The following is a 210,122-nucleotide window of genomic DNA, read 5'->3' as shown; positions in this document are numbered from 1 at the left end:
CCAATGATAGGCCAATACACAGACTAAATTACAAATTCCAGGCCAGTATTCATTTGATTGACCAATAGTAGGCCAGTAAGGCGTCTTTTTTATAGGCACTGTAAAAAGTTCTTCAGATAGGCATATAAGTAAAATACATCTTCTATCAAATATAGAAAAAGCCCCATAGGGAGCCCCCACAAATGGTGGCAAAAGGTTTTTGATAAAAATCTGAGTGGGGTAATACTAATTAGTCCCACTAAACAGCTAGCAAGATGCTACCACCCAAAATTTGCATGTTATTTTGCATTATATTACATTAAAAACTTTGCCTCAGCTATTCTTTCATTTATTCAGCAGCGAAGACAAGTATATTATAAATCAAATAGTGACCTCACTCGTAGCCTCTACGGTCCTCTACACAAAAATAAGGTCGACCTCTTAAATTCATCTATTATCTATAGAATAAAGTAGTAAGGCTTATTTGTCGGAATTTGAAGATCTCGGAACTTGTTGGCCCGAATAGGTTGTACTTTTCATGGAAGCTTTGTAAATGGATTGTAAAGGTTTAAAGCTCTTCTCCGTCCTCACCTAGAGGCTAGGGGTGCAGCAACTAGTTTTAAGACAATATAAATAGAAAAACACAGCTAGGGGAGGCAGAAGAAGGTGGTTTTCAGATTTATATGTGGTTAGAAATAAATGCAAAAAAATAGCTTTAAATAGTCATGCTGTAAAATTAGGGGCGGCGCGGCGCCCCTAGTTTATGTTTGCCGTCCTAAGAGGGAACCATCAATTAACTTTTTTAAAAATAAGAAATAATGCCTTTTTGGAAATTTCTCAATTTTTTCTCGTTGGGTTTGACAATTTCCTACCCCACTTGTACTAAATTTAAGCATGACTAATACAAGACTCCTGTAGAATAAAGAATCAGGTATTGTTGAGATCTTAAGGAACACACAAAAACACACACTATTTACATCATACTACTTATAGATTATACATAGGATATCAGTATGTAAATATTGATTTTTGTTTAACTTATTGAAAGATATTGATTTTTAAATAACCCTATTCAGGGAGGAGGGGAAAGGAATTTTGTTTCCATTTTTAGAGATTACATTATTTCGAATTTTTACTTTGCAGAAAGAAAGGTGTTTTACTGTAATCACGATTTTCTAGATTAAATATTATTAAGATATTAAAAACAAGACAATGTAGGGTAGGTAAGAAAGAAAAATTGTGATTTTTTTGATATCCAATTCTATGAATTTTTTCTTAACTCTCCCTTAACTCTGTGTAGATTTTTTATGACTCATCCTATAGTTTGGTTTATATTTTCTACATGATAGTAGGTACAATGTTTTGGGTTTAGGGCTATTTTCAAAGAGGAATTCTTTGCTCAGGGAAGTTAAAAATAATCTAATCCTTAGTGTACCTATCTCTCAAATAGATATACCTATTTATAAGAAAGGGTTGACCTATGAGTTTCAGTTATATACAGATTAATCTGTTTTCAATAAAACAAAAACTTGCGGCAACTATTGGTTACACAATTGCTTTGCAACTTTAAACTTTCTGTTAATTCGATTGGGCAGTGCTTCTTAAGGAGGCTTAATATATGTCTTAAGTGGGTTTTAGGCTATTTGTCTACAATCACTAGAGGCTATGGAGCAGAGTCGCTTGTTATTTATCAAAGAAGAATAACATAATCCCTCTTATAGCTTATTGAACCCTAAAAGCTAGACCTTAAGTTTATTTTTTAAATTTAGCTTCTAACCCATGAGGGGCTCTCCGAAACCATTCTTAACCTAAACTTTTAATACCTATTTTCATAAAAAGTTTAAAATAAATGTGAGATCCTCTTACAGATAGAATAATTCTAAATATTTTCAAATTATCTTATTCATATTTGATAGAAAACATTTGTTAATTTAAAAGGCATAAAATGTTCACTGTATATTACATAACAATACTTTGACAAATCCGGCTTTAAAATCATCAATTTAAGGCCCATTTCAGACTAAATTTAACTTTATGAATCACTTTTTATAATATCTTATTAAAATTCACTTAGAATTATGTTTATAACTGTAATAACATATGTAAAGGGTATAAAAAAAATCACTCTGTTTAACTTTAAAATAACTTTGCTTTCTTTTTTTGTGTGTTTGGGCTGTAAAATTCACAATTTTAACTTGTTTTTAAAATTGTTAGATGTGTGTTCGTATGTAGGTTTCGTTCCGTTCTTATATCTACTAATATACATCCCCTCCTCCCCCCCCTCTCTCTCTCTCTCTCTCTCTCTCTCTCTCTCTCTTTCTCTTTCTCTCTTTATAGAACCCATCTCTCTATCCCTCCTTACTACGGAAACGAGCTTTCCCTTTCTCCCCCTCCCTCCATCTCCCAATTAATTCCGACAGAGGGAAAAAGGGGAAAGGATAGAGATATTGGGGAAAGCTATAACAGAGGGGATATAAAAATCCGGGAAATTCGGAAAGGACTAGGATAGATAGATAGACAGATAGCTACTATTCTAACACCACATATATATATGTCATCGAGTAAAAATGGGGGTTGCAAGTAAGATAGAAAGATGAAAGAGAAAGAGAGAGATAGAAAACGCCCAAAGACATCTAAAATTTGCAATGTTTATTTAATGTGTTTATTTTTAGAAGAAGTAAAAAAATTAAAAAATTATATGCATAAGTAGCAAGGGATCGTCAATTCTTCTCAAATGAATACAGTACATACGCTTATTTTTATTTATCTTACATATGTTGTCAATAAATCACTAAATATTAAGTTTTTCGTTAGATATTTAAATTTTTGAAAATCGTCATTATACAAAAGTTTGGACAATTGAACGTACAGACTTAATAATAGCTTAGCTTCGCTATTACTAATGCAAAAGTAAAAATTATCAAGAATTATATAAAATTGAAGGCCTATTTTAAACAAAATTCTAATATTTAGCCTTAAAGTTCAAGGCAAAAGGGGGGAAATTATGTTTTTATTACTTGCAAAATTGTAAAAATAAAAGTATATAGGTATAATTTTCCTGAACTTTAAAAAGTATCATGATTTTGAATTTCGCATTTTTCCCTCCAAATTTTCTTATTTCTGCGTTTTGGTTACTTGTGTGTGTTTTTGTGTGAGTGTGTGTGTGTTTGCGTGTTGTTGTGTAATAATGGTTTTGTCCGTTGGTATGTCCGTCTGCCGTTGTATTATCTAACGAATTTTACCTGCCTTTTATATATATTGTCCAAGAAATTGTTCTGTCTTAAAGACAACCGTCATTTTGTTTTAAAAATTCTATTTATTGCTCTATAATATAACTATTCCATAATAGGGTGGGTTTATATCGGAATTAGACAAAGAGGGGATGTGTAACAGATAAAACTAACTTAAAGAAAATTTCTGACCCAAAAAGAATTTTTAAAAATTGAGATTTAGAATGCAACTACTTAAAAATGTATTTAATTAATTTAAAAATATGCAAAGACGACATTCAAGTCCATTCCACAAATTATCTCAGTTGCTATTAGTGCTAGAGGGCTAAATATTTTTGTGTATTTACCCAGTTTAATAATGAATTTCCAACTATAAGTCAGTTAAAGTCATATTTTGCTTCCTTACCTTTTATTACCAAATTTTTACCAACGACCAGACATACAATTGTAGAGCTATTTGTAAATGGGTGTTAAAAATTTATTGAATCAGAACTATGGCTTCATGGTGCTCCCAGGAAAGGCCTTGAGTAGTAGAATCAGGAACTTTTGTCCGATTCAATATATATGTCGTTCCCAGCCTTAGAAATGACTAAAAAAACATCATTTTTAAAGGTTTATTGAGAATTGTCCAATTTGTAAAGGTTTTCTCAGGCTAGGTACGAGATTTTTTGAAACGGTGAATCTATTGGTGTATTTTTGACAAGAGCAAATTTTCCATCCACCATTTTTACAAAAATGACGCATTCAAAACCATGTACAAACACACACACACACAGACGTGAATGACGCAAATTTTGGGGAACCGTTTAAGTAGCTCCTATCCTCACGAAACTACTTAAAATTTTGTTACTCTACAAATAAGGCCTGTCAGTGCATTTATTTTTAACATTCTAGTTTTTTTTCTTATAATAGCATAAGTACTGTTAATGTAAGATTATAAATTTCTGAGCTTAACTTTTATAAATTGTGTCATCGTAATCTTTATACATTACTATATAAACTCTTTGGGAATGTGGTATCCGCCGAGGATCAATGGCAGACACCGGAGTTCAATTAGATTACGGCAGTGTGACAGACGTGGACACCTTACTATAGAGAAGCTACGCTTCTCTAGCTTTCACTAGATAATGATCAACATCTACTTTCAGTTGTCACTTTATTGAAGGGTTAAGAGATACTGGAGTTATATACAACAAACAATAATTACATGGATAGGAATAAATAATCATAACATAAAAGCATAAATAATATATATACAATGGTCAGTTTGGGCAATAATGATTCCCCCATCCCTGGAAAGGGTGGGGGAGAATTAAGAATACAGTTAACCATAATAAACATGACAGATTCAAATCATTAATTCTAAGCGTAGGGAGGGGGTCACTAGACCCCTTCCCCAGGACTCGGGGGAGGGCCATTGACCCTCCACCGAACCCCAGATCAGGGGTGCCATAGACATGGCTCACGGTTGCCGAATACCACAACTCTCCCCTCGGAAGGCTGGGAGATGGTTTCCCTACCAGACTTCCGACAGTGGTTGAGGCCTTCGGCCCGCTCCTTAGGGCTAAAAATATATACAAACGATAATGATTCAATGGAATCCTAGTGGTGAGTATCTTCTTAGGGTTGATGGGCTCCCAATGTGGGGTAGAAGGCAGAGGCTGCCTTGGGTTGGATACGTTGGTCAGCGCCGGCAGGTATCAGGTTTGGTGGTGGCACATTTGTTGCTGGAACGGTCAGCAGTGGGACCTGCGGGTTGTTGTTGGCAGCGGCTGGGGCACTGGCTGCCAGGTTGAGTGTCTGAGCAGCGGCCTGTCCTCCTGAGGGGCCGCGGGGTCTGCCAGAGGGCGGTCCTGGTCTACCTGGGCGGTCATGCCCGCTGTCCGTTGATTTCATAGACACCATTTCCTCGGCTGCTTCCCTGCCGATGGGGATGGCATCCCAGTCCACTGAAAAGTCCCGGGACTTGGCATGGTTGAGCCTGGCTCTAGCCATCGCCTTCTTATACAAGGCTGGGTGGTACAGGAACACTTGTGATATCGCATTCAGGGCTGCCCGGACTCCTCCTTGTGCTGCTGCCAGAGAAATGATGGTGAGGTCCCCCAGCAGTTTGAGGATCAGCAGCAGCAAGCACAGGATGGCGGCGCCATCTCCCCACTCGTGGATGGCTTGTCTAAATCCTGCCCAGACATCCAGGGCTGCCTCTCCTTCCTCCGCCAGTCGGTCAATGTTGTAGGACACTATCCCATGGTCTCCTGTGGCCGAACAGCTGCCTTGCTGAACGCAGGAGCCATAGGATAGGCCGGTCAGCATGGCACTCTTGTATGCTGGGAACGCCAGCAGCTGTTGCCAGTCGTTCAACTCAGCCTGTGAATACAAACCACCTGAACTGAAGTCATCTAAGGGGTCTGTCAACAACTGCTTGGGCGTATCCAGCGGGGGTGGCCTCTTCTTGGGAGCAGGGGTCAACTCTATCCAGCCTTCCTCTGCGTGCACAGTCAGGGGGTAGGTGGAGGAACAGGGAATCTTGGTGGCGTGCTCACTGTATACCCGCGTCACGGCGTCTACAAAACCGGTGGGCTCCACTGGCACTTTGTCCCAACACTCCTTGTGTTCACGGACAACATACTTGTGCCTTTGGCAGGTCAGCTGCAGCAGGATGTCTCCCCTCAGTACCGAGAACGTGCTCCCCTGGACACGCACCGGGTGGGCCGGATCTAGTTGCTGGAGCTTCCAGCAGTTGGCCGCTACTTCTTCTGCTGCAGTGCTCCTCATGCGTGTTTCCAGGGTGAATCCAATATAACCTGCATGGATCTGTGCTTGGAGGGGAACGTCAACATCCCTGGCCGACACTCGGGGCAGCGCAGCCGCGGCTGGGTCAGCTGCCACAAACAGCGCTGGATGGTTGGTGGCATGGGCCTCGAAGTCGCAGTTCACAATTGAGGTGGGGCTGGTCATGTTGATGAAAAACTGGGCCTGATGGTCAACCAGATATGCATCCCTCACCAGGCTGGGCTGGAGGCTGCGGATCAGCCTCAAGGGGCAATCTCTTCCCAGGTGGTCCCACACGTAGGTTGCTTCCCCAGTGATACAGGACAGCTCAGAATGGGGACAGTCGAGGGTCAGGTGGTCAGACTGGGACTCCACCCGTCCATCCTCCACCACATAGGTCTCCTCCTTGACCAGCAGCCGCCGCTCCTGGAGCACTAATTCATTGCGGTAGAGCTGGCCCTCAAAGTGGACGTCCTCCCCCTCGCAACCCACCCCCTCGGGGCTGTTGACGAGGGCGCCCACTACATCAACGGTGAAGAACAGGGGGTGGTTCAGCTGGAACGTCAGTGGCTGGGTCTTGCCTGGCAACGTGTATACTCGGTTCCTGGCCAGGTCTCGGCACGCTTCTGGGTCTATCTTGGTTGGCCTCATGAGGGTGGGGCCCGAGGTCACCTAGAGGTGACCCCATACCCCACACCTGAATGTCCACTGGGACACGGTGAGCTGACAGCTGAACCCAGTGGTTTCCCTCACCTTGACTTGCTGCAGGACGTGGATGTCGTGGCCCAGGGGCACCTCCTGGTGTAGGGGCTCCGTGTCACACATCTTTTCTTTGTTGTAAGACGTGACATGGGTGGGGTTGGCACAGTCCCACCCCACCAGGACGTAGCTGGTTGTAGGCCACACGGCTGCCAGCAGGAGGCCCCACAGGACCATCCACCAATGGGAGAGGCTTCCAGGTAACCATCTTCCTCGTGCACGCGGCTGGGGATCTCCGGCTCTGGTCACGGCTGCTTCTTGGGGCTGGACACGGCTGGGCTGCTCCTGGCTAGACACAAATTTCCATTGAGCGTTATCTGTATGCGGCCGAGGCACCCCGATACCCTCCCCAATGACAGACTGGCAAGCGACTGGCACTTGCCTGGGTGTCGGCTCCCCTAGCCCTAAATGCTCCCTTCCCTGGTCCAAGGCATGCCCAGTGGCATGGGGCTGAAGTGCATGTGGCACAGGCTCGCCCTTACTCAATGCCCTCCCCTGCCCTAGGAACTCAGGTGCATGTGGCACAGGCAAGCCCTCATTTTCCCAATTTTCAATCTCCCCAGCCTCAAGTGCAGGGGGCACAGGCAAGGCTGGGTGTTTACAAGGTTTTGGATTCAATACATTTAACAAATTCAACTTATCCTGATGGTGAGCCGCTGGGTTCCCTTGGCTGGTAGAGGGCTCTGGATGGCATGTAGCTGGACTCTCCCTGCAGGCTGGTGGCGCTGGCTGGCATGTAGCTGGGCTCTCCCTGCAGGCTGGTGGCGCTGGCTGGCTGGGGGTGACGGGTGTCACCCCTTCCTCTGGGACCGCTGGCTCGTTCCAGGACTCAGGTCTCTCGGTGGCGGCGACGGTTGTCGCCCCAGACATCAGGTTGGAGGCTGGCTCGTTCCAGGATCCAGGTATCTCGGTGGCGGCGACGGTTGTCGCCCCAGGCACACGGTGGGAGGCGCTGGATAGCACCCCCCCATCATCCCAGGTGGCGACGCCGGGTGGCGTCCCATACATCGATGCAGAGGTGCTGGCTAGCACCTCCTGCCTCTCTCGTTCAGCGGCTGCCAGGGCCTCCCCATACACCGTCTCAGGGACGCTGGGCAGCGCCCCTCCACTCTTGCTGGGTAGGCTCGGTCGGGCAGGTTCCATCATATTGAGACTGAAAGGCTGGGGCCTCAGCACCTCTGGCTCGGCTATGTTGTTGGGCTGTATCAGCTCTGGCCCCAGATGGTTAAGACTGAAGCCTAGGCCAACCCGGTTGGGCTCAGCCGCGCCGCCCAGTACGTTGATCCTAGCTGGGACAGTCCCGAACTGCGGCATCCCATCGGCTCGGTCCGCAGCTCTGGAGGCGGCTGCTTGCGGTGGTGGTGCTGGGGGCGCGCTCCCTTCCATATGGGCCACTCGGCTGGGCTTCCCTGGAGGGGCACCTTTGTCGGCGGTGCGCCTGCGGCTGGCTACCTGGGCCCAGTCAGCTCTACACTCGGCCGCCGTGTGGCCGTCATAGTGGCAACGCTCACACTTGGCAGAACGGTCACGGCGTGGCTGGGTGCGCCTCTCCTCTAGGCTAACTTCCACAGGCGTTGGACAGTCTCCAGCTCGGTGGCCTCTCCCCTGGCAGCGGTAGCAGCGGCCTGGAACCTTGTCATCTGGAGCGACCTTCCCCATCTGGTGGAGACCCGGAGCCAAGGAGCCAATCTCCATTGGCTCCGACTCGTCATATTGGGGCAACTGGATGCAGGCAGATCCAGTCAGCCCGTCGGTCGAGTCGACTAAGCACACACCCTCCTTCAGCTGCTTAGTAACCATGGTCACGGTGAACATGGCCTTGCGAGTGTACTCAGGTACACTCGCAATTTCATGGTTCATCATGAGGCGTTTTACATTGGCGTTACGAATTCCACGGTTTAATTCGTCCACCAACAATTCAAGATCCTCATGATTGTAGGCGTCCCTATACAAGGCGCACTTTGTTGATATGTACGCCTGTATAGGTTCTGTCGAGTGTTGCTTGTAGTCCCTAAACGCTTGTTTAAGCGTTTGGGACTCAAAAGCAGGACGAAATAACAATTCACACTCGGTCTTGACCTGCTCGTAGGTCAAGGCTTGGCCTGCCTCGCCAAACAGATGGGACGCCATTTCCGCCGCTTGCCCTACCAATGACAGTAGTAGGGCGTTGCGGCGGTTGAGGGAATCATGAGGTGGCACGCGGTAAGCCGCCCATGACATTTCCAGTCGGCGGATATGTGCCGACCAGGACTGCTTGGGCGGCCCTCTATACTCCGGCAGATTGCTCAGCATCAGCTTGCGGTACTCGGCTGGGGCCGGCTGAGGGTCATCCTGGAGCCATCCTGGGGCTTGGTCACCTCCTGGGACTTGATGCTGGTCCATTGGGTCAACGGTGAAACGGCGGGCACAAAGTTATACAGGACTACAATGAATGGGTTGTCACTTGAGGCTTCCTAGCCTAACAGCCAACACTGTTTGTATCACTAGGTTGGGAGTTTTAGTTTGCAAAGGTATAACTTAGCTGTACTTATCAATAGTTAGGTGTTGAGGTAGATAGATGTTGAGGGTCTGAACTGCTGTCAGGAACTGATTGGGTTTTCCCTTATCACACTAGAGCTAGGAGGAAAGAAACTTGCAATTCTTTATTTGCTAAAAATACCCCTGTTAGATGCTATGGAGTAGCTCTGCTCTGGTGTGAAAGTGTGTGTGTGTGTGTGTGTGTGTGTGTGTGCGTGGAATCTTCTGTCCTTGTAACGCGCGTTCGCGCCGTCAAATCCGCGCACACGGGGAAAACGCGCTCTCACCCCTCAGCTCGCTCCCTCATTGGTCCGCTTCGTCCGTTGGATTTATGATGTTTTCCGCACTTTGTTGCGCTACCCGTGAATGGCGCTCTGTATATCCGATCGCTAGCTCCACACTACAGACGGACTTAGCCTAGTGTGGGTAGGAAGGGGGAAGCGCGTGAGGGGACGGGGGTAACTCCGGCCGTTCCCACTGTGAGGGAGGGGGTAACTGTGTGTTGGTGTAATGGGGCCTCTGCTTCTTAATCTTAGGCTTATCTGTTATATAACCCTGATTGTATTTGTCTTCAAATGGAGAGGGGCCCCCTCCCCTTCCCTTGGAATAAGGGGTGTATTTGTTATTGTGCTGTGGGCTTGAAATTGTTTTGATTATATTACATCTAACTTTTATTGCTGTCCTTATCACAATTGCATAACAGATTTGTTGACCAACTCTGTTCTATTTTTAGCTGTTATCACAATAAACAGTAATCCAAGCCTGTTCTATTCTTAGATTTATCACAACACAACAATTTGTTTGCCAAGCTTTGCTCATAAATCTATTGTTTGGTCATCACATTAGGGTGGTAATCCCTGCAAATGTGATATAATATCTGTCTTCTAGATGGGTGGCTGCGTTGTAGCTTCTCAGGATACTCGGGGTTGACGTAGTTTTTCTCTGTTCTGGTGCACTACACCCGTATGTTAGCTCGCAGCTTGCAGCTATGTGGCATGTTTCAGCCTATCGGCGGCAGGGAATGTCCCGTCCTGCTAGCGCCACTGGTTCGGATCCTGCTATTTCTTGCAGTAAAGTTGGCCTATTTTCAGCCGTCTACACGTATTTGGCTTGTTTCAGCCGGTCCGCAGGCCTGTTTCAGCCCTTTTGGCGCTCAATTCTCCGTTAGATATCAGCGCTGCTCGCGGTTATTCGTCAGATTTCGCTGTTTTGCTTCCACAACTGCCGGATGCAGAGTTAAACTTTGCTGTCCAGGGTGGGTAATTCAGGTTGCTTGCGTCAGTTTTGCCAGATTCACTGCTGGGAGTACCTTAGCCTCAGATGCGCGTCTGCTCTACACTTGTGGTTCGCCGTAATCTCACACAGCTGTCACCAAAGTTGTGGTATCCGCCGAGGATCAATGGCAGACACCGGAGTTCAATTAGATTACGGCAGTGTGACAGACGTGGACACCTTACTATAGAGAAGCTACGCTTCTCTAGCTTTCACTAGATAATGATCAACATCTACTTTCAGTTGTCACTTTATTGAAGGGTTAAGAGATACTGGAGTTATATACAACAAACAATAATTACATGGATAGGAATAAATAATCATAACATAAAAGCATAAATAATATATATACAATGGTCAGTTTGGGCAATAATGATTCCCCCATCCCTGGAAAGGGTGGGGGAGAATTAAGAATACAGTTAACCATAATAAACATGACAGATTCAAATCATTAATTCTAAGCGTAGGGAGGGGGTCACTAGACCCCTTCCCCAGGACTCGGGGGAGGGCCATTGACCCTCCACCGAACCCCAGATCAGGGGTGCCATAGACATGGCTCACGGTTGCCGAATACCACAGGAATAGTCCCTTTCGTGGCAACGCGCTCCTTAAGGCGCGATTCGTCGTATTTTTAAAATGCCTTTTTATAGGTTATTTTAGGTTAGGTTAGGTTATATTGGGTTAGGTGATTGCCCCCGAGGGTTAGGCAATTGGCCCCGCAGGGTTAGAGCCCACCGCAGGGGCTACAAATAGGAGAAAAGCTACTGTGAAAAATACGAAGAATCACCCCTTAAGGTGCGTTGTCACGAAAGTGACTATACCCAACTCTTTTTCTACAACCATAATAATTTTAAGGGTGCTTGATAATTTTGGTATCTTTTTCATAGTCATTCGTTTTTACAATTTTAAAAGTCTAGTTTTATAAGAACAAGGATAAGAACATGATTAAAAGTAAAGCTTACGAGTAACTAACTTGTGATAGTAGTACTTCTAACTTTTAATAAAATAAAATCGAAAATAAAAACTGTTAATTTTGATTAAAAATCTTCCATTAATCTATCTCTGTTTATCCTAAAGCTAAAAAACTTGAAAATGATCTTTTACATGTTGACATGAATGACAACTTACATGTACCCTTTAAATCTACATCAGCAGCTTCACCTCTTTGTCTATTCTATTTGTCTTATTTTCTCTTTTCCATCTGTCTATTTTCCTACATATCTGTCTATCTTTCTTCTATATGTTATCTTTCTACTATCTATCTATCTATCTATTTGTCTAACTTTCTATCCACCTATAAAATATGATGTCTTACACATAAAATATCTTGCTTCCTTGTCACCTTTAATGTCTAATGTCAATAATAGAGTTATTATATTTAGAATACCTGTCGTTTCCCTCAAAATGCTCTTGAGTAAATTGAAAATAAATGGGGGAGGGGAGATTTATTTGTTTATTAATCTAGGTCAGGGCAGGTTACGATGAGTAGCCCCGTAGGGCTAGAACACCGCAGGTAAAGGCTCCTATCAGGAGAAAGAATTTATGTGTAAGTAGATATATACTTTTTTGCTTTTCCATTTAGATCCTGATTGATTAACTTTCTAGGATCAGAGTTCAATCTATTTTGTGAGAGATTGTGATGACCTCCGAAAAAATTACAGCCGCTAGCCACAAAATAGAAATTGACTGCTCTACCACACGTCTCATATAAAGTCAGTCGTTCACTATGATCTTTTGATCTACTAAATATCATTTTCTCATGGTGATTATACATTGGTAGATAGATAGATAGATAGATAGATAGATAGATAGATAGATAGATAGATAGATAGATAGATAGATAGATAGATAGATAGATAGATAGATAGATAGATAGATAGATAGATAGATAGATAGATAGATAGATAGATAGATAGATAGATAGATAGATAGATAGATAGATAGATAGATAGATAGATAGATAGATAGATAGATAGATAGATAGATAGATAGATAGATAGATAGATAGATAGATAGATAGATAGATAGATAGATAGATAGATAGATAGATAGATAGATAGATAGATAGATAGATAGATAGATAGATAGATAGATAGATAGATAGATAGATAGATAGATAGATAGATAGATAGATAGATAGATAGATAGATAGATAGATAGATAGATAGATAGATAGATAGATAGATAGATAGATAGATAGATAGATAGATAGATAGATAGATAGATAGATAGATGGATAGATAGATAGATAGATAGATAGATAGATAGATAGATAGATAGATAGATAGATAGATAGATAGATAGATAGATAGATAGATAGATAGATAGATAGATAGATAGATAGATAGATAGATAGATAGATAGATAGATAGATAGATAGATAGATAGATAGATAGATAGATAGATAGATAGATAGATAGATAGATAGATAGATAGATAGATAGATAAATAGATAGATAAATAGATAGATAGATAGATAGATAGATAGATAGATAGATAGATAGATAGATAGAAAGATAGATAGATAGATAGATAGATAGATAGATAAATAGATAGATAGATAAATAGATAGATACATAAATATGATAGATAGATAAAAAAAACATTCACTAAATGCATTATAATTTATTAGCCCTTATGCAAACAACAATTGAAAATTAATCAAAATCTTGACAAAAAATCTGGTAATTGTTTTATGATTTATGCATAGAGTTACTTTGCCATTAGCTTCTAGGGACAAAGCTTTTACAACTTTCTGGACCTAGTTCAATCTTCTTCAGACATTATAAACATATTTTTCTACATGTTTACGAGATTTTTCTGTACAAAAAAAAACTTCTAGCTTCTAAAGTTTGTATAGGGATCTTGACAAAAAGGTATTATATAATCCTCCAAGTTTTCATTTTTATATCCGTGGAAAGCTGTCTGTAATACAATGCGATAAATAACTATTAATCCGCGAAAAATTTTAGTATGCTATGGGCGCAGCCGCTGGTTAAGTATAAAGTGTTTGCTTAAACCATAAAAATGTTTTTACATCTTTTAGGGGATACTGTAATAGGTAAATTAAAGTTAAATTAATCCTCTTCCAAAACATTTTTTAGGTTTTTAATTATCTTCCATAAGCCCATAAGCGGCAACGCTACAAACCGTCGAACACCTTTTTTTTGGGGAGGGGGGCTGAAAATTGTTCACCACCTAGTTTTTTGGAAAGGGAACGGCAATTCCCGAAATAGCATAATATCTTCTGTGGACCAATAATAAACTTAATTGTTCAGGGGAAATAAATAGGTAATTTGTTTATAGATATCTTTTGGCACAAATATTATATTATATATGGAATTACCTATCCCTCTATCCCTGATATAACTGGATCCATGTAATCTTAGTTACACCAGGGAGAAAGGGATATAACAACCATAGATAAATAGTATTCTGATTGAACAAGATTTAAAATATCAAAGAAATATACACAAGGAAAAGCCCCACAAACAGACGGATAAAGAAAGTGTAATATTTTCAGGAGAATCCCCAAAACCTCTCCCCCCCGTTTTCGTGCTTTGTTTCATTATTCAAAGCCCTTAGTTTATACAAATCAGGTAATATTTTACATTTCAAATACCCAAGGATCTAAAGTAATAAGAATATCCCCAATGATTATTTACAAAAATGCTCTTTCTATAGATCACAATTAAAGTGTGTTACCTTTTTTTATGTTTTATTATTATTTGGCCACAACTTGGTCAAAAATGCTCACAAATCAGACCTTTTTCGACAAAAGATACTCAAATGGTTCCTTTACAAGCCCAATCAATCAGTTTTAAGATATCTTTATATTTCAAGGAAAATTGATGAAAATACTAAAAAGCGGCAAATTTGGGTGTTACCTTTTATATGCACAGATACCATAAAATCAACAGAAAAAATGCTTATTTTTACTTTTCTGTCATTTTTAAAGTTTGATTCTGTTAAATTGGCTATTTTTGAAGGGATTTATGCATTGATTATACTGAAACATAATATTGGACAGAAATTAATGTATTTCAAAAAAAGAAATTTTGGAAATAAGAAATTCGACCTCTATCACTTCAGAGAGGTGATGTGGGGTTGAATTTGACCCCTCCATTTTATATTTGTTTTTTTTTATAGGGGGGGGGGAATCTTTTACTAGGGGCGATTTCTATTTAAAGGGTGGAGGTACCCTCTACCAAAATACGTAGAAACCTCCCCTGCATCTAACGAGATCCTTAGATACAGACAAAATCAGCTTCCTACTTTTAAAAATAAGATGGCTGCAAAAAAACTTTTCACATAAATTGAACATGATTGTCTTTGCTTAAATAATATTGAATATTTCAAAACGTGCACGTGTACTTGCACGCGCAAATGAAATAAATTGCAATTTGCATTCCAGGGCTTGTACAATTGGTGCAAAATAACATATTCTTCCCTTCAATTCTTGTAAAATTATGCCTTTCGTTCTTTATAAAGTAACCCCTTTTATTTTCACGAAACCTCCTTAAAAAATATTATATCAAAAGGCTTATGTTTTTATTGTTTCTCCTTATAAAGGATCAATTATTCAAGTTTTTAGAGAAAAGAGGTTATTTTATAAAGAACGAATGTTATAGCAACCAAAGGCATAATTTTACAAGAATTGAAGATAATAATATGTTATTTTGCACCAATTGTACAAGCCCTGGTATGCAAATTGCAATTTCTTTCATTTGCGCGTGCAAGTACACGGGCACGTTTTGAAATATTCAATATTATTTAAGCAAAGACAATCATGTCCAATTTATGTGAAATTTTTTTTGCAGCCACCTTATTTTTTAGAGTAGTAAGCTGATTTTGTCTGTATCTAAGGATCTCGTTAAACGCTGAACCTATATGGTTCTCCTTTACAGTAAAGTTTCTTATAGATGCAGAGGAGGTTTCTACCTATTTTGGGAGAGGGTACCTCCACCCTCCAAATAGAAATGGCCCCTAGTAAAAGATTCATCCCCCCCCCCAAAAAAAATATATATAATATGGAGGGGTCGAATCCAACCCCACACCACCTCAATTGCCCCTAGAGGCCCCTAGGCTTGTAACAACTAGTTATAAATAAATCGATAATTAGGGCTTTTTCTTTTCTTTTATTAGGCTTGAAATATTTTTAGACCTTATGAAGCTTTACAAAGTATCTCAAAAAATCAGCCTTGTGACGTCATAAAAATGAGGGATTATTCATTTCTTTTTTAGGAGTTTCCTTTCTTACTTCTCCCCTCATCTCTCATTTTTATGACGCCACAGGGCTGATTTTTGTGATCAGTGTCTAATAGAGCTACAGACAGTTGAAAAGACATACAGACAAGTACATAACCTAGTTATAGAGTAACATCGCTTCTATCAACCAAATATTCATGTTGCTATACAATTATTCTGTGTAGATTGATAAGCAAGTTGGGTGTTTTTTTAAATGTTGCAATTTACCTTTCATTTAGCAACGGACCTATATCTTATCCATCTAAATATCTTTTGCATTTTGGGATAAAATGAACTCAATACAAGGGCCCACAAAAATAACTCCTTGTCTTGTTGTGGCTCCATCAATAATAGTTTACCATGAACCCATCTTAACCTTACCTAAATAACCTAGGCTACAACAATACAGTAAAAGACACTAATCTCAATTTTAAATTGGTGGGAAACTGTTTTTTTTCTTTTTCATTTACCCAAGGGAAAATCAGATTTGGTGTTACTACAATTCAACAGTTAATTAAAATTCAGAAAAGTCATAAACTATTAGTTGGTCAATAAGGCATAGAAAAAGTTATTTTCTGTATCATTTAAAAGAGAATTAAGTTCATGTATACACATAAACAAAACACATAAAAGAGAAAAGAAATACTGTACAAACACAATTTACAAGTTTAATTGCTATAGATGTAGGGTTTTCTCATTGGAATACAATTACTAACTTCATAATGTTCAACCAATCAGAATTCATTCAGAACAGGTAAATATTTCAAACTTTACTATAAATAAAGTTTACATTACTATCCTTAGTACAAGAAAAAAAATATTTTGTTTTGAAGAAACATAGCAGATATGAAAATTATTGAAATTATTTTGTGCATTTTTGTAAAATGTGAGATGTAGTTAATTATCTAATCATATCTTACATAATATAAGTTTTACTTCTTACTTCATTTTTACAAAAGAAAAATCTTAGTTGGTTAAATGTTATTTTTTAACAAATATTCATCAGCAGAATTATGTAGGAAAAAATAATTTGGTCTTTCAAAGTTTTATCGATCACAGCCCCCCCCCCCCCCCCTATCTCTTATTTTGGAGATAAACTAAAAATAAGGGAGATGGGGGGAGTCCTAACTCTGCAGGGTCTATGTTCGACAAACTTATTTGAGGCAAACTACCGATTAATTATAAGTTAATCAACAGCACTTCTTTCCCAAATAATTTTTTAGCTGCTAAGGTCACACCTAGAAATTAGAAAGGATTAAATTAATGTCCACTGTATATCTCTAAATTTCTGAGTTATAATTCTTTTACTTTTAAACAATTTACCAAAACCTGAATTGATAAAAAAAGTAGCTTAAAATAATTTTCCTTAACTTCTGATCATATACATTTTTTTATTGAAGGTGGTAAGGGGGCATCCGCCCATTTATTTTTATTCCGAAATTAAAATCAGAGCTATCCGTTAAGAACTTACAAACACACTCTGGTTGGTATGTTAACCCAACCATTTTTGATTGATTTTATATTGTTTTGGCGAATCTTTATTGTTTGACCCCGCATTGCAAAAATATTTAGCAATCATTTTACATAAAAGGAATCGATTTGAGTTGTGGTACTTTTCCCCTACTGTTAACTGAGTACTTATTTATACAATCATTTATATAGTCATTATTAGAACAGAGTAATGATTATCTATATTTACAACATAGCAATAATGATTTATCTTGGTTCTATTAATACCTAAAAGTCTAAAATATTTCAGCTATGAAAACTTTTATTTCATACCATTTTGTTGAAATACATTTTTGTAATGGCAATTAAATTCATCACAAAATATTTTGAACCTGTTGACTTTAATAATATATAATCAATAGGCCTGATATTTACGTAGAGATTGATTCCAACAATTTTAGTATTACTTTTCTAAAACTTATATCTAAACTTAACCATATTCTGATAATGACTTTTGATCATAATATTTGCTGAAACATGTTTAATAATTTCAAATAACAAAAACAAAAGTTATAACATATACAGTAGATCTTTTCATGAAAATACCCTTTCTCGAATTTCATTCTTCTGCTAACCTAAAAAGTTACTTTAGGTGCCTAGAAATACATGTACAAAATTTCAGCTCTTTATCTCTACTGGCGACCTAGCGCCAGGCATGTAAAATATCAACAGATAACGGTAGCACGGCGGTTTTAACAATATCTCAGTAATGTGCAGGTTTTAAGCTCTTCTGCATATTTCAATTTAAACACATAAGGCCAAAGATATTATATCCAAAAAATCTTTTGTCAAAGTCTACTCTACACCTAGCGCCAGTCAGTTTTCTAAAATCATGCATTTTATACCTGTGAAAAATGAAATCGCCAGCGCTAGGTGTAGAGTAGACTTTGACAAAAGATTTTTGGGATATCATATCTTAGGCCTTATGTGTCTAAGTTGAAATATGCAGAACACCTAAATTCACCTTCCAAGCCATTCTCTAAGCATTTTAAATTTTTTAATGAAATAACGGGATTTCAAAACTGCCTTTTGAAAAGGCCTAAAAAAACCGGCCAAAACAGGCAGTTAAACTTCTGTACCCCTACTTAACCCCCTAACAGACCCCCCCTTTATCTCGGCTCCTGTTACAGATAGAGGCGTAAAACTTTTTTCTGGTGGTTCATGTGTATTTTTAGAGAAAATTACTTTTTCTATTCATAGCAGTCAGACCGCTCCTTATCCGCTTTTTAGCAGCCAGCCGCTAAATATTAAAACTGCTGTAGAGCAGCCAATTTTAAAGCTAAGAAAACCAAATTTTATGATGAACTATTATTTTTTATAACAAAAAAATACCTTTTCTGACCATCGCCAAAAAATGACAAATAACGGAAACCGCCAATTTTGGCGGTAAAATGGCGGTTGGCGGGGCTAAATAATATTTTTATCTGTTTATAGTTACAACTTATTAAGATATTATTTCAGTTAAAAAAAAATTGGCACTTCCAGCACCAAAACCGGCCAAAACAGGCAGTTAAACTTCTGTACCCCTACTTAACCCCCTAACAGACCCCCCCCCTTTATCTCGGCTCCTGTTACAGATAGAGGCGTAAAACTTATTTCTGGTGATTCATGTGTATTTTTAGAGAAAATTACTTTTTCTAGTCATAGCAATCAGACCACTCCTTATCCGCTTTTTAGCGGCCAGCCGCTAAATAATTAAACAGCTGTAGAGCAGCCAAATTTAAAGCTAAGAAAACCAAATTTTATGACAAACTATTATTTTTTATGAAAAAAAATACCTTTTCTGACCATCGCCAAAAAATGACAAATAACAGAAACTGCCAATTTTTGCGGTAAAATGGCAGTTGGCGGCGCTAAATAATATTTTTATCTGTTTATAGTTACAATTTACTAAGATATTATTTCAGTTAAAAAAAAATTAGCGCTTCCAGCACCAAAACCGGCCAAAACAGGCAGTTAAACTTCTGTACCCCTACTTAACCCCCTAACAGACCCCCCCCTCTATCTCGGCTCCTGTTACAGATAGAGGCGTAAAACTTATTTCTGGTGGTTCATGTGTATTTTTAGAGAAAATTACTTCTTCTAGTCATAGCAATCAGACTGCTCCTTATCCGCTTTTTTAGCAGCCAGCCGTTAAATAATTAAACACCTGTAGAGTGGACAATTTTAAAGCTAAGAAAAACAAATTTTAATTATTTTTCATAACATAAAAAAACACTTTTTCTGACCATCTAAAAAAGTTGTAACTATAAACAGATAAAAATATTATTCAGCGCCGTCAACCGCCATTTTACCGCCAATTATGGCGGTATCCGTTAAAAAAAAAACCACTTTTTCTGACCATCTTAAAAAGTTGTACAAACTATTATTTTTTATAAAAAAAATACCTTTTCTGACTATCGCCGAAAAACGACAAATAACGGAAACGGCCAATTTTCGCGGTAAAATGGCGGTTGGCAGCGCTAAATAATATTTTTATCTGTTCATAGTTACAACTTATTAAGATATTATTTTCAGTTTTAAAAAAATTGGTGCTTTCAGCACCAAAACCGGCAAAAACAGGCAGTTAAACTTCTGTACCCCTACTTAACCCCCTAACAGACCTCCCTCTATCTCAGCTCCTGTTACAGATAGAGACGTAAAACTTTTTTCTGTTGGTTCATGTGTATTTTTAGAGAAAATTACTTTTTCTAGTCATAGCTGATCAGACTGCTCCTTATCCGCTTTTTAGCAGCCAGCCGCTAAATATTAAAAAAGCCGTAGAGCGGCCAATTTTAAAGCTAGGAAAACCAAATTTTAAGAAGAGCTATTATTTTTCATAACAAATAAAAACACTTTTTCTGACCATCTTAAAAAGTTGTAACTATAAACAGATAAAAATATTATTTAGCGCTACCAACCGCCATTTTACCGCCAATTATGGCGGTATCCGTTTTTTGTCGTTTTTCGGCGATGGTCAGAAAAGGTATTTTTTATAACAAAAAAAAAACACTTTTTCTGACCATCTTAAAAAGTTGTAACTATAAACAGATAAAAATATTATTTAGCGCCGCCAACCTCCATTTTACCACCAATTTGGGCGGTATCCGTTATTTGTCGTTTTTCGACAATGGTCAGAAAAAGTATTTTTTTGTTAAAAATAATAGCTCTTCTTAAAATTTGGTTTTCCTAGCTTTAAAATTGGCCGCTCTACAGCTTTTTTAATAATTAGCAGCTGGCTGCTAAAAAGCGGATAAGGAGCAGTCTGATCAGCTATGACTAGAAAAAGTAATTTTCTCTAAAAATACACATGAACCAACAGAAAAAAGTTTTACGTCTCTATCTGTAACAGGAGCCGAGAAAGAGGGAGGTCTGTTAGGGGGTTAAGTGAGGTACAGAAGTTTAACTGCCTGTTTTTGCCGGTTTTGGTGCTGGAAGCGCCAATTTTTTTAAAACTGAAAACAATATCTTAATAAGTTGAAACTATAAACAGATAAAAATATTATTTAGCGCCGCCAACTGCCATTTTACCGCAAAAATTGGCAGTTTCTGTTATTTGTCATTTTTTGGCGATGGTCAGAAAAGGTATTTTTTTTCATAAAAAATAATAGTTTGTCATAAAATTTGGTTTTCTTAGCTTTAAATTTGGCTGCTCTACAGCTGTTTAATTATTTAGCGGCTGGCCGCTAAAAAAGCGGATAAGGAGCAGTCTGATTGCTATGACTAGAAGAAGTAATTTTCTCTAAAAATACACATGAACCACCAGAAATAAGTTTTACGCCTCTATCTGTAACAGGAGCCGAGATAGAGGGGGGGGTCTGTTAGGGGGTTAAGTAGGGGTACAGAAGTTTAACTGCCTGTTTTGGCCGGTTTTGGTGCTGGAAGCGCCAATTTTTTTTTAACTGAAATAATATCTTAGTAAATTGTAACTATAAACAGATAAAAATATTATTTAGCGCCGCCAACTGCCATTTTACCGCAAAAATTGGCAGTTTCTGTTATTTGTCATTTTTTGGCGATGGTCAGAAAAGGTATTTTTTTTCATAAAAAATAATAGTTTGTCATAAAATTTGGTTTTCTTAGCTTTAAATTTGGCTGCTCTACAGCTGTTTAATTATTTAGCGGCTGGCCGCTAAAAAGCGGATAAGGAGTGGTCTGATTGCTATGACTAGAAAAAGTAATTTTCTCTAAAAATACACATGAATCACCAGAAATAAGTTTTACGCCTCTATCTGTAACAGGAGCCGAGATAAAGGGGGGGGTCTGTTAGGGGGTTAAGTAGGGGTACAGAAGTTTAACTGCCTGTTTTGGCCGGTTTTGGTGCTGGAAGTGCCAATTTTTTTTTAACTGAAATAATATCTTAATAAGTTGTAACTATAAACAGATAAAAATATTATTTAGCCCCGCCAACCGCCATTTTACCGCCAAAATTGGCGGTTTCCGTTATTTGTCATTTTTTGGCGATGGTCAGAAAAGGTATTTTTTTGTTATAAAAAATAATAGTTCGTCATAAAATTTGGTTTTCTTAGCTTTAAAATTGGCTGCTCTACAGCAGTTTTAATATTTAGCGGCTGGCTGCTAAAAAGCGGATAAGGAGCGGTCTGACTGCTATGAATAGAAAAAGTAATTTTCTCTAAAAATACACATGAACCACCAGAAAAAAGTTTTACGCCTCTATCTGTAACAGGAGCCGAGATAAAGGGGGGGGTCTGTTAGGGGGTTAAGTAGGGGTACAGAAGTTTAACTGCCTGTTTTGGCCGGTTTTTTTAGGCCTTTTCAAAAGGCAGTTTTGAAATCCCGTTATTTCATTAAAAAATTTAAAATGCTTAGAGAATGGCTTGGAAGGTGAATTTAGGTGTTCTGCATATTTCAACTTAGACACATAAGGCCTAAGATATGATATCCCAAAAATCTTTTGTCAAAGTCTACTCTACACCTAGCGCTGGCGATTTCATTTTTCACAGGTATAAAATGCATGATTTTAGAAAACTGACTGGCGCTAGGTGTAGAGTAGACTTTGACAAAAGATTTTTTGGATATAATATCTTTGGCCTTATGTGTTTAAATTGAAATATGCAGAAGAGCTTAAAACCTGCACATTACTGAGATATTGTTAAAACCGCCGTGCTACCGTTATCTGTTGATATTTTACATGCCTGGCGATAGGTCGCCAGTAGAGATAAAGAGCTGAAATTTTGTACATGTATTTCTAGGCACCTAAAGTAACTTTTTAGGTTAGCAGAAGAATGAAATTCGAGAAAGGGTATTTTCATGAAAAGATCTAATATACAGTTATGTTCAGCTAAAAGCACACAAACATAATATAATTTACATGGATGAAACTTCTGAATACTTATCCATTTTTCTGTATTATACAATGTACACGTTTTGTAATACATTTTTTACATAAAAGGTTTATACATGTTTTTCATCGCTAAACTGTGCAAAAAGACAGCTATAGGGATGATTAAAGTAAAAAACTTCAGATACATTTTTTTTCTTATAACCCATAAACAAGGACGTATCGGAGTGGGGTGATGCGCGTTTTAACACCCACTTATAACAAAACTTTTTTGGCTCCTCATGGTTAACAGTCCAAATTACTGTGCGCGCCACTGCTATAAATATAAATTTGATATTGGAAGTGCTTTGCTATTTTAGAGCACAATAGCTCATATTCAAATTCTAATTATATTCTATTTCAACCTAGCTATTGAGCAATGGTTACCTCAAGGGGCTCTCTAATGAAGAAAAAGAGGGTGGGCCTCCAGAACCCCAACTTTTAAATTATGTTATTTTTGGGATTGGATTAATTTGTCCTCTGGGGTATTTTTTCTTGGGAGGGTAAAGGTACTCTTCTCAAAAATAGATATAACCAATCTGTACTTTTAATAAAAATTATTTTGAAAATACTATTCCCTGTGCAATAGGGCAAGGGTAAAGGGAGCGACCTTTTCTAGGGTAAAGGGTTATGTCAAAAGAAGTCTATAAAAGCATTCAAATAATTTCTTACTTAAAGAATATATGTATATAGTTTGTTGGGTTGACTTGTATTGGTTTTCAACAGTTTTTTAGCTATTTTATGATTTTTCAAAAATGACAAAAATGATGCTGCTTAAAGTTGAATTATTATTTGGCGTTAAAATCTGAAACTGAAAGAAAACCTGAATTTTCTGTTATCTAAATAACTCAACACACAAAAACAAAATTGATTTGTATGTTTTACTTACCCCTAAATCTATTATTTTTCGCAGACCCTCCCCAAAGTAAATCAACAACCCCCAAAACCCCATCCATTTAAAATTGGCAAACCATGAAAAAATGTTTTCTTAAAACTGCAAACTTTTTTAATAGCAAATATTTTTATTGTGATGCTGTCTTTTTGGGTAGTTAAAGTAAGGGTCAGCAGAATCCCGCAGGGTTAAATATCCACACTGGGATAAGATTATTATTCCACTAAGCTATTAGATGAATTATGGAAAATATTTTATGGGGTGAAAATTAGATCGAATGTTTGAACGCCTGTATGAAAGATGAAAAATAAAAACTGCATGATTAAAAAACCAATCCTCTCCCCCCTTTATATAAAAAAAAGATGATATCGAGGACTAGATTTTCATTATAATTTTTAGCAGCGAAGCTCATTATATACTATTTCGGCTTGTTTGTGTTTATTTTCCAGAACAATATAAACATTTTTAGTTCAACCTTTTTCTAACCCTGCAATGCGATTTCTCACGACACTGCTCCTGTTTCGTGGCTAAGGCATTCCCCTTTACTCTTCCTATTGATGTCATGTTTCTGACATAGCTGCAGTCATTAGCTCGTTGCTGTTAGTATAGATACTCATCAACAACAGTGCTTACTTATGTTCTTTTACAGTGTTTTTTTTACTACATTAATATTTTTTTCAATTACAAATGTTAGTTCTACGCTACATGCGAATATAATTGATTTTCTGAATTATGTTATCCTTGTCTTTAAAAAGCTTTTTTTAGACAAAGTATTTATGTTTAAAATTACGTTAAGTGTGTTGGTTTAACACAAAAACAAACATTTCTTATGGACAAATAGAACAACACACAGGGATAAGACAATGAATGATAAATTTGTCTCTGTCCCTTAATTGTTGGTGTCTGATATTCTTACTTTGGTAGCTGGTGAGTATGGGAGGAAATCTCCCTTCAAAACAAAATTCAACTTGGAGTACACATTCTGAAGAGTTAATTATATGAACATCTACACTAAAACTTTATACAATTAATACCATTTTATTATTGAACTTGTTTCACATACAACAAATCTCTTTAAATATAGAAATATTCCTCTATGACTATGGTATTTATTGCCAAACGGCCAGTAAGACTCTCAAACTTGTAGAATCTATACGGGGCAGGTACAAATATTAAAAATTTGTGTGCGTTTTAGAATATGTAATAATTATTATAATTCTATGTGTTTTGGCATTTGCTCAAGGACCTCAAATCTATGAGATGTGTGGAAAAAATCATTTTCTTTCGGGGGGGGGGGGGGTGCAATACCTTACCCCCTTGTAGTCTGCTTTTGCATGGGCACTTTTTAGGTAATCCTTTTATTGAAGCTGAAAACTAGCCAGGTGAACATATTTTAATTATAGAGTAGCTACTTTACTAAAAATGAATTTGCAACAAACATTATATGACTAAAATGTAGAATATATGTATCTATTGGTGTGGTTAGGCTCTCTGGCTCAAATGCACCTTTCATAAAAAAAATACGTTTGTGCAGCTCAGTTTAAAGCAGGGGTAAATGGAAAACAAATTTATTTAAATCTTTTTAAATTTTTTTATATTGTGATAAAATTAAATATCACACCGTATTTCTGTTTTTCTGTCTCAGGCATAAACTCTTGCAAAATACTGAACGTAAGTTAACCTGTTAAGGAATGGACATGTATGCATATACTCATAAAAATGATAGCCTGATATCTAGTTGCCGAATGTGTACGCAGTTTCCTGGGTGTTTCCTCATCCTCGCTCAATATTTACTACTAGCTACAAATCTTCAAACTTCCCTTAAAAAAATCAAAATTTGAATGTGTAAACGATTTATACAATATACATTATAAATTTGAATTTTTTAAATTTTGATTTTTTTTTTTTGAAGTTTGAAGCTTTTTTAGCTAGTAGTAAATATTGAGCTAGGATGAGGAAACACCCAGGAAACTGCGTACACATTCGGCAACTAGATATCAGGCTATCATAAAAATATAATGTATTCTTTTGAAAATATAATTCAAATATTAGGAGGAGGGGGGGTTACCATAAACATAATTTTTATAACTTTCCTCCCCCTGAAGGCATATCTCTCTCTAGAGCTAGAAGCGAAGAGACTGGACTTAACAAAAGGTATTTATTTTGTCTGAAAAGTCTATTAAACGGCTAGAATTGTTAACCTGGCTCTTAATCATCAATCCGTCAAAGTAAATTAGAATCTTTGAAAGGTTTCTATGGCCACAATTTTATTGAACCTATTTGCTGAATTCTACATCCCTTATTCTGCGTAAAGAAAGGGAAAGGATGAATAGGATGTTCCTGCTTTACAACAACAAAATATTTACACGAGAAAAAAAAGGTAAAATTAATTAACAGCCTCCATTTCATTTACTGCAAAACTTACCGCTATATACGACAGAGAAATTTTCAATATTTCTACTTACTATGTCAAAACGAACGGCTTTGGTCGGTTTTTTGAATGATAGTTGGAATTTAACAGATACATTTGGCAGTTGTAGATTGTATAAATACAGCTAAGTTACAGGCTAAGATTATTGAGTGGCTGGCAGCTGAAGCTTCAGTTTGTTATAAGTTTAGATACACTATATTCATGGTATTAAGCTTGTCATCAATAATTTCCTTGTTTAATAGAGATTAAATTACTAACAATTAACGCTAGTATTATTGCAGTGCTACGAATAGACATAATTATCCTTATTTTCTTATTTTATAAAAGTTTGTCATTTAGTAAAAACATTTATCTACAGAAGGGGAAAGGATGAGTTAGCTAATTTTTGGCCAGATAGACAGATATCTACAGCAAGATAGATAGATATCTAGCTGGCTATCTGGATGGCTTGAAGAGTATATAAAAGGTTTGTTGTTGGTAACTGTTGAGCCATTCAGAGTTGAACTCTTCTAGCTGCCTGTAGTGCTCTTCCAGGTTGGATACATTCATTCATAGATAGATAGATGGATAGATAGTTAGATAGATAGATAGTGATTCTGATATAGATACTTAGATGTTTATGTTTTACATGACAACTAGTTTAATTTTTGTGCTTATAACAATTGTAGCGTTTAATTATGAAGATAACTTTGTTGTTCTAAAAATTTTATTTTTACTGACAGAAAAGTTTAATATTAGGAAGGGAATAATTGATATTAAATCAATCTTTGATAACTACAAAATTCTTTCCATGGCAGCATAAAATATTTTGAAGTTTAAGTTTAAGTTTTTATTTATATGATCAACAATTTCATTTTTATTCTTACCCTATCCTTGTGGGCGCTAAATTATACTGTTCCTCAATTTTCTTTTCTTCACATAATTCGACAATAAGTCAGCCAATGACCAATTTTACATTATGGTGTTAATGTTATTGAAAAACTACTTGTCCACAAAAAGTCAATTATGGTCACTTTTAAAGATGCTATCGACATAAACCTTTGACATTGTATTGTGTCAGATTGCGGGAATTCAAAATCTTACATAACCCAACCTAACCTGAAATTATCATAAAAAGATAAAAGTTTGTTTTTGGTCAATTTTTAGCTTTCTTTGTAAACTACATAAAAAAGAAACAAAGGATTATGGTGATTTGCAATTTTTTAAGAACGTTACTTTTACTTTAAACGGAAAACCATAAAATTACAGTTACTTTTGCAACAGCTATAAAAAGCACAAAAAATAGTTGAGAGGTTGCGTGATGATTTTTTTCATAAGAAATTTAGATCAACTTGTAAAGGATAATTAAAAAATATTGATTTATATTGAATTCCAGCTATACTTATAAACTTTTGTTCAATGTCTGATTATTGTCATGAATAAACGACAATACTTACCAAATATTTAGATTTTATTACTTCTTTTACTCGATTTTTTTTATATTTTATGTTATTTATCAATATTAATTACTGATTATTGAAAAGTCTAACAAAAAAAAAATCAGTCAAAATTACTTTTTACTTTAAAAAAATAATTTTATATTTCTGCCTAACTTAGGGACATAACTGGCCTTATTTTTGTTGGAAATTTTAATTGTCTATTTCTATATATTTATAATTAGATAAAAATCCTTTATTAGTATAATTAGAATTTTGGCTAAAATCCAAATAATGTCAACGCGTTATTTTGGATTTTTTAAGTACACAAAAAAACATTTTGTTTAGTAAACAACGAACAGAAATGTGTAATACAGTAAAAATTAAGAGTTGGCAAGTATTGTCAATAAATTACTGTGTATGACATTTTGTTAGATCAGTTGTTATGCATATCATATTTTACATTTGAAATTTGCGAATAAGCAACTGACGGAATGACGTTGTTATGTTGTTAAAGACGGACTTCCAGATATATAATACAGTTATAGAGTAGCAGTGCTACGTTATAGTAATAATTTGTTTTTATTGAAATTTAAATTCAATTTGTGTCTTTTATAGTGTCTATCAAAATTAATGGACCAATATTTATTAATATATAATGTTCCTCGAATCTGAAAGTGGACCATTGAAACGCCCCCATCCCCCCCCCCCCCCCCCAACTGCTTATTTTCATCTATAAAAAATAATGTTTTATCCTCTGCAGAGAGCCCTTAAAGGTCATGTTCCCGCAGGAATATCTAAACCTTTACCTAGCCTAACATATTTGACCTAAAAAAATGTATTTTCAAAAAGATTGTGTTGGGTCCACATAAAGTTTAGGGTAAATTGCATATTAAGAAACTGTACATTTTCTGTACAAATTCTGAAATGACGTAGCTATTGCTACGATTATGCCGACCGTTCATCAGTTGGTCCTTCCGTCTGTCTGTCTCTCCGTTCGCTTGACCGTCTGTTTTGTTCAGCCAGTAGGAGGGGTAAAGTGGATGAAGGGGAAGTATCGTTATTTTAGCCAGCTACGAGCTTCACTTATTAGAGTACACGAAAATGTAGTGTAGGATCCATGTAATAATAAATTTATTATTGCCTTTGACAATTTCTTTTCAGAAGTGACTTTATCAATGAATAGGAAAACATCGTTTCATTAAAAATTATAGTTATGTGTAAAAATAATGATTTATGTGTATTTTAAGTATTATTACATAGATCTTTATAATTGTTTTCATCGATTTGAATCATGCAAACGTTTGTAACCCACTTTTGCAATTTTTATTACCAGAGTTGGTTCTTTAAAAGACAGCATCACTTCTTATTAACATAATATTTAGAGATTTTTTATATGATTTTGGAAGATTTTTTACAAAAATAGTTGTTGTGATACGGCTTCATGTTTTAAATACTGCGAAATAGCCATAGTGCATATAAATTAATAGCTTTTTATGCTTTACTTAAATTATATTTTTAAGTTAAACTGTAGAGCTTTCATTATATATGGATTTTTTATAATGTAATAGTTAGAAGAATAATTAGGTTAAAGGTTGTTCATAATGTCGACGTAAATAAAATGTAAAAGGCATTTTTTACTTACGTACAAATCAAAATTTTTAAGTCATAACCATTTTAATTAAATGTGATATAGTCGACATAAACATTTCTATAATATTTCCTATTAAGAAATGAAAACATAATTTTAAAATTGCTTTTTTAATTTTTCGCTTTTTTGTGAAAAAACTAAATATGAATATTTAATAGAATTATGAGATACCTTTATTGAATATTTTTAACATCATATTTGTAAAGCGGTTTAATCTAGATCTAACCAATAAAGAGTTTCCACAATTAGAAAGGCATTTTAATCAAAATAGCAAAATTTACATACATTATTAATTTTTATATATTGGGGTTACTCTATAACAATGAGAATGTCCGTACGTCCAACAGGGAATGTTAGATTATTGATTGGAATAAAAATTATCAATTGCATTTTGGTATAAAACTAAGGAAATATTTTAAGCCTTTTTTTAATTTTCACCAATTTCGTCATAATCAGACGTACAGATCAATCATAATCATAGAGTAGCTGCGCTACCAAAAACAATTAATTGTCTATACATGATTGAATATTTTGGTTTTCTAATTATGTTAACTTTAGCCGCAAGGGCGTTTATAGGGGGGGGGGGGGGGTTAATAGTGTGAATAACCCCCACCGCCAAACCAAACTTTCTAAAAACATGAATTTATATTCATATATTATAACTACTTCAATGTTTATGGAGGGGGTTGACCTATACGCACCCCTAAAAAATCCAGAACCAATAATTTTCCCTTATAATACACATTAATACTTTAAATTAAAAGGAATACAATCCCCCAAATAAAATGACCAAGTATGCCCTTGTAAAACTATTATAGAGACATAATATGAGGTTTTGTTTCTAATCATGAAAGAGCTATTAACAAGCTTTGGGTTTTGTTAAATTCAATTATCACAGTAAAGCAGTTGGAGGTATGTGTTGAAATGTGTGCTAAAAGTAACAGCATCTGGAGAAGTGTCAAACTTTTTGATGTTATTCTATCTACATAAGACTGCATCCTATTTTAATTCAAATAACGCTAGTCGATACTATGGTATCTGATCAATTTATCTTGGAATTACGGCATGTCGTGTCGATGTATGTCAGCAATGACCATATATATGATTTGTAGTTTCCTAAAATATAACCTAACCATGGGCGTGCATTCGATATAGGTACTTTTAAGGGTAAGGGGGGGGGGGGATTTGTCCACACTCCCTAGTGTTTAAAATGACAAAATTTGCTAAAATACTAGCTTCTTATTAATGTCGACAAGTAAAAACATCGTATGATAGCTAAAAGTGGTCTAGCTTAAATTGATTTTCATATTATTTTATTACAGGAGTTTCTACAAAAATAATAAAACTAAAAAATAATATTTTTAGTAGCGCAGATACTCTAAAACTATGTTAAATATATGCGTCCGTTGATCAGTATCTTATTTTGTGTTGATTCTCATAACTATACGTTTTTAGGTATGAAACAATATTAGCAGCCAGGCTTCTTCTTTTTTAGCACTTTTTTTAATACGTTGTACTGAATGAACGTATATTAGAATACAGTTTTGATTATATTAAGAATTTATTCAGACATTTATGGATAGGTCAACTGCAGATTATTTTTTTGACACATTTAGAGAAAATTCCACAATTATTTTTTCCTTAATCTTCCCATTTTTGGTCTTTTTGAAATTTAGATTTGAAAAGGTTAGGTAAGGCATTTTTTAATTTTAATAAATCATAGATATTTCTAATAATTTTAAAGTTTATTTTTAATTAAGAAAAGAGCTGTATAACATGATTTGCGATGGGCCTGTTCTTTCTCTTTGTTCTATAACAAAAAAAAGTTTTTTATGTTATTTAAAGTGCTTTTAGATGTCTGTTAGCTTAAAGTACTGTATATTCGCCTTTTGAATAATAATTTTAGGCTGTTTTTAAAAATCTGCAAAAGTTTGTAATTTAAAAATAGCAATTTTATTGTCAAATGGGAAAACAGTAAAAGTGTCTTGATTATGACGTCAGAAAAAATTAACAATTAACCAATAAGAAGCCAGTATTCACTGTGGTAAAATATATAGCGGCCTCTCATTGGTTAATTGTTAATTTTTTCTGACGTCATAGTCAGACACTTTTACTGTTTTCGTCAAATGGTTATATTGCTTGCAAAAAAAAATATATTTTTTTTGTTTGTAGCAATTACTTTTGACTAATGGAAAAGTAATTAAAAAAACAGTTTAATTTTCTGTTTTTAATAAGCATTATATTCAGAATAAAGAGTTGTTAAATTACATAATAAAACTAGGGAGGGATGGACAATAACGATTAAATTAATTCATTACAATTTCTCACCCAATATTTACAAGCTATTAGAGACAGAATTACACATATAAGAATTGGAGGAAAGAATAATTTATCATGCATTATCCTACACCTGAATTATAGATTAAAACCCTTTTTATTTTAAAAATATGGTTTTTAAAATTCATTTGTAATAATTGTACGGATAAAATTGTTTTAGCGACAGAGCCCTCTGTAAGTGTTTGTCTGTTTGTCTGTCATGCATGAAATATCAAGATAAGTTCATTTGAGGAAAATAGCCACTAGATAACTACTTTTATTTGATTGTTGTATATTCGACATTAAAATTATTATTAGTTGATAAGTTAAATCGACATTTTGTCAGCCATGGCTACTTTTGTTTCATGTAATGTAACAAAGCTTTAAACAGAAATTGAAAAAAAGTATAAGAAAAACGCTGTATAAATGTTGAAAAGGTATCCTTTTCAAAATTTTGGTTAACTGAAGCAAATTGATATTTATTTCCAATTCATTGACTTTGAGACATATTCAAGTTGAATTTTAATTTATTTCATTAAAATTATAGAAAATCATGTTTTAAGTTTTTAAATGCAAAGCTTTAATATAATTTAGATAAGCGGTTTCCCTTATATTGCATCAGGACCACATATAAAATGTAGTATAGACAGGCAAAAAGTTAGGAGACTTTTTTTGTGATTTTCAACAATTGCATTTTTTTATATTATCTTTCCTTCAACGCATTCATGGCCCTGTGCGATCTTGTGCCAATATGTATAACAATATGTCAAAATTCAAATTGCTATTAGAGAATTTATCTAAGATTTTTAAGATAAAAAATCATAAGAAACATAAGACTTGTTTTTGTAAGATTAATGGGATAGGACAATAGTTAATAAATTAATCTCCCCCTAATTTCATTGTATTAAATATTTTAATAGTTACGGGAAACAGCAAAGTTTAAAATCGATAGGATAATTTTCACATGTAAAACTTTACGCTATTAGCTTTTCATTATGTAATGCGGATAGACAGACGAACGTATGATCTGGTTCTAATTGTAGTTAAGCTTTACTCTATAATGAAATGTTTTTATAAAATCTACCGTTTCATATTTCAAACATTTGAATAAGACCAAAATATGTTAAAGTTATTTGTAAGATATTCACAAAAAAGTGTTCATTTAATTCAACCAAAAAGTATGAATTTTTTTCTAAGAATGTTTGTTGTAAAATTTCAAATTTACGGATATTTTGGAGTTGAAAAAGTCGTCATAGCTGACATTATTTTTTACAAATAATATTCTAAAATAGCAAGTATTGTTGTAGTAATCCCCAAGAAACACTATATTTGTATATTTTCAAGGAGAAAAGGGATATTGGAATATAGATTATACTGGTACCCAAGGTTTTATAAACATCAACCGTAGGCTTATAAACTTTGGGTGGTATTGTAAATTATTGATTGTTTTGTTTAAACTTTTTAGCCAATTATTTAATTTGCAGAAGAGTTATTTTTGTGTACATAATTTGATCCTCCATTGTCTTATCCCTGAAGATCCCTGATATTATGGGTTCAAGCACCTTGTTGTTGGTTTGGTCACGTTTATAGTCGCCTACGTGATAATAAGGATGACCAATGGTTTGTCTTAATTCAATAATCATTTTAATTGAAAAAAAGGGCTGACAAAGGCAGATGGGTTAGTGAATAGTAAATTAATCTTCTTTTAATTATTTTGATTTAAATTTGAATGATGACCTTACATTGGTGACAGGATTAATGCTATACAGTAGATATCAATAATGTACAATATCTTAGTTATCATGATTGATCCTCGTAAATATGAAATAATGCCGCCTATATTTATTCAGCAGTTGACAACAATTTCAAAGAAAATGGATGGGTAAAAGCCATCCACGGGTTTGAAAAGAATTAATTTCCAGCATAGCTTCGTAACCGATTAATATCCGCTGGATAAGAACCAGTTCTTAGCCATACTGAAAAATCATCATCGTATTACAACAATTTTCTACACACATGAAAATGGAAAATCATAAAATCAATACCAGTTTTGTTTAACTGATTCTTCGGCCTACAAAACTGTTTTTAATCTTATGATTTTTATTTTAATATCTGCGGAAAGCTGTCCATAATACGACTCAACTCATGCACAATTAGGACTTCCAGACAAAGGACTTGCAGATAGTTGACGACCTATCTCTACATTTCTTCATATTTCACTGTCAATGATTGGCCAAAGCTATTTTCAGTCAATAAACAATCAATAATACTTATTACTTGAGTATGTGTCTGTTTGTTTGTCCATCTGTCTAAAATAAAAAAAATTATTTGAGGAAGGTCCAAATTTAATTTATTCTGATTTTATACTTTTAATCCAGAGATCTAAAGGAATAAAACAATTGCCGATGAATTAATCTACATCCCAATGATGATACACAAGATTATCCCGTCTGTAGATTACAATTAGTGGTTGAAACGTTTGGACACTCAACTCAATGAAAAAAACAAATAGAAATTCAAAAAAAGTCCCTAAAGTTTTTAAGCCAACGAATCAGAAAACGTTATTATAAAACTTTGTGTAGACTTATATCGTTTAATGTATATGAATCATTGAAAATGACATATAACTCATTTTTTCAGTAATTAAAAGTTTATAATTCTGCCAATGAACGGACTTATTGAGAAATCCTGAATATAGAGTAGCTACGCTACTTGCAATAGCACATTATCAAACTTCTTTTGTGTTAATCTAATATCAAGTTTGAATAAACGGTAAAAGCTGATAGGTCAACCCCTCCAGGTGGGGAAAAATGGGTGTACCTAAAAACCAAGTTGAATTTTGGTTATACTATAGTCTTCCTTTAAACCCCCGTTTTTTAATTAAAATTTTTAAATAAAAAATGTAAATCTTATTGAGGGGAGGGGAATGACATTTTCTAAGACTGTTTCTCTAGGGAGGGTTGAATTTCCAACTAATTTCAAATTTCCCTAACACTAAAAGCAATGCATAATTATTGGTAACATTTAAAAAACGCCAAAAAAAGTAAGTTTTCTTAATTGGAGCCACTTAGCATTTTTAGCTTATCATTTTCTTGTTTTGGTTGATACAGAATAATTTTACTAATTTGAAAATTGAAAAATAATAACCAAGTTAAACTGATATAAAGTTATTGTAATTACTAGAATAAAGTTAAGTCTTAGATAGTTTTAACTTACCTTGCGCCTGTATGAAACATTTAATAAATATGTTTTTTTTTATATATATCACTGTGTAAATGCTTACTAATTCTATTGTTTCTATTTGGATACTTTTATTAGTTGGTTCTAAAATTTGAGAACACAGTAATAGTGTCTGACTGATTATGACGTAAGAAAAAAAATTAGCCAATGAGAGGCCACTATAAATTTTACCATTGGTCAATAACGGCCTCTCATTGGCTAAATTTTTTTGTTACGTCATAATCAGTCAGACACTATTACTGTGTTCAAAATTTGATTCAACCTCTTTAATTAAACATTTCAATCCCCAGTGTCCAATCTCAATTTTGTTTATCATCAGGGATGAATATCATTTTATCGTTCATTGTCCTATCCTTTAAGATCCCTGACTAAATTGCAAATATTGACATGGAGTACAACTTGCTTAATTATCTATTTTAAAGAGGAATACAGTGATAAGACAATAGACTGACGATTACCCCCCCCCCAAAAAAAAAATTTTTTTTTTTTAATTACTGTGAAATATTTTTTACAGGGTTTGACCCACCTCAGGTCAGAGCCCTGAAGAAGGGGTTACTTCTTTAGTGAGAATAAAGGAGGGAAGGAGATACAGTAAGGGAAGGAGGTAAAGGGAGGGGAGGAGGTAAAACGGTAGCAACCAGACTGTTGATAAACAAACAGACACGGGTAACTAGTGTAGTAGCTTTGCTTCTAGAATCCAGTCTACTCTAGTAAGTAACTATATAATAACAAATGTACACAATTAAAAAGCGAATTACAATACAATTTGATTGCGTAGCTACTTCATAATTTGATGGAGAAATGACAAAACATTAACCATCCTCCAATTTCGTCTATTATAAGTTGAGGATAATATTGCACCAAGTTTTGGCTAAATCTAAATCGAATTAAAACCTCGGTAGTAGAAAACTGACATTTGCTCCATTATATCTAAAAGTTATCAAAGGCAAAATTTCACACATAATTACAACATCCATAAGATCGACATTAATCGAAATTAATAAACTAAGATATATGTTAAACTAAAATGCAAAAAAAGTTTAAGTAATGCAATAAAAATTACTTTCTTTTGAGTAACTCTTTTTTGAAATTGTCATACAAATCTTCTTACACAAAATTGTAGAGTTAAATTTAATAAAAATCAGAAAGTTAGTTCTCAACTAAATACACAGCAGACTTTTTTATAACGGACTAAACGACTTATGACGTACAGACCCTAATTCTATTGTTGCATCGCTTGTAAAAAGTGGCTGAGAAAGAAAGAAAGAAAGAGAACCCAATTCTACTGGATGATACTTGATAAAACTCATGTTTTTAACATTTTAATAATTCAGTTTTGATAACAATGCACCATAAATTCATATTTTCGTTAATAGCGCAGCTATTCTATAATCAAGTGTTGTCCAGTGTCCGTTCGTCACTAACCCAACAAATGGTGGTGTTATCATATAGCCATTAGAATGACAATATGTCGTTTTTATGTCAGCAATGCCCACTTTTATTCAATGACATATAATTGACCTACATACACATGAAAATTACATGTATGAAGAATTTTAATATTAATAATATTTTTAAAAGCGAAGCTTTTCTATAAATAGGGTCGGTCCGTCCGTACGTCCGTCCGAGATAGATAGCTTTTATTCGTTAATTTAGGGAGGTTAGAATTGTCCTATCGATTTCAAATTTTGCATGATGATTCCTGTAGTAGTTAGGTACGATTTAGAAAGCGTAGCAACTCTATAATCATTACCAGAATGTCCGTACGTCCATTTTAAACATGTTGATTTTTCTACTTTTTTAACAACAAATTTTTATGTGATCTAGTTATCCGTTTGATCTGATTTTTTGTATATTGATTCATGGGACAACAAAGAACAATAGTATAAGCGAAGCAACTCTATAATCAAATCCTAAAAATGTAAGTATGTCCAGAAACATTATCCCGTATCAAGCAGTTTTTGAACAAATTTACTTACAATTTTGCTTCGACTGTTTCGATTCTTTTATATTCTAATTATTCAGTTCAGACACTATACAAGTGTTAATGTCCGTTTGTCCTACCGTTTCAGTGCTTCGCTTTTATTGATGTTGTCATCCTTGTTTTACTTTAGATATTTTTCTGTATAACAAAATCTGTTTGTTTTTCTTTAAAAACGTTTTTCATTGTTATTGCTGCGTTTTTTTTGGACATAATTATCCATATTAAAAGTAAATTAAAACATGAACTATAAGTAGCGACAGCTTTTTGTAACTCCATATAATCAGATAGACGTATTGACAAATCCAAGTTATAAAGTAGCTGCTCTAAAAATGAATTGTATGCGAAGAGCTAAAAGTAAAATTCTGATTTGTTCTTAGCTCAAAAGCTTATATAGCACACATAGTCACGTATGGGCTATAAAAAACTTATCGATTTTTTTCAGCAATGTTGAAAAAGAGGATTAACTTCAATATCTGTAACTTGGCATATATATATATTAATATAGCTGGCTCATACCATTCAAATTTGAGAATATTTTTGAAACTTTTAAAAATAACCAACTCTTAAGTAAATTTTCCTAAAAAGCCAAAAATATAATTTTAGCTTTGAAAATTGGGCTAAGCTTGCATTGGACTCTCATAGACATAGACATGTTTTATTAATAATAGAGAATATGGCGAAATTTAATGAAGGGAATAAAAAAAAATTCTATACCTTGAGGTTTTTCAAATTAAAATATAGGATTTTTCTTTGAAAATCTATTCCCTATTTCTGATGTAAAAAAAAAATGTACAAGCGCCCTAGTAAAGACCCCCCCCCCTTCCCACCCCATGTTACTATGGTAAAGTGCAGCAATTGTTGTTAACTAAAAGCGCACCCACACAATGTTTTCCCAAAACCAGAGATTTGGAAAAAGTCCTTAAAATTTGGAATAAAAAATGTTTTATGTTTTCTAGCCTTAATATTTTTGTCATGAATAAAACACGGTTCAAAAAATTTGGTTAGGTATTTTATTTTTCAAAAATCCAATATTTTGAAACAGTTATATTCAATTATAAAAATAACATCTAATGGCTTCGGCAGTGTTTTAAAGATCCTTTAAAAAAAAGATTAATGACCTTCAAAAGTCTTCAAAGTAAGATTTAGTTTTTTTTCCTTCATTTTTTTACTGTTGTGTACGCACAATGCATGGATTGTAATATACATACACGGCAACGTATTATACGCAAAGGTGCGTAAGGTTAGACCATTCAGTTACGCTCAAAGCGTCAAACATCGAAGTTGTCGGTAAGAAAGACTTAATTTATCTGATTTAAAATTTACATATATATTTTTATTTAAATTATTTTATTGTAATAAAAGAAAGTTATTATATAATCATTAATCCAAAAATTTTCAAGAAAATTTTCAGAACAGTTATTTCTTTACTATATAATATATCTTTGTGGTTGGTTTTAGACTATTTTCTTTCTCATTATAGAGCACCTAGAGGACTTTATAAATCACAACACCCCGTACCCCTTAGTAAATAACTTGCAAAAATATTTTTTTCATGAAAGGGGGTGGGGGTTTGTAACTAAAAATCTTACATTAGCCTAACCCTGTGTGACAAAACGTTGGGAAAAGCTGTAAAAATGCAAACAACGGTCAAATTAAATTTGCCAAGCTAAAAAAACAAGAAATATTTGTTCATAGGTATGACAAAATTAACAAGTACATGATTTTTAATAATAAAAAGAATTTCTTAAATATTTGGTTTGTAGTGCAAAATTACTTTATTTTAAAGACTGCGAAAACGCTTTGTTCTTAACAAGTTCTTCAAGAAACTAACCGTCAGACGAACCTGGGAACATACCCTTAGTGTATGACAGCTGCGCTGCTAAAAATCCAAATTATAAAGCCTGAATTTTCTTTGTATTTGGTCGAGACGTAACTGTACTCATTCTGTATATATAGTACATATTAACTTTACTTAAATTTAATAGATAGATAGATTAAAAGATAATATAGATAAATCAGGGATTTTGAGAGATAAGACAATGGGTGATAGATAATATTTGTTTATCCACAATTAACCCTTCTGTTAATAAAATATATTGGTTCAAAAGTTCGAACACTGAAGGTTTGTACTAACCAATCAAGAATGAAAAAAAAGTACCCAAAGTCTTTTAACCAACAAATGGGAACAAGTAAAATTTACAGTCCAATGTTCCCTCTCTCCCTGTGTAAACCATACTGTAAACCTTTGTATTTATTTTCATTTTAAAGTTTGAATTTAAAAAAGCTAAAACAAAAATAAAGTAAACAAATGCATTTAAATTTGATGTAGATATGAATTGTCCTTATTGGATTGATTAATCCCCAATCAGATAATCATATTTCTTTTGTTATTATATCAGCATAGGACTCATATTGTCATTGGAATAAAATTATACCTATTATTCCTATGGATTATTACCATCCTTGTTTTTTGGCAGACATTGCAATTTGAATTGCAATTTAAGTTTGGGTAACATCCCATGATTCATTTTCGGACCCTTTACCCCCCTCCTTTATTTCTGATTTTTGTGAATAATGCATATTTTTAGTTTATTCAAGTTAGGATATCCAAGCGGGGCCGGGTTAGGTATTTCTGGGTTTGGTGGGTCCACTAAGCCCTTGGAGGGATGTTACCTGAAATTGGCAAGTTGTGATTTAGTGGAAAGAATAACGGGGAAGTGCAGAAAGGTTATCAGGGTTAGCTATTTAGATAGATAGATAAATTGATGGATGGATGGAAGAACGAGTAGATAGACAGATAGATTGATGGATGGATGGATGAACGAGTAGATAGACAGATAGATTGATGGATGAACAAGTAGATATACAGATAGAATGATGGATGAATAAGTAGATAGACAGATAGATTGATAGATGAACAAGTAGATAGACGGATAGATTGATGGATGAACAAGTGGATAGACAGATAGATTGGTGGATGAACAAGTAGATAGACAGATAGATTGATGGATGAACAAGTAGATAGACAGATAGATTGATGGATGAACAAGTAGATATACGGATAGATTGATGGATGAACAAGTGGATAGACGGATAGATTGATGGATGAACAAGTAGATATACGGATAGATTGATGGATGAACAAGTGGATAGACGGATATATTGATGGATGAACAAGTAGATTGGTCAGGGACAAACTTTTAAGCTATGCTAAATAGATGAATAAAAAAAATACAGACATATTAGTACAGATAGAATGATGAATAGAACAGATAGGTAAATGGATTGATAAATAGATAGATAGATTGATCTATTTTAATAATAAGATTATGAATAATCCTGTATTGATATAAAAACATCAACAAAGTTTTGTGCTGTTTTAATAAATAACTTTAATATAGGAAGTTATTAAGCGTATATGGACCATTGAAGTAAAGAAAATAGATTTATAAAATAAATGAATAATTATGATTACTAAGCTTTAATGACCTAATAATTCAACTTGCATAAAAGTTATCATGACAGACAAAATTTAAAAATTGCATTTAAAAAAAAGAATTTGTCGTAGCTGGACAAAGTGTCTCAAAAAATCAGCCTTGTGACGTCATAAAAATGAGGGATTATCAATATCCATCTCTTTTTTAGGGGTTTCTTTCCCACTTCATCTCTCATCTCTCTCATTTTTATGACGCCACATCGCTGGTTTTTGAGAACCTTTGTCCAGCTACAAAGTTATAGATTAGTACTCTAATGAGAAATCTATTGTCTGGCCGCAGCGCAGTGTTATTATTTTTTATTAATCAAAGTTGGCATGCACAACTAATTATACAACAATAATATTCCAGTTAAACATGTACAACATTTTTGCTGTTTTTGTATCAACAAAAATAAAAATATTAGAATTATGTATGACATTGCCTATTTTGTTTAAAATAGTACAACTAGAAACCTATATATACTAAGTAAAACTATCATATAAATGTATTTTTTTTGTAGCTTTAAAGAAAAACTACATTATGATAAATGTTGTATGGTTATTAAAGCAATAAATGCACAATGAACAAGGACGAAAGCGTTTGATAATAGCGAAGCCGTTGTAACATTGTACAAAGCATAAATTCAAATTAGTTTTAAGATTAAAATATTTTGTATAAGCAAAGGTTTACAAAAGATGAACCAATAAGAAATAAGACAATTAGTGGAAAAAATTTTGTGAGACGGACAGAAGACAGACTGGGGAAATTTTTAAGAACCGCTTTGCTATTAAAACCACATTATGATGTATGCAGTTACTGTTTAATTTGCCAAAAAATGTTTTTGCAATATAGATTTTTAATACTTTCGCAATATAATTTTATATAGGAATCAAAAATAAATGATCTAAAAACCAAAAGTTTTGGTTTTTGTACCTTGTTCTTACCATTTTGTTTTCTTTTCAGTGCAATCTGGTTGATATTGGTGCCTGTTTCTAACCCCCAGAGTACAGGAGACCAGCCTACAGTACACACAAAGTACAAATAGTACAGGGAGAATCAAGAGATCGTACAAATAACAAAACACAAAATGAAAATTGTAGGTAAGAATTCTAAACATCTATCCAATATAACAAAGAGGAAAAAATGTAACTTTAGATTTTTTAAAAAGCAAGCAAGTTTTTTATTGTAATTCACCCAATGATTGGAAAATGAGAAATAAATTAATCATGAAAAAAAACTATTACAAGGAAGAGAACACAGCGATTCAACGGGCGGGGGGGGGGGGGCCGGGGGGGGTATAGTTGAAGACAGTTCTTGCTAATATTTTATTGACACCCTAATTCTGCACGTTACTAATAACCTCCCCCCCCCCCCCCTCCCTACCTGAATGAAAAATTTTAAAATCTTTATTTTTTAGGAATCCTTTTGGTTTCTAGCCTGGCCCTTGCCTCGGCACAACCCCAGGGTTTTTTCGGCGGTCTCCGCAACTTTTTCGGCGGCCAGCGGCCCCGTGGCGGTAGACAGAATGGTGGTGGTGGCTGCAGAGCTAACAGACCCAACTATTCGTAAGTATAGATAGATAGTTGTGTAAATACGAATAAAAATAGATATATACACAAACAGATAGATAGATTATATGGCAATTATTCTTATAAATATTGCTGTAATAACAAGCTAACAAATATCTATAGAAAGTGTTAGCAGGAATTGCCAATAGATTATCAAATTGGCGGACAGATAGACGGAAAGAAGCAGACATTCCAGAAGCATAAGTTACAAAGTAAATGCGCTATTGAAATTGATTTAGTTACAACATTATTCAAAAAGCAATAGATTGATTAAAAATATAAGAGAGCTTTCCAAAATGGTATAAATATAAAACATATCTTCAATAGATTTTGACAATTATTTCTATTTAGTTTCGGAGGTAGAGATTATCTTGTGAGCTGGAGAGATGGATGTACCTCATTTACTCACGGTAAGCACAGTATTATAGAGTAGCATTGCTATTAAAAAATTAAATTTATAGTCAGTTGTAATATCCTGGGATTGAAAATTATAAAATATGCCAATGCCTCATCAAAAAGCAAGATTAATAAATAGATAGATTGTCTAATTAATGGTTTTGTCATGCTATTGGGGAATCTTAGCCCTTTAGAGCCCTCCTAATTTTCTAACCTAACCTAACAAATAATTTTAAAAAAACTGCCATGATTCCAGCACGCTGTAGGCATAATTCTTTACTTTTAGGTGAGGGAGCTTCCTTCTGCAGAAGTGCTGGTATGAGACCTATCTCTCTTGATACTCCACAGAAAGAGCAACATTTCCTAGGTAAGATCATAGTTAAATAGTTAGATAGATAGATATGGATAGATATATTTGGGTATGAGACCTATCTCTCTTGATACTGCACAGAAAGAGCAACATTTCCTAGGTAGGATCATAGATAAATAGATATGGATAGATATATTTGGGTATGAGACCTATCTCTCTTGATACTGCACAGAAAGAGCAACATTTCCTAGGTAGGATCATAGATAAATAGATATGGATAGATATATTTGGGTATGAGACCTATCTCTCTTGATACTGCACAGAAAGAGCAACATTTCCTAGGTAGGATCATAGTTAAATAGATATGGATAGATAGATAGATAGGCATACATATATATAGTTAGTTAGACAGACAGAAACATAGACATACAAATGGATTGATATAATTATATAAAACTAGTTTTTTTGCCCCTAGCCTCTAGAGGAGGACAGGAAAGGTCAGGAAAATATTCTATAACCACCCTAAGACCATAATAAAGTCTACCTTAAAACTGCAACCCAGTCGGAGCAGCAAATAGAGAATTAGATAGATAGAAAGATGGATAGATAGATAGAAGACTTGTATAGATCGACATTTATTACAAAAGCATTAAAAATTAAATTAGCATATTGTCATATAATTAGTCTACAAAGCCATAAAGAAAAATATAATAATTGTGAATATGATAAATAAAATATTTATACTTAACCAATCAAGCTTAAAAATTGCAAATATAATGGACGATAAATTAGCTTCTAAATGTGAAATTTTACTTGTGTTAAAAAATAATGGAATAACATTTTAGCATGAAATACTTTTAAAACTTCCCTTATACGTAATAACACAAAATTATTTTAATTAAAAAATAAAAGTAATTTTAGTCCGTTTTAATTATGAGTCATTTTAAGCTTAATTTACGCTGAAATAATGACATTTTTTTATCTTTTTTTTGTCATTACACCTTGATTACACTTTTTGTTTTATTTTAGTAGCAAAGCTACTCTTTACTTTTAAATGTCTGTCTGTACTATAACCTACGTTAAACGCGATTTTCTCCATTGTTTTTAAGTCAGATGTCATAAATTTCCAGGAATATTTAAGGATAAGACAATGGACGATAATTTAATGGAAAATCCCTAAAACTACCCTATTTGTAGATTAGAATAATTGATTGAAAATTTATTACACTGCAAGTTTGGAACCAACCAATAAATACTATATAAAAGTATTCAAAGTTTTAAAACCAACAAATCAGAGAATGTGTTTATAAAACTTTATAAACTAGTGCTTCCACGAAAAAAATGTACACATTTTTATCTGGTCTTCAAACATGACAATCTGTATTAATGTCACGCTTGCTTCATAATTGTTTAATTACGCTTTTAAAATCAGTCCTAAGGTGATTTAAAACCATAGTGTTACAGCATGATTAAAGCTTTAATCAGTCTTTACACTATTGTAACAGTACTAAAGAAAAATACTTTAAAACCTGTACTTAATTGTTCTTATACTTTTTTGTTTATTTTTGACATATAAAAAAATAACATAAAAAACTTGTCTTGTTTATGCAAATGTTAGTTTTAAACAAGAATGACAATATCCAACAACAACAAAATTTCTGTTTAATCTAGAACCATTGTGTCGACTAAATGAAAAAATATGCTAATACTGAACCAACCAATTTTTTGAGTCGATAAATGAGTGAGATTGTTTATAAACCTTCGGGTTCCAGTATATTTTAAAGTCCCATGGCCCCGTCCTACCTTTTCAATAGTCTGTTGTTGACATAGAGAAATTCCACCTGCAAAGGTTCGAGAACAAGCTCATGTAGGGGGGGTCAGAATTGGTCAAACTGTATGAGACCTTAATAACTCCAACTTAACCTAATGACCTTTTAGATAAATGGAGGTAAGCCCTAGTAAGTAAAATCCATGTTTAATAAATGATTTCTGCAATTTATGGTTGATTTTCTGCTACTTAAAATTTCTAAAATATTTGTTTTTGTTCAGGTCTTGTATCCAGGGAGAGACAGAAGTACTTCTGGACCGGTGGAAACGTAAACCACGGCCGTAACCCCTCCATCAGGTACTACGGACTGACGGTTGTGCCATAATTATATGATAGACTCGTAAGTAGAAAAAAACTTTGTAGCGGTTTTTAAAGGTAGTTTAAAAATTAAGGTTACCTAAAAAATCTAACATACAAAAAAGTGTATATACTGCTGCTATGTCAGATGTGCGATAATTAGAGTTAATGTTTTGGAACTGCCTTAGCCCAGAACATAGGCAGCTTAATGCGTTGTTAAGATCTAGCCTGGTTTCACCAAAAAAGTTGTGAGCCATATATTGGGATAACCAGTTTAAAAAAAAACTTAGTAATTTTTTGTTTAAATAGATGGGCCTCCGGCGCTACCACCACCTCCAACGCCTGGTCCCACACCGGTGGAGCCAACAGACCCCAGCCCGACAACAGAGAAGGCAACGAGTTCTGTCTGGCCGTCCTTAACAATTTCTACAACGATGGTGTCAAGTACCACGATGTCGCCTGCCACCACAGAAAACCCGTCATCTGCGAGGCTTAATTCCCCTTTCCCATCATATATCCATAAAAAATGTTTCCTTTGCCCTAATTAGCCTATCCCTGCTTCCCCTAAACCCCCATTTATGCTGATAACATGTGAAAATCCAATCTGCTGCCATACCAACCCTCCAACCCCCCTCCCCCAAACCTCCATATCCCCTTTGTCCTAATAACCATCCTCCTTCCCCAAATCCTTGATAGCACCAATCCATCAATAACATTTAAATAAGGTGCTTGGCATTCTGTAACAAAAAACCGGATCGTGCGCGCTAGTCAATAAAACGCGGCATTAAGTTTTCATGTACGGCAGCCATTTATCATTGGTGTGTGGTTGGTTAGTTCAGTGTAAAAACTGGTTCTTACGCCACACAGCCAGAAATAAGCGCTCGCGCATTACATGAAACAAGAAACTAAGTTTTGATATAATAGAGAAATTATTTCGATGGCTTTGAAATTTTAAAGCTGGTCAATAATTATACTTTTTGTTATATTGTATATTTTATAAAATTTGGCTGGAGTTTATTAATTATTATATCATATTTATCTGAAGATATTATATATTATATCTATTTTTATAAAGAATTTATACTATCTATTATATTATATGTAAAGTTGGTGTAAATTTTAATAAATTTTGAAAAATTTAAGTAATTATTTTATCCTAAATAAAAAAAATTAAAAAAAATACTAAAACAAACAGGACAACAATATAAACAAAATACAAAAATCATGAAATTGAACCAAAAAAAACACATAAAATAAGCATTTTTTGGTGCACTGTGGTGGAGGCATGAGAAAAATAAAAATGGCATAATAGTTATTTATTGCATTGCAACATAAATAGCCAACATTTCGCGGATATTAAAATGAAAAATTATAAGATTAAAATTGTTCAAAACAAGGATGACAACATCCAAAAAATCGAAGCTCTAAAACGGTAGGACAAACGGACATTAACACTTGTATAATGTCAGAACTGAATAATCAGAATGCGAATGTATAAGAGTCAAAGCAAAATTGTAAGTAAATTTGTTGAAAAACTGCTTGATACAAGATAATGATTATGGACATACTTACATTTTTAGGGCTTGATTATAGAGTTGCTTCGCTTATAATATTGTACTTTGTTGTCCCAGGAATCAGTATACCAAAAATCAGACCAATCGGATAATTAGGTCACATACAAATTTGTTGTTAAAAATGTAAAAAAATCAACATGTTTAAAATGGACTTACGGACATTCTGGTAATGATTAAGAGAGTTGCTACGCTTTCTAACTCGTACCTAACTATTACAGGAATCACCATGCAAAATTTGAAATCTATAGGACAATTCTAACATGCCTGAATTAACGAAAAAAGCTATTTAAATAAGTAAAAAAAATCAACATGGTTTAAAATGGACGTATGGACATTTTGGTAATGATTATAGAGTTCCTGTCATTGTTCCTGTGTCACGGCCCAGTACAATAAGGCAAGTAGAATGTCAGGTGACAATCAACATGAGTTAGCCAAAAAAATCACTTAAAAAAAAAAATTTCTACTTAACTCCCACCCCCTCGCTCAAGGACGTCAAATTGGTGATTACCCCCCCAAATGAATTTTGGCCCCATAATTTTATGATTTTAATTTTTATCCCATCCCCCTGATCAAAAAAAGCTTGGACGTCCTTGCCCTCACACTAAAATATAAATAAAAAGTTTAGATGTCAAGGTAGGGTGTGCCATAGAGTAGTTGTTAGCGCACTACGCTGTGGTTGGGAAAATCCGGGTTCAAGTCCCTTCATAGATATTACACTAGGATGACAAATGCTGTTCCAATTTGTCCGAATATAATCACGCAACCTTCCCTGAGATGCCCTAGGGTTGTAAGGAGGGAGATTTGTAGGAAGATAGGATCCTACCTATCAAGCAACTGTAATCGTGCTTTTCCTCGTCCATACTCCTCATTCATATGAGAGTTCCATTAATTAGGGTGGCTTAAAATGGAACACCTGCTAAAACTCTAGGCCAGGGTGATGTAATAATTGAGTAGCTACTACGAGAATTGCGGGTCAGCTTGTAATGTAATATAGAATACACTCAACTGTGCACGAAGATTACCAATCTAGATTGGCCATAGGATTCTCACCTACAATCTCCTCGTTAATCTGAATCCTAACTTCAGAGAATCAAGACTACATACATACATACATTGATCAGGGTGTAAATACAATTGAACACACTAAAGCATACATACTAACTACACAAACCAACCAATAAGGACGAATTAAAGAGTGGAAATTCTCAGGATCTTCATGGACCACAAATTGATATACAGCCCCATTCCCCAATAATGATACAACAAAATATGTTGAACACCCAAGTTTGGAACTAACCGTTCAAAACTATTTAAGTATCCAAAGTTGTTAAGCCAACCTACATGCAACGTAGTTTAAGAAATCTTTGGAAAGTAGTAAATTTTACAGTCCAAATGTTCCCTCACTCTCAAGAAATTATCATATATAAAAAAAACAATTTTAAATCATTGAATCATGTATTTTCAACAAAAAAATAACAAAACATATGATTATAATATTAGGTACAGATTATTATTTAATTAATTGTTGATTATAGCACAAGTACACAAAATAGGTTTTAAAACTTTAAAGCTTTATTTGTCAACTAGCGGCTACGCCCCCTAGAAGCCTCTAGGGGCACTGCACTGGTAGGAAAAGGAAAAGTCGAACTCATCCTATTTTAAATTTGAGTTTCCAAAGAGTTATAAAAATTATTTTTTGGGGGAGAGGGGAGTTAAGACACCCTCTCGAAAAATAGTTTAAAACCTTCCCAGGACCTACAAGAAGCTTCACTGTAAAGGAGAACTATATTGGTTCAGCGGTTAGCGAGATCCTTCGGGACAGACAAAAAACGCTTACTACTTTTTATAATAGGATATAAAATAAACATTTGTTTCAAAGTTCGAGGTAGAACGATATACGAGTTTTAGTTTTAAAACTACAATAATTTACATATATGATTAAAAAAGAAAAAATGCTTTAAATGTTAAGAATAAAATGCAAAAAAATCAATATATAAAAAAGTATAGGTACATTTTTGTTTTTAAAACATCAATAATTTACTAGGTAATTAAAATACTGAAATAAAACAGAATTTTTGGTTCAAACAAATAATGCCCCATTTAATTAATCATATTGATCGGTTTCCAAAAAATACTTGAAAAGCCACATAAAAAGCTGAAAATTTGCACGGCTTTGACAAAATAAATGAAAATTGATGATAAATAAAAAAATATTTTGCCTTAAATATTAACAAATGATCAAATTGAAACGTTTTAAACATGCTTTTGTATCATAAAATGCCGAATTTGTTTTCTCGTATTCATTCGAATCCGGTGGATAGGAACCGGTTCTCATCCATACGAAAAAACTATGTCTAGCATCGTATTATATCCAGCTTTCTACGAATATAAAAATGTACAATCATAAGATTAAAACTAGTTTTTTTTAGCCCCGAGGTGCCGCGGAAAGCCGTTTATAATACGATGCGAGAAATAACTATTATTATTTTGGTAACATATAAAACATAAAAATGGCAATAAAAACAATGATTCAATATAAAGTAGAGTTTTTCAAAATAAAATTTGATTAAGCGTTACCACCCAGCAAACTTATTCTGAAAATTATTAGTGGTCAGCAATTTTTTCATAGTCTAAAAAAACGGGTTTCAGGACTTTTTTGTTCAGGGAAAATATCTTCTTCAAACCCATGAAAGCAATATTTTAAAGCTTTTTATAGTTTTTTTTTGCAATAAACACCCATAAACAATTTTCAGAATTATTTTACCAGACAGTTACACCAATAAATTAATAAGCGTATTTCAATTTTCAATATAATATAAAAAACATAACTATTAAAATAATTTTTATACATATAAATAGTCCAAATGTCTACTAGCCTTCGGCACATCGGGGCTATAAAAACTGTTTATAATACGATGCGAAAAATAACTATTAATTTATTGAAGGATTAGTCTTACATTCATTGTCCTATTCCTTTTCCAATTTTTTTTTTTACAATATTTCAGCATTTTTGAATAAGTTGTACATAAATTGGGATTGGTATATAAACTACTACTTTATCCTTGCGGAAGGAACAACTATGCTTTAAGTAGTTTTTCGTTTGCTTGTTTATTAATTTAGGCTAGGTTACATTATTTTGGTTACTGGGTAGCCACGCCACGCATGGTTAGATCACCCCAGGTTTAGGCCACAATACAAGTTAGAGATAATTAGCTCTTTATATGTACAAATCCCAATTTCATAGCCTAACTATTTAGGCTTCTTATATAAGATTCAATAATAATCATGCTTCATATCCAGGGAATAGATGATTAAGAATTGCTCTCAATTCTGGATTTTCTTTCTTCTCGTTCTAAAACAAAGAATAGTGGATAAACACAACTTTGATTAAAAAGATTTCCTTTTCAATAAAAGTATCAGGCTTAAAGCAAATGTATTATAATGCTATATTTTTATTTTACTTTCCACGTAAAACTGTCTATAATAAAATGCGATGTATAAACAATAATATCCTAGAATGCTAGTTGTATGTATGTAGCCCTGATTATTTGAAGTTAAGATTTAGATGCAAGTAGAGATTTAAAGTGATAATCCTTTGGCCAATTTTAATATGGCAGCGAATCGATTATTAGTGTTTTAAAAAGGGTTAGAGTTTTAAAGGTGTTTCATATTAAGCCATCCTAATCCATAAGAATCCATGTGAATGAGGGACATGGATATGGGCAAGCATGAAAATTATAATATTATTCTAATTCTATGGATATACGCTATGAGAAAGCCAGGAAGCTAAAAATATAAAGTTTGAATTATTGATAAATATTGTTAAAAATTTTAACAAACCTTGAGTTCAGCGCGACACAACGGACAAACTTTCTCCACGTCTTTAATCTTCATAAACCTAACCACAACCAGATTTAACTCATAATTAATCCTACGAATGTAGTAACAGGATGTATGTGTTGTATCTGTAGAAAGAATCTTGCTAATTGCTAAGCCGATATGGTTTTCCTTTACAATGAAGCTTCTTAATCTTAGAGGACCAAGGAAGTTGAATAGCCATCCTACTAAGAGTAATCGCCTCTTGGGGCGTAGCAAAATAAATGTTGGCCATTCGAGGTAACATACGGAAAGGTTTGATAGTGGTACCAAAAAGTTTTAAACAAGTTCTCTAATACCTTGATACTTCAAATCAACCAATAATTTCAACTAGACAAAGAACCATATAACGTGTTGGAGTGAATTTTTAGTTACGCAGCTACTCTACAATTAAAGTCGGTAAATTTGTTAAATCTTTCCTGTCCCAATCATCGGAGCACATGGCATGTCCGCAGGTAAGCTGGATGGGTTGCACAACAGTTGACTGGCAGATTCCACAACTAAAGGTCTCACTCACTTTTTCCTGAATTAATACAGGAGCTCATTGGTTGTGAAATTGGCAAGAATTCCCTTCCTATTAAATTTTTGGGATCTACTGCAGTTCACGGTAAAATATTCCTGGTAACATATATTTCCAAAAATCTATGAATTTTAAAGGCTGCTAGCTGCCAAACGGCTGAACGTACAGATCATGCCCGCATACTGTTTTAAGCGGCATAAGAAAGCCTACAAATAATCTGGAATAGCCATAAATCAATAATGCATAATTATCTCGCAGTGCAGAGAAATGCGCGAAAAAGACCTATTTTACGCGTTTTTTCTTCATTGAAGCTTTCCCTGTGCATCATTGGATCTTGGCTATTCCAGATTATTTGTAGGCCTTCTTATGCCGCTTAAAATGGTGTGCGGGTATGATCTGTACGTTCAGCCGTGTGGCAGCTAGCAGCCTTTAAAATTCATAGATTTTTGGAAATATTCGTTACCAGGAATATTTTACCGTGAACTGCAGTTGATCCAATTTTTTAAATAAAAATATCTTTATGTCCATTTAAAAGGTATATGCAGTAATGGGATGTCTATCTGACAAAATAGTAGGAGGCATTTGTGTCTGTCAAAGCCTATATTTTGCGTACTTTTGTCATTTCTTAATACAATTTTTTTGTCTGCTACGAGTTCCTTTTAAAGTTAAATGAATTAATGTGTTTGAAAACCCATGAAGGGTAATAAATCCAATAGCAAAAGTGTACAGTATACCTGGAAATCAGTTTGGCTAGCGAAGCTACTCTTCAAAAGGTCTCTCCACAGCTTAGAGTTACTTTTATCTTTGGCTATCAAATCCTGCCATTTTTGGTTTGTCATGTCATTGCTTACAGAGATCTTCTTAAGGGATAAGACAATGAACGTTAAATTAATACAAATTTTAATGATGTTAGCAATGTAACCTTTTCTTTTGAGTCAGTGTTATAGCTAACAAGGATGACAACATCTATAATCAGCTAAGCACAAAAATGAATTTACGACCATATGTTCAGTTGTCACGAAAAAAGAAAAAAACAGAGAATGCATAACCTTTATGAAATTATTAACATTTGTCCTTTGTAGCATGTCTGACAACACTTAAGTAAATCTATCTAAAATAGCAGTCGCAAAATCCCATAGAGTTACAGACGCACGGTCTGACAGACAAATTGGATTAGAGTAGGTTCGCATCTTTAAAATAGGACGCACAAGACTTTCTTCACAATGGAGATTGGGGATTTTTAAGGTCTATGTATTGAAAATAATAATCAAAACTGTTTAAATATAAAAAAAAGTAAACGGAACTAGCACTAAAAGTCAATACAAGACAAGTCATGCAGGAACCACCAGGACATTTTGACAAGACTAATCAACATGACATAACATTCCTTGACAGTTTTGGAGATTTTATAGGTTGTTTCAGCATCTGACTTTCTTTTCTGTTTCTTCTGTTTTGTGCTCTCTCCATTATTTTCTTCGTTCTCTTTACTTTCATCTTCAGCCTTGCGCTTGGATCCTAAATTATTTAGTTGTACCTAAAAAAATTATTACCAAAACTGCCTAACGAATCAACAATTAAAGGACATAGAGCATTTATTAAATCCTACTATTCTAACTTGATATTATCCACTCCCCTTACTATGCAGGTACGTATTAACCAATATCTGAGGACTATATTAGCAACCTAATTTGACGATAAAAATTCCCCATTTACAAAATCCACGTATTCTATATTCATTTATTTACCTGTTTTGGGGGAAGGAGGCACATAATTTTCCGGCATAATAACCTTAAATCCTCGCTCCTTTGCAATTATCTGTCCCTCGGGTGTCCATGGGGCGGGGGAGGGGTCATCCCTTCGCAACAGATATCTATAAAAATAAATAAAACTAGGTAAAGAAGCTGGATGTGTTTGAGAGGGATTTTCAGTAAGTTCTCGTAGACGACTTAAAAATTAATCAATAGTTTTTAGGGAAGCTTAATATTGAACTAGAATAAATGCTAGATATAATTAGGTTAATTGACAGAAAGGGGGGAGGGGAGAAGTCTTAAAAAACCGCATAAAGAGATCTTGCAATCTCTCTTTTCATATAACTACAAAAATATTTTTTGTTGTGTGGGGGGGATGATGCAAAGTTTGTGAATAATGTGATAGTGCTTATCATGTTTTATTGCTTGTAAGATGCCATCATAGGGGAAATGCTACTCGTAAATAACAAAAAAATGTGTTTTACCTCCAAACATTGAAACCACTCTGTCCTTTCACTTTAAAGTATTTCACAACCTATTTCGACACAAAATTGGAACAAATTTTATTTCCATATCACGTTCAAACATCAATTGTTAGGTAAATCAGCTATATGATTATTATATGAGTGTGATGAAATGACACTTAGATTGAGATAATTGTAACAAATTATAGGTACATAAATAGAAACCTTTATTGTGAAAAAATGTATTTTTTTATCGGATGGTGCTTTAGTAAAACCTACACCCATTAAAAAAAAGGACTATAACATCCTTAAGTAAATTGTGGAGAAGTTCTAGTTTCTCGATTAATAAAATGTGCTCCAATTTTTCCTTATAAATGCCATCATATCTGAATCCCTCTACTGCGGGAGCGTACTTGGGGAAATGTTTTTTCAACTTGTAGCCTCGTACCACGCGAACCGGAACTCCTAAATCAAATAGGTATTACTATCCAGTTATTTATCCGCAGATATTAAAATAGAAAATTTTAAGATTTAAACCAGTTTTGTTAGACCCGAGGGGATGAAGGCCGCCAGGTATATCAAAACTGATATTAATTTTATGATTTTTATTTTAATATTCGTCAAAAATTGACAGTTATACGCTGCTATACATGATTTTCCAGTGTGGCTGAGAACAGATACTATGTCTATAACTGAAAAATATAAAAATAGCCAAAACATGCAAAAGGCAGTCTGACTGTCATTGCTGTTTTCTTTAAACTACGGGAGATTTAATTTTGATATTTTTAACTGAAAATTTTTTGAAAATCGTACCATAAACATCAAAGATATGGGGAACAATGTGGAAAATATTAAAATAGCCAAAAACCTGCTAAACAGTCCTATCGTCTTGAATGTTTTATAATTAATTGTGCTCCTTAATGATGGGAATGTTGTCTAAAAAAGTCAACGTTCTATCTTTTATATGAGCTGAGTAAATCCTATTTCCCCAATAGCGTTACGGACTGAATGACAGACATACTAAATGAATTATAGAGTAGCCTCGCTACTAAAAATTAGAGGGTTGTAGAAACTTCAAATTCATACATCTCTGACAACTAGCAACGGACTTGGCAAATGTTATTACCTTCTCTCCAATCTTTAGCTTCAGCGCCATCTTCGTTGATTTCAGCTGCACAATTCATAGCCAAACCTTTGTTGCCTTTGGTCAATACCTATATACAATTATTGATTTATTATCCTAGATGGTCAGTCAGACAAAACAGTCCGTCAAACCTAAGTCACATACCTATGACTTTTCTAATAATACGAGCGACAAAATTTTTAGACAATAAATATCCTGAATGCTAGCATTATTCTAAAAAAATCAACTATTTATAGCTGATTTATCGTATTACACTGTTTTCCTATTGACCCAATTTAAGTATTGTGGGTCTAAACTTCCTATGTTTATTTACAAAATAGTTTAAAATGGGATTTAACAAGAAGAACAGGTATTTTATCGCCTCGTTATTATAGGCTATTTTTTTTATAAAGCTAATACCCTAAAATGCAAGTTTACTACCTCCATCCCTAAACAACAGATCTAAATACCTACCCTTTTATTAGGTATATATTATCCCAAAACACGAAAACACGGTAGTATACAATAATCCAACCCTTTACATGAAAACATTAATATCATTAAAAGAACGTACCTGATCAAATGACTGGACGTTTGTTCTTCTGTTGCCGTCTAAATCTCGTCCGCCAGATCCAGTGTACATAAACTCATCTCCATTGTCAATATCATCCTCGTAGCCTAACAAGGATTACAACATCCATAAGAGGAAAGCACAAAAAATAGCTGGACAAACGGGCAAAGGCAGGTTAGAGAAAATGTTGGGAATAATGAACGGATGACAACATTTATAATGGGCGAAGCTCAAAAGATCATGGATGGATAAACGTGTTAATAGATCAGATGTTCTGTTTTTTTAAGAAAAAGAAGAAAAAAGTATTTGCGATGTATCACAAAACCTTAAAAGAATAAGTATTTGTCTTTTAAGCATAACCGAATGACAGATGGACAAATAAAATTATATATATCACTTGATGCTCATTAATACAGAAAATCTTCACTAAAAAAGTAACTTTCTATCTTAAGCAGCCGTGAAAACCACATTACCCCATAGCGTTACGGACGGTATGACAAAATAAATTATAAAATCGCTAATAAAAACTAACCTCCATTTAAAACAATGCTCATGGCTCCATCTTTCTCATTTGCATGGATTCCTAAAATATAAAAATATGATCCCTGTTTTGTTGACCCTGGCAATCATCGAGAAACATACACAATATGTTTCAACTCTTGCTAAGTTGCTATTTAACACATTAGTGACTCATCACACACAGATACACACACGTACCTGCTACGGGAGGGCGATGAATACCATTTTCCGAGAGCTGTATCCGTCTGAACCAGATCATGCCCACGTCTGTGCCAGGTATGGCACCTTTGAAACTCATTGGAACCTATTTCAAGACACATTTTGAGATTAGTACAGTAAAAACAGATTATTTTCATGAAAACTCGTGCTATCTCAAAAAGAAAAAAAATAAATACTAAGAAAAAATGTAAATCTTAAGAAAAGAGGGGAAGACCTGCAAAATTTCATTTGACAGGCACATATCTCCTACTACTTTAGCAGATAGACTTCCAATTACTGCATAGATAGATTTAAAAATATTTTGTAATGCTTTATAAATCTCAATTCCTTGTCATTAGTTTTGGAGCGTCCAGCACATGCAAAACCTTTCCCCCAATCTCGCTTCTGCTCTTTAATCTGATGAGGAGTAATAATGATAGCAATTAACAGCACAGTTTCCCCTCATAGTGCACAAAATCACCCATTCCATCAGTTCAAAATAAATTTAATTTTTTTTTTTTTTTTGGGGGGGGGGAGGGAGATTTGTGTGCGTTATTTTTTAAAGGGGTAGTTTCACGAAATGCATTTGATCTTAATTTAGTGAATCGCATATTTTTTGCTAGTTAATGGGTTAAACTATATTTATATGGCATATATTTGAAAGAATTTCAATTTTATACCACTTAGTTTTGAAAATATCAAGACTTGAAAATCGTCTTTTTGTGATCTATGCGATTTTCAAGTCTTGATATTTTAAAAACTACGTGGTAGAAAATTAAAATTCTTTCAAATATATGCCATATAAATGTAGTTTAACCAATTAACCAGAAATGCGGTTCACTAAATTAAGTTTAAATGCCTTTCGTGAAACTACCCCTTTAGGTTAGATTGGGTACAGGTTTTGGCCCCAACGGGTTGTTCCTTGAGGGGTACTTATCACGGTCAGTGAAACTATAAATGGACAATTGAAACTTTCCCCTTCCCACTACCTAGGTATTATTTTTAAAATCTTTAAAAAAATATGTTTATATCCTCATAATTATAATTGCTGTTTAAATGGGTGCTAATTGAGTAATCTTTCTTTTGCCTATCCCTAATATTTATGCTATCCATAATTATCCCTGAGAGGGGGCATTCTTAAGCTTCTTGTTGACCAACTTGTCTCCGGGCTTTATTGTCGTGTCCTCTCTCTTACATCCCTGACAGTAGTAATCATCCTCCGGTACCTCTGTCATAGAGACCAATTTTTATAATGATGAAATTGTCCTATTGAACGCAAACGTAATATACAAGTATAAATTCAAATTATCTATATTGACAAACCTGGTATATTTATTTTTAGTCCCAATATTTCAAGCCAAACTTCTTAATTATCTTTAAATAACAGTAAAAGAATGTCGGTCATGTGTGTGCAGCGAGGGATCTCTCGCTAACCGCTGAACAGACTTAGTTCTCCTTTACAGCGAAGCTTTTAAAGGTTCTGAAAACGTAAATATTTTTTGGGGGAGAGAAACATCTCTCTTAAGAAAAATTGCCCTTAGAAAAAAAGCTCCCCCCCCTCAATTTTTTATACTTTTTCTTTTTAAAACTAAAATTATATCACTCCCCCCCGCCCCCCCTGCCTAAAGAGGAGAAACCGTTAATAAAAAACAAATTGGCAAGTTCCTTTAAGACCAATACACTTGAGATGAAAGTTAAGCTGGCACTCGTCACAAATAATCAGAGTATCTGGGTCACTTTTCTTCCCGCATTTGTTGCAACCACATTCTTTGCACTTCTTAGCTGCGTTGTCCTGGTTTTAGTTATACCTGTTTGTTTTTATCTACAGGTACTTTTAAGGTACAGTCTTTAACGATTTTTATGTGTAACATCACTGTGGGCTAGAATTGAATCAAGACAAAAGTAAGTGCCGAGCCCTAGGACCTATGTATGGTGAAAATAGACATAAAACCATGATGATTCCAGGTAAAACCAAAATATTTCTGCGGGGGCTTTTTGAGAAAATTAGATTTAAAAATTTCAAGTTCAATTTTCACCCCCTAGGAGTTGCCGCAAAATAATGACAAGAAAAGCAAATATTATCTATTTTAAATAATGAACAACTTTGCTTTTATGAAGTCCTTCTTAAAACCTCTATATATATTATATATGATTTATTTTAGGCTGAATTTTTGTGACCTTTGCAAAGCAAGTGATAAAAATGGCCATTTATTAACTCCCTTCAGGAGTGGTTTTATGAAGAACTTTATAAAAGCAAAGTTGTTCAAAATTTAAAATAAATAATATTTGCTTTTCTTGTCATGATTATACGGCAACTCCTAGGTGGTGAAAATTGAACTTGAAATTTTCAAATCTAATTTTCTCAAAAAGCCCCCGCTGAAATATTTTGGTTTTACCTGGAATCATCATGGTTTTATGTCTATTTTCACCATACATAGGTCCCAGGGCTCGGCACTTACTTTTGTCTTGATTCAATTCTAGCCCACAGTGACATGTATAGTAGATTTGTATTTTAAAATACTTTCTTTTGTTTATTTTATTTCTGAGTACATACCTACCTAAACTAAACTAATATATAACATTTCTCCATTATAATTTGTCCCTTACCTAATTGAATTCAAAGCTTTTCTACCAAACATTGTTCATTTTAAATATTAATCAAATAGCCTATACATCAAAAGATTAATGTTAAAGTAAAATAAGTGAATGTGTTAAATAAACTTAAATAAAGATGGGAAAAGATTACCTGTCCCCCTAATTAAAATACTAAAGATGGCTCAAAGCTGGATATAAATAATTTAAACAAACTTTCCAACTTTCCTGGCAATCTTCACATTCGATGGTGTGCTTTCTTTTAATGCTTGTTGAACTCATCGCCTGAAAAAGGAATTCCAAGTAAGTCTACGGGCAAACTGGATATATTATTACTTGTATCTTACACAAGATTTTCATGTTTTCTTATAAGTAGCTGCGCTACAAGTTACCTTACTAATATCTACATCCCTGGAGGTGACAGGTACGGGCTCCTCCAGCACAAATATTTGGTCCAGCTGGGTTACTTCAGTGTTCGGCAGGGGGACATTATCAACTCCTGTAAATATATTAGAAGTATAAATATGGAAACACTTTCAATTTTGTTTATGTTGAGTTCCTTTCTGTTGTTTCAATTGTGCCCTCGGCCATTTTGATATATAATCCTATTATATAAAGTAGTAAGCGTTTTTTGTCTGTCCCGAAGGATCTCGCTAACCGCTGAACCGATATTGATCTCCTTTACAGTGAAGCTTCTTATAGGTCCTGGGAAGGTTTTAAACTTTTTTGGGGAGGGTGTCTTCACCCCCCCCCCCTCCCCCAAAAAATATTTTTTTTTACTCTTTTGAAACTCAAATATTAAATGGGATGCGGTCGACTTTTCCCCATTCTACCTTAAGTGCCACTAGAGGCTTCTAGGGGGCGTAGCCGCTAGTTATTATTTATTAATGGGCTATGCTATGCTACTTATGAATGTTGCCAAACTTATTATTAAATAACGTTTGAGCAGCCTACCTACAAAGAGTGTACAGATAAGTTTTTTTCTTCGTGGATTTATTTCTTCCACTTGAGCGGCGTACCATTCTCCAACTTTTGTGGCATCCCTAAACAAAATTAAATATCTTACTGAAAAATCCTTATACTAAAGTAACAGGATGTCTGTGTGTTTGTACTGAAGGATCTCGCTAACCGCTGAACCGATCGGGTTCTCCTTAACAGGGTAGCCTCTTTTAAGTCCCGGGAAGGTTTATAACTATTTTGGGGGAGGGTACCACCACCCTCCCAAGAGAAATGACAAAAAAATCGAAATTTTTTTAAAAACTTATGGGAGACTTCAACGTCAAATAGAGAGGTATCGTACATAAAAAAATTAACTTTAACAAACAAAAACATTTAAAGTGCCACTAGAGGCCTCTAGGGGGCGTAGCCGCTAGTAAACCTATAAACTAGCGGCTAAATTAATTCAAGAAAAAAAATATTTAGGTAAGGGTTTGATTAATAACGCCCTAAAGAATTGTTCGGCAGAATCCTTGTCAATTGTACCGAGATTGGGTGGAAAAAACCGAACAACCAAATTGAAGTAAACATTTTAAATAACAAAAATAGTTTTATTTTAGATAAAATAATTCAAGTTAAAAATTGTCATGATTTTTATTTTTAACACACGAGTCAGAAGTTAAAAAATTAATGGAAACTATTACAGTTGTATATTAAAAAACCCAAATCACGTATATTTGCCATGCGTTACATATTTACAGACATGGCAAAGGAAACAAATCTCTATTTAACACCCAACGTGTAAAAAAGCTTCCTGTCTACCATTCATAATTATACAGATGTACCATCATTAATTTGCGTAAAAAAGATCAATATTCTATCAATTAAGAAAGTCGGATAATATCAGCTAAGAAATAGAATATGACAAAACAAGAATAATAACATCCATAATTAGCGATATATGAACCAATAAAGACGTACAAATAGACAAATGATTTATAGCGTAGACGCTCAAAAGTAATACCTAATAATTCAGTCTCATAAAGAGGCAAAAAAATGACCCAACGACCGACAAACAAAATTGATTTAAAAGCTTAATACTTTAAGAGGAAGGATTCTTTACAAAATTCTTCAGCTGTATATCTTTAATAGCAGCGGAGATAATTACGTTATTCCCCATAATACAGGGGTGTATATTCTGCACAAGATTTATTTTTTTTCCCCTGCTACAAAATTTTTTATTTTTTTTCCCCCCTAGATTTTTCTGAAAAAGTAGGGGGGGAAATAGAAAAATATTTAAAGAACTCTATATTTCATTTATTTTATCCCTCCTACCACACATTTTTTTAGTTTTTTTAACCAAGGAGGGGGGCGAAATGGAAAAAATGTTTTCAGTTTTCTTAATTTTTACATTTTTTTCCCCTCCAACCACTTATTTTTTATTTTTTTCCCCCCCCCTAAGCAGGGGATCCCATGCAGAATATACATCCCTGCCATAATAGTAAGAAAATTCTAAAAATGAGCAAAACTTGAATTAACAAAACGACGAGACAACAGCATTCCCCCGGCCCTTTAGCTTCAATGCTCCCATCCGCTGCTAGCCGGGTAATTATAGATAGACGTACAAACCAGAATATGTCTAAAAAGAACATCCGTCAAATGTGGAAAAGATTATTTAATAATAACATTTCTCGTATTCATTCGAAACAGATTATTATCCGGTGGATTTGAACCAGTTCTCAGCCATACTGAAAAATTAAGTTCAGCATCGTATTCCAGTTTTCTATGAATATAAAAATGTACATAAGATGAAACCAATTTTTTGAGCCGTGCCTTCCACATCTCGGGGCTAAGAAAACTGGTTTTAATCTTAAAATTGTACATTTTTATATCAGTGGAAAGCTGTTTATAATACGATGCGATAAATAACTATTGTTATCACTCACCCCTGATTATAGTTTACAAGAACTTTGGTCCCCTCCTCCAATTTGTCAACCTTAATAAGAACGCGTGCTCGGGGACGAAGTTTTAGGTTGGACACTCTGAAATAAAAGTTTTTCATTAGAGATTGCAGAATAGCTGGCACTCTACTGGATACACTGAACAAGTTCTGAAAGAAAGAATAAATATTAGTTTTTTTGGATAACAAATCTTTTGGATTTTATTTGGGGCCAAACAATTTACGAGAAAGAAAATTATTCTTAACTTGTAAAAAGGTACCTAAATTCTAAATACATTCGACCATAGAATTTCTTAATATTATCGAGTAAATTTGGGACAAAATAATATTATATTGATAGTTCGAATAGATTGTACTTTCCAGGGAAGCTTTAAAAATTTCTTGGGTTGGTGTTATGCTATTTTCATGAACCATCCCTGCCTTCCCTATAACTAGTAGAGATAAAGTAAGAGCAAACTTTACAGACTAAAAAGGCCTTATTTCATTCTATATTTTAAAAGGACCAGGATATCTTTGAAAAATAGTAAGGGAGGGAGGAAAGTTTAATGGAAAATAAAAGGGACGAGATTTTTTACTACACAATTTTTAACTCAAGATTGGAACGAGGAATAGAGTGCTACATACTACATTTTCCTAATATCCATCCTACACCTCAATTAAACTTATTCGAAATAATCTAACCTAGGCTAACCCAAATATATGATTACTTTATCTTTTCTTTCTTATTGTTATGATTTTAAAGAATATAAAAGGGGTGGAGTTGGGGCATTGGTTTATTTGCTCCAGTAGGCGCTTAGAGGGAAATCGCCGTAATATATTTTTACCTATGATCAGTATCGTCGTTTGGCCAGTTATCATAAACAACATGGTAGTTCAGACCATCGCTGTTTTCTTCTACATTTTCTTCTGTGTTCTAATAATTAAATAAGAATTAAGAGAATGAACCCAAAAATTTCAACATTTCATTGTTTGTTTCTTGGCAGTGTCTAGTCCTACTCCATGACTACTTAACACTAAGAAGCTATGGCTATACACACACACACACACACACACACACACACACAGGTATTCGAGCAATGGGCAAGTGCTATGTTTTTGTAAATCCAAGAGAAATCTAACAAGACGGACAAGAACTAAAAGGACTTTTGTATTGCATACATGCCAACCACCAAACACGCCCCCCTTACCTTTGTTATTCTGACTATCTTGGCCTCAAAGTAAGCTCCAATAGTTTGGGATGATGCATCGCAGTCTTTAACATCAACTAAACAATAATAATGAATTACAACATTCATATGCAGAGACTTTCAAGATTATAAAATTATTATTTTATATAGTGGAGGCAGGATGTCTATCTGTATGGAAAGATCTCGCCAACTGCTCAGCTTTTTAAAGCCTAAGCCTAAGGTCTATGGAAATTTGTAATCTTTTTTGAGAGATGGTACCGCCACCATCCTAAGAGTAAAAGCCCTATTTTTTTTTGTCCTCATTCACTTGATTGGAACATTAGGACCACAATGTACGATTAATCGAAATACATTTTTGGTTAGAGAATGTATACATTGGTAAGAAAGAGCAGTTATATTTTCGTTTCAACCAATAAAATATGAATAAACATTTTTTGATGTCTGATGGTATCACAATAGCTGTTTATAAGTGTTTTATCTAATATTAATTTTATGTTCAATAAAATTACCTAATATGTTTTAATGATTCTTATTTTTTCTTTCTTTATTTGACTTAATTGATATGGTTCTAATTGGGTTTATAATTGCAGCAACGCAGACTTTATCTTATATGAAGTGATGTCTGTGTTTTAGATTAATAAGGGGGGAGGCGGATGTGCCACTTTTTGAAACCAAAACTAAAAGTCAACGGAACTCAACTAAAAAAAGAGTTACAGGTCTGAGATTTTGCATGGCAGATGCTTTATAGGGTTACAATATGGAACAGTGAAGAAACGGCGGCGCATCCGCCGAAAACCGCCGAGAAATTGCAAAAAAAAATTCGGCGGGAAACGGCGGTTTTCGGCGGTTGCGCCGCCGTTTCTTCACAGTTCCATATTGTACCTCTATAAAGCAACTGCTATGCAAAATCTCAGACCTGTAACTCTTTTTTTAGTTGAGTTCCTTTGTTGACTTTTAGTTTTGGTTTCAAAAAGTGGCACATCCGCCTCCCCCCTTTGCTAATGTTCTATATTGTGTTTTATATAGCCAAAATGACTAGTTAGCGGTTGGTAATAAAGTGATTTTATAAAGACATTACCTAGGTACTATTTGTGTTACAATCAGATGGAGCATCTAGGGTAATAACTCTATTTGTTTACCTAAATCTCCAATCTCATAAAGTTTGCTATCACAGTCGGTTAATTTTTCTTTCACTTCTTCTTTGGGTTTCTCTTCCTGTTATCAAGAAAATTGTAAACATTACGGGATTTGAAAAAAAGGATGTAAACTAATGATTTTTATCGTCTTATTTGGCGAGATATTGCAAATACATTCAGCTAGAAATAGGGGTTTTCCGACGGCAGTGGCAGTTCGACCGCCGTGTATTCACAGTTCCAGTTTCTACCTCATTACAGCAACTACGATGCATAATTTTAACGTTTTAATCCAAATTTATAGTCTTAGAACCCAGAACGTAACGGGATCTGGCAGTTAGCAAATGACCAGTATCCCTATGAATAGATTAAATCTATATTTATAAATACACAAATATTACGTAAGGGGGGGGGGGGGTGGAAGTTTGTACAGTTATAGGAAATGAAAATTCAGTATCAAATTTTGGCCTGGCCGTTTGGGCTTGTTTTTATAGTTATCAACCTAATTCTTTTTGTAAACTCTCTTATATGATTGGATCTACCTGTAAAACTTTGAAAAATGAATTTTGGGACTTTCCCTTTAGGGGCTAGTGGAGCAAAAGACCCCCCCAAACACTAAAATTTTAAGTTATGAGCTTATTTTTAAAGATATCGAGCTGATTTTTTAAATCTTAAAAAATAAGCTCATAACTTAAAATTTTAGTGTTTGGGGGGTCTTTTGCTCCACTAGCCCCTAGAGGGAAAGTCCCAAAATTCAATTTTCAAAATTTCCCCCCCCCCCTTAATTTCACTAAAAAAATGCAATACCTACGGTTAAAAGTAAAAAATGAACCAAATTAATACCTTTGAATCTACTGGTGTGTTTTCTAGTGCTCCTAATACTGCTCTTTTATGTACCTAAGGAAAAAAAGGTAAATAGATAAATAACAGAAAAAAAATAATTATTTTGTCAGCAAAGCTTTACTATAGTTAGGCGACTAAAATTTTAAGTAATGTATCATATGCTCGTTGTAAAACATAGTAGGTAAACTGTTTAAGTTTATATGCTATAATTCATTAACAGAGCTAATTTATTTTACTTTGCACATAAAAAAAAAGAAGTTAGTTACCTATTATTAGGACATAAATAGGGATGAATTGAAAATACATTACTAATAGAGAAGCTACTCTATCGACCCGCCTTACTAGCGTAAACGGTAGCAAGCCCGTTAGGGTGGTGTCGGGTTTGAGTATGGATCATTCCGATCCTGAGACGTTAAAATGGACAGTTCAAACTTCAAGACAAAGGTCGTGCAATTAATGAATTAAAATATCTTGGGATGATTGAATGCACTAAGGACAAATAATAAAATAAATAGATAGGCTACTAGATACAAACCTGTATTGTTTCGTTATAGTTTACATTGTAGTGGTAGAGAGTTTCTCCATCCTTCCCAGACAATATCTTTCCCTTAACAAGATTAGTTTTTATCATAATTCAGGTATTTACTGGAATTATTTGGAACTCTGGAACTCTTTGGTAAGGTTTTTCGACTTCGTAACAAAAATAATCATTCTATTTTAAATATAACCCGAGGAAATAACATTTCGCGCATAGAGTTACGGACTGACAAAGTGAAGCTAAAGAATAACTTCTCTAGGTACTAAAAGAAGACGTGATACCACTGGGTATCTATTCTTTTTAATGGTAATTTTTTTTAGGCATTTTAAAGGAGAATGAATGCAACCCCTTCCAAAAAAGTTACAACCCTTTCCTGGGCTATATCCTTCGTTACGTGTATACAAACTTACAAACAAACATCTAGTTACTTTATCTTATACGAACGACTTTTATGATAGCCGTACAATTATCTTCTTATTTGTACCTTATGGATAAGTTTCTGTTGTGATATCTGAACACCATATTCGTCCTAAGAAAATGATTTGGTAGAAAACTACTTTTATAAACAAGGGGGAGGGGGGAAGTTTGACACATTTGCGTAAACCTTAGGTGGATTCTTAAAAAAAAAATCTAATCGCTTAGTGGGGCAATTTTTTTTAAGATTCCACCTCTGGTGTATAGGCTTTATCTTTGGACTGAGAGCATAGGTTATTAAGGATAAAATCATTCTTATATAATGAATTTCCCCCAGATTAAAGATTTTTTGTATATGGTTTTCTGTAGGTGTAAATTATTGATAGAAAAAAACTAGACACAGCTAGTTTCTATCAACCAATATTAATTTTATATAAATGGCAAAAGAAGTCTTACAAATAGTCTGAAAAGCTCAATAATAATTCGCGTGAATTTTCAATAAGGCGTGCATTTAACATTTATGGTAATCAGAATATACTTCAAGATAATTTTGATTTCAATTTAGTGTTTACAGGCCGGTACTATGGAGTATAGGGCAATGAACGATAAATCCCTATGTGATGATGAGGAAAATTACCGCATTTGTTGATTATTTATGAAAAAGTTTAGAAAGTTTACTACTATTTTGAACTAACCACATAAGAACTAATACAAGTACCAAAAGTTTTTAAGCCAACGAAAAAGAAGCGTGTTTATAAAACTAAATACCAACATTATTTACAGTCTAATATCCCCTCCTTCCCTGAGTTTTTATTTACCTCAATTTTTTGTTGTAGGTCTGTGATCTTCAGTGTTTTGGACAAATCTAGAAATCAATAAAATATATTATTATACAAAAGCATTGATATTTCAATTCTGTGAATGCTCGTAGTTATTTATCAATGAAGATCAAGTATATATTATTTATGAAACAAGGATGACAACATCCATAAAAGCGAAGTTCTGAAATGAAAGGACAACAAACATTAACACTTGTAGATTGTCAGAACTGAATTAGCAGAATATTAATGCATAAGTACAAACAATATTGTAAGTAAATTTGTTACAAAACTGCATAAATAGATGATACTGTTAAGGACATACTTACATTTTTGGGACTTGTTTATAGAGATGCTTCACTTTTAACATAACATCTTGTTGTAATAGGAATCAGTTTTCAAAAAATCATAAGAATCGGATTATTTTAACATACAAATATTTATTGTCAAAAAAGAAAAAATAGACATGTTTAAAATGGACGTACGGACATTCTGGTATTGATTATAGAGTTGCTAAGCTTTCTAAATTGTACCTAACTACTACATGAATCATCATGCAAAGTTTGGAATCGATAGGACAATTCTAACCTGTTTAAATTAATGAAAAGAGCCTTTGAAAATTGCACAATTCGTAGGTTTATATAAATTACCAAAGGAAACGTAATTAAAACTTATTGGCGTAATTCTTTTTGTGGAGTTTAGCCTTTAGTTCAAAAGTTAATGGCAAGGAAGTAATTTACGCTAAACAAATTATGTAATTAAACAAGGTGTGAAAATATGCTCAATACAAGAATACAGTAACAACGTAATAAACAAGTTGATACTAGTGAAGCTCACTAATTCTAGATTTTTCAAACATATTAATAAAATAAAAATTATTTGTAACTCATAAACTTCTGTTTAATGATTTAGCTCTAAAAATAAATATCAATTAGAAATAAAAATTTTAAAGATAAAACAAATATAAAAGTTGCATCAATGCATCAAAGAATTGCTTCGAAAATTACATAGTAAAATGTCATGATTGATTGGCTTAATATACCCAGGGATCTTTAGGGATAAGACAATGGACGATCCATAGTTAACCATCCCCAATTAACTTATTACTTCTGCAGATTAAAATTATTGATCAAAAAATTTGAAACTAACCTAATAAATTCAATAGAAGTACCCAAACTTTTAAAGCCGACGAGCAAGATAACGTTAGTACAAATGAAGTGTATTTTACAGTCGTATGTATCCTCCTAGAATATACAAATACACAAAATAAAACAATTCTACTCCTATTGTATATAGAGGAAAGACAGAAAAAAAGTAACATTGAAGCACATTTTACTGAAGATTAAATGGAATTTATTTAAAGTTGGCCATATTATCTATACTACTAGCGTCTATGGGCTTTGACTTCTACAGGGTGTTTCAATAGAAACGTTTTCTTTTTCAAATCTTAATTATGCATAGAAAATAAAACAATTATATAAAATGCTTTATATATTTGAAAAACCTATTCTGGGACATTTATGTTTCAAATATTTAAAAATTATTTTTTCGACAAATTTTGCTTTAAATACCGGTTTTTCTAAATGTCTTGTTTTTGATGGTTTACTGATATAAAATTGTAGAAAAATGCGCACATTTCTAAAATTCAAATTGCGCGGCTTGTATTAATAGTAAAAACGTTATGCATGACGTTTTTCTACTATTAAAACAAGCCGCGCAATTTGAATTTTAAAAATGTATGCATTTTCCACAATCTTTAAATCCGTACATCTTCAAAAATTATTAAGGCATAATTTGTTGAAAAAATCACTTTTAAATATTTGAAACATAAATGTCCAAGAATAGTTTTCCAAATATACAAAGCATTTGTTTTATTTTCTGTGCATAATTAAGATTTAGAAAAAAACTTTCTATTAAAACACCCTGTACTTCATAAAATAGGTTTATATGAATTCTATTGTGATTTCTAAAAATTGATCTGAAGGGATAAGACAAATTTGGCAACAAATTTCACATGCCTTCCCAATGATGCTTCAACATTACTTATTCTAAATTAGGTTGAAAACACTGGCAGTTTGAATCAACAACTGAAGTATCCAAAAAATGTAAGCCAGAGTATGTGAGAGCTGGATTATACTAATAGGTAAACTATTCATTCCTGCCTCAATTAAGAACACGTGACTTATTATTGATATATAGATCCTATTTTACTTCCAATGGTCAAACCCTTATGAACACGTACCATGTAGAGTAACCTTCTTTATTTGACCAGGATCCAAATATAAATGCAGGTTTATATACATTTTTTTTCAAGAATCTGAAAAAGCAAACTTAAGAGAGCACATACAAGCGTTGGAACGATCAATTTTGCCTCTTTCATTTAATTGAAGTTTAAGGTTTATAGCTGAATAATCCAGTTTTTAAAAACATTCATTTGATCACCAGTATATTATGTAGAATCAATCATACAGCTTCAAAAAAAAAAGTTAGGTAGAAGATTATAAAAAAAAAAGAGTGACGATATTCCAAGATTTAATATCATTCAGGGCTTATATTGTAAATTGTCTATGACCCTTCTCGATGGCTTTAAATTCAACAATGGGAAAATCTCCACAGAACTATTTTAAACCAATGAGATGAAAACTAATTTAAAGGGAGGAGGCGGATGTGCCACTTTTTGAAACCAAAAGTAAAACGTGCATGATCTCAGCCCACAAAAGAGTTACAGCTCTAAAATTCTGCACAGCAGTTGTTATTGTGGTGAACAATATGGAACTGAAGAAACGGCGGCAGAACCATTCGCTTCCCGCCGAATTTTCTTTTGTCTTTTCTTGCCATAATAGACAATTTTCAATCACCTATGATGAACTTTTTTTCATAAAAATTTCGCTTATATTTTCACTTGACACTTCGAAGATTTAACACTTGCAATTTTTTTCACGTGAAAATATACGGAAAATTTGTACGGGAAAAAAAGTTTATCTCAGATAATTAAGAACTGTCTAATAGGCGAAAAAAATACGGCGGTTTCGCCGCCGTTTTTTCACAGTTCCATATTGTTCTCCACAAAAGCAACTGCTGTGCCGAATTTTAGAGTTATAACTTTTATGGGATGAGATCATGCAGGTTTTACTTTTGGTTTCAAAAAGTGGCACATCCGCCTCCCCTCTTTCAAAATATGTAACAATAACGCTAAATGATTTTTAAGCCTAACCTCCAAACAAAGGATTGAGAAAAAAAAACATTCATTCCAAAATAAGAAAAAATATTTTTGTTTGGATTAACCAGCTATAAACATTTATTAATTTAATAAAAAGATTATATAATGGTTAAATGTTAATATAGAAATTATCATCACATAGTTAGAAAATTAAAATAAAAGCAAAAAATGTTGTAATAGAAAAGATTTATTTTTTCAAACTTCCAAGTAAAGGACAATATCAATTAAGTTTAATATATAAAACACACGAGAAATTGACATTGTGCCGATTGCTTATTTATCGGCGGCAGTGTTGATTTTAGTGGCAATCACACACTCCTCGCCGATAGCGGACAGCACGGTGCACAGGATGTCCCTCTCATCAGCGATGGCGGACCTGATTTCATCTCCGACTTCACCTTCGGGACACTTCAGATCCTCGCGGGTATCACCGCTGTCGTCCATAAGAGAGAGAAAGTCGTCCTGAACATAAGAAAGAATATAAACATTAGACAAAGTAATGCTTGTAATTATAAATTAATCGCACACAAATCTCGCAAACAGATGGACAGATTGTTCAACAATTTTCATGTAAGCTTTGCATTGGACAACGAAATTTTAGTGCGCGAAAAACTGATAAAAGGCGAAATTCAATGATCTAGTAAACGACAATATAATCAAGGGAATATGTCAAAAAATAATACAGGGGTGTGTATTCTGAATGGGATCCCCTGCTAAATGGAAGGGGTAAAAAATGAATAAAAGTGATAACATTATTCCACATCATCCTATGAGAAAAATGGGGGTGGGGGTAATGAAACACTTTGGAGCCGGGGAAAAAATGAATCTTGTGCAGAATATACACCCTTGGTAGAATTTTAAAATAAATTGAGCAGGGTGGAAAGATGTTCTTATAAATCAGTGAATTAATAGATTTATTAGACAGGAGCTTTGATTTTCTCACAAATGAACTATTTATCAGTCACAAGTAAATTTGGACAGTTGGAAGTTACTTGTAGGAGGCACATTTAATTTGCACAAAAAAAACTTAGCCTAATTGACAGAAAATGAAAATAAAATTTAGTGATAATTTATCAGAGCTGGATCTTTAAATCATTTCAATGATGCGCTGAACCACCCCGCGCGAAATTTCAGCCAATCACAGCGGCGCATTCAGCGCGAAATTTCAGCCAATCACAGCGGCGCATTCCGCGCACCATGGAAATGATTTAAAGATCCAGCTCTGGTTAATCCCCTAACAGTTTCAAAGGAACGAACTAACAAAGGTTATTATAGAGACGAGAGCATTACTTAAAGAAAAAAAAATGTATATTACATCCATTCCAATAAGCTGGAAGTCCTGGCGCTTCACATTAGGGACATCCATGTTGTGGGTGGATGGACAGATATCTTCAAGTTTCTTGCCTAAACAAAGAAAATAACATTAGGCAAAGGTAAACATGCAAGAAGTTTCAGTGTTAAAAAAAATATCTCTAAAAAACACATCAGCTGTGTAAAAAAAGATAACTTGCAGCTCATACCAATAACGAAATTAATTCGGAAGAAAATCACGGAACTTATACGTGTTTTTCAGCTGTTGTTGGGGGGGGCAACACATCGTAAAATTGACGACCTCTCCACTTGCCCCCCAAACACTGCATGATAGACTCGAAATAAAGTATTACCAAACTTTACCAATAAACTGTAAACAAATATGATAAATATACAAGCAAAATAACAAGTTAATGTTGAGATTCAATTCCTTCTCGTTCCTTAAGCATAAAATGAATTTGAAAATTTTTAACATAAACTTTAATATCCTTATCAGGATGTTGATTTTATATGTCGTCTTTATGACAGGTGAAGATGTTATGAATATATTTCTTAATTATGTACAGGGTGGGGCAAATAAGACCGGACAAATTCTAACTTCTAAACAAATGAACATAAAATCGTCAATTTTAAAGATTTTATTGAATTTTAAAAACTGGAAAGCAAAATAGGTATATGACTAATAGATTATTTAATAAAATCGCTGCCAGCCTTAATCACCGCAACTACCCGCCTCCTCAACCGCCGGCAGGTCCAGGTCAAAATATACCTGTCCAAGCTGGCGTAGTTCTCCTTGATAGTGGCAATGAGGGAGGTCTTTTTGGCATTGGCACGTCTATTAGTGCATGCTTTAAAGTAGCCCCAGGCCCAAAATTCCATTGAATTAAGATCGGGCTGCTGGGAGGCCACATTTCCTTAGGAACGTGAGTAACCGCAGGATCCAAAGTCGCCCAACTTTCAAGCTACCCTTATACACGGAGGCTCTTATTTGGACCACAGTTGAGCTAGAACGACGTTTCTTACCTTTTTAGAAATGGCATGAAGTTTTAGTTAGGGTTGTAGCGCAACCCATAGTCTTAAATGAGTTTTTAAGTTCAATATGGGTCCGTGAAGTCAAAAACCGAGAAATTTTCAAGGTTTTTGACGTTTTTTATATCTCAAAATCTGCCCCGTTTCACTTTGCTGGAGTACTACGGCCAAGTCATTTCAGATAGAGAGCTCTAGTCTTTTCTAGTGTCTTACTTATGTATCTGACAGTATCCCCAGCAAGTTGCATAACTCTACCTCACCTACAGATGGGCTGAGGTCAGATTTAGTGGGCCCTAGTCGAGAATCCAGTTTAAACCATGCACCGGCGCATTTGGAATCTGCCTTGTTGAACATATGCGCGGGCAGCTCGTTGTACACGTCTATTTTCTTCCAAAGATTTTTTTGTGCTAAAAGGTCATTACCGAAGCTTTTTATAGTGTGGTCAAACGTCCTGATTGGTCAAGTAGTTTTGGCGCTATGGCCGTTTAAAGTTTGTCCGGTCTTATTTGCCCCACCCTGTATATAAAAAAGTATTGTACGGTAATATCAAATTAAATTAAAAATAATTTATTTTTTTTGTTTTTTTTTGTACGAGAATCATCCCTGCAATGAAAGAAGAAAAAAATTTGTTTTGTTTTACATAGCAGACTAAATGTATTATGATAACATACAACGTCTCTTTGTGAGTTCATATTTATAATATTGATTTTTATAAATTAATTAATGAAAAAATATTTGTTTGAAATTTGACTAAATGTCATATTGTATAATTTACTTAACCCTTAACAGTCGGGCCCCTTGCCGCATCTTTATCGGTTTGGGATGAGGGGGTGGTGTTTAACGCCCCCTCCCCTATTATCTGAGCCACTATTAGAGCTAGAGGTCTTAAAATTTCTGTGTATGTCCCCTGTGTTTCCGACTATAAGTGAGTCAAAGTAAATTTTCGCTTTCTTCATCCTTTTATTTAACAACCTTTGTTTTTAGGTCCTTTTTTTACTTAAATATTACTAACGGCTGCCTTTATTTTATTTTTTATTAATATTTTATATTAGAAATCTAAAAATATATCAGCGGCCACAGCTGTATTTGGCAACTGCCGCAGTCGGCGGTCGGCTGGAAAACGGCGGTGGATCTTTGTGAAATTTAAATATGTTATGTGAACATATAAGAAAAGCTTAAGTTTAAATTTTGATTATCTAATTCAAAAATTGCGGTCACAGGAGGCTTTATAAAATTTAAATTCTCAGTTATTTGTCATTTAGTTTTAGCCCTCTATCTTTCTCACACAGAAAATGAGAAAGAAAAAACTGGGGGGGGGGGGGGGGGGAAGGGGAATCGTTCAACGCCCATAAAAAGCATTATTTAATGTACTTCTAGTATGAAAATAATTATTAAAAATTAACTAATATTTTTAAGACAATAAATGAGTTTGAGTATTTGTTTATCTGATGTTTAAAGCGTGAAAAAAAAGATTTTACAGAAACTTGGAAGGTAATATAGTATTTTTATCTTTTATACACTGAATGAAAAGGAAAATAGCCATTCTCGTAAATACTGCAATAAATAGTAATTGGTTTTTTATAAAGCTAACATTTATGCACAAAATCATGGTAGATAAACAAGCTAAACAATTTTGAAAAGTTTAATATATACATTATAATTTCTAATTGTGCATTGTATTAAACACCAATTGAATTAGAGATATTTTTTTTAAATTCTATTTTATAAAAAGCTACCTAAAATAGTTCCCCATTTGGTTACATTTCCCCTAAAGGAAGAAGGGACAATCAAAATTATACAGTAGCTTTGCTATCAACATTCATTGTAGAATATAGAAGAGAAGTTAAAAAAAGAGGCTAATAATGTTCAACTGGTACATAGATATTACAAAAATTCATACCAAAAACATATCAAAATTATATAATGTGTATATAAAGATTATTTCCATGAAAAGTATTCATTACACTTTAGACACTTTATAAACATATTCTCTCCTCTCATTTGTATTTGTTAAGAAAACTTAACATCTGCTCTCACTTTGTGCATTTGACCATTACAAGATTTTTTGTGCTTTGCTACTAATGGTTGTTGTCATAAATGTTTTATTTTGACAATGATCAAAGTATAACCCCATAAATTTTAGCATGTTAGTTTGTTCTGAAATTTTTGCAAGGGGGTACTTTCATGAATAAAAATATATCACAAATTCAGTTTGTCAAAAATATTAATAAGAAGAATGTTCATAAAAAAATAATACTAAAATTTTTGTTCTGATCCCACAATATAAGTTTAAAGTTAGTGTGAAACTGCATTTTGATACTCCGTTCATCATTTTACTCACAAACCTGTCGCATAACTCTTTTTTTTAATTTGAATCCCAAAATAAAGCTTGGGTGTCTTTGATTTTTATCCTTATATAACAGTAACATGATGTCTATTTATCTATTTGTCTCAAAGGATCTCGCTAACTGCTAGACAGATATGGTTTTATATAGTCCTGGCCATGTTTATAACCATTTTGGGAAAGGGTATTTCTACAATATAAACCCTTAACGGTCGGGGAGGGGGGGGAGGGGGCGTTGAACGCCCCCCCATCCGGTTTTATTTCCACAATATAAACCCTTAACGGTCCGGTTTTTTCTATCTCATTTTCTGTGTGTGAAAGATAAAGAGCCCAAACTGCTTGACTTTTTAAGTATGGGTATGACACATAACTGAGAGTTGGAATTTTTTGAATATCTCCATCCTGGCGGGCACAGGATGCCAGCAAACCTGGCAGGGTCATCCAGGTAAAGAACAAAAATTTGTTTTTGATTTAAACAAAGCATTTTATCTTACCAAAATACTAAAATATCCTCTAGTAGTACATCCTTATATTAAATACAGGTGTTCAAGTCAATTTCAGGTTCCAGGTATGATCCTGCAGGACCTGATCCTGCAGGACCTGATCCTTCAGGTCTCCAGAAATCTTTAAAATGCTCCTGTGGCCGCAATTTTTGACTTAGAGACTTCAAATTTTCAACTTAAGCTTTTCTTAAGTGTCTACATAATGTATTAAAATTTCATAAAGATCCGCCGCCGTTTTCCCGCCGACCGCCGACTGCGGCGGCTGGCAGCTGCCAAGTACAGCTGCGGCCGCTGAAACTTAGGTTTTGATATTTCAAATATAAAATTTAAATGAAATAAACATTTTCTGCAAAAAAAAAAATTTTCTTCTAGCTTTAAAAATAAAAAAATTACAGCCGTTTGAAATTTTTAAGTAAAAAAGGACCTAAAAACAAAGGTTGTTAAATAAAAGGGTGAAGGAAGCGGAAATTGACCTTGACTTACTTAAGGTCGGAAATTCACAATAACACAGGGGACTTGCACAAAATTTTTTTTTGTGAAACTTAAATTAAAAAATAGAGGGGATTAAATTCTAGTGCCCATAATGATTGCTGGGGGCGTAGCGTTTTTAGCATGGCAAGCATCGTTTTAGAATTAAAAAGAAAATAAATGTTTCAGTTAATAACAACCCAACAAATGATGTCTATAGCAATTTGATCAGCTGATTGGTTTTAATACTAGATGTTTTTTTTAAGTAGCGCAGCTACTCTAAATCTAGAAATAAATCTAATTTTGTTTAGAATTTACTTTTAGGTGTTTTAAACGTTGTAAATTGAAGATTTTATTTTGATAATTAACATTTTACAACAATACACTCAATAAACCTTGAGGAAGTTTGATAAAATTACGTTTATTTTGCAAGCTTTTTTGAAAATACTTCATTATTTTTATAATTCTGACAAAATAGAATTTCTGTTTAAGTAAATAACATGGCCACAAAAAGGTTTAAGCAGTTATGGAAATATTTTTTTACCATTCTTGCTAATTAAATAGTCGTTAACTATGTTTAATTTGCATTTTTTTAAAAGACAAGAAAAATATCCTACTTAAATGCTACTTTTATGAAGTTATCTTAAACCTTTTCTAAAAGTTTGTTTTATAAAAATATTTTATTTTCCATTGATTTTATTGATTATATAGGTTAAAAATATCAAAAGTATTTTTTTAAAGGCTTTAGATTAATTTTGATTAATTCCGATTTTTTATTTTTTTTAAATCTGAAAGAATATGCCTGTCTTTTTAAAGAATAGATTATATAAAAAAACTAAATTAAACATATTCAGGCTATCAAAAAGTTAAAAATATTTTTTTTTACTATTAAATCGCTAATTTTTAAATTCATTAGATTTTAAGCTTATTTTGCATGGAAACACACTTTTTCAGTCATTTCTTCTCAACAATGGATCTTAAATGATTATTACTGAAAACTTTTATGAAAATGTTATTAACCAAAACTCCAAATAAAGGAAATAATTGCCGTTTGCGAAAATGTGTGCAAAAAGTTGCCAATATCTCGTTAGAAGGGACTTAATGGATTTTAATTTTTACTGCTTACGACTTAGTGGACTATAAACTATTAGAAAAGTATCACTTCAAGGTGGAATTTTAAGGGTCAACTTTTTTTCTTTTAAAATTCGCAGTGCAAATATTATTTTAGATTTATTTTGCTTGTTGGTTATACCTTATTCCTGGATAACTTGTACACAGAGTTTCGGATCCGCATTGATTTTTGCGGATCCGGATCCTCCAAATTTGGTCAGTGCGGATCCGGATCCTTAGCAATAAAAATAAAATCACCAAACTTTTCAAAAAATATTTATTCTTTAATTCGAAGTCAAAAATACTTTTAATTTTTAAGTCTGACCCTAAACCTTAAAGATTGGCTCTCATCAAAAGAATGTCTGAGATTTTATATAAATTTAGGTAGATTTTTCCATTTTTTCCGCATTTTTTTGAGTCCAAGGATCCGGATCCGCATTTTTTTGCGGATCCGGATAAGAAACCCTGCTTGTACCAGTACAATTTTAGTTAATATCTTATGATTCTTAAGAAAGGAACATTAGTTCATTTAGGAGCGTAGCAATATTGATAATAAATAAAAAAAAGGAAATATTTTGTCAGAATATCATTAGCATTATATTCTTGCCTAATGCTAATCAGATATATTTTATTGAGGGCAGCAATTTTTGACGAATTAAAGGCAAAGTTAACATCTTAACAGCGTTGCGGAGCCGTTTCATTTTGGTGCGGCTCCAACCTAAAATAAGGAGAAACTTAACATATTTTTTTTAAAGATTTTAAACGTTCAATTTTGATAAAAATAGACTTGGAAAAACTAGGGGCATTTGCACAAGACACAACAGAGTTAAAAAATTATGATTAATATATCTTTTAGCTAACCCGGAGCAGTTTTTTAACGAAAATTACGGCTCCAACAAAATATGAAGACTCCCAAACACTGCATTATAACCATATTAAATATTAAAAATCATGCTCCACCATGAAGCGCTTTGGTGAAAAAATGACAAATCAATTAGACTTTATGAAAATCTGATATTTTTTACTTTAAATGTTCAAATTTCTTATTGTGTGGGGGAGGGGTGAGCATTACTAAACGAAATGGATTTTTCTAAATACTAAAACGGCATGGCATTTTACAAGAGAAATTGTCCCCCAAAAAATATTAAAACTAAACATTGAAAGCAACGGAACGTAGTTATAGGCAGTGTCGCGGAGACGGAAGCCGTGGAGCTGCCATATTTTGCCGGAGCCGTAATTTTCGTTAAAAAACGGCGCCGGACTAGATAAATAAAGAGATTTTTAATCCTATAATATAAAGTAGTAAGCGTTTTTTGTCTGTCCCGAAGGATCTCGCTAAACTCTTAACCGATGTTTTTCTTCTTTACAGTGAAGCTTCTTATAGGTCCTGGGTAGGTTTTAAACTATTTTTTTTTAGTTAGTAGCTAGTAAAATATGATTTGGTAACTCTGTTTTGTCATGTAAAAATGTCCCTTTTAAGCTTTATAAGTCAATTTGTAACAAAATTTAACTTTTAAAACCTTCAAAAGTCAGAAATAGACGTGGGAATAAAATATTTCTTTATTTTAGGTCAGAGCCGGAGCCAAATCCGGAGCCGCCATCATCGCAGACGGCTCCGCGGAGCCGCACCAAAAACATACGGCTCCGTAACGCTGGTTATAGGTTTATACAGGTAATAGATAATTTATAGGAAATGCTATTTTATTTAACATGTGAAAAAAAACTAAAATATATAATACAAAGTAAATAATTTTCTAGGTCAAACAAAAACTATGTAATTAAGACAAGGAATGTGTGTCCGCAAGTCTAGCTTACTTTTTACATTACATTAAAAATCCTTATTTGATAAGTAATATTGTATAGATCTTTAAATTACTTCTTTCAATGCAAATTTCAGCAAGAAAATTATTTGTATATTACCTAGGTATTAAACAAATTATACCAAAATTCAATATTTAAAAATTTCAGTCAGCAACAAAACAAAATAAAACTTTTATTTTTAAGTTTTAATTTTCTAAAATTAACAGGAAGTACTTATATAAACTTATTTAGGGGTTTGAACCCAAACTGTACAAGCTATATTAGAGGCGATATATGTATTTCGGGAAAAATATACACCTCTTTAATCTTAGTCATTACAAAAATAAGCACTTCCTGGCTATTATGAAGCTGAACATTATAAATTTTTTTTAAAAGCTTGACCTGTGAAGATGTCAATGGCAACCAAGTTAACCTTGGCGTGACCGTGCTTTCCAGTCTTAGAGGTTGACATCTCAACAATCTTGCAAGGACGTCCCTTGATCATGACGAAACCTCCCTTCCTAAAAGGATAATTATATTAATCAAGGAAAGATAATATTTAAGGATCTTTTATCAGAATGAAACTTCGATACAAGAAAATATATCAAGCTTAAAAATGCTGTTCTGTAAGGGAAACAGTTAATGCAAAAATTAATTACACAAATAATTATTATCGAACAAGGCGAAATTGAGGGAGGACGGGTTAGCACTTGCCGTTCAGGCACTAATTCATTTTTTTTTTGTAAAATATCTACTTTAATGGATCTACCTATAAAACTATTAAAATTTAATTTTTACACTTTGAGACTACCTTTATCAACCCCAAAATCTACTACATTTCAAATTTATAAGTGAAAAAACTTTCCCCCCCTCTTGATAGTAAAAAGAATGACAAATTTTAACTATAAATTAACGTCTATAGTTAACCTGAGTGCAGAGCACTGCATGGGGAAGGTGGCGGAAGCTCCAGAATCTCCTTGCTCGAAATCATGTCCATCATCAGCCATTGTAAAGGATTTTAAGGGAACTTTCTGAAAAATACTTATGTCAATATTGTGCTTAATGTTAAATTGCTTCCCCGTAGAAAACTTAGATTATCATGCATAATTACCTTTCACATGCAATATAAGTTATTATTGTGACTAAAAGTTAACAGGGATGATAACATCCATTAGAAGCGAATCACAAAATTCTTGGATAGAAAAATAGACAAAAGAGAAAAAAGAGCAAATATTAATTATAAATAATTATGTTACATTTAGTAGCACGAATAATATATATACCAACAAAGTGAATAAACACTAAATTCTTGTTATGGGAAAATTTGTTATTGCGACATGAGATTTAAGTTTCATCATAAAGTTAATTACGGACAAAAAAAGATATTACATTGTAGAGTAGCTCAACTACATATAAATAAATCATTCTTTAAAACAGGTTTTATGTCCTCGAAGCAACGGACACACCCTAAACATATTCAGCAAAATCTTGTAAATAAATGGAGAACTTTTACTCGATTTATAAAAAAAACAAAGGAACTAAAATGCGTTCACTTTCCATGGAAATTTTTCAAGAAAAAGTCAGACAGACAGACAACCGGTCAAGTAATACACGTGTACACAGTTTATAAAAAAAAATAGACAACCCTAACATTAGACGTCAAACATAACAAAACCATAAAAAAAAATAATAGAAAACCAAACCTTTAGCTTCTAAAAGGATAAAATATTAATACTAAAATAACCTGCTGACCGATTAGAACGGTAATCGGGAAAATATAACCGGATTTGGCGCGAAGCACGTTTTTAGGTAAATAGATGTCAGCTGACGAATTTCTAAGGTTCCAAACAGGGTCGTCGTATGCATTATATAATGCAAAAGGAACTTATGAAACAATAAAAGATAACTCAGTATACTTGATCTTAGACTGGAAAAAATTAGGTATCCTAGTGTACACTGTTTTTTATCTTAATTTGATAATATATTATATGAATAAAGCAGGCTTTTTCATGACTAGTTTACTTATACCTAAAAAAAATGTACATATGGTACCTCTGTGAAAAGGCACAAAATTAATTGCGGCACTTACTGCGCATTGTAAACAATACACATTTTTCTCTTAGCATATTTTCCTTCACTTTTATCATATTTGAAAAATCAAACTCAAGAAACGATAAAATTGTTCAGTTTTAATTTTTGATTTTGACATCTATAAAAACTAGTTGAAAATTTTCATATTGTCATTTCCCCCTATTCATAAGCTTCAAATAGCAAATTAAGGGGAGAAGTGTCCTCATAGTATTTGCTTCTTAGCTACAAAACACTAATGTGCGTTTTTCAAAGAAGTGAATGTGATGTAAAAATCCATTATGACATCAATAAAAACTTGTTTATTTGCCTTTTATGCCAAAAAATATCATAAGATGCATGTTTATTTTAATTATTTAAATTTTATTTCAAACTAATCGATTTTTTATTCATTAAAATTGATTGTTAAACACTTAAAACGTATGATTGATAACATCCATATATATATAGAGCAAGCTAGTTAAGAAGTTGCACTATAAAAATCAAATAGATAATGCAACATATTGAGCATATAATTAGTGTCATAACAAAATAAAGAGTAAGTAGATTATGAAGATACCTTTTTATATATTGCTCTTTTATAATCTAGAGCGAATGACTTGTGGATTTAGATTACACACACACATATATATATATATACATTACTCTCGACTTGACGCTTATAGCTAGATACATGAAATCTTCATATAAGGTCTATAATGACATGCAGCCGTTTAGTTAATGTTTCCTTTCCCCATACCGTTACTAACAGATGGACGATCATTCGAATTTTATAGTTGCTTCTGTACAAAATTAAATGTATAAGTATTAATTATTTTCCAGAATCAAATCAAAAAGAAGTCAAATCTAATATAATCAGCATTAATGTTATTCCGACAGGTATGTTATTACTTATTGGTGTCCCATAGAGTAGTGGTTAGCGCACTACGCTGTGGTTGGGAAAATCCGAGTTCAAGTCCCCTCATAGATATTGCACTAGGATGACAAATGCTGTTGTAATTTGTCAGAATATAATCACGCAACCTTCCCTGAGATGCCCTTAGGTTGTAAGAAGGGAGGTTTGTAGGAAGTTAGGATCCTACCTATCAAGCAACTGTAATCATGCTTTCCGTCGTCCATGCTCCTCATTCATATGAGATTACCATTAATTAGGGTGGCCTAATATGGAACACCTGCCAAAACTCTAGGCCAGGGTGATGTAATAATTGAGTAGCTTCCACGAGAATTGCGGATCAGCTTGTAATGTAACATAGAATACAACCAACTGTGCGCGAAGCTTACAAATCTAGGATTGGCCAAAGGATTCTCACCTCAAATCTCCTCGTGCATCTGAATCCTAACTTCAGAGAATCAAGGCTACATACATACAATATTAGGAGCAATATTAGAATATAATTTTAGAACTGCGTGTTCTAAGTAGTCCTTATATAACAGTAACAGGATGGCTTTCTGTCTATCTGTCAAGTGTAAGGATGTCGCTAACTGCTGAACCGATATATGGTTCTCCTTTTCATGCAACCAAGCCTCTTACATGTTAAGGGTAAGATTTTTAACCATTTTTGGTGAGAGTTTCTTAGAAAAATACCCTACTTATTTTTTTCTTGTTTTGAAAGGATGAACTGTTACGGTGGTTTGGAGTGTCTATGTTTGAGATTTGTGTCTGGCTGCTTAGTGTCACCATTTTTTCTGTGTTGCTAGTTTTAAAGGTAAGTTACATTTTGTACATTTCAATACACAATAGATATACATATGTTTAAAAGTTGGCTCGCTAAACTGGGGTATTAGATTATTGTCCCTAATATCCTTAAACTTTTGCAATAAGGTTGTTATGTTAGGTTGTCCTTCGCAATAGAACCTGTCCATAACCAAAATAAAGCTTTTATTGAAATTATACACCTGTCGATCCAACCTTTTCCATATCCAGCTTGAAATGCATGCAGACATATGTATATACTTTGGTAGCCTTAACAAAATTTTGTAAAGTTAAGTTTACATCACAAACCCTTTAGACATAGCCATTTAAAATACTTTTCCTCAAAATTATTGAAATATAAATTTGTGTTTTTAGGTTGAAAATATATGCTTTGATAAAACATCTTGGTTTGTTATATTCTCTCCGCTCTTTGTTTGTGATAGTATCAATGCATACTTTTGTATCATTGTATTTATCAGGTAAAAATTATAAAATATAATTATTTAATCAATTTAAATAAATACAAGTGGCCTTAATAAATATTACATAGGTATTTTTATATTTACAATAACTATATTTTAATTGCAGACAATACATAACCTGTGAAAAATTAAATGGATTAAGAACACTGTGGAGTCTTCTTGTCATTGTGCTTCTATTTGCATTTAAATATCTACTTTGCCAGGAATTTATTGACATTGTTTTTCTGTTGGATATTTAGGTGGGGAGTAATTTAATTTCATATCTAATGAATTGAAATATACCAAACCATTTTATTTCATTTTAAACATATTTTTTCTACCACAACAATGACAATAAAAATCTAGAAACTGAACGACAGTATTAAATTAGAATCAAGTGAAGTTTTGAGTCCCATATTTATACTCTTACAATTAGTAATGATCAAAGCCTGTCACTTGCAATAATCTGTGACAAAGTGAAAAAGTTGAACCTTGGCTTTGATCCATTTAATAGACTGAAAAAAAAAAAAATGTGAATTAGAAAAAGAATTTTAGGTTCCTTCATTTATGATAGTGATGTAATCCAGAACAAAAAATCTGCAGTATTTTACAGTGATATTTCGATATATAGAGAATTAAAATATGGAGGAGACAAGAGCAGAACAGATAAACAAAGAATATATGATTCAACATTTCAACACAGATCCCAGTTTTCTGATTGAGGATATTTGTGAAGATTTCAAGGATTGCGTCGCCTCTAGCCTGCTTGGAATAAAGGTAGGACATGACATGTACTATAAAGCTTGATTCTTAAAGATATACCTACTACAGTAGATGGATTTATTGTATATATATATATGTCCAGTAAAATCTCGTAAGTTGTCAGAATTTGTTCTCAATATTCAAGTAGAGTAGTTGACCTCATTAAAGAGATAAGACCCTAAGAAAAAACGCCACAATTTTTTAAAGCAAACATTAGATTATAATTTAGTTACTTAAAGAACTTAAAATTATATAAAATGCTAAGCTCTTTCACGCAAGATACTTGTACTTTTTTTATGAAAAAAGCTCAGTATTGTAATAACATTTACCTATAGGAGAAAATAATATGATTTTTGTTTCAGGATGTACTAAAGAAAAAACAAACTGACAGGTATAACAATAATTATGTGTTTCTGTCATAAATTTTCAATCATTGAGTCGTCTTATTTTCTGCCCTATAAAACAAAAATATTGTTCTGCAGATATTAAAGTATTTAAGGTTCGATTATTGCATCTGTCTTTAGTTATAAGACAACGATCTATGAAATATTTTTACTCATTCTATAGAATAATATTATTGTTTTAAAAGTTAGGACAATACTAGTTTAAACCAATCAATATTTACTTAAAGTACCCAAAAAAATTATAGCCAACGAATAACAGAATATATTTAAAAGATCTTTTTTGGTACCAATACACTTAAAACTTAAAAGTCCTAAATTCCTAATGTCCCCTTCCTCTTGGGATAATGGATACATGGATACTTCAGGAATATACATTAAATATATAGGTATCTTTAACCTTACACTAAAAAAATGTTACTCTAGGGAAATTTATCATTGAAGAGTACTTTTTTTTCTCTTCATTTATTTATATAATATAATTATATACTCCTACGAGCCTCATTTAGGGCCATAAAGGAGGTGCTGACATAAAATTAAGGTGTTTGCCAATCTTTATTTTGAATTGTGCCAGGCTGGTAGAGGATTTTATTTCGCTTGGGAGTTTGTTCCAGCCTCTTACAGCTGTAGAATATTTAATATTCTAAAAATTGTTGATTGTTTAGGTTTGATGAAACTGAACTGGATAGAAAGATGGACCTACTTCAAATGATTACCAAGCTTATTTTGAGAAGAAATGTGTTACCCTAGACAAAGCATTGAAACAGAATATTTTTAAGGTATACATTAATATTTCATACATCGTAATAACATTTTCAATCATAAGTAGTGCAGTTTTTCTATTGTTCTTTTTTAAAATATTTATAAGTCCATTATTGCTGCGCTACTTATGGACACAATTTTCCTTTTTATCTACTATTCAAATATATAAATTAGGAGATTAGGTTTTTGGCACTCTGAATTGAATAAGACTTTTTTGCAAAAATTATTATTTCATTTAGGTCCCACAAAATGTATTATTGAAAGAAGATTTACCCTGGCAAAATATTTCTAATCAGGTAATTATCCAATAATATAATGTAATAGATAATTTTTTTTTGTGTAAAGCTAGAGATCTCATAAATTGTTGGTCGAAATGAAAGGAAGGGACATCAGTTTTCATTAAAATCTTGTTTTTTTTAAAACTAAAGTTGAAAATAGGGGAGAGTAGACTCCACCTCAAGTGACCCTGTAGGCCTCTGGTAAGAGGGGGGAAATTTTTGACACATTTGCGTAAACAGTGAATATAGGATTTATTTTTGGACAGAGAGGATAGGTTATAAAAGAAAAAATCATTATATAATGAATTTTCCCAAGTTTTAATATGTTTTGGATAGGCCTCCAGGTACAAAATCTGCAGGCCTCTAGTTGGTCTCTGGTCAGGTAATAATAAAAATTAATTTTTTTTTGAAGAGATAAAGGTCAACTTATTAACAAAATATGCATCTTTTTCTTCAAATATGTAAATAACATTTAAAAATATTAGGGTTGGTAATCCGAATCCGGAATCTGCTCAATTTTTGGTCAATTTTGGAATCCGAATCCGGAATCCGTTTTTTAATAGCGGATTCGGATTCCTAATTGTTAGGCTAAAATTAGCGTCTTTAGTTTTTTTCTTTCAACTCCCCCTTTTTGAAGGCAAATATTATCATCAATACATAAAAATCTTTAAAAATCTGGTTCGATTCTCGGAAGTGAATTATAGAGAACATCAAGAACATTAATTTTCAGGACATATGTAGCACTTAAAGTTTTTAATTTTTTAAAAAAGCCTTTCAAAATATTGCTAGAATCCGGAATCCGCCATTTTTTGGACGGATTCTTGTAAGAATCCGATTCCGGTCCAAAAAATTTGACGGATTGCCATCTCTAAAAAATATACATATTTTATTATATAAAATGACCTCTAACTTTTCAACAACAAAAAAATTATTTTGATTTTTGCCTATTCAGAGACCAGAGACCACCTGGAGTACTGCAGCTCCTTTACCTGAGCCTATCCCAAAAATCTTAAAACTTGGGAAAATTTATCATATATAATGATTATATCTCTAATAACTTATCCTCTCAGTCCAAAGATAAAGCCTATACTCACTGTTTACGCAAATGTGTCAAAAATTACTCCCCTCTTATTAAACCAGTAGAAATAGAATTATTCGTCCCCAGCCTTCACGAACATAACAAGTTAAGAATTATCCTAGATTTCATTACAAATCATGGTGAGAACAAATACTTTAATTAATAATCTAGAAAGTACTTTATTCATTAAACTTGATCTTATAATAATGATCTTCACCCAAGAAATAAAATTACCTACATTACATTTAAAAAGGATTTTGTCTAAAATTATCTATTTTGTTTATATAGGAAGCCAAAGAAAAGAAAATTGAGTTAACAATTGACATGGAGAAACAAAGAAATGATTACAAGGCTGCCCTATTCAAGAAAACTTATTTAAAGTAAGATTTTATGCAAAGGAATATATATTTTTTAAGACCGGCCAACTGCCAAGTTCCAAATTGTACCTCAATAAAGCAAATGTCATGCCTAATTTTAGCGTTCTTAATCATTTTTTAAAAAGTCTTAGAACACATTACTTTACTGGATCTTTGGAATTAGCCAGTAGGAAACTCCTCTCAAGACCAATACAATTCTTTCCTCAAACCACCAAAACAGATGTTTACGAGATCTTATGAAACATAAATTCAAATATCAAGCCACTTCATTAAATAACCTAAAGCTAATTATAATGACCACATCTCCACAATTGCTTCTCTTTTTTAACAGAAAAAGTTGAAATTAACATGGTTGCCTGTTTATAATAAATGCATTATAATTTAGAAATTACATCGAAAAGCTGAAGGAAGCAATCACATATCAGGAACAACTAATTCTAACAGAGACAACTTTAAAGGTATTTCAATGATATTTAATTTGTACCTAATATTATAATTTTTATGCGTCTGCGGAATGTTGAAAAATGGATTGAGAAAATTTTCCTAAAATGACGCGGCTAGATTTCGAATCGTTGACTTATTGTCCAAAAATAAGTTGAAGCGTCCAAAGATGAAGGCATAGACTTATAATTCCTGAAACAAATAAAGTGGCTCTCAAGCCCTCTTTCTTAATAGTATAAATAACATATATCTTTACATATTTTAGGACAGACATGGTGTGGAAGATACTCTAGAAACATTGAACTATCTCCAAAGAGAATGGAAGTCTTGCAAGCAGAATTTGTTTGAACTCAGAACTATTAAAGACCAAGTAGACAAAACATGTAGTTTGGATGAAAATAGAAAAAGAAAGAACAAAGAAAATTCAGATATTAAGGTTAGTTAATAAATGCTCCTATTGGACTGCTGATATGTCAGTTGCATGAAATATATAATAAATACTTATGATAATTCCCTTGCTTTTAGGTTCATATTAAATAGGCCCAATTCAATGTCATAAACAGTTGGAACTTCAAGATAAAGGTTTGTTTGGCATATAACTATTACTTATCTGTAATAGGTTACTATTGAAAGATAAATATTTTTTGTGTAAATCCCCAAACAAAGAAAATTTACTTAGTATCACTCTTTGTAAGTCAGTGCAAAATGCTATTATTGCAAATATGATCTCTATGGCTGATGTGATGCGTTTTTCTCTGCATTTTGAAAATTACTAACTTGTGTGTTATCCTTCAACTTTTGTATCAGAGTTTCGCTACGTTTTAATGTTGCAATCCTTGCTTTTCAGGTAAGCAACTTTGCAACCGAGAAAAAACTCAAGTTAGATGAAATGCTGAAACAACAAGCAGAAGAAAAGCTGACAGAAAATCAAAATAATTAATTAAATCGGTGCTTTCCGCTAAAGTGCCTAGCAAGCACAAAGACCTCCCTTCCACCTTTTGTTTTTAGAATAAGGAGGGGCATTCTTTTTATGTTTTTCTGTCATGTCACATCCCGACCTAAATAAGAAACAAGCACATGAAGAACTACATGCAACCCCTTAAACCTTTTTTTTTCAATTTACTTTATGATCAGCAGGGTCGGTGTTTCGACACCTTGAGGGAAAACGCGAAAAAATCCTTTTTATTTAAGTAAAGAAAACAACCATCCACCTATCTATTCCTTTTTTTATTTTTTCTACCTACTTAAATCCGGGATGTTGGTAAATATTTTTAGCCAAAATGAGCGAAGCTTCTCTTTTATCATACATTTATAGTTTTGTCAATTATGGCGCTTTTTTGTGTAATTTGAATGATTATCATTTACACATTGAAATAAAGAGAAAACTCGCTTGGAAGAACTAAAGACAAAAGTTGCTTTTAAAAAATCCAGTTTCCTTTGTTAGGTAGGTACCAAAGCACAGAATTAAAAGTATTTGTAGTAAGATTCTATGTTAACTTAGTGAAATTTTATATTTTTATACCATAAAAACTCAAGTTGTATGTTATTTAAAAATTGTATTAAAAATTGCTTTTTATGCTTAAGTATTTTTAATCAGGGAAAAGGGAATGTGATTCTGACAAACAATTCTAAAGGAAAATTTAACCACAACCCCCTTCCCCTTTTCCTCCCCTTCTTACCTACCCCTCTTCAGTTAAATGAAAAAACAAGATATACTTCCACCTTCCTTTTAAAGGTTTCGTGATATTTTGTAGAATTGATTGTTAGAATAGCTACCCCTGATTTTTAATGAAATTAAACAGGTATGCAGGGATTTTAATTATGTATTGTTTATGTGAACTTGTATTATTTTACTTACTATTTTTGTCTAATCAAACTAAAGTTCACAGGAACATTATTATCAATCAAAATCTTTGAAATTGTCTATAGGTTATGTTATTATAAAATTAATAATCATTAAAAATATTATATTGCAGAAAAGAATCTTCAAAACAAAATGTCTTTAAGTATGATAGGTAGATTAATGAAAACACCAGTTGTATTAAATGAGTTGAGAAGAATGAATCCAATAACAAAATTGTATATTCAACAACCAAGATTATTAGTCAATATAACTGAAAACAAAGTTGAAAAGAAATATTTTTCCACAACTAGAAATTTAAAACAGGATGACCAGCAACTCTCGCCTGCGGAAGCCAGTCTTATTAAGTAAGTATTGCTTAAATCTTTTTTTTCTTCTAAGATTTAAGAATATTTCAAATGATTTGACTACTCCCTGACTTATGTATGTTCATACCTCACCTTGGCTTTACGTCACAAGTTAAAGTATCACTAGGGGGGGAGGTGCTAGGTGCTGTTAAATCGTAAACCGTGAGCAAAATGGACCTAATATTGAGCTATAATTTTGAAACTTGGTACATAAGCCTAGTCCAATAGAACAGGTACTACATCTAAAAGGCCTAAAAATTCCATATTCGGATTTTTCTTACTTAACCTAACCTAAAAATTAAATGTTTTAAATTTTTTTTCATTTAGATGTATTACCTATTAGAACCAGGCTTATGTACCAAGTTTCAAAATTATAGCTAAATATTAGGCCCATTTTTCTCACATCTTATGAGCCCCCCCTCCCCCCCGCCCCCCTCCCCCCCTTAGAACTCTCAGGTTTATCAATGTATTTTAATGATAAAAAAACATAAATTTCATACCTATCAAATAAGTCATCTAACGAAAATTTCCCTTCAATTATTAAAGATTTTCCAAAAATCCCTTTTCAAATTGCGTAAAATAGCCTAAAACTTGTCCGATACTAAACTTCAGTGAAAATTAGGGAACGACTATCTTAGCCGTTTACAAGATCCTAGGGAACATCACACACATAACTTACTACTTTACAGTATATATGATAAAGTTATTTTTTTAGAGTTTTAGCCGAAAGTTTTCCAAAAGCCACTGATATTGCAGTTGTCGATATTTCAGGTTAGAAAAAAACCAACCGCATCTTATCTAAACCATAATATATAAAATGGGAAAGGTTCAAGATAGTTTAGTTACTCCAAAAATAAAGAGGTATTTACACGAGAGAAAGCACTTCGCAGAAAGGCCTTAATTTACCAAATAAACTTCAGATATAAAGAGACTTTATGTAGAAATATATGTACTTTTTTACGTGCCTAATTTCATATTAGCTGAAACCAAGTGTTTTTTTTTTTCATAGGCGGGTGTGGATCAATGTACGAAGTTTATGTAGAAGCTCCAGATTTTAAGGTAAATTGCCTAGTTGAGTGAGCACAGAACCCCTCCCCTTCAACCTTATTTTGAAATTGATTTTTAAAAAAAGAGTGAGGGGGGTTGGATAGCTTAACGTTTGTATTTCTTTTTTTTATGATTTTCTATAAATTCAACACGACATATAAGCTTCAAATGGCAGAAATTCGGGATGAAAGCGAAGTTTAATTTATCAAACAAAAATATATAACATAAACATACATATTATAACTGTGATGTTTAGGGAATGAGAATAGTGAAACAGCACCAGTTAGTTACAGCTGCGCTTAAGAAAGAAATTGGAGATATGCATGGCATTAGAATATCTACTAATCCTAGTCCTTGTGATCATTAGAATTTAAAAAGGGATATTTCCACGAAATGTATTGAGATATTTCCATGAAATGTATTGAGAGATTTTGACATTTTATTGATCCCGTAAGTCAGAAAATAAACTTTTACCATGTAGTTTTTAAAAGGACAGACATTAAAATTTCAGAGAACTAATCTCATATTTTTGTTAACTTTTAGATATATATTTTAACCAAAATATCATATTCTTGAAAAGTACATGGTAGTACATGTGATAATAGTCTCAATAGTCCATTATTCAGGTATCTAAAACAGTTGATAAGATCCAATACTTGGAATAATCCTTTTCTGCATATTTACCTATTTAAAATATTATGTTTGAATTATTTTAGACCTTAATAGTATTAGGTATTTTTAAAAAAATAGTTTATATCATATTTTTAGTAAAAAAATCTTCAAATTTATATTCATATTATTTTGCAAGTTATTAAACTTAAAAAGACATAAGAAATTTCATTCATAGAATATTTTATATAGGGCTAATTGTTAAACATTACACAACGCACTTCAAATGTCCTAGATTTTTTTTTATAAAAATAGAAAAATGAATAATTCTACCTATGAAAGGGAAATTTATTTTCAGACCAAATAAAAAATGAGTTCGCATACGGACGAGGAATTATTGGTGGAAAATACAAAAAGGTAATTTTAATATCTTTATCACATTTACTTGTACAGTACTTGACCCAAACACCCTATCCTCTTTTCAAGAGAGGTAAAACCTACGTCTGGCTATGTATCTATCTATTTCTAGTTATTTTTTTATCCAACCTCTAGTCAACAAGCTATTTAATTTGAAAAATAAATAGAGGATTAATTAAAAAATGTAAGTTTTAGGATATCTGTATTTCATTCAATGGGCACAGTCTTATTGCTTTATCTCTTTTTGAGTTCCTTTTCGATGGTTCTAAAACATCGCCCTCACCTAAGTTTTGCCTTATTTAATATCCATGTATGTATCTAGATTTAAGAAAGTGCCCACACTGCCTGCAGTAATAATATCAGCCTGTTTATGTTCAGCACAAATAATCCTGGCATTTGTTTTGCCGGAGCTCTGTGATAAAAAGGTAAATTAATCTACAACCATTTCTTCCCCTAAAGATAATTAGGTAGGTACTATTTTACCAAAGCTAAAATTGAAAAGCTATTCTTCTTGTTAGAATAAACTTCAGCTCTCTTATAGCAGCGTAACTACTCTTTAACCATCTTATGTACATTTTATTATGTAACTTATCAAGTGATGATTTCTAGAAAGATTAGATATACCATGTAATACATAACTTTATTATTTGCGTTTTTATATAGTATACAAATCGTTTTATATCAAGCGGATTGTCACCATACTGCTATTGACAACCACCACTCTAATTTATTGAGTTTTGCTTTCATGGATATTGTCATCCTTGTCTCTACAATAATAATAAATTACGGATCAACTGTAGTTCACGGTAAAATATTCCTGGTAACGAATATTTCCAAGAATCTATGAATTTAAAAGGCTGCTAGCTGCAAAACGGCTGAATGTACAGATCATGCCCGCATACTGTTTTAAGCGACATAAGAAGGCCTACAAATAATCTGGAATATCCATAAATTAATAATGCATAATTATCTCGCAGTGCAGAGAAATGCGCGAAAAAGACCTGTTTTGCGCGTTTTTTCTTCAGTGAAGCTTTCCCTGTGCACCATTGGATCTTAGCTATTCCAGATTATTTGTAGGCCTTCTTATGCCGCTTAAAATGGTGTGCGGGTATGATCTGTACGTTCATCCGTTTGGCAGCTAGCAGCCTTTAAAATTCATAGATTTTTGGAAATATTCGTTACCAGGAATATTTTACCGTGAACACTTAACAGCAGTTGATCTAAAATTACAGTTGCTGTTATGTTTGTTACTAGTTGTTATAGCTGACCAACTTATATAAATGATATTTTTTGTTTACTTGTAGGGTAAAGAATGTGTACTGAATTCATTCTCCATCCTGATATACACTCATGGCGGCCACTGGGCTGGTATTCTGGCTATTGATCAAGTTCTGCACCTGGCACATCATAAATCTAGGCTGGGTGGATACCTCGAGTTTTACACAAAGTAAGATATTTCAAGGTTTTGAAGGGGGTAGATTTTTTTATCATAATACTTTTAGAATGTAGAAACGAATCTATATGTAGGTATGTAGACTTTTGTTATTTTACAACAAAAAAAAACAGAAAACACCGATAACCCGCCGATAAACGACTAATCGTTTGATTGATTAGCCATCGTCTTAGGGTTTAGACCTTAGTAGTCTACTCGTGACAACTTTTAATAAAAAAAGTGGCAATAAGTTTTATTCTCTTAGTTAATACCTACTCATGGTATCAACTATCATTTATAGCATTTTGAATTTAAAAAATTTTTTTTTAGGACAAAAAATATCCGACGGGCGCCCTTTTACCTCGTATCAGCTGGGAACTTTGTCCTTATGCTGATTGTTATCATACTTCATGATCTGTGTGATAATGATGCTACTTGCAGTCATACATTTACAAAGGTAACAGACAAACCAATAGTATCTACCTGTAGAGTAGAGTTTCTAGAATATACTATATAAAGGGTGTTGAAAAAAAACAAATCAATCCCTTCACTTTTTTCAATATAAGCCTTACAGTTTTGGTCCAAAACTAATACCTAAAAAAATAATACAATTCATGCCCAAGCAATTACAATGAGAAAGCAATATTGAATTTTGAATCTACTCACCCTTCCAGAGCACTAAAGATTAAGACCTAGCCCTTGCAGAGAAATTTACCCCATATTGTTTGGAGTTTTTGATGTGGTATGTAAAGACCTTTCTATAGACACCTTGACAAGGTTTCTAACACAATCTTAGCCATTTTGGCATCAAAAAGAAAGACCTGGCAAACATCCAGATCTAGAAATAGACAACGCCGTCATGCCTCAATGTTGGATGGGTCTGTCTTTTTTATGCCAAATTGGCAAGGATTGAGTTAGAAATCTGGTTCAGGTGTCCATAAAAAGATTTTTTATATGCCCCATCAAAAACTCTAAACATTATGGGGTCTATCTCCAAGATTTGAAGTACTTATGGTGGTTCAAATTGTGAGCGATCGTTTTTTTTAAACACTGTACATATGATATACTAGCGGCTACGCCCCTAGAGGCCTATAGGGACACGTACATTTTTTTTTCTTTTCAATCTATTTTAATATCAGCTTTTTTCCAAAAATATTTTTTTCGCTGATGGATGGTGTTCGTTATGTTTTTAGCTAATTCAATTGCAAAAATATCCACAGGGCGGCGTTTTTTGTTGTTGATTTTTTTTGTCGATATCTCTGGGGAGGATAGTGGTACTCTCCCCCAAAATAGTTATAAACCTTCCCATAGCCTATGAGAAGCTACCCCGTTAAGGAGAACCCGATCGGTTCATCGGTTAGAGAGATCCTTCGGTACAAACACACAGATATCCTGTTACTTTATTATAAGGATAAGTTACAGGATGTTTGTCTGCCTCGTGCATTTGTCTGGATCTCGCTACAAATTGGAACAATTTGGTTGTCAATGTCCATGTTTACAATGTATCTTATAGGTCCAGGGAAGGTTTATAACTATTTGGAGTAGGATAAACTGAATGGTTGACTCCTTTCCTTTAAGTGCCCTTAGAGGCATCTAGAGGCGTATGTGCTAGTAGCATATCTAAGAGTAGGTTTAATAGGTAGATATTAAATCTAGGTACTAATTTCAATTATCTATTTACCTAGGTTGATTATCTACGGGGTATGATAACTCTTGAATCTCTAGTAGTTATCTGTTGCAATGTTAGTTATATCATTATTCTCAGAGACTTTAACGCCAAGCAATCACCACCAGATGTACTAAGGTATCCATTTTTTTTTAAACAAAGCTTTTAGTTAATTATTTTTGTGGTCCTACACAATTTGCTGTTCCTACATTATGGTCTCTAAAAAATGTATTAAACCGAGCTACTAAATTTTGATAGCTACTTAATATTAAACCATTTAAAGTGTAACTATTTTTTATCAAACGACTAAAATCATTCATTTCTGTAGTTTAATGACTTTGTGCAATAAAACTTACAACAATTAAATATCTATTGTACAGCATTTAGTTGTAAACCACAAAAGAATATGCCATTAAAAATTATCCTTTTGCGGCTAACTTTGTTCAGTATCGTTCTTGTGAAATATATTGAACAATAAAAGTAAAATTTTTTATTTGAATATCAGGGATGATTTTGCAACCTCCATTCATCTTGGAGGTCAGATTGAGAGTATTGGAGCCCAACAGCAGGATCAAATAATGGAGGTCATGGAGCGACAGGCAGAATTGATCAGGTACGTGCTGTTGTTGTGTTCACTAAAGTGTTCCTTTGTATAGGGATAAGATACAATCATAGAGTTTGAAAGAATAGGAGCTCCACGCCCTGATATCAGAGGGATAATTTAACACCTATGATATGAGTCACACTCTTTCCCTTCTAACGCCTACTCACTTTTACTTAATCTTGGCCTGAGTGTGGCAAGTGTTCTACTAATCCAACCTAGTTAATAAATCTTATCCGAATTGCGTTAGAGAAATTGAAACAGATGGAAGTATTGTTTAGGGAAAGGACAGGATATTGGACTATACTACATTGCACTTGTACCCGAAGTTTTACAAGTCCTCTTATTTGTTGGTGTAAAAACTTTGGGTATCTTTATTAAACCTTAATTATTTAGTTCAAACTAGTTCCCAATGAGTTTAATGTACAGAAGGAGTCATTATTTGTTTATTTGATGAATAGATTGTAGTTTGATATGATAGTTAAATAGATGAAGAGATAGCTAGATTATTGGATTGAATTTAGTAACAATAAATGTACATATATTTTTTCAGATACTTGAAAGATCACTCAGAAACTTTGGGCCGAAAAATCCTGGAATTGACAAATCAGCTGGCGCTGAGAGAACGAGCTTAAGATTTCGGGAATAGCCAAGAAATATTGAAAGCCTGAATGAGCTACAGTATGTGTTTAAGAACAAATATTTTTATATCTAACAGTTTACAATTTCCTTATTATTCAATTTTCATATCTAATTAAAACATTGTTTTCAGTTTTATTTGTTTTATAAAATATTTTTTTTCTTGAACAACAAAGCTACCTACACTACATTGATTGAAACTGTATTTTTGCCATATCAATAAGAAAATCATTGGAATAAAATTTTTTATCTACCTACAAAGTACAGATAGACTAAAAAGTTTATATAACAATTTTGCACATTAAATTACAATTTTCTAAATAACATTAAAAAGAATTTTATGAAAAAGAAAAACAACGGTTTTATTGATAAAAATTTTGAGCCTAAATTTAAATGCCTAATTACAAAAATGTGTCATTTAATGAGTTTAATAATTTTTTATGTAACCATATTGCATCACAAAAATATTGCATAATAGAAACTTAGGTACTTAATTTTGCTATTGTCCTTTCCCTCATTAAGACATAATACATAGCATAAAAAGACAAATTCTTAACTAAGATATTTTTTCAAATAATAAATTTTGATTAGATCTGAATAACTAGAAATAATTACCGTGTGGGTAACATTCTATGTTAACCTAAATTATGGCTTTGAAAATAATATAGTAAACGACAAGTTTTTACATGATAACACTGATTTGTCGTAATTTGATTATAAATAACTATTTTGATGAATACATGTACATTTTTAGTACGTTAAATGATCCATTTAAATAATGTAATATTATTATACATTGTTCGATTATCAAAATCTTTTATGCTTGATTTATATTGTACTTATTTCTACTCATTTAATTATATTGTTACCAATTTTTAAGTTGATTTATTTAAAATATTGATCGAATCTATTAGTTTTTCCTATTTTGATAATTTAAACAAAGATGATCTTTTAGAAAGTAGTAAAATTTAAATAATTCAATAATTGAGGAAAATATTGAATTATACAAAATTGCCATATTTTTCAATAACTTTGTATGCCAAATAATTCGTATAATCACTGAATGTCGCATAATATGTTTTTTTTCGAAATAAAGAGCTTATACATTGATTCTTGATTTATTAATCTTAGTTGTTATATTGGAAGTTTTTATGGTATTCTGTCATCCCACAGGGATATAGCTCCCCGCAGAGACTATAATTTTTTTAAAAGCTGAATGAAGGGAGGAGGGGGGGGGGAAGGATTACATAGAATTTAATTAAGTAATCCCAAAATTAATTATAAATTTTGCAGAAAATAAAATGTTACTGAAACTAATCTAGCTGCCTTTCTGTTTGACCAACGTGACTGTAAAAAGATCAAAAAGAAAGGTAAAAGTTGATAGGGAAAATGCTAAGATAAAAAAAAATGCATGGGGCATAAAGCTGGCAGGCGGATTAATTTGTCGTTCACCCAACACCCCTGATTGAGTTGCACTAATCCCCCCAATAAATAAGCTCTCTGCCCTGCTTGTTAAGGTCATTCTGATCAGCTTTATTTTTCTCCAGATACAATACCTAATAAAAAACTTAATCATATCATCCAATTGTTTTTAAAGAGATTTTGCCTCCTATAGCTTGTAATTATTTTTAAAGAGGGGAAATATATTGTGCCAATCCCATAAATAAGAAAATTCTTACAATGAGGTCTTGTAATATTTAAAAATTTTAATTTCTTCGATTATTTATCAGGCTAGGTTATAGCCCTCAAGAAAATTCATAAGCTTTTGCTACGCTAATTATGAACGCTGTCGCGTTAAAATTAATGATAAGCAAAGCTACTCTATAATTAACTTTGTCGTTTGTCTGTGTAACAAATTTAGTTGCATTTAAATAACGTTTAGATAGATTTTCAAATACCAAATTGTTTTAAATTAGTTTATTAAATATAAATATAATTGATATTTAATGAAATTAGTTTTTAAAAAGCAATATTGAATCAAATTATGTCCAGCAGAATATATTGGTAGAAAATGTGATATCGTCAAAAAGAAAACCAAAATTGAGACGCCTAGCGGCGAATTTCTAAACTATATATAATAAAAGTTCTGTTAATTTTGGTATTTCTGAGGCCTTAGTTTTAGTTAAACTAAAAGAAATCATGCAATTAAAAATATTTCTAAAGAAAGCGGACCTTTAATTGTCTGTTACTTATGATCTCTAGAACTGAAAAACTGAATATATTTTATTTCCAACTTACAGGGCAATAAGAGAAACAATGACAATTATAGACAACATGGTGCGTTCCCTAAACGTGCAACACTTAACTTTCCTCCCCCACTCCCATATTTTTTGATGAATTGAAACTAATGGGATGGATTGGTGGCAGTAGTTTTAACACTTACCCCAGCTGGATGTCCTAATTGTGCAGGGCCATTACCTGCGGGGCTGCCTAACCTAACTCTAAGTAATACACAAACAAATGAAGCTTCATGTGGATTGTAAAAGAAAATGCTTTTGTTAAAAGTTAATAGGTACAAGTGTGTAGATATCCTTTAAAAAATGGACATACGCACAAATTAGGACTTGCTTATAGAGATAATTTGCTTCTAATAATGTGCCTTAACTTGCTACATTCTTTAAAAAACAAGGATGACAACATCCATAAAAGCGAAGCACTGAAACGGTAGGACAAACGGACATTAACACTTGTATAGTGTCTGAACTGAATAATCAGAATATAAAAGTATAAGAGTCGACGCAAAATTGTATGTAAATTTGTTGAAAAACTGCTTGATACAGGATAATGTTTATGGACCGACCCTAATTATAGAAAAGCTTCGCTTTTAAAAACTAAAAAACATTTTGTACGGAACTGACAACGATAGGAATATCTAGTAATAATTAAGGTTTTTTTATGTGCCCTACTGTTACAGGTATATTTACGTACACAGTTTGAAATCGATAGATCGATTATAACATGCCTATTGCCTAAAATATGAATTTAAATCAAAATCATTTATTAACCATAAGATCACACTACTACTCCCGATCTTTGGACACTGCGCGTATGGTCAGAGCACGTTGATGACGTACGGACCTACGTCTTATTTAGGAAAGCTTTACATTTTAAATTGTTAAATGAATTTGTAATTTTGGCAGTTACTGTAAACCACTCTTTAAAAAAATTCACTATCACTTAAAATTGATTAAAACAGACATTATCCTATATCGATCACTAGCGGCTATGCCCCCTAGAGGCCTATATAGGGGCACTTGAGGAGGGGGGAGTTGAATCCCAAGACTCATTTTTTAGTAATTTTTTTTTTTTTTTTGGGGGGGGGGGTTCGAGGGGGTTGAACCCCCCTCAACTCAATTTTTATTTTAGTTAAAGAAATGAAAATGTTTTTTTTTTTTTTGGGGGGGGGGTTTCTAGGGTCTATTTCTAGCTTGGGAGTGTGTTGGTACCCTCCCTTTAGTAGTTATAAACATTCCCGGGACCTATCAGAATAATAAAGGTACTAAGAAAGAGAGGGAATGTCTGATTGAGCCAATAAATGAATCGCATCGGAGCATACCTGAAATCTCATTGGTTATATTAACTTAAAGTTTACTAGATTTTTTATTAGAGTTAATTAGAGCTGTTCTTTCAACTTTTACTCGAATCAAGTCCATCACATGAAGTACTGCCTTCATATTGTTGTTTCACATCTATGTTTTATCTGTGCATTAATAATAAATATGCTTCATATATTGCAATCATTGTAAAATAATAAAAATTTATGAATTTAAGTTAATAAAATCATATTTTTTTCTTCAGTTTCTATTAAAACAAAAAAATAATATCTCGGACTTCAAATGTACATGATTTATAATCTTTAATTCGTAATTCGTATCTATTATAAACATTTAAAATACATAAATTCATAGTTTGTTTCATGTTTACCTCGAAATAAATTATATAAAAATAAAATAACAACAAATAGCAATACAACAGTACGTTCGTTACGTTTTCAACAGGACCTAGCGTTGTACTGTGTTTACACTGTACACATATGGGAAAGGGAAAGGGCATATTTTTTTCATTTTGTTCATATAAAGAGTCAGCTGTAAATAGTCGCATTTCTTAAGATAAAGCTTTTCTCATGTAAATTATATCGTGTTAAAATTTATTTTCTAGTATAGTGTAAAGAATATTACAAATCCTTTAATAAGTTTGCTATGAATTGTTGAATTCCTTAATATAAAGTTAGCTTTCTAGAAATTATATACTCGAAAAATTTTAAAGTTTTTTGTCAGCTGGAGGAGTTCCTTTGTCAGATTTACGAAAAAGGGTTCACACTATAGTTCTTCTCTCCTATTTCTATTATCAGAATCTACCCTGTTACTTTATTATAAGGGTTGGATGACGGACAACTAATTTGTTAGTAGTTGTGCAACCAAGAAGTGGATTCTGTGACCTGTCTGTTACTAAGTCAACTTTTATATTTAAATGTGCATTTGTTTTTGTGTGTGTGTGTGTGTTTGTACTTGGTTGTCTGTGTGTTTTGTCATAGGGGTGTGTGTTAGTGTGGTGAAAGTCTAAAGTATGATGAAATTAAGAATTTAGAAAGGTGTGCATGCAATTCAGATTTTTCATTATACTAGCACAGTAGCGTGAGATTGAGATTTAGGCTTACTAGCCTAATGAATCTAGTTAAAATTTTCAGGGGCATTTAAAAAAAAAATTTTGCCCCTTGGATTTTTTTTTTCATCGGGACAAAAAACTTCATCCATTTTGAGTTGCGAAAACCAGCTCGGAGTCTTTAAAAAATCTTGATTATGAACCTATTAAATTCAATGTTACATCACATTTTGAACGTTAATTTTGAAAGAAAACAATATTTGTTTTGTAAAAACACATCAACATAAACTTACAAAAATAAATATGATTCAAGACTAATCTTGAATCAAGTTCAAATATCTTTCTCTATATTTCTCAGACAACTTGCGTTGTTGACGCAAAAATGAGCGTATAGTATAAATATAATGCTGATGAAATTTTTACTTCAGTTATTCTAGATTACTATAAGAAAGCGGCTAGGGTGATAATTAGATAGTTTTATAAATTATTTATCTTTTAAAGATATATTATATATGAGTGAATTTTTTGTAATACCTGCGAAAAAACGGTAATCCTTATTTAGAAGTGACAGGATATGTGTCTGTCGGTCTGTGGTTGCTAAACAAATATGGTTCTCCTTTACAGTGTAGCCTCTTATAGTTCCTGTGAAGATTTATAATTTTACCACGCTACCAAGAAAAATCGCCCCTATAAAAAAAACCCACAATTAAAATTTAGAGTGGGGGACGGTCGACAATCCCCATTCTAGGGGCGTAGCTGCTAGTCCTTATTTATAATGAACAGGATTTGTGTCTGTCTTACTGTATATCTTCTTATAAATTAAATTTGAAACTGAATGGGAGTTGATTTCCCAACCCCCTCCAAACAAGTGGCCCTATAAGTATACAGCTGTTTTTTTTGTGTGATATCCTACTGACCATCTATTTTACAACAAACTTTGTCTAATATTTTATCTGTAATGATAAGCTCATAAAATATTTTTTTAAATGAAAGAAAAATTCGGTGAAATTTCAAATTTTCTCACTATGTTTATTTTAATCGAAGCGCTATATAATAAGGGTATGTTCGCAAGTACTTACTTCCGTCTGTACGTCCATCCGTAACCGTTAGCTTCTATCATTTATTTTGACATGACATGACATATTTGTCCTATCGATTTCAAACTTTTACCCGGGGTTAAATTTTGGGGGGGGGAACAAATTTTACATCTGCCAACAGATTTCAGGGGGGGGTAATTACCCCCCCCCCCAAGCAAATTTTACCCCCCGGGGTAAAAATCTTGGGGGGGTAAAAAAAATTTGCGGCGCGCTTCGCGCGCCATTTTACCCCCCCCCCCAAAACCGAATTACCCCCCCCTTAAAAAATTTTTACCCCCCCCCAAAATTAAAAGCTTGGACGCCCCTGAGTGCAGGACGGACGGACCTTTCATGAAGTAGATTCTTTTAACAAGTAGTACACGTTGATTGCTAAAAAATGTAATTTAAATGTGTATTGATTTAGGGAGGCTTTTTATACAATGTTGGATTATTGCTTATATGACCATTAACCTTTTGATTTATTATTGGAAATATATAAGTTTCACGAGCTATAAGCCACGATGTTTCTAACGTTGCATTTTTAGAAATATGGTAGAAAATATTTTAGACTTCTTAGAAAATAATATTGAATTTCTAAAAAGCATTGTTTATCCATTATAGTAAAATTAAATTAATTTGAGAGATTTTCTGAGTTTTGCTTAAATTGATTTAACTTTTGTTTGTTATGAAGCTTCTCTGAAAAGGAGAAGTTTATCGCACCTTATCATACATACAAACTTCCAGCTATTTTTGTATACATGATTTGATAATTTTTTCCATTACATAAATTCAAATCCTCTTTTGTAAAGTAACCGGATGTCTTTCTATATGTATTTTTTTAAAAGGAATTAGTATTTGTAAAGGGGCAGGTTTAAGCTATTTTCCGTGGCCTCCGCTCCCCCTCCCTAGAGTTATAGCCCTCTAGAAAAGAACCTTTGAAACAAAAAATTAACATAAAAGGTATCCACCTCACTCTTGAGGCGAAGCCCCTAGAGGCTAGGGACGTATTACCGAACTAGTTGTAATATAAGAAGATAAGGTTTTTTACTGCGATATATGTATGTATATTATATGATTGTGTTTTTTGTTGATGCACATGTTATTGACAAATACATTACAAATCTACATACAAAAAAAAGCCAAATTAGCTAAAATCTGCTAAATCTGCCACATCAAAGTTTGTGTGTGTTTAGCGAGATAGAGACTTTAGTCTTAACGGTCTTTTAGTGACTGTTAGAAGGGACGTACAGTCACGCTCTAGTTATAGAGATGCTTTTTATTATTTTTGGCGAATTTGTAAGTTAACCAATTGTTTATATTATTCGAGTTAAAATATATGAGTCAGTTATTATAAAGATAGGATTCAAATATCAGTTAAGTTTTATATTGAAACAAGGATTAAAACATTCATACAGAATTTATTGTTAGTGAATAAACAGAACTTTAATGGTTATGGATGTTTAGAATTAATATTGTTAACGTATAAGTAAAAACAAATTTTGAAATTTTAAGGGACTAATCAGACTAAATTTTAATAATAAAGCCTCGCTACTACGAAATGTGAATTTGGTAAATTCTTTATACCTAAATTATCTTAAACCTACCTTGGAACAATACTAAACTTCTCGATAAAGCTAAACTATCGGTAAAGCCGTTTTTGAGATCTTATTGGGCTTAAATATACTATATTGACTATCTAATACTTAGCAACTTAAAGTATATTTTTAATGCAAAAGTGAAAACATTAAAAGGACTGGTTTTAATCTAATAATTTTTCATTTTTATATCCGTGGAAAGCTGTTTATAATACGATGTGAGAAATAACTATTATTAATTTCAGTAAAATGGACCAGCAATCTATCCCTTCCAACCCCCCAGACGAAGGTGGGGGAAGAGCTGCGCGGGATTACCAACTAGACCTACTCGAAAAGGAATCTTTCATTTATTTTTATTCTAATCCCTAACACAAATTTTTTTTATAGGCAGTTTCCCTCAAATTGTCTAGTCGAACAACAAAACCCCTTTACTGATTTTCAAATACATATAATTTTTTTCCCGGTTATAGGTTAGGTTATACAAAAAGAAAGAAAAAAATACACCATCCATTCAATCGTATTAAAAAAAAAGTAAGGGATGGGGATTTTGTGCTCCTTAGGCACCTTTCTAGAAAATTTGTGTTTACTATGGCAAGTTCTTTGTAAAAAGATAAAATACAACCATTGCATTGTAAGTTGTTTATAATCATTTTTACGTTTTTTTACCATTTTTTGACTAGGGTCTACTCTTTAACACCTATACCCTGCCTTGATGATGGGAGGTCGATGTTCTACTTCAATCAAATAAATGATAGAATCAATGTATGCCAGGCTAAAGAGATGAATGCTATAGTTTACCTGGGTACGGGGTCAGGAAAGACCTACATTGCCATCATGCTGATCAAGCATATGCGGGCAGAGTTGGGCAGGTAAACAAATGTACTTACATCCTCTATTCCCTCTCAATATATATGTATGTAATCGCACAAGTAGAACGTAATTGAAAGTAAAACTGCACTTTTAGGTAGGAAAAGAGTTAAACATATTTATAGATGCAATGGATAAAAAAAATAACTCATATAAAAATAACAGTATGTCTAACTGTCTGTGTAGCTTGAAATCTCGCTACCTTTGGAAAATGTAATGCTCCTACACAGTGAAGATTCTTAAAGGTTTATACTTTGTAATTATTTTGGGGGAGGATACCTTCAACCAACATCCAATAGAAATTACCAGAATTTGTTTTAATTTTTTAAGTGGAAATAGAAAATTAACTCTCTCCCCCCTCCCCCCCTACCTTACATCAAGTGCATCTTGAGGCATCTAGGGGCGTAGTTATTTTCTTAAATTATATGATTTTATACAAATACAAATCAATGAGTTAATGAGTTAAATAAACAAAATACTGATGTTAATTTTAGCTGGAAAGATGGTAGATTTTTGAATGGTAAAAAGGTCATCTTTCTCTCTCCCTCTGTGGCTCTAGTTGATCAACAAGCAAAGGTAGGCTTAATTAATTGATTAATTGGTTTGCCAAATAAATTTTGGTTTAATCTTATGACTATGGGCGATAAATTGATGCCCATCCCTAATGAGAAAAAACAAAATTACCTCTAAAAATGAAAGAATTACCTACAGACAGAAATACATTAAAAATATAAACAAAATTTCAGACGTCTACCTTATTTGTGTAGAACTTAAAAGCAGTTATGTTACAAGAGATATTTTTTTTCTGTACATAAATCTTACTAATATCTATTTTTTTATTCTAGGAGATAGAAAATTGTACAGGCTTGAGTGTTGGCAGATATACAGGCAAGGACGTTGTAGTTATTCAGTAATGTCACAAACCTTCATAGACGCTTAGATGAAATAGGAAATGCAACTGTGAAAATACTCAACATAACCCGCTACTTTGTTTTCTTACCACGATCCAAATTAGCTATTATACATTATTATGGTTGTGTATCTCATCTCTATACATGAGAAGTAGAACAATATAGTCAGCACAAGTAAAACAACAACGTTTCTACACACAGGGGCTGATGGGGTGGATGATTGGGATCAAACTAAATGGAGAGAGGAAATTGATAAACATCAGGTGACATTTTTAGTAGAGAAGCTACTCTATATTTAATCTAGTCTGTCTGTACTTCCTTCTGTCTCTTTCCTTCTTTCTGCAATGCTGCTTATTGTTCATTTTTTTCTGTAACTATTAACTTAGTAGTTTACCTCTCTCTTCCATTTTTAAAATTGTTTGCCCGAATACACAACTCAGCTCAATATTTCAGCTACTTTTGGACTTAATTGTCATTTTCCATTAAAGGCAGCTTTTAAATATTACCATTTTAAGTTTAATAGCCGAGAAAATCTTGTTTCGCCCATAGAATTTCTGCTAATTGTATTTAATCCGTATTCAGGTGTTGTGTCTGGTTCATGATGTGTTTATCCTTGCCAGACAATGCAGCGCCATTTTTCTTAAAGAAATTTGCCTCATGATTCTAGGTTTGTTATTTTTTATGACTTTTTGAAAAAAAGTTCAATCCCTGTTTGGAGGGCTTTCTGTATGGCTGTCACAGTCACGTAGATTCACTGTTTTAGCAGCTTAGACTGTTAGTCTTTTAGGGTAAATGCCTGGTTTCTCTAACCTTAAAAATCACGTGCTCTGTGTACTGTAAAAGGTTAAATAAAGTTAAAACATTTGTTGGGCTTGTTGGAAAAAATCCGAGAATTCTTTTTTACTTCTTCATTATACTTAGCCTAAAATTCTTTTAAATATTGTATCAAAGAAAAATTTCTAATTTTTATTTTTAGATGAATGCCATCATGTGGGGGCAGGTTCTCATTCCTACGCTGTTATTATGGACCAATACAGGAGGGACAAGGAGATTGGGAACCCTGTACCTAAGGTAGATAGATAGATAGAATGATATTTCTATATTCCTGATATTATTTGAAACAATATAGTAGGGGTAAGTAGATTGGGATCCTTGTATCTAAGGAATATAGATAGAATCATATGTCTAAATGCTGTTATTGTTATTAAGGACAAATGTAGGAGGGATTAGGAAATGGAGTATAGATTGACAGATAGATAGATAGAAACAAAGTTAGAACCGAATTTCCATGCTCTGTACCAACATGGAAAGTTTAAAGAGACTGGCAGCTTTGTCCAAATATTGATAAATATGAAAAATGTATAAATATGAACCGGGTCAGCCCAGGATTAAGGTATAACCAACAAGCGAAATAAATCTAAAATAATATTTGGGGGGCAAATGGAGAGGTCGTCCATTTGACGATGTGTTGCCCCCCAACGACAGCTGAAAAACACGTGTAGGTTTTGTGATTAATTTCCGAATTAATTTCGTTATTGGTATAAGCTGGGGTCAGCCCCGCCTTCCCTGGGATACTCCACAATTATCCACTTGTTTAATTTTCTAGATTCTTGGACTGACAGCATGTATTGTGGTAAAAAAGTGTAATGTTATCAAGTTCAGAGAAGAGAAGCAAAAATTGGAAAGGAAAATGGATGCACAAGTTATTACCACAGGTATTACACTTTACAGGTGGATTATTTTAAAAATATAAATTTTGAAGCGCGGTGGGAATAGAATATTGTCAAAACAATGTGAAATCCCAGCATGACTACTTAATGAGATTGATAAGCTTCTTACATTAAGAGTTTCCTATTGTCTACTTTAAAACTCACCTTGTACACCCGATTTTAATTCTGTTCTTTACTACTGTATGGATGTTTTAATCCTTGTTGTTTTATTTTTAGAAGAGCAAAACCTTTTCAACCTTCTCAAATATGTGACAGCACCAAATGAGTTTACTATCAGCTATTCACAGGATCTTCAGGTTGGTTAAATTGTCCCATTAAAAAAACTTCAAAATTAAAAACCCAGTAAAGAAAGTAAATATGTACCTGTTGGCATAAATCCTAATTAAAAGTAAGAGGATGTCTGTGTATCTTCTTTATGCAGCTGAGAATCTCACCAATTGCTGGGTAGATATGGTTCTACTTTACAGTAAAGAATATTTTAAGTCTGGGGAAGGTTTATAACTCATTCTGGGGAGGTTACTTTAATCGCCTGTCGGAAAAAGTATTCACACCCCCCCCCCCCCCACCAAAAAAATGAGGTGGTTCGACTGACCTCCCCCACCCTCACCCAATCTCCACTTCACCACTTACTTGGCTAATTAACAGTTAGATATACATTTACAATCTAAAGATTCATTTTTAATTTCTTATTGTGAAAATTTTAGTTTGTCATTGCTGCACTGCCTATGGATAAAAATTATCTTTTTTGCCCTTTCAGGGTAATGGAGTAGCCGCTTTGGTAAATCAAGAACTATACAATACAATGGGCGAATTGCAGTTAATTAAAACAGAGGAAAAAGGTTAGGAATCATTTTAAGTTTTGATACTTTCTAAATCTAATGGATAGTTCTATTGATTGTATTTAAACAAGTATGACATTATCCAAAAACAGAATAGTATTCATAACTTTAAAAAAAATTATATATTTGTTTGTCATATTATTGCCTAAAAATCCAGGAATAAGGTATAACCAACAAGCAAATTAATTCAGAAATTGATTTGGGGGGCAAAATAACGCAACCTTTATTAAATTGCCTTTTTCAGCTGTCGTTTGGGGGCAAAATTTATATTTCACCATCGATAAAATGTAGGTAAATCGCGGCATTGTGTACATTATTATTAACCAAAACAATCTTTTAATAGCAGACAAGAAAAAATTATAAGAATGAAAATGACTGTCCACAGGATTTTTTTTTAAATTTTAAGCATACTATATATATTAACAGAATCAAGAACTAATCCTTTTGAAAAGTCTGACCTCCAACTTTTAGGTTATTCCACCCTTTTTTGTGCTTCTTTAGTGGTGGCTATGTAGTTTTCTCTTCTATTTTTGCCTCTCATGGCGCTATATACCACCTCAGGATAATTTAATAGAGGTCAAATTTTTAAATGGCTTCAATTGCTATGCTGTCAATATAAAATCCGATCAGAAAGCAATAGTAATATGAGTAAAGTTAAAGTTATACTTTTATTTCTTTTATTCTATTGTACAGTCCTAATTGAGAGTACAAATACAAGTTTAAGATTTATAATTAGAATAGATATAGTAGATCTAGATGGTCAATCTGGCCTCTTATTCCATCAAACTAACCAATGAATTTCTAAGCAGACGAAACCTTTTTGTTTATTTATACATAAACTAGTGGCTGCGCCCCTAGCCTCTAGGGGCTTTGTCCCAAGAGGTATAATTACATCTTCTATTACTTACCCAGCAGAACGGATCACAAATTTTCGCACCTACCCAGCAGGAAAACATTTTGCGATTAAATTCGCAAAATTCGCAAAATTCGTAAATTTCGTAAAATTCGTAAAATTCGTAAAATTCATAAAATTCATAAAATTCGTAAAATTTGTAAAAAAAAAAAAAAAAAAAAAAAAAAAAAAAAAAAAAAAATGTGGGGGGGGGATTTTTGTTTTTGGGGGGGTTGGGGGTGTCCCACCCCCCAAGAAAATAGCTTAAAACCACCGCAGGACCAATAGGTATATACCCTGAAGAGTAGAATCCGATCGGTTCAGTGGTTACCGAGATCTTAAGCTTCAGACGGACAGACAGACGGACAGACATCGTTCTACTTTGTATTATAGATAGGATTTGTTCCATTAATACAAACAATAATTTTTTGGCTATATAATTTTCTGAAAGATATTTTATCATTAGAAATTGAACTATGCACATCTTATTATATTTGTTTTCTCATATGTTTCACTTTTAACGAAATTAAAGAAATGCTCTATCCTAAGTTCTATCTGTTCATTTTCTAACCATTAATTAACCTGATTATTCCTGTTGGCTGATTTATAGATTATGTATCTAAATTATATTTAACATTGAGCAACTAATAAGATATAACCACATACTTCACACTTGCAATGGATATAGCATACATGGATATATTGCCAGGGGAAAATGTGTCGTCAATTTAGGTTGCTAATATGCAGGGATCTATAGGGATATAAGACAATGACAAATAGATTAATGTGTATTGTATATCCCCAATGATGCTACACAAAATAACCTTTTCTGCATATTACAATTAGTGGTTGAAGCGTTTGGACATTTAGCTTTATGAACAAACCAATTAAAATTCAGTAAAATCACTAAAGTTGTTTTGCCAACTAATAAGAAAACATTATTATAAGATAAGACTTGTGTAATAAACAGTCTAATGGCCTCTCCCTCCCTTCTAATATGGTACTCATTTATTAGTCTCTTCGTTTATCCAGTAGAAGGGGAGGGGATAAGGAGGTAGATGGTGGGTTTTGTTATTTTATCCAGCTGACAGTGAATTTTTACAACAGCAGATGAAAATCTGGTGCAACATCCATGTAATAATATATCAATTACCATAGTTGGACTGTTTTAATGCTAAAAATTGAATCTTCCAAAAAACAGGTTTTAGGCAAGTATGGTGAAATAGGGTTAAATAATTAATTCGCTTGTTGGTTATAGCTAGCTGCTAAAAATCATGAAACTTGTATTATCATATCTGAGGATTAAGATTTTCTCGACTTTTGTACTGCACAGAAAGACCTTATTAATAGAGTAGCTGCGCTCCTAACTAGATACTATTTAAGATCGGATTGTAGCCCAACATGGAGAAATCAGCAATACTTCCGCAGTTGCTTTAAGGTAAATTCAGGAACTGCAGCTGATTTACAATTTCAAAGTTTTTTTTTCATTTAAAACCTTACCTAGTGAAACTTAATTTATTTACTCGATGTAACAATATTGAGCATAAACCTAGTTCATTCACCAAAAAATACTCAGGTTCACTGCTTGAAGGCGCTTGAAATCACTTGCTCTTTTTCATGAATAGTTCCCTTTATGACACTCTCTATATATTGTCAAGTTTATTTTCATAGGATTAACGTATCATCATTTTAAACATTACAATTGAATTACTATATACAATACAAAATTTTCCAATTTTACTGTATTGCAGTTCATTAATTTTTTTAGAGATCTGGATAGAGATGTGAAAAGATTAAAAAACGAGGTCCTTCTCTCATTTGCAACTCTCATCAATAGTATAGGTAAATTACACTTGATAAGCAGCTGTTGATTGATTGATTGATTACTGATTAGCTATATTTTATAATGTTTAAACCTAAGTCGTCGTGGAGTAGGTTTAATTCAAGCTCCAAGTTTAAGCACATCATGACTTGTACCACTGTCTTCTTTATTACCTCACCCTCACTGAGTATGGCAGGTCTCCAAAGTTATGCCACGTAATTTAATTAGTCTCTTGTTGGAGTTTTATTTTACCCTGCAGGGCTAATAAATACCCAATGTAACCTAAAGTAATAAACAGATAAATGAAAAACTATTCCCCTCCTCATTATTTACAGTTTATTCCAAAACAAGGAGGGGGGGGGGAGGGGGTGGGTTGTAACAGTACTTACCTGAGTACTTTGTGTAAAAGTGTCAAGTAATTGCCAATCTTATCCTTATTTGTAAAGGATTGATAACAGCTGACAATGTGTCAGAACAGCTGAGAGAGCTGAAAAGGCTTGAAAATAAAGTAGAAGATTTCTATTATGATCAACAGACAAGGAACAAAATGTTCAGAAAGACGATCTTGTGTTTGGGTAAGTGATCCTTAGTTTCCCGTTTTAGTGATTTGTTTACAATGACTACTCAATTTTTTTTTATAAAACCTTTTCTAGAAAGCAAAAAATTACAGCTTTCTAGAAACAGGTATTAGGCAGGGGCTGCCATTCAGCCAATCAATTTCATTTGAAATCACCAAAGGTCAAATATTTTGATGGCGTAGATTTGGCGTAAAACATGTTTTTTGAGGTAACTGAAAGGAAGTTGGAAAAAGGGGGGGGAGAAATAAGGGAAAAGGGTTGTGGGGTAATTTTGACTTAGCATTGTTTGCTAGAATCGCCTTCCCTTTTCCCTGGATATTAGGAAACTTGACTGAAAAAAATGTTTTGCCATTAGTTTGTTTCACTTTTCAATAGTTGATAATGGCCAGAAAACCATTAAAACAAATCACAGAATTTTAGAAGGGTATAATAAATGGAAATTATTGCCCATTTATTTCAATTTGGATTCCTTATACCTTTTACATCATGTTTTTTAATGTACTTGAATTAAGATCTGAAATCTGAAAAAAAGCATTATAATTTTATATTATAGGATTATTAAAACTGTACTTTTCTGTATTTTTTATCCAAATGCTGTTAGCATGATAATGCTGCTGCACTTGTGGACATAATTGTACTTGGTTTATTTATAGAAAATGTGAAAGTCCTGATAGACCAGTTAAATGCAGAATCAGCTGATTTAACAGAATTGGAACGAATATTCCAGTTTTCCTCTCCGCAGTTTCTCAAGCTAATTGATATTATTGTCAAGGTAGAGGTGGTTATATTATTTTTTTTTTGGGGGGGGGGCTAGCCCTAACCCCGTGGGTAAACCTGTAACCATTATATAACCTGACCTAACTTAAACACACACAAAAAACTATCCTCTCCTCCAATTAAAATTTAACCTTTTCTGCTATTTGTAATTGGCTTCTGAAATACCCCCTACGAAAGATCATCAACTCTTTAAGTTATTTGTTAGTCAATTTTTAAAGCTTTTCTTCATATTTAAGAACAAATACTTCTGTTTCTTAAATTACAGCAATATCTTTAAAGAACTGATAATCATACATTTTTTGGAACTATCTCTACATAAAAAATATTGCCTGGCATTTTACATCTTTTTAAAATATTTCTTTATTTAGGAAAAAGAAGAGTGCTTATTAAACGAAAATACAAGTTCTGAAGATGCAAGTCAAGTTAATCAGTTTGATAAAATCAGTTCCATTATTTTCGTGGAACAGAAATCAGTCGCCGTCAGAATGTGTTCAATTTTCAAGAAATTAGCACATTTGGACGCAAGATTTTGTGGGTTACGTGTTGATTATGTCCATTCACCAGCTGGGGGATTTTTCAACAAGAAAACCGGCAGATACATGTACACTGAAGAATCTATGGCAGAGCGCCGAAGAATTCAAGAAATATTGACCAAGTTTAAAGCAAAAGAGTTGAATGTTCTCATTTCTACAAGTGTGGTAGAAGAGGGATTAGATGTACGAAGTTGTAATCTTGTTATCAAATATGACTTCCCTTTAACATTCAGAAGCTATGTCCAAAGCAAGGGACGAGCCAGGAAAAAGCCCAGCAAGTACATAATGTTTGTTGACACTGCTACCCCTGGACTAAAACTTCTAGATGATTACAGAGAGATAGAAGAATTCTCCCTAAGAGAATGTCATTACTCTGGCCCTGTGGAAATTGACCTAGAGGAGGTGGTCGATGAAGACATCTTTTATACTGATCCAGAAAATCCTGACACCTCTCCTTACATAACTGGTTGTAAGGCCATATCATTGATATACAAATATGTTAACAAAATTCCAGTGGATCGATTCACTCGGCTAGTGCCAATCTGGAAATTTATCGAAGAGAAAGACAGTTCTGCCCAGAACTCGTTGCTGAGAGGTATGCCATTTTTTTCCTCTGCTATCGTTTAAATTCAAGTTGTTTATTGTCATTTCTGTAACTTATTTTACCGGACATTTAATTTCTTTTAAAATTCTAAACCTCATCAAAATTGAAACAATGTTCTTCCAGAGTTGTACTTGAATAGTATAATCAGGAACCAAAGACTTTTTTAATTCCCCCCCAATAAAAATCCAGAGATTGATGAATTTAAGGAAGAACCCAAAAAATTTGGTTCTGTAATAAGTTTAATATAAAAGAAAGATGAAATGGTCTTTAGTTCTTAATTTTTGGGAAAATAAAAACTTGACTAAAGTGGATTATAACACAATGTCTCTTTTCACACAATGGTTTGATAAATGCAATTCAACAACTTGAATAACAAAATATGCAAGGAAAAAAATGCTGTAATAAAAGGTTTGGGTCTCTGTGATGACGCTGGCTATCATTGTGATCTCTACATGCCTCATAAAACTCCTTTCAGAAATAAAATCACAGGTCGGGATGGTGATTCAGCATCCAGTAATATATAATAGTTTCAAAATCCCCCAAAAATATAAAGTTTTGGATTTAGTTTTCTGTGAGTAGCATAAAAAAAATTACTTTTAGTGAAAAACTATTTTTTTCCTATTATAACTGGTAAATTAAATAGTTATTGGCAATCCTCGTGTGGTATATTTAACCTTCAGTAGTGTGTAACTAGGGTAAAGAAATGTGTATGAACTCTCATGATTAAAGGTAATCCATTTGCTAGAAATTTTGATTTGTTAGCTTGTAAATATTTAGAAGTAGATAAGAGTGTGAATTTTCACAGGTATAGGGTTGAGCCGAATCCAAAAGTTTTAACATGTCTCTGATTGCCATCCCTAACAACACAGGCCCAGTAAGAGATTCCAAGGAGGAGGCTAAGCGAGCCTGCGCCCTCCTGGCGGTCAGAAGACTCTATGAGCTTGGAGAATTGGATCATAGGCTGAAAGTGAGAAAGCCTGAACCTCTAGAGGTATTTTTGATAGTTTTGCATTTTCGTATAACTTTTACCTATTAGGACAAATAATCCTAATCAAATAAGCAGTAAGAACTAGCCAAGATAATAAATAGGTAGTTAACTTGTTAAATTATATTTTTATTTATTTGTAATAAAATATATGTAATTATACAGTTTTATTTTATCAAATATCCATCTGCCTACTAACAATAAGGTCCTCGAATAAAATGTTTAAAGGGTTTTTAGCCTTTATCACTCGGTATTTTGTAAAAAGAAGCATTTGTCTTTGCACTCTTTACATTTCTCCACTAGAATTTTTAAACAATGAGTTTACATAAACAAAGAGTGGAGATTTCAATGCTAAAGTTCTAAAAAAAGGTTGTTTAGGATACTGAAACAGATTCTGAAGGAGAAGAGGAAAATGATGAAGAAAGAAGGGGAAGGAAAATTGGAACCACTCGAAGAAGAAACTTTTATGAATACATTGAGCCATGGCCACTGAATATTCCACCCTCTACAAATGAAGCTTATCTGTACAAAATAGCAATGTCCTTGACAAAACCCTTGGAAATGAGCAGATACAAGCACTACTTCCCTGAAAATGATCCCAACTCTTTGGGTATAATAATGGGAGTGCAGGGCCCAAACTTTGGTCCTCTTACGCTGTTTGGTCCTTCTGGAGAGCTTTCTATTTCTGTTAGTTTTCTACAAAAACTAACCTTAAAAGAAGATGTGTTGAAGAAAGCAAAAGATTTCCATGCATTTGCTTTTAATAAGGTACATTATTTTTCATAAAAATCTTTTGAATTATCATCCAACATATTACCTACCTAAGAAATACTACAAAAAATGAGAATAGTTTGTTAATTTGAATAACAAGGATATTTATTAAAAAATCAAATTTATGGCAAAACTGTAATATACCAAAATTTTGTGTTGAAAGGAATTTCCATGTATTGCTCATTGGAATAATTTTATGTTTTTTAGGTGCTGCAAATAGACCATCTTTCCTTTGAGCAAATTAGCTCCATGATTTTAGTTCCCTTGACAAATGATGAAATAAATTTCCAAGTGATGACTGATGAAATTGGTCTGAAGAATGCTGTCGTTCAACCTAAAGTTAGTTTTATTCATTGATGTTTATATAATTATAGATAGAATGATAGAACCTAGGAAGATGGACAGACATATGAAAAGAAAAATATTTTAATCTTAGTTTTTACAAAAGTAACAGAATGAGTAGTGTGTCACGTGTGTGTGTGCGTGTGTGTGTAATTTTAATCTTTCTATCTGCTGAACCGATCATATGGTTCTCCGTTACAGTGAAGCTTCTCATAGGTTCGGGGAAGGTTTATAAATATTTTTTTTTTTGGGGGGGGGGGTGGGGAGGAAAGGATTTGTAAACATATCCATCCTCTTAAATGACTCCCCCCACCCCCCAATTTTTTTTTCTCACTTTTTCGTAACACTAAAATTAAATTAAAAGATAATTCAATACAAATAGATGCAGTCATTGCAAATATTGGTAGACAGATGGAGACATATAGCCAGACAGACATTTTGGACAAACCCGATAGACAGATATCCTACAGACATTTGTATTTTTTAACAGACTGATTGATATACTAATAGATATTATTAAAATATTTCAGTATATTGGAGAGCCAGAATTGTACTTTGTCGAGGAAATTATTGCTGACATAACACCGCAATCCAAAGTACGGGATACAAACCTAACACACATGGATATTTTCAAACAAAAGTACAATATTCAAATACAGGTAACCAAATGCTTAAACCATAAGGATGAGAACATCAATAAGTAGCGAGTAGCACGGCCAGATATACAGACAGATATTTTGAGTGATGGAGTAGCATCGCTACTTAAGAATTAAATGAACTAAATCTTAGGCAGCCGCCTTCAGTCAACTTTAGAGCTTGAACGGGATTTGGTTTTCTTAATGCTAGTCCAACTTCTACTGAATTTCAATTACTTCTTTCAGTTTTCATTTCTATTTCTCCTTATTCCATGAAAAATATATTAACATATCTATTAACAGGGTTGGTGAATATTTTTTTTGTAAATATTTCATTAGGATACTTTATCTTTTACTAGCGGCTTCGCCCCAAGAGGTAATTTAAAAAAAGAAAATTGGAGATGCAACCACTTATTTCGAACATATTTAAAAAACATATTTTGGTGATGCGAACCATAAATTATGAATTACCTATGACGCTTTCTTTTTAATCTTTTAATCTTTTTTTTGTTTTTTTGGGGTTAGAATTGTCCCACCCCTCAAGAAAATAGCCTAAAACCACCACAGAACCAGTAGGTATATTCCTTAAAGAGCAGAATCCGATCGGTTCAGTTGTTACCGAGATCTTAAGGGACAGACGGACGGACAGACAGACATCGTTCTACTTTGTATTATAGATTATCAGTTAATGATATTTTACAATAAATAATGACACTTTGAACTCAGCAAAGCTTTTGATGATTTTTTTTGACTCAACCCAGTTTTCGGATCTACTGCAGTTCACAGTAAAATATTGCTAGTAACGCAATTTTCCAAAAATCTATGAATTTTAAAGGCTGCTAGCTGCCAAACGGCTGAACGTACAGATCATGCCCGCACACTGTTTTAAGCGGCATAAGAAGGCCCACAAATAATCTGGAATAGCCATAAATCAATAATGCATAATTATCTCGCAGGGCAGAGAAATGCGCGAAAAAGACCTATTTTACGCGTTTTTTCTTAAGTGAAGCTTTCCCTGTGCATCATTGGATCTTGGCTATTCCAGATTATTTGTAGGCCTTCTTATGTCGCTTAAAATGGTGTGCGGGTATGATCTCTACGACACGTTCAGCCGTTTGGCAGCTAGCAGCCCTTAAAATTCATAGATTTTTGGAAAATTGCGTTATTAGCAATATTTTACCGTGAACTGCAGTATATCCCAGTTTCTTTATTTTTGATCATAAAACTATGTTAAAACTGTAATTTTGTTTATCAGAATCATAGTACCACTATAGATTAAATAATCGCTTTAGATTAGATATTTAAAATATTTGCTGTTGCTGACAAAAATAAAATATCACTAAAGTGATAATTTATCCTCCCCTATGTGTAGGATCCTGGACAGCCTATGTTACGAATCAGCAGGGCAGACAAGAAAAAGTTCATGTTAACTCCTGGTGATGAAAGACTTCAGGTGATTACATCCTTAAGGATATACCTGACTTATAAAGTTATAATACCTTTGGGGGCGGTCCATAAAAACGTAGGGCCAGACCCTCATAGTTGGTCATTCCAAGTATTGCAAATAACCAACCCTTTGATTGCACGACCCTTGTATGAATGGCAATGGAATGCAACTGTTTTGAGTAAATTAATTTGTCTTTAGTTTGGCACAGTTAAGGCCGAGATTCAAACACATTGCCTCCCACAGTCATGATTATTTATAAAAAAAACAAGGATCGATAACAAAATCCTATCAACAAATAAAAACAAATCAGACAAACTAACATACTAGGCCTCATTATTACTTGTAACGTTTTAGCCCATGGAAAAACAGAATATTATTTGAAGTTTAAACAAATATTTAGTCTAAAATATGTCTTTTTCCTAGTTTTATTAAAAAAGTCCTGAAAATTTATTCCAACTATTTTACATGCTAGGATAACACGTCCAATGATTTGAACAAAAGAACCCTTCTTATACCTGAACTAATGGAGATACAGCCTTTGCCCGCTGGAGTATGGAGGCAAATTCAGGTACCAAATACAAATATTATATAGATTCAGATACGTCTCTTTAAAAGAAATACCCAAATTAAAAAAAATACTCATTTGGCATTTGGGACTTCCAAAACATAGGTAATCTAAAAAAATCTTTTTGTGTGTCTTCTACACACATTGGGATGCTACAGGAATATCTGAGTCTCCTTGGGATGTTTGTCCACGAAAGGACAGTCATCTTTTTTCAATTCAAAAATGAATCATTCATAAAAACTAATCTCGTTGAAACTTATTTTTTTGTGCCTATGGTAGGTTAAGGTAAAGGATAGAAAGTCTCTGCATGGTTAGAGCCCCCAACCCCTGCGGTAATCCCCGAGAAAAAGTTTTAAGTGAAGGCACTACACAAAAATAAAATTTAAGAAATATATTTTTTAGGTGGTTCCATTTGTGATTGAGAGAATGAGATCCTCCCTCTACTCAAACTATCTTACTCAACAACTTACTCAAATTAACATAGTAAGTATTTAGTACCGAAAGTTACGGAGGGTGGGGACATTGGATTATATAAATTGACCCCCAAAATTTATAAACCCATTTTCTTGATCCCTAGGTCAATTGGGCTCCATGTACTAAGCTCGAAATTTATTTATAATAAAGTGTAAATACTTAAATATTTGAGCTTTAATGGATTTTGTCATTCTTGTTTTACTATGAATATACACTGCTCTTACACCTTATTGTTAAATACGACGTAAAAAGTATATTTCTATTATATTTTAGGAAGCCAATAAACCTGTCAAATTATATGGTAGTGAAACTGAAAGGTAATTTTTTACTTAAAAGTCAGCTAGTTTTAAAATGACGTAGTAAAGACTTTCTGGTATTTTTATGCTGCGCTTACTAAATCATGCACTATCACAGGAATCATCATGCAAAGTTTGAAATATAGAGTACAATTCTAACAAGTTTAAATTAACGTAAAGATCTATCCTAAACGGACGGCCGACCAGTGTTATAGAAAAGCTTCGCTGTTAATAATATTTTTTTAAAATTAGTTTCAATATAATTTTAGCTTAAAGTTTGATAAACTGCTGGAGTATGACCCAAGAGGTTCTTCCCTGAAAAACTTGGATTTGCTGGAATGTCTCACATTAAAGAATTGTTCAGATATATTTGATCTTGAAAGATTAGAAGTTCTAGGTATTGTTTGTAGTCTTAGACAGGGATATAAAGGGATAAGACACTAGCAGATAAATTAATGTACATTTCCAATTTTCCCCTTGTGTAGAATAAAATTCGTGACTGAAACTTTTGACACTAAACTTCAAGAACCAACCATTTAAATTCAATAAAAAGTCCCCAAAGTTGTTAAGACAAGGAAAAATATTTTAAAACTTTGAGGACTAGTGAAATGACCGGTCCAATGTCCCTTCCCTCCCTGAGTTATAGAATAGCATTAGCTACCTATGCATCTAATAAATTGGGTTCTTAATTTTAACCAAATATTTTCAAGGTCTGGCGTTATCCTCTTTTTTTTCAATTTCAAAAATTTTTATCCATCCATCTATCTATATTTCAGTCTACCTATCCATCTATCTATCAATATATCTATCCATCTATCTATTTATAATTTTATCTACCTATCAATTTATCTATCTTTTTGTATGTATCTAGGAGATGTATACTTGAAGTACAGTGTTGGTTACTTCATGTTCTACGCGTATTCAAGTTATCAACGCCAAGAAGAGGAGACACGCAACTTTACTGAGGGGGACATGACTGCGTCCAGATCAAAGGTTGGAACATTGTTTGTAGAGTAGCTATGCTATGATTTAAAATGTCCGTACGTCCGTTTGTTTTTAATGGATTAACCTGGTAATTAAGTTGGATTCCCTTGATTAATGTATACATTTCTTTAATTTTACTATAGTCGTTCTGTAAGCAATTGCACTTTAGACTTCCACTTATTTGAATCTATTACTTATTCTGTACGTCTGTTTTTCCGCCTGTACTCTCTTAACGCTTTGCGAGAAAACTAGCCAAGTATCTTTTGGGATAATACAACATTTATGATATACAAAATTACCCCTTAAAATTGTTGTGCAAAATTTTGGACTATTTTACTTTGTATTGACCAATCATAAATCAACCTTGACCCCAAATGTTTTAAGCCAACAAATGTCACAGTGTGTTCAGAAACTTTAAGATTTCAGTTAAAAGAAAAATATTGCTGGAATCCAATCTTTTTACACAATACAAATTAGTGTACTTTATAAAAAGTATCGTTAACATTTTTTAGATTATTGGTAACAAAAATCTGCTAAGAATTGGGTTGGATAACCTGAAGCTGGGTACTGGGGCAGTCAATGCTGTTAAGATCAACACCCATACAACCTTTCTTTCACCGGGAGCTACCGCAAATAAAGGTAAATTTGGTGCTTTTCATTAAAGTGCCTATCGAACATTGACATTTTGAAATAAATTGAAAATAAGGAGGGGGAGGTTTCCCTATCCCTTACTCCTACATATACTTGCAGTGCTCTATCCCAGTAATGCTACCCAGTACACTGTTGCACGGCCAGATGAAAAAAGTTTATTTTAGTGTTAGGCAAAAATGACTTTGCAAGTGTCACTTGAGCTCAACCAAAGCTAATTTACAAGTTACTGTTGGTTCCTTACTAAAAGCTGTGTGAGTCTTGGATGTGTACAGAAGGGGGTGCATCAAACCGCCCCTTGACGTTCACCCCTCGACACCAAAGGTTTAAACCCTCTCACCGGTGTCCTGGATAGGAAACAGGTTTTTTTGACATACGTCTCACAAGACCTATATAGTCATGACCGGGAGACAATGACGGTTCAGTACATAACTTTCGTTAAATCACAGCTGATCATTTTTGTGGCTGTTTTTGAAAATTACTTTTATACCCAAATTTTCATAGTTTTTCCTTCAAAAATCACAATTTTCTCACATTTGCAGCTTAGTAACTTAAATTTACACAAGAAAAGTATAATAAATACAGCTGAACTAAGGACTGTGTTATCATTAATAACAAAATCTTTAAGAATCTTGAATAATCTAAGATTTGTAATCTAGAAATGAAATAAGAGTTATTTGAAGTAAATATTTGAATTGATGTCTAAACAACTCTTGTAATTAACTTTTTTTTAAATATTTCATGTCCCTGTTGCATGCCTCATGACACATTATATTTTTAAAACAAGTTTCCTTGAAATATTAACAAGTTATTCTGCTCAATATTGGTTCCTGGCTGATTTGATGTCTCAACATCAAAACAATATCTGCTTGGAGTATAACATATATATGCACAACCACAGTTGCCATGTTTAAAGTCCTATATTACCATATATACCAGGCTACAATTGAATATACAACCAGTCCTTGTTTCAAAAGAGCTTAGTAGAAGGTTAATATTTTTAACAAGTGGGATTATCACTTGTAAGTGTTTGACATGAACCTGGAATCCGTGTAAAGACCAGTCTATAGCTGGTCTTGATTGGGTCTCTGCCTTTTGTACACACTGCTTGTCTTTACCACTGATTAAATGTCATAGTTAGAACCATGGAAGGTTTTACATAGGTGAACCTACAGAATGATTATAGATACATATTGGATTCTAAGCTGGATGAATAATTGGCAAGATAGTGTATTCAAGATAGTGTAAGAGCAGCTAACTGACAGGAAAGCACTTGGCTCATAGCTTGAAGAAAATAATAGTAGCTTATTACTAGAGTGAATGTGAATGCTGGTTACATGATCATAACTGGATTTTATTCAAGTGTGATTTCCAATGGCGACCTTAAAATCCAATTTGAAAATAAACACAGGCAAGTTCTTTGTCCTAAGCAGATCAATACTACCCTTCCTAAAAGCTACCAGTAGTAAAGGGACCTAGGAAGGTGTTGAACAGGAAGACCAAAATGTAGGATTAGCAAAGCAAAAATAAAGGGCAGTTTGTCTATCAAGTGGTGTTAAAATTGGAATCATAGACCCACCTGACTTTCAATCAGCAGAGTAGGCGGAAACCATGGTGAATTTCTGAGTAATAGAGAATGAGAGAATATGAGCTCTTAGCTGAAGTAACTAAGGCAAGGGAGTCTTAAAGACCATGTAGCTAGATGCATGGCAGTCTTGGCTTTCATTCATGGAAAGATCTCTCATGACAGTAGTTGGTTCATAGGAAACCAAAGGAAGTAAAAAGTAAGAATACTTGAAAGTTTATTCTGAATATTGAGGTTATCCCCTTATATGGCAAAAGTCAAGCCACAAGTTCAATAGCAAACAAGTGCCACAAAGAAAGAGTCAAAAGTGTGTGAAATTGTTGATTAACAAACAAGGTCAGAATTCTAAACTGACTTCCATCAAGATTTATAGGCTGGGTGAAGCATGTCAGCCGGCTAGAATAGAGGTCTGGCTATACCAGGGTGGAGAGAGATACCCTGTTTAGTGGAATACTTGTTAAAGTTGAAGGACAGGGATGGTAACTTTAACGTCTTTAAACAAGAAGTTTAACATGTGGATTGATAGGAGATAATGTTTTAGTGAAAGAAATTTGAGGGCAATAACTTTATGTTGTGGAGTCAAAGGCAAAGTCAGATAGATTGAATCATGTTAAAGCCAGGTGAAAGCCTATGGAGGCTAAAAGCAGTTCTGACGTACAAATTTATTGTTGAACCTTAATTCAAAATAATTTACTCTTACTCAACTTATTCCATTGATTCTGAAAGATCTTGTTATAGGTGATAGCACAATCTTCAGTACAGCTGTTACTTATTATACTTTTCTTGCGTAAATTTAGGCTAACTAAGCAGCAAATGTGAGAAAATTGATATTTTTTTGGGAAAAACTATGAAATTTTGGATAAAAAAGTAATTTTCAAAAAAATCCACAAAAATGATCAGCTGTGATTTAACGAAAGTCATGTACTGAACCGTCATTGTCTCCTGGTCATGACTACATAGGTCTTGTAAGACGTATGTCAAAAAAAACCTGTTTTCTATCCAGGACACCGGTGCTCTCTGGCCCTCAACCATTATACAGCCAAGGGAGGTGTCAAGATAAAAAAGTCAAACCCCTCTTAAATTTAGATGGGTGGGGGTGGTCTTTTCTTCCCTTATCCAAATTTTCATACAAACTAAATTCCTTAAAATTTTCGTATTTTAATTTAAGATAAATGGTTGATTGAAATGGATAAGAAGTTTCCAGAACTCATAGAAGATAAAAAGTAAGTTTTCTAATGATAAAAAATTTACCTGTATCCAACTTTTTTATTCTTTAACACTACCTAGTTGTTTATACCAATTAATACAAACCCACTGAAAAAGAAAAAAGTTTTTTGGTCAAAAATTGAAAACTTTTTTAAAACTTAAGGGGCCAAAAGTTGACTATTAATATCTTCTAATTACAATTCATCAAATACACTTCTTTGGTCTAAAGTACAATAAAATAAACATTTTCTTGTTAATTTGTGATGACTGCTTTTGCTTCAGCTACGCGAGTCTTAAACATAAATTTAATTTTAGGAAAAGAAATACTCTGTCCGTTGGTGCTATGCTAAAGAGATTGAATGATAAGGTGAATAAACAGTTATTAGTTATTCCAGTTTGGCTCCGAGTTAGATTCTTTTTCACGAATTAAAACCGGCTCTGTGTCTTTCTGAAAAATAATGTATTACAGACAAATTCCTACTAATAGTAAAATTTAAAAATAAAAAATTGAACCCTGGATGTTAGCACGTGCCATAGGTCTCTTTGGGGCCAAAAAAACATAGAATGCGATAAATGTCAATTTATTATGTAGTAGAAAAATTAACAACTTGAATAAATTTGCCCTTAACATATTTTCTGACTTCATTGTAGAGATTGGTGTCTTTTTATGGGCCAAGGCATTCCTTTTACTCATGCCATCATTATAATTGAATATTAAACATTATAACACATTATAATAGTACATGATTTCAAGATTTTGAAGTAGTCCGATATCCTTTTGTGTTATTTAGGATTTGGATAAACCTACGAATGAAGTTTTAGAGCTGGCCAAAGACCGGTTTCTTAACAACGCTGAGGGGGTACAGGGAGTTTGGACCAGGTATGCGTTTTAATTTTAACTATTTATATAATATGCAACGCTATGTAACAAAAAAGAATTTTCTCATTGAAGTTAAAGCTTCTCTATAACTCAATCTATCCATCCGTTCGTCGGTCCTTGCAATAGTCGCACTCTAGGAGAATCAAATTTAATTGTAGAATTCCTTTTAGACCTTGAAGTTTATAAAAGAAAATATAGGAATTGGTTATTGCATGTTGGACAAAAAGAAAAAAACTACCCCCTCCTTCTTTTTTGTTTTATTTCAATAAGAAGGGGGAGATGTGGAGCTTCGTTTCTTATGAAATATAGTTTTATTTATATGCTTGATTGTTTTAGGAGTTACCGTAATATCAGCGACAAATCTTTGTCCGACTCTATAGAGGCAATAATAGGAGCATTTCTACTTTTCTGTGGACAGAAAAACTGTTTAAAGGTATTCATTTTGATCAGAAGGGCTCGATAATCTACAACAAAGCCTGCGATTAAAAAAAAAATGACAGCTGAAGCAGTGTAACAGTCTGTAGCTAAGATGCTTCATTTTGGTTTAATTGAGATGTGTAATTGTATAATGTACAGCCTAGGGATGGGAATCCGTCGAATTTTTGGGCCGGATTCGGATTCCGGATTCTGAAGGAATCCGTCAAAAAAAGTGACGGATTCTTGCGGATTCCGGATTCTTATTTTTGGCGGATTCCGGATTCGGATTCCGGATTCTAGCAGTATTTTAAAAGGCCGTCCGTCACAGAGGGATAGCTTTTTTCGTTAATTTATCACTATGTTACTTGGTTGAAGCCTTTGACGTATGAGGGGATGTACAGACAGACTGGAATACGAGTATAGAGTAGCTCCGATACAATTTAATAATCAATAATCTAACAAAGTATTTCTAAAAAATACACATTTATTAAACAATTAAAACTGGTTAGAAATAGGCAGATTAATGGGATTATTATTATAGGATAGATTTAATATGATATCAATTAAAGGCTTGGACGTCCTGTTTCTTAGTTAGGTAAGAAACGACGTACTTGAACACGTGGGAAATATAGATACCGCCAGCCTAGACATATAGGCTTGTATCTAACCGAATGCAGACGGGAGGAAGCGTATTCACTCTTTGGCCTGCAACAATCAACTAGCCCTCAACACAGCAGGATGGAGTATGGTGGCGGTTACAAGTGGAGGTCTGACTCAGCCAGAGAAGTATAGGAATGTGAACAGGGATAGGGATACATAAACTTGGGTGTTGATTACCACACTTGCCCCCTCTGAGGGAATATGAAATATTCCCTCACAGTTGACCTGCACGCCGGCTTCTGCGGGTTGATGTGGTACTCGCAGGTTCTTCGATTGCGGCCATAGCCCTCTCTACGATATCCACAGGATTGGGTTCAGCGGGAGTAGGATTTTCTGGAGCTGCTGGAGGCTCTGGAGCAACAGCATTCTGGAGGGCTAACATGCCCTCACAGGGAGCCGTGGCTACTGGATCTTCAGAGGCAGCGCCAGCCTGCGGATTAACAGGCAGATCAATTCCAGATGGAAAGAGCTCACTGATTTGAGCATCGAGCTCTGTGTCACTGTTTTCCTCTGCAGGATCCAGGACCTCTGGATTGCCTTCTCTATCGGTGGGCCTGTACTCATCAGAGCACTCAGAACCGCCATAATGGGAGATCAGCTCAACTCCATCATCATCTGGCCGGGGTACGTCCCCAGCGGGAAGAGATGCCTCTATGGTTGCCACATTCTGCCCAGGTACATTCATTACATTACAACGAGTATTAATATATTTAATTACCCTGTCAGAGTTTTGGTCCAACAGTCGACTAGTGGCCTCAATAACCGTGGTCATTCGTGATTTTAACTCAACGGTCGAGTCCTCAGAGACGGTGCGAATTTTGTCGCGCAAAGTTTTGCGGTTCCGCAGTAATTCTGCGGAAATTTCAATAAGGCGCTTGCCATGTTGTATATATGCTTTCTCAACAAATGAAGCATTGCTAGCAATTTTAGTTTCCAGACTTCTCTGGAAGGGGAGAAGAGCTTCCTCCATTGCTTCTTTTACAGTGGAGGATAGGACTTTTTTCCATTCCTCAGCGGTCACCCAAAAAGCCTTAGGCTCACTTTTGCTTTCTGCTAATGTCTCTTTCTTTTTAGGGGGTAATGGAGGCGGTTGAATTTCCACCTTAGCCTTTTTGGCTACTGGGCCGCCGCTGCCTGTTGGTGTTGGCGGACGTTTTTCTACCGCTTTTGGGGCAGATTTTACGGCGACTACCTCCAATTCAGGTGAGGCACTACGTTTTGGTGGCGATTCCACCCGATTTTTTTGCGGTTCCCCTCCCCTATTTTGTTCCATTAGAGGCCTGGTTCTAGGCCTGGCTTTATCTGAATATTCGTTGGCTTCTAAGTTTTTAGCCTGCCGCAATTTTTCTTGCAAGTCTAGGAGTTCCTTTGGAACATCTTTTCTCGCGGTGCGGTAAACGTGGATTGATTTTGAGACACATTGCAGTTCACTGAGGTTTTCAGGGTTGCGCGGCGGTTTTACACGCGGCTGATACCTGTTTTCATCAGGTTCATAGTAGGCTTCCTCAGGGCCGCCCTGGGGATAGCCATGATTGCTGTCATAGTAATAGTCCTCTTCATTGTAAAAGGGTGCCTCTTCATATTCTCGACGGTATGAAGAGTGACCGGCCCCATGGGAGTGGTGAAAACCCCTTGAAAAATTCCGCCTGGGATATCCTAAAACAAAAATAATAAACTTAAAATTAAGGGTCATTAATTCCTTATACCGAGTAAGGAAATATTTTTACAAAGACGACCTTTAGGGACGACAATTTTATAGGTATATATGCTTGATACAGGTCGTCCGTTTTTGAGGGGATTAGTTTTCCCCATTATTTATAAAATCCCGCAATTCGTGTGTTTCACTCGTACCTCCTTCTTTGTACGCGTGAATTTTGGTGCAGGCTAATATGTAAATGATAAAAGCGACGCATAATAACGACCCTATTCCTGTAAGGATGGCTGCTACTACAAGTACTATATGATACCAAGTACTGGATAGAAAATCAACCACCTTATGATACGTTTGAATAAACCAGGAGTCAGTTATTTTTACTTCAAAATTATTGGAGTCTGCGGCAAGTTGGCTGAGGTATAATTCCTCGGCACTTTCTGAGAAATTAGTTTTTTCTAGGCTTTGCCAAGAATGATATAGAAATAAGCTAATCGGTTTATCCATAAGATATTGATTTACATTTAGTATTTGCATACCCTGCCCTTGATTACCAAGGAATTTTCCTTGGTACAAATGTAAGAAAATTGGATTTTCGGCACATTTAGTCGGGGTTAAATGGGTGGTATTAACCAATCTGCGTGAAAATGGTGATATTCCCATAGTCTTATTATTGATTGAAACCGAAAAATGATCCACAAAACAGGGTAAATTTTCTCCCAAAGAAACATTAATTTTAAGACTATCGCACTGTATTACTAAATCCAGCTCACCGAGCGCCCTAACTAGTTTTTTACGATGAGTCTGAATACTGCTTTTAGACAGAAAATGGTTCTGTAAACAGCGAGTTTCGGGGACAATTAATTTGTTATATTGTTGGTAGGAATAGAAAATCTCTAGTGGTAACATGTCATCTTTTTCTTTAGCGTTTAAGAGTGGGAAATATGGTTTTATAGAATTTGTGAACCATACCATTAAGTTATCAATATTAGTTTTGTAATAAAATAATTCGGGAATTAGACTTTCAAAATGTTTTTTATCTTTAAGTTCTAGTGCTAGAGTAATTTGGGGATCGATCACTAGATATTTTTGGGCACCCTGTTCTCCTTCAAATGTAAACAATGAAATATTAAAGATGTCTACCGTTCGCCAAGGAGAAGTGAATTTTTGTGCGCTATCAGTTTTATCATCTGAGATAATTCTATCGTAGCCTATTCTCAGATTGTGATCTAAACAATTGTTTCCCACCCAGTGACTGCCCAGGTAACAGCCCGCTTTTGTTTGTAATAATTCAACAGGCTCAGCCTGGACCCCTATTTGTTTTTCCTCAAATGTCCCAGGGATAAAAATGCCGTTAATGTTTACGCCGTTCCCCTCGCAGGCGGGGTCGATGCCGTTAAGGATGTTGTTGGGGTAAGTAAGTGTCCCGTTTACCAGGAAACGCGTGTATGACATCTGGTGTTCATATACTGAGACTGATTTCCCTTCAAAGTTAAATATTTTAGTTTTGGACATGGTGTAACAGTCTTCATAAGTTACGAGGTTCGGTATCTCTACAAGTGCTGGAGCAGCGAGATGTATGTGGCTATATCTGCCACAATACCAGTAATGAGTACTGGTTCGGAGGTGGCAACGAATTCCAGGTATAATTTTTCTTTCAACCTTTTGCAGCAGGTGAAATTGTTTTTGTTCAATATTAGTAATATTAAGAAACGCAGCGCATTCAGAGATTTTCAAACGCGGATTACAAAAGTGGTCAAAGCTAATTTTCTTGCCCAGTCTTTACTTTCGAATCGGTCATCGGATCTTAGACCTGCATAAATGCTTTGATTATGCCTTTCGCATGGGTTACTATTAGGGTTTCTTGGGGGAATAAGTTTAGTTTCGATGCCTAGTTCTTCCATAACTTTTTTGAAAACTTCCCCAGTAAAATTTGTACCCCTGTCACTTCTCAATGACCGAAATAAGCCGTAGATGGGTACCACCTGTTCAAGGATGACCTTCACCGTGCTTTCCACGGTGGCGTCCTTGATGGGGTGAGCGATAATGTACCTAGAGAATAGGTCAACCAGGATAAATATGTAACGGACATGTTGTCCTTGAAAATAGTTAGGGGTTAAAGGACCGATAAGGTCTACGGACACCTGGCCAAAAATCTCGTGACTAATGGCTGAATGGGTGATAGGTTGCTTGTGTTTAGGTACCTGCCCTATTTTTCTTAGGCAGGTAATACAATTTTTGATGCGTGATTCGACAAACTTATTAATTCCTATAAGGAAGAATCTTTCATTTATCTTGCGTGTTGTTTCGTTAACCCCCTTGTGACCTATACTATTATTATGTGCCAATTCAAAAACTTTATTATATAATCCAATGGGTACGACGGGTCTTTCAATGAATGTTCCATTGCTAAGAGGTTGTCTAAATATTAGAAGTCCTTCCATAACGTATAAATGTTCTATTAATTTGAAAAGGACCTCTTTCCGGCCGGTTAATTCAGCTTTTTCAAAGCTCGACAACTTCTTTTTTTTCGAATATCCACCTACGAATTTCAGATAATACTTGATCTTTTTGTGTTTCAGATTGCCAAACATTGTTCACACCGACTTCCGAAGCCGAATGTAACTCAAAAATCTGGTCTTGGTATGGGCAATCCTGTTCATAAGGATCCAAGGTAAATGAGCTAGTACATTTTTCACAATCGGTTTCCTTATGTTCTTTGCATAAAAATTGCCCTCTAGATAGATTGTCGGCATTGCAATGGTCCCTACCCTTTCGATGAATTACTGTAAAGTCAAAACTTTGGATGAAGAAAATCCATCTCAAAGTTACACCATTTATTGTTCCTTTTTGCCATTTTTTGTAATGAACTAAGGAAATCGAATCTGTACGCACAATAAAGTTTCTAAATCTTAAATAATGAAGAAAGGTTTTAAGAACAAATACTAGACATGCTAATTCGCCTTTATAACTTGGATAATTTTTCTCTGCCCCGTTACATTTTTTGGAACATATTCCAATAATTCTTTCTTCCCCCCCCTGGTTTTGGCTGAGAATTCCAGCGAAATAACTCGTAGAAAAATCTACGTCTACTATAAAGGGGTTAGGATTATCCCACTGGGGATAGCCTTTACTTATAGAATTTGAGAACATATTTATGAAATTTTCCCAATCTTTTGATAGGGAATTGGTCCATTCGATAATTTTATCGTTTCTGTGTTCGTCTAGGGTACAAGAATTTTTTGCATAGGATGGGAAATAGGCCCTATAATAATTGGAGAAGCCCAGGAAACGCTGGAGTTCCTTGCCTGTCCTGGGCCTGCTCCAATTTTTAATTTGTTCTAAATATTCGGGGTTCATTTTAAGTCCTTGGGAACTGACTATATGACCTAAATATGTACATTCGGATGTGAAGAATTTACATTTGGCTAGATTTAACTTAAGTTTTGCTATTTTTAGGACTCCGAAGAGTTTTCTGAGATGTTTCAGATGTTCCTCAACATTCTTTGAGAATATAATAAGATCATCAAGGTAAGATATTATAAATTCATATAAGCCAGGGATAAGGGTTAGGACTTTGTCCATCAAGTGGCAGAAAACACTTGGCGCGTTACACAGTCCAAACGGCAGTTTCTTGAAAAGATACTGTCTGTTAAGGGCTGTGAACGCGGTCAAGTGTTTACTTTCCTTCGAAATGGCTAGCGCATGGAATGCGCTAGTCAAGTCGAGGGTGGTAAATACATTGCCAGTGCCTAATTTTTCTAAATTACTAGAAATCAGGGGAAGGGGCCAATTAATTTTTCGTGTTACACTATTAAGCGCACGAAAATCGATAACGAACCTAAGCTTGCCTTCCCCCCCAGCCGTCGGTTTTTTCTTTACCGCAAAGATTGGGGAGGACCACTCGCTGTAGCCCTCCTCAATGACGCCCCCCCTTAGCCAATTTTCAATTTGTTCTTTTAATTTGGCTTCGTATAATGGGTTTAACTGAATGTTTCTAGCCTTAATAGGTTTAGCCCCGGGGATCAAGTCTATTTTATACTGTAAGAGATCACAGTTACCGATATCGGCATCGTCAGCCGAAAATATATCAAAATGATCAAGGCATAATTTTACTACCTTTTCCTTCATCCCTGGGTTATTTTTGATAAGATCACTATTTTCTAAATCTAATTTTTCTTTAATGAATTTAATTCTTTTAAGAAGTGTAGTTCCTGATAATTTATTTATTTGATTAATACTTTTATTGCAGGAATTTGGGGAATCTGATTCGAATTCAAAGCAATATCCAACTTTAACGTTATCCAATAAGGTAATATTTTTTCCTGCTAAATTAACAAAATTTACCCAACATTCTCCCTTCTCATTTACATTATAAATACCCTCCATAAGCATTAAGCCGTTATGGCTTGTCATTTTAGAATTATTTGGGGATATATACAGCTTCCTATTTTTCTGATGAATAGGAATTGTTATCACCGTTGTATTCCCCCCCGGCAAGAATGTTGTTTTCTTTGCTAATTTTACGCATGTTTTATTTTGTTTTAATGTCCCGGTACCCCCCTGGTTACTCCAATTTATTCCCGGGATAAGGGAGTTTTGTTCCGTATGAACATTATTTGTAGGAATTAAGGGTATATTTTTACTTTCTTCAACTATATTAATTGTTGAATTTTCTATGGGGATTTGCTCGCCAGTGGGGAGCTCGAAGGAGAACTTATCTAATAATAAATTAATTCGATTAACTTTGAGAAATTCATATCCTAGATTTATAATTTTAGACGTCATTTCAGGGATGTAAAACGTTTCTTCGAATATTTTATCTGACCCATCAAAGCTGAATTTTAAACTTACATGTCCTATGATATTTACTGGTTTTAAATCTACAGACAAAGCGCTAAGATTGGCGGGGGTGAATGTGATTTTGTTATCATCTAAGATTTCTTTAGAAATAAGGGACCTAAAGTTGTTTCCTGTATCCACTAAAGCGTGTTGCAGGAATTCCCCCCCCACGGGATTAAGAACTTTTAGTTTTGCACAGATAGGCATTATAAAATAAATTATATTTTTAGTCGAAGCCTAAGATGCATATTTTCCAAGATCCCCACCTCAGCGGTTAGACGATGGTAATCCTCACACAGAGACTTCCTGTGTTCCAGGTATAGTTGTCTGTCGAAATTTTTTAAATAATGAAATGTTTTAACAATATGGTTAATTGTTAAAATAATTTTGTATAGCTTTCTGGGTTTCATTAAGTTTTTTATCAAGCGCTTTTCAGCTCCAGAAATGTCTCAATAAGCATGAGAATGTTAATAGTTCTAAAGAAACTACTTAATTTTTATACGGGTCCTTATTTATATACTTGGATATATGATAGAAACCTATCGGAATAAAACTGAACTAAAAAGTTTTAAAAGATTGAAGGGCTACAAAGTAGCTTAAAAATAAGTGTTCAGCTTGCAACTAACAAGACATTAAAAACAGACTGACTTATTTTTTGACTTACATCTGTATTTATACAAAATATAGTGTCATTAGTCAGTATCTGATTCACGATACAAATAATTTAAGGTTAGCGCTAAATTATAGCTCAAAAATTATTAGATATGGTTAATATAATAAAGAGGGTCAATGATGACTGGTTTATTATTCTGATATTGTTAGTATTTATACTTAATTTTTCCACCTATGGGGTAGGACAAGCTTATATATATTTACTAGGGTATAATTAATGCTGAAATCAGCTTAAAAAAATAGGATGTGGTTTGTAGTAACTGCTTTGATAGTAACTGGCCTCGATTAATAATGTGCATTCACTTTTATATAGACTTTTTTATTCCACTGGTAATCCTAGCGGAAGCTAATAGAACTAACTTTATTTCATTCTGCTAGTAATCCTAGCGGAAAATAATTTAATCAAAATGTTTTAAGATTTTATTAATCACATCTCAAGTGATTAAGGATTTTAATTTTTAAATGCTGCTTGGTTGCAGCTCAAAAATGAGTAAATGATAACAACAAAGAACTGAAGGACAACTGAATTAGATTTGAAAATTTGCTTGTATTTATACAGATTTTCCATAGACCCCCCCCTACTTAATCTTATCATTCTAAAATAGAATTTATTTGCTTGTATTTATACAGATTTTCCATAGACCCCCCCCTACTTAATCTTATCATTTACTTATACGGACCGCGGTAGCATTCTAGGCGACATCTTTCGGATACATAATAAATTAAATATAGTTCTATTATTGTCACTGTACAAAATGCAATAATATTTATCCATATGGATAAGTTATTATACATAATTGCTGAAATATTTCAGCTACAAAAATCAGAGGCTAAGAGTGAGCAACTCTCAGATAAAATTGATACTGAGGGTTCAACTCAAGAATCATTGTTTATATACAGATAATGCGCTTAAGTTCCCCTAGCGGTTAAAAATTGAACTAGAATGTTTTAGATTCTAATATATATACATTCAAAATATACGATATTTACATTTTAGATAGGTCATGCGATATTAAAAATAAATACTACTAAATAGAAAATAGGTATTCACTTATTAGCTTCTTGATAAAGACTATTAGATTTTTAAAAATGGAAATATTAAGTGCATGTGAAATGCTCCTCAGGTTACTTCCCTTTTTCCCCCAATTTCCTGTATCAGCTACATTTGGATAGGGAAAGGAGGGGGGAGGAGTTTATTTTGTGTTGCTTAGTCAGACTTAATAACAATAATTTGTTTTATTTTTTCGCGCCAAAGCATTGCTTGGCAAAGGATATTTGATATTAAGGAATTTGCAAGCTTAGCTTGGCATGGGATATTTTGTTTATCTTTCATATCAAAATATGAAACTCATTCAGCAAATTTTTATTTTCTGGGATAGGGACAATTAATATCGCATAAATCCACTTTTACATTTAGTGGACGTGATTTTTAACAATCGCTTGTACATATTTATCTATTTCAGATTCTTCGCTGGCTTCCTGATCCATTTGGTTGATAGTTTTACGCGCATACTGCTCAGGTATTTTATTACTATTACTTGGAGCTTTTCTAGGCGTGAATTTACTCCGTGTTTTACCAAAGCGGGACTCAGGATTTGGGGGCTCCCCAGCTTTCTTTTTGTTGCAATTCTGCACTACATGGCCAGGGATATTACAATGCCAGCATTTAATATTTTTACTCCTCCCATTAAAGGCTCCTATAACGCCCTCGATTTGATCCCAAGCAATAGGATCATCCTCATGGTCTACCCAAGAAGGAACCTCGTCAGGTTCTTCGGTTAAGTTTTCTTTATACATTGCCGTGTTAGTGGGGATATTATCTTCGATAATACTGATTATGGGTTGTTTTTTCGTTTCCGCAGAATTTTTAGGTAGGAACATTTCCATGGCTTGAGAATAGCAAGCCGAAAGGTTTTCCTTGCTAATATGGCCAGACCCATCCCAGTTAACGTATCTCTGTCCGAGATTAATAAGTTTATTTAAGTAAGCGTTGTAATCGTCCAAAAATTGCATACTCTCAACATAATTGGCCATGTCTATGGCAAGGTTGGTATACAGCAGATTTTTGCTAACGTTAAGATAGAATTCTTTCCACTTCTTTTTAGGTATGAGGCCAGGATTCATGAGTTTGAACACCCTAAGTTTGTTTTCAAAATAGGTGTCAAGGGGTTGATTAGTCTCCTGTTTTAGGTTGTAGAAGTACTGAGAGGCTACTTCTGGATCCGAGAAAGGAGTGACCAGCCTCCTAATCATCAGGTAATAACTTAAAGCAGATAAGGCCTGATTTCTTTCAGGCGTAATTAAGTCTCCTAATCGTTCCCCTCTAGAGTCATAAATTCGCTGGTATAAAATATCCTTAAAAAGAATTGGGTCACAGATTCTGTATGTCTTTGCAACCCTCCACATATTAGAAAAGAAGTTATCAAAGTCAGCCCTACCGTCCCACCTAGGGGCATCCCTCGCAAAATCGGAATCCCATTTTTGTCCCTTAATAAAGCATTCTTTAATAAAGTCATCGTCGGCGGCGCTAGTTGTTGCCGTTGCGGCTGTGCCTGTGTTTGGCGTATTTCTTGTAGAGGGTCTTGTTGCTACATTGGGTGCAGACCTTGTAGGTCTACGGAGGGGTTCTAACGACTTAATCCTATCAGGGATAAAGGGAATCCTTTCTAGCAAGGTTTTTTCATATTCAGTTAGAGAAGTTTCTCTTACATTCATCCAATTGTCATTATCCGCCGGACCTATAAAGCCTACAATTGAATAGGCCATACAACCTGGGGCTGTCATCCTATCCTTGGCGACCCATTCAACCACGTTTATCTTTTGCTGGACCGATATCCGGTCATAAAAAGTGGCATTAATTGAATCATCACCTATGGTGTTAAAATGAGTCATGTTAAGACTTTCGTTTAACGTTTTTTCCGCAAACAATGGGCCAAGATTTCCGTCCGCTGGGAGTTTTGATACTCTGCGTTTTAGATCCAAAATGTCGGTGTCGGCTAATAATCTGCGATGTGATTCTGTGTCCTTAAACCCTGCCCATTTTGTTTCTAATTCGAGCTGCATAATCTCGGATTCTTGTTTTATTAAATCTCTATAATGTGACGAATATTCGTTTAACTTATCATTTAACGCTTCCGATATGAGATCTTTGATTTTTTCAGGGGAAAGCGGGTCAGCCTGCTGCTGCTGTTGCTGCTGCGAGGTACCAGAGACGGCCGGAGCCGGCGGAGGCGGCGGTTTGGTTTTATCAGTTTCACCTTTCTTATCGGTCATGGTGCTGGAGTGTAGTGTTCGTTAACACTGATTTGTCTACCACGAAACTTTTTAAGAACTTGGGAATATCCCTTTCTTCCTGTTTTAAGGAGAAAATATGGAAATGTGTGAAATTAAATACTAGTGTGAAAATAAAAGGCGGGTTCCTTTTTATCTTTATTTGGCAGTTTGCCACGAAATAATTATTATAAATATTCTGTAACAAATTGTTACTGTAAGCCGTTTCCGTGAATAAACTTAGTTATCAGGAAAATATTAATTTCACTTTGCAATCGAAGCTACTTTACAATTTAATTTTGTCTGTACGCTAATTATCTAAACCTTCCCCCCTCAAAAAATGAGTGGTAGACAAGACTGCGCCAAAATGACGTATGAGGGGATGTACAGACAGACTGGAATACGAGTATAGAGTAGCTCCGATACAATTTAATAATCAATAATCTAACAAAGTATTTCTAAAAAATACACATTTATTAAACAATTAAAACTGGTTAGAAATAGGCAGATTAATGGGATTATTATTATAGGATAGATTTAATATGATATCAATTAAAGGCTTGGACGTCCTGTTTCTTAGTTAGGTAAGAAACGACGTACTTGAACACGTGGGAAATATAGATACCGCCAGCCTAGACATATAGGCTTGTATCTAACCGAATGCAGACGGGAGGAAGCGTATTCACTCTTTGGCCTGCAACAATCAACTAGCCCTCAACACAGCAGGATGGAGTATGGTGGCGGTTACAAGTGGAGGTCTGACTCAGCCAGAGAAGTATAGGAATGTGAACAGGGATAGGGATACATAAACTTGGGTGTTGATTACCACACCTTTATTTGTTTAAAGTGTTGACTTCCAGCATAACAAACATTTACATCACATTAGTAATTATTAAAATTTGTTATGTAGAAAATTTTTTTTTGATCTTTGCCTTCAAACAGAGGGAGTTGTAAGGAAAAGACGGTAATTTTAGCCTACCAATTTAGAATCCGGAATCCGCTATAAAAAACGGATTCCGGATCCGGATTCGGATTCCAAAATTGGCCGAAAATTGGGCGGATTCCGGATTCCGGATTCGGATTCCGGATCCGGATTCCCATCACTAGTACAGCCGCAACTGTCTTGGAATGGATTTGTTGATGAATTTTTAAAAGTCTACAACAAATTTGCGTTACATAAAGCAACTAAAATTTTATAATAAATTTGATATGAAAATATGTTTATATTACCTGTTAAAATAACTTAAACGTTTATTATATCATATGTATATTCGATGAAATCTTATTTTGTTTGGATAGGTAATGGCGAAGATGGGGATAAATTGTTTTTGTCCGGGAAGCTCCCCAGATGATTTCAAGACAGCCATTGACAATCTTAGGAATAGAAAACTATAAGATTTTAATTGTGTTGGGTCAAAAGACCTAAAGGGAACTATGCACGAAACAAATCATTTGATGATATTACGCCAAAACATGCTCATCATTTAAAGAAAAAATTCATATAAAACCATACTGAAACTTTTTTTGTCAACATAACTGGGTATATTAAACATAAACCTAGCTTGTATATTCACCAAAATAAAACTCAGGTTCTCTGATAAAAGGTGCTTAAAATCACTTGCTCTTATTCGTTCACAACAGTCCCCTTTATTACAGCCATAAGGAAAAAGGATAAGAGGATGAATACTCACCCCTTTTTCATGGTAAAATACTACTTCCCCATCCCTAAATTTAGAAGCAGACGAAAATCAAAAACCGCCCAGGGCTTTTTGTAAGTCAATCATAAATAATAATGTGAATAAAAAGAAAAGCGATATTTAGCAAACAGCCGTGGGCGGTCAGAATCAGCTGAATGTTCATTATGAAAAAAATTTCCCCCTTTTTAGAAATAGAAGGATTCCTATTTCATGAACAAATTTTTTTAAATAAAAATGAAATTCTATGTAATTTTTAATTAAAACATTAAAACGAAAATATCTAATCCATAAGGAAAAAGGATAAGAGGATGAATACTCACCCCTTTTTCATGGTAAAATACTACTTCCCCATCCCTAAATTTAGAAGCAGACGAAAATCAAAAGCCGCCTAGGGCTTTTTGTAAGTCAATCATAAATAATAATGTGAATAAAAAGAAAAGCGATATTTAGCAAACAGCCCTGGGCGGTCAGAATCAGCTGAATGTTCATTATGAAAAAAATTTCCCTCTTTTTAGAAATAGAAGGATTTATCTTTCATGAACAAATTTTTTTAAATAAAAATAAAATTCTATGTAATTTTTAATTAAAACATTAAAACGAAAATATCTAATCTAATATTCTTGCCCTAAATATGGAAATAGTAAAAAGTAAAAAAATATTTTTTTTTATAATTTTTAATCCTCCCATTTGAAAAGTAGTGGAATAGCAATAAATTTTAGCGCGGCAACAGCGCTGAGTAGGCCTCTAGGCCCACTGCCTATTTTCGTCTTCTAGTTGCTTCGATTCCTCTCTTTTATTTTTTTCTCTATGATCTAATCTAATATTCTTGCCCTAAATATGGAAATAGTAAAAAGTAAAAAAATATTTTTTTTAATAATTTTTAATCCTCCCATTTGAAAAGTAGTGGAATAGCAATAAATTTTAGCGCGGCAACAGCGCTGAGTAGGCCTCTAGGCCCATTGCCTATTTTCGTCTTCTAGTTGCTTCGATTCCTCTCTTTTATTTTTTTCTCTATGATTACAGCTAATTTCCAAAAGACACAATGGACAAATCCCTAACTGGACAAAAGACCAATTTTTCTTGTTAATGCCTAATTCCTGCTGGCGGGGTCCTATATCTGTGGTCACCTATCTCTTTGGGACTACCCTGTTCCAAATATAACACCTTACTTAAAGTAAGTTAAAACACTAACATAAAAAGGTCGTTAGCGAGTTTATCCTATTTAGTCCTTTGTCTTGTCTTTCTCCAATGGATTTTATACCTAATTTTTGTTTTCTTCCTTGGAGATAGCTCCCCACCCCCCTAATTGTTTTACACCCCCTGGTGAATTGCTGGGCACGCCACTTGTTTGGTATAATTGGTAAGTACAAACACACACACTGAAATATAATTTCACACTAATATTACATTATTCAAATCGATCATAGTTTACTAAAACTTAAGAGAGAGAAAGATGGAGATGATAGAACATCCCCAGGAGTTTACTCCACCAAGAGATGCATTTGTAAATTCCAGGTATATAAGGAGCTTAAGGGATAGGACAATGGACTTGGACGTTTGTTTTGGCATGTCAGTTGCTTTAATGTGATGTAGCGTGGATTTGTAAAAAAAACGGCGACCGAACCGCACCTTTCGCCGAATTTTTTTCGCGTTTGCTCGCCAAATTAGACAAATTTGAATCATTTAAGACAACTTTTTTTTTCTAAAAAAGGGAGGAGTATGTTGCGTTAAAAACACATATTTAGTGAATATTTTTTTTCTACTATCTACTATTTTTAAGCTATAAAACTCACACCCATACGGATTTTTAGAGCAACCTACTCCTCCCTTTCTCCTGTATTTTCTCCTGACATTTTTCTTGACATATTTTTGATATTAAAATTAAAAAAGTATCCAGAGCAAATACAAGGTCAACTTTATTAGAAAATGATAAGGTTGTCTTATATGATTTAAATTTGCTTAGCGAGAAAAAGCAAAAAAAATTGGCGGGATATGCCGGTTTTTGGCGGCAGCGGCGGTTTTGCCACTGTTTCTGCACAGATCTGTATTGTACCATATAGGAGCAACAGCCACACCAAATTTTAGATTTCTACTCCCATTTTAAAGTCTTAAACATATAACTTTATGAAATTCTGCGAAAGATACCGCTCCCTTTGTCAACCTTTCTTTGTTTAGAATTACTGATGATAGTTTGGACAAGCTGTACAGAACTGTTGGCATACGGGAAATTGAGGAGAAAATTGGATACAAGTTCAAAGAAAAGTCATTTCTACTTCAGGTAAAAAAAACTTTTAGCGGTTTTATTACAATCTAAAAAGGGTAGGTATTTGACAAATTATTTAATACAATATTTAACTAAAAAATCTAATAAACAACTAATTATTGGTAAATACCTAATGATTTAAGTATAGGTAAAATGATATCCAGCGGATTTATAAAAACAAATAGAATAAATAGAAGTTTTTGAGTCATTTTATGGATTTTTACACCCTTTTCTTTTAGGCATTTACCCATAGCAGTGATAGCGAGAACACCGCGACTGAGAGCTACGAACAACTGGAATATTTGGGGGATGGAGTTCTAGATTATATCGTCACCTGCTACATCTTTACTAAGGTGAATAAATTGTATTATAGCATCGGGTTCGAGTCTAGTGTCATAACATCACAAAGATTGATTCCAATTTGCAGGAAAGAGTAGTATAGGACACCTGTCATACTTATAAGAAGCTACCTTGCAAAGGAGAACCATATCGGTTCAGCGGTTAGCGAGATCATTCGGTACAGACAGACAGACATCCTGTTCCTTTATTATAAGGATAGTACCAGGACACATGAGAGTACTGTATTCAACACAACAACAAAAACCATTTATATTTATTCAGGGTGAGGGGAAGCTTGATCCTGGAGAGCTAACAGAAATAAGATCTGCTCTGGTCTGTAACAACATGTTTGCTGGACTCCTTGTCGACAAGGAAACAAAATTAATTCAGTGCTAAAAAAGTGCTCTAGATTCAAATTTTAAAGGCCCAAAAATCATGGGTCTACAAAAATTTTGTCTCCATTTCTTCTGTCACATTTTAATGAAATTTATCTTATATTTCTATGCATGAAAATATTATATCAAAAATGTAATTCAATTCAAAACAATTGAAACAACTCTGCTGTATAAAAAAGTTGTGCTTTGTATTTAGTAGGTTTCAGACCATTTTATGTTTGAATAAAAATAAGTAAATATATGATAAATATGAAATTCTACTGTTCACTGTAATTAAATTGTCTGGCTTGAAAAGGGACTGCATGGCAATATTTTGTACTCCGCTCCTGCTATAAGAGCCAAGATTGCTGAATATGTCAGTTACAGGTAAAAAAAAACTCCAGAAGTTCCCTAAATCTTCAAAAAATCACTTTATCCTTCTGCCTGTCTATTGTCCATCAATATTAATATCAATACCAAAATTTTCATCTAAAATTTTAATGAAATTTCGCCTGTTCGCTGAGAATCTATTCTATTATTTACTTTATCCATCCGATTCACTTAAAAATATAACCCATAATCCGTGATATAGCTTTTAGAATTTGTCGGGGTAAACTATGGGTTAATTGGATGTGGGATGTGACCAAAAGGTTATGGTTATGAAAGGGGAAAATATAAGATGTGCATTGAAAGAAATATTTCATTGTTTGCCAGGATTATGGTCCCTTGTCCCTGATGAAACTAAACAAGAAAATTTACATAGGAACTTTCCCCCAAAGTGCCTATCGAGCATCGAAATATAAGAGAGGTTTCCCCCCCCCCCCCCCCCCTATTTCTAACCCCTACGAAGTAATAAACTAACAAACAATAATCTTTTATCCTCTCTTATTTTCAAATTATTTCAAATATGAAGGGTGGGAGTTCTATGGTCAACTAGGCATCTTGAGGTAAATTGCCATTATATTAATAGGAAGATGTCATCAGAACTGCAGGAAAGAGAATCCAGACGAGTGAATGGTCAGGCTAGATGCACCATCAAGGAAAAACTACAGTTTTTTTACAACAAATATATTACCTAGTTAAAGCTATTGTTGGCTCTAAAACTTTGGATTCTTTTATTTAATTGCATGTTTCCTAACAAGTAGTGTCCTAACTTTTCAACCAATTGTTTTTAATCTACAGAAGCGGTAATTTAGTTTGTCATCATTGGCGATATGCCTTAATTTATCGCCTACTGTCATTTTCCTGATACAAACACGACAAAAAGTCACAGTTACATATTTTACAAAATTGTAGATTTTTATGTTTAAAGAGCAAAGATGGACTGATGCTCCTGAATGAAACAGAACCCCCAACTATGGAAGAAGTTGAAGTGCCAAAGGTATCTTCAGGGCTCTGCAGCCGCGCATAAGCTTCAAATGTAAACCCGCTTGTTTGCAATTAAAAAACAATTACGAAGAGATGGATTGACTGTTTATGAACAGGTTTAGACATTTAGCTAAACCTTAAAGTTATAATAATACGATTTCACTGAGGCTTACACGCGGCTGACGAGCACTGGCCTCTTTCTACCTATCTAATCTATCTTATGCCTATCTATTTTACTTTCATCCTGTAAAGTTATATCTATCTACCTTTCTGTCTATCTTTTTGCTATATCCTTATCCTTTTGCTCATAGTATCATTTGTAAGATTTTGCACTCTTCCATGTGGGGCTTTTTTGATTAGGACTTAACCTAACCTATAAGTGGAATGAGAATGCTTTCCCTGGTAACCATTCAAAATATCCTAGGAATTCATGGTGGAATGGGACATTATGACAGGGCAAATATACAGCTTGCTAATATACTCGTTTATTGGTCAGTACGTTCATCAAGCAGTAGGGGAGGGTATGGGATAAAGGGGGATGTAGTTATTTTAGCCCGCTGCTAGTTTCACTTAATTAGAGAACATGAAAATCTGGTGTAAGATCCAAGTAATGATATACCTATCTATTGTCCTAGGTTTTGGGTGACGTGTTCGAGGCCCTGATAGGAGCTGTCTACCTTGACTCTGGTCATGATCTTCACACTGTTTGGAAGGTTTATCAGGGGTAAGTTTTACGTCTATTTTTATGCTCCTAGACAGTCACATTATAGACAGCTTTCCACGGATAGTAAAAAGGAAAACTATAAGATTATTGCCAGTTTTGTTAGCCCATCGTAGCTTTTCTTTTTTACTTTTAAATCATTTTTAATTAAGGTTCAATCCTGAGATTGATGCAATTATGGCTGATCCTCCAAGGAATCCTAAGAAACTGCTGCATGAACATTTTCAGGTTTCAATTATTGAATTTTAGCAGATTTACTAAACATGTATGAATTTTGATTAGTCTGTCAGTCTGTAAAGCTTTTTCCAAATGAAAGAAAAAATGAGTCAAAATGAAGAAATTAAAATTAAGCCTTCTACGGAAGTAGATGTTAAAATGTATACTATCAAGTAATCAATAGAAAAAATCAAATTGAACCTCTGTTTCGGAACGCAATACCTAGCCGTTCTCGAAATCTTAATCTCAAGCCCTCCGAATGACCAACATAGTGAAGTTTACAAATGTGTATTTATTACCATGAAAACAGTGAGTCTAAAACAAAAATATAAGAATTAAATACATAAAATTAATTGTTATTTTTTGTAACATCGAGGTTGCGTGATTTCAATTTAATAAGAAATATAAAATTTCTAAAAAACTTTAAATTGGCACGAATCATATTAAACAGCATCAGAAATTGATAATTTTGGAATAAAATGATCAATAATATAAAGGAAAATATTCGTATGTCAAAACTTAGCAGTTAAATGGTCTATTTGTTGAAAAATTAATGATTTAAATTTCTTCATAAAATTATACCATTCTACGCTTATTTTCAAGAATTAAAAGATAAATTCTTACCACATATGATGTCAAACTAAGCAGGAAGGCTTATTTGAGATATTCCACACATCAGAGCGCATGTATATTCAAGCAATACATTATTTTCATTTACGTAGCTCCTCACGTGGGACTAATCAAAGGAAAAGTGCGCGTTTCTTTTGTCCGTTTACAAGCCACGCGCCGCGCGGAGATAGTTAGGAATGCCGCGTAACACACTCATTCTCTAGGAAATTTGGTGTAAGGAAACAGGGATTAATGGGTTCGAACTTGCCAGGGAATACAAGAAATACATACCGAAACACACCCGTCTATTCACTGGGAATCGAACACAATACCTCATCTTTGCAATATGCGTGCAGACAGTGTCCACGAAATCACAATCTCACAACACATAAACCACAAGAGTTTAAAATGTCATGGCCATAAGGCCTAAAATTAATTATGGTAACTTCACGAATACCACAATAACTCAAACCGACTCCACTACCACATAAGGATAGGAATAAGGAATGGGAAAAGCATTCAATATACATGAATTGCACATTTACCACTCACACATCTCATTATATCATGGCCTCATAATCTCAATAAAATTAGAATTACAGACCATGTAATTGCGAATACATGAATTAATAATCAATAGTACCTAAACTTCAATTAGGCACCTACATAATAAAATAGGTAAATGATTTTTATACTAAAAATCGCATCAATAATTAAATAATCAACTCAAACTTTTTTTCATCAAAAGAAAGAAAGATTAAATAATGACATTTTTTCTACTAAATCTTTTTGCTAGAAAAGAAAAGTAAAATTGCATAAAAAACTTCTCAATAATTAGAATTTTTCTCCAGCGGAAAAATACTCGTGCTTACATCTAAACATTTCCAGATAAGATAAGTAAGATCCTTAAATCTAAACATGTTTTAATAAAATAGATACTTAAATCTAAATAAAATATGACTGTAAAAAATCATCAACTTCGGAAAATTAAAATTTCATAATTTTAAATCTTCGTGAATCAAAACTGCGTAAAATTAAAATTGCAATTGAAATATGCAAATTAAATTTACCAAAATAAAACAAAAGCTCAATATAAGAAAAGAACTTCTCTAAATGCTGAATTTGCAATTTCTCTCTGTTTTAAGAAGAAAGCAACTTATACATATTCAAACAGTCATAATTAAGGCAATTTGGGGCCTCAGTCAGAATGAATCCCTCAAGATACAAACTAACAATCCATCAAATATTAATAATTGCCATGTTCCAGCTATCCTGTCGGACGTTATGTCTTCCCATCACAATTTTTGATACTGCATAATTTCCAACAGGATTTCTGGCGCAGGGCTGCATCAACTGAAAATAAACATAGTTAGTGATGTTTAAATCAAATCAAAAATAAAGAATCATGAATAATTCAAAGAAACTTTTAAAATCATCAATCAAAGCGTCGAAATAAAAAAAAATTATCTTATGCTTTAGTTTTGCCGTTCTGCGGTATGTCTGGCCGAGGAAACAGAGCTAAGATACACCGTAGAGCGGTCTTATTAAGCTTAATTCTACGAATATCAAAGAATCTACTTAATTCATCGGCAAAAAAAAATCTGCATTTTTTCTTTAGATACATCAGTTCAAAGGTAAATAGTAATAATTTTAATATACATGTAATATTAAATTATTTATGTGATTGTAATAATCATAAAGAAATATTTAAATGATGTAAAATCTCATTTTGTTAATTTCTTATCATATCAAGTTTCAATCCAATAAGGATAAAAATGTTTATATCTGCATAGGCACCTAGGAAATTTTCCGCGAAAAAAATCCCTTGTCCCGGAAAGACTTAAATCATTGAAAAAACTTGCGAAAACGTATAAAAAACTTAAGTTTGCATTTCAAATGAAAAAAATCTTGCATCGATTTGAAAGTTTAAACGAAATTGTATCAAAAATTGCGTTACTTATAAATCTTAAGAAATGATGAAATTACCCACTTCTTTTTTAAAAGGATACTGCTTCAATTTTAATATATGCGATAAAAATGAAGGTAGAGTTAATTTAAAATATGCATAGTTTATCTTAAATTAATTCTGTGACATTCAGATAAAATATTAATCAATATTTTAATAATATCATACGTCGTGTTCATTATTATAAATGCTTAAACATGAACGAAAAATATATGTACCTAGGAAAATAATTGCTAAAAGTATTTTCTCAAGGTTTAAAATTGTCCGAAATCGCTAGGTACGTATATTACTACGAATCTCTGCTCTCGGAATGAAAAAAAATCTTTACGCGTGGATTAATAGGAATCCCAGCTCCCGGAGTGAAAGAAAAACTTTTGTACATGAATTGTTAAAATCTCTGCCTCCGGAATGAAAGAAAATCTTTAATTTGCTTACAAATTTAAACAAATATCTTGATTTTTTGCGATAATCTTTTAAAATAATAACAAGGAATATTTTAAACATTATCATAATAATATTACATGTTGTGTTCTTTACTTTAATGCATTATTTCATATGAGAACCTGAGAAATAACATTTTTTAAGTAAACGTGAACCATAAAAAATACTTTTTCGAGGTATTTTTATTCTGCAAAAATCATTTGGTAGTTAATATACACGAACTTTTGCTTTTCAAAATCATACTTAAAGAAACAAAATCTTTTAAATCTGCTTTAAAAGTCTAAACAGTTTTGTAGAATTTTTGTGCTTAGGTATGAACAATAAAATTAGTTGAATAATGAATACTTATTCTTTACAGAACCCATTTTGGTTCCCTTCACAAGCCTAATATATAACTTGTAATATTTTTTCTTTAAAGATCATTTTCACATAAATAGTTTATGTTGTAGATTAGATATGTGTGGTTTGAATATTTTCAATGACTTTCTGGCGGCAACACCCGCCATATTTCCAACCGCCATTGGCAGGCCTCTTACCCTGCGTCGGGCGGCCAGCTTGGCAGCAACCAAGTCGATTCTTGATTCATAACACCACCAGGGCACGTAATAAGAGTGTGGCTGTCATAAAACTTAGAATCATCTACTGGCTTTTGCCCGGCCGGAACCGAAACTCCCGTCGGCTCTTGTCCGGCCGAGACCGAATTTCTTATCGGCTCTTGCCCAGCTGGAACCGAAACTCCCGTCGGCTCTTGTCCAGCTGGAACCAAAACTCTGATCGGCTCTTGTCCAGCCGGAACCGAAACTCCCGTCGGCTCTTGTCCGGCTGTAACCGAATCATTCAGCGGCTCAACACCCGCCGTAACAAAGTTATCAACGACTACAGTATCGTTACCAATATCATCAGGAATAACTGCAGCACAACTAACATCATTATCAGTAATAACCACGGCAACACCCGCCGTAGCCAGGTTGTCAACGGCTGCAGCACTAGCAGAACCAAAAGGTGCATCAGCAGCGTTACAAGCAGAACCAACAGGTTCAATAATAGCATCACAAGCAGCACCAACAGTCGGCTGCGGCTGAACATCTGAGCTTTCTGGTTTTAAAAACCCTATAGCTTCACTTTCCAACTCGAAATCTGAGCAGACAACATACCTACTCTTTGCTAAACCATTAGCACTAACAGCAAAATATCCAGATCCAAACAGGCTGGAGTAAAGCATGGTTTCTCCTACTGAACGTTCAGAGTAGGGAAACATCGATGGGTGCAGGTGCCCTACGAGCAAATCAACCTGCCCATTAACCAAAGTAAAATCTTCAGGTTTCATATCAAACAAAACAGCTGCCTCCACAGGATTTATGGAGCAGATCGCCTCTTCAGGACCAATGAGAGGCACTACCACAGGTTCTAACATGTGATAATTCTTGTGTCGATCAACTAAACATAGCTTGACCGTCGGGAAACATTTAACTTCACCGTCAGCTAGAGAAATTCTTGCTGAACGTCCAGTAAAAGGTAACTGAAGTTTATTAACAAGTGACTGGGTTACCATTGAAGTAGTTAAACCAGTGTCCCACATGGCGTTCACTGGGACCTTCTGGCGATTAATATCAACGACGTCTAATTGCTGTAACATTAACATTAGGTTCGCCTCAGGGGAAGTATGTACTTCATAGACGGCGGCAGCCATATCAACACTCTCATGCAAAAGGTTGTTATGGGCCTGACCACAATTGTCCACTTTGCAACCGCCTATTACATCTGCCTTCGGGCAATCCACAGATTTATGCCCTTTCTGCAAACAAATCCAACAGCATCCAGCACTCTCCACAATACTCTTCCTGTCTGACACTGACAGGTCATGAAATTTTGGGCACTTGTAAAGTAAGTGCATATCATTACAGCCACTAACAAAACATGACTGCTTCATCTTAGATTTACCAGGTTTACCTACGGCGGTAGCGGCTGTCGCAGGGTTACCTTTCTTCTTAGAGGGGGTGTCCATATCAGTCGAACACCTCATTAAAATGGCGCCCCGCTGTTCTTCAATAATCTTCAACAGCTTTGGGACGTTTGGGACATCCATCGAGCCCAATGATAAATTGAGCTTATCTTGAAAATCACGTGGCAACTTCTTGGATAACATTTCCAGAAGTATCACAGTCAACCACTGGCTAGTGGTAACTTCATCATCTTCATCATCTTTAGTCAGCTGCTCCAGCTGGCTAACTGCACCACCAAACTCTGCTAACATAGTCACAATCTGGTTGGAGTCCGACGGTTTAGACTTCTTCTCCCATTGGTTGAAAAGGCAGAGCATCTGACGTGTCTTTGACTTGAAACGCGCGTCAAGGTAAGCCCACTGGGATTCATGCGATTGAATCTGAGTTAATTGGAGTCTCAGCTCTTTATTTCTACAGACCTTCTCACTGCTCAACAATAACTGCAAATACGACGGGTCTTGTCCTACAGTAAGCTTTTTAAAAGTGTCTTTAAAACTTACGTAGGATGCTTCCAGGCCGTCGAAAGATGGAAGAAGACGTTCGTCGACACGATTCATATATCCTGGCGTGAACATAGAACCGGCGGCGAACTGTGATGTGCCAAACGGTGACACAAATGGCGATGCTGTCGAGGCACCCGCCGTCGTCGTGGGTGGCTTCACAGGTTCAAGCTTAACCTCAGCCAGCCGTTTCATCAAAGCAGACAAAGTGTTTATAATTGCATCAGGCAAGGGAAAATATGGCCCTTTAATAACTTTCACAATCTTCAAACATCGATCATAAAGTTCAGCCTGATGGTTAGGCAAATTATCACCAACAACATCAACAACACTTTGAATGTCACTAAGCTCTTCTATAGCATCAAGAGCATCTTTCAAGGCACTATAGTCTTTTTGTACAGTAACTATATCAGAATAAATGTCACTAAACTCATCAAGCTCTTGGATTCTCAAACCAAGCTTGCTAAAACCGCCCATGATGCTGTCGAACGTTTCGAACTTGTCGTGGACAAGGATTGACTCCTTAGTGAGATGTCTAACATTAAGTTCTGAAGTATCACTGACCAACTTCATCACTCTATTTAGCTCACTGGTTAGTGCATCAATGGCTGGACGCAGCCGCTTACTCAACTGTTCACCTTTATTCTTTTTAGGACCCATAATTGTCACTAAAGTTAACTGTACTGATTATGACTATAATACATAATGTGTGGTAAGGTATCACAACCAACACATTTACAAAACTTCACAGAATGTTCTTAGTTCCATCTGTTCTGTCTTGTTTTCATTGTTTCGGAACGCAATACCTAGCCGTTCTCGAAATCTTAATCTCAAGCCCTCCGAATGACCAACATAGTGAAGTTTACAAATGTGTATTTATTACCATGAAAACAGTGAGTCTAAAACAAAAATATAAGAATTAAATACATAAAATTAATTGTTATTTTTTGTAACATCGAGGTTGCGTGATTTCAATTTAATAAGAAATATAAAATTTCTAAAAAACTTTAAATTGGCACGAATCATATTAAACAGCATCAGAAATTGATAATTTTGGAATAAAATGATCAATAATATAAAGGAAAATATTCGTATGTCAAAACTTAGCAGTTAAATGGTCTATTTGTTGAAAAATTAATGATTTAAATTTCTTCATAAAATTATACCATTCTACGCTTATTTTCAAGAATTAAAAGATAAATTCTTACCACATATGATGTCAAACTAAGCAGGAAGGCTTATTTGAGATATTCCACACATCAGAGCGCATGTATATTCAAGCAATACATTATTTTCATTTACGTAGCTCCTCACGTGGGACTAATCAAAGGAAAAGTGCGCGTTTCTTTTGTCCGTTTACAAGCCACGCGCCGCGCGGAGATAGTTAGGAATGCCGCGTAACACACTCATTCTCTAGGAAATTTGGTGTAAGGAAACAGGGATTAATGGGTTCGAACTTGCCAGGGAATACAAGAAATACATACCGAAACAACCTCAATAATCAAAATATCTTATGTTGCTTTTGATTATAATCGTCCTTTGCTTTTTAGAATATTGAGTTTGGAAAAGCGGAGGTACGTGACCATAATGTGAGGATCCAAGTTACTCTCTCCTACAAGGGTAAAACATACAGGTAAAAAAACACTTTCCTCTTTGTGCTTATTGAGCACTGGTAACTCCCACCCCCCTTATTTTTAAAATTAGATTAGTAGTTTCCTAACCCTGCGGGCCTTTACATTCGATACCCTATCCCTGCAGGGTTATCCAGTACAAAATATAAATCAAACTAAACTGACATTAAGTAATTAACAAACAAACGAAAAAATATTCCTCCTCCCTTATTTTCAATTTTAAAAAAAATGAGGGGGGGGGCAGTTTGACGCCATTTAGAAACATTATAAAAACAAAACTTACATGTTCAAAATGTATTAGGGAGATTAAATAGAATTTACATCAAAATCATATTTTTGACCATTTAACAATTAATTTTGTTATTTTAGATTTGCTGGATTAGGGAATAACAGAAAACAGGCAGAAATAGCAGCCTCAAAATGTGCTCTGAAGAATTTAAACAAGAGAATGTATCAGAAAATAATCCAGTGATTACAAAATTGATTCCAGTATATCCTGTAGTTCCATATCAGTCAATATTCCTCCGTGTTTTTTTGGCTTGGGCCCCAAAACAAAGATCTACAGCAACTTCAAACAGTAAAACATCAAGGATGTAGTAATTTACATCATTTAAAATATTCATGGTTTCCTTTTTATCAGAAATATTTTTACCTTTTAATGTCAGTTAAGATTTGCCTTAGTAGTTGGAAAATATTGAAATGTAAATTAATGATAATGGATGCGAGTTAAATTTTTGCATTTTAACCTAAATTCTAAAAAACGTTTGCATATGACTTATTAATACTTATTCTATTATACAGTGTGTTTTTTTTTATGAGAACTTTTTTGAAAGCAATTTTACCCCACTTATAGTTATCAGAATTTAATGATTAATGGCTTATTTTCTTCGTTTTTTAAGGGAAATTATGAAACAACAAAAAAAATTACAGTTTTTGTTGAAAAAGTACAGTAAAGTTGAAAATTAAAAACTTAGGTGTCAACATCTAAAAATGGTTTTAGCGCATTTTTCTTATGCTCAAATAATCAACCTTTTGCAAGAATGGCTGCTAAACACTTCAAAGTTGAGATATAGAGCTAAAAATGTATACAGATACTATTAGGGACATGTACTAGAACATATCAAAGTTTGAAGGTCATATCTCAACCAGGGAGGGAGTACTGGCCCCCCAAAGTCGACTACAGAAAATCCATTTTTTTAAGAAAAATGCGCTAAAACCATTTTTATATGTTGACACCTAAGTTTTTAATTTTCAACTTTACTGTACTTTTTCAACAAAAACTGTAATTTGTTTTTGTTGTTTCATAATTTCCCTTAAAAAACGAAGAAAATAAGCCATTAATCATTAAATTCTGATAACTATAAGTGGGGTAAAATTGCTTTCAAAAAAGTTCTCATAAAAAAAAACACACTGTATTTTGATTGTGATTACTCAGATTAATGTTACCTACAATTATTATTATACTCAGGAACAAGGGATGTTGCAACTGAAGAAAAACTTTCAAAGTTAATATTTTTTTTCTGAGACTTATTTTAAGTTGTTTCTAGTTACCAATATTAAAGAAACTTTAATATTCTACAACATTTAAGTAAGCGTTAAATAGTTTATATTCGGATGTAAAATCCCTTGGCGATAAAAAATATTTTGCTATTTTTTAGTTTTGCCAAGTAAATTAGGTTTGTGATTATATAAAAAATGTCTTCCAATTTTAATTTGCAAAACAACTCTATTATTATTTATACTCTTTAGCATTTATTGAAATTTTTATATTACATTTTTATACATATTAAATTTCAAAAAAAATGTTTATGTAAATTTAAACGTTAAACCAGTGCATTGACAATTTCTTTTAAATGAGATTAGAATAAATATTTTGATTTTGACCTTTGTCTGTTCTTTAAGGATGTTTTACTGTACAAAAGATCTCTATAATGGCATTAAGGTTCTTTTAGGTCCTGGAAAGATTGGGTCAACCAAAAGTTCCACTCATATTGCATATGAAACACAAACAAACCTTTTTAATAAAAAAAACCATATTATTCGTCCTCAATGTAAATAAATAAATATATAAGTTACCATTTAGGAGGATTTTAGCAGGGCTAGAGCAGACCAGGTGCTAGAATAAACTTGAAAAATTAAGCAGAAGACTCGTTTCTGTTGGTCCATGTTTTGGTTTAATTAAAAGCACCCTAATTATTCATAAAAACAAGGATGACAACATCTATAAAAAGCGAAGCACCGAAACGGTTTAGTGTCAGAACTGAATAATCAGTTTATAAAAGTCTCGGATGTACGGACGGAAGACCCCAATCATGCTTTTAATAATGCAAAAAATGATGGCCAATACTGCTTTCTTCTGAAGTCGAAGGCGCAAATCTATAATACAAAGTAAAACAATGTAAGTCCATCTGAAGCTTAAGGTAACCGCTGGACCGACAATGTTATGCTTATCAGGTATTATGTGATTTCCAAACCCCAATAAAATGAAAAATCGGCTATGTGATTCCCCCTATTAATAAGCATCTTTGCAATAATCATCAAAAACATAAAAAAAAACTTAATCAACGGATTAAAAATGATTTAAAATTACATTCTATTTATTTCATATTTGCAGATAAAATATTTACAAAATGGCAACAAATTTTTAAAAATGTTAATGTTTATATTACATAAAAAAAAACAAGTGACTTAAAAAACACAATTTAGGGTTTTACATCTAATTCTTGATTTTATTTACCCCCTGCATGAAAAGTGTGAAAACAGAAAAGAGGGTTTTAGACTAGAATATAGGCAGTAAAAAATTAACAAAAATAAAAAAATTGCATTTTTTGTTTCCTTAAACATCATAAATAATGCCTCATGTTATATCATTAAATGCTAAAAAGACTAGAAAAATTGCATTTGTAAAAGTTGAGAATGCCCTTAACATAAAGCTCAGGGTTTTACAAGGTAATATATACATATTAATGTGGTAGATGGCATTTATACCTATATTGAAAGTTCAGCTAATAATATCTAGGTATAGATTTACAAAAAAAGGTTCTAATTTCTACAAAAAAAAATAATAAAAATCATTTATAAAATAGCATGGCACGAAAAAATTAATTTCTAATAAAATAAATCATGGCAAGGAATTCAACTGTAGAATTTATTCAATAACATTTTTTGGATCATGGAAAGAAAACGAATTAGCGGATTTCGTCGTAGTTTTTTATATAGTTTATTTTATGTTAGGGAAATGTTAATTATATCCCCGCAGGGTTATAAAATAGATACCGTAGGGTAAAAGCCCCCTCAGTGGGTAGAAATTGGAGAAAAGCTAATGTAAAATATTACAAAACCTGATACTTCGTTTTCTTTCCATGATTCCATTTTTTTTTTAAAAGATGGCAGTTATTAGCATTGCTTTTTATCAAGGCGAAGCTATTCTACAAATCTTACGTTGACGGTTTTTTTTTCTTTTTCTTTCAGGGTGTGTCCAGACACCTCTCCTGCACGCCTATATTTTTTGTGAGAGCTTCACTACTATTATAATAAAATTATCCTTGTTGGAGGAAGGAGAGGACTATGGCGCATAAATTTAGCCGTATTTTCCACCCAATAATAAACACATAAAAATTTGAGGGAAGATTGAATAGTCCTATCCCTACAAATAATAATATTGAATGCAAAGTTTTTAAAAAAATATTTATATTTTTTAATAATATTTCATAACGTAACATAAACAGGATTTAGGAAAAAAATAAACCTAATTACCTCATGTCAAAAAAATAACCTTTATATCATTCATATAATATACTATTAGGTTTTTATTGGATTTTTGACTTGAGGTAATATGATACAATAGGAATTTGTTTGTTTTATTTACAGGGGTTTGATTACAATAGGATTTTTTCTGTTTCATTTTGAAACGTTTTAGAGAAGGAATTCTTATTTTTTAGGAACATCAGGCAAAGTTAAAATAAATTTTTTGCAAATTTACTTTCTAAACAAATTTGCTTATTTAGGCTTTATTTATACTAGAGATGTCTTTATCATTATTATTCTTTACTTCTTGTGTAGGAAATGGCAATTGGGGGTAAGTTAGTAAACTCTGGCGTATGGGGTGGGGGTCAGGGGTCTTCGGACCTTTATCTTTCTGTGGGTAATATTGGGTACATCGTCCAGGATTCGTCCATTTCTGAAATTAAGACAACGTTAGTACTGCAGCATCTCTATATTTTTTTTCTATGCTTCACTTAGTTCAAATTAGGTTAAGGAAAATGACTAAACTATATTTTTTGTTTACGAATGCATTTAAACAAATTTCCATAATACTTGAATTATCAAATAATGAAAATTATTTAAATACTTTAAAATTTTACAGCTTAAATCAACCTATATTTCAGAATTATAATTATTATTAGCTTTCTGCACTTTTGGTAGGTATATTGTTATAACTTTGACTTTGAAATAGTGTTCGATATGATTTAAGGTCCAACTTGGTTTAATGAAAAAGTTCAATTTGACCTCTTTGCATGGCGTAAAAGGTTAGATAGGGGATTGTAATCCTTCAAATGGTTAAAATGTTAAAGCCAAGGCCTCACTAATATTTTTGTGTGTATATCATGATGAGCGTATAAATTTTACTTTATATAACCAGGGATAAGGGACGGTTCATCTGAAGGAAAACTTGAAGCCAAATGAAAGTCACCAAAATTTTTATTATAAGATTAATTATTTGTTCGCATAGTATAATAGCATATTGCAATTAGCGTGCAATAAGAAAATAACTTAAAAGAAGTTGTTATTTTTACTGGCAAAAGTTTTCAATCTGATGAAACCTTAAAAAATATTCATACCTGGGTGAAACCCTTTTCTTTTTAAGAACTCTTTTAGTTTTGCCTGTGGAATCATCCTGTTCTTTCTCTGGTTCTAAAAAGTTTAATGACTAATATAAAGTACAAGGCATGTTATAGCAAAGTAACCTAAACAAATAATTTTCAAAGTTTTATTTCAATACAAATTAAAGATAAAAATTAAGCTTTTTTTGTGTTTTAATGTGAGTATTAATTTGATTTTATATACTCTTGATCTTTGAGATATGTACTGTACATGATATAGAATGGTTTAAGGCAAGATTCTAGTGGCACCACCGCTAGAGTTGTAAAATATTTAAAGTTATAAAAACTCGATTCCCCTGCTGCCCACAGCTGCCTAATGTGTATTATCAAGGCCCTGATAAAACCTAATACTGTACCTTGTGGATTGCTGTTGTTCAGAGTTTCCTTGACAATAAGAAGTCTTCTTTGCTCCGGCGTTAGATCCATCATTTTTGGATGACCAGTAGATTCAACCTGCAATAAAAGTACTTTTATTGCATTTTTCTTTTGCAAAGATTCATAATAAGGATCAATAAAAGGTTCTATTGCTTTTCATCGCATATGTACATCTATAGAGAAAATTGACAATTTTAGTTGCGATTAGTTAGAGTAACTTTGTTATAAGAATCATGCCTTGATTATGTCTTTGGTGAAGTAACATAATAAAGTGCATGCCCTAATAATAGAACAACTTTACAGCAAACATTACCTGAGCATTTGAAGATGTCAATAATGGATTTGAAGGTCTTATAGAAGGTCCTGATCTTACTGAAGGTCTGTTGGATGGCCTTCTTGTGGCCCGGGTACCTGCAGCTACCTTCTTCTTCTTTCTTCTACAAAAATAAATCAATCATTATTAATCAAACATCTTCAAAACTACATTTAGGTTAAAGCAGGAAGGGAAAGGATAATCAGTTTTATATTAATAAACAACATTCATATTTTTCCAATATTCTTCAGTGACAGTTTTACATAAATACTAAATATAAATGAAGCCTTTAGTCATACTACGATATAAGCCTAGCCCGTTAGAGTAAAAGGATAATTGCATAGTTTTAAAAATGTAAAAGTCAAAAGATTTCTGGTATACTACTTAATTGAACAAATAATTTAAAATTCTACCTAGCTCCAGTGCTTGTATGAGAACTGCTAACACTTGAGCTAGAACTAGATGACGTCACAGAGACAATAGTTTTGGCGCCAGATTCTGAGTTGTCGGCACGCTGTGCAATCTGAAACAGGTTTTCCAGGGGAGACATTGAGGTGGGGGTAGTAGCCTGGGTAGGCTCTGCTTCTCCGGGGCTGGCCCTGAATTAATTAAAATTTAAAATACAACCAACCTTTTACAAAGCCATAACTTTTGTAAAAAATATTAATTCAAGCTGAAAATTTTACCAAGGGGCATATGGATGTTTATTGTTTGGATATTCAACAGCCTTTCTCCAACCCTTCCCTAACCCCTCACTTAATTCTGACACATTTATCCAGGTGAAAGTTTTTAAAGGGGCATTCGGGTGTCAGCATCCCCAACCCTCTCCCCACTTAAAAATTATTAATTTTAATTACCTATTCCTCATCAATTCTTTGAGAAGATTATTTCTGTTAGCTTTAGCTGTCTTGGCCTCAGAAAGTGAGAGGGGTTGAATGGTTTTGATTTTCTCAGTATCATCTTCGCTAGTGTTGATTAATCTTGGGTTAGGGACAATAATGCTGGGTTGGGGTTTAGTTACTTCTTGTATTATCAATACACCTACAAATATTAAGTATATTTATGCACAGCTGTTAAATTTTTATATTGTTTGTCTATTTACACGTTTTGTTAAAGTTAAAATGACTGTATCTTTTTATTCTAAATATAGAAAAATAGTAGCTGTATCAGTGTATAGGCTTTACCTTTTAGGAAACGGTAGCTTAAAATAACCTCAAAACATCTCAAGGCATATAGAAAGCTTACCGGAAAAGTTTATCGCAATAAGACTTGCTATTTCCGACATATTTTGCTTTAAACAAGGCCCTTATGTTTATCAATAAGACTTAAATTTATTGTCATAATTTTTATATAAGGTTTTCCTTTTTCTGATATTAGCTTTGATTGATGTACTTCTTACAAACATATTTTTTTCATGTCATGCATTCAATTAAAAAATAAAACGTTTATCATACCAGGGGTAGGTTCAGGAGTCTTGAATTTTAGTCTGCCCCCGTTTCTATGTCCAGGCAATCCTACTCTACTTGATCTAAAATGAAAAGAAGATTGTCTGAGAGTTATAGATATAAAACAATGCAGAACATTCAAGAAAGGTTTGTATAGGACATTATAGGGTTTTCAAATATTTTTAGGCGGGTAGGACAAATATGTATGTTTCAACTACTGTTAAGCCTTGAAAGTATTTGGTTGTCTCAATTCAAGGTTTGTAAAAAAGTAATATGGCAAACATAAAGTATTAACGATGTCAAGGGCAAATTTATTGATGTTTATGTCCAAAATAAAGCATTACCTAAATTCTTCAATATTCCTAGATTGTTCTTTTTCTTCTTGTACAATATTCTCAGTAGTAGTGGGTTCATCATTAGCTCTTGGAGTATTTCTGTTCCCACCTCGTGGATCGAATCTTGGTCTTGGTGATATGAATCTTGGCTGCTGGGTTATCCTATGAAAATAATACTTGTAACATGGTAAAACAATCCCAACTCTTATATCTTATTATTAGATTTGAACATTTGAAGATTTGAAAATTATTGTTTGACTGAATGTAAGAATAAAATTCTCAAAAACTCATTACACACAAAGTACTTGTAAATTAGCTTTGTTACAGAAATAATTTAGAATCAATTCACCTTTGTTGGGGAGGTTCACTCTTAACAGTAATCTTTATAGTATCAGGATTAATGGTTGGAGGTTCTGGGCGTACAGGCTGGAAGTCAGGTCTATCCTGTCCTCCAGGTCTTCCTCGTTCTTGTGAATCCTGTTCTTGGCTTGGAATTATGTTTCTGGAAGGCGGAGCTGTTGGTAAGAAAGTTCTGGCGTCAATTTCTAGAATAATATAACTATTGACATTCTATCGATATGCAATTTCAAGGGTTTTTGTCGACAATATGGCTTTATTTAAATAAAGTCATAGCTGATGTAATATCAACTTATATAATGATACTAAATTTACAGGTTGACACAATTTTTTTATTGGGGTAAAACTTAATGACAGTAAAATTAGTATATATATATGTATATTGTATATATATATTTCTTCCTTCCAACATATTTACAACCAACAAAAGACAAATTTAGGACATAAAATGTTTTGGTAGGATAGAATTAATGGAGGTTATGAATTGTTTTTAGAAAATCAGGGAGGAATTTGTCCATAGGCCAAGCTGCAGCCGAAATGTTATTTTATCTAAGCAGTAACATAAATGTAGCCCAGCTACCCTCGAAATGTGCGGCTACCGTAACAGTTGAAGTTGCAATTGATAGCAGAAATTGTGACAAATAATCACCTTTCTGTTTCTGAACAGAACTATCCACTAATCTTTCTAACAACTGAATGGGATCTTCTTCTTCAACTGATTTTTCCTCCACCTCCTTTATTTTGTGTTCATTAATTTTATAACAAAATAAGTAAAGTAAAATAAGATAATTTTAGTACAATATAAGTCTAAGACTTTAAAAAATCAATGTGATGCTATTAATTTTTCTGATTTGCTAATCCTTAACTTATTGGGTAACATTAAAAGTTAGAACTTACAGATAAGGTTAATTGATTATACAAGTAGAGTATTTATATGGAGGGGGGACATTGGACTTTATAATAATTTGTTACCATAGTTTCTCATTGGTTAGATTTCAAAATTTGAGTAAGTTTACAAAATCTTTGATTTGTTGGTTCAAACAAGTAGTGTACAAACTGTTCAACCAATAATTTTCTTAGTTTTCATCTAAGTGTTTATAATTAATTCATACTAATTTAGTTTTTAAAATTGTTGTTATATTTACAGAACATTCCTTTATTGTTTCTTTATTAATAACAGCTCTGTTGAAAGGTCTGGTGAAAGATGAGGGTCTTATTCTACGTCCAGTTGTGGCAATGGTATTTTCAGGTTCAACAGAAACTTCAGCAACTTTTTCTTCAACCACTTCATCCTAAATAAATGTATAATTAAAATAAAAAAAACTGATCATTTCTAAACATTGTTAATTATTTTCTTTGAACAGTAAAGTGTTATTTAAAAAAAATAATGAACCCTATAAATCTTTGTTTGTCACTGTGCGCCTCTTTTCTATTTGATACCTGATTATTGCTACTGGTATCAGGTCTGTGATGAATCCTGTCTTGAGACTTCATAAACAAATCTCTCAGTCTGTCTCGCGTTGGAACTCTGCGGTTTCCAGTTGGGGCTCTTAAAATAAATAAGATTAATTTCTTTTTAAAAACCTGGGATGGAGGGGACATTGGAATGTAATTATTGAAATGTATGAAATACATACATACTCCCATTCGTTAGCGTAAAAAGTTCAATGAGTTTTCAGGCCCAAAAATACAACAACGTGTTTATAAAACTTTGGGAACCAATCATTTAAAACTTGCCTTCTTGTTCCTGTAGGACCAATATCAACATCCTCATTCAATGGATCTCTAGATGCTATTTCTTCAAATCTTCCCGCATTTTCTACATTATCATCCCGCGCATTTTCTTCAACATTAGTTGGAGCATTGTGTTGAACTGGATTGATGTGGATAATTTCAGATTCTTTGATTTCTTTTACTTGTGGCTGCAATCTTCTAGATATTTCTGTTGATGATTCTATTCTGCTATTTTCCGTCTCAAGTTTACCTAAAATTAAACAAGATTATTTTTCATGAAAATATATGCCATTATGGAAGAAAACCCAGTTAACTATACTTTTATCTACAGACATATACAATGCCGTAGTTATCTCAGAAATGGCCAAGACATGCAACATTTTATTTAGACAGACGCACATACATCATACTAGTTTGACATCTAATTACTACATAGATAATTAACAAATTACTATCTACTGCTCTAAGCTAACAAAAAAATAAAATCTGTTGCTAATGAGCCAAGATATGCAGAATTTCATGCGGAAAGTCTCACATTGACACATACATGACTGGACCAAAATGACAAATCTATTACATAGAATGTTGAGGTTAAGATCTAACCACTAAACAGATTCAAAAATTTATTTTAGGGAAACGTCAAACAGGTTTCAGGATGGTTTTAGTCAATTTTCTCCCCATTTAAAACATGGATGCTATCGTCTCGCAGCCACTAGTGTAATATAAAAAAAGTGCAGCTTTTCATTAACAATACCTGTAGTTCTGTCTGGCACTGCAGTGATTACATCAAACTTGGCCGGGCTCTCTGTCGACGACACTTGTATACTATTCAAAGACTCTCTTTCTTCACTTTTCAGAATATTATTTCTGCGTTCTGCCAATTGTAGGTCGACAAATGCTTTGATTGTTTGTGAGGCAAACACTGGAGGCTCGCGGGTTGGCTCTTGTTGCTCATTTACTGACACTTCTGTAAAAATGAAAGGTATTTTTATGACGCAATGACAATTGCGTTCATTAGTATTTTATTAATTGATAATAAATTAAACATAAGGTCATACATTGAGAGTGTTTCAGACAGTGCTAAATTGCATATTATGCATTATTTTTTCTTTCAAAGGGCATTTTAAAGAATATGTATTTAAAGACACTATTATTGTAACTTACAGACAAAGGACATACAGACGTGATTACCTATAGAGTGGATTCACTACTAAAAATTACTAAAATAAGTATAGTACATTATAGGACAGCAGGGAGTAAGGGAGGGGACAATGGATCGAATATTCAATTTTTAGGAGTCTCAGACTTTGGGGACTGGCTTAAAGGGAACATGCAAGAATTTAGCAGTTTCTAACCAATCTTGGGGACCAATTATGAATGACGTCACGCAAAATCATGCATAATCTCGCGGCAAACTAGCGCGTCAACAAAAAGATAAACAATAACAAGCAGACAGAATATTTTAATTTTGAAAATTATTTTGTAAATTGAATCATTACATTTTTTATATCTAATTCTTGTTTAATGTAAACTCATTCCGATTAGTGCGTTGTAGAAAGAAATTATATTAAGATTATTAGTTATTATGAGCAAAGCCTTCCTATAATTAGATCCCGCACATTTGTACGTCCGTAACGGTTAGCTCTTTTCGTTACTTTAGACATGTTAGATGTTTCTTATTGATTTAATGTAAAGGCAAAAGTTTTTTGTCTTTAGTTTAATATTTCTGTAATTAATGATCCGATTAATTTCAAAATTTTAAGGAAAATTCACGAAGTCCTGAGTTGTTCAAAGTTTTGCTTATCATTAAAATCTAAAGATGGTGTTATTTTATTTTTCTGTCCTGGATGCTAGGAGCGCAGCTACCAGTTATCCTAAGATATGTTACTTAAACCTTAAGATCTTTAATATTAAGATGTACTTATGTTCTCAACTATTTTATTTATGTAGTATGAAATTTTGACGCAAGGTATCTCATTTTTATTTCGTTAAAAGAAATAACTTGAGTTAAAAGTTCTGTAGGAAGGTAATTGTTTTAGTAAGTTTTGTAATATAATTATTTAAAGGCTTTTTCATGTCTAAGCTTTTTAATAAATACGATAAAAAAATTTGGGTAAAAGATGTTGTAAAAGTAAAATGGTATGTTTCCTTAATTTTCCGAAGTTTAGATAATAACAATTATGGAAATGAATTGTAAACAAGGGTTTGGATCTTTAGAATCAAAGGCTTGTAGTAAAGCATCAGTTTAAGGATGGTGCATTTCGAATTAAAAACAATTCAAAAAGTCCAAAGTTTCCACTAAAGGTTGCCATATTGCAAATACTTGTTTTATCTGGAAATATCTGGGTTTTCAACCTTAAAGGGTCACAACTATAAAATTGAATTAACTGCCCATTGTCCCCTCCCTTACTCCCTGATAGGACAGAGTGAATCTTTATTTCACAAACCTTTAAAATAAATTGTTTTAGACCCAACTGAGCCTTAAAACTAAGATTACTCTAATGGTTATCTTACTGGACCTACTAACTCTAATAAGATGATATATGATATTTAGTCCATAAGCCATGTAAAAATGTTTTGGTCTGTTTATATAAGGATAGAAGAATTACTACATGGACAACTTAAAAATATACTATACCTTGTTGAACAATATCTTCAACAATTTTAGGTTCTTCAGATATCACAATTCTTTCAGTTGTGGTGCTAGTTGTCTGTTCAATAATCTTTGGTCTAAATGGTTTTCTTTCTTCAGTTGTTTCATCAGTTGGTCTAGTTTCTTTACTATCCTCTTTTCTCTCGTTAAATTGAGACCTAGTAAAGGGACTTTGTTTCCGTTTATCATTAGAAAATCTGCTGGCAAATAATCTGTTGTTGGAATGTCTGCGCGGCGGAATAAATTGTTGTCGTTCTTGTTGTTCAACGGCTTCCGGTGCATTTTCTTCCACAGGTCTTGGCGGATTTACTTGAACAGGTTCTGGCGGAGTTTGTTCTTCCAAAGACTCAATTTCTAGAAGTAGACATTTTTACATAACCAAGGTATAAATAAATAAAATAAAATATATCATCAAACCAAAACCTTTTAAAGTTAAAGTAATTAAATTGAATCAATGATATTATATTTTAGAATATCCCATTTTTAAAGTTTATATGTTATGTAGGGTTGGTTAGTTTATTTTTTTTCTAGACCCGTAGTGGGGAAGGGGGGGAATAGCTTTAAACCTGCCCTTGATTAAACTTTTCTGAAAATAGTGCAAAGACACACAGGGATCTCAATGATCATAAACAAAACTACCTCTTCTGTAGATTAAAACTGTTGGTTTAAAACTTAAAAGTTTGAACAAACTAATCAAGTTTCAATAAAAATACCCGAAGTTTTTGAGCCAAAGAATAAGATAACGTGGTTATAAAACTTTTGGTAGTTGGCAGTTTTGTCAAAAAATGAAGCCTAACCTTCTATGTTGTCTGTCTCAGGATAGTCATAATAAGATTCATCATAGTACAGAGGTTCTTCAGTTGTTGTTGTACTTGTGGACGTAGTCGTACGTCTGCTTGGTCGTGGCCTGCAAGTACGCACGTTTACATAACATTTTCAAATAAACAAGGAAGATAATTAAGTACTTACAAGTAACACTGAAAAAGAGTGGGATAGAGACAGATAAATAGGGTAAATAGATAAATTGAAGGACAAATTGAAGTTCACCAATAATTATGATAAACTAACTAATCAATTCAAACAAGGACGTCCAAGCTTTTTAGGGGGGGGGGGGTAAAATGAGGAGTTTCAAAGTTTGATGGGGGTTAAAAGTCCATTTCACCCCCCTCCTCTTGATGTCTATGTCTTCTAAGATTAAATGTAAAAACTAAAAAATTGAAGCTAATGAATGAGAGATTGTGTTAATAAGCTTCATGATTAGACTATAAAAGTTGGAAAGATTTTTAATCAATATAATAGATTTGAAATCTGCATAAAATTTTAAGGATTTTTTATAAAATTCGTTTTTTATATAATTCTTTATTTAAAGGCGCAAATACAAATTAAGTTAAATAATTTTAAGATCTGTGATTGGTGGATTGAAAACTATCTGCGCTCTGATTGGAGAAGCTTAAGTGACGTACATCATTCAACCAATTAGAGCGTAGGTAGTTTCCAATCCAGCTATCCTATTGGTCAAAATTTATTAACTTAAATCGTATTTGCGCCTTTAAATAAAGAATTATATAAAAAACGAATTTTATAAAAAAAATCCTTAAAATTTTATGCAGATTTCAAATCTATTATATTGATTAAAAATCTTTCCAACTTTTATAGTCTATTCATGATAAAATATCAATCCATATGTCCCCTTCCAATTTCTGGAGAAAAAATCTAAAAGAAAGCAACATTAGATAAGGAAGGAAAGTACATAAAAAATGATAGCATATAAAAAAACTATCCTAATGTAAAAAAAACAAAAATATGATATAAATGCCTGCGTCTTGGACGTTTAGTTGTTGTAGAGGATGGTTTAACTTCTTGTTCATATTCGTAGTCGTAATATTCTTCATTCGACTCGGTCACAAATACGTTTGGTCGGTTAAATTTCTTATTTTGCTTAGATCTAGGTTGTTGAATAATTCATTATAGTTTCATTATCGGTGGCGTCTCTAGCGTATAATTTCAATAATATATAATTCCAGACCTACTGGTCCTGTGCTGATTTTGAGCTATTTTTTGAGAAGAGAGGGGTGATACCATCCCCTCACGAAAAAAAGACCAATCCACATAAAACAAAAATATTAAAAATGAATATTAGGTAACGCCCTCCATCCATTTCCTTCAACTTTACAGGCTTAAGTCAAAGCCACTAATGTAATAATGAATCATTCCTAAAGTGTTTATTTTGTTGTCTATTTTCACCGCTGCCAAACAACCTCTTGTCCTGTTCTTGTTTATTATGCTTTCGAACATTTTTTACTTCTTCTTCCCTGTTTGGTGCATTTTCTATTATTTCTTTTTGTTGCTTTCTGAAGATTAAAATACACTCTAATATTTTTTTATTTAAGTATACTATGCATTCCAAACTTTTCATAATGATTACTGTAATAAAAAGATATGATATTGAAGGCATAGCAATTTCAAAATCCTACGTCCGTTGCAAACAATATCGATCCCATTTTGAAAAAAAAAATATGAAAGAATTTTGGGATCATGGAAAGAAAACGAAGTTGCGGGTTTCGTCGTAGTTTTACAGTAGCTTTCTCCTATTTCTAGCCACTGCATGGGGCTCTAGCCCTTCGGGACAATCATTAACATTACCTAACCTTACCTAAAATAACCTTCCAAAAGCTACTGTAAAAATAAGATAAAACCTGCAACTTCGTTTTCTTTTCATGACCCGAATTTTATTTTTATGATTTTTAGGTCAATTAAGCATTATGTTACAAGAAGAGCACATCTGAACGTGTTTTTTTTTGCATGCAAATTGCTTTGTAAGCCATTTTACTGCAGATTTAAAGAAAACTTAGTAATTGAAAGAGTTAGAGTGTCCCTTAATGGTCTGCTTTGTCCATTTCTATTTTGTTCAACTTGTTTAGAACTGAGAGTTTCCTCTGGGTAATCATAATAATCTATAGGGTTGGTGCTGGGTAGATCTGTAGTTGTCAGGGTGCCCTGAAAATATTAATCTATAGGGTTGGTGCTGGGTAGATCTGTAGTTGTCAGGGTGCCCTGAAAATATTAATATATAGGGTTTGTGCTGGGTAGATCTGTAGTTGTCAGGGTGCCCTGAAAATATTAATCTATAGGGTTGGTACTGGGTAGATCTGTAGTTGTCAGGGTGCCCTGAAAATATTAATATATAGTGTTGGTACTGGGTAGATCTGTAGTTGTCAGGGTGCCCTGAAAATATTAATCTATAGGGTTGGTACTGGATAGATCTGTAGTTGTCAGGGTGCCCTGAAAATATTAATATATAGGGTTGGTACTGGGTAGATCTGTAGTTGTCAGGGTGCCCTGAAAATATTAATATATAGGGTTGGTACTGGGTAGATCTGTAATTGTCAGGGTGCCCTGAAAATATTAATATATAGGGTTGGTACTGGGTAGATCTGTAGTTGTCAGGGTGCCCTGAAAATATTAATATATATAGGGTTGGTGCTGGGTAGATCTGTAGTTGTCAGGGTGCCTTGAAAATATTAATATATAGGGTTGGTGCTGGGTAGATCTGTAGTTGTCAGGGTGCTCTGAAAATATTAATATATAGTGTTGGTACTGGGTAGATCTGTAGTTGTAAGGGTGCCCTGAAAATATTAATATATAGTGTTGGTACTGGGTAGATCTGTAGTTGTCAGGGTGCCCTGAAAATATTAATCTATAGGGTGGGTACTGGGTAGATCTGTAGTTGTCAGGGTGCCCTGAAAATATTAATTTATAGGGTTGGTACTGGGTTGATCTGTAGTTGTCAGGGTGCCCTGAAAATATTAATATATAGGGTTGGTACTGGGTAGATCTGTAGTTGTCAGGGTGCCCTGAAAATATTAATCTATAGGGTTGGTACTGGGTAGATCTGTAGTTGTCAGGGTGCCCTGAAAATATTAATATATAGTGTTGGTACTGGGTAGATCTGTAGTTGTCAGGGTGCCCTGAAAATATTAATCTATAGGGTTGGAACTGGGTAGATCTGTAGTTGTCAGGGTGCCCTGAAAATATTAATATATAGGGTTGGTACTGGGTAGATCTGTAGTTGTCAGGGTGCCCTGAAAATATTAATCTATAGTGTTGGTACTGGGTAGATCTGTAGTTGTCAGGGTGCCCTGAAAATATTAATATATAGGGTTGGTGCTGGGTAGATCTGTAGTTGTCAGGGTGCCCTGAAAATATTAATATATAGGGTTGGAACTGGGTAGATCTGTAGTTGTCAGGGTGCCCTGAAAATATTAATATATAGGGTTGGTACTGGGTAGATCTGTAGTTGTCAGGGTGCCCTAAGGATGAATAGGGTTATAAAAATAAATAAGATTATCTTTCGTAAATGGATTTTGTATCTTTCTACTTTATGCGAAAAAAAAATGAAGAATAGTTATTTATCGCATCGTATTATAGACAGCTTTTGTGGATATAAAATGAAGTTATGAGATCAAAACCAGTTTAGTTGGCCACTTATTACTTTTATTTTAGTATTCGTGGAAAACTGTCTGTAAAATTACCCATATAATCAATTCCTTTTTAATTGCGATTGTAAAAAACTTATATAAAACAAAACAGAAAATATATTTAAAAAAACTTTTACCTGAATGATATCATGAACTCTGGCAGCGTTCTCCCAACGTTGGCGTTCAATAGCAAGCTTGACAAACTCCTCGAATAGAGCCTGGTTACCATGCAGGTTTCTACTACCACCTACATGAATATTCTTTAGTAAATGTCAGGAATTAATTTTATTACTGGGCAATACTAGATAAAGTTTCTTATGGTAACCTATAATTTCTTTTTAAAATAGGTACAAATTTTGAAATATAAAAAGAAGAACAAGTTTAAAATTGACAAAATATATCTTCAACAAGAAATTATACTATTTAAAAGACCTGTTTGTTCATAAATAAATAAATATGAAGAAACTATTACCAATATTAGTAAAACTAGAACTTAAACAATAGTTGTATTTTGTTTAATATTCCATGTTCATATTTAAGACTATTTCTATTTTGGAGAATTGAAAATTAAACAAAATAAATAGAGGGAGCATGAGCTCTATGTAACCCTCTCCTCAGGGCAGGGACTCTGTCTCAATTTTGTATGGGTTTTAAAAATAAAAAAGCAATTAAATTGCAGACGAAGTTTCTACAACTTGGGACATGTAGTTGTCCTGATTATACACCTATACTTTTACAATTTGCATAGTTGATAAAATAAAGCCAATAGACTATCAAAAGCTGGAAAGGCTCCCAAGGTAAGCAAGATCTTAAAGGACAAAGAGACATATATCATTATACACACAAATCCTAATTCTTAATGCTGTTAATTATGATCTTGTTTGTGATTAATGGCTACCTGAATTCAAAGCAACTTCTTCAATAAGCGATTTAGGTCTGTTAGATCTAAAAGGATTAACACTTAAGTATCTTAAAATACTAATTAATGAAAATTATTTTTGGATAAAATGTAATGAATATGAAACAATAGATATAATATATATAGACGGGCCATCTGACCTCAAAATTCGTAAAAAAAATCGTTTTTAGAATTCAATTTATCAAGCGACGAAATTTTTCGAGGATAAAATTGGTAGAAAGCTAACTGTTTGGGTAACTTTGTGTGTGTGTTTCCTTGTCTGGATTCCAATGCATTAAAACCAATTTTCCTTATCCTACAAACAGTAGAAGACGACTTTAGCTCTGCTGGTAAACGCGGCACTCCCTAAAGAGACGCACATCCAAACATAAACAAAGCATCATTTAGCGCCATGTTTGGTTATGAAAACTCATGGTCATGCGTAGATTTTGCATTTGTGTAGATTTTCTGAATAGTAGTATTTCTGAAAAGGTCTAATCATAATCTATTCATAACAGTTCTAATAATATGCTATGCAAACCGATCATAATTTTAAAGAAATTTTATTGTATTAAATACAACTTTTTTCTCATTTTAAGAGTAAATGTATTTTTAAAGGTAAAAACAGATATTTTAAAAATAATTTAAGATTTTTTTTAAATTTAATTTTTGCAAATATTTTTTTTGATAGTGTCTTGGGAGTACTATAAACAATTATAGATCATTAAATGATAACATAATCAACCTTTAAATTACAAGAAAACTTTGTTTGTAAAGATTTAAATTATTTTAGTGGAAACAATTCATTTTTTATTTACTTATCCCTGTATCCCTGAGTAAGGATGAAATTAGATAGCCTGATATCTAGTTGCCGAAAGTGTACGCAGTTTCCTGGGTGTTTCCTCATCCTAGCTCAATATTTACTACTAGCTAAAAAAGCTTCAAACTTCAAAAAAAAAAAATCAAAATTTAAAAAATTCAAATTTATAATGTATATTGTATAAATCGTTTACACATTCAAATTTTGATTTTTTTAAGGGAAGTTTGAAGATTTGTAGCTAGTAATAAATATTGAGCGAGGATGAGGAAACACCCAGGAAACTGCGTACACTTTCGGCAACTAGATATCAGGCTATCTGAAATTACAAGAAACAGGTGCAGACTGCAGTTTTCAATAATTTATACCATCAGGTTAAAAATTAAAGTCATACCTTTCATGCAAACTCAGCACTTTTAATTATAGTGCTTTAGAATTAGTTTTTTTAGTAGAGTGTTTTTTGATTAGGTTTAAAAAAAGATTTAAAAAGTAAAAACAATTTGGGATATTTTCCCTCACATGGACCAAAAATGTTTCTGGTACTTTCAATAGGGCATTTACCCTGCAGGACCCTATGCGTTATTTTGTGTTCACATTTAATGCTATTAACTTTTAAAACTTGTTTGTTAGTTATCCTTGACAGAAAAATTTTGGACAATAAAACACTTCCTGTATGAAAATTAGAGTTGGGGAGTTAATGTAATTAGGAAAAGCAGATGAATTTCAAATAAACATATATATTACCATAATTTCACAGCGTAAACAAGCTAAAGATAATTTTCTGCTTATACCTTTTTAAAAAATTATTATTTTATGAAAATCATATCGAATTATAATTCAATTAAAGTTTTAGCTAAGATTTTCTAAATCTACGGATCGACTTTTCTATGAAAATATCTAAAAAAAGCAGTGGCGTGCACAGTGCTTCACCAGGAGTTGGTGCAACCGTTAGCGATTGAAAAAAGTGAAAGACAGGCCTTCCCAATATTAGTTTTAAGGAGGGCGTTGACACCCTTCTCCACAATCCTAAAACATGCCACTGATATCGCGTATTTTCCACATTTTTACGACAAATTAAAATAAAATTTATGTTCAGATCCTTAACTATACGAGGGGGAGGAGTAATGTAATTAATAATGAGGAGAATACCAATACAAGATGTTATGTTAAGTTGGCAGCGCAGCTACATTATAAAAATGATCTTCAAACAACATAGCATTTAAAAGTAAAATAGGAGAAATTTTGATTTTAAAACTTTTACAACCAAAAAAAAATTACTGCCTCTTAAGCCATATTTTAGTACATAAATTATCTTGAAAATTGTGTATTATTTATGTGATTTAACATCTCATCACACAAATTATTATTCACGTCCATGAATCAGGAATGTCCTTGTTAATTTGTCTCATTTTACTCTGCACGTCTATTGACATTTTTGAAAGCGAAGCTTTTCTATAATTAGGGTCGGTCCGTCCTTAACGGATAGCTTTTTTTGGGTATAGTCCTTTCCACGACATCCCTCCATAAGGAGCGATTCTTCGTATTTTTCACAGTAGCTTTTTTCCTATTTCTAGCCCCTGCGGGGGGCTCTAACCCTGTGGGGCAATCACCTAACACAATATAACCTAACCTAACCTAAAATAACCTATAAAAAGCCATTTTAAAAATACGAAGAATCGCTCCTTATGGAGGGATGTCGTGGAAAGGACTATACCCCTTTTTTGTTAATTTAAACATGTTATAATTTCTTAACAGATATCAAACTTTGTATGATTATTTCTATAACAATTAGGTATGATTTAGGAAACGTAGCATTTCTATAATCGTTAACAGAAAGTCAGTACGTCCATTTTGAAATGCTATTTTTTTAAATTTTGACAGCAAATATTACTATATGATATAATTACATATACTGATTTTTACCCATTACAACAAGGTACAATGATATAAGCAATTCATCTCTATAATCAAGTCCTAAGAATGTAAACATGGCCTTACACATTATCCTGTATTTAAGCATTTTTTGCCAAAAATATACTTACAATTTTATTTAGACATATACATTTATATTAAATTTATTTAGTTTTGATATTCTACAAGTGTTAATGTTTGTTTGTCCTATTGTTTCAGAGCCTCACTTTTATGGATGTTGTAATCCTTGTTAGAATATAAACTTGAGATAATTAAACAAGTTGAGTTTCTAATTAAACAAGGATAACAACATTCATAAAAGCATAGCTCAATAAATCAAACGGATACACACACATAAACACATGAGAGTAATAGGACATTAAATGTCAAGTTCGGACAAAAATTAATTAATTAAAGGGTAATTATTATGGATATACCAATTTTTTAAGACTTGCTTGTAAATATGCTTCGCTTAGAACATTAAAAAAAACGACGGGAGGGGACATTGTGCTGTTTTTAAATTAGTCTCCAATATAATAATGTTTTATTCAGTTTTGGAGACTTCTATTCAATTTGATTGGTTGGTGCATTAAATTAAATGTCCGAATGTTTCAACCACTAATTGTGATCTACAGAAGGGATAATTTTGTGTTTAATTATTGCATTTTTATAAAAATTTATATTTCATTGTCTTATCCCTTTAGATCCCTGACAAAAAAGTAGGAGTTACATTATAAATGGCGGGACAAAACAACCCATACAGATTATATTTTTGGGGGCGAAGCTACTTTAAAAATAAGATTTTAAAGTACAGTAATCAATGATATGTAATAATACCCTTATAAATAAATGTTATCCTATGCAAATATGGACGATAGATTGACGTACATTCCAGATGATGATTAAACAAGGATGACAACATCCATTAAAGCGAAGCTCTAAAATGGTACGACAAACGAACATTAAAACAAGTGTCATGATAATTTAATATAGGAATATGGGAATCATCATGAAAAGTTTGAAATTGATTGGACAATTCACACCTGTTTAAATTAACGAAAAGGGCTAACTAATTAAAGGGCGTTTTATTTTGACATACTTTTCAAAAAGCAAATCTTTTCTATAATTAGTGTCGGTCCGTTCGTAACGGATAGCTTTTTTCGTTAATTTAGGCATGTTAGAATTTTCCTATCGATTTCAAACTTTGCATGGTGATTCCTGTAGTAGTTAGGTACGATTTAGAAAGCGTAGCAACTCTATAATCATTTCAAGAACGTCCGTACGTCCATTATAAACATATTTAATTTTTACTTTTTTACCAAAAAATTTTTATGTGATGTAATTATTGGATTGGTCTGAATTTTGGTATATTGATTTCTTGGAACAGCAAAGTACATTATTATAAGCGAAGCAACTCTACAATCAAGTCATAAAAATGTAAGTATGTACATAGACATTATTATGTATCAAGTTTTTCAACAAAATTTACTTAGAATTTTGCTTCTACTCTTATACATTTATATTCTGATTATTCAGTTCTGACATCATACAAGTGATGATGTCCGTTTGTCCTACTGTTTCAGTGCTTCGCTTTTATGGATGTTGCCATCCCTGTTTTTAAAGTCTTGTTAGTAAATATGCTTCGCTTATAACATTACAAAAACAAAGTGGGGGGATATTGTGCTGTTTTTAAACAAGTCCCAAAAGTTTTACAAAAACAACCCAGGAAAACCATCCTTTTCTGTCCAAACACCCAGGGTATCAGGTTAAGTAACACCCATCAGACAACTAACTCTTTGATTACACGACCTTTGTCTCCGAAGTCCTAACAGTGCATGGTATGAGTTGCTCCTGTTTTGAGCCAAGGCATTCCCCCTACTCTATCTATTTATGTCGCGCACCTGACATAGTACAAGTAGGAACAACTTTTGATGTCTTTAGTTATGACGCAGTGTTAAACCTATCACCTCCCGACGACGAGCGGATGCGCTTTGTTTTGAGCAACGGTCGTGAGTTAAATTGAAAACTACTAGCAGAGAAAAACCTTTCCTATTTACCGACGGAATGATCGACGATCAAATTATTGAGTAGCTATTTATTACACTAGTCTAAAAACCAAAAGTTTTATAATAATGTTTTCTTATTCGTTGGCTTAACATCTTTGGGAACTTTTAATAACTTTTGGTAACTTTGTTAAGTTGAGTGTCCAAACGTTTCAACCACTAATTATAACCTACAAGAGGGTTAATTTTTGGGTATTTGTATTAGGGATGTACATTAATTTATTGGCAATTTTCTTATTCCTTTAAATCCCTGAGCTTTCTTAGACAGGTGAGAATTGTTTCTTATGGTGTTTTATTCTTACAACAAAATAAATTTTTTTGGAATTAAAAGAAACAAAGTATATAGTTCTATGAGAACTTGTGAGCAGTTATAGAAAAATAAAAAAAATAGAAAGACAGCACAAAATGATTAGGTATATGCATTAAAATTCAGCAATAAGACTTATAACATATCGGTAAGAAGTTACTAAATTTGTAAAACAATAATACATGGATATTTGCTGTAGTGTTTATTTGTCGCTGTGTATGAAATCCATATCAAGTTACTACTATTATTATTAGACATTTAGTGTGAATTCGAAACAGTCCAGAAAAACATTACTGGATATTATAGACTTAGAGTTGACTAGTTTAGCCAAAGTCTTTTATACTTTATATATAAGAAACAAAACATTGAAAATAATAACATTTCATTTTGGTATTCCCTAAATTCATTGAAGGCCCTTTAATATTTTGACTAAAAGATTAGAAGCAATCTTTTCTAAGCAAGATTATTGAGTATTTTAAGATAATTTTATCTCTTTTTTACACAATTTTATTTATTATCATTTGCCAATAAAAAAAATGGAAATTGTATAAACACCATGTAACATCATATTACTTCCGTTCACCAATGTCGATTAGGAAGGGTGTTTACATGGGGCGTAGAAGGGGATTGGAGACCACCTTTTTTAGAATTCAGGATTGGTTTAACTTCCAGAATACAACCAAATTGAATCTTCAAAATTTTAAATAACATTGACAAGAAAGGTATTTTTTAAAGGTTTTACCGTTTTGACACTTAAAGGAGAGAGTATATTCGATAAAAAATATCCTAAATTGGAGAGAACACCGAAAAAAAAGTAAATTTTGCCATTTTTTTCTATTTAGCTTAGATCTGAACTTCCTGATATCATTTTAGAATTTTTTTGTTAATAAGTGATCATATCAAATAGCCCCACTTTTATTTGATTTTGAATATTCCCCTGTCCCCACGCAGTCTATACGTTTTTTCTACATTTATGTCCATTCAGAAAATCTATTTCAGAAAACCTATAGTCAATCAAACTCATGTATTGTTAATTGATATGTGTGTTTGCTGTGCTTAGATTCCCTCTTATGCTTCCCTGCTTGATGAGTATCCATCCAAGGTGAGTTTAAATTTCGCGGCGAACGAATATGTGCTTTTTAAATGATTTTTTTCATATAAGTCAAAGTCATACTTTTTGTTTCTTAATTTTCATTTAAAAGACCAATTTAAATTGAATTATTTATACGTACAATTATTTTAATGTATATTTTTGGTGATTTTATCTGAAAATTATTAATTTCTATTATGTTTTGTTGTGAAAAAGCATTATTTTTATATCATTTCTTTGTTTAATTTTGTGAAAATCACTAAACCTCTTGCTTAGCTGTATTTCAAAAATTAAAAGCTCTTCGAAAACTTATTTTATCTTAAAATGATATTAATATCTTGTATTAACTCTATTGTTATTTTTTAGAGCCACAAGTTTCATAGTATTTCAATAAATACAATTAGTAACCTGCTTTGTTTGTACTCTGGGGTAGTTGAGGATGATTGGTCTGTTCAACCTTAAGATCTTGAAGACGGCAATGTCTAGCCGCCTTCCGCGACACTAACTCTAACCCAATTAAGAAATTTAAATATTCATAGCTAACTTATTATAGGGTTTGTCATGAGCCTTACACTATATTAAGACATAAATTTTTACACGATTTAATTTACCAAAGAAAGCTTTATTTTTAGGAAATGTGACTATCTTTAGCTGACTCATTATGCGAACGAAATGAAAAAATTATGCCCATTCCTATATACTACAATCTGTACATAATTTTAACCAATGTCATGTCTGGAAAGTACGTCACCCATTGGCTGATTTAGAGGGTATGTCTCTATATTATCTCTATTTATGAAACAAATATCTGGCTTATTACATATCAAAAAGTATTAATTCCTGAACGTAGGAGCATCAATGCTGGAATCAAGAGCAATATCATCTTCATAATCATAATCATTTCTAACACCAGTAGTTCGGGCCTCCTCAATAACTTTTTCAACATTAGCAACCTAAGAGTTATAGTTTTAAAATTAAAGGGCAGCTACTATAAAAAACGTATCGCGTTTATAACAGAATTTTCAGGAGAAATAAAATCATAAAATAATCCATGTTTTGTTGGCCCTGGCTATCGGCCTCTCGGGACCAACTGAAATAAATCCTCGGAAAACTTATAAAACATTAATAAATATTACCTCCTTGTTAATTTTTTCAGAGGCATCCTTTTCCTTTTCATCAACCAATGTTCTTGTGATATTAGTCAGCTTGATCAGTGCTTGCAGAATGGATTTTTGTCCTGAAATTTACAGATAACTTGATGTTGAACATATGTTAATTGGAATCAGAAAGCAGTTCACGGTAAAATGTTATCGGTTATCTCCATAATCTATGAATTTAAAAAAAATGCAAGTGGTCAAACGTATATATCATATTCGCACAAAATGATAAACTACAAAAGAAAACCTATAAATAATCTCGCAGTACAAATATATGCACAAAAAATACTGATTTTACGCATGTTTTCTTTCTTAAAGCTTTCCCTTTGTATCATTTGATCTTGGCTATTTAGATTATTTATAGGGCTTCATGTGCCACCTTTACAACATGAAGGCATAAAATGTGTGTTCGCCGTTTGGTAGCTAGCAGCCTCTAAATCTTATTGATTTTTGGAGATAATCGATCCCAGGAATATTTTACCGTGAACTATACCAGATTTAGATATTGATAGGAGAAAATTTAAAGCCACTGATAAAATATATCAAAACATGCACAGGATTAGAATGATCGTCATAAAATGCTATCAATTATCTTACCTTCAATTGCAAGATCAGGTTCCTCTTTATCTTCGCTGTCTTTTTCATCTTTCTTTTCCTCTCTCTCTTCTTCCTCCTCCTCCTCCTGACTTTTCTTGGCGAGGGGCGCCAGTGCAGAGAGAATGTCATTTATATCATTATCATCTTTTTGGGAAGCATTGTCATTGTCTGTAGATTCAAAGAAAGGAGAGAGAACATCCAGAAATTTTTGTTTCAAAGATTTCGAAGATTCTTTTTCCCGAACAGCTTGTAGCTTTTCTGCTTTGACATCTTTTTCTGATTCTGTTTTTAAAAACCACTATGTTATATCGTGAATTAAAAGTGTTTATTGTTTATTGTATAGAAAAGAAGTTAAATTTTTAAAAGCGAAGCTTTTCTATAATAAAGGTCGGTCCGTCTGTCCGAGATAGATAGCTTTTATTTAGGCATGTTAGAATTGTCCTATCGATTTCAAACTTTGCATGATGATTCCTCTAGTAGATAGGTACGATTTAGAAAGAGTAGCAAATCTATAATCATTACCAGAATGTCCGTACGTCCATTTTAAATATGTTGATTTTTCAACTTTTTTTCAACAACAAATTTTTATGTGATCTAAATATCCGTTTGATCTGATTTTTGGTATATTGATTCCTGGGACAACAAAGAACAATATTATAAGCAAAGCAACTCTATAATCAAGTCCTAAGAATGTAAGTATGTCCATAAACTTTATACTGTACCAAGCAGTTTTTCAACAAATTTACTTACAATTTTGCTTCGACGATTATACTTTTATATCCTGATTATTCAGTTCAGACACTATACAAGTGTTAATGTCCGTTTGTCCTACCGTTTCAGTGCTTCGCTTTTATGGATGTTGTCATCCTTGTTATCTTAATTTTTAGCTAGTTTGGGCCTTACGTTCATTCATAGTTAAACGCCTGTAAGGTAGTTGTGTCAAATAGCATTTTAAATTTTTTTAATTTGTTGCAGTTTTTGCTACAATTTTTTTTGTTGGTTGGCTAACTGAATGTAATTTGAAGCTATTTTAACATATTTATAACATACACAACCAACTCTCTAATTGCAAAACCTTTGTAAACTTAACACATAGAGTTCCTTTGAGTATAGCTACAACAGCCTCGTTCTGATCCTCAATCATGTCGCGGATTTTTGATGTTTCCGCGAGGACAAGGTCGGTTAGAGCGGCGGGCAGCTCATTTGTCAGCGCACTTTGGGTGAAATTTACGTTCTGCAACAAGTTTACAAGCTTTATTTTTACACTTTTTACGATTAAATTTCCTACACGTATTTGGTTTATTTCCTTACACAGATAATATACTAGAATTAAACTTACCATTTTCTAATAATTTGTTACTATGAAAATCAAAAACATTAAATGATAGACAGACGAACATTGTTTTAGTTTTAAAGAAAATGTTTGCAAGTTTACGGTAAGGTATGGGGGGAAGGGTTGACCTCATCCCTCCCCAAGGATATATACACGAAAGAAGTACCAAATTGGCATATGTCTGAGATATTCCGCTACAGACATATAGACAAACATCCTACCTCTTTTTATAAAATCTAGATTAAATGCTTATTAAAACATTTTTAAAAAATCATTTTAAAAAAGTTGTGAAATTATTTCTGCATATGTAATACATTATTAAACCATCAGAACCGTATTATCTTAACTGCACAAACTGCTTATTCTCATTTGTTAATCAAACACTATATTTTATGTATTTACTATTGCGATAATTTGCGAATATAAATGAATGAGGATGTGATTATATGTGGAAAAGAACGCAAATCTTTCAAAAGACTAAACAAGTCAATTTTTTGCCCATCATGTTTTTTAATACAGGCTTTTTAAAACAGTTTGATTGGCAGGATGAATTATAGTAAATAGGACAATAAAATCCATAGAGAAATATTTATATTATATAAAAGTAACATGATGTCTATAATATATGTGTGTAGCGAAAAAACGCGCTAACCGCTGAACCAATAATGATATGATTATTTTTTGTTGCTTCTATGGGTTCATTGAAGATTTATCTTATAGGAGGCTACCATCCCATGAGAAATTGGTACCTCATTAATGACATTTTATATGATAAAACTAACTATAATTATACCACTTTAAAGAAATGTAGGGGCAGGTGGTGGGGTGGTTGACCCACAACCTTTCAATTTTAGATGTATAAAGAAGACTAAAAAATATTTTGGGCAAGGGGCGATTTCATTTGGGACGGTTAGGCTATCCGCCACCGTTATAGATAGGATTTCAAGTTACTATTATATAAGGATGATGTTATGCCTAAATGCTAAATATAGGAATCAATAGTTATTAACATGACACACAGACATTTATTTAGGAAACTATAGAGTAACTATGCTACAAATAACACGAGTTCGGGAAGAGGATATCAATATAAAAGTTGTTTAACATTTTTGCAGGGATCGACAGTCCAAATTCGTCAAATATAGCGGCTAAAAGAGCAGCTAAATGCCAAAAATTCAAATGTTCGCTAGTAAAAGATTATCGTAAAAATTACTCTTTGTTAATATAATATATATTTGACTGGCGAAAAAGTTTAAGGCAATGTATAATTTTACTGGTCTGGTTCGTGCTGCGCTATTTAAGAACATTAGTTACAATTACAGTATTGTCCTTATAATCAATATCAATGATTTAATTTGTATTCAGTAAATGTGCAAAGCATTAAATGATTAATTAATACCAAATGAATTAAAACTATATGCATTGCATTACTTCATACTGGATCTAGTCGAATCGAACATACGATTGATTGTATATTTGGCTACAGTCCCTTTCGTGGCAACGCTCCCTAAAGGGCGCTTCTTCGTATGTTCACAGTAGCTTATCTCCTATTTCTAGTCCCTGTGGGGGGCTCTAATCCTGCGGGGCCAATTGCCTAACCCTGTTGGGCAATCATCTAACCCAATATAACCTAACCTAACCTAAAATAACCTATCAAAAGCCATTTTGAAAATATGACGAATCAATAAGGGGCGTTGCCACGAAAGGGACTATACCCGTATTTTTAACGGATGCCATTTAAACAAACCGCAATAGCTAAGAACAAATAAATAATAGACAGGCAGATAAAAGGCCTCGGTACATCGGTTCTAACGATGTGCAAGCATTTGATATTTAGTCAGCCGTAGAGTCTTTAATATTTAAAGTTGTTGAATAAAAACGTTATTCGTACTATCGACTTGATCCCATATAATTCTTTATATACAAAAGATATGCAATAGGTTCTTTGCTAAAAAGTGTTCTTAGAAAACAAAACTATAATCATTATTTTTTAGCACAATTTTGAAAACATATAACAAGGGTATTTATGTCCAAAATTGATCAAAAAATAAAATCTTTGTTACTAGGGATAAGACAGTTGCCGATAAATTTATGTATATACCCAACTCCTGATTACAATTAAATTATTGGTTAAAACGTTTTCACCCTACTTAATGAACCAACCAATCAAGGCCAACGATTACAAAACACATAATAAAATATGTGATAAATCTCGGCTGCTAGCTTATGCTATCTTATAAATGTGGTTTTGTATGCAGACTATTACTGGGTTTTGAATTACATTGGTGAATAATTGGCTTAACTTGGTGGTGTTCAATCATTTCCTTATATTTTAAAATCATATTAGAGTTTCATAATTGCAAAAAAGAAACATTATCAAAAGAGGATATTTAATAATGAGTTAAAATCGAAGGGAAGGGTAGCTTTTGTAATTTATCTATTTGTGGTTTTGATGATGTGATATTATGAAACCTTTGCGGAAGTAAAGGTACACCATTGCATATTCAGGGCATGACAATAATAGATCTACAAATATAGAGGAACACAACTTAGGAAAAGTTTGTGTATAAGCAGTGCAGCCATGAAAAGTTAACAAAATTAAAGTGCCAATTCTAGCAAAACCCTTCTCCTCATTTTGAAAGGGGAGGGAGGGGGGGGGGGGTTTATTTCTTTATGTTTACTTTAGATTGTTTTATGTCAGGTTAAATTTGGTATAGGGCAACCCTGCAGGGTTAGGGCACACCACAAGGAAAAGTCACCGAGGAAAAAGAACTTCTCTAATCCCCTTATTTTTTTTTTCAAAATAAGGACGGGGGCTTTTGTACTCGGTAGGTACTTTGAGGGAAATCTATTTTGTCACAAATCTAATATTAAGACAGTTATTCTGCTCATTCTTGTTAAACCCCAAAATTTACCCCCCCCCCCCCTCCTCTAATGTATACACATAACAGGGATAGGAGAGATAAATCCTTATGTAAAAATCTTCAGTAGTTGAGATTAGAAAACCAAACTTGCTCGGCTGATATTTAAACTAGACAACTGATTTTTTTATTTCTCTTATTATGATTGTCATTCCTTTTACAACCATTAAATAAAGATATGCTCTTTGCAGATCCTTCTGTTCCTGAGATATGAATTGTGATGTATGAGTTTTATCATACTTTGCCATAAGATTTAGGATAGACGGGTGTAAATCTTTGTCTTCCTTTCTTTATTCGCTTCCCTTTAAACTTTTTTAAGGGGGGGGGGTGGTGGTTTTTTTTTCGGAGGAGATTACTCTTAATAGGATGAGGGACCCTCCCCCTCCATAAAAAAATTAAATAGTTTATAACTGTTCTTGACCTATACGAATCCTCACTGTTGAGAAGAACCATATTAATTCAACATTTAGCAAGATCTTAGACAGTAGGCAGATGAACATCTTGTTACTTTTAGTATTCGGCATAAAAGTACCTCTAGCTTCTGAAGGAAATTAATTCTTAATTTTACAATTCTAAAGAAAATTAGACAGACGCATAGTTCTATTTAATCAGTTGCATCAGTGTATATTTAAATCTTAATCCATTACTGTTCAACTAAAAAACCAACAAAGTCGAGACAATTAGAATTTTTAAAAAGATTTTACCCAATTATAATGATCTAAATTACCCCAATATACCTGGAATTAAGGATATATGAAACCAAGCGAATTGATTTAAAGTATCATCAAAGCTGCCTATTTGTATACATATAAAATACATGCCATTGCATGTATTTTATTTCTATCAGCGAAGATTCTTCATTTAATACCTATATTTGAGACAACTTTTACTACACAGAAACTTCCCATTTTTAACAACAACAAAATCCCTGCCCCTCTCAGAGAGCCTCGAACCCACGACATACGGATAAGGAAACCAACATTCTATAAATGAGCTACATTGGAGTCCAATTATTAGTTGTGAAAATAGACGATGTATACAAAAACTTATTTCTTATAGTATACTTTAAAATTTCAAGTTCTTCCATGTCTATCATCATAGCTCAGGGGTAGAGTTGAGGTTCCATTCAGAGAGTTTTCAGTTCAAAACTACCCAAACACCAAATTTAATTTTCACTGTCTGAGATAATAAGTAATACAAAATTTTAGAATATTTTTAATCATTTACATTATACATTATACAGTCACTTAAAATATTAAAATATTTTTTTAATTTGTTTTTGGTGAGACTCAATCTTGCATCCATTAAACCAAATATCAGTGGTAAAACAAATTATTTTCTCACCAAACCTCCAAATCTCTACAGGGGTATGCGTGTTTTGTAGATTTATTGTTTTAGTCTGACTGTAAATGCCAAAATATAAAAGATTGAAAAAAATATTGTTTTAGTGGTGTGTCTTGAACCACCATCCTTGGCATCTATAACCTGTTGCCTTAACCGAAAGAGCTAATTTGGCATGAGACATATGCGAGTGTTTTACAGTCTTCTTTTAAATGCCAAAGTATATAATATTGAAATAAATTTTTTTTCAATAGTGTGTCTTGAACCACCATCCTTGACATCTGAAACCTGTTGCCTTAACCAAAAGAGCAAATTTAGTATGAGACATATATGTATGTTCAACAGTATTACTTTAAATGCCAAAGTTATATAATATTGAAAAAAATATTGTTTCAGTGGTGTGTCTTGAACCACCATCCTTGACATCTGAAACCTGTTGCCTTAACCAAAAAAGCTAATTCAGCATAAGACATGTGTTTGTGTTCAACAGTATTATTTTATATGCCAAAGTATATAATATTGAAAATAATATTGTTTCAGTGGTGTGTCTTGAACCACCATCCTTGACATCTGAAATCTGATGCCTTAAGCAAAAGAGCTATCTCAGCATGAAACATTAATATAAGTTTTACAGTCTTCTTTTAAATTCCAATCTACATAACATATGACATATGTGAGTGTTCTACAGTCTTATTTTAAATGCCAAAGTATATAATATTGAAAATAATATTGTTTCAGTGGTGTGTCTTGAACCACCATCCTTGACATCTGAAACCTGTTGCCTTAACCAAAAGAGCTAATTCAGCATGCGACATAAGTCAATGTTCAACAGTCTTATTTTAAATGCCAAAGTATATAATCCTGAAAATAATATTGTTTCAGTGGTGTGTCTTGAACCACCATCCTTGACACCTGAAACCTGTTGCCTTAACCAAAAGAGCTAATTTAGCATGAGACATATGAGAGTGTTCAACAGTCTTATTTAAAATGCAAAAGTATATAATATTGAAAAAATATTGTTTCAGAGGTGTGTCTTGAACCACCATCCTTGACATCTGAAACCTGTTGCCTTAACCAAAAGAGCTAATTTAGCAAGAGACATATGTTGGTGTTCAATAGTCTTACTTTAAATGCCAAAGTATATAATATTGAAAAAATATTGTTTCAGTGGTGGGTCTTGAACCACCCTCCTTGATATCTGAAATTTGACGCCTTAACCAAAGGAGCTATTTCAGTATGAAAGATTTATATGTGTTTTACAGTCTTCTTTTAATGCCAAAGTATATAATATTGAAAAAAATATTGTTTCAGTGGTGTGTCTTGAACCAACATCCTTGACATCTGAAACCTTTTGCCTTAACCAAAAGAGCTAACATAGCATGAGACATAAGTGAGTGTTCAATAGTCTGATTTTAAATGCCAAAGTATATAATATTGAAAAAATATTGTTTCAGTGGTGTGTCTTGAACCACCATCCTTGACATCTGAAACCTGTTGCCTTAACCAAAAAAGCTAATTCAGCATGAGACATATGTGAGTGTTCAACAGTCTTAATTAAAATGCCAATGTATATAATATTGAAAAAAATATTGTTTCAGTGGTGTGTCTTGAACCACCATCCTTGACATCTGAAACCTGTTGCCTTAACCAAAAGAGCAAATTTAGTATGAGACATATATGTATGTTCAACAGTATTACTTTAAATGCCAAAGTATATAATATTGAAAATAATATTGTTTCAGTGGTTTGTCTTGAACCACCATCCTTGACATCTGAAACCTGTTGCCTTAACCAAAAGAGCAAATTTAGTATGAGACATATATGTATGTTCAACAGTATTACTTTAAATGCCAAAGTATATAATATTTTTAAAAATATTGTTTCAGTGGTGTGTCTTGAACCACCATCCTTGACTTCTGAAACCTGTTGCCTTAACCAAAAAAGCTAATTTAGCATGAGACATATATTTGTGTTCAACAGTCTTTTTTTAAATGCCAAAGTATATAATATTAAAAATAATATTGTTTCAGTGGTGTGTCTTGAACCACCCTCCTTGACATCTGAAATCTGACGCCTTAAGCAAAAGAGCTACCTCAGCATGAAACATTGATAAATGTTTTACAGTCTTCTTTTAAATGCCAATGTATATAAGATTGAAAAAAATATTGTTTCAATGGTGGGTCTTGAACCACCATCCTAGATATCTGAAACCTGATGCCTTAACCAAAAGAGCTATTTCATTAAGAGAAATATGAATTTGTTCAACAGTCTTATTTTAAATGTCAAAATATTGTTTCAGTGGTGGGTCTTGAACCACACCAGTTGAGACTTGATATCTGAAACCTAATGTCTTAACCAAAAGAGCCATATAATCATAAGACATATATATATATTTTACAGTCTCAGTTTAAATGCCAAAGTATACAAGATTGAAATAAAATATTTCCCCTTGCCCTCATCTTTCTTTTCCTTCTCTGCATTAACACAGCATTCTTTTTTTTAAACCTACCTCTGTTTATGTTACAACATGTTGTGATAAACACAACATGTTTTCAAAAACATATTTGATGTTGTCTTTTTTTTAAAAATCTAAAGAGAGAGTGAAATAAAGTGTATAAATTAAAATTTCAGTTTATAAAGGTCAGTAAATTAAATTTTAAATTGGTTATTAAATCATGCCAATACATTTTAAAGATTCTAAGAAATGTAAAACCAATTTGGGCAAGTATTTACCAAGAAAATTATCTTATCTTAAAATTTTGTTTCTATATTTTCTAACCTATAGGGTGACGATAAAATTGTTCTATAAGATCATAATAGGTAACTAGCCAATAGCGAGATAGTTATATCGAGCCAACTCTAGTAAGTCATATAATGTATTTCTTTTTGCTGATTTTATATGTTCCTTTACAAGTTTCTTTAAAATCGTGAAACTAGACTATAACTAACATTGTCTGCCGTCCTTGAACAAAGTACACAAGGTTTTCTCAGCTGCTATTCAAGAAAGATAGACAGAAATTATTTTTTTTATTGTCATTGGGTAACTTTTATATAACTTACATTGTCCATCTAGTCACTAATGTTAACTTAATTTCTAAGGAGTGCTTACTGAAATCTTTTGAAATTTCTATAAAGGTTCTACTGTATCTACTTTATTATGATGGTTATGCTATTCAAAAAAAAGGAATAGTTGTCATTCTTGATATAAAAATTGTTTTTAATTAATTCTAATTTAAGCTCATTTGTTAAATGGAAATGATTGAACTTGGTATATACAAAAGCATCTTGCCAATATTTGTGATTTAATTCTTAAATATTTAGGTTTTTATTAAAAAGTCGTGTTTTAAAAATAACTGTCTAGTAAATACATATCAAAGATGATAAATAGTTATAAAAATTCTTAAATGGCTACTGCAAGTCTAAAAAAGCAATCACTTTTATGTTTCGTGCATTGCATTCAAATTTATGTTGACTAAATGCCAGTATAAAAATGGTAATGTCTGACATTGAATTTCTGAACTATCCTATAAGTCGAAGACGATTCATTATTTTTAGATAAATTTAAGCTTGTTTCCTTTAGTAGAAGCTGAGTTATATCATTGAGCTTGATGATGGCCTGGGTTATCAACCTATCATTCGCCAAACTTTTCCTAAATAAAAGAATAAATATCAATATTTGGAAAAATTATTGTGAGAATAACTCGAATATTATTAAGATATATTTTTAAAAGCAAAGCTTTTCTATAATAAGGATCGGCCCGTCCGACCGGAACGGATAGTTTTTTTTCGCTGATTTAGGCATGTTATAATTGTCCTATCGATTTCACCATTTGCATGGTGATTCCTGTAGTAGTTAGGTACGATATAGAAAGCTTAGCAATTCTATAATCGTTACTAGAGTGTGTACGTCCAATTTAAACAAGTTATTTTTTGAAAACTTTTTTAACATCAAATTTATACCACTTACTTCTATTTTTAAAATATTAAAAGCTACAAATAATAATTAGGGTTTGGATAAGTGATATTCTTATAATCCATTGTCCTATCCCTGTATTCTTGTTAATACCCTAGGAAAACTCCTCCCTTTTCAAAAGAAGGATTTAGAGTTGATAAAAGAATTTCTTTATCAACTTTGGGCTTGGCGTAGATTAGGAGTAAATAAAATATAATTATTTATAAAAATGCAATACCTATAAATTTCACAAAATGAAAAATAATTTAAGAAATAATTCCTGTTTTGCTAGCCAGTAATTTTGAGCTACACTGAAATATTTGATAAAAGTATAAATCTTTTTTTTTGAAAATAGTTAGCTCCCATAAACAAACAAAATTACCTCAACCCCTTTTGCGATGCCACTAGAATCTACTGGCACAGCCACTAGTATTAATAAAACCAATATACTTTGTGACTTTCACAAACCCAAAAGTGTACATAATTTGAAGGTCTTTTTTGCAGCAAACTTTTTTAGTTGTCATTAAAATTGTTGCTAAAATGAGTTTTTGTTAACCAAAAAATGCTAACTATCATTGTCCTTCTCTTCTAGGGATAAAGAGATAAATAAATGGATTATAAAAAAATATCCCTCAATAATTTTATACCCATAATTTAATATGGAACACCTATTAAGGAAGAGTACACCACTAGGTTTATTCTTTATGGACCCAAATAAGACTTAATGAAGTGCATGATATCTAGGCCAAGCATACTACATATAATCAACTCTTGGATTGCACAGCCTTAGTCTCAATGTCCTTAAATTGCATGATAATGAGTCACACCTTTATTTTAGTCAAAGCATTCCCCCTTTTGTTTCTCTTAATAAAACCTACATTTCTGTGTGAATTGTAAAGGATTAAACATTGTAAAAATGCTTTAAACTAAATGAGCGTAAGGATCAATTTTAAATATACCGTTCAAGCATCGATCATAACACCGCCTTTAAAAAGTGGATAGGTTATCAGTTACGCTAATTTATCTTCTAGTACTTATCCTTTTATCCCTTTTTTTACCTACACCCCTTTGTGTCTATCTGATTCTTTTTAACATAAAACGGGCCCCATATAAAATTAAACCTTTTTTTTATAATTTCCATAGCTTTACATTAGATTTAAGAATTTAGAAGTATCATACTTATTATTTTTTTATTATATTTGAAAATATGAAGATGTGTTCAGAAGAAGATCAGGCAATAAATGTCAAATCGATCTTTCTTTCAAATTACCGTCATGATCATTATATGGAGATTTCTAAACCAATCTCCTTTAAAAATAAAGCAACATAAGGAAAAGACTTTTTTTTTTTTTTAATTTTATGAAGATTTTTAAAAATTAAAAAATTAATTAAAAGGTTCAGCACAAAGAAATTAGGATTCAGCAAGTTGAGACGAAGTTTTTTTATTAATTTAGTCTCTAATATGTCAAAAAAAATGGTCAAATACGCTTCTAGAGAAGCTCTACTATGAAACTCTATTATCATAACAGAGCTTATAGACAGTGGGGTTAATCCAAATAAATGCAGTGTCATTCTCCAGGTATATGGCAATAGAAAAAGAAAAGCCTTCCCATAAATTCCTATGTTTATTTTCTGTCATTGACAGGTGTTGCATATTTTAAGGAAAGATGGGTTGTTTCTTTACTTTTTTTGTTAGGGCACAATTTAGAAACGACTAGCCAGCCAGAGATCTTAATAGGTTAGCCATTTGATATTAAATTGATATAATTATCCCTTCTGTATATTAAAATTATAGGTTGAAGAGTTTGACTTCTACTAGTTTGAAACCAACCAATCATAATTCAATAAAAGTAATCATAGTTTTTGAGCTAACGAATAAAATAATATGGTTATTAAACTCTGGGTGTATTTTACAGTCCTTGCTAATAAATGTGTTATCATATTTTGTTTTCCCCAAAGATAAAGTGTCTTGTAGCCAACTCTACATGGGTTGTTGTAACGATAAACTAGCCTTTAAGTATAGAATAGCTAAGCTCTCAAAAATAACCTGTAGACCGCAAGTACATAATTAGACCTTTTATGTCTATAATTGAGAATTGCTTTACATACTTAAACACCAAAGAAAATCTATAATCATCTTGGAATAAATAAAATTTGCAATATATTTATAAATCTTTAATAAAACAGGGGAATAATTATCTAGCTATTTTAATCCTAAGGTTTTTGTATTGGTTTATCAAATATCTTGGCTGCTATATGAGATAAACTTCAGATATTTCTCATTAGCATTTAATATAATAAATAATTTATTTATACATCTGCTTAGACTGTTTTGATATTAAAAAATACTTTTAAAATCTGTTTAGGCTTCACTACGTATGGATATTGTCATCCTTGTTTTCAATTCTTATGACTTGCAACTTATTCCATGGAAGAGGGAAAGATCTTCAATATTTTTTAATGATTTAGATTCTGTATATTTGTGTGGGTCTTTCGCCAAAATTGGCGGTAGGTTACGAAAGATTTGAATTAAAACTAAGGATTTAGTGCATTCGCTCGTCGTCTGGGAGGTGACAGGTTCGAATATCGGGCTAAACTGCGTTAAAACCAACGACTTTAAAAGGTGTACATAATAATGTTATTTCAGATGGTGGAAATGCTTTGGTTCAAAACAGGCGCAAAACATCAACATTTGGGTTGGTTTGGGTTGTTAGTCTCTAAGAACAGTCTATAAAAGTAGCATTGTTACCAACCTTCCCGCGAAACTGGTATTAATCTGTTATAGAGGTATTCAGATGTAATCAAATTCTAACTAATGGAAAAGTAGCAAAAAATAGAGTGCTCTCTCCTTGACTATGATGACACTTTGTCTGATATTAAAAAACCTTTGTGAAACATGTCAAAAATGTCTTATCTAACTTTTCAATTATCATAATATGTTTCAATATTTTTTTTGTAAATCACTTAATAATATACACTTTTGTCGGTAGTTCTATAGAAAAAACCTTTCATTTTTTTTTATTTATTATGTCACAATTTTATTACCTAAATTTAAACTTACTATCATGAAGAATGAAAATTAATTACTCAAATATTTTTGTGCTTCGCTCTTATGGATAATTTTGTCATTAACGTTGAATTTTTTTCTCGCAAAAAAACAAGCATAGATATAAATATTATGTTAGAGAAAGTTGAAGTTTTGTTTCGCAGAACAATATTATTTAAATTCAATCGAGAGAAAAAACTGATAATAGTTGTTTGCAAATAAAACAAGTATGAAAACATTCATGATGAAGAAGCTTAACAAATAAGACAATTATAGATTTATAATAAAAGAGTGATAGCTGGAACTTAAATGATAATAGTTATATCTCGCATCATATCATAAACAGCAATGTACAATTATAAGATAAAAAACAGTTTTTTAACCCCGAGATGCCAAAGTTTTTTCGAGAACCGGCTCTAATTCACCGGATTTTAATAGGTTTCGAATGAATACGAGAAAGACGTTTAACTTATTTAATCCTTCAATAACATCTTGGAGTGAAAAATGTTATATTATCTAAGAGATTCTATGGTTGTAGGTTTCATGCCTTGACGTTCTATTTATACTAATAGGACAATTCTAACATGCCAATAAAGATCAACCTAACCTCCCCAACCCTCTTGTATAGAGCCTAGGGGTGAAGCAATTATTATGCATAAAAATACAAAGTTTCTAATTTTGAAGTTACTATTGTTACATAGATTTTCAGGCAAGATTTGAAATCAGTTTGGTGATTCTAACATAGCTAAATTATAGACCAGAACTGGTTGTTATGGACAATCGGAAGAACAGCTTTGCTTTTTAAAAATGTATGAAATTAAAGTTTTTTGAATTGTGGAAAAGATTAAATCTATCACGAGAATTTTCAGAAAACAAAAGTGCAACACAAAACAACAAAAAAATTAAAAAGAAAGGAAAACAAGAAATATTCATATTAGAGAATCTTAAATATACAATTTTTGAAATTGCAAATACAGGTAACAGGTAGATATTGAGGTTTTTGCATGAAATTCCGGATACTTATCTTGTTAAGCAGCCGAGAAAAAATCCCCTATCACTTCACTATTTTAGGGAAGTGGGAGGGTCCGAGGGATAACAAACAAAGTTAGCTATAGCTTAGTAGCGTTATAAAAATTATACATAACATAATATTACAATCTTCAGTGTAATGGACATTAAAGTAAAACACTAGAGGGAGAAAGGGTTAAATAACTGTATCTCCCCATCGCAACTACCTTGCGCAACCTTTCTATTGGGCCATTCAAAATCAACCAATGGTGTCACTTATATCAACACAGTTAAGTAGCAGAAAATAATTTAGAAACAAACGAAAGAGGTTTTTGAAAAATGAAGGGAGGTAGTTGTCTGTATATACATCTATACTTATAGTTCTGTTTAGTGGACTGACAGACAGACAAATTAAGATGTTAAAACATTCAGGGGTTGACTTTCCTTAACTGAAAAAACAGTTTTTGTTTCGGCATAAATGTATAAACACCATTATTTTTTGTTTCTCAGAAATTGGGCGTCTCAACACAAAATGATGCAAAATTTGTAAATAATTGATTTCTAAATGTCATTTCAAATACTTTCTTCTTAGATTAAATTTTAAAGTAATTAAATTTTTATTACTTGTTTTTTAAGAAAAAAAATTTACCACGGATACTTTAATGAAAAATTAAAGACCCAGGCTTAAAAAAAAATATTATCTTTCATACGATAGATATAATTTTTAATTATTATTTCTTAAAACCAACAGAGGGATTGTCCTGGCCATTAAACTGTTTACCAATCCATTGTCGTGTTATTAAAGATCTAATAACATTTAAAAGTTGCTTCTAGAGGTTTTTTTTAATAAGCTCTTTATAGTTTCTATAAAAAAATGACGTCATATGACAATAGTCCAATTTTCTAATATGACGTAATTTGAGATTTTTGGCCAAAAGTTTTCAAATTTATCCCTTTTTTAAAGGCAATAAATTAAAAAAACTAAATCCTAAATTAAGTCAAATTAGAATAATGGACAATTCTATGACGTCATTTTGTAAAGGCACTATAAAGAGCTTCGTTTTTTACTGAGGAAAATTTCTTACTTGACAGATTTTTGGAGGTCGTCCAGTTGGTCAGGGGAGTCTTCCAGCTTTTCTTCCTGCTCCAGAATCAGCTGTTTGATCTCTGCAGTTTCAGCCTAAATAAGAAACTTTTAATAACGAAGCTGCTCTTTACATACCTTTGATTAATATTTCTGGGGACGGTTGATAACAACGTAGGTGCAGATTTTTATAATATGTTACTTTTAAGGCATTAACATCTCAACTATTGCAAAAAACTATTGCTCGAACTTTGTCTGGAAGTCTTAACTGAGCATGGTAATAATTTTCGCCTATTGTGGGCAAAGATAATCCCCATAATCTTACTAATAATATCGGACATCTCAAATTGTGCCAGTAGGTAAAACTTTGACATCTTACGTCATGACGCTTTTTGGGATGAGATTCGAATTCATCACCTTCCCAACACAGAGGGTTTCTTAAGAATGTTCGTTAGATTGCACATTAGTCTATATAGTCATTTGTTTGTCTGTTTATCATGTTGCCAACTATTTCTCTGTGCTTCGCTACTTATATAAGTTGTCATCCTCGTTTATCTAATTAGTAAATCACCTGAATAAATTGAGCTAGGGCAGGGAGAGCTTTCAAAGCAGTCTTCGTGTTCTTCTTATTTTCTTCCTACAAATATATTAAAATTATAGTTCCAATTTTCAATTTGTCACTAGCAAGAAACACAAATTAAGGCAAAAGTTCAGTCTAGCAGCTAGGGAGGAAGAGGGAATTAGACTTGAAATTACACTGGTAGTACTAAAATTTTATTCAATATGATGGCAAAAATTTCGGGTACTTTTATAGAAATTTGATTGGTTAGTTACAAACTTTTAGTGTCCATGCATTTGAAAAATAATTTTAATCTACAGGGGTAATTTTTATCACAAAGTTGGGTGTAAATTAATTCATCGTCCATTGTCTTATCCCTTAAGATCCCTGCTAAAAGCCAATTAATGATATGTACAAGTGATGATACAGAAATCAAAACTATAAATTTGAAATGTTATGCTTATTTGTAATACAGACAGACACAGTATCATACCCTACCCATAGAGAAGCTGCAACTCTAAAAATTGCCATGCAGCACGTCTCATAAAAACCTCTTCCCAATGACATTTTTGATTGCAGTGGATGGAAGAATTTTTTTGGGACAAATTACTGCATGTTTTTAAGTTTATTGGAACTAAACTATGTAAATAATAAAATCATCCTATTAGTTTGAAATATTAATGATAAATCAAAAATATATTCCACTTAGAACTCTTAAAAATTATGCATAAAATTTTTGCACATTTTTAGTTGTGTTTAAAAATTTCACTGACAGTTATTACATAATGTTTTAGTGATTTTTATAGATCCTTTACTGTTAACTTAGCTCAAGCTTTTAAAGAACATTTGTGTTCATTAGTAGCACAGCAACAATTGGTCAAATCCTATTTTTATGGATATGCTATAGTTCCCTTAGTCGTAAATATTCCCTTATATCCGGCTATGTAAATATAAGGAAACTTTTATGTTATCCTAGGAAATTTTATGGGATTTGGCCTAATATACTAAAAATATTTTTAAAATATACAAAATTAAACTTTTTTCATAGACATATTTTAAGTAGAACAGAAAAGCAATGTATATAATCATAAAATGTCATAACATCTAATAAAAATCATTATTTTTTGTAAAGTTTTTGACATTTCAACATGTATTTATTTCAACTTTATGTCCAATATCTATCTTGACTGTAGTACACCGTTATTATAAAAACGACATTATATTCTATGTTACAATTCATTTTTACACAAACAATATACAATTTAAATATCTATTCTTGATTAGCATTGCACAGACAGATTAATGAATAGTGATGCTGCAAAAATATATAAAAAAATAATAAGACTCCTTGATTAGTTGTGTATATAGTGAAGCTTATCCATTCTCTTGGTATTTACGTAGCTTCAGTATACGTCAAACATAACGTTTTAAGTATAAAGTAGTTTAAGTATAAAGAAGTATAAAAATTGGCTATAATTTTTTTGTGAATTTCAAAACTTAGAATTATAAGTATACTATTTTGATATTTTGGATAATTCTTCTATGGTAACTATCCTAATTTGATAATATCATAAATTATCAGGTAATTTTTTTTTATCCCCTCTGATACTTTTTTGTTCGGGTTTTTAATCAAAGGGGTTTAGCCTACCTCCTCTTAAAATAGACAGAAAATTATCTAGAACCATGATAAAAATTGCAACAAATTCTTATCAAAAGTTTACCTGTTCTTGTAAAAGAATTCCAGAAATTTCGTTAAGCTTACTCAATGCCTAAAATATATGGTAATATGATAACTTTTATAATGGGAACGTTACATTATTTGATTTTATGTTGACTCTACTACTGGTACTTAATTGTACGTTTGCCATCATAATTAAAATCGATAGGACTATTTTAACACGCTAAAATTAACAATCACCGCTATCCGTTACGACCGGACGGACGGATCCTAATTGTAGAAAAGCTTTGCTGTTAAGTATATGAGTTAGTAGTTGGTACTTTACTGACCTTTAGGATGACAACTTCGGTGTCAGAGTTTACAGAACTTCGTGATTCATCAAATCTAGATAGATACATATATACTTAGAGAGATAGATAGAATATAGATAGATAGAGAGATAGATAGAAAGAAATAAAGAAAGAAAGATAGATAGATAGAGAGATAGATAGATAAATAGATAGATAGATTTGTTTATTTCATAGATAGATACATGAATGGTAAAATAGACAGATAATTATTGAAAGATACAAAAAGTAGATAGATATTGCATAGTGAGTGAGATGTAAGCCTAAGTTTACGAACTTATATCGAGACGAACGTACGGATATTTCCAAGTCATAGATTAGCCCCGCTTCTTAAAGGAGAAGTTCGTGAATTGTCAAAACTTTAAAAATGAAATTCACGGTTTACCAGAATGCATTCTTTTAGTGCACACAAAAAAACACACACACAAGCATAAATAAATAAACAAACATCTTTTTGAATTGAAGCAACACATGTCAGACAATCAAGTACCATTTGGTTGCATAATCTTTGTCTAATAGTCCTAACGGTGTATGTTAATACAATTGCAGCGAGCTATTACCATCTATAATTACTATTATTGAGATTAGTCTTATGTAGCATTTCTGTATCGAAGTTTAAACTTCCCTAACAACTAGCGGGTGCATTAGGTAGCAACGAAAAAGTAACAAGGAAGACAACATCAAATAGTAACAAAGCACAGTAACGAAAATAAAATCTTTTGAAAATTTAAAAAACGAGAGACAGACAAAGTAAGTTATGGAGTAAATGCTCGCTGGCTCTTTGGTCCATAGAAACTTTTCAGAAGACTATTTCTTTTAGCAGCCAAGTAAATCATGTTTCGTCTGTAGAAATATTTTTAATATAGTATTATATGTGCACAACATCTAATCAAATTCTTATAATTAAAGAGTAGCTTCACTAATAAAAATATAATTGCCTAAATACGTTCATTGGTAATCTCAAGATGAGTGTCATAAAAGTTATTATGTATGACGGAAAGACGGTCTTACGGACACAGACGGATGGAAAAAATATAAATACCTCAAAACTTTTTCCAATTGTTTAGCCACGCTTTCATTCTGACTCTCTAGAATATCCCGGATCTCGTCTATTTCAGTTTGCAAAATGTTTCTGAAAAAAAATTGGCATGGGTAAAAATCCGCAACTTTTTTGTTGCAAAAATCCTCCATTAAATCAATAGTATAAGGTGGAATTTCAGTCCGTCTGATTAAAGCAAAATTTCTCAGTAAACAATGGACTGATTAAATTCAGCCTTACAGGCAGCCTTCCTTCTGGTTAAAGCCCGGTTTCAAGCTATTTTCTTAATGGGTGGGGCAACCTCTTGTTAAAAATATCCCACAATTTGTTTTTCACAGTAAGTAAGTATTTTTTTATTAAATGTTGTTTTTTTCATTTGATTTGTTAAACCCATTCCAGTTTTAATGATTAAAACTATGCTTAATTTACAAGAATTAGGGAAAGATAAATAGAAGATAAACTATTTGCTAGTTTTTAGTGGTAATGATAAATGTTGTTCAAATGTAGGCTATGATAAACTTTGTCAAATGTCATCTAATAACATTGGTATTTATGCTAAAAAATTAATTAGTGTTTTTTTGTTACTTGTTCTATCCCTTAATCCCTGGTAATTTCTCTTGTCATGGATAAATACGGTGCGAAAGGCATCCTGAAGGATGTTTATACAAAAAAAAACATTAATGCTTAAAACAGCCAATTTTATCTAATAATTTAAAAATACCTAATTTAAAAAAAAAACCTTTAAAATCTCAAAAAAGGGAATTTTAAACGTTTTTTTAAACATGTCTACAACTAGTTTTTTTGGAACCGAAGCAACACTAAACACCCTTTAAACGTAGGTCTGTCGAACAAGACCGTTAACAAACACAAATTTAGCTGCCCTTTTGTTTAATGAAATTAAAATCTAAAAATCTAAAATAAATAAATTAGCACTGCTAAGAAAATGTCTTATTGAGTTATTTATTAAAAAGAGGTGCAAAAAATTGGCTTAGATGTACCTTAATTGTTATTGTTGTGCTACTTAATAATGATTTTTTTCGTTATTCAGTTCTTTAAAACTAAAAATAAAAATTTATCTGCTTTGTAGGACAACTTATCTTTAACTACTGTGAAACATTTCTTATTGCATTATAAAAAATGTTATTATCATTTTTATCAACTGCTGCTATCTTGTTACCTACGAATTTTTACCAGCAATAAAAATATTTATTTTAGATGGGTCGTATCTTTATAAGTTCATACTTCCTTACTATGCACCTATGCGCAAGGGGCTAAAGGGATAAGATAATGGCCGATAAATTGATGTACGTCAACCATGATGATACACAAAATTATCCCTTCTGTAGATTAAAATTAGTGGTTGAAACGTTTGAACACTCAACTTAATGAGTCTACCAATAAAAATTCACTAATGTCTAAAGAATAAGAAAATCTTATTATAAAACTTTGGGGACTTGTGTAATAAACAGCACATGTCCCCTCTCTCTCCAACCAAAACGTCAGTAGAACAAAATAGGAATGGTTGACATAGTCGACATAACATTATTTAGTGACCTTTTCATAACACGGTCATTTTGTTGATATAATAACAACACAAACATAAAAAACCTGTCATAACACAAAAAAGATAAAGTAAATGTATTATGAAATATGTATATGTGCCTTATATAATAACTTACATATTTTCATATTTGCAGAGAAAGAAGGGTGAGGGATGTAATGTAAACAGTATTGTTCACAGGGATTTACCAGGGTAATGTAATTCTTTGTATGTGTGAAAAAGGGGAGAGCAGTCCTACATAATTTTAGGGGTGTGTTGACAAACCCCAACACCATTTTGAATGTAAATGATTTTTCTCACTGACTTTTATAAACTCGTTCTGCAACTGGTTAGCTTTCCCAAATAATTTTAATTAACCAAAGAAATATTTTTAAATCATATTTGGGGGTATTCATTCATCGTCTAATCCTCTATCACTTAATATCCCGGCATTATGCGAACAGTCATAGATCTGGAAGCTAAGCATTATATAACACAAATTGTGTGTAGAAAACTTACTTTAATTCCACAGGAATATCTCTAACTTGATTCCGAGTATCATCACTTTCTCTGTCACATAACAATTTTCAATTTTAATTAAATTTATATATTATCATTTTATATAAGTAACAGGTTGTCTATGTGTGTAAGTGTGTCTTTCTGTAGCGTAGGATCTCGGTAACTGCTGAACCGATATGGATATACTTTACAGTGAAGTTTCTTACAGGTTCAGGGAAGTTATGAAATTTATTTTTTTGGGTGGGGGGCAACATTCCTTCCTCCCATGAGAAATCACCTATTAAATTAAAAGGTTAAAAATCAACAAATTTAAAATGGCCATACGGACTTTTTGGTAACGATTATAATGTTCCTACGCTTCCTAAATCGTACCTATTGTTATATAAAGATACAACAATTTTAACATGTCTCAATGAACGTAAAGAACTAATCATTACACCAAAACAGCTAACCGTACGGACGGAGTGACCGACCCGAATAATAGAAAAGCTTCGCTTTTAAAAACGATAAAAAGAGCTTGTCAACAGAAACTGTAGAAAGAAACTGTTCTATGGTAGTATTGATAATCACATTTTTAAAATATTTTTTATGAAAAACAAGGATGACAACATTTATAAAAGCGAAGTACTGAAACGATAGGACAAACGGACATTAACACTTGTATAGTGTCATAACTGAATAATCATAATATAAATGTATAAGAGTCAAAGCAAAATTGTAAGTAAATTTGTTGAAAAACTGCTTGATTCAGGATAATGTTTATGGACATACTTACATTTTTAGGACTTGATTATAGAGTTGCTTCGCTTACTACATTATACTTTGTTGTCCCAGGAATCAATATACCAAAAATCAGATCAATCGGATGATTAGATCACATAAAAATTTGTTGTTAAAAAAGTAAAAAAATCAACATGTTTAAAATGGACGTACAGACATTTTGGTGATGATTATAGTTGCTACGCTTTCTAAATCGTACCTAACTATTAAAGGAATCACCATGCAAAATTTGAAATCGATAGGACAATTCTAACATGCCTAAATTAACGAAAAAAGCTATCCGTTACGGACGGACGTAAGGACGGACGTAAGGACGGACCGACCCTAATTATAGAAAAGCTTCGCTTTTAAAAAAACCTTTTTAAATTGAAATTAATGGGTAAATAAAATGAAAATTATTCCTTAGAAGCAGGGATGAGATATCATTAAGCCTGGTCAGCGCTCTAATCATCTCAATATTTCCGATCTTCTCTTTCTTAGCTGTGGGTTCAGATAGCTCTATTCCATTTCTCAACAGCAAGTTTCTAAAATGAATCATTTCAAAGGTTAAGTTTTTCTACATTAAGGGTATCTACCCAATGTTTTATAACCTAATTATCTTATTCATTGACTCAAAAAATTGGGTGTTTTTATTGAATTTATATTTGTAGATTCCAAACTAGTAGAGTCAAAACATTTTAACCAATAATTTTATTATGCAAAAGGAGTAAATTTTTCATTGGGGGATGTATTAAAATCCATTGTCTTATCTCTTAATATCCCTGACACTGTTGGAAACAAACATGGTATTTGACCTTTTATATGTGGTCCAAATGTTTTAACTCAGGGATAATGGGATAAGACAATGTATACATTGAAACAACCCTGATGATGAAACAAAATTACCCCTTCTGTAGGTTAAAATCTCTGCTAGTTTGACGACTACTAGCTTGCAATCAAACAATATTAAGTTTTTGAGCCAACGAATAAAATAATGTGGCCACAAAACTTTGGGTTCCAGTATAATTTACAACACATTATTCCCTACCTCCTTGGGAACAAATGTTTTACTTTGGGATAAAGAAATAGGTCAAAGGATGTTAAATTAATCTCGCATCTAATTCTTGAATTTGAAATTATGATTTTGATAGATTTATAAAATCATGGGTAAGAAATGGGTTCAGATAAAATGGTTCGCCATGTATATCTCCCTTCCTTTGTTATACTTATTAACACTTTTCATTTTAATTTTAAAAATAAAAAGATTTTGTTGGGGCTTTTTTTGTAGGGACAATTTCTATAGTAAAGGTGTACCCTCCCCCACACTACAAATTAGAATCATGTTGGTTGAGCGGTTAGCGAGATCCTTTGGTATACAAAGACATCATTACAAGAGTATTCTTAAAACAATTTTAATTAATGTTCCTAAAAAAGTAGTTAAATAATTATCCCCTTTTCTGATTTTACTACTAAACATGTATGTACGTTTTTAAATCTTGGCCAGAAAAAGGCCAATTTAGAGAGCTTTTAAAGTAATCAAGGGATAAGACAATGAACAATAAATTAATCAGCTGTTTGTGATTGTTAAAATGTCCAATATAGAAAACTTTCATTTAGACTTCAACGTTACAGAAGACAGCAGCAAAAAAATTCAGAATAAAACAGTTTTAATTTTTTGTAATTAAAATTTTTAGGATTTTAAAAAATACACTCTAGAGTCTAGGTTTGTGACAGCTATGCGTTACTATAAAATTGCAAGACGGGTGTTTGTGTCCTGTCTCACTGCTTGCTTTTTCCATCTGTCTGTCTATTTGTTAAAATAAATCTCGCTAACAGCTGGTCCAAGATTGCTATAATTTTTATATTAAAAAAAACTCCTCTTCAAGGTATACGAGAAGCCCTCTTATGGCTTTACAGAAACTGTTATTTTATTTTGTGTTTGTAAAAAGGTAATTGTCTAATGAATTAGCTCACAGCAGAAGTTATAAAGGTCAAATTTTTAGTGTTTCCTAATGGAGAGTTGAATTACATATATAATGCATTATCTAATAACCAAAAAAAAACTAATTTAAATTCTTCAAATTTATTTATCACTTTTCAAGCTTTTCTATACTAAGGGTCAGTGTGTTAGTACAATTACATCTATTTAGATGTCGGAAGGGATAAGACTATGGCCGATAAATTGAAGTATATCCCTAATTTTGAAACACAAAATTATCTCCTCTGATTAATTGGTTGAAAAGTTTAAACGCCGCCAGTTTGAACTAGCCAATAAAGATCTTGATTATTTACCCATAGTTTTTGATCCAACAAGGGATTTTAAAACTTTCGGTACTATTATAGATCCTTAAAAAATTGAGTTATATGTAAGGAAGTTGTTCTAATTTTTGTGATCTAAGGAGCAAAGTTCCTTTATAGGTAAACTCATAAAAAGTCTTAACGTTCACTTTTGGTCACAATAATGGTCGAACTGTTGGATATGCGTACGGACAGGCAGACATACTTTGTTATAGATTAGCTGCGCTACTACTAGAAATACTAAAGGCCCCACCTTAGTCCAGAAGTTTCAGATTTTATAATGTCTGTAATAGAATTCTGATTCTTTATCAAGGATTTTAATTCTTGAAATCTCTCCTCCTCCTACAAAATAAATAATTAGACCTCACTGCAGTGGGTGTGTATATCAATATTCACCGAAATAAATTTCTCAATAATTGTTATGAAGATAAAGACCATTTCACTTCAGAAAATTTATTTACTATAGACTGTTCTTCGCATTGGTTTAAACCCCTATAAGTAATCTTTTTTTTTGTGATTCAGCCCATGAAAGCTTTGTTGTTATTTACTGCTTAGGAGAGTTTTTGACAATAAACTACCACAATGAAGTGGGGGAGAGAGGGGTGTAAATTAATCATACAGTGGTTTGGTGAAGTTTTTAAACTGAAATTTTTATAAGGACGTTCATCATTATTTTCGTTTTTTCCCTTACGCACATGACGTTTTTGAATTATTAGGTTATACATTTTGTATCGTAAAATACCCCCCGGTTACTTGTACCATAGAAACAGATATTTTTATTGTTTATTGCAACTTGTTTTTTTAATTTAAGTTGCGTTAACGGTGAAATAAGACCATAATGTTACATGAAATTAAACACCAAAAGGCACTTTGTAACATTTAATAAATGATACTAACACAGCGCAGCTACTCTATAGCTAGGAAAAATCTTCTGTTCATCAGACTTCTTCAAAAGGTTTAGAGTTTGATTAAAATTTCTTTTTCTTTTTTAAAATCTTTTATTTTAATGGCTATCTCTTCCACTATTTTTAAAAGCGAAGCTTTTCTATAATTAGGGTCGGTCCGTCCGTTCGTACGTCCGTCCGTCCGTCACGGATAGCTTTCTGTTCTGACATTATACAAGTGTTAATGTCCGTTTGTCCTACCGTTTCAGAGCTTCGCTTTTATGGATGTTGTCATCCTTGTTTTATATAGAATTTGTTATATCTTATATTATTTTAAAAGGCGGGTTTAGCTGACATATTATTGAATTTCTATATAAATAGGACTGCTTTTATAGAAAATAAGGATTATTTATTTGCCAACCAAGATGCATCTTTCAGCCGCTGCAATTATTAACACAATTACGCAACTTCCTTATGACAAACTGAGAAAAAATTCTCCACTTATTGAATTATTTTATTTTTACATTTTTACAAAGCAGTAAATAAGGGTTCCTTAAAAAATAGTTTAACACAAGACAATTGTAAAGACAGAAGTCTCTGCAGAAGTCATGTGGAGATTGAATTCTTATCAAGTACTCTTCTTATTAAGTTTTAAAGCAAACGAATGAGAGGGTATGTTTGTAAAACTTTGGGGACCTTTATAAATTACAGTCCAATACATAGCTGCCTAAATCCAGCTTAACCTAACGTCACCAAAATAAAAATGAGAAGGAGAAAGGTGTAACGGTTATAGGAATATGAAAGATAAAGTATTAATCCCGTCAATAAATAAAAATTAAATTTCGGTATTATCCTCTTAGAATTTTTTTTTCAATATTGAAAATTTGAGTACCCCCCCCCCCCCCCCCCGGCAGCGAAATATGAACTCTGGCCGCAGCGCTCGGCTCCCTAGCCTGCCTAGCCGCAGCGCTCGGCCCCCTTGCCTGCCTAGCCGCAGCGCTCGCCCCCCTTGCCTGCCTAGCCGCAGCGCTCGGCTCCCTAGCCTAAAACCTAACCTAAATTAAAATAGTTGTTCGTCGGTAGTCGGGGGGGAGAAGGGGGGGGGGGGTGGTACAAAATTGAAAAAAATTGAAAATAAATTTTCTAAGAGGATAACGCCAAATTTCTTTTTTGGCAGTAAAAAATTAGTTGTAAAAATTAAGATTTCTCATCCAACTACTTCAACCCAGATAATTTATTCTTTTTAAAGCAAAACCTATTTTAGAATATTTTTGAGTAAGTTCTACTTTTAGTTTAATGTCCCCTCCCTACCTAATTTGTGTATCTTTGTGTACAACAAATTTAAAACTAAAATCAAAGTATCCTTTTTTGTTGTATGGTAGGCACGGACATAAATTGATCTGTTATTTTTCAAGACTCACGATTGTATGATTTTGAGATGAAACAAATATTTCAATTGGGATGCATTCTTAGCAGGGAAACAGGCATATGACAATGGGAAACAAATTAAGCTTCCAGTCCAGAAAATAATACAATTAGGGGTGGTAGATTACATTAACTTACGGCTAACCTTTATGGTTCCAAACCTTTTGATTGCACTACATTTGTCTTAATGTTGTAACTGTGGATAATACTGAGTCGAACCTATCTATGAGATGTGTCACGGCTCATACTATTGTTTTTATTGTCACGCATCTGACACAGCAACCCGTGATATAGTTTAAAATGTTTGTAGTTATTACTTAGATACGAAAAGGGAGTTGAGACGACAATCTCAGTTTTGAAATATTTATCTCTTATTTATCTATCCATTTATCCCTTGATGAATATACTCAAAATACAAAGACATGGATAAAGGGTTTTAAAATTGTTAAATAGATTTATTTAATCTTATTCGCATTACAGCTTTTACTATAAAATTAAAGGAAACCCATATATGTTAATAAATAGCGTAGATAATTTATAACAAGTTTGAGCAAACAGACCTCATAGATTTGGACGTATGTTAAAAATAATGTAATTTTCTTTTTAATGAAAGCCTTTGTGTGGTAATATTTTATCCATTTTTATTATATTTTTTATGTATACAAACATGTATCTTATTATTTGCATCATACAGTCAGGGACATAAAACCACTACTATATTTTAAGATATTTATTTCTCTACCCCCCCCCCCCAAAAAAAAAAATATGTGATAAATTTTTTTGGCTAAGATATTTTCTAAGTGAAATGGTATATTGATCAGTCTAGGCGTTTATCTTACTGGACGTATAGACATACATAAATTTTCATAAAGTCAGAAAGGTGGTAGTAGACGTAGAAGCATAAAAGTGTATGGAATCTAATAAAAAAAACATTACTTTGAAATTATTTGATGTTCATTATTAGTAGGAAAGTGAAGGAGGTTTGATGTCCTCAACTGTAATACATAATATGTGACTACACTGTATAATTCTACAAAAATATACAAGCTCATTTTACCACAGAGTTAAACTGTACCTTTACTCTAAAGTTCATTCTAGAACTACTAAAAATCTACGTCACTAGATACCTCTAGAGGCATTTGCAAGTCGATCTCATACTTTTTAGTTTTGTAAAGAAAAGAAAAATGTAATTTCTCCGGGGGGGGGGGGGGGGGCGTGGATGTTTTTTTTCCTGGAGCGATTTCTCTTGGTGGGTTAGAGGTACCCACCACCTAAAAAACTCTTTTTTTAAAATAACAAAATAATTAAAATAACTTTTATAATGTATTTATAAATCAGTTTAATTACAGTAGCATCTTATAGTTCGTGCCCAAAAAAAATGACGTCATACAATACAAATGACTAATGATAGGCCAGTATACATTTTACAATTGGTCAAATACAATGGCTAGCCTATTATTGGTCATTTTAATGTATGACGTCGTTTTCCAATTTTATAAGCTGCTTCTTAAATAAACAAGGATGACAACATCCATAAAAGCGAAGCACTGAAACGGTAGGACAAACGGACATTAACACTTGTATAGTATCTGAACTGAAAAATCTGAAAATGTACAATAAATGTCGAATCAAAATTGTAGGTAAATTTGTTGAAAAACTGCTTAAAAACAGGATAATGTTTATGGACATACTTACATTTTTGGACTTAATTATAGAGTTGCTTCGCTTATAATATTGTTCTTTGTTGTCCCAGGAATCAATATACCAAAAATCAGATCAAACGGATAATTAAAACACTTGAAAATTTGTTGTTAAAAAAGTAGAAAAATCAACATGTTTAAAATGGACGTACGGACATTCTGGTAATGATTATAGAGTTGCTTTCTAAATCGTACCCAACTACTACAGGAATCATCATGCAAAGTTTGAAATCGATAGGACAATTCTAACATGCCTAAATTAACGAATAAAAGCTATCTATCTCGGACTGACGTACGGACGGACGGACGTACGGACGGACGGACCGACCCTAATTATAGAAAAGCTTCGCTTTTAAAAATCGTTTTGAGATAATAAGACAATATTCTTTTTTTTTAAGGGGGGGGGGGGAGGGTCTTTGTAAACATAAGGGAATATTACTAAAGTTCATGAAATTGTATCATACATTTTTTTCCTGGCAAATGCTAATTTTATTTCAAGAAAATTGCACAGTTTAGAGCAATAAACATTATCAAACAATACAATTAAGGAGGGATTTGTTTCCAAAAAAAAATAAAAACTTTTCCACTGATTTAAAGAGTCGCTATGCAGAAATTAACAGGGTAAAATATGAGGACAATTATCCTATTTTCACTAAGGTTAAGATCTCAATAACTACTGAACCGAATGAGTTTTTCATATAAGGGAAGCTTGACATAGGTCCCAGGATGGTTTTAGACTGTTACATTTTTTGATTCAAGCCTTTGATAGTTTTAGGATTCTTTTTTGTCTTTCCCTGACCCTTTCAATCAGAAGTGCAACAATAATAACATAAAGAAGGTGTATCAACTTTTTTTTTATAGCTAGCCGGTTCTTTTAGTAAGTAGTAGATGTAAAATTTTTCATAGAATTCAGATATGCAATCGGTTTTTTTGTAGACCTCTTATTTTTTAAGTAATTTAAGTTTTAAAAAAAAAATTAAGTCGATTTTAAGGTACTAAAATGCAACAAAAAAAAGAAAGAAAATGGCCATTATGAACAAAAATAGTAAGATCTTTAATTTGACACCTTACTTTTTCAATTCTGTCAGGTAATTATTGAAAAAATCGATTTTTTTAAACCCACAAGAATAAAAACTTTGAACTTAATTTTATTATTTCACAGATAAAAAAATATGGGTTCATATATACCTTTAGAATCAGAAAAATATTACAAATTCATTGTAAGCAAAATTGAAAAAAAAAGTTTACAATATAGTATATAAACTACAATAAAAGGAATTGGATCATGGAAAGAAAACAAAGTCATTCCTAAATTAGGACAGAAGTCACCTTCCTAGGAAGGACATAAGTAGCCTTCCTCAAGTGAGAAATTGTTAGATGAAGGGCATAACATGCCTCCCTTAACAAAGATTTTGCAAGATTGAGGACATAAGTAGCCTCCCTTCACCTTATAAAACCTAGCTTTTTGATCCTTCACATAGCAAAATCTTGCATAAAATTGGTTTTTGGTCCATCACATAGCAAATTCTTGGAAAACTTAGCTATTCTGTCCTTCACATAGCTAATTCTTGCAAAACATAGCAAATTCTTACAAAACATAGCAAATTCTTACAAAACATAGCAAATTCTTACAAAACATAGCAAATTCTTGCAAAACATAGCAAATTCTTACAAAACATAGCAAATTCTTGCAAAACATAGCAAATTCTTACAAAATATAGCAAATTCTTGCAAAACATAGCAAATTCTTACAAAACATAGCAAATTCTTGCAAAACATAGCAAATTCTTACAAAACATAGCAAATTCTTAGAAAACTTAGCTTTTCTGTCCTTCACATAGCAAATTCTTGCAAAACATAGCAAATTCTTGCAAAACATAGCAAATTCATGCAAAACATAGCAAATTCTTGCTAAACATAGCAAATTCTTGCAAAACATAGCAAATTCTTGAAAAACTTAGCTTTTTTGTCCTTCACATAGCAAATTCTTGCAAAACATAGCAAATTCTTGGAAAACTTAGCTTTTCTGTCCTTCACATAGCTAATTCTTGCAAAACATAGCAAATTCTTACAAAACATAGCAAATTCTTGCAAAACATAGCAAATTCTTACAAAACATAGCAAATTCTTGCAAAACATAGCAAATTCTTACAAAAAATAGCAAATTCTTGCAAAACATAGCAAATTCTTACAAAAAATAGCAAATTCTTGCAAAACATAGCAAATTCTTACAAAACATAGCAAATTCTTGCAAAACATAGCAAATTCTTGCAAAACATGGCAAATTCTTAGAAAACTTAGCTTTTCTGTCCTTCACATAGCTAATTCTTGCAAAACATAGCAAATTCTTACAAAATATGGCAAATTCTTGCAAAACATTGCAAATTCTTACAAAACATAGCAAATTCTTGCAAAACATAGCAAATTCTTACAAAATATAGCAAATTCTTGCAAAACATTGCAAATTCTTACAAAACATAGCAAATTCTTGCAAAACATAGCAAATTCTTACAAAACCTAGCAAATTCTTGCAAAACATAGCAAATTCTTACAAAACATAGCAAATTCTTGGAAAACTTAGCTTTTCTGTCCTTCACATACCTAATTCTTGCAAAACATAGCAAATTCTTGCAAAACATAGCAAATTCTTACAAAACATAGCAAATTCTTGCAATACATAGCAAATTCTTGCAAAACATGGCAAATTCTTGCAAAACATAGCAAATTCTTGGAAAACTTAGCTTTTTTGTCCTTCACACAACAAATTCTTGCAAAACATAGCAAATTCTTGGAAAACTTAGCTTTTCTGTCCTTCACATAGCTAATTCTTGCAAAACATAGCAAATTCTTACAAAACATAGCAAATTCTTGCAAAACATAGCAAATTCTTACAAAACATAGCAAATTCTTGCAAAACATAGCAAATTCTTACAAAAAATAGCAAATTCTTGCAAAACATAGCAAATTCTTACAAAACATAGCAAATTCTTGCAAAACACAGCAAATTCTTGCAAAACATGGCAAATTCTTAGAAAACCTAGCTTTTCTGTCCTTCACATAGCTAATTCTTGCAAAACATAGCAAATTCTTACAAATTATAGCAAATTCTTGCAAAACATTGCAAATTCTTACAAAACATAGCAAATTCTTGCAAAACATAGCAAATTCTTACAAAACATAGCAAATTCTTGCAAAACATAGCAAATTCTTACAAAACATAGCAAATTCTTGGAAAACTTAGCTTTTCTGTCCTTCACATAGCCAATTCTTGCAAAACATAGCAAATTCTTGCAAAACATAGCAAATTCTTACAAAACATAGCAAATTATTGCAAAACATAGCAAATTCTTGCAAAACATGGCAAATTCTTAGAAAACTTAGCTTTTCTGTCCTTCACATAGCTAATTCTTGCAAAACATAGCAAATTCTTACAAAACATAGCAAATTCTTGCAAAACATTGCAAATTCTTACAAAACATAGCAAATTCTTGCAAAACATAGCAAATTCTTACAAAACATAGCAAATTCTTACAAAACATAGCAAATTCTTGCAAAACATAGCTAATTCTTACAAAACATAGCAAATTCTTGGAAAACTTAGCTTTTCTGTCCTTCACATAGCTAATTCTTGCAAAACATAGCAAATTCTTACAAAACATAGCAAATTCTTGCAAAACATAGCAAATTCTTGCAAAACATGGCAAATTCTTAGAAAACCTAGCTTTTCTGTCCTTCACATAGCTAATTCTTGCAAAACATAGCAAATTCTTGCAAAACATAGCAAATTCTTACAAAACATAGCAAATTCTTGGAAAACTTAGCTTTTCTGTCCTTCACATAGCCAATTCTTGCAAAACATAGCAAATTCTTGCAAAACATAGCAAATTCTTACAAAACATAGCAAATTATTGCAAAACATAGCAAATTCTTGCAAAACATGGCAAATTCTTAGAAAACTTAGCTTTTCTGTCCTTCACATAGCTAATTCTTGCAAAACATAGCAAATTCTTACAAAACATAGCAAATTCTTGCAAAACATTGCAAATTCTTACAAAACATAGCAAATTCTTGCAAAACATAGCAAATTCTTACAAAACATAGCAAATTCTTACAAAACATAGCAAATTCTTGCAAAACATAGCTAATTCTTACAAAACATAGCAAATTCTTGGAAAACTTAGCTTTTCTGTCCTTCACATAGCTAATTCTTGCAAAACATAGCAAATTCTTGCAAAACATAGCAAATTCTTACAAAACATAGCAAATTCTTGCAAAACATAGCAAATTCTTGCAAAACATGGCAAATTCTTAGAAAACTTAGCTTTTCTGTCCTTCACATAGCTAATTCTTGCAAAACATAGCAAATTCTTACAAAATATAGCAAATTCTTGCAAAACATTGCAAATTCTTACAAAACATAGCAAATTCTTGCAAAACATAGCAAATTCTTACAAAACATAGCAAATTCTTGCAAAACATAGCAAATTCTTACAAAACATAGCAAATTCTTGCAAAACATAGCAAATTCTTACAAAACATAGCAAATTCTTGCAAAAAATAGCAAATTCTTACAAAACATAGCAAATTCTTGCAAAACATAGCAAATTCTTACAAAACATAGCAAATTCTTGGAAAACTTAGCTTTTCTGTCCTTCACATAGCTAATTCTTGCAAAACATAGCAAATTCTTACAAAAAATAGCAAATTCTTGCAAAACATAGCAAATTCTTGCAAAACATAGCAAATTCTTACAAAACATAGCAAATTCTTGCAAAACACAGCAAATTCATACAATGAGGGTCCCAAACTCAAAAACGATTTTTCAGCGCGATCCGACCACCGGTTCTCAAGATACGGTGACCTGGTGTCCTTGGTACCGACGGTAAGATTTGGGAAATGGTTCGAATCCTTAGTAAATTTAGCTAAGTCCAAAAATTTTCTGACACTTAGAATATTTTCGACCTGGTGTCCTCTTAGTAGGTACGCTTGGTGTCACTTAGGTATTTTTCTTCAAAAATTTGACTAAGTGTCAAAATATTTTTAGACTTAGCCAAATTTACTAAGGATTCGAACCATTTCCCAAATCTTACAGTTGGTACCAAGGACACCAGGTCACCGTATCTCAAGAATTGGTGGTCGGATCGCGCTGAAAATTCGTTTTTGAGTTTGGGACTCTTATTGCAAGAATTTGCTATGTTTTGCAAGAATTTGCTATGTGAAGGACAGAAAAGCTAAGTTTTCCAAGAATTTGCTATGTTTTGCAAGAATTTGCTATGTTTTTCAAAAATTTGCTATGTTTTGTAAGAATTTGCTATGTTTTGCAAGAATTTGCTATGTTTTGTAAGAATTTGCAATGTTTTGCAAGAATTTGCTATGTTTTGTAAGAATTTGCTATGTTTTGCAAGAATTAGCTATGTGAAGGACAGAAAAGCTAAGTTTTCCAAGAATTTGCTATGTTTTGCAAGAATTTGCTATGTTTTGCAAAAATTTGCTATGTTTTGCAAGAATTTGCTATGTTTTGCAAGAATTTGCTATGTTTTGCAAGAATTTGCTATGTTTTGTAAGAATTTGCTATGTTTTGCAAGAATTTGCTATGTTTTGTAAGAATTTGCAATGTTTTGCAAGAATTTGCTATGTTTTGTAAGAATTTGCTATGTTTTGCAAGAATTAGCTATGTGAAGGACAGAAAAGCTAAGTTTTCCAAGAATTTGCTATGTTTTGTAAGAATTTGCTATGTTTTGCAAGAATTTGCTATGTTTTGTAAGAATTTGCTATGTTTTGCAAGAATTTGCTATGTTTTGTAAGAATTTGCAATGTTTTGCAAGAATTTGCTATGTTTTGTAAGAATTTGCTATGTTTTGCAAGAATTAGCTATGTGAAGGACAGAAAAGCTAAGTTTTCCAAGAATTTGCTATGTTTTGCAAGAATTTGCTATGTTTTGCAAGATGAAGGACATAAGCAGCCTTCCTAATGTAAGAATTTGTCAGACAAAGGACATAAGTCACCTCCCTTAAGTTAGATTTTGTTAGATGAAGGACATAAGTAGCCTTCCTCAGTGACTTCTGTCCTAATTAGGAATGACTTTGTTTTCTTTCCATGATCCGGAATTATATGAAAATATCATATTATATTGTACAGGCAACGTCTTAATTCTTGAATTGAGTATAAAAATGGGAAGGGGGTAAAGAGGGGGTAAAGAGGGGGTAAAAAAGGGAAGACGATAGTGTTGCCTGAACAAAAAATACAATTGGCCATTTGTTTAATTTTTAATTTTTTTACTTTTTTTCAATTTTGCTTACAATGGATTCGTAATATTTTTCTGATTCTAAAGGTATATATGAACCCATGTTTTTTATGTCTGTTTGAGAAAATATTTAGGTCTAAAGTTTTTATTAAACCGAGGTTAAAAAAATAGATTTTTTCAATAATTACTCAACAGCATTTTAAAAGTAAGGTGTCAAATTAAAGATCTTACTATTTTTGTTCTTACTGGCCATTTTCTTCTTTTATTTTGTTGCGTTTTAGTACCTTAAAACCGACTTAATTATTTTTTTTAAAAACTTAAATTACTTAAAAAATAAGAGGTCTACAAAAAAACCGATTGCATAACTGAATTCTATGAAAAATTTTACATCTACTACTTACTAAAAGAACCGGCTAGCTATAAAAAAAAAGTTAATACACCTTCTTTAAAAAAAACCTTCAAATTTACTTTTACATACATTTACTCCGGGGCTGCTATTCAGCCAATTAATTCCATTTGAAATTGCCGAAAATCAAATATTATGTTCGAGTAAAGTTGGAGTAAACTTTTTTTGTGTAGCGGAAAGGGAAGTGGGTAAGAGGGGGAGAAAAAAGGGAAGGGGGTTGAGGGAAAGTTTTCACTTATAATTGTTTGTCAGAAGAACATTCCCTTTTCCCTGACATTTATTTAGTTAACCAACATTGTTACTTACCCAAAGACCTCAACTATAAAAATGGCTTGCTTTAGAATAAATTAATTTTTTTTGTAAGGGCACTTAGCATCCGCATACAAACAATAAAACAATTATGTCATGCCAACATTCTACTTTTTTGGAATACAACTTTTAGCATCATTTTAAAACTTTTAAGTTCCGTAAATATAACTCTAGGAATAAACGAATAAAGATTTTCCATCCCAAATAAAGATAAAAAATTATACCTATTGTAATTATTGGGGCTCCACTTGTTTGGAACCAACCAATCAAAATTCAATAGAAGAATCGAAAGTTTTAAAGGCAACGTTATAATTAAACTTTGGGTTCCAATGTAATTTAAAGTTCAATGTCCCCTCCGTCTCTGGGGGGGGGGGGGGGCCCGGGGGGGGTATAGTAGCTTTTTAGTAGACAAAGAAACTGAACAAACACCCCAACAATTTTTAATTTTATCCGAAGTAACCCTTCGATTGCACGACCCTTGTCTAAAGAGTCTAAATATAAGTCTACCCTAAACTTTAGTTTTAAAAAGAATTCTTTGTTTTTAGGGAGAAGGGGGGGGGGGGGGGGTTCATGAAGATTTCCAAAATATTTGTATATAAACCTTCCCTGGTCCTAATAGAAGCTTCACCCTGTAAAGGTGAACCATTTCAGTCTAGCGGTTAAAGAGATCCTTCGCTACAGACAGACACACAGACATATCGATCGACATCTACTTACTTTCATATGAGGATTAACTATTAACTACAAAACAATAACCAACCTTTAATTCTTCAATTTTCTTAGAAATCTTGTCAACAATATTGATAGAATTTCTAGCACTCGAACCAATATCCGTCTTGTCCGTTGTCTTGGATTTTCTTTTGGTTTCCTGGATCTTTTTCCTTTTCTCGCCAAGATCTTCAACTTTTTTAACCAGTTTCAATGCTTTTTGGATCAGGCCTAATGGTTTTAATAGAAGACTTTTATTAATATTTTCCAAAATATTTTTGTTTAGTGGCGATGCTACTCTTTAAAAGTTAGTTCATGTGTCTGTCTGTCCCTTTTTATTGAATCCTTTACCGTTTTAAAGATCCTAATAGACAAAATACTATAAATAAATGAATAAAGTCTCTTATTTTCCTGAAAGATTTTTGGACTGTTTTGTTTTCCTAGGAATCCTGTCGTTTTCTGGTAGGTTGACCAGCTGAGTAAGGTAGTTGTCTTCATCTCTTAGCTCTTTAAACAGGGCCTCTAACTCTTTCCTATAAAGATAGATTGATTATAGATTGAAAGATGAATAGACCAATGTACAAATTTATAGATATACAGAATAGAAAATTTAAATTAATTATATATTGACAGATAGATAGATTTTGAACAAATAAATTGATAGATAGATGTACTAAAAGATAGATAAAAAGATTATTCATGGATTGTAAGATAGGTAAAAAGATAGAAAGATGGATATGATAGATGGTGCATTACAATACTTTTAAAGGTCTAGCTGTTGATTTAAATTTGGTTTCTACAATGTACTGGTGTCAAAATCCTTTACACCAACAATTTTGATTTAAATAAGGGGTAATTTGGTTTATCATAGTTGGGAAGAATGTTAATTTATATATAACCCATGCTCTCTTAAGATCCCTGGAGTTTAAGATCAAGCTTGCTATTATTTTTTCCATAAATGTAACAATAATGAAAGAGATGAGTTAAAATTACACCTTACGGGCAAATATTAAATATTAAACACTAACAAAGTGTTAACAGTGTAATTTCAAAAGAAAAACAAGTATTAAGCAAATGCATTTTTAATAAAAAATATTTTTGAATGAAAAGCGTGAAGATTTTTAGCTTTTTCTATCAAAATATCTATCTAACAGAATCTATCTATCTACTTTTAGAATATACCTATCTATAATCTATATATCATCAGAATCTTTCTATATATCTTTTAGAAACTATATATCTATCAATCAGAATCTATCTATCTATGTATCCATATATCTTACTTTTGTTCTTCTAATTCTCCAGCAAAAAGAACTTCCTCCAGAGTTAATATTTCTTCACTACCCTCGTATTCGCTGCTCACGTCAGTTTTATCCCTGTTTTTTTTATCAAATATATGTTTGTTAGGCAATATAATAGTGGTTTCTCCTCCCCTCTCCCTCCCTTACTTAGGCACAGCAGACAATTTTTACTTAATTTTGAGGGGGAGGGGTTGTGCTAGCTTAACAAAATAAGGGAAAGTACCATTTATTATAGCACAGCTTCTCTATAACTTGAGAATGTCCGTACAATTGGAGCATAGATATAATTTTTGTATTACCCAATTCCAATAAAATATACTACTAAAGTAGATTAAAATTATTGGTAGAAACTTTTGGACACTTTTACTTTTTATACCCCATTTATGTTTAATGACATCATAATTGTACTTATTTTTTATTTCTCATTTAAACTACACTAGTTGCTGCGTCCCTAGCCAATGGGGGAGGACGGGGTAAAGCAGAGAAAGAGCAAAAAATCACTCCAAGGCATTTGTCATGTGTCATGTGTGACGTCAAAAAATACGTCTAAAAAGGAAGGATGAGCGGAGAAGTGGGAAAGAGGTGGATTTTTATGACGTCACACATGTCACTTTAGGCTTTCTCAAAGGTTTCAATAAAAAGTACAAAATTTGCACCAACAGTTGCCGAGATCTTTATCTTCAGACATCTTTATATTTTAAAATATATTTGATTCCCCTGCCTGTCATTAGTAGGGTAATCGTAATAATATTCATTTTCCCGCGATTCTTGAAATATATGTTCTTGTTTTCTTTCTGTTGTACTGGATACACGCAGGGGAGCTTCGGTTCCCTAAAATAAAATGAAATTAAGTTTA

The 210,122-nt window shown here is 33.0% G+C and overlaps 11 protein-coding genes and 1 long non-coding RNA gene across 17 annotated transcripts; 8 read left to right on the top strand and 4 right to left on the bottom strand.

The window, feature by feature from the left end:
- The first annotated feature begins 26,355 nt into the window (after positions 1 to 26,355).
- LOC145326715 (uncharacterized) lies at positions 26,356 to 45,036 on the top strand. 2 transcript variants are annotated; one of them, XM_080170089.1, is made up of 7 exons: positions 26,356 to 26,462; positions 40,974 to 41,110; positions 41,428 to 41,575; positions 41,930 to 41,988; positions 42,261 to 42,341; positions 44,334 to 44,409; positions 44,719 to 45,036. In XM_080170089.1, the coding sequence occupies exons 2-7, from the start codon at positions 41,098 to 41,100 to the stop codon at positions 44,903 to 44,905; spliced, it is 564 nt and encodes a 187-aa protein (XP_080026215.1). In that variant the 5' UTR covers positions 26,356 to 26,462; positions 40,974 to 41,097; the 3' UTR covers positions 44,906 to 45,036. The 2 variants fall into 2 exon arrangements, with proteins under 2 accessions (XP_080026215.1, XP_080026214.1); XM_080170088.1 differs by lacking the exon at positions 26,356 to 26,462 and adding an exon at positions 37,765 to 37,821.
- A 2,383-nt stretch (positions 45,037 to 47,419) lies between these two features.
- On the bottom strand, positions 47,420 to 56,797 carry LOC145326726 (E3 ubiquitin-protein ligase UHRF1-like). Its single transcript, XM_080170102.1, has 15 exons — positions 56,670 to 56,797; positions 56,128 to 56,232; positions 55,353 to 55,423; positions 55,003 to 55,110; positions 54,818 to 54,868; positions 54,289 to 54,392; positions 53,718 to 53,805; positions 52,961 to 53,056; positions 52,613 to 52,664; positions 52,125 to 52,249; positions 51,769 to 51,894; positions 51,114 to 51,199; positions 50,281 to 50,382; positions 49,824 to 49,883; positions 47,420 to 49,335 (listed from the first exon to the last, which is right to left on the bottom strand). The coding sequence occupies exons 4-15, from the start codon at positions 55,100 to 55,102 to the stop codon at positions 49,267 to 49,269; spliced, it is 1,059 nt and encodes a 352-aa protein (XP_080026228.1). The 5' UTR covers positions 55,103 to 55,110; positions 55,353 to 55,423; positions 56,128 to 56,232; positions 56,670 to 56,797; the 3' UTR covers positions 47,420 to 49,266.
- Positions 56,798 to 57,494: 697 nt separating this feature from the next.
- LOC145326724 (E3 ubiquitin-protein ligase UHRF1-like) lies at positions 57,495 to 68,850 on the bottom strand. The gene is made up of 13 exons (XM_080170099.1): positions 68,709 to 68,850; positions 67,666 to 67,827; positions 65,424 to 65,470; positions 64,676 to 64,720; positions 64,189 to 64,260; positions 63,654 to 63,707; positions 62,817 to 62,892; positions 61,678 to 61,754; positions 61,315 to 61,403; positions 60,477 to 60,572; positions 58,549 to 58,637; positions 57,987 to 58,093; positions 57,495 to 57,879 (listed from the first exon to the last, which is right to left on the bottom strand). The coding sequence occupies exons 2-13, from the start codon at positions 67,724 to 67,726 to the stop codon at positions 57,769 to 57,771; spliced, it is 924 nt and encodes a 307-aa protein (XP_080026225.1). The 5' UTR covers positions 67,727 to 67,827; positions 68,709 to 68,850; the 3' UTR covers positions 57,495 to 57,768.
- On the bottom strand, positions 68,815 to 78,987 carry eEF5 (eukaryotic translation elongation factor 5). Its single transcript, XM_080170100.1, has 4 exons — positions 78,136 to 78,987; positions 77,611 to 77,729; positions 69,959 to 70,047; positions 68,815 to 69,105 (listed from the first exon to the last, which is right to left on the bottom strand). The coding sequence occupies exons 1-4, from the start codon at positions 78,213 to 78,215 to the stop codon at positions 68,917 to 68,919; spliced, it is 477 nt and encodes a 158-aa protein (XP_080026226.1). The 5' UTR covers positions 78,216 to 78,987; the 3' UTR covers positions 68,815 to 68,916.
- A 585-nt stretch (positions 78,988 to 79,572) lies between these two features.
- On the top strand, positions 79,573 to 81,955 carry LOC145326720 (transmembrane protein 203). The gene is made up of 5 exons (XM_080170097.1): positions 79,573 to 80,175; positions 80,910 to 81,002; positions 81,365 to 81,468; positions 81,578 to 81,674; positions 81,817 to 81,955. The coding sequence occupies exons 1-5, from the start codon at positions 80,161 to 80,163 to the stop codon at positions 81,913 to 81,915; spliced, it is 408 nt and encodes a 135-aa protein (XP_080026223.1). The 5' UTR covers positions 79,573 to 80,160; the 3' UTR covers positions 81,916 to 81,955.
- Positions 81,956 to 82,092: 137 nt separating this feature from the next.
- On the top strand, positions 82,093 to 86,512 carry LOC145326721 (uncharacterized). Of its 2 annotated transcripts, XM_080170098.1 has the most exons (6): positions 83,279 to 83,392; positions 83,615 to 83,671; positions 85,020 to 85,111; positions 85,494 to 85,566; positions 85,815 to 85,985; positions 86,397 to 86,512. In XM_080170098.1, the coding sequence occupies exons 3-6, from the start codon at positions 85,056 to 85,058 to the stop codon at positions 86,487 to 86,489; spliced, it is 393 nt and encodes a 130-aa protein (XP_080026224.1). In that variant the 5' UTR covers positions 83,279 to 83,392; positions 83,615 to 83,671; positions 85,020 to 85,055; the 3' UTR covers positions 86,490 to 86,512. The 2 variants fall into 2 exon arrangements, 1 of the variants encoding a protein (XP_080026224.1); XR_013881941.1 differs by lacking the exons at positions 85,494 to 85,566; positions 85,815 to 85,985; positions 86,397 to 86,512 and adding exons at positions 82,093 to 82,227; positions 82,575 to 82,603 and having other exon boundaries at positions 85,020 to 85,101.
- Positions 86,513 to 86,997: 485 nt separating this feature from the next.
- Positions 86,998 to 89,544, top strand: LOC145326719 (bolA-like protein 3). Its single transcript, XM_080170096.1, has 4 exons — positions 86,998 to 87,757; positions 88,473 to 88,528; positions 88,767 to 88,816; positions 89,061 to 89,544. The coding sequence occupies exons 1-4, from the start codon at positions 87,546 to 87,548 to the stop codon at positions 89,169 to 89,171; spliced, it is 429 nt and encodes a 142-aa protein (XP_080026222.1). The 5' UTR covers positions 86,998 to 87,545; the 3' UTR covers positions 89,172 to 89,544.
- Positions 89,545 to 89,696: 152 nt separating this feature from the next.
- LOC145326718 (transmembrane protein 192) lies at positions 89,697 to 95,278 on the top strand. The gene is made up of 7 exons (XM_080170095.1): positions 89,697 to 89,830; positions 90,153 to 90,255; positions 91,135 to 91,277; positions 91,593 to 91,719; positions 92,948 to 93,066; positions 93,434 to 93,541; positions 94,083 to 95,278. The coding sequence occupies exons 1-7, from the start codon at positions 89,784 to 89,786 to the stop codon at positions 94,162 to 94,164; spliced, it is 729 nt and encodes a 242-aa protein (XP_080026221.1). The 5' UTR covers positions 89,697 to 89,783; the 3' UTR covers positions 94,165 to 95,278.
- A 181-nt stretch (positions 95,279 to 95,459) lies between these two features.
- Positions 95,460 to 134,762, top strand: LOC145326717 (endoribonuclease Dicer-like). 2 transcript variants are annotated; one of them, XM_080170094.1, is made up of 33 exons: positions 95,460 to 95,538; positions 101,687 to 101,778; positions 102,214 to 102,310; positions 102,803 to 102,884; positions 103,154 to 103,196; positions 103,421 to 103,482; positions 103,802 to 103,886; positions 104,196 to 104,290; positions 104,826 to 104,934; positions 105,166 to 105,245; positions 105,707 to 105,788; positions 108,064 to 108,118; positions 108,449 to 108,522; positions 108,949 to 109,077; positions 109,734 to 109,852; positions 110,226 to 110,985; positions 111,403 to 111,483; positions 111,864 to 111,985; positions 112,358 to 112,747; positions 112,958 to 113,089; positions 113,623 to 113,751; positions 115,100 to 115,180; positions 115,647 to 115,742; positions 116,142 to 116,222; positions 116,487 to 116,530; positions 116,779 to 116,906; positions 117,381 to 117,502; positions 118,006 to 118,132; positions 120,895 to 120,949; positions 121,248 to 121,299; positions 121,724 to 121,812; positions 122,149 to 122,245; positions 134,624 to 134,762. In XM_080170094.1, the coding sequence occupies exons 2-33, from the start codon at positions 101,691 to 101,693 to the stop codon at positions 134,717 to 134,719; spliced, it is 3,882 nt and encodes a 1,293-aa protein (XP_080026220.1). In that variant the 5' UTR covers positions 95,460 to 95,538; positions 101,687 to 101,690; the 3' UTR covers positions 134,720 to 134,762. The 2 variants fall into 2 exon arrangements, with proteins under 2 accessions (XP_080026220.1, XP_080026219.1); XM_080170093.1 differs by lacking the exon at positions 95,460 to 95,538 and adding an exon at positions 99,147 to 99,317.
- LOC145326723 (uncharacterized) lies at positions 126,461 to 130,479 on the top strand. Its single transcript, XR_013881942.1, has 4 exons — positions 126,461 to 127,214; positions 128,000 to 128,071; positions 128,793 to 128,852; positions 129,613 to 130,479. It is a non-coding gene; the product is annotated as an uncharacterized LOC145326723 (long non-coding RNA).
- Positions 134,763 to 136,436: 1,674 nt separating the features above from the next.
- On the top strand, positions 136,437 to 149,335 carry LOC145326716 (endoribonuclease Dicer-S-like). Of its 3 annotated transcripts, XR_013881940.1 has the most exons (12): positions 136,437 to 136,536; positions 137,197 to 137,299; positions 137,524 to 137,637; positions 137,906 to 137,996; positions 138,315 to 138,384; positions 138,968 to 139,037; positions 139,310 to 139,378; positions 140,001 to 140,089; positions 140,239 to 140,314; positions 147,372 to 147,454; positions 147,822 to 148,252; positions 148,888 to 149,335. XR_013881940.1 is itself a non-coding variant. In XM_080170092.1 (11 exons), the coding sequence occupies exons 1-11, from the start codon at positions 136,475 to 136,477 to the stop codon at positions 147,922 to 147,924; spliced, it is 930 nt and encodes a 309-aa protein (XP_080026218.1). In that variant the 5' UTR covers positions 136,437 to 136,474; the 3' UTR covers positions 147,925 to 149,335. The 3 variants fall into 3 exon arrangements, 2 of the variants coding, with proteins under 2 accessions (XP_080026218.1, XP_080026216.1); XM_080170092.1 differs by having other exon boundaries at positions 138,968 to 139,033; positions 139,306 to 139,378; positions 147,822 to 149,335; XM_080170090.1 differs by having other exon boundaries at positions 147,822 to 149,335.
- A 22,609-nt stretch (positions 149,336 to 171,944) lies between these two features.
- LOC145326574 (uncharacterized) lies at positions 171,945 to 209,647 on the bottom strand. The gene is made up of 17 exons (XM_080169945.1): positions 209,643 to 209,647; positions 209,249 to 209,341; positions 208,379 to 208,498; positions 208,018 to 208,198; positions 196,543 to 196,631; positions 194,416 to 194,536; positions 193,233 to 193,285; positions 191,177 to 191,266; positions 190,117 to 190,171; positions 189,831 to 189,878; positions 188,122 to 188,187; positions 187,552 to 187,646; positions 182,037 to 182,110; positions 173,969 to 174,101; positions 172,866 to 173,149; positions 172,248 to 172,348; positions 171,945 to 172,064 (listed from the first exon to the last, which is right to left on the bottom strand). Exons 1-17 carry the CDS (start codon positions 209,645 to 209,647, stop codon positions 171,945 to 171,947), a joined length of 1,728 nt encoding a protein of 575 aa, XP_080026071.1.
- Positions 209,648 to 210,122: the final 475 nt, after the last annotated feature.

This window comes from Acartia tonsa, chromosome 8 (genome assembly GCF_053477335.1).
Source record: "Acartia tonsa isolate MP-2025a chromosome 8, ASM5347733v1, whole genome shotgun sequence".
In the NCBI taxonomy this organism is placed as follows: Eukaryota; Metazoa; Arthropoda; class Copepoda; order Calanoida; family Acartiidae; genus Acartia; species Acartia tonsa.
The sequence above is the reverse complement of the archived record's forward strand: the minus strand, read 5'-3'. Positions and strand labels throughout refer to the sequence as shown.

Bases quoted from the DNA above. Each gene is read 5' to 3' on its own strand.
- LOC145326726 (XM_080170102.1), bottom strand. From the start codon at position 55,102: ATGAGTTTCAAAGGTGCCATACCTGGCACAGACGTGGGCATGATCTGG. The intron at 53,806-54,288 runs GTACGTTCTTTT...AATTGTATATAG, and splicing joins ACGTCCAGTCATTTGATCAG to GTATTGACCAAAGGCAACAA. The intron at 51,895-52,124 runs GTAAATAAATGA...TAAATAATTTAG, and splicing joins GCCTCCTTCCCCCAAAACAG to GATCCAAGCGCAAGGCTGAA.
- LOC145326724 (XM_080170099.1), bottom strand. From the start codon at position 67,726: ATGTATATAAACCTGCATTTATATTTGGATCCTGGTCAAATAAAGAAG. The intron at 64,261-64,675 runs GTACAAATAAGA...AATCTTGTTAAG, and splicing joins AACAGAAACTTATCCATAAG to GGAAAGATATTGTCTGGGAA. The intron at 58,094-58,548 runs GTAGGCTGCTCA...ATATATTTACAG, and splicing joins TATCTGTACACTCTTTGTAG to GAGTTGATAATGTCCCCCTG.
- LOC145326717 (XM_080170093.1), top strand. From the start codon at position 99,283: ATGAGTGAATTTTTTGTAATACCTGCGAAAAAACG. The intron at 101,779-102,213 runs AATCTTTCATTT...ATGTATGCCAGG, and splicing joins ACTAGACCTACTCGAAAAGG to CTAAAGAGATGAATGCTATA. The intron at 102,311-102,802 runs GTAAACAAATGT...TGTTAATTTTAG, and splicing joins ATGCGGGCAGAGTTGGGCAG to CTGGAAAGATGGTAGATTTT.
- LOC145326715 (XM_080170089.1), top strand. The intron at 41,576-41,929 runs GTAAGTATAGAT...ATTTCTATTTAG, and splicing joins GCTAACAGACCCAACTATTC to TTTCGGAGGTAGAGATTATC. The intron at 42,342-44,333 runs GTAAGATCATAG...GTTTTTGTTCAG, and splicing joins GAAAGAGCAACATTTCCTAG to GTCTTGTATCCAGGGAGAGA.
- LOC145326721 (XM_080170098.1), top strand. From the start codon at position 85,056: ATGGAGAAACAAAGAAATGATTACAAGGCTGCCCTATTCAAGAAAACT. The intron at 85,112-85,493 runs GTAAGATTTTAT...ATTATAATTTAG, and splicing joins TTCAAGAAAACTTATTTAAA to AAATTACATCGAAAAGCTGA. The intron at 85,567-85,814 runs GTATTTCAATGA...TACATATTTTAG, and splicing joins TAACAGAGACAACTTTAAAG to GACAGACATGGTGTGGAAGA.
- eEF5 (XM_080170100.1), bottom strand. From the start codon at position 78,215: ATGGCTGATGATGGACATGATTTCGAGCAAGGAGATTCTGGAGCTTCC. The intron at 70,048-77,610 runs GTCAAGCTTTTA...TTCTTTGTTTAG, and splicing joins TGCCATTGACATCTTCACAG to GCAAGAAACTTGAAGATATC. The intron at 69,106-69,958 runs GTAATATACATT...TCTTATGTTCAG, and splicing joins TCCAGCTTATTGGAATGGAT to GACGACTTTCTCTCTCTTAT.
- LOC145326716 (XM_080170092.1), top strand. From the start codon at position 136,475: ATGGAGATGATAGAACATCCCCAGGAGTTTACTCCACCAAGAGATGCA. The intron at 137,997-138,314 runs AAACAAAATTAA...GGCTTGAAAAGG, and splicing joins TGGACTCCTTGTCGACAAGG to GACTGCATGGCAATATTTTG. The intron at 147,455-147,821 runs GTAAAAAAACAC...TTGTTATTTTAG, and splicing joins TACAAGGGTAAAACATACAG to ATTTGCTGGATTAGGGAATA.
- LOC145326719 (XM_080170096.1), top strand. From the start codon at position 87,546: ATGTCTTTAAGTATGATAGGTAGATTAATGAAAACACCAGTTGTATTA. The intron at 87,758-88,472 runs GTAAGTATTGCT...TTATTTTTTTAG, and splicing joins GCGGAAGCCAGTCTTATTAA to AGTTTTAGCCGAAAGTTTTC. The intron at 88,817-89,060 runs GTAAATTGCCTA...TGTGATGTTTAG, and splicing joins TAGAAGCTCCAGATTTTAAG to GGAATGAGAATAGTGAAACA.
- LOC145326720 (XM_080170097.1), top strand. The intron at 81,003-81,364 runs GTAAGTTACATT...TTGTGTTTTTAG, and splicing joins CTGTGTTGCTAGTTTTAAAG to GTTGAAAATATATGCTTTGA. The intron at 81,469-81,577 runs GTAAAAATTATA...TTTTAATTGCAG, and splicing joins TGTATCATTGTATTTATCAG to ACAATACATAACCTGTGAAA.
- LOC145326574 (XM_080169945.1), bottom strand. The intron at 191,267-193,232 runs GTAAGTTTTCTA...ATTTTTTTTCAG, and splicing joins GATATTCCTGTGGAATTAAA to AAACATTTTGCAAACTGAAA. The intron at 182,111-187,551 runs GTAAGAAATTTT...TCTTTTATTTAG, and splicing joins GACCTCCAAAAATCTGTCAA to GAAAAGTTTGGCGAATGATA.
- LOC145326718 (XM_080170095.1), top strand. From the start codon at position 89,784: ATGAGTTCGCATACGGACGAGGAATTATTGGTGGAAAATACAAAAAG. The intron at 91,720-92,947 runs GTAACAGACAAA...CTATTTACCTAG, and splicing joins GCAGTCATACATTTACAAAG to GTTGATTATCTACGGGGTAT. The intron at 93,542-94,082 runs GTACGTGCTGTT...ATATTTTTTCAG, and splicing joins CGACAGGCAGAATTGATCAG to ATACTTGAAAGATCACTCAG.